General features: G+C 46.3%; 4 protein-coding genes and 1 long non-coding RNA gene across 8 annotated transcripts; 2 read left to right on the top strand and 3 right to left on the bottom strand.

Annotated features, from left to right (window-relative positions):
* Nucleotides 1–83,485: 83,485 nt before the first annotated feature.
* Nucleotides 83,486–87,714, bottom strand: BARX1 (BARX homeobox 1). The gene is made up of 4 exons (XM_054076857.1): nt 87,420–87,714; nt 84,922–85,210; nt 84,714–84,798; nt 83,486–83,756 (listed from the first exon to the last, which is right to left on the bottom strand). The coding sequence occupies exons 1-4, from the start codon at nt 87,622–87,624 to the stop codon at nt 83,595–83,597; spliced, it is 741 nt and encodes a 246-aa protein (XP_053932832.1). The 5' UTR covers nt 87,625–87,714; the 3' UTR covers nt 83,486–83,594.
* Nucleotides 87,715–110,659: 22,945 nt separating this feature from the next.
* On the top strand, nt 110,660–140,798 carry PTPDC1 (protein tyrosine phosphatase domain containing 1). 4 transcript variants are annotated; one of them, XM_054076824.1, is made up of 11 exons: nt 110,660–110,715; nt 112,942–113,041; nt 126,209–126,301; nt 129,714–129,885; nt 130,657–130,737; nt 130,951–131,069; nt 131,822–131,959; nt 133,890–135,085; nt 135,979–136,164; nt 139,137–139,247; nt 140,139–140,789. In XM_054076824.1, exons 3-11 carry the CDS (start codon nt 126,217–126,219, stop codon nt 140,253–140,255), a joined length of 2,205 nt encoding a protein of 734 aa, XP_053932799.1. In that variant the 5' UTR covers nt 110,660–110,715; nt 112,942–113,041; nt 126,209–126,216; the 3' UTR covers nt 140,256–140,789. The 4 variants fall into 4 exon arrangements, with proteins under 4 accessions (XP_053932799.1, XP_053932798.1, XP_053932797.1 ...); XM_054076823.1 differs by lacking the exons at nt 110,660–110,715; nt 112,942–113,041 and adding an exon at nt 117,684–117,822 and having other exon boundaries at nt 140,139–140,793; XM_054076822.1 differs by lacking the exons at nt 110,660–110,715; nt 112,942–113,041 and adding an exon at nt 128,718–129,163 and having other exon boundaries at nt 140,139–140,798.
* Nucleotides 140,799–151,967: 11,169 nt separating this feature from the next.
* Nucleotides 151,968–190,843, bottom strand: LOC128853290 (collagen alpha-1(III) chain-like). Its single transcript, XM_054076877.1, has 5 exons — nt 190,609–190,843; nt 190,067–190,531; nt 189,429–189,608; nt 189,001–189,095; nt 151,968–152,987 (listed from the first exon to the last, which is right to left on the bottom strand). The coding sequence occupies exons 1-5, from the start codon at nt 190,841–190,843 to the stop codon at nt 151,968–151,970; spliced, it is 1,995 nt and encodes a 664-aa protein (XP_053932852.1).
* Nucleotides 190,844–191,429: 586 nt separating this feature from the next.
* Nucleotides 191,430–240,453, top strand: WNT7A (Wnt family member 7A). The gene is made up of 4 exons (XM_009566985.2): nt 191,430–191,558; nt 193,063–193,289; nt 207,294–207,565; nt 235,976–240,453. Exons 1-4 carry the CDS (start codon nt 191,488–191,490, stop codon nt 236,453–236,455), a joined length of 1,050 nt encoding a protein of 349 aa, XP_009565280.1. The 5' UTR covers nt 191,430–191,487; the 3' UTR covers nt 236,456–240,453.
* On the bottom strand, nt 195,432–199,084 carry LOC128853276 (uncharacterized). Its single transcript, XR_008451709.1, has 4 exons — nt 198,835–199,084; nt 197,306–197,551; nt 196,111–196,376; nt 195,432–195,662 (listed from the first exon to the last, which is right to left on the bottom strand). It is a non-coding gene; the product is annotated as an uncharacterized LOC128853276 (long non-coding RNA).
* Nucleotides 240,454–288,358: the final 47,905 nt, after the last annotated feature.

Raw genomic sequence — 288,358 nt, 5'->3', positions numbered from 1 at the left:
CTCATGGCAAGGTAGATGGATTTCCCGGGGCAGAGCCCCACTGCTGTCTCAGGAGATGAGCACAGGTGCACCAGTTCATCCTTGCCTGCCTTATTGTGTATTCCACTGCTCACCACTGAGAACTGTCATAGAATCACAGAACCATTGAGGTTGGAAAAGTCCTCTAAGCTCATCCAGTTGAATCACCAGCCCAACGCCACTGTGCCCACTAAACCATGCCCTGAAATGCGGTGGGCACACACTGTTTGAACCACTCCAGGGATGGAGACTTCACCACTGTGCTGGGCATCCTCTGTCAGGGCTTCACCACTCTGGCAGTAAACAAATGTTTCCTAACATCCAAACTAAATCTCCCCTGGTGCAACCTGAGGCCATTTCCTCTCCTCTCCTCTCATCTCATCTCTTGTTACTTGGGAGAAGAGACCAACACCCAACTCACCACAACCTCCTTTCCAGGAGCTGCAGAGAGCAATGAGATCTCCCCTCAGCCAACTCTTCTTCAGGATAAACAGACCCAGGTTCCTCAGCTGCTCCCACAACCCCTGTCTCCAGACCCTTACTCAGCTCTGTTCCCTTCTTTGGATGTGCTCCAGCCCTTCAGTGTCCTTTTTGGAGTGAGAGGTCCAAAACTGAACCCGGGATTCAAGGTGCAGCCTCACCAGTGCTGAGTCCAGGGTCACAATCCCTTCCCTGCTCCTGCTGACCACCCCATGGCTGATCCAAGCCAGGATGGTGTTGGCCTTCTTGCCCACCTGGGCCACTCGTAGCTCTTGGTTCAGCTCCTGCTGACCAACACCCCCATGTCCTTTTCTGATGCGCAGCTTTCCAGCCACTCTTCACCAAATCTGGAGTTTTGCATGGTGTTCTTGGGACCTAAGTGCAGGACCTAGCACTTGGCCTTGTTGAACTTCATACAATTGGCCTTGGCCATCGATCCACCCTCTCCAAGTCCCTCTGCAGAGGTTTCTTGCCCTCCAGCACATCAACACTGTTGCCCAGTTTGGAGTTGTCTGCAAACTGACTGAGGGAACGCTCAATGCTTTTGACTGGATCATTATGTAGGGTAACCCGGTAACTGCAACAGCGTATTCATTAGAATAGCGTTGAAGAGGATGTAAAGATAAAAAATGGACATAGAACAGCACTGTAAAAATATATTTTCTCCAAATCAATCTCTTTAACATAGAGGCGGTGAGATAACTCGTAGAGTGATCTCTTTAACGTAGAGGCAAACTGTGAGATAAAGTACAATGTTTAAAAAATAAATCTTTCTTTCTGGAGCTCTTTCTAAAGAAGTCACCGTAGAGAGAGAGTCCTTTACGTTTTGTATCTCTGTTAGGCACGTGGTTTACGGTTGTTATTTTTGTTTGTAATTATTTGCTGTTTCATGGAGTGAAATGCTGTTTCATGCAGTAGTAGAAAGCCACACAAAATGAGACTTCAAGACACACGCACAACTACCTAACGATAACATTCTATTAAATAAAAAGCAATAATCTGTCTTAAATTATAGTTTTATACTACCTAACTCTGCTCACTTCCTGAAGAATTTCAATAGGTTTAGGATTACTCTGTGTGCCAGATAACAGGACCCAACAGTCCAAAACTATAAAAAAAGAGGTGGCTTTACTTGTGTTATTTACATTGCGTACTGGCAGAACCTGTAATTACAGCAAAGTTTTCTTTAGCAGAGACCACAGCAAGTGGAAACCACACTGAGTTGTGCCAAGAAAACTGCCGTCTGCTCCACTTAATTGCTAAATGTGTTTCTTCGACAGAATTTTATCTTTAAGACCAATTTTCACATTAGCAACTTTGCCTTTCTCTGACACTTCACCTGCATTTCTGTTCTAACACACGGCCAGAGCTCCCAAGAAACACGGATGTGAGGGAGGGAAGGGAAGGGAAGGGAAGGGAAGGGAAGGGAAGGGAAGGGAAGGGAAGGGAAGGGAAGGGAAGGGAAGGGAAGGGAAGGGAAGGGAAGGGAAGGGAAGGGAAGGGAAGGGAAGGGAAGGGAAGGGAAGGGAAGGGAAGGGAAGGGAAGGGAAGGGAAGGGAAGGGAAGGGAAGGGAAGGGAAGGCAGACCATTTCAGTTTGAAGGGATCTACAATGATCAGCTAATCCAACTGCCCCTCAAACCCTCATTATTTACTCCGTAGGTCCTTCCTCACAAAGCTCTGTAAAGCCAACTGGATATGGTGTCTTGGAGACGGAACATGTTATTTGAGGAATGACTGCAGGTTGGATGTTTGGAGTATGAAACCAGCATTGAGTTAAACACAACTGCCAGAACTCTTTGAGTCTATTTTATATTTTTCCATGAACGCTGAAGGTAACATCCCCAGTTGGTACAAAATGTAGCTTCATACCAATTGTTGACATTGTCTAAATAATTCCAAGCCTGTGGTCTACTTATTGATGTACAATGCATTTTACAGAGTCACAGGTGGCATCTAGTGCACCAACCTGCTCACAAGTTCTACAGCTCAACCTGTAAACTCTTGCAGGCACAAGAACCGGACTTTAAATGCACCTGGCCACTACTATGGAAATATAGGAATAAATAGCAGAAGCAGTGGGAAAACCTGTCCAGATGGAAGAAGAATGTTGCATCCAGAAGGGAATGCAGCTAGCAGATACAATTGCAGTAACTACAAGTGAAATGGTTCTATAAGTAGGTATCGTATGGAAAACAAATTAGCAGAACTTGAAAACATCTGGAATAGATATCAGCGCCAAGCTCAACAATGCATTTGAAAAGCAAACAAGATTCCAGCAGAAATATCATAGAAATAAAAGACTGGAAGCAACGCTTCAGTACTGAATCCTGGAGGCCTCAAGCAGTTAATATAAAGGTTACATTATTTTTACTTCATTGTTATTATCAGTTTGTCATATATATTATGTCTAATAAAGTAGTACATCGAATGAGTTGACACATTGGTACTGAAACGTGAATGACCAAGAAAAAGAAATATCTTGATTAAACAAGTTTGCTTTTACTGTGTTTTTTCAGCATTTTATCTGCTATCTAACTCTATGTGTCTCAATTTAGCACTAGTATAAAGCGGTGGGGGAAAAATCCCCAGAGAACCCCCCTTCCAGAATGAGCTGTTCTTACTGGAAAGATATTCCATTGAAATGTGAAAGACAGTCTACAAATTAAGATACACAAAATGCAGATTAAAGCATTGTTCTACACAAGGTTTTTTAAATATCCAAGAAAATATCCAGTTTAGGGTTAATTTAGGTATCGCTTTACATTGATTCAGATTTTTCGTAATGCAGAATATAGCATGTTTTCTTACTATATACGCATATTGCTGCTGTTGGAACATGAGGAGTTCAGTACCAATTGGATTACAGGGGCACTCTTTTAAATCTATCAATCATTTTGAAAAGCCAGAAACCCCCCTTACATCACTGTGGATGCCCAAACACATTTCTCAGCAACTTCTTTACCTTTTCCTCCCTTGGTTGCCCCAGTTGCTGAAGGGTCTAGTTCCGCACCTCATGGGACAGAGTCTTTCCTCCTGAAAGCCTGAAGGAGGTCCACTGGTACTTCCTCACTCAGGACCCAACCAAGCCTGTCACATGGATGCAGAGAGACCTTATTCCTCATTCCCTTTTGTCTTTGTGAGTCTTTGTTCTGAAAGGAGTACTTATTTCATAGGCGTGTCTAAACCCACAGAGAAGTTGCTTCCTTCTACCTCTATCACTCCGCTACTTGAAATTACACTGGTTTTGTCCTTGATAATTTAAAAGTAACTTTATATAGTCAGAAGGAATACACTTATCTTGAGCAAGTCAGCAACCCCAATGACCTCAAAGAACAAAATTCTGGGCATGAACTGGGAGTTTTGCAGGACTGGGACCTTGTAGTAAGGCCATAAAGATATGGAAACTATGGAAAGAGGACTGCCCACAGCAGCCATGTACTCTTCTCCACATAGATTTTCTACCGGCATGTATCTTCCAGTAATGTTCTCTATTCTGTTATCTCATTGTTCAGAGCTTTACGAGAACTAACCTGAATAAAACAAAGTAGGATATATTTTAGTTATTACAAATAATGATTTTCATTTGGGAAACAGAAAATATGAAGTGCATTTTATCTGGACTAGATGGCCACCTTCTCTTCCTGTCCTAATTTTTATTGTGTATAATGTGCAGCTGAAGACAACCATTTATTCCGTAATCACCTTTTTTTCGGGAGTATCCAAGTTTAAATACTGGGAAAGTATTTTAAGTTCTATACTGGGAAATGTTAATGTAAATGAGGTACCTTATCATAGAATTATAGAATGGTTTGGGTTGAAAGGGACATCACAGCCCATCCATTTCCAACCCTCCTGCCTTAGATAGGGACACCTCCCACTGGTCAGGTTGTTCATAGCCTCATCCAACCCGGTTACATTTGTAACCAAGCACGTAGAATCATAGAATATTTAAGGCTGGAAAAGATCTCTAAGCTTATCCAGTTCAACCGTCAGCCCAACCTCACTGTACCTCCTAAACCATGTCCCCAGGTGCCACAACTACATATTTTTTGAACCCCTCCAGGGACAGACTCCACCCCTGCCCTGGGCAGCCTCTGCCAGGGCTTCACCACTCTGTCAGTAAATAAATATCCAGTTTAAACCTTCCCTGGTGCAACTTGAGGTCATTTCAGCACCTGAGAAGTTACCCATTCTATGAACAAGCTGCTGTGGCAGACAAAGACTTTCAGGTCATAGAGAAATCTAGTCAAGTGGGAAGCAAGGCCATTTGCTCGCTATATTTTCCTAACATGAACTTAACCTCATAAAAACTAAGATTATGGCACCATGGTTAGTAGGAAGAAATTTTTCAGTAGTTCAAAGCTAATGCTTTTTTAACAATTGAGTAACTTTTGGGGAGCACAAAGACACAAAACAGAGGATGTACCAGCAAGGAGCTCATGCCAACAAGAGCTGCCTGTAATCTTTGAGCTCTGCATTCTGAAAAACACTAATCTGTCGAATCTCTGAGCATCATACTCCTAACCAAGAGATATTTGAGCGAGAAGAATTATGGCTGAATTAGGTTCAATAAAAAATTAGTCCACTAATTGCACTTGGCCTCCCTGAGATGTAGGTGCAAGGGAACAGAGTCCAATTTCTCTACAGAAAATCTTTTACTTCTGTTCCTACTTTATTTTGGTTTCGTATGACAGACACTGCTAATTCAGTGAAGGCGTGACCCCCAGACCCTGGTTTTTCTCCCCAGGGGAGCACCAATCAGTCAGATTTTTCTCTGCCTTCCTTGCTACCAGTGTATTTCAACTGGTTTCCCTAATTTTTTTCTGCTAATTCCCATTTCCTTCATAATCACAGGCTTTTATGTGACTTGCTGGCCAAGCAATTTTCAGGGGAACTATAATTGCCACGGGTCTTAAACATTAACCCTGCCAGGTGTCAGTGCCGGGACTGCTTGTGCATTTGATTAATGATACTGCAGTAAAAGAATTGTTTTTTAATTGACTGTCGTGTTTTTCTTCTTGTTCAAGTGCTCCTGAAGCAGTCAGAAGATGTGGAACAACAGTTTCTTGGGAAAAAACACCTGAGATGGCATGCTGAAATACAAGAAATACAAGCTAACTTAATGAAAAGTAGAAGGTCTCAGAAGCCCAAGATGTATTGACTATTTCATATAAGCAGAGATCTCAAGAAGTCTGAAGCGTTTCAAGCTTTGTCTCCTTGGATGGATATTTCACCACTTAGAAGAGAGACACAGTGAATAACTTCAAATAATATCTCTCTCTTCAATATATAAACACACTCAAAAATCAGAGGTAACCTGGACATTACTCATTGACGAGAACAGTGCTTTTCATATCATATCATAGAATCATGGAATGGGTTGGGTTGGAAAAGACCTTAAAGCCCATCCAGTTCCACCCCCTGCCATGGGCAGGGACACCTCCCACTGGATCAGGGGCTCCAAGCCCCATCCAACCTGGCCTGGAACCCCTCCAGGGATGGGGCAGCCACCACTGCTCTGGGCACCCTGGGCCAGGGCCTCTCCACCCTCACAGCAAAATATTTCTGCCTAAGGTCTCATCTCAATCTCCTCTCTTTCAGCTGAAAACTCTTCCCCCTCATCCTATTCCTGCACTCCCTGAGCCAGAGCCCCTTTCCAGCTTTCCTGGAGCCCCTTTCAGTACCGGAAGCTTCTCTAAGGTCTCCAAAAATTCAAAATACCTCTTATCGCACAATCATCCTCCGGGTGACAGAAATCACTCTGGGGGCATGAAAAATAGAAACAAATAAAGAAAATGAAAAAAAAAAAAAAAGGGGGGTGGAATAGTATCTGGAACTTAGTGATAACGAACACTGCAAGTGATGGTTAGAATGTTCATTTGAGATACACTTACTATATGTTGCCTAAATATTTAAATTAGCTAAACCTTTGATCAAGTGAAACCAAATGTTTGCAGTCCAAGAAGCTTCAGCTAAACCGTTAGGGGGAAGGTGAAGTTGGCATTAGCACTGAGGCAGGAACAGAGGTGGTGTGAGGCACAGCAAACCACAGAAAGTGATCTCATGTCTTTAAACTGTCCAAAGAATCATAATAATGAAGTTCTAGATGAGTGTTGAGGGGACACATGCCATTTCAATGAAAAGAAGAATAATTTTAAATGACATTTTGAAACATTCCATGGAAATGTATTTGAAATGTAATATGGGGACTCCAATAAAAAATATGCTTTTAATACATTACAGATTATATGTGATCATCAGTTTAAGACTTCCCCTCAACAAGCAAGATAATTCAAGTCGACATCCAGCCTGTCGATATAGTTTGTATTGCCATCTTTTCAAATGCAAACTCTGATGTTTCTTCATGACTGGAGAAACACAGAGCCGGTATGGTTTCAATTTTTCAAACTCCTTTGCGAATAAGCTTAAACATTTTACAGTTAAAAGGACAGAATTTACATTTGCTGTGTCTGGTCATTTTTTAAATGGTATCTGTTATGAATCATGTTCACTTTTAAAGTTCATTTAACTTGGCTGATGATTTACTTTAAAGAAAATGTTATGCATCATTTGGAGCTGCACTCCTCACCACTATTAGTAATAATAAAGGCGTGCAGGTTCCATCTGATGGTCTTTGTATAAACTTGGATTTCCATAGGAAAAAACAAACAGGGGAGATTGAGATGAGATCTTAGGCAGAAATGCTTTCCTGTGAGGGTGGGGAGGCCCTGGCCCAGGGTGCCCAGAGCAGTGGTGGCTGCCCCATCCCTGGAGGGGTTCCAGGCCAGGTTGGATGGGGCTTGGAGCCCCTGATCCAGTGGGAGGTGTCCCTGCCCATGGCAGGGGTGGGACTGGATGGGCTTTGAGGTCCCTTCCAGCTCAAACCATTCCATGGTTCTATGCTTTTCTGGCCACCCCAAAGGAATGTCTGTGGGGATGATCCTAGGAATGAAAAAAAATCCTATTAACCAGAAATGCAGTGAGATTTTTTGCTTTTAATCCTAATAAGCAAACATGACTTGATGGTGAAATGAATTCACAGAATAACCTTATCGGGACTTAAGGACTCTTGGCACCTTCTGGTACTGCACATTTTTAGGCTATCTCAACGTTTCAGCTCCTGTTCCATTCGCTCAGGTTACAGTCAGGTAAGAGAAGCACATACAGAAAGGGAAGAAATGAAAGATTATAAAATAATTTGCTCTCAGGGTGGATCAGGCTCCTTCAATTAGCAGAGACAGCATCACTTGGTGGTGTCACCACACCACATGCCTTTTTCTTTCTCTGAAGGTTATCCCAAGTTGCAATGTTCCTCATCAGGTTGAATCACCTCTTTATTGTTGCTCCTCAGACTATGCCAATATAGCTTCCCAAAAATATCTTCCCTGCCACTCTTCTTTCTTTAGATAAACCATAACACACAAGTTAGCAGACTTGTTGACTGTGCCAAAGGAGCCAAAGAAACCACAACATCAGCAGCTCCAGTGCTCCAGTAAATGCAAAATGAGCCCCTGACAAAGTCAGATGTAGAAGACAAGGACTACAGGGATCCAGAACCCAGACTGAACACGTAATACACATAATTTCATCTTACAATGCCAATTAATGTCTTTTTTTCCCTCATCATTATGGATTTCAAACGAAAAGTAAAGGAAAAAAAGACATGTTTATTCACAAACTCTTGTAGTGGTGAGCACTTGCCTTCTATTCAGCAATGTTCACTGAATTTTTTAACACAAGAAAAACAGCTGTCTTGTAATTATATCTGTTTCATAAACACTGTAAAATGTCCTTTCAAGGCATCACGTGAAAACCAAACAGGGATGTAATAAATAATAAAATTCACTTTTGAATACTGGAGCCTGTAACCTCAAAAAACGAGCAACACTTTTCCGGTGCTTGCCTGATGCCCAATTTCATATGGTCTGCAGAGCAGTTCTTTCTGGCTACTATTACGTTCTTAGCCTCTCTTCTATCTCCTGTCCATCACTGATGGAGAAGGGACATTTCTCTCACAGTAAAATTTTAGATTAAGATTGCCTTGCACTCCCCAGCCTCTTCATGAGAAGTTTCTCCATTCTTTAGTGCTCTTGACATGCGCATTTACCTATTAGTGAGCAACAGTTTAATCCAGTTAAATAAGTCTGACCTCCAAATCCAGGAGTCCATTAAAAAGTTCAGTTAGGCAAAAAAGCAGATGGCACAAAAGGATCACCTAAAAAATTAATCTTGCTGACACAGTGAGCAGCCATGAAAGCCCTTCGTCTGCTTCCGGAACCAAACGGGCCATGAAATCTCTTAACACATCAGGCTCCTCCAAGTAAATATGACTCAACTTAAAATGATCAACTCGGAGCACAAGGCAAAGACACGACTCTCTGCTCCCATGAAGGACATCAGGACAGTTTAAGAATTACAAAAACGTATCCTAAGGTTTGTGACCTACCTGTTAAGCTTTATAGAGATAAACATCTCCGTGATGTTGAAAAGCCTGACTATCAACCTGCCAGTACCAACCTGGTGAATCTGCTGAGAACTGAGACAGCCCCTTGCTGAGGAGCTGCTCCTTGTGTTTCGGGCTCAGCTGCCTGCACTGGCTTGCTAACGGTGCCATCGGTCTCTCAAAGTGAAAACAGACATAATGAAGCTGCTCCAAGAAAATTCCATCCACAGGTATGGACCTGATTTTATCTTCTCCCTCCTCATTTAGTCACAGTGTCTCGGCTGTGTGGCGAGAGCCAAAACCACTGGATAATTGTACTGAACCATCTAAGACTGAGGTCCAAATCCACCTTCCATAATTCTCCCTCCACAAACCCTAGAAGTCTTCCAGAACGTTTCTACAATGGCTTCTAGAAACTGTGAGGAAAAAGCCCAGGGGACACAGAGCCCAGTTCCGCTGTGGATCCCTTCTGAGACGCTGAGTAGTTGAGACTCACCAGGGCTGTGCGGATGGAGGAGAGCAGGATAAACCCAACCATGCAGATGTACTGATTTCACAAGTTATCACTCAGCAAGCCTGGGCTCTACAGTATAATCAACAAAAGAAATAAAAGAAAACCTCAAGTCCACAGATGGCCGGGGCTAAAGTGTGAAGTATTTCTCTGGTGCCACAATGGTATTTAACAGCAGCACAAATATTTACCTCAATATCGCCTTTAAAACCAAAGGTATTTAAGAAACTCTGGAAAACAAACCAGAGAACAGGCGATGTAATTAACTTCATTTACCAAGTACAGCAAGGAAGCTTGCCAGGCCTGCCTGGGAAATCCAGAGCTTTAATGGGAATGACCAGCAGTCACCTAATAGAAGTAGGTGAGTAATGGATAATGAATAATCTGTTCCACACATTTAGGACTTCTTTCCATTCCAAAACCCTGTATGAACACATTGCATACTGTCAAATAACTTCTCGAGCAGTTTCTGGAAAGCTGTCACAGTAAAATACTTTAGTCGGATGTGCACAATCCTTGGAATTGTATCTCGTACCATACAAAACCAATGAGTTTTCTATTTTGTTGAATGTTCACATCTCATTGGCTGTAAGATTTGCAGAAGGGAAACAGAGTAAGTAGGGGGTTCCCACAAGAAAAATCTGCTAAGTGTGATTTACCCACTGCCCTCTGTCTTTCTGGAGACAGCTCCAGTTCACTGTTTGCCTCATCTAGATATCTACAGATTTATTAACATAGAATCATAGAATGCTTTGGATTGGAAAAGACCTCAAGGCCCATCCAGTTCCACCCCCTGCCACGGGCAGGGACACCTCCCACTGGACCAGGTCGCTCCAAGCCCCGTCCAACCTGGCCTGGAACCCCTCCAGGGATGGGGCAGCCACCACTGCTCTGGGCAACCTGGGCCAGGGCCTCCCCACCCTCACAGCAAAACATTTCTCCCTAAGATCTCACCTCAATCTTTCCTCTTGTAGCTGAAAACCCTTCCCTCTCATCCTGTCCCTGCCCTCCCTGATCCAGAGCCCCTCTCCAGCTTTCCTGGAGCCCCTTTCAGTACTGGAAGCTGCTCTATGGTCTCCCTGGACCCTTTTCTTCTCCAGGCTCTTCTCCAAACCCAAGTCCCTCAGCCTGTGCTCAGATGGAATGTGCTCCACCATGAACACATGCAACTCTGGGCATGTCAGATGCTTCGACCCTCTAAATGCAAAGAAGTTCCACCAGAGCCTCCTTTTGATTAAAGTGCAGATTCGGGTTCCTCGCTCTGAGGCAGCAGGAGAGGTCTTTTAGCCCCACGTGGCCTCAGCCTTCCTCCTTACAGAACGGCGTTGTTGTTTCTGTGTCACTCATGTTTGTTAGAGCCTTCACAACCTGCTGCGATGGGCATTACGGAATGCCTGTAAGAACAAATAGCTGGCGCAGCTGACTGCCCTGCTGCAAACACTGATTACACTTTTAAAGCTGTCTGAGGTGCATTCACCTCACTGAACTGGAATTAGAGTAACTGAAAACTTTCCCATGTCAGTTTAAATTGCATTGTTACCTACGCATCCATTAAATGAAGGTAAATTCCTGACAAGTTGTTACTGGAGCAATCAAGAAACAGTAAGAGCGAGTGGCTGGAGATGAGGATTTTAATCAAATTATACGGATTGATACCATTGAATGAATTCATTTGTAAGGTTCTTATTTTGCTTTAATAAAGAACTCCCATCTACGTTAAACATTTCTAAAGGAAATAAACAGTTGTTTCACAAACACTGGAGGTGACGTCTTCAGACAAACTCTTTCCTGTCTGGGTTCTCTGGTGCCAACCTCACAGTACATTCACGCTACAGCACTTCTTTTAGTTGGGATGCTTAATATTTTTCTAACACTTGTTGAAGGGAAAGGCATATGTGCATATAAAAACTTAAGTGTTGCATCTTGCAAAACCAGGTAAATAGAGCAACGCCCTGCCATGTGTGCTGTGAGGATAACGGCTGCTGCGTGGTACTGTCCAGTGAGAGCTTTTTCACAATGAATTATATCAATAGCAATCCTGAGCAAGATGCTGAGGTTGCATGACCATTAGTCATATTAATTTAATTTTAATTAGTCATATTAATTAATATTAATTTAATATTAAAATATCTCAAATTATAGAATCATTAGGTTGGAAAAGACCTTTGAGATCATCAACTCCAACCGTACCTGTCCACTACTAAATCATATCCCTGAGAACTTAATCTACCCTTCTTTTAAATCCCTCCAGGGATGGGGACTCAACCACCTCCCTGGGCAGTCGTTGCAGTGCCTGAGAACCTTTTATTATTATATTGGTTTAAAAATCACACATTCATAATGCCAAGAGAATGCTTAGTCTACCTACGATCAGTCTTAAGAGTGGGATCAGCTCTCCTGTATCATTCCTAATAGATGCATATTTAGCCTCCCAGAAAATTCCTCTGACAGCAGAGAATCCCAACCCATCCAAACATATTTATCATTTCAACAACCACAATATTTAGGGGAAGTAAACCATTTCTGCAGCAACTTAAGACCACTACAGCACATTACATCTGTTAGAGACACGGAAAAAAATGTTGTTCTCTTCTTCTTTGCAGCAGCTTCCTAGAGTTTTCATGTCACTGTTTTCCCTGAAGTATTTTCTTTAGGCAACCCCTACTCTCTCCTTGAACTTCAGATTTCTAGGCCACCAATCACTTTCACTGATACTCTTTGAACTCAACACTTTTATTGAGGTTTGGTATCCAAAACCGGTAATGATGCTGCAGTAAAGGTCTTTGCCTTTCAGCAGCCAAACAGAGAGGAAAGATAGTATCACGGGTCTCACTGCTTGTAATTCTGCTGATAGATTCAATGGCAATGTTTGTATTTTCACGACAATGAGACATTGCTAACTCACATTCAGTCCCAATTTGTCTTTTGCAGACTATGACTCAGCCCAGAGTTTGCCATGAGGCACTCAACATTTTATTCCCTCTTCAACAGAGACAAAATAAATAACCAAACCATATTTGTCAAGACAATTCCAAATTCTGAGCTTATCTTCCAACTTACAGACCTCCAATATTTTTTTTTTCTAGTCTCTTTTATTTCCAACCAAAATTGCAAATAAACCAACTTCACATGACCCAGTAATTATGCCCTCCCACCCTAATAGGGATTAAAAATAACCACTCTCTGAAACTGCATTTCCAAATTCTGCGTCCTTCCCAAAATATTATCTATATTACGGTCATTTAATAGCTTGTGAAGGTAGCATATGAAATTATCTCAAAAGCCTTACTAAAGTGAAACCAAATGACATCAGCTGTAGGTTCAAAATCATTTAGGTAAAATGTTCTCTGCAATAAAGGTAACAGCTGGGCACAAATTGAAAATTACTAAACAGAGTTGGATCATAGAGTCATAGAACGTGTTGGAGTGGGAGGGACCTCAAAGCCCAACCAGTCCCACCCCCTGCTGTGGGCAGGGACACCTCCCACTGGATCAAGGTGGTCAAAACCCCATCCAACCTGGCCTTGAACCCCTCCAGGGATGGGGCAGCCACCACTGCTCTGGGCAACCTGGGCCAGGGCCTCCCCACCCTCACAGCAAAACATTTCTTCCTAAGATCTCATCTCAATCTCCCCTCTTTCAGCTGAAAACCATTCCCCCTCATCCTGTCCCTGCCCTCCCTGATCAAGAACCCCTCCCCAGCTTTTCTGGAGTCTCTTTCAGTGCTGGAAGCTGCTCTAAGATTTCCATAGAGCCTTCTCTTCTCCAGGCTGAACAACCCCAACTCTCTCCACCTGTTCTCATATGCCAGGTGCTCCCTTGGATCATCTTTGTGGCCCTGGGATCCCACAGTGGAGTATAACAGCATCACAATATTCCAAGCTATTTCAAATCTAACTCGTACTACTAAGATGATGTTCGTGCACTCGGTTTCATTCTCAAGTCCCAAAGACACAGAAAACACTCATACCAATTTCCCCTTTCATGCAAAACATACCTTTTATAGGAAACTCCCATACCTTTACACCTTTCCAAACTCTTTTCTAAACCTACAAATCATCAAACTGTTGCACGAACGATAGACAGAGACTAATTTAGCAGTAGTCTCTGGAACAATTTGGCTGTAGCGCGTATCAGGTAATGTATGTCGGCACTGAAATTTGTCAAGGAAATCAAAGAAGGGAAAGTTGCATTTCTTCAAAAGGAGCAGTAGATGAGCCAAAAAAGTACATTACTAGCAATCAAATAGGAAAGAGAAAAAACACATTTTTCAGGTTTTTCTTCTCATACATTGACAAGAAGCTTTACATTTCATGTTTATTCACATTTCTACTTGACGTGCTAGGAAAGATTGAAGCTGTCTAGTGAAAACCTCCACTAAATGACATAAAATTTTAAATCTGTGGATTAAATCCTATCTTGCAGAAGCTGGCTGGTGAAGATTTCTTGTGTGCACACTTAGGTAAAAAATTAAAATGTTTTCCTTAGAGTTTCCTTTTATTTTAGAACTTCCAGAAATTTAATATATTTTACGGAGAAAATTCCCTCAAAATTTCTACTTTTAGGAGAAATAGAAACATCTTGTTATGGTACAAACAGAACATATTGCTTCCTTATGTATTTGTCGAAATGTATTGCTTTATAGTTCATTAGGATGCTATGTTTTGTGGTTGGCAAACCACATCTTTTGTCATCCAGTTCCTGCAGTCAGCAAGAGTCCTGAAAGAAAAATCATTGGAAGAGACAAAAAAAAGTTGTTGATTCCTCAGATTTCCCAGCAGAATTCACGCATCTTCACTCAGGTGCTTCAAAAAATCTCTGTTCAGAGATCGAGAACCTTGTGGGGTGGCTCCTCATCTGTTACAGGGTAAGCACAGAAACCGGTACACTGTGTTGGAGTGTCAGAAAGATGACAATATCTACACCGTCATGATTTTCTTTATCTCAACCCATGAGTTTTCTCACTTCTGCCCTCCCCATTCTCTCCCCCATCCCACTGCGGAGGAAGCGAGTGAGTGTGCTGAGCTGTCTACTGGGCTTAAACAATGAGTCTATTTGGCATCTAACGTGGGGCTTGAAGGGTTTTACATAATGACAGATTAGATTGGAATGTGCTAGATGGTTGAATTTATTGCTGTTATAGCTTAATTGGCAGACTTTTGTGTTTGCCATTGGGCTTGGAGGGAAGTTCATTTCAATGTTAAACCCCGTGAAATGGCCCAAAGGACCAGAGGTAGAGACTGGACATGGACAATGCTAGAGTTTTGTCTTATTTTTTTAGCTAGGTTACTTTTTCAGTGGGATGCATTCATGTCCTACCTGTGGGATCAAAGATAATATAGAAACTTCCCCCTCAGTATGGGAGGTTTAGATCAGACATTAAAAATAAAATCTTTACTGACAGAGTGGTGAAGCCCTGGCAGAGACAGCCCAGGGCAGCGGTCAAATCTCCATCCCTGGAGGGGTTAAAAAACCGTATGGGCATGGCACTGTGGGATCGGGCTGATGGTTAGTCTGGATGAGTTTAGAGATCTTTTCCAACCTTAAGGACTCTATGATTCGCTGTAAAGTAGAAGGGAACGATGACTAAGCAACAATGATGATCCACAGCTTGTTTCCTCCTCATTTATGGCTCGATTTTTTTTGGTAACTATTTACACTTTGCTTGCAAATGCAATAAGCTCACATGTCCTTAGAAAATATGAGATTCAGAGAGAAGGACTAAAGCTTGTTAACTTAAACTGAGGACTGACTAAAAAAACCCTGTATATATTCCACAAGAAAATTCACTCTGACACATCTGTATATTTAGAAAAGCTCCTGCCATAATCAAGCAATATTTTAAAAATCATATTTTAGTAAACTCAATGTAACTGCCATGTTCTTTTTTTATGAATTTGCTTCCCATCACTACTGATTATACAGATTTCTGTGCTTGAACCAGAGCTTTCTCATCAATCTGCTCTTACCCAACTATTCATATTACTATACATAACAGCAATCCATAGCATCTCCAGCTCTGGGATGATGTCTTACTTCTGTACAATAGGTTTTTTTGTTGAAGTCCATGGAAAACCGAAATACGCTGAACTACATCGACACAGCAGGTTCACTATAAGGTAGAGCCAGCAGACAGAAAAGATTGTATTATATAAACGTGTGGCAGTGATTTGTAGAGACTAAAATCTGTCTTTTTGCATGACGGTAAGGAAGTTCTGCCAAGCTATGATCAAATTGTCTGAGCTAATCCTTGTAAAATTGTTCAATTTTGCATATTACTATTTTTATGTTAGTGCTGAAGAGGCATGGACTTTTTCATATGTGTCTCTGAGATCTAATGGAGTCAAGTTCGATTCCCGAACCTCAATTAAAAGGAATATCATGCTTTAGACAAATTATAAAAATATTTAATCCATAACATTAAAACTTCAAAATATTTAGGTCTTGATGAATTCCCTTTTGATCTATGTATAAAAAGGGCTATGGGGCCATGATGCATCAAGAGTCTGGAGATGATTCCTGATCTTAACACCGCAGCATAGCAACTGTGCTATATTTGAAATCTTGTCCAAGCCCTCTCTTTAGATAACAGGAATCATTGTCACTAATAAAAAGATTCCTTTGAGTTCAGTGGGTGTGAATCAAACTGTCATAGAATCATGGAATGGTTTGAGCTGGAAGGGACCTCAAAGCCCATCCAGTCCCACCCTCCTGCCTTGAGCAGGGATGCCTCCCACTGGATCAGGGGCTCCAAGCCCCATCCAACCTGGCCTGGAACCCCTCCAGGGATGGGGCAGCCACCACTGCTCTGGGCAACCTGGGCCAGGGCCTCACCACCCTCACATTTCTTCCTAAGATCTCAACTCTATGATTTCCCGTACAGTGTAAGAGTCAGGACACAATTATCAGGTCCTAACATGGCTATCTTTTCTTCAACTGTGATGACTCGAAAATAAATGCCAGAACAAAACCAGCCTGCTTTTGTTCAAAGAAGATAGACAGAGAAGACATTCAAGCTCTTAGCTCAGCTGTTGGTTGGCCAACGATGTTAGTAATGCACCAGAGGGACTTGTGATAAAAAATAGAAGGGCAGACAGAAAGTAAGCTCATTGCCAGGTCTGAAATAACAAGTTATTATTATTGTGTCCTCATTTCTTCTCTTCAAAAATCTGAGATATTAATTTTTAAATCAAAATATTAAGAAGTTTAATCAAATGCTATTGGAGCTGCTCAAAAATTACTGAAAACTGCGTACAACGGTACATGTCATGCAGAATCAGTTAAACCAAGATTACATGGAATTGAAATTACTGTAGCCTTCATCCCATGCAGCACTGGATACAGTTTTCATGTATCATCAAGAGTAAAAAAGGAATACAATACAGAGTAATATTGAAGGGTTAAGCAGAACTCATTTTTGCACTAAAAATGTATTAGATTCCCATTTTCTGTCTTCCCTTTAACCTGCAGTGTTTATCTTATTTTAAACACATTGCTCAGTAATCGCATCTTGATGGATGTGACCCATTGTAGTTTTGTTCAAAGCCAAGAGGCTGATTTTTTTGTAAGTCATCAATTCACTCCTGATTTCGGGGAAGACGGGTGAACTTGGCAACACCAGAAAGTGAGGGCTCCTACAGGCACTATGACCTTGAGGTAAGCATACATGAATGCACAGGCTCACACAAACTGTCAAAACAATGGTTACTTAATGACAGGGTCCTAACAAAACATTTAGGCAACTTATTAAGACATCTTAGTTACGAAGGCACCCAGCAGGCAGCAGCCTCCAAGCCGTCTGAAGTTCAACTCAGGCTCCCTTTTTTAACCTGAATTCAGCCCCACTAAATCTGATTGCACTGATAGGTAGAAAAATTTATTTTAATGAGAGGGCTGGAAGGAAGCTGTAATTAAACACAAGCCCTGTGCAAGGGATAAGGTGCTACTGTGAAGACTCTGGAGCAGCCAGAAGGTCAGGGAACTGTTGAACTCCAGAGCTTCTGAAACATGAACACTAGACGTAAATAAGCACAGAAACAGAACAACTCAGGGAATTATAGAATCATAGAACAGAGTTATGGAATCATTAAGGCTGGAAGAGACCTCTAGGATCAAGTCCAGCCGTCAGCCAAATACCACCGTGCCTACTAAGCCATATCCCGAAGCTCCACATCTACGCGTTGTTTGAACCCTTCCAGGGATGGAGACTCCACCCCTGCCCTGGGCAGCCTCTGCCAGGGCTTCACCACTCTTGTCAGTAAGAAAATTATTCCTGATATCCAATCTAAACATCCCCTGGCACAACTTGAGGCCATTTCCTCTCGTCCTATCACTTGTTACTTGGGAGAACTATATATATTATATACCTATAATCTCACAACTGTTAAAAATGATTCCAGATCTCCTTCGTCACTGGGATATGGATCTCTTTGCTTTAAAAACGTTCCTTCCCTGATACCATTTAATTTTTCCCTTAAAAGATACAAACAATACTTCACAATATGCTACTTACCCTCATGTGACAGGAAGAGTCTTAAGACCACAGGACCTATTTCCTCCCTGTCAGGAACTGGTGGGCTCTGCCTATCCTGTTCAATTCTACTGAGCATTACAAAATTCCAAACACTGCTTTTTGGATCACTTAATGGATTAAAATCTGTCAGACTTCAGCAGAGGCAAGGAAAAAAAAAAAAAAAGAGGAAGAAAAGAAAAACAAAAGAAAAGGCAAAAAGTGCCAAGTGACGCATTAGAAGTGCTATATTGTTGCTAAGCACTTACAGCAGGTTCCCCTGACAGTCTGTCACAACATAATGGGATGTTCTGTCACAGATGAATCACCTCGCGCCCTGCTTACAAAGGAAAAGCACTGACTTCGAAGTAACACGACAAGCCATGATTTGCCTCAATCCTCCAAAACATGCCAAGGTGGAATGCAGAAGAGAAAGCCAAGAAGGAAGAGATAAAAGTTTAAGGCAACAATGCGGTGTTTCAAGACAGCACGTGTTTTTCTCTGCTGCGCTTGATGGACGTGGAGTGACTAAATGGCTAAATAGGAGGTTAATTAAAAACAAACAGTTCATTTTTAAAAAGTGTGTTATGGACCAAAAGTGTTATTTTCTCAGGAGCTTCTAACATGAGCATTATTGACTTGATTGAGCATTATTAGCATGCCAATCACTTCCAGGCTATTTTTATAACCTTGTGCGTGTTGTTTTATTGCAACATATACAGATAGAAAAGTCGATAGACACAGTAAAGGGCACTGGAATTCATAATCTCCACCAACAATATCTGTTTTGTAGTGTCTGAGGCCATGAGGAGGCTAGAGGAGAGCCTTTTACAGTGGAGCAAACGTGGGAACTGGATAATCATCTCTTTCAGTGTTGTTGGTTTTCTCCCCTGACCTTCTATAGCCAGGACTGTTCAGTCTCCAAGACCAAAGACGGTCTCTCAAGGCAAGATCATTGCCACTGCTGGATGGCCCAACATTAAATTTAGACAGAGCACGCAAAACAAAGTCGCTGTGTATTATGCAGAAGCACATAGAAGGAGAAAATGGGTTTGCTAAGCCACCTCAATAAGTACACAAGAACTGGTGTATAGGTTCAGCATAGTAGAAATAATTCTGATTAAACATTTATCATTCGATTTAGCTTTGTGAAAAGAGTCAGTGGCAGTCCTGATGCTCAGCCACAGAGCTACAACAAAAATACCAGCAGCTACGAAGCGAGTTTCTTAGAGGAGGTTGTAGCAAGGTGGGTACTGGTCTCTTCTACAAGAGGGAGGTTGAGAGCAAATTTTAAGTTGCACCAGGGGAGGTTTAGATTTGATATTAGGAAAAAATTCGTAAATCAAAGAGTGTAAAGCATCGGACGAGGCTACCCAGGGCAGTGGCAGGGTCACCATCCCTGGAAGAGTTAAAAAAAAACCATGTAGATGTGGAATTTGAGGACATGGTTTAATAGGCATGGTGAGGTTGGGCTGATGGTTGGACTGGAAGATCTTAGAGGTCTTTTCCAACCTTAATGATTCCATGATGCTATAATTTAATTTCCACAGAAGAAGGTCACTGAAGTTTTCCTGCACTCTTTGGCTGTCCTGTTAGAAACCAAGAGATAAAGGGAGCGATTACTGCCAAGAACAAGGCTGAAACAATGTAGTATAAGGAAATCTCATTGGTGACCACAGCAATGGCCATTACCTACTGAGGTCAAGAACAATGAGGGTACAGAGCACAAAATAACTTATTTGTTGTGTTCAATACAAATTAATGCTAGTGATGGCAATGCTGTAGAAAACATATTTTCATTTTCAGAGAGCTGGAGCACCTCCCACTCAAAGACAGACTGAGAGAGTTGGGGTTGTTCAGCCTTGAGAAGAGAAAGTTGCGGGGAGAACTTAGAGCAGCTTCCAGGACTGAAAGGAGCTCCAGGAAAGCTGGGGAGGGGCTCTTGATCAGGGAGGGCAGGAATAAGACAAAGGGGAACATTTTTCAGCTGCAAGAGGGGAGATTGAGATGAACTTTTAGGGAGAAATGTTTTGCTGTGAGGGTGGTGAGGCCCTGGCCCAGGTTGCCCAGAGCAGTGGTGGCTGCCCCATCCCTGGAGGGGTTCAAGGCCAGGTTGGATGGGGCTTGGAGCAACCTGATCCAGTGGGAGGTGTCCCTGCCCATGGCAGGGGGTGGAACTGGATGGACTTCGAAGTCTCTTCTGACCCAAACAATTCCATGATTCTATAAAACAGAAGGATGAAGTTAAGGATTTGCCTCAGGCTTTATTCTCACAGACGTTGCTGGAGAGGCAATGTCAGTGAAGTGTTTCTGGTGCGTTTCAGAGCAACAACTAGAGAGCAAAACAAACCCTACACATCTGTCTTAATTAGTTCCTAATTATCCATTTGTAATATATAGATATTATAAATGAAAATTCTTAAATTAACTAAATCCTATTGCTGGTGTGGAAACACCAGTTTATCTAATTTGGCATGTGGCTTAATTTATGGCCAAGTCTTCCTTCTGTCAGTATAGTTAGACTTTTTTTTTCTCTTTTTTATAACCTGGAAATCCCAATCTCGTCCATAAACCACTGTGGATTTACTCCTATCATGCACTGATGACAGGAAACCATAATATGAAGTTATCCAAGGACCTTTGATATAAGGTATTAAAACCAGTTTGATCTATTTTTTGCTTTTTGGGAAATGTGGAATAATGTTGACAGAGAATATATGTGTCTTAGCTTAAAAAACGTGCCAGTAAGAAAATAGTTCTATAATGCAATCTGATCAGACACCTAACACAAACCGGGAATGTCCATAGAATCACAGAATTATGGAATAGCTTGGTTGGAAGGGACCTCAAAGCTCATGCAGTCCCAACCCCTGCCATGGACAGGGATACCTCCCACTGGATCAGGGGCTCCAAGCCCCATCCAGCCTGGCCTTGAACCACAACTTGAGGCTGTTAAATATACTGTTCATTAGTTCAAGTCTTCTGTCCATCCCTGTAGTAACTGTTGAACTGATAGATGTAGTAACAACTGACTCTCATAGTACAAGAAAACTGGAGAGGGACTTTTACAAGGGCAGGTAGTGGTAGAACTTGAGAAGGTATGGCCTTAAAATTGAAAAGGGGAAGATTTTGTTCAGACATTAGAAAGAAATTCTTCATGATGATGGTGGAGAGGCCCTGGCCCAGGTTGTCCAGGGAGGTGGTGGCTGCCCCATCCCTGGAGGTGTTGAAGGCCAGGTTAGATGGGGCTCGGAGTTCCTGATCCAGTGGGAGGTGTCCCTGCCCATGGCAGGAGGGTTAAACTGGGCAGGCTTTAAAGACTCTTACGACACAAACCATTTAATGATTCTGTGATTCTTAGTATTTTTTCGGGAGCCTCTGATCATTCCACCTTCAGGTTGGTTTTCCAGTACAGATCTAACCTTGTTTGTAGCAAGCTCCAAAAAAAAGTTAGAGGAATATTTCAATTTTGCTCCATGACACCAGTAAATACTGGAGCAGCACAGCACAGTTGCACTTCATTTATGACCAAAAGGAAACGAGAGCCTTGCCACTGTGGTGGTGGCTTGACAGAGTCTCTTGGTTAGACATTTTCATAAAACGAAATAATTAGTCTTATTTCTTTATTTCCTCTCCCATGTGATGCTGAGTTGCAATGAGCTGTCAGTTTGCTGTGGTTTATTCCTTTTCATGACAGACAAAACTAAAAGAAATGTTGAAATTGGAAACAGTCATGTTGCTTGCATCCCCCTTGTTTGGCTGGAGCCGGCGAATGCCCAGTGGACATCATAATGGATGGGTGTCACTTTACTAAATAGTCTTCAGTTGGCTTATGCTTCTAAATGTTTTAGCTTTCCACAGGACTTTTGATTTGACAGTGATTTTCTGACTGCCCCAAGTAAAGAACACAAAATACAATTAATTTCCTTCAGGAAATATGAAATAGAATCCAATTATTTTAGAAAGGATAATCTTCACTGTAGTATAGAACAACACTTGAAACAAACACAAAAATACCTATACTGTGGCAGGGAAAAATGTCTGTTAGAATACTTAAAATCCCTGTACGGTTATGATTCTGACTGCCTTTTCAATTATCAAAAACACACTGGAAACAATTGCTAATTTTGATTTGTGAGAAAGCCCAGTTAACGAATTAGTGTAACCCAAAATTCTGGTGAATGTGATGGAAGGAAACAACACATGGACAACATAAAGCAGCTGACGGTGTGTTCTGGATGCAGAGGAAGCTTGGAACTTCTTACTGTTGAACAAGTAGGAACTTAGACAGCATGGATAAACGAAACCCGATGAGAAAACTTCTACTGAGGGAGATGAAGACTCGCAGCAAAAGGTTACTGCAAGGAATAAAACAGAATAAAATGTAGTAGAAAAATGAGTGACCAAAGAATGACTTAATGAGCGACTTAAGATGTCAAGAAGCAGTCAAGAAGTTAATGAGAACTGCCAAAATGGGAGCAGGAACTTTCAAGTGATTTTAAGATGAAGGACTTCAGTTGTAATTGTAAACGACTATGCTTTGCAAGGTAAAGAAAGTCACTTTGTGATGGACACAGTGCAAGCACGGCAGGCAATCTGGGGAGAACACGGGGAGTTTATCTTTGCTGTCAGTCAGGGTAATGATGCTGAATCTAAGCAGGTTGCTTCATTGGTATAAGGCTATGGAAGAGAGAACTTCATCAAATGGGGGCTAAGCCCCAGAAGCCTGAAAAAATTCAAACTGAGGAGAACCAAACTTCCCAGTCCAGACCAAAGGAACACTGATGTTAGTGGGTTTGTGTTGATTTGGGTTTTTCTTTACATGGAAAATGATACAAGGTATTCAGTGGGTAGCAATGTGCTACTGACTTCAACAGTATTCCCAATTTCAGAACAAGTGATCAAAGTGAATGGGAAAGAGAAGAAAATGCAACACAAACAGAAGTTGGTCACGATAAAGATTTAAGGCAAAATAATATAGCAGATCCCCATGCTTTATAGGTACTGGAAGAACACCACAGGAGACAGTTGGAGGGGGAGAAACTTGGCAAACAGTGACACAGTTTAGCAAAGCACTGTTCCCTCTCTTTCATAATAGGAAAAAATATAGGACATCATACTCAGTTGAGAAGACAGAGGTTAAGAAAACACAGAAGTAAGCAGGTCTTTATGAAATTCATCCTAAGCTGCAGAAGAGCCGACCCTGAGATGCTGAGTGCTTCCCTGGATTCAAATTCTTGGAGTAAGCATTCATCAAGATCTACTATGCAACAAGAAATCACCTCTGACACAGAAAGTCCCTTTACTGGACACTACTGCAGCCTAGGAATGTGATTTCATGCGAGAGAATTTCCTGTGCCTCCCCCGTTGTACCTGCACTCCAGAAGGGCATGGTGCAGCTCCATGAAATGAGGTTGTGGTGAAATGGGTGTTGACTCTTCTCTAAAGTAACAAGCAATAGGAAGAGAAGTTGTGCCAGGGGAGATTTAGATTGGATATTAAGAAAAATTTCTTTACCAAAAGAGTAGTGAAGCCCTGGCAGAGGTAGCGGTGGGGTCACCATCCCTGGAGGGATTCAAACAACGTGTGGCTGTGGCCCTTTGGGACATGGTTTAGTAGACACAGTGGTGTTGGGCTGACAGTTGGACTGGATGATCTTAGAGGTCTTTTCCGACCTTAATATTTCTATGTAGCAGATGGGGATGGGCAGAGTAGAAGGACTTTGGGATTCTTTATCAGTTCCCTTCCCTACCTAAATTATTGGCTTTAATTTGTCCAGTTCCAGAGCAGTTACAGAAAAAAACAAATGCCAAGGAAGCACAAGATATAGTACAGTGATGCAGGATAATGCATGGATAAAAATTATTAAAATACATTCAGCTTGAAATTTATATTTTATTTTTATATATTTTAATTTTATATTTCCAAAACCCTTGACTTGAAGACTGAAATAAGCTTTCAGGAGAAACAGTGGAACAACTATTTTTAACATTGACGTTGATCATAAAGTAGATAATGTGCCATAGTTTCATAAAATCATAGAACCATTAAGGTCAGAAAAGACCTTTAAGTCCATCCAGTTCAACTATCAGCCCAATCCCACTGTGCCTAATAAACCACGTCCTGGAGTACCACATCTATATGTAGTTTGAATCCCTCCAGGGATGGTGACTCCTCCACTGTCCTGGGCAACATCTTGCAATGCTTCAGCAAGCTTGCAGTAAAAAAATGTTTCCCAATACCCGATCTAAACATCCCCTAGCGCAACTTGAGGCTATTTCCTCTCATCCAATCTCTTGGTACTTGGGAGAAGACCCCAGTACCTACCTCACTACAACCTCCTTTCAGGTAGTTGTAGAGAGCAATAAGGTCCCCCTTCAGCCCTCAGACTAAACAATCCAATTTCCCTGAGCCGCTTCTCATAAGACTTGTTCTCCGTCTCCTTCACCAGCCTTGATGCCCTCCTCTGAAATCGCTCCAGGAGCTCAAGATTTTTCTTGTACTGAGTGGTCCTTTCCTAAAAAGAAGTGAATGGGACACAGCAGCATGGTAGAAGATCCCTTCAAGTCCTACACCGTTAATTCTGCTTATTTCTCCAGAGCTAATTTTTCATCTCTTTTGATTTTGAAGGAGCACACATATTACCTTTTGCTCCATGGTGGTGCGTAGAGCAAGGGACCAAGAGAAGTAATTGCTATGGCACAGAAATTAAAGCAGAGACATTGTGGGTTTCAATTTTTTAACATGCTTGTTATTAAATGCTTCAAAAAAGCCCAACCACTACACTCATCTTCTCTACTTTTGTATCCCTCTTGCATTTTAAATGTATGTGCAACTGCACAGGTATGCTTCTAGCTTACAAACAACAAATTGTATAGATCAGGGAATTAACTATAAGTAAGTATGTCTTTCTTTGATATTAAACTCCAAATTCTTTCCAGGGGAAGACTGTAATTAGTATGACATGGGGGCTTTTAGCAGATGTGAAACCGGATAGATTGAGCTCTCACATGAATAGCCTGAAACGAGGTCTGCCTTGCATGGTTTGTAGTAATGGAGAGGAAATTGAGCATTAAATACAAATCAACAATCATTCATTTCACTGCAGCAGTGGAGCAGCTCAGCCAGTGAAGTCACTCTTTTCAGCACCTTGCATCCTGCTGGACTTTATTTACAGCACCGGAGCTCCCATCTTTGGAAAGGGCCACCTACAGGGTAATTCAAACAAAGAATGATTAAGAGAGAAAGCAATTTAAGGTCCGATTTTTATACACAAACATCAGAGAAGTGACATTTTCTTTACTTGCAATTTATGATGGGTCTTCAGATATATTCATTAAACTATCACTCTAACAGCCTGAAGTGAGGTCAAAGCGGCGGCACAGCAATACAAGCCATGATAACAGTCGATATTAGCTGTGTGCTCGTACAATAAATGAAGTCAGAAGATTTATTGGTCTTCTAATCCAAAGACTGACCTGACTCTCCATTTAAAAGTTGAATAGGAAGTTGAAAATCCCTCCTAATGTTTTGGAGAGGCGTGAGGAGATGAGGAAAGCACCTGCAATGCATCACTCTGTTTAGATTTGCAGCATGAAATGCTGGGTTTGTTGGCTGCAGTGCTCTCTCCATAGAGGGAACAGACAACAACAATCAAGGAGTTCACTGCTCATTATGTGTGAGGAGAAAAATGGAATGCTATCCCCCAAAACACCAGAACACTCTTGAGGTCAACAACTCTAAATCTGCCATGAAAAAAAGCTGATTAAAGCTCTGAACAGTTAAAGTTCATGCTAATATTTGGACAAAATTCTTCATACAATTTAAAAAAGAAGTTAAAATTTGACTGTTTAGCTGGCATCTGAGAGGTACAGAAAGCAACTACAGGCACAAGAAAAAAAAAGCAGTGTCTTAGCCACATGCAGTACTCTTAATACTCTTCTCATTGTTTTCTGGAGAGAGGAGAATGCCAAAATAAGGCAAATTTCTTACTAAATTTCATTCCATCTGTCAAAAGTTGCCCGTTACCATCATGACACAGGATCAATATCAGTGCACTGTCAGTTTGACTCATGAGCTGTCACATGAATTCATAATGCCGCCTTCTTCTGTGAAATAACACCACATATTTCAGCTGAAAGAGGAGAGATTGAGATGAGATCTTGGGAAGAAATGTTTTCCTGTGATGGTGGGGAGGCTCTGGCCCAGGTTGCCCAGAGAAGTGGTTGTTGCTGCATCTCTGAAGGTTTTCAGGGCCAGGTTGGATGGAGCTTGGAGCAACTTGATCCAGCGGGAGGTGTCCCTGCTCATGACAGGGTGTTGGAACTGGATGGGCTTTGAGATCCCTTCCAACCTAAACCAGTCTATCACTCTATTATGAGCTCCCAGTACCCAAGCTTTTCTCTACAGAGATACCTTCTCCACTCTAACGCACCAAAGCTTGCCACGTGCAGGTCCTGTCCACCTGTGAAACATCCTGTTGCTGGTACTTCCATAGGCTGTATTATACAAGAAGAAGAGCAGAAGGGATTTTATACAAAACCATAACCTGAAATTATAGAATCATAGAATTATTAAGGTTGGAAAAGACCTTTAACATCATCCAGTTAAATCTCAGCCCAACACCATCTACTAAACCGTGTGCCACATCTACATATTTTCTGAACACCTCCAGAGGTGGAGACTCCACCACTGCCCTGGGCAGCCTCTGCCAGTGCTTCTCCACTTTTTCAGTAACTCCATTTTTCCTAATAGCCAATCTAAACCTCCTCTGGTGCAACTTGAGGCCATTTCCTCTTGTCCTTTCACTTGTTACTTGGGAGAAGAATTCATCCTGGGAAGAGGATGAACCAACTCACCTCCTACGTAGCTAAATAATTTGGGACGGGAAAGAATATCATTGTTTTCCTGACTCAATTATAATCAAGTGCAGAGCTTAAGAATGCTATGAAACATAAAGGTTTCATACAGCCTGAGCCATGCCACCAAATACATCGGTTTATGGGACTGGAGTAGTGAACCTAAAATAAAAACTTCTTTACACATGACTACCTTAGAAAATAGATACTTTGTGAGAGTAGACATAGGTTTTTCTAATGAAAGCAGAAATAAGAATTTGATAACTCTAAATGAGAATATTTAAAACTGAAAAAAATGTGTAAGTGTAAGAAACATTATTAGGAGCAATAATATTTATGATTTTAAATGCTGTCCACATTTATTGTACAACTTGTACATTTAAATCAAAGGACAGGAAATTTAATTAACCTTTTTATACTGTATTTGTAAAATATTTTTTTCAACAAGAACAACACCAACAACGATGACAACAATAATAAAAATAATAATAGTAATAGTAGTAGTAGTAATAGAATCATAGAATCACCAGGTTTGAAGGGACCCACTGGGTCTTTGAGTCCAACCATTCCAAACACTACCTAAACCATGCCCCTCTGCACCTCGTCCACCCATCCCTTAAACACCTTCAGGGAAGGTGACTCCACACCTCCCTGGGCAGCCTCTGCCAGTGCCCAATGACCCTTTCTGTGGAAAATTTTTTCCTGATGTCAAGCCTGAACCTCCCCTGGCAGAGCTTGACGTCATTCCCCCTTGTCCTGTCCCCTGTCACTTGGGAGAAGAGCCCAGCTCCCTCTTCTCCAGGCTAAACAACCCCAGCTCTCTCAGTTGCTCCTCGTAACCCTTGTTCTCCAGCCCCCTCACCAGCTTCGTTGCTCTTCTCTGGACACACTCCAGAGCCTCAACATCCTTCTTGTGGTGAGGAGCCCAGAACTGAACACAGTATTCGAGGTGCGGTCTCACCAGTGCCGAGTACAGAGGGAGAATAACCTCCCTGGACCTGCTGGTGACCCCATTTCTGATACAAGCCAAGATGCCGTTGGCCTTCTTGGCCACCTGGGTACACTGATGGCTCATGTTCAGTCGTTGTCAACCAGCACCCCCAGGTCCTTCTCTTCCGTGCAGCTCTCCAGCCACTCTTCCCCCAGTCTGTAGCGCTGCATAGGGTTGTTGTGCCCCAAGCGCAGGACCCGGCATTTGGCCTTGTTAAACCTCATCCCATTGGTCTCGGCCCAGCAGTCCAGCCTGTTCAGATCCCTCTGCAGAGCCTCCCTACCCTCCAGCAGATCCACACTTCCTCCCAGCTTAGTGTCATCTGCAAACTTGCTTGAGGGTGCACTCAATGCCTTCATCCAGGTCATTGATAAAGACATTGAACAGAGCTGGACCCAGTACTGAGCCCTGAGGAACTCCACTTGTGACTGGCCTCCAGCTGGAGTTAACTCCATTGACCACCACTCTCTGGGCCATCCAACCAGTTTTCAACCCAGGAGAGTGTGCGCCTGTCCAGGCCAGAGGCTGACAGTTTCTGAAGCAGAATGCTGTGAGAAACTGTGTCGAAGGCTTTACTGAAGTCCAAGAAGACTCCATCCACAGCCTTTCCCCCATCCAGTAGTCGAGTGATTTTGTCATAGAAGGTGATCAGGTTAGTTTGGCAAGATCTGCCTTTTGTAAACCCCTGTTGACTGGGCCTGATCACCCGGTTCTCTTGCATATGCTCTGTATTGTCCCCCACAATTAAGAAAGACCCTTCCATACTGTTTTAACACTATGGACACCTGTAACTTAGTCATATATTACATTTTTAAACCACTAAAAGAGTCGTGCTTTACTGGAGGAAGAAACTGAAGAAGTAAATCATCAAGAAATATGATTAATAGGTTTTAACTTCGAAATTCCCTGAGCATTCACAAGTATAGCAAATCTACAAAGCTGTTTCTCACCATCAGACCCAAGAGGAATAATCCTGCCCTGCAAAACATGATTTGGGAGCCAAGAATCACTTGCACTTCTGCATTCTCAGGGCTGCCGAGTTCTGATGACAATTGAATTAATGACAGCTGGGCATTACTACGATCCGCAGGCAGCCTTTGCCATTCACACACATTCCTGCAGCAGGGCCTACAATGTTGACCTGGGGAACAGGACTGGAAGGAGTGGCAGGACAGTTGAGGGTGTGAAGTGTTGTCGGGAGCATACACATCAGATCCATGTCAGCAAAACACAGTACTGCATGGGGGTAAAATCTGAATGCTTCAGCCTGAATGCTGGAGGGGGTTTTGAACAGGGAGAGCAGGAACAGGATGAAACGGAAGGGTTTTCAGCTGCAAGAGGGGAGATTGAGATGGGATTTTAGGAAGAATTTTTTTCTGTGAAGGTGGGGAGGCCCTGGCCCAGGTTGCCCAGAGCAGTGGTGGCTGCCCCATCCCTGGAAGGGTTCAAGGCCAGGTTGGATGGGGCTCTGAGCCCCTGATCCAGTGGGAGGTGTCCCTGCCCATGGCAGGGGGATGGAACTGGATGGGCTTTAAGATCCCTTCTGACCCAAACCATTCTACAATTCTATGATTCTCTGATTGTTAAATTGAAATCAAGACATTGGTTATGTTTATGTAGTCTTTCTGTCCTCTACTGGAGCTCAAACTCACCTATAGTTGTATATTATTAATCTATAACACTTGTGCTTTATGATATCCTTTCTAATTTTCTCTGCTTTCTCCCTCCACAGTAAAATAAATTCATTTTGAGCCTAAATTATTTTTTAAAGTGTCACTTCCATTTTTATTGGGTTTTGCACAAGCTTTGAAAAACATTCACTGAGAAAATGTGTCTTTGCATGTCTCGCACAGGCCCCTCAGACGTATTTATGAGTCCTGTTTCAACAGCAACAGAGAAGGGCGTATGACAGACCAGCTTCAGAATTTCCTTCGTGTTGTTGTGCCCACCGTAGATTACTTTAGCTCACAGTTATGTGAAAACTCATCCAAATTAAATAAATAGGCTCTCAGCGTTTGGAGTATGGTAATGTGCGGTATCCAATTTCATGGTAATTCGAGTGAATTTTTTAAGTGATGTTATTTCCGCCTATTTGGCCAACTTCATTGAGGGCTCCATTGCAAACTGTTTCTGAACCATTCTATGCACCTGTATCAGACACAAGCCCTGAGGTTTCCACTTAATTCTTACTCAGCAAAACTTCCTTCAACTCTGCTCTGATTTGAGGCTCATTAAACCCATGGCAAAGTTCCCATGATTGTTAGGAACTCATGAGTGCTCAGTGCCTATAAACGGGGCAATCTGGATGCTGCGTTGTGCCTCAGATTGATTTACAGATTTATGAACAGCATTTTAAACATAGACTAAAGTCTATCTATTCCGTGTTTTCTTGCTCTCTGAAGATCTTCTCTGATTCAACAGGTTTAAAAAAAATATAGGCAGTAAATCCCTTCAAACTGCTAAGGACATAATTCACGCCTTTTAATGCATGTTTTAAAAATCAGGCCTTTTTCTGGCTCATTACCTAGTCTGTAGACTTGATTTTTTTTTAATTAATGTAGGAATACATTCTTTATGGCATGTCCGTGTTTACCCAAAAGTCACATCATTTTTCAAATTATACAAGGTGTCAGTGCTGAGGGCAATGATCTTTATTGCTCACATTCCAAAATGAGCACTATTTCTTTTTTTCCCCCTAAATCTATTTAGAAAAAGGAAGAATCAGAAACCATTTTCCCTTCACAGCGTTTGTGCACTAGTGGAGCCTAGGCATAAAATATGTACCGAGCAGCCATTAGGGCTGCTTTTATAGGAGTTGCTTGTAATAGTTCAGCCCTATCAAGCAGCAGATGCCCGCATGTTGCCATTGGGAGTCCAACCCCATCCCGAGGTGGTGTGACAGTTATGTTTCTGGCAACAGCTCCTGCTGAGTAAGTGGGATTCATATTCGATCACAGCGCCGCACATATAATGGACTAAAGAGAGTCTAAGCATAGGCAGACATGGTTCCTGTTGGCTTTCATGTGTCTGAAATACGGTTGTTTCCACTACATGTCCTGATTTCCATGTTATAAGGTGAGATCATACCACGGTGAAGTGATGCACAGAACTAGATAAGGGTTCATCTCGTTAATTTCTTCTGACGATTGCAAGAAATTGTGTAGTCTTGATGATCTTATAGAAGTTAGAAAAATTCCATTTTCTTCCCTTTTTTTATTGCTGAAAGTAAGCCTTGAGGGCTGGAGTCATCTTTGAAATAAATGCCGCTAGAAAGAGCTGTATTTCTACAGGTTACTAAACTTCATAGCTCTTCAGCAAGGCTCTAGCGGTACTGGATTATCCAACTGCGTTGTATTTTAGTTTCACTGTGAGCATCTCCATACAGGTACATCTTATTGTGGCAGTAAAGCTTTTTTAAAAATCCATGAACCACTCCACACTGCACGTGGAGGCCGCTTGAAAGTCATTGTCAAAGGAGAAATCCCACTCACGGTTGCCACCATTCCTGTACTAGTTCTTTAAACAGAACCAAGTACACCATTATCTTCACTTACATTTTGTTCACATGCCTCTTTTTCCCTGCTGGATTCACCACCTTACTGATTTTCACACTTCATTTCAACCCCTTCTAAGATGTCTGTTCCCTTCCCCTCCTCTGGGAAACAGCATCCGTGCCTCACGTTATGAGGTTGTTCTCCATGAGCTTCTAATCTAAGACGAATTTCTCCATCAAACTGCAATTCCAGAGACAAATCAACCTAGAAAATGTTAGAATCACATACTCTTTTTTTTTTTTTCGGAAACACTGAGCAGGTTTGTATTTAGCGCTGAGAAGCACAAGCGTATTTATCTATTGCCAAACAGATCCTGTACTCAACTCTGGACCTGGCAGGCAGCCTCTGTAACATCTGCTGGTCTGCAGTTTCGGTGTATGCCAGAAAGAGCCTCCAAATGCCCAAATCTCCAGCCAAACTATGTGTGATAAGCACATACAACAAGCAGCTTCAAAGATATAGATACAATCAAGTAGGAAATGGCTTTACCTGGAGGCCCATAGGTGTAGGTCCTAAGTGACAATGAACTTGGATGGAGAGCATCAACGTGAAAAAACTAAGCCTTAATGCCTTTTCTCCCTCGTGTGCATTGTTTGGGAGGAAACAGTGCTACAGCAGGCACAGCAAAACCAGCAGTGCTCAACACTGCTGTGTGATCAAGCATGGGTTCAGACTGACCTTCATTCAATTGCAATGAACCTCACTGCCCACAGGCTGAAGCAGCCCAGCATCTGCCAAAGTTATCTCAGACAATCATCCTTGTTTAGCATAAATCATAGAACAACAGCATCACAGAATCATGGAATGGGTTGGGTTGGAAGGGATCTCAAAGTCCATCCAGTTCCAACCCCATGCCTTGAGCAGGGACACCTCCCACTGGATGAGGGGCTCCAAGCCCCATCCAACCTGGCCTGGAACCCCTCCAGGGATGGGGCAGCCACCACTGCTCTGGGCACCCTGGGCCAGGGCCTCCCCACCCTCACAGCAAATCATTTCTTCCTAGGATCTCATCTCAATCTCCACTCTTGCAGCTGAAAACCCTTCCCTCTCATCCTGGTTTTAAACGGAAGAAAGGAAACAGATTGTAACAATGCAAGGCCACCATCTTAAAGAAGAGCCAGCTTGCCCCATTCTTTGAGGGAGAGGCTCAGTTAAAACATACGATCTGCAAATTTTCCATTTCATCAAATCCTGCTAATAGAATTCTACAATCTCGTAGTTGAAGCTGTAGAAAAAAGCCAGGGAAACATTTGCTTTGGCACTGGCAGGTTCTCAGATTTTTCCAGTTGGAACAATGATAAATGACTTAACCCTGATCATTTTTCTGAAACCTGATTTTTTTTGTTTGACATTTATTTACAGTTTCTATAAACACTAACACCTATAAAACATGGTTTACTGTTTGATTGCTTGGCGGACAAGCAAGCCTTAAATACATAAATTATGAGCACCTAGTTAATGAGTGACATGACGGACATGAAGTTTTATTTACCATTGGCATGAGCCTTCATATAAAATTAGTGGTATAAGAAAGCCAGGTTTTGTGAATGCACATAGTCATACCTATTCATGGCCTGACTTTTTTTTTTCCTCCCCGCCTTTTTTTTTTTTTAAAGACTTGACATAAGACTGTGGCCTATGTGTAATTTCATTGCCTGGAGCAAGGTTAGGGGAAAGCCGCTCCATCTGGCAATTTCCCTTTGACTGGCACATAGTTAAACAATGATGCAGTTTGACAAATTTCAAACCCTGCTTATGAAAAAATAACATAAACACAATAGTCACTCTGAGTAGATTGTCCACCTGTGCAAGCGGGCATGAAGTGTTAAGTAAAGGCTGCTGGTAATGAATAAAGATGCAGTGCATAACTGGATTAGGTCGTTCCAAATGTAAATCACTGTCAGATAAAGCACTTGTGTTTACATGTAGCATTAATATTTTGATCAGTATGTTTAAGAGAATTAGCTTCTTAATGCAGATGTTCTCATTTGGACCTTCACACCCGGAGCTTCAGCCAACTCCTTTACCATCAGTTATGTCAACATGTCATAAATCTTAGCTGCTTTAGCTCCTAGTTTAAACAAAGCTTTGTTGTAAAATTTGGAGGCGTGTTTCCTTCGAGTTTTATTTTTGGCAAATTTCTTGTTATTTTGTTGAAAATCTGACACATTAATATCCAATTAACCATCTTCGAGTATTTTACTGACAAGGATCCCAGCAGCAATCAAATGACTTTTTCTTGTAAGAACCTCCCTGCCCTCAACTCAACCAGCTGTATCCATTATGGGAACAAGAAGTCTTTATATCTTGACGCACGGACAATAATGGCATTACACTTAGCAGAAACAGGACATATGTCTCAACAGCTACACACTCTTTGCTCTTTTGGGCTACATATCACAAAGGTAAATGTTCACAAAATGGGATACAGTCAAATTACAACGCGAAATTCATGGACAGTTGGTGTTTGGGAGGTTTTGTATTTTTTTTAAACAGGGAAAATCTTTTTACCTTGTGATTTTAACATTGATGTCCCTGTCATGGGGGGTTGCTGGGGGACACAACACTTGAGATAAAAAACAGCCCATACAGGAAACAGTAGAATTTCTCCCTCAGGTCACAATGAAAGTAGTTATGATGTCACTTTGTAAGCTTCAGAAGTTTACCTTTCATGAAGTGAACGTTACTCCTTTTAGTTAGTAATTGTACGTTTTCTCAAATTTCACATTTTTTCCTAAGTGCTTTCAAACAGAGAAGAATAGGCTGAAGGGAGACTACATGGCTCTCTACACCTCCCTGAAAAGAGGTTGTGGTTAGGTGGGTGCCAGGCTCTTCTCTCAAGGAACAAGCGATGGGATGAGAGGAAACCACCTCAAGTTGCACCAGGGGAAGTTTAGATTGGATATTAGGAAAAAGGTCTTTACTGACAGAGTGGTGAAGCCCTGGCAGAGGCTGCCCAAGGCAGTGGGGGAGTCACCATCCCTGGAGGGGTTCAAACAACGTGTGTCAGCGGCACTTGGGGACATGGTTTAAAATACGTGTAGCTACAGCACTTTGTAACATGGCTTAGTAGGCACAGTGGTGTTGGGCTGACAGATGGACTGGATAAGCTTAGAGGTATTTTCCAACCTCAATGATTCTGTGATTCGATGGTTCTGTACACGTTGAGAAAGAAAACAGTTTAGTCTTCAAGTGCTTATTACAATACTAAAAGGAAAATTAATTTGTTTTTGCTGAAAGTTGTGCAGCAAACAAGATACGCCACAAAATAAGTTTTTTTCTAAAATTCTGAATAAAAAACACAATGAAAAAAAATATTTGCATTTTGGAGGTTTTGTGCTTCGTCGAAAAATATTTTGTATACCTCTGATTCAACATGGTGTTGGTAACTTCAGTGAACTGTTACCATTCAATATAGTTTTCTAACTGCAACTTGTAAATGCTTGACAGTCTCCTGTCGGTCTCCCCGTGCATGGCAAACATTGTCAAGAATTAATGCACACTTAGGCATGGGGCTGTCTGGAAAGACCATCGTGCCTTTCCCAAGCTTCTTTGTCATTATGGCAAACAAGGCATTAAATTAAATTTTCAAACATCTTCCTCTTTTTTACTAATCTCTTGTAACGGCTTTGCTGGTTTTCAATGTGATGATAAGTAAAAGATCCAACATTCCTGGGAACAAGATTTGGCAACAGGGATCTTTAGGTCATACATTGGTCGTCGTGACAGTCATCTGGGGGTTCTGGGCCCACTGCAAGGAAACAAATTTGATTTGAAATTCATTTCAATGTTTGGAAAGTCAAAGTTTGTGGACAATGACAGACTTTTGAGAACAAGCAGGGTGAAGAAAATTAAAGTATCATGGTGAAAATACCATAAAGGAAATAGGTAAGAAGGGACAAAAGTGCCTTTTCCTCTCTCTTGTCAAAATGAAAGGAATCAAAGATATAACTGTTCTAATAAGCATTTACGACTGGCAATAAACGTACCTAAAGCAGTGCAAGAACAGCTACCCTGGCTTATTTCCCGGGAAAGGAGGGCTGACACTTTTGATAGACCATTTCTTTTCTGTGTGTCTCATAAAGTGAAAACCCAGAAATAATAAAAAGTGAAAGGCTGAAAGTAATATCATAAGACTGGAGTCAATCATTCCACTTGCAAGCCAGAAAATCATTAGGCCAACACTGAACCAAATTCCTGGGCAATTCCACCTCCACCTCTGCATCAGCATTACTGCAGCTTCCGAGGAGATGGGACTTCAAAGAGATTAAGGAACAGCACCAAGTGTTTGTAGCTTCAATGATTAAAACATACTTTTCCTCACTTATTTATTTCATAGAATCATGAACTACAAGGGACCTCAAAGCCCATCCAGTTCCACCCCCTGCCATGGGCAGGGACACCTCCCACTGGCTCAGGGGCTCCAAGCCCCATCCAACCTGGCCTTGAACCCCTCCAGGGATGGGGCAGCCACCACTGCTCTGGGCAACCTGGGGCAGGGCCTCCCCACCCTCACAGCAAAACATTTATTCCTGATATCTCATCTTGATCTCCTCTCTTTCAGATGAAAACCATTCCCCCTTGTCCCATCCCTGCAATCACTGATCAAGAGCCCCTCCTCAGCTTTCCTGGAGCCCCTTTCAGTGCTGGAAGAAACATATATTTAATATTCAGGCTTTAATTTTCTGACCTTCCAGCTGCTCTGTGATCTTGTTCTCATTTTAGGAATGACACCACCACAAAGCTTTCTAATTTTACCCATCTAATTTCTCAAGTTTTGCTACTCTGAAATCTATTTTGACATCTCAAGTGTATATACAGAAGCAGTGGGGCCAGCAGAGCATGAGAGGGGATTCTGCCTCTCTGCCTCGCTCTTGTGAGACACCATCTGGAGCCCTGCGTCCTGTTCTGGAATTCTCAGCACAGGAAGGACATGGAGCTGTTGGAGTGAGTAGATATGAGGCCACAGAGATGATCCAAGGGCTGGAGAACCTTACATACGAGGAGAGACTGAGAGAGTTGGGGTTGTTCAGCTGGAGAAGAGAAGGCTCTGGGAGACCTTAAAACAGCTTCCAGTGCTGAAAGGGGCTCCAGGAAAGCTGGAGAGGGTCTCTGGATCAGCGAGGGCAGCGACAGGATGACGGGGAATGGTTTTGGGCTGCAAGAGGGGAGATTGAGATAAGATCTTGGGAAGAAATGTTTTGCTGTGAGGGTGGGGAGGCCCTGGCCCAGGTTGCCCGGAGCAGTGGTGGCTGCCCCATCCCTGGAGGGGTTCCAGGCCAGGTTGGACGGAACTTGGAGCCCCTGATCCAGTGGGAGGTGTCCCTGCCTGTAGCAGGGGATGGAACTGGATGGGCTTTGAGGTCCTCTCAAACCCAAACCATTCCATGATTCCAGGATTTTTACTCCTTGCCTGATCTTGATGCTTCCTTCTGGATAACTGCTTGTCTGCCATCTTTGTTCTAATTAAATAAACCAACGAAGCCTGGAAATCCTCTTCTTAAAATACCAGGATATTTTCTTTTATTAACGGCACACAGAAACGTTTTTAAATAAAAATTTTAAATACCTCTATAATTCATACCCCAAAGGGTTTGAAATTAAATATTGAATTGTTATCTACATGACAATTATATCCATAACTAAACAATATGATAAAAACTATATTTGGATGAATTAAATTCATCTGCTCTATAATGCTCCGAATGCCAGTTCCTAAATATTCTTATTGCCTGCAATGAAATCAGGTCATTCAACACTTGTTGGTTACTCTAATACTTTAATATTACTATTTATTCCAACTGAGAAGAATTAGACTAAGCCAGCTGTTCAAAACATCAGCATTTTAATGTTCTCAGCATGGGTGTAATATTTTATCACCTGTTCTTTACGTTCTGTGCCTCAATTCATACGTTAAATTATACATCAGGATTACATATGGGGATAGTGATTGGTTTGTGCTGATTTAAGAGCGCAATAAAAATTGCACAACAGTCTGAAAAGATATAAAACACCAGTGACATAGCTGTGCTCTCTTACACCTTTGCATGGCCCTAAGAAAAGTTGCAGAATCCAATTCTCATATGTTTCAAGGCCCTAATCTGATCTCCAACAGCCTGGAGCCTTGTAGGGGAATTTCTGCTTTAAGCATCACTTGCTCATCTTCAAATGCAAATCTATCTCCTTGTCTTTGCAGGAAACTAATTTTACAGCTAAAATGACGAGTCACTCTTGAGAGAAGGAAAGAGGAGAGCATTTACTGAAAATAAGTAGGATTACTTTAGTGGTATTAACTTATCAGGGGAAAAAAAGAAGAAGAAAAAGATCAAACCTCTTATGACCCTGAGCTTTCAATTTCTAGTTTAATAACATAGTAAAACTACGGTACAGCTGAATTCATTGCTTCTCATGCTCTAGTACCATCTCAAGCCATAAAGGAAAAGTAATGCATGCACACAGGGAATAAAGTGAAAGATATTATCTAGCCCTTGGAAGAAAATGGAGAAACCAACCTTGTAAGGAAATATGTGATCCTGGTTAGGGCTCCTATCCAGCCTGTTTATCATGGAATCCTAAAGTCATGGGATGGTTTAGGAAGGACGGAATCTCAAAGCCCATCCAGTTCCAACCTCTGCCACGGGCAGGGACACCTTCCACTGGATCAGGGGCTCCAAGCCCCATCCATCCTGGCCTTGAACCCCTCCAGGGATGGGGCAGCCACCACTGCTCTGGGCAGCCTGGGCCAGGGCCTCCCCACCCTCACAGCAAAACATTTCTGCCTCAGATCTCAACCCAATCTCCCCTCTTTCAGCTGAAAACCATACTGTTAGACTGCTCTAAGTTCTCCCCAGACCTCCAGTCTTTGGATCATCTTTGTGGCTTTCCCTGGATTCGCTCCAACAGATCCATGTCTTTCCTGTGCTGTGGTATAAAATGGTATAAAAGTATTACTAATAGCAGTAAAGTAGGTTTTTGATCACACTGAATTTTGAGAACTTAGTGGAGCGATGGTTCAAAACTAAGTAGCGTCCTGCCAGAACCTTATTTATCACAGTGCAGCCACAATCTGCCAAAGAAATGCAGAGTCTTAAATTCCTCTCTGATGAAACACTACCTGTTGAAACTGCGTTACTGGAAGAGTGAATACAGCACCCTGCATATACAGATACTCAGGATTAATTTATAGGCGTATAAAGGTGAAAAAAAAAGGAAAAAACCAAGATTCTCATTTAGGTATAAATAGTTAGCTCTTTAAACGTTTAACAGTAAATTGATTGTACATGTAGAATTCAGACTGGCTTTTTGCCAGTTCTACAAAATGCTAATTAGCGGTGTTGAAACTGTGTGTTTGTGTAAGTGATTAGATTGTTACAGTGATCCATACAGAGTTACGAAACAGCACCCATGATTACTGATTATGGAAATGTTTACCGGATCGAAATGAAGTGACCCACAGAGTTCCTTGGTATCCTCTTACCCCTGAGCATTGCAAAACGTCTCCGCACAGCAGCTAATGTCACCCTTCGGATGCCCAAAGTTACTGCTGCTATTTCAGTCTGGTTCCTGAAGAATTGCTAAAGGTTTTTGAGGGTTTGGGGTTTTTTTTAGGATTGACTGTAATATCAGATTTTCTTACAATCCTGACCACTTTTATAAACATGTTTTCCTGTTCTCTGAGCATTTTGCCTTGAATTTAAACTTCAGAGATGAATGCAGCAGAAGGTATGGGAAAACAGCACTGAGAGCTGTAGGTGGGCACAGAAACACAGGGTACTCTCCAGTTCAACCTCTGTCTCTCCTGCTTAAATCCGGACCGGGGCCCTGTCTGATCCATCGCTCTCCTTACCTTTGTGGCTTATCTTGAAGATAACATATAGGACAAGCCTCACTTTTGAGAAGTCTAGATTAAAACTTTGCAGCGTAGGGTCCATTCAAGATCTTGGCAATATGGTTCTTGACATAAACCTGTCCAGCTGCTCAGGGTTCCTTGACAATGAGACTTACACATTGTTTTCTGTTTTAAAGGAAATCTACAATGATATTTGCTACTGGGTTTATGACACTTGTGGCAATTCAAGGAAGAAAAAAACTCAGTAAGCCCCAACCTAGACAGAAAGACCTTGATAAGAGGTCTTGAGTAGCAACTGCCACATAATATATTGATGTGTCAGACTGTAAAAAAACCAGACAGGGGAGGAATTTGGAGTCTGACTCAAAACATCTAAATGTAGCCTCCACTAAAGCTTTGGATCAAGGGGTTTTCAGCTCCTGAGTTCTGGTTTTGGCCCATCTCCAGCAGGACCATAGATCTGGCAAAGAATTAGTGTAGCCAGGAACTCATTAGTCCTTCAAACCATCAGCTGACTCTCATCCCCTTCAAAGAGACAAATAGCATGGAGGGAAATATAATTAAAGCTTTACGTAGTGCATTTCCAAATAAACTGGTCATCTTTAGGAAAGCTGCTGGGCAGAAAAGGACCTGGGGGTTTTGATCAACAGCAGCTGAACATAAGCCAGTAGTGGCCCAGGTGGGCAAGAAGGCAAACAGCATCCTGGCTTGGATCAGCCATGGAGTGGCCACCAGCAGCAGTAGAGCACGGGTTGTCTCTCTGTATTTGGCATTGGTGAGGTCACACCTCGAATCCTGGGTTCAGTTTTGGGCCCCTCACTACAAGAAAGACATTGAGGGGCTGGAGCATGTCCAGAAAAGAGGAATGGAGCTGGGGAAGGGTCTGGAGCCCAGGGGTTCTGGGAGCAACTGAGGGCCCTGGGGCTGTTTAGCCTGGAGAAGAGGGGAGATCTCATTGCTCTCTGAGAGGAGGTCGTGGTGAGGTGGGTGCTGGGCTCTTCTTCCAAGGAACATGCAATAGAATGAGAGGAAATGGCCTCAAGTTGTGCCAGGTGAGGTTTAGAGTGTATACTAGGAAACATTACTGACAAAGTGGTGAAGCACTGGCAGAAGCTGCTCAGGGCAGTGGTGGGGTCTCCACCGCTGAAGGGGTTCAAAACAATGTGTGGATGTGGAACTTTGGGACGTGGTTTAATACCACGATGGTGTTGGGCTGATGGTTGGACTGTACGACCTTAGAGGTTTTTTCTAACCTTAATGATTCCATGATTGTATGAGTATGCTCATGACATCTGCAAAATGCACGTTCCTCAAAATAAAATAATATCACTCAGATCTAAGTATAACTGTAAAAATTTACAGTCCCCCCTTTTTTTCCCCTTTCTGCTTAAAAGGAAAGCATATGTTCTTGGGTACAACTAATTTATTCAAAAACCTAATTAATTAAACAAACATACCTAGTTTTAGCAAGAAAAAGAACTGCAAACTGCTGTGCTACAGTGCTCTGGAACTTAGCCAGAGTCTCACAGCCACAGAAAAGCAGTTGACAACCAGCAAATTCAACTGAACTACCTTCATCGCCTGCTGCCTCATGACAAACTCCCATTGTAAAATCACGTTATTAGAAATTGTCTGGTTTACAGGGTAGCTAAAAAAAAATCGAGAGGACACAAGTACAGTTTTTTAGGGCTCATTTAAGCAGACTCAGAACGGGGAGGGCTTTCCCTCTGCCTCCCTCCAGTAATTGCTATTTAAAGATCATTTGAATGACCTTCTAGTACATCTTAGCCATCTTTTTATTTACTTGTCTGGTAAAACCCAATCCTTCATCAGGCCAAATAGTCAAAGAGATGGAAAATTTAAACCTTTCCAGCTCCTGAAGGAAAGTTTCTCCCAACAGCTGTCTTGCTTTATGAAAGCATGAAGTCAGTACATCCAATCTCATGTTATCAATCACGGCAGCTGACATTTCCTGCAAACTGTGTCCACAAGACAAACGGGGAAAAAGAACCTAAAAGGAACAACAAATTGCCAAAAACCAGATGGAATTATGTGCTCTTGTTTATATTTGGCTTCTCAAATGAGCCTGCTCTAAAGGCCTTCGCCTGCAGAATTATAGCACTAAGCAGTCATTTGCATCACTGCTGAAAACACCTGACACTGGTATTAAGAAATATTGGGTTTAATTGCAGTCCATTAAAATGTGGAAATGTCTTCAACGTAGGATTAATGATTTAAGTGAACTGTCGGCTTTTAGAGTATTTTTAGGCCCTCCTCCTGCAGATGCAAACATCCTCTCGCTCCCCCACCCCCTGAACTCTTGCAAAAAAAGGTCTGCCACATGTTTCTCATCTCCTGGCTTTAGGTATGTAGCATTTAAAATGGCTCTGGACATCAAGCATCTATGATTTGTGACTTTCAGAAGAGTGTTTGTGTACACAAAGGGATGTTAAATTGTTGTTTTGACTTTAAGCTAAATAATTTTCATTTCCTCTTACGGCGAACATTTTCTATGCATACCAAAACAGGATTTTGGTTTTGTCAGTTCTTACATATGCACAAGGACCAAGTTACACACTGGATGGAACGCACTGGCCACTGGTACTCCGTTTATGACTCTCTTTTACACACATAGTTAGCTTTAGCCAGACAAAACTTGCAGTTGGATTTCAGTTACGCTGGCATCAAGTTCTATGCATATGCATGCAGAGCTGACAGGATAAAAGCTGTTGCTGCTGACAGCTGTAGAATCGCAGGAACAAAAAGATTTGGTGTATTGAATACTTAAAATGTAAATATAAATGGTTTAATTATCTGAAAAAAAAAATCTGCTTCTTGAGTGAAATCACTGAGACTTACACTGCTGAGCAGTTCATAGAAATATAGAATCAGAGAATAGTTTGGTTGGAAGGGACCTCAAAGCCCATTCAGTTCCACCCCCTGCCATAGGCAGGGACACCTCCCACTGGATCAGGCTGCTCAAAGCTCCATCCAACCTGGCCTGGAACACCTCCAGGGATTGAGCATTCCTTGATAATCTAAGATATTGGATTCAGGATTGTCAATACTCTGGTGAGGAGTGAATTAAAACTAACAGAATTTTAACTGAAAATCTTGTCTGGCATTTATCCCAGCAAAAATCACCAGCCCGATACTCCTCTGAAGCTGTTAGGTTCTGGTCCAACAGTGACCGCTGAAGTGTATGGATCCTGCTGAATCTAAAGGTCATAGAATAATGCTGGTCCTCTCCTACTCTGCTCCCCCACCCTGGGGATCATCCAGCAAAGATTTGTAAGGTTGCACTAACCAGCTCCTGACTTACAGACCTACTGATGATCTTCCATGAGAAAATGTGGAAGGCGAAGGCAGCCCAACAACCCAAAACCCAATGCTCTCGTCGATGTGCCAGCCAAGGAAACACCACCTTGGTGTAATGTTCAAGCACAGAAACGGATTTCAAAGCCTTTGGTTTCACTTTCAGCAAACTGGTCAGAGTTCTCATGTCGTGTTTATCTCTAAGGGAAATTGCAAGGAAGTGGGATGATGTCTGCAGTGTCAAAGGTCAAAAGGTACAAAACTTGTACATCGAGCTTGGGTTTATGAGGCGATAAAGCTGTGCCCTAAATATGCAGATAGTACCCAGTCAATTCTGCTGTATTTGTCATTTAACTCTTACAGAAATCAGAATTCTTATGTTTTAAAAAACAAGTGTAAAAATATCTTTCGTTATTGTCTCATAGGTATGTCAAAATTTTTTTCAGAAAATGTATTTATGTTCTTTTGCCACACTTCCCACAGAGAGCCATAAGAATTAGCTTAATTCTCAAATAGGTGTTATTTGAAAACGGGCCTGGAGTATTCTCAGTTTGCACTTGTACCCACTATTTTTAACTATTTTTAACTATTTTTAACTTGATCGTTAGCATTCAGTTATTAAAAATGCACTTTGCAGACTAGGAACTACATTCCTAACCCATCTAAGCACTTTACTTTCAACACTGTTATATATACACAAAGCCTAATGTTTAATAGGCTTTACAACATATTTTAAAATACTGTACTTAAAATATTTTTGTTTAAGCTTCCTGGCACGCCTGCACTTGCAAGGAGCTCCTGCGTGCACAAAGGTAAGCTGAAACTAAATTGAAACTTGGTTTAAAGCATGCCCGTTCAACACCTTTTAGCGTCATGAAGCCTTTTCTTTCAAGTAGGTGACAGAATCATAGAATCCTGGAATCAGAGAATGGGTTGGGTTGGAAGGGACCTCAAAGCCCATCCAGTTTCACCTCCCACTGGATCAGGGGCTCCAAGCCCCATCCAACCTGGCCTTGAACTCCTCCAGGGATGGGGCAGCCACCACTGCTCTGGGCAACCTGGGTCACGGCCTCACCACTCTCATAGCAAAATATTTCTTCCCAAGATCTCATCTCAATCTCCCCTCTTGCAACTGAAAACCCTTCCCCCTCGTCCTACCCCTGCATTCCTGACCAAGAGTCCATCCCCAGTTTTTCTGGAGTCCCTTTCAGCACTGGAAGCTGCTCTAAGGTCTCCCTGCAGCTTTCTCTTCTCCAGGCTGAACAATTACAACTCTCTCAGCCTGTCCTTGTATGGGAGGTGCTGCAGCCCTTGGATCATCTTTGTGGCCTCATCTGGTCTCTCTCCAACAGCTCCATGTCCTTCCTGTGCTGAGGACTCCAGAACTGGACGCAGGGCTCTGTGTATCACAATTTACTTCAATACCATTAAAGGAAGCAGAAGAATTTCTGAACACATCTGATCTCATTTCTCTCCCATGCATTGTTTTTCTTGCTGCAAGTACCGTGCTCAATACAGAGTTGTAGAATTGTTAAGGTTGAGAAAGACCTCTAAGCTCATCCAAGTCCAACTGTGAGCCCAACACCAAGGTGCCTACTAAAAGATCAAGAGCATCAGCTTCTCAGCAACTGTTTTAAAGTTATCTAGACATGACTGACACCAATTGCAGGTTCCACACCTGAAGATTGTTTGCACCCTTTGGGCCCCAACAGGATATGACCTGGGCATTGGGTTATTTTCAAGGCCATCTTTTTCACCTGACAGAGGATTATCTCTCATGTCCATCAGTAAGAATGATGTTCCACAAAAGAGCTCTTTTGTGATAAAATGACTAAAGATTAAGCCAACTTCTGCAAAAGATGTATGATTTTCCCAAAGTCAGGTATTTAGAACAGGCAAGATTAAGACAGTAAATGGTAAAATTTTTTCTGTCTTTTCTCTTCCTTTTTTTTTTTTCTTAAACTGTCAGTCTTCCCACATACTGCCTCAACCTCAAAAATCTGAAATAATCAAGAACATTTGAAAAGTATTGGAGACTTACAATGTAGGAGAAGTGGAGTTCAAGCAGTCAGAGAGAAAATATGGACCAGACAACCAGCCAATAAATAGTCATCTACATGGATTATATTACTTTTGCAGCAGGGAAAGAAGTAGAATCACAGAATGGGTTGAGTTGGATGGGACCTTCAAGCCCATCCAGTTCCAACCCTCTCCCATGAGCAGGGACACCTCCCACTGGATCAGTTGCTTCAAGCCTCATCCATCCTGGCCTTGAACACCTCCAGGGTGTTCACATTTCTTCCTAAGATCTAATCTAAGTACTAAGGGCCTTCATGACTCCTATTCCCCAGTTAGCATGGAGAAAACTCCAGATTAACTGGAACTCCACGGACAAAATGAGGGGAGGACCTCTACAAGGCATTAGCAAAGCAAGTGCCCCCATGCTAGCCTTCACCTTTGCCAGACAGTATGGATAAGCTCTCAAGCCCTGCAGACCTACCCCTTGGCAGAGATGTTCTTTAGAGAGCGAGCAGTCCTGCAGGAAGGTACTGTAGCTGCTTGAAGAAAGCTGAAATATCTACATGGTATAAATCAAAGCCAGAAGAAACACATTTCCTATACCATTATTTTTATTTCTTCAAAATCCATGCCATCCCAGGATAATAAAATATATTTTATTATAATTCATTACCAGGGTACCAAAACATTTAGTAGGTCTTGTTAGAGAGCAATGTCCACCTACCTCTTCTTTGCTTCTCTTGCCAAAGTTCTCAGCCAACATTTAGGAGAGGATTAGAAACCTCTAGATGTCCACAGATTTGGAACCAGACCTCCAAGGCAGTGGGACGTAGAAATTTCACTAAAATCCACTGGCATCCAATTATTATGTGTTAACCTGCAAAATCGGGTCTCATGATCTGGGTCTCCATCTGCTGGTGAAGAGAATGACAACCTAAGACCAAGGGCTATTGTACCTTCAAAGTTAATAGGCAAAATGCTTGTGGATGTATCATAGAATCATAGAATCACAGAACCATAGAATCATCAGGTTGGAAAGGATCCACTGGATCATCGAGTCCAACCATTCCTATCAATCCCTAAACCATGCACCTCAGCACCTCGTCCACTCATCCCTTAAACACCTCCAGGGAATGTGACTCCACCCCCTCCCTGGGCAGCCTCTGACAGTGCCCGATGACCCTTTCTGTAAAATTTTTTTCCTGATATCCAACCTGACCCTCCCCTGGCAGAGCTTCAGGCCATTCCCCCTTGTCCTGTCCTCTGTCACTTGGGAGAAGAGCCCAACTCCCTCCTCTCCACAGCCGCCTTTCAGGTAGTTGTAGAGAGCAATAAGGTCTCCCCTCAGCCTCCTCTTCTCCAGGCTAAACACCCCCAGCTCTCTCAGCCGCTCCTTGTAAGACTTGTTCTCCAGCCCCCTCACCAGCTTTGTTGCTCTTCTCTGGACACGCTCCAGAGCCTCAACATCCTTCTTGTGGTGAGGGGCCCACAACTGAACACAGTACTCAAGGTGCGGTCTCACCAGTGCCGAGTACAGAGGGAGAATCACCTCCCTGGACCTGCTGGTGACCCCATTTCTGATACAAGCCAAGATGCCATTGGCCTTCTTGGCCACCTGGGCACACTGCTGGCTCATGTTCAGTCGGCTGTCAACCAGCACCCCCAGGTCCTTCTCTTCCGTGCAGGTCTCCAGCCACTCTTCCCCCAGTCTGTAGCGCTGCATAGGGTTGTTGTGCCCCAAGCGCAGGACCCGGCATTTGGCCTTGTTAAACCTCATGCCATTGGTCTCAGCCCAGCAGTCCAGCCTGTTCAGATCCCTTTGGAGCCTCCCTACCCTCCAGCAGATCAACACTTCCTCCCAGCTTAGTGTCATCTGCAAACTTGCTGAGGGTGCACTCAATGCCTTCATCCAGGTCATTGATAAAGACATTGAACAGAGCTGGACCCAGTACTGAGCCCTGAGGAACCCCACTTGTGACTGGCCTCCAGCTGGAGTTAACTCCATTGACCACCACTCTCTGGGCCATCCAACCAGTTTTCAACCCAGGAGAGTGTGCGCCTGTCCAGGCCAGAGGCTGACAGTTTCTGAAGCAGAATGCTGTGAGAAACTGTATCAAAGGCTTTACTGAAGTCCAAGTACTTACTTACTAAAAACAACAGAGCTCCAACCTCTATCCACAAAAATAGGGTAGAGTGAGATTCCTAACAAACAGGAAGTTACTGTATGATCAAGGACATGCAGCCTGGACAAGGGGTGAAACCTTTCCACCATGAAAACCAACAAAACCAATCCAAGCTGCAGGACATACTGACGTTTTATCACTCAAACAATCCTACTTCTATACTACTAGCTTATACAACAAGGAAATACACTGACAAGATGTTTGATTACTGTGCTGCTCAGCTCTGTTGTAGATGGAAGTGCATGGATTTGTTAGAGTGAGTCCAGAGGAGACCATGAAGATGATCCAAGGGTTGCAGCATCTCCCATAAAAAGGACAAGCAGAGAAAGTTGGAGATGTTCAGCCTGGAGAAAAGAAGGCTCCATGGAGACCTTAGAGCAGTTTCCAGTACCAAAAGGGGCTCAGGAAGCTGGGGAGGGGCTTTGGATCAGGGAGTGCAGGGACAGGATGAGGGGGAATGGTTCTCAGCTGAAAGAGGGGAGATTGAGATGAGATCTTAGGCAGAAATGTTTTGCTGTGAGGGTGGGGAGGCCCTGGCCCAGGTTGCCCAGAGCAGTGGTGGCTGCCCCATCCCTGGAGGGGTTCAAGGCCAGGTTGGATGGGGCTTGGAGACCCTGATCCAGTGGGAGGTGTCCCTGCCCATGGCAGGGGGTGGAACTGGATGGGCTTTGAGGTCCTTTCCAACCTAAACCATCCCATGGTTCTCTCTTGTGACCTGCCATGCCACACATGCACCTTTTTTGGACAAGTCCTGTTCTTGAACAGTATGCAATAGGATGGAAAGGATATAAACTCGGGAAATCAGAGAATTCCATTAACAGACAGCAGACAAACACAACAGGGTGTTTTAGAACTGTTGATTAAATCTCCACTATCCAGCAATGTAGACAACACCCTCAGACACAGGGTCTGAATGTTGGAGTTGTCCTGTGCAGGGACAAGATTCAGACTTGATGATTCTTGTAGGTCTCTTCTGACTCAGGACATTCTATAATATTAACAAAAAAAAAAAGAATGAATTGGAGAAAAGAACTTGTTAGGCACACATGAATAAATTAATTTATGGATCCCAGGACTTACAAGCCGACAGAAAAAAATAACATGTATTTTTTCTCCCTATTTGTTATTGCTTTTTAACGCCTACAAACACTTATACTTAATTGCTCTCTACCAATCTCTTTTACCATACGTGTACCCTCCAAACGTGTATCCTTACCCAAGCAGCTTTTGCTCCTGCAGAAGCAAAGTGGAATCAGAAAACAAAAGAATCTCAGGTGAGAGAGAGACGTGCATGAAAAGAATGATAAGGCGATCCAAATAAAAAAGAACTACATGATATTATGGGAAAGAACACAAGATCGAGGCATAATCAACCTTTAAACAACATTAAAGCAAATGAGGGGAAAAGAAGAAACCATAGAAGTTGTTCAAAACCTGAAGCAGACAACACTGCCACATGAACACCCAGGTACAGTACAGGAAGAATGCAATGAAAAGACAGAACAAGCACCAATGAGTTAAGTTTTTCTGCTAACTACTGGAATAGAGTGTAAGATACTTAGAAAAAGAGTATTTTTGACTGGAATACTGGGGCTAATTAGTGACATAGCGTAATTAAACACCTTTTACAGTCTGTGGGCTTAATTCAGCAAGACTGAGCTTCTCTGACCGAAACTGTGTGTATAAAACTAATTTCAGTTTTGTTGGTCTCTGAAGCCCAAGGCTGCACACAGACTGCACTCAGTGCACATACTAGGGACAAAAAAATCACAAAAAGTAGAAATTTCACGAAGAAATAAGGGAGTGCACAGCTCCTGCAGCAGACTTTTACATATGAATAGGGAAAGTGTGCTCAGTTCAGAAAAGGTAAGCTATTCCTGCTAGAAAAACATAATAAATATTCAGAAATATTTTTCAGAATCAGAGAAACAGAGAATGGTTGGGTTGGAATTGACCTCAAAGCCCACCCAATTCCAACCCCTGCCATGGGCAGGGACACCTCCCACTGGATCAGGGGCTCCAAGCCCCATCCAACCTGGCCTTGAACCCCTCCAGGGATGGGGCAGCCACCACTGCTCTGGGCAACCTGGGCCAGGGCCTCACCACCCTCACAGCGAAGCATTTCTGCCTAAGATCTCGTCTCAATCTCTTTTCTTTCAGCTGAAAACCATTACCCTTCATCCTAGGAGCGCAGTCATATCTGAATAGTCCAAGTTTCAATAACTGTTTTGTTCGTAACTGCTATAAGAACCTACAGACTAAGCTACGGCATGAAGAATGCAAGTCCTTTCTGCAATAAAAGGGAAGAAACATGAAGCATGCAGGCAGTGTTATGTATAAGAAGACATAAGAGAGAGAACAATTCTTAAGAGACAAATCATTTGGCAATTCTATTTTGAAACCTACTAGCCACAGGAATGTATCGTTGTCACTTTGTCCCGACCATTCAACCTAACTTCCACCGCTGCTATGTGTATGGGTGTGCAACAGGCATCTAAAGCTCAATTCTGCAAACCTTCCATCACTTTTTTCCCCCAGAAGTCTTTAAGGAAGAAGTCAAAAAGAGATGCCGATATATCTAGAAAACATACTGCAGCTTATATACGAAGCTCTGCATGTGGCAATGGAACCATCAGCTGCAATGGGGTGGCTGGAACACTGCACACAGTGCTCTGCATGTACGCAATAGGTTCAAAGTATTTAAATGTCCCAGTAGTAGATAGGGGATAGAGATTTTATCCACACAACAAGCTCCTCAAACTTATTCTGCCTTGTGTGCTGTTATAACCACTTTTTGGTTTTTTACTTAAAATCAAAATGAATTATAAATCCATTTTGCCTCACTGATATGTAAACACATTTCATGCTAACCTCACGAGAAATGTTCTCTGGATTACAGCCTTAGTACCTGAGTTACACAACTTTTAGAGCCCCTGTGCTCTTTGCGGATTAACAAACTATCAGAATTATTAGCCAGCATTAAAGGGTAATTTCCTTCATTTTGTACAGTACAATTATTCAAGCAATTATGCGAGCAGAGGAAGCAATTGCTGATAACTTATTTTTTCAGAAATAAGACCCCAGTTTTGCAGAAATAGCCTCCTGTGTAATTGCTGTGAAACCCGAAGAGCAAAAACAGCCACTCTGTAAATACACAGATTTTACAATTTAAATAAATGGTTATTTTTTCCTTATAAAATAAAGCGTTACCCGATGCCTGAAAGTTTCAGATGGCATGAAAATTAGGCTTCAATTGCATGGAGAAAGTAACTACTTTGTACTAGTAATGGCTAAACTCTGTAATGATTTGTAAATTAAACTGTGCTGTAATTGCTGTAGAGCTCTACAGTAAGTGAAAGTGCTGCAATATCAGGCTTATAAAACAGAGTGACACATTTTGCATTGGGCTACTTTAGAAACGGCAGCTGCTATAAAATAAAATGTGCATTAGCAGTGCTAACTGTAACTGCAGTTCTCCACCAGCAGCACACATCTCCAGCGCATTCACCTCTAGGCTGCACCAGCATAGACATTCAGAAACCAAACCCAGGTTTCTGGCAATGAATTTGAGCTCTGTGGTGAGACTCCCAGCGACTCCCCCTTCTCTGTCCTCCTTCCCCATACAAAGGTGAGGTGCATACTCTCTGGGAAGTCCCTCCATTGCCAAGCCTGGAGACTAGCAGGAAAATTCTTGTCATCTCGAACTGCCCAACACAGCCACTGAGCCATTCATGTGTCACATAAACACTAATCTAATGATTTTGTTGTGGATCTATAAACTCTTCATGGAAGAAACCACGTCAACACACAGTGGACACAGTAGAAGTCAGAGCTGACCCAAAGTCATAGATAATAGCAAGAAATGTTTTGCTGTGAGGGTGGGGAGGCCCTGGCCCAGGTTGCCCAGAGCAGTGGTGGCTGCCCCATCCCTGGAGGGGTTCAAGGCCAGGTTGGATGGGGCTTGGAGCCCCTGATCCAGTGGGAGGCGTCCCTGCCCATGGCAGGGGGTGGAACTGGAGGGCTTTGAGGTCCCTTCCAATGATTCTAGAATATGATTCATGCCTTACAAAATCATCCTCAATGTCTGGATCATCTTTACTCCTCTCTTTCCAAAGCCTTTAGTTCTAAAGAAAAACCAAGTACTGATATCATAAACTCAGTAATGGAAACTATATTCATTTCTGTTCTGAGCACACTGAATAATTGGAAGGAAAGACTAAAGAAAAAATGCTAAATATTAAATTACATGAGGAATCAAGTATTTTAAGTAAAAATAGCTAGCTAGAAAATAATTCAGTTGGAGATGGTCTAGAAAATACTGGTAGTATTTTGTGAAATTACTGAGTCAGAAGTTCTAATTTAATTAATGGAATACTTTCATTTAGCCTTACTTTATTATAATAAGATCTTGTGAGTTTGCCTGGTTTTATTCATGAAGCTTTTCCAGCAGAGCTTATGTACTACTTAGATTGTCCGACCTAATCAGCAATAAAGTCTATAATTAAACCAGAATCCTGTCATTCAAACATACTTAATTTGGAATATATTATAGATTTAAAAGCATAAACAATGACAAGGAAATAGCAAGCTTAATACAGCAATTAGAGAAAGGGTTTCATTAAGGGTCACCCCAGCATATGGATTCCATTTCACAGAAAATATCTGCCAAAGCCAGGCAGAAGCCACAAGGGTTATTCTGTTACTACGGAATATGAATGCATCTGATCTTACAGTAATTCAGGAGATGAGCATGTGTAAATACTTGCTTTCTGATGTCAATGGAAGGCTGTCCACTGAAGCCACTGCACACCAGAGTAAGGAAATTTCAAAATGTAAAATTCTTTCAGAAGTGGCAACTGATTCCTCCTGGTTATGGGAAGCAGCATTGTGCATCATCTGCTGCCCGGCTGTAGAGCAGTGGTGCCAGGAACAGGGGTTAAGAGACATTTTGCTTTCACCTACAACACTGAGAAAGAACATAGAATCATGAAATCATGGAATGGGTTGGGCTGGAAGGAACCTCAAAGCCCATCCAGTTCCACCTCCTGCCATGGGCAGGGGCACCACTGGATCGGGTTGCTCAGAGCCCCATCCAACCTGGCCTTGGACATCTCCAGGGATGAGGCAGCCACCACTGCTCTGGGCAACCTGGGCCAAGGCCTCCCCATCCTCAGCATAAAAAATTTCTTCCAGATATCCCGTCTAAACTTCTTCTCTTTTAGTTTAAAACCACCATCCCTTGTCCTATTGTTACAGGCCCCGCTAAAAAGTTTTTCCTCATCTTTCTTATAAGCCTTCTTTAAGTATTGAAAGGCCACAGTAGGGTCTCCTCAGAGTCTTCTCTTCTCCAAGCTGAACAACCCCAACTCTCCCTTCATAGATTTCCCAGCATCCTGCATCTCCGGTACCCACAGCGAATGGGGACTACGCGTCCTGCTCCACTGTGCAGCTTTCCAAATCCTCCCTGCACACATTCCCTTGGGCCTGGAACCCCTCCTTTCCCACACACAAGGAGCCTAACTGCTGAATTCCCTTCGAGCTGGACTAATATTGGTTTGGAAGAGCACTAAAAATGCGATGATACTTATTCATTAGAGTTTGTGTTTCCAGGATGTTTTGGGATTAGCGGTTAAAAAAAAAAGACTCAGAAACAAGCTGGAGCAACTGCTGTGTATTAAAACAGGATGGAAAAAGTTATTCTATTGATGCCAGCTATGTTAGTCCACTAACTAAATGATTAATGTTGATAATTCCTCTCCAGCAGACTCATTAAATCTGAACTTATTTTTCTTACAGGCCTTTGACATTTCCTACTTTCTTAATATCAGAGGTAATGACAGTGGCGTGATTATATACTTATTCCTTTCCACCTTCGAGCAGTTTTCTTTGGCAAGAGTTACTTTTTTAAGCAGAAAACCTGCACACGAGTATTCATTCTTTCCCAAAAAAACTGTTACAGCTCCATTAGCAACACTAAATGGCAGCGCCTTAGAGGAATGCACCACAAACCTTCTGAAAATTAAATAGTCAAGGTATTCACAGCAGCACCATGAGAAAGATATTTTATACAGCACTGTAATTTATAATGATAGGGGGAGTTCTGCTTCCCCCTCCCCCCACATTTCTTTTAGATCCCGTTGTCAAAAAATGTCCAAGTTAAACAAAGAAGAAATTACAGAATGAATCTGGAGCTTAGCCTTGAAGAATTAGGTTTCACTCTAATTGAGATCATACGCTGCATGTGCAGTTTTGGCACATAAGCCATATTAATCAGAAACTCTTTAATCGTGGATAATTTCTCCTGTGTGTGCCAGATTGGGCATTCTGCTGCTGGCCCAGCTTCTAAGTCTGTTTAAGAGTCTACCTTTGACTTCATAAACACCCGCTTACAAAATTGGGGTCAACTTCCTCCTATGAAGGTATGTTACGCTGGGGCTAAAAGAATTCCCTTAATGATTAAATTGCATCTCGTATGGAAATAAAAATGTGTAGATTCCAAAGGAATGACTGTTCTAAGTGATTACAATTTGTGTTGGAAGTAGCCCTCGCTCAAGCCCGTCATCCTATGAAGTACACAACAGATGAAAACCAGGGAAGATGATCCTAATAGCCACAGCATGAAATTTGATGACTGCGCCGAGCATCATTTAATCTACTGTTATTATACTACTGCTGAGATTCAAGTCCAGAAAGGGTAAACAGGACACAAAAATGTTTCTTGCATTCAATTCCAGATTGAGTGGGGAGAGTGAGTAACTAACAATACGCCAGTATTGACTGGAAGGAACTGGAACTGGAGGGAAGCATTACTTAGTGTGCAACAACACTCCCTGCTCAGTTCTTCTGCTCCTAACGAGGTGTGCATTGTGTGGTGGGATGTGGCTTCCTTGAAATTTGGAAAGCAGCTGAGATAATAGAAATCTTCATGTTCAGAGAAATCTTTGTTACCTTAGAATTTAATTTGGTTAATGGGGATGTCAGTGTGTCCCATTCCAGGAAAAGCAGAGTACCGGCAAAACCAGTGTCCCACCCCTAGAAAGACCTGAGGGTGTTGGTCAACAACACCTGAACATGAGCCAGAAGAGTGCGCAGGTAGCCCAGAAATCCAATGGCATCCTGGCTTGGATCAGAAACAATGTGACCTACAGGACTAAGAAAGTCATCCTTCTCCTGTACTCAGCACTGGTGAGGCTGCACCTTCAATCCTGGGTTCAGTTTGGGCCCCTCACTACAAGAAGGACATTGAGGGGCTGGAGCGTGTCCAGAGAAGGGAATGGAGCTGAGGAAGGGGTTGGAGCCCAGGGGTTCTGGGAGCGGCTGAGGGCCCTGGGGCTGTTTAACCTGGAGAAGAGGAGGCTGAGGGGAGACCTCATCACTCTCTGCTGCTCCAGGAATGGAGGTTGTGAGGTGGGTGCTGGGCTCTTCTCTCAAGTAACAAGGGATAGGATGAGAGGAAATGGCCTCAAGTTGTGCCAGGGGAGGTTTAGATTGGATATTAGGAAAAATTTCATCACTGAAAAGGTTCTCGGGCACTGGAAGAGACTGTCCAGGGAGGTGAGTAGACGAGGATATTGGTCAGTAGTGGACAGGTACAGCTGGACTCAATGATCTCAAAGGTCTTTTCCAATCAAATGATTCTATGATTCTATGGATTTTCATCCCTTTGCTGTCGGGTTGAAGATGGAACTGCAGAAGCAGACAGTGAAATGCCCCAGCATACATGGATAAAACCCTGTTCCTGCAAAACTAGACTATGACTTTTGAGCCACTATGATATCAATGGAGTGGGCAACACTATTCCCAAAATTTGACTACATTTGACAGGAGACAAACATTGACTGCACTCTTCCTACTGAAAAATATTGTAGCTCATGCCACTCATGCCTTTTCTTAGATTATTGGTATAATTAGAATTTCACTATACATAGTGCATACATAGATCTGTAAAACCCAGCTCAGATTTGTCATAATACACAAACAGTCTTTTATTATAAATGGATCTTCCTATGAATTTCTGCACCTGGAGGTTCAAAATGAGCCCCAGTGTTCCTCTTGATATTCAAGATATTCAACAATATGACGCCCATGAAAGAGAAAATTGTCACAGCAGAACTACGCTTGTATGAATTTTAAAATAATAAAGCAAAACTGCAGCAGAATATATAAGCCTTTTAAAAAAAGAAAAGAGAAAAATGAAGAAGGAACCTGTCTTTGTTCAAGCGTGCCACTTCCATGCATGTTGCACTCGTGTTCATAATTTATTTTAGCCATGACTACTAGACTTTCCATTAGAACATTTTCAGCTTCAGACACCCCTCCTCTTTTCTACAACTTTATATTAACTACCTCCAGTCTGCCTCGTGCACCTCTACAGCCAAATTTTTCCTCCCCAATGTCTCTCTACAAACTACTATCTGCTTTCCTCGCTGCATTTCCTGTGAGAAGGTTGTTTTAAATATTATATCTTCACTTAAATAACTCAAGTAATTTGTCTCAACTGCCAAAGTTTACACTTTCCTCCTTTGCTCATAGAAATGGTAATTTGCTTTCTTTCCCCCGTTTGTTGCAGCTGGGTTCTGCTTCTGAAGGAAGAGCTGAAGTTCTGCACATTTTCATTGAAAAATGTTAACTTCATGAAGTTCCACAAGTGCAAGGTCCTGCGCCTGGGTTGGGGCAATCCAAACACATTTTTACAGACTGGGTGGAGAATGTATTGAGAGTGACCCTGCAGAGAAGGACTTGGGGTGCTGGTGGCTAAAAAGCTCAACACAGGCTGGTAATGGGCGCTTGCAGCCCAGAAAGCCAAACCATATCCTGGGCTGCATCCAAAGCAGTGGGACCAGTAGGACAAGGGAGCAGATTCTGCCCCTCTGCTCCACTTTGGTGAGACCTCACCTGGAGCCCTGTGTCCAGTTCTGGAGTCCTCAACATGGAAAGGACATGGAGCTGTTGGAGCAATTCTGGAGGAGGCCATGGAGATCATCTGAGGACTACAGAACCTCCCATACTAACACAGGCTGTAAATTGGGGTTGTTCAACCTGCAGAAGAGAAGGCTGCAGAGAGACCTTAGAGCAGCTTCCAGTGTTGAAAGGGGCTCCAGAAAAGCTGGGAAGGGGCTCTGGATCAGGGAGTGCAGGGACAGGATGAGGGGAAAGAGTTTTAAGCTGCAAGAAGGGAGACTGAGATGAGATCTTAGGAAGAAATGTTTTGCTGTGAGGGTGGGGAGGCCCTGGCCCAGGTTGCCCAGAGCAGTGGTGGCTGCCCCATCCCTGGAGGGGTTCCAGGCCAGGTTGGATGGGGCTTGGAGACCCTGATCCAGTGGGAGGTGTCCCTGCCCATGACAAAGGGTTTGGAACAGGATGGGGTTTGAGGTCCCTTCCAACCCAAAGCATTCTGTGATTCTATGAAACTAAGTAATCAAAAAAAAAAAAAAAAAAAGAAAGAAAAATGCAAAGAAACCCCAGAGAATAAAAAAGTTCTTAAACATCTGGATGTACCACCATCTTTCAGTGGAAGACAGGCTGGGAAGCAGCTACCAAAGCCTTTAGTGGTCCCTGCTTGGAATGCAAGAAATTCTGAGGAAAGAGTGTGGCTTTTCATACTCTCCTAATGCTTTTCTTGATGGCAGGAGCCTCCAACTGGAAATAACAAGCAAGTCTGCTGTTCCAGACAGTCGATTCCAATGTTTCCGCAAGGAAATGTGAAAGGAATGAGAATGTTGAAAAGGCCCTTAAAGACAGCAGAGGACACAGCCACAATAGATGCTGCTCACCTAGGCAACTTGGAAGGAGTCCACCAACTGAGGCTCTGTGCCAGCTGCCAACAGCAAAGAGAAGTCCCGTGGGTAACTGCTGCCTGGTAACACCAAGGCATGTAGAGCAGAGGTGAGAGATTAACGTATATATTCACCTACACTCAAGATTGGATGAGGCTTTGAGCAGTGGAAGGTGTCTCTGTCCGTGGCAGGGGGGTGGAACTGGATGGGCTGTGAGGACCCTTCCAACCCAAACCATTCCATGATTCTATGTCTCAGGATCAAAACTAAATTAACTCAGCTTTGGCAAGTTACGGCTTGTCAGCCAAGTCATGGTGTTGGCCTATACATAATCTCTTGGCTTGTGGAAAAGGTGAGTAATACAACAAAATGCAAAATCTGAATTAAGGAGTTCTCTGAACTGCATCATATTTCACTGTGGGCCAAGAATGCTCAGGCTGATGGTTAAGATAACTTAAAAATATTAATAAGAATAAAATAACTGTATTTTACTTCTTTGCTAGAGCCAAGAGAAGAGATCCTCTTCACTTCTGAGAAATGATAGAATTATAGACTGGTTTGAATTGCAAGGCATCTTAAAGATCATCCAGTTGAATGCTGGATTCAATTTTTAAGTCAGGGTATGGGTCCAGTAGGGCTTTAACGAGTACCATTAGTAAAATAGCCTCCAGCCCTCAAAGCTCAGTCCAGCTTGGTGCTTTAAAATTCAGGCTTCATTAAAATCCTTCCAAAGAAGTGAGAGAGATACCTGGTTTTGAATGGACAACTCATAACTGTTTGGAACTGCTTCACAGTACAAACTGACATTATGATTGTTGGCATCTATTTTGTATATTCACAGACAAAGTTACTGTGTTTTTCTTTCACTAATAAGCTTTCTACCTCATTAATTCCACAGAATAGTTTTAACATGACATTGTGTTTTAGTAAAATCTAGTGTAAACATTAGATTTTTCTAAACTTTAAGAGGTTCACTATGTAAACAACAACAAAATTCAATCCATAAACTATTTCTTATCTAGAGAAAAAAAGGGTCTTCTTGCATTGCATCCGCTAATGAAAAAGGGTAAAATAAACTGCTTTTTTCTTTTTGAGCTGGGAGAATGGAAACCACAGAGTAGGAAACGAAGTGCCACAGATTCAGTCCATGGGAAGTCTGCTCTTTTTGTCCTCCTTCCAAACTAGCATTGCTTTTCTTTATCTGTTTCTCTAAGCCTAAGAGGAAAAGCATGTAATGTCACTGATTTATGGCAAAACTGACTGCATGTCAGCACCAGTTATCTCACTATTTCTTTTAGTAACACTTAGCAAAAATGATCATGTAAACCTCCAAAGCAGAACAGCGCACTAACTGTTGGTCAATAACCCTCAGAGTCATGTTTCCATGCTCATAATTCAGATTAAAAGAGAAACTACCTGCAGGCAGTCCTGCTCGTTGGGGGTTTCTCAACATATAGTACACCAGGAAGATAAATGGTGAACTCTTTGAGTCATGGGAGTCAATGGAAGTTTCGCTAAGGTATCACCGGTGAAATTAGAGAAGCCTTTGTCAGTGGATGTAAACTAGTAAAAAGTCTCCTCTGAAAGAATGTTAGTGTCCAAATCAGATAATGTCACCATTCACCAGCAAGAATGACATGTTTAATCTGATGGATTGAGCATCCTTTAATCCTTCCAGCTATCAACTAGACTGTTTATTCTCAATGTAAATTGTTCCAGCCATAAATTCACACCGGCTAAAGTGCCCATCATTCTGGCTTATGCTCAGCCATAACCACAACCACAGGTTTCGTATTTTCTGACACACATTTTCAAAGCTTGTACTGTCTAAAATTAAAATCCAAAAGCAAAACCAAATTAAAGCTGCATTTTCCCATAAGAGTATTCCAACATTTAGGAAATTCAATCGGTGTTTAAAAGGCACCTTTCTTAGATTGCACCCCAAATGCTTGTGTTCTATAGTCTCCAGACTGGAGGAACTTAGCCAAAAGTCTCTTTAGAAAGCTTTTACATCACCACAGGCCCAAACTCACTTTCACTAGAATTAGCATGATCCTTAACCAGATTATCCAAAGAGGATTTACAGTGCAGTCACCTTAGTACTAGGATCCATTATAAGGTGAGACAAAAGGCAAATGTCTTTCCTTAGCAACTACTGGCCAGTTTTCCGAACTCGGAATGGTTTACTTGCCTTCTTCCATCCAGTGTTCCTTAAGCTGCAGTTGATAACAGAATCATGGAATGGTTTGTGCTGGAAGGGACCACAAAGCCCATCCAGTTCCAACCCCCTGCCATGGCCAGGCCATCAGCAGCTCAAAGCCTCATCCAACCTGGCCTTGAGTACCTCCAGTTAACCTTTCTCTTTCCAGTGCACAGGGACGTGGGAAAACTATTCCCTATGTAACAATACCTTTTGTTTAATGGTTGACAAGATACTACAAAGCTTCTGTGTCTCAGTTTATACAAAATTTGCAGTCATTGATCTGTTCTTGATTCAAATCAGGTTCCTAAAGTTAGCTCTCTAACTTTATTAGGGAAACATTTCTCTCTGCTAAGGCACCAAGGTACTGCTTTAGACTTGCGTCGTATTTCATTAGAAATCTGTTTCTTAGCAGGAAAAATAAATAAATGCCAGAGCCAGTGAAAGAGAATTACCACTCATTTTTAGTAAGTGTAATTAAATTAATCTGGATTGATTAAATACAATATGAAAATAAAGCTGGGCTCAGCTACTGCCAATCGGTTCTCATTTGTATAAGAGCCAATAGAGGTGCCAGAGTAAAGGTTTTCCTTGTCCCTCACTGGCTGGACTCTAGCCTCCAAAGTCTAAAGCAATGACTCGGTGCCACATTGTTTTAGAAACAACTAGTGGGCCGGTCTTGACTGTAAGATCTTTAAAGGATACTAATCACACACATGGTAATGAACTTCCTTCTTTAACAATGGCATCGTTTGCTTGGCAGAGAAAGACCTGGGGGTGTTGGTTAATAGCCAACTGAACATGAGCCAGCAGTGGCCCAGGTGGCCAAGAAGGCCAACGGCATCCTGGCTTGGATCAGAAAGAACATGACCAGCAGGACTGGGAAAATTATTCTCCTCCTGTACTCAGGACTGGTGAGGTCACACCTTGAATTCTGGGTTCGGTTTTGGGCCCCTCACTATAAGAAAGACGTTGAGGTCCAGAGAATGGTGACAAAGCTGGTGAAGGGGCTGGAGAACAAGTTTTATGAGTAGCTGAGGGACATGGGGTTGTTTAGTCTGGAGAAGAGGAGGCTGAGTCACCATCCCTGGCGGTATTGAAAAAACGGATAGATGAGATACTTGGAGATATGATTTAGTAGTGGACAGGTACGATGGGAACTGATGATCTCAAAGGTCTTTCCCAACCTAATGATTCTATGATTCGGTGATCATCACATTTCTGCTGAATTTGTTGGGGTACCAGAGATTTCCTCCAACCTCAGTTTTAAGCAAGCCCTGGAAGGGCAGATTATGTGCAATACCACTAAAGCTTAAAGCTCCATGGGCAGATCCTATAACCATGGGATGGTTTGGGTTGGAAAGGACTTTAAAGATCATCCAGTTCCAACCCCCTGCCATGGAATACCTCATCTAATGTAAACACTGTTGGTATGAAATTGTCCCATAAAAGAATTTAAATTAACTTGAATCAAAGAAAGTTTGTGCTGAATTAATGCTTTGTGTCATATGCAAGGAAACAGAAAGCCAGATCTGTTATGAAACTGAACAACAGCTTCAGAGATCTTCCTCTGAAACACACAGATCAGGGGTTTTAATTTTTTTCCCTGTATGTGAAAAACAAAGCCTAAACAAATAGAAGTCTACACAACAAAACCCCATCTCTACTGAAGCTGGGGCATTGGCTGTTCCACTGGATTCAAGATCTCAACTCCTTATTTCCAGATGGTACAAAATAACAATTCTATACCAATTTTCCAAGGCAACGACAGAAAGATGCACCAGGGAAAGAGTTAGATTGGACATTATGAAAAGGTTCTTCCCCCAGAGGGTTCTGGAGCACTGGAACAGCTCCACCAGTCACAGCACCGAGCCTGACAATAGTCCAGAAGTCTTTGGCCAGCACCCTCAGCCTCATGGTCTGAATGTTGGGGTTGTCCTGTGCAGGGACAGGAGTTGGACTCGATGATCCTTGTGGGTCCCTTCCAACTCAGGACATCCTAGGATTCTGTGATCTTCTATCATTCAACATCCTTATCAGGAATTTTGGAGTGCTTGTGTTGCTGCAAACTGGAATGTTAACAGCAAAGTACATCACCCACCTTTCCTCTGAGCTACAAGTAGGCAAATGAACAGCAGAGATAAACATGCTAAATTGACCTCATGTTTTGAGGCAGGTCACTGATACCTCAAGTCCTCTCTCCCAGTCTGCTGAAGGACATAATTTGTCTTCTAAAGTGACAGATCCAAAAGCAGAGCAAGTTTCAGCTGAAACACACAATCTATTTGCTAATGTATTGCAGCTCTTACATGATAACCTGCATGATAATGCTACCACAAACAGTATTAGCCAGCTACCATCACCACCTCAGATACCAAATCCAGCTCAAATACCAGCCAAGGCAAGATTTTTATTGCACGAATCCTGGCTTCAGCTCTTGGCAGCACATAATGACAGAAGTTCCATGCAAGCCCTGGGCAGGAGAAATCTCATGTGTCCTTTGAGCCCCACTCCTTATTTCCTCTTCATAGAATGAGTTGGGTTGGAAGGGACCTCAAAGCCCATCCAGTTCCACCCCCTGCCATGGGCAGGGACACCTCCCACTGGATGAGGGGCTCCAAGCCCCATCCAATCTGGCCTGGAACCCCTCCAGGGATGGGGCAGCCACCACTGCTCTGGGCAACCTGGGCCAGGGCCTCACCACTCTTCAAGCACCAGTATTATAGAGAGGGAAATATAGAATTAGTAAATGGAATACTTCAAAAGAAAGAGACTGAGCAGAGACCTCATGGCTTTCTACAACTACTTGAAAAGAGGTTGTAGTGAGGTGGGTGCTGGTCTCTTCTCCCAGTAACAAGTGATGGGACAAGAGGAAATGGCCTCAAGTTGCACCAGGGAAGGTTTAGACTACATGTCAGGAAAAATTTCTTCACTGACAAGAGTGGTGAAGCCCTGGCAGAGGCTGCCCAGGGCAGTGGTGGAGTCTCCATCCCTGGAGAGGTTCAAACAATGTGTGGCTAAGGCACATTGGGGTGTGGTTTAGCAGGCACAGTGATGTCGAGCTGATGGTTGGACTGGATGAGCTTAGAGGTCTCTTCTTACCTTAATGATTCCTTGATTCTGTGATTCTATGACTCTTTACTGTTTCTACTACTGCGCAGCATAGCGATTCAGTGAAGGCCAATTTATTTTCATGACACACTTCCATTATTTGATAAAGACATAACGTTTTACTAAAAAAAGACTTGATTATTTTCTAGTGGTTTGGGATATGCCTTTTAAAAATACACTGGGACATTATGCAAAGCTTTAAAAAGAAAACATTGCTCACAGACACAATTTTACCGAAGCCTGTAATTTTCTATATCCCTTTTCCACCAAATCTCTTTTAAAAAGGCAGCGAAGATGTTTACATTTAAATCTGGTCTTCCTTTAGGATTTTCCCAACTCCACCTTTATTAACTCCCTTCTAAAACTGGCACATGAATATCTGTAAGATATAAAACAGGCCTTTTTGCAAGAGAACTGCAGAGTTAGGAAAGCACATTTGACCTTAAAGTAGGTATATATGTATGCATCATAGGTTCATGGAATGGTTTTGGTTGGAAGGGACCTCAAAGCCCATCCAGTTCCACCCCCTGCCATGGGCAGGGACACCTCCCACTGGATCAGGGGCTCCAAGCCCCATCCAACCTGGCCTGGAACCCCTCCAGGGATGGGGCAGCCACCACTTCTCCAGGCAATGTGAGCCAGGGCCTCCCCACCCTCATAGCAAAAGGTTTCTTCGAAAGAGCTCATGTCAGTCTCCCCTCTTTTAGCTTAAAATCTGTTTTCAAACAAACACTGGGGGAAACAAAATGTGAAGTGGCACCTGAAAGTTGTAACTGATAGAAAGCATCACATGCTGCTTGAAGTTTGGCTCCTGCAAATGGACATGCGTGTGCTTAACCACACCACCATTGCTGTTTTGAAGAACTACACAACACTCAAACTCCAACTGACTTAAAAAGAGCCCACTCTGAATCACCGTAATGGTCAAAACTGGTGGTAGGAATGGACAATTAGCACTGTCTTATTTCAGTTCATGCGTTTGGAACAACTGACAGCACTACTTCTTGCAGATCAAGGTTCAGAGCATCTCATAGAATCTGATTGCACCCATTAAAACCGCAGTAGAATGAGTTCTTATTTTCAGAAATAATCCCTCACTGTTCTCATTTCCCTTTATATTAAATAACCTCAACCACACTGTATTGAAGCATCTGGAATCCTCAACATAAGAAGAATATGGAGCTGTTGGAATGAGTCCAGAGGAGGCTACAAGGATGATCCACAATATGGAGAACCTCCCATACAAGGACAAGCTGAGAGAGTTGGAGTTGTTCAGCCTGGAGAAGAGAAGGCTCTGAGGAGACCTTGTAGCAACTGTCCAGTTCCTGAAGGGGCTACAAGAAAGCTGGAGAGGGACTTTTTATAAAGGCATGTAGTGATAGGATGAGTGGGAATGGCTTTAAATTGGAGAGGGACCGATTTAGATTAAACATAAGGAGGAATTTCTTCACAATGAGGGTGGTGAGGCACTGGAACAGGTTGTCGAGGGAAGTTGTGGCTGCCCCATCCTGGAGGTATTCAAGGCCTTGAGCATCCTGATCCAGTGGGAGGTGTCCCTGCCCGTGGCAGTGGGAGTGGAATTAGATGATCTTCAAACTCCCTTCCAACTCAAACTATTCTATGATCCTAAAAACTGTAGGCCTTATTTTTTAAGTTCTGTCGTCATCATGGCATTCTGGCAAGTTATCAAGTGCAGCAATATCCGACTAATGAAATGTCTTTGCCTGTAACCATCTGCAGCTTTCACGTCAAAAAAAGGAAAAAGATCCTAAAACACTTGACTTAAATAAATTTGCAAAACCAACAGAAATTATGCATCTTTTCTTAAACACCTCTTTCAAGTGGGAAATGCAGGACAGATTCATTTGGGGAATGAAGGTACGTTTAAAAACACAGTTTTCCGGGTTGCTATCTTCTCACCAGCTAAACAAGAGCTCATCCAGAACACATACAGGCATTTTGACATCCAGCGCTGAGTCTTTAAAACAATCCAAAGAAAAAGAGATATACAGTAAATTATGAAATACCTTTCCCATTCCATTCTTTTCTTCCAGATATTGCTTAGTTTTAATGTCATATATATCAGTTTTCTTTTCTGATACTGACGTGATTGTAGTAAATATCACAATGTATGGTGGAGATTCATACAAATCACAGTGTGTGTGTGTGTATACAGTAAATATATACTATGTATAGTAATTCTATAGTAAAATTACCAATAGACTTCTGTGACAAGGCGTACTTTTTATCTGAAGATCTTTAAAGACACAAATTGGAACAAAGATCAAGCATGAGGATACTTAATGCGTACTTAGCAATAAAAATGAATAGTACTGCTAAAATCCCCAATGAAGGCTACGTGCATATGAAAGCAGGATGCTGGAAGAGAACCATATAACTAGATCTACTTGCTTTCTTATTTATTTATTTTATATAGCTCCTGTTGACTCCATTTCCAGTAGCCCACCCAATGACACCCGTGGAAGCATACAGAAATGTTTCAGAGCGCTTCCCTCAGGTGGCACCCATGGAGTTCTGCCTTTTTCAAAGCTCGGAACAGTGAATTGTAGTCAGACTCCTAATCCTTTCCCAGTTCAGGGACAAAACAGTTGACAAATCGGGGACTGTCAGATCTTTTTCATTCCACAAGGTGAAATCAAAAAGTAAGTAATGTTCTCCTAAACCAGGGCCCAAATAAACAAAAGGTTTGAGTATTTCATAGAATCACAAAGTGGTTTTGGGTAGGAAGGGACTTCAAAGCCCATCCAGTTTTACCCCCCTGCCATGGGCAGGGACACTTGCCACCGGGTCGGGTTGCTCCAAGCCCCATCCAACCTGGCCTTGAACCCCTCCAGGGATGGGGCAGCCACCACATGACTTCTCCAGGCTTTTTGTGCACTTGTTCACTCTCCCCTGTGCACCTTAAAGAAGTCACGCGCCAAGCCATAGTAGAGATGGACCTGAAATAAATCTGCACATTGGAAAATGTTGGAAACAATCACCTCCTGACTGACTGCCAAAGCAGTCAAGAGTTTTGGAAAAGTTATGACCTTTCATAGAAATCATTTTAACACAGTCAGGTTTCTCCGTGTAGCTCACTTCAGCTAAATCCAGAGTTGCACAATTCTGCTGGCACACTGCTTTTCCTGGGATGCGACACATGGACATCCCCATTAACCAAATTAAATTCAAAAGGAACACAGACTCTTTTGAGTAGGAACATTTCTATCATCTCAGCTGCTTTCCAAATTTCAAGAAAGCCATGTCCCACAGCACAATACACACTTCTTCGGGAGCAGGAGAACTGAGTGTGGAGTGTTGTTGCACATTAAGTAATGCTACACGAACAACTCTAACAATATTTCACTTGCCCAGAGCAGTGGTGGCTGCCCCATCCCTGGAGGTGTTCAAGGCCAGGTTGGATGGGGCTTGGAGCAACCTCATCCAGTGGGATGGAACTGGATAGGCTTTGAGGTCCCTTCCAAAACAATTCATTCCATGATTCTATGATATTAACACTAAACATAGAGATATTTTCCACCTCCCCCTTAAAATTTACGTTCTAATTATTGTTATTAATAGGCCACCAGCTCATGTACAAACTCATATAACTTACAAAGGACCAACAGTAAAAAACGACGTTAGATAACATACCCATACCAGGTAGCTGGGAGGCAGCTGCCCAAGCCTCCATGCCAGCCTCCCAGATCCACCTCTCCCATGGGAGGAGATTACAACTCACAGTCACTTGGCTGGAATACAAACAACTGAAGTGAATGAAAGGCTCTGTGTATGTGTGGGGAACATAAATGTGATATTAATTATTAATTTTGACAAGTCGGAATACCTTAATAATGTATTATTTTAAGCTGCAAACCTTTTAAAAAGTCATTGAGGCTAAAATGAGCCGACTTTGCGGCTTGGAGTCTCATTCCTCAGCTTACAGCAAAATGCAGTGTGACAACAAAATGGGCTGTGACAGACTTTGGCGAGTGCGGTCTTGTTTTGTATATTTAATAAAGGCCTGATAAATACAATGTTTAAAGTGTAAAGGTTGGAATATATCAGCCAGCCAACACTACGTGTTAGCCAACCTGTCCAGACGGAAGAGTCGCTTTAAATTAATACTTGCACAAGCTGACCTGTAAGCTGACTCCCTCCTGGTTTAGTAGCATGATACAGGTGCAGTAACAGTATTTCTTTAATAAAAATTGATTATTTGTGAAGTAAAGTGTGCCATGAACTAATCCCACTCTATTCCCCAAACTTACAGAGGTGGAAACAACTTTTGATTTCTACTTTGCTTTAAGGAGTAAATTATAGAATCATAGAATCATGGAATGGCTTGGATTGGAAAGGACCTCACACCCCATCCTGTTCCAACCCCCTGCTGTGGACAGAGACACCTCCCACTGGTTCAGGTTGCTCCAAGCCCCATCCAACCTGGCCTTGAACCCCTCCAGGGATGGGGCAGCCACCACTGCTCTGGGCAACCTGGGCCAGGGCCTCCCCACCCTCACTGCAAAACATTTCTTCCTCAGATCTCATCTCAATCTCCCCTCTTGTGGCTTAAAACCATTCCCCCTCATCCTATCCCTGTACTCCTTGATTAAGAGCTCCTTTTCAGCTTTCCTGGAGACCCCTGGAAGCTGCTCCAAGGTCTCCCCAGAGCCTTCTGTTCTCCAGGCTGAACAATCCCAACTCTCTCAGCGTGTCTTTGTATGGGAGGTGCTCCAGCCCTTGGGTTATCTTCATGGCCTCCTCTGGACTTACTCCAACAGACCCATGTCTGTCCTGTGCTGCCCATATGGCTGTTTTCATTAAGCCTATGACCCAACTGTTCTTTAATAAACAGAAGTAGCTGCACCTCATCCTAAATCTTACAAAGGCAAAAAGATCAATCACCATCTATCAGCCGCTGATGACCTTCAACTCTGTAAAAATGTTCTTAAAAGTTATTCAGTCAAGCCGTTAAGCACAGGCAAACCCCTCCAGCCTCCTGAAGGCCCAGAACTTTAGAACATACTTTTTAAAAGGGATTTTTGCCAAATACTGAGATTTAACAGGAACAAAGCAAGCTAAAATTTAAGCAAATGCCTAAAAATAGCTCTTTCTTCTGCAAGAAACAGTATTGTCGGCTTCTTCCTGTGTGTTCAATTAATCAACAAAATCCTTTAAAGCAAGGATTAAATTCCAGTTACTATCAAGAAACACTGGTAACATATGCTATTTAAATGGATTTTTTTCATTGAATAAACCCTTGCCTCTTTTTTTCTACTCAGTTATGAACACAGGAATGTTTTTCTCAACTACATATGAAAGATGCATTGTAGCTGAAGTAAACCTATGTTCATCTTTCCCTGTATGATTATGTTCTTCTACTGTTTTCAATCATTCTTCAAATGCTGGGGAAAATGGTCATTCCATGAAGTGAGCTGCTAAAAAAAAAAGAAGAAAAGAGAAGTTTCTAAGGTACCACTAAAAAATCATGTAAATCATAGATTCATAGGATGATTTGGGTCAGAAGGGACCTTAAAGCCCATCCAGTTCCACATCCCCTGCAGAGACCTTATTACTCTCTACAACTACCTGAAAGGAGGTTGTGGAGAGGAGGGAGCTGGGCTCTTCTCCCAAGTGACAGGGGACAGGACTAGAGGGAATGGCCTGAAGCTCCGCCGAGGGAGGGTCAGGTTGGATATCAGGAAAAAATTCTTCACAGTAAGAGTCATTGGGCACTGGCAGAGGCTGCCCAGGGAGGTGGTTGAGTCACCTTCCCTGGAGGTGTTTAAGGAACGGGTGGATGAAGTGCTGAGGGACATTGTTTAGGGAGTGTTAGGAATGGTTGGACTCGATGATCCAATGGGTCCTTTCCAACCTTGTGATTCTGTGATTCTGTGACACCTCCCAGTGGATCCTGTTGCTCCAATCCCCATCCAACCTGGCCTCGAACACCTCCAGGGATGGAGGATCCAGGACTTCTCTGAGCAACCTGGGCCAGAGCCTCACCACCCACGTGTTTTCTGTGAGGGTGGGGTGTTATCCTTGGGAATAAGGAAAACAGCAACAGCCCTGGCAAGGAATCATTAATTCTTCAGCTGCTCTTCAGCACGGGCCTCTGCTCTTTTTTTCAGAGCAGAGAGGCACCTTTGTGAAACCACTGTTTAAATGTGTTGTTTGAGTTGAGCAGTCAGAGAAGAGAGGGTGGATAACATGGACATCCGAACGACAAGGTCAGGGGTGAAGCACATTGGCCAGGGCCCACAAGGAAGTTCAAGACACCACCACCTTGATGTTCTTGTTCCGTAGCCAAGTAGACAACTTCTGCCTCTGAGGCTGCAAATCACACATTTTTCATGTGTACTGGATTAAAAAAAATATAAGATTTAACTATTCAAAGACAGGATTCAGTTAAACATTAACTAGTTGCATCACGAGTTCTAAAAGGCTGTGGCTTCCACTGCCAGAACTTCCAAATAAACTAAGCAAACTTGCTTAGAATAGCAGGAAGAAATTGGATCTTTACAAACGCTGAGGCTCAGCCAAATGCATCCCAGCATCCTGTGTTGCCATGAACTGGCCAACCATCACTTGAACTGGGGCTGGAGCTGCTTTCCACATTGCTTTGTTTATATTGACTGCATTTATGATGCCTCAGAAGTTGCCAGTAAAATATTTATTTAGCAGTTAAAACGTTCTGCAAATGATTTTGCTGTCCCAAAAGATAAATATTTCTCAGCATGCTGAAATGATACATTGATGTTTTTGTTAAGGAAATTGCATGTTGATAAAATTTTCTCAGATTACACTCTGTCGTTCCTTTATATTTGAAGTGGCCACATTAATTTTTGGTGATATTTATTGTCATTGTAAATTGCATGGAGATTAGAAACATTAAACTTACCATAAAATGAAACACATTTCAAGTATTTCCGAGTCATCTGTTTAAAGGCTTAAGGACACTTTTGATCTTTCAGGTGGATCAGAGTGCGCTAAGCTTACAGGACAAGGATCCAACACAAACCAGAATCCCACTTCAACCTCTTGGGAAGCCATTTTCTCCTCTTCCCCTTGTATTTTTCCCTCTCCTTCTTTTTTAATACGCTAATACCCAGCACCGCTTTAGGGACTCCTTGCACTGCAGAATTTCAGTCTGAATGTGAGGTTTACAGCAGATTAGAAATTTATACAGACCATTCAGCCCCTGTACTCTGTTCCAGTGAGACCCCACCTGGAACCCTGCGTTCAGAAAGGACATGGAGCTGTTGGAGCGAGTCCAGAGGAGGCCATGGAGATGATCCGAGGGCTGGAGCACCTCCCATATGAGGACAGGCTGAGAGAGTTGGGATTGTTCATCCTGGAGAAAAGAAGACTCTGGGGAGAACTTAGAGCAGCTTCCAGTGCTGAAAGGGGCTCCAGGAAAGCTGGGGAGGGGCTCTTGATCAGGGAGGGCAGAGATTCATTGAGGGAGAATGGGTTTGGGCTGAAAGAGGGGAGATTGAGATGAGATCTTAGGAAGAAACCTTTTGCTGTGAGGGTGGGGAGGCCCTGGCCCAGGCTGCCCAGAGCAGTGGTGGCTGCCCCATCCCTGGAGGGGTTCCAAGCCAGGTTGGATGGGGTTTTGACCACCTTGATCCAGTGGGAGGTGTCCCTGCCCATGGCAGGGGGTTTGAACTGGATGGGCTCTGGGTTCCCTTCCAGGATTATACATTTGTCCCTGCAATCTCCGCGCATGTGATGTCTACTCCAGCCTATGCCGTAAGCTGCTGTGTAGTTCTACTGCACATGGTTAAGCAGTGGCTGTACTTTCACCTAGTGGTGACCCCAGGTTTAAATCTCCAGGTGTAACACTGGGTTTACTATCTTCATTAATGAAGTAAACTTCAATTTTTGGCCGCTCCTGTATTAGGCATTAATAAAATGAGGCACGTGAAGAGCAACAGAACACCAGATGTCTTTCCTCTTTCTAATACGAAGGAGGCTTTGTCCATTTCCAAGTATCTGCTGAGGCAGAGTGGCTTACCAAGGACGGGCGATACACCTGTTTGAACAAGCTCAATGCCTCATCTTCTACAGAAATAATCTCCAAGCATGGGCAGGGACACCTCCCAGTGGGTCAAGTTGCTCCAAGCCAAGTATAAAAAACGTGGAGATGCGCAGATGTAGTTCTGACAGAGTCTCACAACACACACAAACACGATCCTATCATGTACAAATAAATATCCCCAGAAAGCTAAATAAAACATCTTTGGTTTGCCTCTCAGATTGCTGGGGCAACTCCACTTTTTCTACATGGATATAAACTTCTAATACATACTTCTAAAAAGAATTTAGGAATTAAGTTAGCTTTCAGTGTACTCGGTTGTCATTGTTCCGTTACCCCTGCTGCTGTTTTATGTGTGCATGCAATAGAGGATATAGAGGTTGTAGGGAAACTCATAGGAAAAGCACAATATACAAGGAAGGAAAAGTAGAACTGTTCTTATATGTTATTTCTTCCCTTCTTGTTCCAAAGGATTTTGCTTGGCTTCAAATTTTGAAAAGAAACCACCTTTGTTTTAGATAAGGACTAAGGTGTTTGTTTTAAACTCTGTTAGGTAAAATCTTAACCCATCAAATCCCATGACAAAACTGAAATTACCTTTGAGGATGGGGGTACATGTCCTGATAAAAAATTCAGTGTCATAGGACTTCAAGGGTGGTTTGTACTACAGAAAAGCACTTGGACTTCATAAACAGATGTGATACCATTTTGGAAGCTCAAAAGTTTGTTAAGGTTTTGCTACTATTATCTCAGGAAAGGCAATAATCTGTCGTAGTCCAAAAGAGTCCAGAAAGATGACCTGAGGGCTGGAGCACCTCCCGTATGAGGACAGGCTGAGAGAGTTGGGGTTGTTCAGCCTGGAGAAGAGAAGGCTCAGAGGAGACCTTAGAGCACTTTCCAGTACTGAAAGGAGCTCTGGAAAAGCTGGGGAGGGGCTCTGGACCAGGGAGGACAGGGACAGGGTGATGGGGGAAGGCTTTTCAGTTGCAAGAGGGGAGATTGAGGCGAGATCTTAGGAAGAAATGTTTTGCTGTGAGGGTGAGGAGGCCCTGGCCCAGGTTGCCCAGAGCAGTGGTGGCTGCCCCATCCCTGGAGGGGTTCCAGGCCAGGTTGGATGGGGCTTGGAGCCCCTGATCCAGTGGGAGATGTCTCTGCCCAAGGCAAGGGGGTGGAACTGGATGGGCTTTGAGGTCCCTTCCAACCTAAACCATCCTTTGATTCTGTGATTTTGTGTCTTTATTTTCTTTCATGCAGGTGGATTGTTTGTTGTTGTTATTTTCAAACCCTCAGCTGAACTACCTTCAGTTTACCCCTCAAAAGCAAAAAAACACCACGGTTGCCTTCCTTAAACGCTGATCCTCAGTTACACCTTCTGAGAAAAAAGAAATAAAAATTGACTTGAATGTATTACTCAAATTCAGTCAGAACATATTTGCATGGATAATAGGATACTGCCAGATCCCAGAAGTCCATCCACTCAAATTGGTGCCGGACTAAGCAGTCAACATCAAAAATACTCTGCTTTGTTAACATTTCCCATCGTCCTCACCAGTCTTATAATTAATCACTTTGCCTGGGCTTAAAATAAAAATATTTTTCCAGTATTTGGAAGGAGGTTTTTTCATATTTTCCTATGCAAGTGGCTTCTCCCTCCCCCGTTTTTCACACTTTGTTTGATTTTGGTGGGTTTTTTTTGCACCATTTGACTTTAGAGAACATTTCTGAATTCAATGGGAGTCTAGAGGGGCAGGATGGAATATTAGACACACAGGGGAAAGTTCCCATTCTGACTGCTTTCAGCCTAATTTTTTTGACAAGTCAGCACAAACTTTTTAATAACAAACTTTGACATCGATGAATTCCAGCTCTTGAAATGTACATTTAATTAAAAGAACTCAAACCCAGCTTTATAAATGAACAGGGCTGCATCCATAGCCTCTAAGGAGGCTTCCACTTTTTCCTCCATGAAGCACAGACTCATCACCCAGCCAGCACATGAAGAGTCAAAAATTTACGCCTCTTACACAGCAAAAAAAAGTAAAAATTCCCCCGGTCATCAGCAAGCTGAGTGCTCTGAATCCAAGCTAACCATTAGAGGGCAACCTGATTACATGAGCAAGGATTATTCCAGCACTCCAAAACCACGGATACATGGGATTTAAGATACCACGGATAGACACGGATTTACAGCCAGAACTCTCAAAAAGCTCGTAATAAAATATATGGAGGAACACAAGCCAGAATGGTCCATGCTGGCTGTCCTTGCTTTAAGAAGCACTGTAACATGCCTACATAGTGGCTGACACTCCACAGACAGAATCATGGAATCATTAAGGTTGGAAAAGACCTCTAAGTTCATCCAGTTCAAACATCAGCCCAGTCCCACCATGCCTGCTCAACCATTCCTGAAGTGTCACATCTACACACCTTTTGAACCCGTCCAGAGATGGAGATGCCACCACTGCCCTGGGCAGCCTCTGCCAGGGCTTCACCACTCTGTCAGTAAAGAAATGTTTCCTAATATCCAGTTTAAAGTTCTGGTGCAGGTTGGGGCCATTTCCTCTCATCCTATCACTTTGTACTTGAGACAAGAGACCAACACCCATCTTACCTTTCTGGGTGCTGCAGAGGGCAGTGGGGTCTCCCGTCAGCCTCTTCTTCTCCAGGCTAAACAGCCTCAGGTCCCTCAGCTGTTCCTATAACGCCTGGGATCCATACGTTTCCCGAGCTCCATTCCTCTTATTTGGGTGTGCTCCAGCCCAATGTCTTTCTTGGAGTGAGGGGCCCAAAATTGAACCCAGGATTCGAGGTGCAGCCTCACCACCACCAGATCCAGGGAGATGATCCCTGCCCTGCTCCTGCTGGCCACGCCATGGCTGAGCCAAGCCAGGATGCTGTTGGCCACCTCAGTTACTGTTGGCTCATGGTCAGTTAGAAATTAAACCCACCACATCTTAGATCAAAGAGCGTGTTGGACCTCAATACAGGCCGCTGGGTGTGACTGAGGTACAGGGAAGGCAGAAAAAGGCTGAAGAAAAAGGTGGCAGAGCTCCATAGAACAAAGATTTGCATGGGGGAAAACAAAGAGACCTTATCTTTGTGAAAACACACCACCTACGCTTAGCAAATGAAATTATCAGGTGTCAAGTTAAAAAAACAAACAATGGGGAGGCGTTCCTCATGCATTGCACAGGGAAAAGAAGTTGTTGCCTGATAATCTGGCATATACCAACAACAACTTTGCTGAAAATGATGAATAAATGTAAGATATGCCTGCTAGAGGCTGAAGTATGAATCCATTTTCTCCCCTGGAAATCATTGGGCAACAAATGACTGTAAAATGCAACTGCCAGACAGAAGAGCATCACCATTTGCTCATTATTTTTGACACCATTTACTAAGTATTCTGCAGACCACTGTCAAACAGGTGGCATGGCTAAACCTGGACCAGTCCTACAGTCCTACAGTCCTCACAGCTTTGGGGAATTCCTCTTTCTGACTGCTGTCTTTCTCTGTGGGCAAGTCATGAGGGTGGGAACACCAAAACTTGATTGTTTCATTACATCATTACATGTTGTTTCATGACATCATTAAGAACTGAAGTGAAGGAGGGAGAAGGTAACCCAGACTGTAAAGTCCCTGGAGTTATCTTGTTACTCATCCAATCAGTAAAGTGGTTCTTCATCACGTATCAAATCTTGAGGGCTCCTGCGCAACAGAAACTGGAGGAACTTCAATACGACAAATAAGATTGTGCCAAACACAGATCAAGAACAGCATAGGGAAAAATACTTCTGAATAGGAATGAAGGGAATGAAACTTGTATCCGTGCCATTCTAGATCAACTGTTATTTCCAGCCACTTTCCTTCTTTATAAAATCATGTAGGGACATAGAATTAAACCCACAGTTCTTTCCTGGGAAGGGGAGCTGTGTCTCCCAGGTGCAGCAGCTGTATAAAACCTTTGGGCGCTGAAATTATGCTTTCTCTTGAAGCTCTCATCTGCACTGAATGCAACAGCAGAGTGTATATTGGATGGCTTCGTGAACACTCAAGGATGACTTAACACCAATGCACCAATAGAAACATCATCAGGGAAAAAGCACCTGGGAAATGTGAGGTCAAAGGAAAGAATTCTTCCAGAGGACATATATTCAAGCCTAAAATACACGGTGAGGTTTTTCATTTTAATAGGGCAGAAAACATAAATATGTGTGACTGCTTTTGACCAAGTTTTGGGTACCACCACAGTTTTGGGCTGTCTGATTATGAAGGTTGTATTTTCTCATCCAACACAAACATAACTATTCCATATTCACATAGGGATAGCATCTCCTCTGGAGTTTGTCTCATCTAAGACACTGGGAGGGACTGTACAGAATGAAAAATCGCAGTTTCAAAGAAATACCTTTTCTTCCCTGCTTTTTTTTTTCCATTTCCATATCCAACCAACAGATTACATCATAATATGGTTACACAAGTTCTGTCAGGGTGTCAGTTGCTTTTGTAAATCCCTTCATAAAACACAAAAATTGCAACACAAGAAAAGGAAAACAACAGGACAACAATATTCATCTAACATTGCAATACCCAGAAGTGTGGATCATAGAATCATAGAATTATTTGGGTTGGAAGGGGTGTTAAAGATCACCCATGGGCAGCAACACCTCCCACTGGATCAGGGGCTCCAAACCTCATCGGTCTGGCCTTGAACCCCTCCAGGCTTAGGGCAGCCACCACTGCTCTGGGCACCCTGGGCCAGGGCCTCCCCACCCTCACAGCAAAACATTTCTTCCCAAGATCTCACCTCAATCTCCCCTCCTTCAGCTCAAAACCATTTCCCCTCTTCCTGCCCCTGCGTTCCCTGATCCAGAGCCCCTCCTCAGCTTTCCTGGAGCCCCTTTCAGCAGTGGAAGCTGCTCCAAGGTCTCCCCAGAACCTTTTCTTCTCCAGGCTGAACAACCCCAACTCTCTCAGCCTGTCCTCGGATGGGAGGTGTTCCAGCCCTCGGATCATTTCCGTGGCCTCCTCTGGACTCACTCCAACAGCTCCATGTCTTTCCTGTGCTGAGGACTTCAAAGCTGATGCCGGTCTGTGATTTGAACTCCTAAGTATGAAATCCTATAAATATACCCTAGGAATACACTAGGACTGCTTTAGCAGAAGAGTTCAAGACAATACAGAGGCTTTTCCCCCTCACACCATAGCTGTTTCTAAGCAGCATTTCCATGTGCATCCCTGGTAAGCACCATCCAATAGGTTACGTGCAGGCTATAAGAGGCTCACAGAAAAACATGAGGATTTCTTCCTCACCTTTTTGACAATCTCCTTTCCATTCTGGAAAGCATCCCTCTTCTGAATTAAGCATCCTTTCAAAACCTAAAAGCTGTATCACACAACATAGTGAAAAGGGCTTTGCTGGGAAAATAAAGATCGATGGGTAGAAGGAAAGAGCAGTAGTTTCAAAACTAGGTATATATAAAGCTCTGCTCACAGGATTGTGCAAAGCAAGGAAAGAAGCAAATGCCTTTTATGTTTTTAGAGGCTCAGAAAACAGGAAAAAAAATCACCCTTCTTGAGCAGAGGAATTTGTGAGTCTGTGGAGGAGACAGTCGGTATGGCTTTCTGACCGCGCAAATGCCACAAACACACTTGCCAATACTACTGTTGGCAGTGGATTATCACTCTTACACTTCATCTACGGCTCCTTTGGCTCTACAGACAGCATTTCTGGATACCCCAAAGCTCGGTGGAAGCACGAAAACCACTTGTACAGTGCGCACTCAGTGGGTCTGTTACCTCCTGGATCCCCCGAGCTGTGTTTGCACTGCAAACATGGTGAGAGCACAAGGCAATTCTGGAAATCCAGAGCAGGAATTCCAGCAGCAACTCTTCTATTGAATTTTGAAGCGTTAGGAACACAGGCACAAGAACCTAATGGAAACCTATGAAAGTTTTGCCATCTCGGTATTTCCTGTCCCATTAGGAGTAAGATGGCACCAAAACTAACCGGAAACTATCTGCATCGAGGCAGCTGAAAGGTGCCACACATGGTCTGCGTGGCACGTCACCCAACAGCATTTGCCTTACCGAGCTTTCCAATTCTTAACAAACTGCATCTCTTTGAAACCCAACACCCTTTCCTGAGCCCTGCTCACACAGAGCCTGTTTTCACGCTGAAAACACAAACTTCGGCTAAAATCACATTTTGCAAAAAACTGCCACTAATTCCTTACCCTCCACCTAAAGAATGAGTTCTTTGGAACCAGGGGCAGAGATCTTGACTTGCAGAGCTCATCCCCGAGTAACACACTTCCCCGCCGGCTGCTGGGTATTGCTTGTGCTTGCTGGAAATGAAAGAGTTAAACTACACACGATCTACTTTCTACCCACAAGCCAGCGAAGGCTACAGACCACTAATTTCTATGTTTATCTAAAGCTTCTGATGTTCTACGTATTTCTTTTTTTTGGGGGGGAAGGCTTTTGTTTTTGCTTTTTCTCAAGCCAGTCTGTGTTTTTCCCTTTAAACTAAGGATATAAAAGTTAAACCCAGCGGGCTTAGCTGCAATTTACACATTGCTAAGTGTAAAGCACTGGCATTTCCAATCCTTCTGTCCCATCCACGCGTACATTGCAGCTCAGCCAGGAGTCTGCAAATACACGTTAAAATTCAGAAGTAAATTACAGCCGCTTTACATTCGCTTTCTGCAAATATTTGAGCACTTGTACTTTACTAGTGCAAATACTAGTGAATAATGCAGATTAATTTCAAATAACCACTGAGCTCACCATGGTATGTTCGGATATTACAGACACGATCCGTACGCTAACACTTATCCGGTGAGAAACGCCGTCCAACCAGGAAACAAGCAATACCCAGTGACTTCTACAATTCACAGTACAAAATCTGAATATGAAATATTTCCACACTCATTAAGGTGGAAATTTCACAGCACACCACAGAATTAAAATTTAAAAAAAAAAACAAAAAAACAAAGAACCCTTGCAGTGCCCTTTAAATCTTCCTGATGGCAGCAATTGGCCTCAGTCAACAGAACCAAGGAAGCTCTGAATGTCTGCAAGGACTGGCACAAAAATCCAGTATTTCACACCGATGGAACAAGCCCTGTGAGAATTCCTCTTTAAGAAATGGGTGCATTCAACGATCAAACTTTCACTTTTACAGAGCAGAGAAGTTTTTTTCTGAACTATTAAAAGGTATTTTAATTTAGGCAAGATGTTATTCACTTCCATACTTCAGTAAATGATATAAATAAGAGAGAACGAGGTTTAAAATCATTTGGGGTTATGTCATTTATTCTTAAATACTTGTGTTTAATCATTAGTAAATACCTCAGAAAAGTATGCCTCCAGCATTAATCAGGTGGAATCCCTCTAAGACCTTGTAGTCAATCGAGCAGTAGAGAAGGAAAAAGCCTGTTAGCTCAAAGGGAAGAGTCAGCTTCTCCCTCGCAGACGTTATCACGGTGCAAAAATGTTCTATTTTGGGAGCACCCTCCTTGGCAGCCTAAGCCAGACTTGCATTTTACCGACATCTACTGCCGTACGTAGCTTTGCGCCTGGACCACTTCATAGAATCATGGAATGGTTCAGGCTGGAAGGGACCTCAAAGCCCATCCAGTCCCACCCCCTGCCATGGGCAGGGACACCTCCCACTGGATCAGGGGCTCCGAGTCCCATCCAACCTGGCCTGGAACCCCTCCAGGGATGGGGCAGCCCCCACTGCTCTACTGCTTCCCCAATACAATATTTGTACTATGCCAAGCACAGCTTTGGGCGGTGGAGAATTGTTGTGCTGTAACTCATATAAGCTTTCCCAGGGTAGTGTTTGGGGGTTTCTTCTCCTAATTATCTTAGCGTGGGGTCTTCAGAGAGATGCCCAAGTTCCTGGGACGTGCAGTTTTCAGTGTGTGAATAACTACTGCATGTCTGCCTGTTCTCTTCCATGCTGCATTTACTCTTTATTTTCTTTATCCTCGTGGAACGTTGCTGAGCTCTAAGGATCCTGCACAGGTAAGTTTGCAGTTACAAAATATCAGGCTAGAAATGGTCATCATAAATTAACCCTTTTTTTTTTTTTTTTTGCATAGTTTTGGACTGCAAATCATGCCTGAATATCTTCCAAGTGTGAATGAGAAAGGACACTATGCTTTAAGCCTATTTGTGCTCAGACTCAGCAGCAATGTCTTTAACACTAACTCAAGGGTTTCCTCCTTGAATAGCACCTTCCGTTTAAATGCAGTCCTTCAATATCTATTCAAAGATAACATCATATATTATCTAAATAGATATCCTCTAAATAATCTTTCAATATCTGTTCAGGGAGTGAATACACACTGCCTAACACTTTTTAATTTAACTATTGGAGGGGGGGTAATTGTGTTGAAAGAATGAAATCTTCTCATTCCAGCTACTACTGAAACATTAGATACAGATCAATCTTCTTTTATTAATTTACTTTATATGCCATTTCAATTTCAGAATGTTTCCACATTCCCATCCTTTAAAAAAAAAAGAAATGTTTTAGAAATGCTACAAGCTTGTTTTGCGGTTTGTTAATATAGGTGCAGTATAAACAATGGATTTGAGGCTCTCGCAGAGGAAGAACCCATTTTATACATAATGTTTTAATGGACTCTGTTTGTAAACTGGTGAACCCGTACAAGACTGTGACTAGGACTTTTTCCATCAACACAGAGCTGCGTGGATAAGGGGATGCATCATTAAAGTATGCTATGAAAAACCACTGCCGAGGGACGCTATGGTTGTCACCAATTTTATCAAAGGTAACTCCATCCAGATCCTGGTACCTCGATTCTGGCTAATTTCCTGTAGATGGAAAAGTTTATCATCTCGACTTAGTTCGTAACAACAGCCGTGTTAGTGTATCGAACGCAAACTTGCCCCAAAGTTCATTTACATGCTATTTGACCAAATTTAATGGAATAAAGCCCTGAGCATTTAGATTTTGTCTAGCATACGAGTCAGCTGAAACAACCAAATTTGTAACAACCTCAATCGGGCGTTTAGGGTTGAGACGAACATCTGGTAACTGTATTTCATATGCTGGTTAATAGCTTTTAGAGAATTTGACCAAGCTCAACAGGTCACATGGATCCCTTCATTATATTTTTATCCAAAATGGTGATAAAAATTCCCAGATAGGCATTAATGTTTTTCTCCCCAAGTCCAAGAAGGCCTAACCCACCCCAGCTTCAGCTCAGCTCACACGTATGGTGCTAGGCAGTATATTTCATCAGTACATGTGCAGCGCAAGCTACAGCCACCTGCAGCATCACCCTCCATCCCTCCCGCCTCCCTCACAACCCTCTGTGTCCCGCCACAATTCCTCCATTTTCTTCACATCCCATCTGTCATCCCCGCATGCCCACATCCCCTCTCCTGCATCCCTTCATATTCCCCCATCCACTCCACATCCCCCTTGCACACTCCCACATTCCTCTCCATCCTCCTTACATCACCTCAAAACCACTGCTTCTCTCCCAGCCCTCCACATCCCTCAATATTCCCCCCATCCACCCCCTACCCCTCCATATACCCTTGCACCTTCTCACATTCTATTTGCAATCCCCCACAACCACCTGCATCTCCACCCCTCCATCCTCCCCACATCCTCCCAGCGAAACCCTCCGCATCCCTACATACTCCTCCACCCACACCACATCCCCCTCCATCCTCCTCATGTCCCCCTGTGCCCCTTCTCCTCCATCTTCCCCACATGCCTCCATTCCCCCCACATCCTCCCCAGCCCCGGCATCCTCCCTCATGCCCCCTCCATCCTCCCATCACATGCCCCCATGATCCCCCACTCACCCCACGTCCCCCTCCATCCTCCCATCACATCCCCCTCCATCCTCCCATCACATCCCCCTCCATCCTCCCATCACATCCCACTCCACCCTTCCATTGCATCCCTCCACATTCCCCCACCCACCCCACATCTCCCTCCATCCTTTCCAAGTCTGGAGGAGAAAGGGCAGCATGAAGACCATATTTTGGGGTTCTTCATCGGGGAGACCCCATGAGGCATTGCTCTTGGACCAATGCTGCTTTCAGAAGGGTGCTGCGCATCTCCACTTGCCTCGACGCACAGGATCAGGGCAAGGTCGCTCCCCACAGCACCTCCTCACAACACCAGCACAGTCCGCTCCCACCGGAGCAAGCCCTCCTGCACTTTTTCCTTGCTGTAAAACCATACGACATCAATCTTGAAGTCATCTGGCTCCGTGCAGCTATTTTTGAACGACATTGATGAAAAAGCAGAGCCTTTCTCAAGTTTCCCAGAGAAGCTTCATAAAAAGAGAATTTCAGATGTTTGAACTGGAAACAAAAATCCATTTAGGTGAGTTAAGAAAGCCGTTGTAACATTCGCCAATTAACTGTGACTCAATTAGCATTCAAACACGGGAAGAATCTACTTTCGGTGCTGCTTTTCCAGCTTTCAACCTACACCCCTCCACTTTGTTTACAGAGAAAATATGCCGTTTTCCAGTGCTGGTGTAATTAAAATGATAGTGTTGCCCAGCAAGGGTGCATTTCTGCCAGAATAAATGTGTTGTAACCAACGCAGCTTATTTATATACAGAAAACAGAATAAGCATCAGGTACATGAGCTGTATGCATACTTTACAACAAACAAACCCTGGGATGGGGGCAGCCGTTCTGACAGCTGTGCTTTGTGGTGCTATGGAGAGAAATCATTCCTGCAGACAGAACAGGGCTCTGAGGAGAAACTGCAGCGAAGAACAAAGTTGTGCAGTTTTATCCCAGAACAATATCGGACACCTCCAAGTGTCTGTGCTGACACAGCTGAAGTGTTGTGAGCGTGGGTGTCACCCACCGACGCCTAAAGGCACCCACATCTGTTCATGACAGTGGTACATTCAGCTGAGGGGCGGCTCTTGGTCAGGAGTGCAGGGGTAGGACGAGGGGGAAGGGTTTTCAGCTGCAAAAGGGGAGATTGAGATGAGATCTTAGGCAGAAATGTTTTGCTGTGAGGGTGGGGAGGCCCTGGCCCAGGTTGCCCAGAGCAGTGGTGGCTGCCCCATCCCTGGAGGGGTTCCAGGCCAGGTTGGATGGGGCTTGGAGCCCCTGATCCAGTGGGAGGTGTCCCTGCCCATGGCAGGGGTGGAACTGGAAGGGCTTTGAGGTCTCTCCCAACCCAAACCATTCCATGATTCTATGAAAAGTTAATTAGAAGACGGAACAATTACGCTGCTCTGACAGAAATCATCCATCAGCGCCAAACCCATGGGCTGGTGCGGCCTGCTGTAATTCCCTCCTGATCGCTCACCGGCCAGCAAAGGTTGTTGACGCTGGCTGAGGGGAGCCCCAAAGCCCTGTAAACCCACTCGGATATTACCCAGACGTGTTGTCACTAATAGCTGGTGGCACTTTTGCTCTTCAAACAGAAGGACCTCTCTGCTCTGAGCTCAGAGCCACTGTCCCCAAGGCGCAGTGACACACGGGAATCAAAAAACCTATATTTTACATTTTTACACGGCTCCCTCAGACCCTTCCTGCTTCCCTCTTGCCGTCCAGCAAAGAAAAACACAATAAAATAACATTCCTCGTGGACTGTGAAAAGCAATCTCTTACTTCAATGTGAAAAGAAAATCTTCACCTTCTATGGTGACAGCGATAACTGAAGCCGCGCTGTTTCACAGTCTCTGTTGGTGGTGGTAAATGGCGATAATTCCTCCCGAAGTAGTTCGGTAATTCCTCAGACAGTAGTTGGGTCTGACATCTGTTCAGCTCAATGACAGCAGTCGTCCCCCTAGAACAGGCCGGGATATTCCCCTCAACCTCACAGATTCGTATCCGAAATAACCAAACTTATGACCTCTTTTAAAGCTCCTGATTTCTCTCCTGGCAGCAGCCGCGGCACAGGCACAGCAGAGACTCGGAGGCGTTTTGCTGCCGTTTAGAATCCCCGTCCCTCCCGTCCCTGGGCTTAAAAGGGAATGCCCACAGTTACAGCCTCGGTGTACGCTGAGAAATTCCAGCAGAAACGCATCCGAGATGCTCGAAGCTTTTCCGACGGTCGCTAAAGGGTTTGCAAATGAATTCGGTGCGGATTAAACTCTCTCAAAGCAAACACGGAGATTCGCAGCACGGGTTTTCACGGCAGAAAGCGGTGAACTTCAGTATTGAATACTGAGCAAATTAATAAGAAGGGGGGGAAAAAGTACTTTTTACCACCATTCGCTGCGTGCAGAGCTCGCCGTTCTGTGCATTCAGGTTCGTGGACAGAGAATCTACGTTTTAATTCGAATCGGTTGCTGCTCCCAACGCCGTTATCCCGTTATCCCGTTCCCTGCCCCAAACAGCGCCCGGATCTGGAGCCCCCTCCACTGTCTTCCCAGGCTCAATCCTCATCCCCAGGTTAAATAAAACATCTCGAACGAATTTAGTTGTTCAAACCCAGAACTCGTTTTAGCTCAAGAGCAGGAACTCGCCGCCCGTTTGCTCAGCGACGGCCGCATCCTGCGCCCGCAAACGCCCCGGAGAGCATCCCGGGAGAGCCTGGGATGAAGGACACCCCCCGTCCCGGTCCTCCCCGAGCCCGGCTGGGACAGGGGGTCCCCAGCGGCCCCCCATCACCTCGGCGCTTCGCATCCCCACCTCCTGGAACGCGGCGAAACTAGGATAAAGAGGGGAAAAAGCCGAGCTCGGTATGAGCGCAGGTTCACGCGGGGCTCGGGCTGGGAGCGGGGTGGGTGATTAAAGCCTTTAATTGCTGTCCGAGCACACCGGGATGAGCCATCAGCGAGGGATGCAGAGAGGGACACGCACCGGCCTAATTGCAGCCTTTAATTGGGAGGCACTCCTTAATGAGTGCCCCCCAGCAAGGGCTTCCGCGCGGGGCTCCGCTCACTCCCTTCCAGCCGCACAGACAACACTCGCCCGCCTCCCTTTCTCGCTCGCCAGCCTTGTCCGTAGCTCGCCCGCCTCCCCTTCTTGCTCGCCCGCCTCGCCCCCTCTATAGATGCTCGATAATTTTATATCTCGAAGGGGAAAAAAAAAATACAGCAGAGACTCTGGGAAAAGAGTAAAAAAGTAAGGGAAAAAGCAATTAAAAAAGTAAGGATAAAAACAATTTAAAAAATAAGGATAAAAACAATAAAAAAAGTAAGGATAAAAAGCCAAGCTCCGCGATTTGGTGACAGCTCCGGAGCAGCCGCGGGGCCGGACGGAGATGCTGCGGATCGGAACCGAATCGCTCGGGCTGCCGTGTGCACCCAGCGCCTCCTAAAACAGCATCCCTGGGGAGGCGCAGCCAGGAGTTGCGTTGAATTATTTGACGGCAATTAACGTGTGTTTGACAAGCGAAAGCGTCCGAATTTATTAGGAGTACGGATCTTGCCTCTCCCGGGTAGGAAACCTCAAGGAAAGCGATGGGAGGATCGGCGCTTTGCTCGAGCTCCGGAACGCGGGTGGGAATCTCTGCCCTGTCTCCGCGGGACGGGGGGACGGGGGGGAAGTTGGGGGGTGGAAATAAAAGCAATTAATTCAAAAGCATCGCATTTCTCAGAGCAATAGTTCATAAAATATTTTATTGAAATAAAGTAAATATCTTCGCATTAATAAAACTGATCATAAAATGCAGTTTTCGGATAACTAGGGGCACCACAGGGATTTAGACAGCGAGAAGGAGAGGATCCAGCGTCCTCCTGAGAGCGGGGAGCCTCCTCACTCCTCCTGGCTGACCTCGGCCGAGATGAGGCTCTCGGGCGGCTTCTCGGCATCCCGGGCTCGCTCCTGCTCCGAGAGCTGCTCGCTGCTGGGGATGGAGTTCTTCTTGGGGCGCCCCTTCGGCTTGGTGGGGGACTCCAGGCCTCCCCCCTGCAACACCTGCGGGGCGGGGAGGGGGTAAAACCGCGCTGCCTGGGCCGGGAGGAGCCCCCGCTTCCCCGGGAGCCGCCGGGAGGCTCCTCCGCTCCCGCAGCCCCGGCGGGGGGACCGCTGCCTTAGGGGCGTGTGGACACACCGATCCGCATGTGTGTATGTGTATGTATGTACATCCATATGTGTGTGTATAGGTGTATATGTATGCGTACATATGTATATATGCACATACGCGTGTGTGCACATTTATATATGAATATATAATTATATACAAGGGCAAGGCAGAGAAAAAACTTCCCTCGGGATCCCACGGGAAGCGTCCCGGAGGGACGGCACTGCATGGAAGTGCTCCTATTATATTATAATATATAATATGTAATATATAATATATAATATATAATATATAATATATAATATATATAATTATAATATATTCGTATACATATCCCTATACATATGTATATATACACATATATATTAATGATATATATACACACATACATGTGTATATTATAATAGTACATAATAGTATATACATATATGCACAAACATGTACACACACATACATGTATATAATAATATCTATTCTAGATATAATATATAGAATAATATATACATACATGCACACATACACATGTGCACATACCCTTATATTATATATTACGATATTTATATATATTTATACACACACATATGTACCTATTGTCCCTGCCCATGGCAGGGGGGTTGGAACTAGATGATCTTTAAGGTTCCTTCCAACCCTATTCTATGATTCTATGCTATTAGATATAGAATCGTAGAATCACCAGGTTGGAAAGGACCCACTGGACCATTCAATATAATAATATATAGATACACATATTGATACGCATACACACACAGAGGTATATTTTTGCCCGGTGCCGGCGGGCAGCAGGACGAACACGCGGGGCAGGGTTAGAGCACGATTAGGAGGGCACTCACTATTTTCTTCCACTTCATGCGCCTGTTCTGGTACCAGGTTTTCACCTGGAGCTGGCTGAGCCCCAGCGATTCGGCCAGGTCTATTCTGCGGGCGAGAGAGAGAAGCGGTGAGGGACCGGCAGCTTTCCTCTCGCCTGGCAGTTTTACTCCTTCTTTTCGGCAAAACCCTTAGCCCTGGATCCCGTCCCGTCGCTCAGGCATCTCCTACCTGTCGGGCGTGGAGAGGTATTTCTGCTTCTCGAAGCGCTTCTCCAGCCCCATGAGCTGCAGCTCGGTGAAGACGGTGCGGCTGCGGCGCCCCTTCTTGGCTTTGCCCCCCGGCTCCGGCGGCCCCGGCTCCAGCTTCCCGCGGAGGTGCAGCTCCAGCGGCAGATGGGGCGAGGCGGAGCCGCCCTGCAGCCCCGAGCCGGCGGCCAGCAGCGCCGAGCCCAGCCCCGAGCAGCCCAGGGGAGCCAGCGGGAACTTGAACACGGCGGCCGGCTCCGCCTTCAGCACCGCTGCGGGGAGAGAAGGGGCCGTCAGCGCCCCGCCGGGCCCCGGGGACTGCCGGGGGTGCTCGGGGGCTCCGGGAACGGAGGGAGCTCGGTGATCCCGGGGATGCAGGGAGCTCGGTGGAACCGAGGATGCAGGGAGCGCGGTGACGCCCGGGATGCAGGGAGCTCGGTGTCCCCCGGGATGCAGGGAGCTCGATGACCCCCGGGATGCAGGGAGCTCAGTGACCCCCAAGGATGCAGGGAGCTCGGTGTCCCCCGGGATGCAGGGAGCTCAGTGACCCCCAAGGATGCAGGGAGCTCGGTGTCCCCCGGGATGCAGGGAGCTCAGTGACCCCCAAGGATGCAGGGAGCTCGGTGACCCCCGGGATTCAGGGAGCTCAGTGACCCCCGGGATTCAGGACGCTCGGTGTCCCAGGGTCAGACCCTGCAAGGAGCCGTGGGCCCCTCTCCTCGTTCCTCGGCGGGGCCGGCGGGGTGCAGGACCCCCTGACTCGTCCCCAAGGATCAGACCCTGCAAGGAGCCTCAGGTCCTTCTCGCTCTGCCCCGGCGGGGGTCGGGACCGGCCCTACCCGGATCCGCCCGGCGGAACGCGGTCACGATCAGATCCTTCAGCGGCCGTCACTGATTACGGAATGACTGGGGGTTCCAGTGGAAATCGGTTCAGCTCCCCGAAAAGCATTCTTTCCCAGGGTCGCCCGGGCACGGTATTCCCCCCGAGCAGGACATTTCCTACCGGGGGACAATTTACATCCCTCCCCGTGAACCGTAGCCTTACGAGGTTTTTACGAAGACGTGCCCGCGGCCAGGACGGAGAGAGCTTCCAAAGGGAGAGCCCATCCCCGAGGATGCTGCTGAGGGGCCGCTCCCGGGGGGGGGGGGTCGCCCCTTTCCCGGAGGGGTTCTCCCGTTTCCCGGAGGGATGGGGCTGCTCCCAACGGGCTCCTCCGTCTCCCGAAGGGCTCCCCCGTTCCCAGAGTGGTTTCCCCGCTCCCCAGAGGGCCGAGGCTGCTCCTGGAGGGCTCCCCCGTTTCTCGAAGGGCTCCCCCGTTTCTCGAAGGGTTCCCCCGTTTCTCGAAGGGTTTCCCCGTTTCCCGGAGGTCTGGAGCCGCTCCCGGAGGGCTCCCCCGTTCCCGGAGCGCTGGGATGGCTCCCGGAGGGCTCCCCGGTTCCCGGAGGGCCGGGGCCGCTGCCCGTTCCATCCCGTCCCCCTCCTTCCCAGCTCCCCCGCTCCATGCCCGGGCCCAGCCCGGCTCAATTCCAGTCTCCCGGTGTTCTACATCCCCGGAACGAGCCCGGTGGTGTGGAAAGGATTCCAGGGGAGTCTCTCCGGGCTCCCCCTCCTCGGCCTAAGCTGGAACGGCCTCGCTGCCTTACGGAGCCCGATCCCGCTGCGGGCTATAAAGAGCCTTTTGTCTCTTTCCCTGCTTCAAGTGGCTCTGCCCGTCTTGAAAACAATGGTAATTTCCAAATATTTTAATATAAGTTGTTCCCTTGCTATGGATTTCGACGTTTTGCTCTTTCTCTTCTAAATAGAAAGCGAGAAATCGGGGTCCTCCTGCATCGTTCGGATAAAGAGCGGCCTCTCCGCAGACTGAAATCTCTCGGGAAAGCAATGCTTTCTCAACCAGGAACCCTATCCTGGCGTTTCAAATATAGTCGATATCGGAGTTTAAAATATATTAAACACCGGCCTTTGAAACATATTAAATATTGGCTTTGAAAAAGAAACTAAGTCGTTCACCGACTGCTTTTGTCTCGGGTGCTGTCTCAGACTGGAGAGAGCACGATTAAATAAATACATATATAAGTATTATATATGTAAATGTATATATAAATGTTATATATGTGTCTATCTCTATAGGACAGTCCCTCTGTCCCGGGTTCCCAGCGCACCCCCTCTCGCAGAGCCCCTCCGGTCCCAACGCAACGGCCCAAACCGCCGTCTCCGCGATCCCACGGCCCCTCCGAGCCCCTAAAACCGCTTTTATCCCTTTGTAGCCCCAAACCCTTCGCTTCCCGCCGCGGGGGTTGCACACGGGGCGGGGGGGGGGGGGGGGGTTGGTTGAAATTCTCCAGGTTTTCCCCGACGGGACCGGCTCCGGGATGCGCTCGGGCTCCGCGGCGGGCGGTGCCGCTCCCGCAGCGCTCGGCGCGGGAATCCCGTCCCCCCGCTCGGGGATCCCTTCTCCCCCGCCCCGTCCCGGCACGTACCGAGGTGGTTGTGGTAGGGGCGGGCGGCGAGCAGCGCCTGCACCCCGAACTTGAGCAGCTCCCCGGCCGGAGCGGCGCCTTTGGCCTCGGGAGGGTCGGTGAGGATCTCCTCGATCATGAAGCTGCGGTAGCGGTGCGAGCGGTGGTCGGGGAAGGATTCGGCGGGGAAGAAGGGAGCGGCTCCCAGCTCCAGCGGGTGCTGCATGCTGGCGGCCCTAGGGCAGCCCCCCGGCCGCCGGGAGCCGGGCAGCGGGGCGCCCCCCGCGGGCTCTGCCCATCGCCCCCCCGGCACGGGGCAGCGTCTCCCCGCCCCGGCACGGGCGGCCGCTCTATTATAGAGGGGCCCGGCGGGAGGGGCGGCGGCGGAAGGAAGGGGCCGGGGCGGGCGAGTACCTGGAAGCGAGAGGTGACGGCGGAGGGGCCGAGCCCGGACATATAAAGCGAATTGGTTTTTCTGCCGCCGCCGGAGGGGAGTCCCCGAACGAGCGCTGCCCCCTCCGCAGCGCGGAGCCCGCCGGGCTGCGACCCCCACCCCAGCCCGTCCCCATCCTCATGCCCATCCCCATCCTCATGCCCATCCCTATCTCCTCCGTCCCTGGCCCCATCCCTATCCCTATCCCTATCCCTATCCCTATCCCTATCCCTATCCCTATCCCTATCCCTATCCTCATCCCTCTCCCCATCCCCATCCCTGTCTCCTCCATCCCCGGCCCTAATCCCAACTCAGTCCCTATCCCTACCGCTATCCCTACCCTTATCCACATCCCCATGCCTGTTCCCATCCCTGTCTCTGTTCCCATCCTCATGCCCATCCCTCCCTCCTCCATCCCTGTCCCCGTCCCCATCCCCATCTCCGTCCCCGTCCCCATACCCATCCTCATCCCTGTCTCCCTCTCCCTCTCCCCATCCCTCTCCCTATTTCTATCCCCATCGCTGTCTCCTCCATCCCCGGCCCTATCCCCATCCCTATCGCTATCCCCATCCCTGTCCCTCTCCCTATCATTATCCGTCTCCCTGTCTTTATACCCATCCCCATCCGTCTCCTCCATCCTCGGCCCTATCCCTATCGCTATCTGCATCCCTCTCCCTTTCCCCCTTCCGATCTCTGTTCCCATCCCCATCGCCGTCCCCATCCCTGTGCCCATCCCTGTCTCCTCCATTCCCGGCCCCATCCCCGTCCCAGTCCCATCCCTCTCCTTCTTCCCATCCAAATGCCTGTCCCTATCCCTGTCTTCTCCATCCCATCCCACCCCCATGCCGTCCCGGGGCTGGCAGAGGAGCCGGAGGGCACGGAGCGCCCCCGGGACCGTCACCCCCCGAGGAGCCAAAGCGCTGCGAACAGCCGAGAGGAGCCGTTCGGGACCCCAAACAAAGCACAGCGCAGCGGGAACCGTTTCCCTCGACTTTTACAGCCTTTTCACCGACTTTTTGCTCTGTACAACGAGATTCGTTTAATTCCCTTTCAGCCCGTGCCACGCAAGACAGCAGACAATTAATGAGCCATCCTACTAATTACCGGCGTGCTTCGTGCACGAGTTCCGTGCGAGGGTCCCCCTCCTCATCCCTGGCAGGAATGCAGGCACCGAGGGATGAGCGGGGAGGGAATGCCGGGGAAGCCCCGGGAGAGCCCGGCCCAGGCTGCGGGATGGATTTCAGCATCCCAGGGCTTTATCCCACGGCTTTATCCCCGGGCTTTATCCCAGGGCTTTATCCCAGCCGCTGCCCCACGAGGAGGAATGGGCATAGGGTTCAGTCCCGGGGAAGAAAGGCTCAGCCTCTGTCTTTATGGTTTTCCACGGAAAAAAAAAAAAGGGATTTGGGTAGGGATGCGCAGAGCCTCGGCCCCGCAGGGACATGAGCCGTTTTGGCTGCATCTCCCGGGATTCGGACACCCGGGATTTTCCATTAAACCGGGACGGAAAGGATACGTGGCGGCGTTTAAGGAACCATCGCGGACACGAGGCCGAGCTGCTTGTTCTCGTTAGCGTTAATTAATTCCTAATGTCCCGTCGTTCCACTGTGCCGCTTAACCGGTGCATTCGACAGAAAAGAGATGCCCTTTGGATTAATTTATGCGCTGTACTTCCACTGCCTTCCCCATATAACCTGTTCCGTGTGTTTACTGCCACTGGCATGGAGCAATTCCGCATGGATTTGTCCTTTATCCTCCACTTTTCTCCGGTTTAAGCCGATGCCCCTCGTAGTGTGGAACACGGCGGAGCTGAAACCCACCCCGTTGTCTCCCCTGTGTCCTGATTTCTGTCCCAGGGCTCTCATTTATTCAGGAATCCCCTTCCCGGTGGGACCCATGAGGTGGTGAAACAGGGCAAAGCCGTGGATCCCGATCCCTGTGTCCTGCTCAGCGCCACGGGAGCTCCCAAATCCCGAGCAGGATCCCTCTTACCTGTCTCTTTGTGGTCCCCCTTCCCCCCCCGTCTTTTGTCCGTCTGCTCCTTTTAGGCATTTTCACTCCGAGGTGTTGATCTCTAATAGAAAGAGGCCTTTGGAACCATCGTAATAAATAATAAAGAGAATAATTATGAATGAAGAGAGGAGAATTGGGGCCACATTCAAGCGAGCAGACAAATCCACATCGCTATCGTTTCGAGGACTTCTCACCACCACACTCAAAACTCACTGCCCAAAATACATCACCGACCCTCCTCACGCCTCGAGTTCTTATTCTTTATAATAAAACAAAACTCATTGACAATTCCAAGCGTTTGCCCCCCACCTCCCCACCCTGAGCAGCTGAGGATCAGCGCAGCAGGGACTGCGGAGCATTTCCCAGCACGTGGAATTCTCTCTGGGAATTTCAGGGTTTATTTACTAGCGGAACATCAGCCCCGATGCCGCAGATGGGAGCGGACCGAAACCCACCCCGGGAGCAGACCACCAGCCTCCAGATTCATTAGTAAAAAAAAAGAACTTTTATGGAAAACGAGTTTATATTAAGATTTTGATGCCGCCCCGTAAGAAAGGAAGGATCAGTTCCACCACCCGGCTGCAGCCGCAGCCAGAGGTTTAAAATCGTTGTAGAGCAAATCTCGTAGCTAAAAGCACACCGGTTAAATATTCTTTTTAATTATCCCACGCTCCGATAAACCCAATCCGGAGCGATCTCACAACCGCTCCTTCCTAACCAGCATCGCTTCGGAGTGGAAGCGCCTAAATCCTGAGGGTTTAGCAGGAACAAGCTGCGGGCTGGACGTTTTATACATGGTTGGAGTTTTTTTTCCAGCTATTAGAAGGATAATAGAGATATTATTTGCTTTTCTGCTCAAAGCCGCTCCTCATTTAAAATGTGAAGTTGGGCTTTTGGTTTTTTTTTTTGCTTGTAGCAGCGACAGAGTTTATAAACCCGTCAGAAAGCGCCTATTTCTGGAGGTGCCTGTTTTTAAATATAGGTACACTTGTATATATTTTTTACATATTTATGACAAATGTACTTAAATCGTCTCAGAAACCATCGGTGCGTTTATCCAGTTCAGATGCAATTCTAACCGTCGTTTCATATCCAGCGGGACGCATTTTTAAAGGATTCCTCTGCTTACTTTTACCCTTTGGATACCTTGATCGACTTCTCTATTTTTCCTGGAACAGGATGTCAGCTAAACTAGAGAAAACTTTGCTGTGAAGGAGGAAACATCTCCACCCGGCCATGTAAAACTCCGCTGCGGCAGGAACTCCGCCGCTTCCCTCTATCTCCGTTTTGACGGGAATAAGAGTTCTGCTGCATTTCTCGCATCATCGGCCCCTCCATTAAGTTCTCACGGTATTCTCCTAATTCCAACAAGTCTATTGAAGCAAATACAATCAAAATTAAAGCTCCCTGCCTCCTGGATCCCTCAGACTTCCTGACGGGAGATGGTTTCTCCTGGAGCCAGCGGAGCCTCGGCGGGGGCGCGGAGTGGCTGCAGCTCGGAGCGGCCGTGGGGCTCCTTCCAAGAGCCGAGAACCCCGAAAAAGTGCCCAAGGCAAAGCCTGGGTGCCCCGAGAGGGTCCCCGGGACGGTCCCCGGGCTGCCCCGGGATGCGCTGATGGGTGCGTTTGTGTCACCGCTTTGTGTCAGTGCAATTGAAATCCAAATCTGTTTTTCCCGACATCACGTTTTTATGCATCTAACACCCCCCATCACCCCGCGCCTGCTGCCGAGGCAGAGCCAAGGGTGATGCTGTCGGGGAGCCACGTCCCGGAGCCGGGGCGCCCTGGGGTGTGCAGCTCTGCAGTTCCTCGCTCGGGGGTCCCCGGGGCTGCGGAGCTCTGCTCTTCCTTGATTGGGGGTCCTTCAGCTGTGGGGCTCTGCCTTTCCTTGGTTGGGGATTCCTGAGTTGTGGGGCTCTGCCTTTCCTTGGTTCAGGGTTCCTGAGCTGTGGGGCTCTGCCCTTTCTTTGTTGGGGGTTCTTGAGTTGTGGGACTCTGCTCTTCCTTGATTGGAGATCCTTAAGCTGTGGGACTCTGCTATTCTCCGGTTGGGTGTCCCTGAGCTGTGGGGCTCTGCCCTTCCTTGGTTGGAGGTCCTTAACCTGTGGGGCTCTGCCCTTCCTTGGTTGGGGGTCTCTGAGCTGTGGAGCTCTGCCCTTTCTTGGTTGGGGGTCTCTGAGCTGTGGGGCTCTGCCCTTTCTTTATTGGGGGTTCTTGAGTTGTGGGACTCTGCTCTTCCTTGATTGGAGGTCCTTAAGCTGTGGGACTCTGCTATTCTTTGGTTGGGTGTCCCTGAGCTGTGGGGCTCTGCTCTTCCTTGATTGGGGGTCCTCAGGGTAGTGGGGCTCTGCCCTTCCTTGATCGGGGGTCCCCGGGGTTGTGGGGCTCTGCCTGCCCCGTTCCCATGGGCAGGGCAGTGTGTGACCCCCACGCTTCCCACAGGAGCATCCTCTTGCATCCCTTGCCCTTCCCGGGGCTGCAGAGTGTCCAGGAGGGTGTGGATCAGTCCCAGTGGCTCTGACTCGCTCACTTCTCATGGCACTTAATGCTCAGGAAATCCACAAAGTGGTAGGAAGAGAGTGGAAAACGTGACATCACGGGCTAAGGGCGAAGGAGTGCTAGGGCAGCGGGAATAGCTCAGTCCTGAGTAATCCATCATGTTTAGCGGCTGAGTAAAGCTTCATCAGCAGTTAAACACGTACCCCTCCAAAAGCTGTTTTCTGCAAACACCTGGCCTCATCGGACAGTCCGAACGGCATGAGCGTGAGCCAGCGCTGCAGGGTTTCTGTGCTCCAGCCTCCGCATCTCCCTGCCACGCGAGGAACATCACCAGTACTCCTTGCTATGCACACTCCAACAGGTCTGGAAGAATGAAGGGTCCCCCAGTTCCTCCAAAGCTTGACGAGCATAAGGAAATAATCCCTAAAACTGCTGTCGTCTGAATATATTTCAATTTACATCCAACAGAACAGCCAATATGTGCAATCTCCCTCCGGTCACCAGCACTGGGGACAACACCCCCCAAGGTGTTCCCCTCCTCCTCCATCACTGCTGCCTCATACCCATCCATCCGGATGCTTCATCACCTTTTCCCTGGCACGGTTTTATTTCACAGAACACCAAAAAAGCACAATCAGTGACCGAGACGCACACTGTGAAAGACAGCAAACCTCTCTCTCTTTTACATCTAGGATTTTAAATCTTTACATTTTTATTAGTTTTAGTTTTTTCCGTGGTTCCCAGGCAAGAGTTACAACACTTAGAAATACAAACCAGTAACCAGCCACAAAAATTATCATATTTCAGGGTGGAGATTTGTTGTGGCAGCCTCCTCTCTTGAAGTGAATTCTGATTACAAAGAGATCTGTAGGATCTGAGGCTCCTTCACCAGCAGAGGCTGCAGCCCCTACCAGAGCTATCCCAGTTAACAGATGAGCGCAAACATACTTTCTCTTGTTGACAGCACATTGTAAGCATCTTTCTGCTTTCTCCATGCAGAGCTGCTACTAAAGAGCAGTGTGATGGTGTGCACGGGCCTTGGACTCCAGGCTGCGATCGGTGCAAAGCTCCTCCCACCAGGGGTTTGTATTAGAACCGATAGTATTAGAAGTGTATTAGAACTGATTAGAACAGGAAAGCTGGAGAGGGGCTATTAAAAAAGGCTTGTGGGGACGAGGGGGAACGGGTATAAACTGGAGAGGGACAGATTTAGACGGGATGTTAGGAAGGTGTTCAGGTCTAGGTTGCGTGGGCATCCCATTTAGTGGGATGTCCCTGCCCATGGCAGGGGTTGGAACTGGATGATCTTTAAGGTCCCTTCCAACCCAAACTATTCTATGATTCTATGATTCTATGATTCTATGATTCTATGATTCTATGATTCTATGATTCTGTGACCATGACTATAACCAACTTTAGCCGAGCTGTGCATGTGAAACCACTGACAGATAGGAGTTGCACAAAAGGGTGAGGTAAATGTAGGTGGAGTAAATAATGATAATCTGAAAGAGCACCTGTGGCTGCACAGTCCATTTCTAGATTCTACAGGAATTTCATAGAATCATAGAATAGTTTGAGTTGGAAGGACCTTAAAGATCATCCAGTTCCAACCCCCCCTGCCATGGGCAGGGACACTTCCCAATGGATCAAAGCCCCATCCAACCTCGTCTTGAACCCCTCTAGGGATGGGGCAGCCACCACTCTTCTTGGCAACCTGTTCCAGGGCCTCACCAGTCTCATAGTGAAGAAATTCTTCCTTGTATCTAGTCTAAATCTGCCCCTCTCCAGTTTATCACCATTTCAGACAGTAAACGATGCATTGTCACTCTTGCATTAGTTTAAATTCAAGCAACCCCTGCATCTGTTGCAAAATTAAGGATGGCCTTGATGGCATCACATCAGCCCCTGTGCTGTGAACATGTAAATGCGTGCTGAGGTTACCCACTGTGTGCACAGACAGGTGATTGGAATAGGACTGACAATAGTTCATAAAGTTATTGGCTACATCTGTGCAGAGCCGAGGCTTCAGCTTTTAGAAGTGAAAAAACAGAACAAAATCCCTGCATCCTTTGGTTTTACAGCGAGCCTCCAGTCGGTTTTAGTTTCCAGTTCTCCTGTTCTATGTCAGATCTGGATGGTTTGGGTTTATAGATCAGCAGAGGGATGTTTAAGTCATTTAACACAGTAATGGCTAATGGAAACATCTTATTTAAAAAACAACAAGAGGTTTTCTGCATATTAAAATTACATTAAAGCTGACTTCCCAGTCTTTCACAAGCACCACTATAGCTGGTGAAAAAACCCTACATTGTAGAGCCACCTACATAAAATAGCTTTCGTTAAGTGTCAAAAAATACAAACCAGTTACATTTTTAAAGGGTTCCTTTATCTTGTTTCATTTCTTTATGGTTTGTGTGTGTATCTTGTTTTAAAATTTAGGTAAAAAAAACATTAAAGTGTCCATACAGTAGGGATTATGAACAGAATCTCTTCCCTTTTCCTTAGAAATTAATGATGCTGTCACAGGAGAAGGTTCTCCAGCCTGGATTCACCAGAAAGTACATCTCACTGATCCAAAATGCTTAAGAAAAATGTCCTAAATACCGAACAGCCAGGTGTTTGAAATCTCCTAAATGACTCCTATATTTAGAAGTTTTGCTTTGAATGCAAACTGCTGCAGATATTCCGCCTGACAGACTAAGGGATCTGGCACAGCTGAAACCTGCCTGCATGGAAACAACAGCTCCTATGGACTCAGGCAAATCAGGCAAGCGTTACCAGAGGAGGCCATGGAGATGATCCAAAGGCTGTAGCATCTCCCGTCGGAGGACAGGCTGAGTTGGGGTTGTTCAGCCTGGAGAAGAGAAGGCTGTGGGGAGACCTTAGAGCAGCTTCCAGTACTGAAAGGGGCTCCAGGAAAGCTGGGGAGGGGCTCTGGATCAGGGAGTGCACGGATAGGATAAGGGGGAATGGTTTTGAGCTGAAAGAGGGGAGACTGTGATGAGCTCTTAGGCAGAAATGTTTTGCTGTGAGGGTGGGGAGGCCCTGGCCCAGATGTTGCCCAGAGCAGTGGTGGCTGCCCCATCCCTGGAGGGGTTCAAGGCCAGGTTGGATGGGGCTTGGAGCCCCTCATCCAGTGGGAGGTGTTGGAACTGGGTGGACTTTGTCATCTCTTCCAACCCGAACCATTCCAGGATTCTGTGATTCTACCTGCTGCAAGGAGCATTAGTTACAGACGACAATTAAAGATACATCAGTTCCCAGACATGAGACACTCAGAAAGTGAGCGTGAGTTACCGTCCCAGGCTAGAACAATTGTTTTTGGGATAAATTTGTGCTGCACAGATTAGGATTTCTGTATGCTGTTCCTGTTACTCAGGTCTTTTTCTGTTTTAACCTCCATAGCTTGGCTGAGATTCAATGGATCCTTAGTAATGTAACTTTGTGTGGGAATCTTGCTCATACATGAGTATATGAGGTTAAAATATTTCACCCGGGTACCGGTGCCCCTGCAGGGGTTGCCTTTCCTTGCCTTCCTTTGAGTGGGCAGCCCCGGCCCATGGTGCAACTCGGGTGCCTCATGTGGATGTGTCTGATTTAAGCAAACTGAAAACAAGGTTTGGCCCTGAACGTTGCAGTCATAGAATCATGGAACGTTTGGGTTGGAAGGGACCCTAAAGATCATCCAGTTCCACCCTCCTGCCATGGCTTTGGTGGCAGTTGTGTCCACAGTTCAATGGGAGCAGGATCTGGGTTTAAGTGAACCTAGTTTTCATGAGGCATGGCAGGAAGGCAGCAGCACTGAGTTGCAGGTCTATGTACGTGAGCTCACGGAGTGGGTTTTATGCCATTTCCTATGGCACAGAGCTCCCTAACTCTCAGGAGTACAAGTGTCCCGGTCAAAATGCCCTCTGTGGGAACTATGTGCTTGTCCCCAGCTTTGCCCACTCCAGCTCAGTCCTGTGCCCTGCACTGACCCTCCCGGGTCTTTGGACACCAATAAACCCACCACATCATGGTACTTACACCTGTGGGAAATTCATCCCACAGATTCATTTAGGGTGAGATGAAGGAGGGAGAGGGTAAACATTTCTACAGTTGTCAACTTCTTGATCCCATAGCCCATGTCAGTCGGAATAAGCATGTTTTTTTCTCATTGTCATTCATAGAATCATGGAATGGGTTGGGTTGGAAGTGACCTCCAAGCTCATCCAGTCCCACCCCCTGCCATCGGCAGGGACACCTCCCACTGTATCCGGTTGCTCCAAGCCCCATCCAACCTGGCCTTGAACCCCTCCAGGGATGGGGCAGCCACCACTGCTCTGGGCAGCCTGGGCCAGGGCCTCCCCACTCTTCACACATTGGTCTTTCTGAGAATGAAGCGGGGAATTAGGAAGGTCATGTTTTGATGAAATACTTCTAAAGAAACGGTGTTAAATGAGGTCAATCTGTGTACAGAAAAGCTGTGAGATTTTGAGAAATTAATTTCTTTATCATTCATATGAAGGGAATTACCTGCATGAAGGAGCTAATTACTGCCGGGGAATACCCTGGGCTGAAAGTTTTAATGATCCTACCAGACTGCAGGAACAGATTTCCTCTCCTTCATCAGTGATGATTAACGAGAGTTACAGGCCTTTCTAAAATCAGCCCGAAGAAAGATCAGCGTTCTTATAATATTGAAGAAGGTGCAACGGTTTCTGATTGTCAGTTTGACCCTTCAGGCTTTCATCAGGCAAAATCTGGACCGTGCTTTAGGTCTTTTCTTCTCTTTGCAGAAGCAGACTGGGATTCTCCAAAGGACTGATGGCCCTGGATGCTGAAGTGGGTTTCTGAATTTTTCCATTGTGGGAAAACTGTTTTGCACACTGAAGTCACCACAAGCAGAATTGCTCTCTGCTCCAGGCAGAAGAAGAATTGATCTCATAGAACATAGAATGCCCTGAGCTGGAAGGGACCCACCAGGATCATCGAGTCCAACTCCTGTCCCTGCACAGGACAACCCCAATATTCACACCATGGGGTTGAGGTCATTGGTCAAAGGCTTCTGGAATATTGTCATGCTTGGTACCATGACTGCTTCCCTGGGAGCTGTTCCAGTGCTTCACCACCCTCTGGGGGAAGAACCTCTTCCTAATGTCCAACCTAACCCTCCTCCGGCCCATCTTCCTGCCATTCCCTCAGGTCCTGTCATTGGTCACCAGAGAGAAGAGCTCAGCACCGGCTCCTCCTCCTCCCCTTGTGAGGAAGCTGCAGAGCACAATGAGGTCTCCCCTCAGTCTCCTCTTCTCCAGGCTGAACAGACCCAGTGACTTCAGCCTTTCCTCACACGGCTCAACCTGACGCTTCCCACCCCGCTGTCCTTACACCCAGTGTGGTGCTTTTCTACTTCCTATGTCCAGAAATAAATTTCAAACCCATATATGGCCGTGACTGCCGAAGAAGTTTAAACAATCTTGCTTTCCATCTGTGCTTTGGCCGCTTGCAAAGGTTTGGGCTCCACTATGGAGTTCTAAGAACCCCTTGACAGTTATCTGGATGGATTGATCCAGTTCAGCGATGGGATGCATGTGGTGCTCGTGATGCTTGGGATGCTTGGAATGCACACGATACAGTGGGATGCGATGGAATGCTTGGGATGTGTGGGATGTTCGGGCTGCGTGGATGCATAGGATGCTCGGTATGCATGGGATGCGCAGGGTGCGGTGGGATGCATGGTAAGTGTTGGATGTGCCGGATGCTTTAGATGCGAGAGGATGTGTGGGATGTGGTGGTGTGCGTGGGATGCTTGGGCTGCTCAGGATGTGCGGGATGCTTGGGATGCATGGAATGCATGGGATGTGGTGAGATGCAGTGGTATGTGCAGGATGCCGTGGGATGTGAGGGGTGCAGCGGGATGCACAGGATGTGTGGGATACAGAGGGATGCATTGGGATGTAGTGGGATGTGTAGGATGCAGCGGGATATGCAGGATGCACAAGATGCATGGGACATGTGGCATGTGGCGGGATGCACAGGATGCTTGGGATGTGCAGGATGCTCAGGATGCATAGGATGTGACCGAATGTGTGGGGTGCGATGGGATGCTTGGGATGCGTGCGATGCGTGCGATGCAGTGGGATGTGATGGGATACTCGGGCAGCACAGGGTTCTTGGGCTGTGTGGGTGCGCAGGATGCTCGGCATGCACGGGATGCACGAGATGCTTGGGATGCTCAGGATGCATGGGATGCGCAGGATGAGGTGGAATGTGCAAGATGGGATGGGATGCTTGGGCTGCTAGGGCTGCTTGGGATGTGCAGGCTGCTCAAGATGTGCGGGATGTGATGGGATAAGCAGGATGTTTGGACTGTTCAGGCTGCTCAGTGTGCACCGGATGCTAGAGGTGCATAGGGTGCGGTGTGATATGCGGGCTGCTCGGGCTGTGTGGATGCTCGGGATGCTCGGGACGCATGGGATGCTTGAGATGTGCAGGGTGCGTGGGATGCTCGGGATGCTCAGGATGCACTGGATGCCAGGGGTGCGTAGGATGCAGTGGGATGTGTGGGATGCTTGGGGTACGTGGGATGCTCGGGGTGCTCGGGATGTGCGGGCTGCTTTGGGCTGCTCGGGATGCACAGGAAGCTCGGGATGTGCGGGATGCTCGGGTAGCTCGGGATGTGCGGGATGCTCCGAGCCCGGGCCGTGGGTGCCCTCTGCCGGCCCTGCCCGCAGCCTCGGAACACCAAGAGCTCAGGGTCGCCCCTACACCCCCCGCGGATCGGGCAAGACGGGGTGGGGGCACCGGGATGGCGTTTTCATGGGAAATAGAAGGCGAGAACAATTAATCGGTTTGCGATTAAAACGCCCAAAGGAGGAAACTGTAGGAGGAAATATTCCAGAGGGAAAGAGCAAGAGGGAACAGCCCAGCCTTTAACCCTGAATCCCTGCAGTGCTCAGCACCGAAGCAAAGGGGGAAAAGTGCCAACACTTTACATTGAAGGCTGATTCAGCAGGAAAATGCTGCTGCTGCAAACCTTTCTACAGGTTTTAATAAGGCCCGTGGCTTGCTCAGAAAAATCAGCTGCAGATCACACAGATTTTCGGGCTGAGAGAGTTGGGGTTGTTCAGTCTGGAGAAGAGAAGGCTCTGGAAGAACTTAGAGCAGCTTCCAGGGTGGAAAGGGGCTCCAGGAAAGCTGGGAAAGGGCTCTGGATCAGGGGGTGCAGGGACAGGATAAGGGAGAATGGTTTTCATCTGAAAGAGGTTGAGATTGAGATGAGATCGTAGGACAAAATGTTTTGCTGTGAGGGTGGGGAGGCCCTGGCCCAGGTTGCCCAGAGCAGTGGTGGCTGCCCCATCCCTGGAGGGGTTCAAGTCCAGGTTGGATGGAGCTTGGAGCCCCTGATCCAGTGGGAGGTGTCCCTGCCCATGGCAGGGGGTGGGACTGGATGGGCTTTGAGGTCCCTTCCAGCCCAACGCATTCCAAGATTCCATGATGCTCTGCTCATTCCCGTCACGCCCCAGAGTTCTAGCAAAAGGCTTTTTTTTCCTTTTTTTTTTTTCTTTTTTAAGTTATTGACATCACAATGGGAAGTTCTACTTAACAGACTCCAATGAATGGCAATAGGAGCACACAAAACCTGTGACTTTAGCAATGGCAGTAAATAATAAGAAACTTTGTTTCTAGAGAAGTTTTTCTATGTAGCTGGCAATTCCAACAGATCCACACACCCAGAGGTTCTGACACTGGCTCTTCAGATCACTGACAGCCTCTGCCCAACACTGTGTGCACTCCACACCTCCTGCTTGGCTTCACACACCTTGGTGCACGCTGGGCTTGAGTGTTGGTGGTTCAGCTGTGCTGAAAACAGGACACAGAGAAGTACATGGGAGCATCCTCAGAAACCCACTCCAGAAACTGCTTCTATTCCCTCTTTCTGACGTAAAAGACAAGAAAAGCACAAGGGTCTGGAGCCCAGGGGTTTTGGGAGCAGCTGAGGACCCTGGGGCTGTTAAATCTGGAGAAGAGGAGGCTGAGGGGAGACCTCATCGCACTCTGCAGCTCTCAGAAAAGAGGTTGTGGAGAGGTGGGTGCTGGGCTCTTCTCCCAAGTGTGAAGGGATAGGACAAGAGGAAATGGCCTCAAGTTGTGCCAGGGGAGGTTTAGACTGGATATCAGGAAAAATTTCTTCACTGACAAGAGTGGTGAAGCCCTGGCAGAGGCTGCCCAGGGCAGTGGCGGATTCTCCTTCCCTGGAGGGGTTTGAAAAACATGTGGCCATTGCACCTGGGGACATGTTTAGCTGGCACGGTGGTGTTCGCCTTACAGTTGGTCTGGGTGATGTTAGAGACATTTTCCAACCTTAAAGATTCCATAATTCTATGAAAACTGTACTCATTTCATTAGCTCCTCATTGGAGAAGCTTCAGACTGTATTACCACAGAACTCCCTTTCCAGTTCCTCCCCTACATCACCCATCACAACTCATTTTGGTCCTCCCAACTCTTACAAAAATCACCTGGCTTGGAAGGCTCTTTGCAGTCTCTGTACGACAGGCATGGCCAAGGAGATCACATTTTTAGCTGAGATAGCACCTTCCCAAGCCTTTCGCTATTTTGAAGCTCCTACATGAACATTCCTTCTCCCAAACCCATGCCGTACGCTCCAGCTATGCTGGCTGCTGCTGTTCGATTCGATTACAGGGGAGGAGGGTGGTCAGTCACCCTGGGATTGGACCCAATGACTTTGAAAGCTCTCCCATCTCATCCTGTGATTGAGCATTGCCTTCCAGCACGTACCTAGAGCTGCAGAAAAACAGCAGAGGTCTAAGTCAACCCTGTGTCTGTGAATGATTTCTTATTTCCGACCCTTCCAGCCTGAACTATGGGAGAGCAACAGGCAGCTGTGATTGGAAAATTCACTTTTCAACACTTTGCAGCAAGACCATGGCTTGGATGCCTGGTGCACCGTACTTGGAGCTGCTTCATCCTGAGCTTCTGAGCACAAACCAAACACAAGACTCATCAAGAGCTACGTCCTGTGGAACTGAATCATCCTACAGCCCTTTTTCAACCTCTTTTTATGTCCAAATTTCTCTGGTCTTCTGTCAGCGTGCGCGCTGCTAACACACTGCTGAGGGATTGGAGTAGCAACCCACGAGTGGAAACTTAGGATTAGCTTTTCTCTCTGGAGGACTTATTGAATGACTGGCTTGTGAGTCTGAAATGATAGCAAACCTCTAACAAGTTATGGAAGAGCCTTTGAGTTTGACACTTTTATAAACACCGACCTTTTTATCCTCAATGTTTGTTGTTTAAGGAAATCTCTTCTAGTTCTTACGCATGTATAACATCAAACAATTGAATTAATACCATATGAGGGTAGCTGAGGTTTAAGATTGCCTATAGTGACTCTGTATTTTGTTTAGACATCGGTGTTAATACTTGATATGGATTATGTGCAGTACAGATAACAACAATATGTGCTGCACGTTGTATAATTTATGAACTATAAAACTTAATTCTTATGCTTTGGGGTTGTGAGTTGTAACTAAACAGAATTGAAACTACCAGCCAATGAAGATTTTCTTTTCTTCTTTGTTTTTATGGATTAAACTGTTTTGTGAGACGGAGCCCGAGCCAAATACTCGCACACTTGCCCACAGCAAGCAGAGAGATCAAGCTTTATAAATTTAGGTATCTTTTATGTTCTGCATGTGTCTAAGCCTAGTGGAATTCCAAAGACGGAGCATAGGACTGGTTTTGTGCTGTATGGAGAGGAAGACCATGGCAAGTGAGGAAGGCAGTAGGGAAACACTTCAGCTTCCTCTAAACTGCAGGGATGCCAGAAGAAGGGGTAACGGTTGTATGACACTGAGTAATGTCAGTCTACAAAATGCACAGAGTGCAGGTCTGAGTAGTCCTCAGAAGTGGACCTGCAGCTTGATTGGGTTTTAAATAACCCAGCTCAATCAGACACCAATGTAATTGTGACAGTATGGAGCTCAGCTCAGGCCTTGGCCTCATCATAGAATCACAGAATGGTTTGGGTTGTAAGGGACCTGAAAGCCCATCCAGTTCCACCCCTCTGCCATGGGCAAGGACACCTCCCACTGGATTCGGTTGCTCAAAGCCCCATCCAACCTGGTCTTGAACACCTCAAGGGATGGGACAATGTCAGTCTGGTCAATGGAGATTCTCATGTTGTGCAGCCTATAACTCAAATAAGCTGTCCTTCCAGAACTCAAACACTGTCTCTGGTGAATCCTGCGCTCTCTGTCTCCCTTGGTGGTGACAGCCTTTTGTGGTAAGCAGATCCCAGTTGGTTAAGCTATGGTTCAGTTGGGTCTAGAAACAGATTTTTACTCGCAGGCAGTGCTTAGCTGAAGAGCATCATCCACGACGTTAAAAGGCGTTGTGGTTCCGTCATCTCAGTTCTCACACGTAAACACCACCTTGATGCTAGACTGCCTTGGGCAAAGTTTTGCAGGGGTACACCTGCAATTACTTTAGTTCATGGCCAGTATAACAAGAACACTGCTGTCAGTCATCATTTTCCAACTGAAGATGTTCAAACATTATTGTAAAGCTGTGTTGTTTTACTCAGGCTCTCAAGAATGATAGTTCTTACTCCCATGCCTGGAGTTTAAACAGCAGAATTTAAACAAACAGCTTTACAGGGGAGGAAGGAAGAACCCAAAGAGAGTAAACCTGGAAATCACAGTCATAGCATCAGAGAATCATTAAGGCTGGAAAGGACCTCTAAGCTCATCCAGTCCAACTGTCAGCCCAACCCCACCGTGCCGACTAAACCACATCCTGAAGTGCCACGTCTAAACACTTTTTGAACCCCTCCAGGGATGGAGACTCAACCACTGACCTGGGCAACCTCTTCCAATGCTTTATCAAATCCTGAAGAGCCAACAGAAGGTGAGACTTCTGCCTCTGGGGCATGTTGGCAAGAGTGGTGAACGCAGCCCTCCTCTGGCTGTAGGCAGCTGCTGAGGTAGCCAGCCACCACTTTCTCCCTCACTTACAGCTCACTCATCTCTTGTTGGGCTCAGAAAAAAAAGTCTTGGCCAGATGAATCTCTTATTCTTCATGGATACCAAGCATCTGAGGCTCTACCCACCAGCTGAGTCGCCATAAAGACTTCTGCAAATCACACTTTTCAATAAATTCTCTTTTACTTTGACACATTTCAGTGTTTACAAGGTTTACTTGGGAGATGAAACAAAAGCTAATTACATCAACTGATATGTCAAGAAAATGGATTGATTGGATATCCCCTCCAGATGGGCTTCCTTTGCGTGGCAGCATGCACACCACATCTGAAAGAAAGGAGACAGAATATGTTAGGAAGGCACATTTGAGCCATCAGGCTGACACGTCTTTATTGCAGTGTATTTATTTTTTATCATGTGCTTTGACAGAAGTCTCATAAAGTGTTACGCTCCTTCTGTAGGGTCAAAGTCTCGTGACCTTACGTGATTTTAGAGAGCAGGAACATAATTTTAGAGGGCATGTTTATTATTTCTGTAAACAGTCTGTTTTCCATGCCAAGAGAACAGTTTTTCTGTATGTGCTTAGATGACAGCTCAACTTTACTGGCTCACTTTCCTGACTCAGCCTTGCCTGCCAAATGTTTTTGATCATAGTCTGGCAAACAAACCAATATTAATAGTAAAGCTGAGCAAATAACCTCCAGAAAAGTGCTGATTTTTTAAACCTCTTTTTATTGCTTCCATAATATCCCTGAATCAAAGGCAGTTTCCTTGAGTTAAATAACAATTTTAAAGCACCCTATTTTTTATTAAAAACAAAATATCTCTGTTCCGTGGTATCAGAGAAGTGGCTTGATATGCAGTTGTGACAAAGCAGGTCCATCCCATTGTGCTACTTATGTCCCCAAAGAAACAAGTGTCCATGTCATTCCAGCGTGAATGTACATGCTTGGCAATTTTAAATCAGGATGGACAGCTTCCAAATCTGTTTTTACTGGCCCAAATATTCATGGATGGTAGACAAGACCACAGCCAAAAATAAATTTGTTTTAATATCTGAATAGTCCACTTGCAAAAGATACACCAATCTCTGATAACTGCACTGGGTTTCTCTTCAAGCTGTGAACATCACAGACTCATAGAATCATAGAATGGTTTGGGTTGGAAGGGACCTCAAAGCCCATCCAGTCCCACCCCCTGCCATGGGCAGGGACACCTCCCACTGGATCAGGGGCTCCAAGCCCCATCCAACCTGGCCTTGAACCCCTCCAGGGATGGGGCAGCCACCGCTGCTCTGGGCACCCTGGGCCAGGGCCTCCCCACCCTCACAGCAGAACATTTCTCCCTACGATCTCATCTCAATCTCAACCTCTTTCAGATGAAAACCATTCCCCCTAATCCTGTCCCTGCCCTGCCTGATCCAGAGCCCCTCCACAGCTTTCCTGGAGCCCCTTCAGTACTGGAAACTGCTCTAAGGTCTTCCAGAGCCTTCTCTTCTCCAGGTTGAACAACCCCAACGCTCTCAGCCTGTCCTCACATGGGAGGTGCTTCAGCCCTCGGATCATCTCCATGGCCTCCTCTGGACTCGCCCCAACAGCTCCATGTCCTTCCTGTGCTGAGGACTCCAGAACTGGACACAGGGCTCCAGGCGGAGTCTCACCTGAGTGGAGCAGAGGGGCAGAATCCCCTCCCTCACCTGCTGGTCCCACTGCTCTGGATGCAGCCCAGGATATGGTTTGGCTTTCTGGGCTGGGAGCATACAGATACGATTCTGATTTTTCACTGAGGATCACAGGAGATCTGGCATTCATTACCTCTAGGTCAGAAAAACGAATCCAACCTAATGCAAAAGTCACTGAAAATCCCCTTCAATTGAAGACGTACAATGTGAAAAAGAAAAAGCCATACACTGGTAAGCTTTAACCATCAAAATAATACAACTAGAATTACGTCCAGAAAGAATTACATCTCACTTAGGGTATTTCTTACTGACGTTCAAGGTGGAATGGTAAGAGGTAAGAGTGTATGGTTTAAATTAGCTCCTTGCAAACTTACAGCTGCTCTGTTATCCTATTAAAATTTACTTTCCTCCATTGTGGCTTCTATTAATTTGCCGTTCTAGAGCTGCACGTAACCACAACCACTGCGGGCCTTATAAAATGAAAAATACTAAAGCATTCGCTTTAGAAAGTGAAATGGTAATGCGCAGATGAATGATGAAAGCAGATGACTGAAATAAATGCAGCAGATTGCACCGTCACCTGCTACAAAGCTCTTATTTTTTAACATCTTTCTGGATGGAGAACACAAACCGCAAGAGAGGGAAGAAGAGAGTCTCAAAAGTCCCTGTATTCCCTATTCTGATACGGGAAAGCATTCGCTGTAGTTAAAGCTGGCTGCCAAATTTCTTACTCATAATTTAGAAGCGCAGCCCCTCAGAGACCAGGACACTTGGACCTTTCTCCTTGTTACCTGTGCTTTTATAAAATGAGAGGTTATTATTAGCTGAGGTCTAGTTATTATTAAAAATATTCCTCTAATGAAAGGTGTGAGTGAGGTAAATGTTCTGGTTTGAGCTACAGTAGTACCGGTTTCTAACTTCAGCTAAATCTCATCTGAGTAACTTCGTGTTCTGAAAGTTCACTGCCTGGGTTTCGGAATGGGTTTCCCTCCAGCAGTGATTCCACCTGCAGGGAGAAGCAGACAGGAGAAGTGATCCCAACCTGACCAGCAGAGGATTCCATCCTGTGTATGTCACACTGGGGATAAAACAGGGGGATCATGACAGTCAATCTCTCTTCTTCATGGCCAATGTCCAGTGAGGACCTCATCTTTTTCTTTTTTTTTTGCCCTGGATCCATGCATTCCTGAACCCAATACCCTCCTGCTGCTGAGTCCAGCCCAGGACCTTTGCCCCATGCCGGCTCTGCAGCACCCGTAGTGATGGAGTCATCATCAAGGGGACAATTTTGCGTATTTGTATATATTTGATTATTTTCTTATTGATAATATTTTCTTTCTTATTATTATTGTTTCACTAAAACTGTTTTAGTTTCCAAACCACTAGTCTTTTCCTCTAGTGGCACCAGTGAATCTGCACACAAACTTGCTCACACTTGGGTTCCACTCTCAAAACTCACAACAGCATTGGCATGTTCCACTGAGGACTTTTCGAGCCCCAGAGGCTGTCTCCAGCTATCTTCTCTTGCTATTGGCATGGTTTCATTACATCTGGTGATTATCCCTTGTAGTCTTTTGTTCCCTTCCCATCATGCTGGCATTCACTGCAAACAAGACAGATATTGTACAATGTGTGATGTGGATGTGCAAATGAAAGGCTCGTAGTGAAAATGAAAATCATCTTTGTAAAGGCTGTGTTTGCACTGGAAAAGAGCGCTGCTTTCCCCAGTGAGCAAGTGGGACGTCAGGGACCAGTAAGAAGAATAAAGCCCGTAAATCCAGTGCTTGTGCCAGAGAGGCAAGGACCACAAACAATTTGGATGCAGAAATTAAGGTAAAAGGTTAAAGGTAGGTGTTCCATGTTCTTCACAATGCTGTACTTCACAGATTATCCTCAGAGTTATTCCTCAGCTAGCTTGGAGTCGGAAGGCACTCAGAACCCCTTGCTGAAAATCCCACTTTACGTTGGCCTAATATCACGGTGCAAAATGCCAGCACGTTGAAATGGTGGGATTTCCACGCTGTGCAGGAGCTACTGAGATTAAGTGCAGGAACTCTGGAGCTGAAACCCATCTTGTCCCCACAGCAATCCATGACATACAAAAAAAAGGAGAACCTTAATAAATAAAAGAAGTGTTTTACAGAGCTGGAAAAAGCACAGCTGCACGGTGTTAACCTGCCACAAGGTGGCATGTGCTGATCTGAAATAAGTTCCAGGCAGGTAAGACGGAAACAGCAGAACTTGGACCTGGGGCAGACAGGGCCAGTTAAGGCATTTGCTGCAGGTTCCCTACAGCATCAGAGAATCTCATTGTGTTCCTGGGATTATCACTGAGCTTGGATTCACATTTCCTCCTGGAAAAGAAAAAGTTTCCTTTTCCTCTTTCCCTCCCTCATAGTCTATACAATCACCCTAAGCAAAAAGAACCTCCTGGCTGTAGCTGGGAGTCCACACTTCATGCTCACTTGCTGATTTTTCTTCTGGTTTTGGTTCCTTCTCCAAACGAAAAAATGCATCTTTCAAATTATAATATTTCTGAGCATCCCTGCAACATGGATTTCTCTGTGTCTGGAGGGGGAACCTCATGGTTTGACCAGCTGAGAGGCACCGCGACAGAGGCAGATTCGTCACCCTCTGCACCGTTGCACGGCCACAAGTGTTTCTGCAGCTGCACCACAAGCCAGAACAAAGACACAGTGTGGTGCAAACTTAATCTTTTCCCTTATTTAGAATCACAGAATCATAGAATGTGTTGGGTTGGATATTGGTGCTCCAAGCCCCATCCAGCCTGGCCTTGAACCCCTCCAGGGATGGGACAGCCACCACTGCTCTGGGCACCCTGGGCCAGGGCCTCCCCAAAGCCAGCGTGTATTTTCAAGAAGTGCCTCTGTGGTATCTTTACAACAAAACAAAGAAAACTTTATGGCTTCTTCTATGAACTTCATAAATTCCTGCTGAAACACAGAGAAAATTTGTTCATTCATGTAATTACACAATTATAAACACAAGTTTTGGGAACAGATGTGGCGTGGCATGCTCACAGCAGTGCTCAGCAGCCCAGCCCGGAGCAGCTAACCCTAAACACGGGAGAGCTACAATTGAAGGCACAAATCACACCCGGTGGGACCGAACACTAAATACGCATCCTGGTGTTAACTCAAAAATGAAACTTGTCAACTTGTAACAGGTAAACATGGGAAGCGAAACTGCATTTGAGTCCTTTAGAGGGCAACAGAGCTAAGAATCACACAGCCACTATTTTCATAGAATCATAGAATAGTTTGGGTTGGAAGGGACCTTAAAGCCCATCCAGTTCCAACCCTTTTGCCATAGGCAGGGACACCTCCCACTGGATCAGGCTGCCTAAGGCCCATCCAACCTGGCCTTGAACACATCCAGGGATGGGGCAGCCCCACAACTTCTCTGGCCAACCTGGGCCAGGGCCTCACTACTCTCATGGTGAAGAAATTCTTCCTAATGTCCAGTCTAAATCTGCCCCTCTCCAGTTTGTACACGTTCCTGCTCATCCTATCACCACAACCCTTCATGAATAGTCTCTCTCCAGCTTTCCTGCAGCCCCTTCAGGTACTGGAAGGTCACTATAAGATCTACTCGGAGCCTTCTCTTCTCCAGGCTGAACAACTCCAACTCTCTCAGCCTGTCCTCGTATTGGAGGTACTCCAGCCTTCGGATCGCCTTTGTAGACCTCCTCTGGACCCGTTCCAACAACTCTATATCCTTCTTACATTGAGGATTCCAGAACTGGACACAGTACTCCAGATGAGCTCTCATAAGAGAGGAACAGAGGGGCAGAATCCCCTCCGTCCCTGCTGGCCACGCTGCTTTGGATGCGGCCCAGGACACAGTTGGTTTCTGGGCTGTGAGAGTACATTAGTGCCTCATGTCGAGCTTCTCATCCTCCAGCATCCCAAGTCCTTCTCTGCAGGGCTGCTCTCAATCACATCATCCCCCACCATGTACTGAACACGGGGATTGCACCGATCCAAGTGTGGGAACTTACACTTGGCCTTGTTGAACCTCATATGGTTCTCACAGTCTCACTTCTCCAGTCTGTCCAGGTCCCTCTGGATGACATCCCGTCCTTCCGGTGTGGCAATTTTGTGACAATTTTGCTTGTTTAGAAATCAGAGTTACTGTAGGAAACGCAGTGTGGTAATGCTGTAAAATCCTCCCAAGTGTTCAAGACTCTTCAGTACTGACAAGACTGACACGTTTGAAGCAGCAAGCCTTCCACACCGACACCTTTTAGCTTATTAGAAAGAAAAGGAGCAACGGAGATCTCTTCAGCATTTCCACCCAGTTCCCCATGCTCATTTTATCTTTAAAAAAAATATAAGCTAAAAATGCATAAATACTGCTGTTGCTTACGTGATATATACGATGTACCAGATACAACTCCAGGAGTTCACACACTCATCTGGCTAATGAGACAGAAACACAAGTATCTTGCACTGCCCCTCAGGACAAGAAGGACATTGAGGGGCTGGAACATGTCTGGAGAAGGGAATGGAGCTGGGAAAGGTCTGGAGCCCAGAGGTTCTGGGAGCAGCTGAGGGCCCTGCGGCTGTTTAGTCTGGAGAAGAGGAGGCTGAGGGGAGACCTCATCACTGTCTGCAGCTCCTGGAAAGGAGGTTGTGGAGAGTTGGGTGTTGGGCTCTTCTCCAAAGTACAAAGTGATAAGACAAGTGGAAATAGATTCAAGTTGCACCAGGGGAGGTTTAGATTGGAAATGATGAAACATTTCTTTATTGACAGAGTGGTGAAGCCCTGGCAGAGGCTGCTTAGGGCAGTGGTGGAGTCTCCATCCCTGGAGGGGCTCAAACAATGCGTAGATGTGGCACTTGGGACGTGGTTTAGGAGACATGATGGGGCTGGGCTGGTGGCTGGACTGGATGATCTTAAGGGCCTTTTCCAACTTTAATGATTCTGTGATTCTAAATTACTGAACTGGGTTAGCTTTACAGCACCATCATGAGTCACTGTGTTGGTAGAAGCCCATAACATATTTAAATACCTTCAAAATAACTTAGGATTATCAGACAAGCAGGAGGCTTAAACGTGTCCCATTTAATGATTACCTTTTGTAATTGTGGAGGTTGTGGTGAGGCGGGTGTTGGGCTCTTCTTCCAAGGAACAAGTGATGGGATGAGAGGAAACGGCCTCAAGTCACACCAGGTTTAGATTGGATATCAGGAAAAGCTTCTTCATAGAAGGGTTCTCAGGCTCTGGAATGGCTGAAAGGGAGGTGGAGGAGTCCCATCCCTGGAGGGGTTTGAAAGGGGCAGGGCGGGTGTCCAGGGATGGGTCAGTGGATAGGGACGGTTGGACTCAATGATCTCAAAGGTCTTTCCCAACCAAACGATTTCATCATTCTATGAACACTGACGACTGCATTGTTCCCTTCCCGGGATGCACAGCCTCAGGAAGGGGAACCCAAAGGGGACCCATCCCCTGCAGCCTCTCCCCTGCAGCTCCACCCATGCAGCTGCTCCCCTGCAGCTCTACCGACTGCCGCTCCTCCCTTTCCTCCCCTCCCCTGCAGCCGCTCCCCTTCTCCTCCTCCCCCTTGCCCCCCCGCGGCCCCTCCCCCGCCCCTCCCCCGTCCCCTCCTCCCCCGCGCAGCCCCTCCCTGGTCCCTCCCCCCCGCAGCTCCTCCCCGAGCGGCGGCGCCGCCGCGGCGCGCGCAGGTGGGTCCGGTCCCTCCCCCGGTGGCGGCGCTGGGGGGGGTGCTCAGCCGCCTCCTCCGCGCGGGGCGATCGGCGGAGGCAGAGCACGGGCTGGGAACGGGGGAACAACGGCTGCTGCCTGCAGGGACGGGCTGGGAGCTGGGGGGGGGTCAGCCTGGAGAGGGGGAGGCGGCGGCGGGGAGACCTTAGAGCAGCTGCCACGGTGGAAAGGGGCTCCAGGAAGGCTGGGGAGGAGCTCTGGATCAGGGAGGGCAGCGATAGGATGAGGGGAAGCAGTTTTCAGCTGAAAGAGGAGAGGTTGAGATGAGATTTTAGGAAGAAATGCTTTCCTGTGAGGGTGGGGAGGCCCTGGCCCAGGCTGCCCAGAGCAGTGGTGGCTGCCCCATCCCTGGAGGGGTTCCAGGCCGGGTTGGATGGGGCTTGGAGCCCCTGATCCAGTGGGAGGTGTCCCTGCCCATGGCAGGGGTGGAACGGGATGGGCTTTGGGGTCCCTTCCAGCCCAAACCATTCCGTCATTCTCTGCCAGTTCCCCTTTCCCAGCCTCAGTGCTATCCAGGTATAGAATCACAGAACTGTTTGATTGGAAAAGACGTTTGAGATCACTTGAGTCCAACCATCCCTGCCTGCTACCAAACCAGGCCCCCGACCGCCTCCTCTGCCTGTCTTTTAAAACCACTCTCGGGATGGGGACTCCACTGTCTCTCTGGGCAGCTGTTCCAGTGCCTGAGAACCCTTTCAGTGAAGAAACAATTCCTGATGTCTAATCGAAGCTCCCTTGGCACAACTTGAAGCCATTCCCTCTCGTCCTATCGCCTGTTGGGCCCCTCTGTTAAGAAGTGACCCTTCAACCCCCCTCCCTGCCCCACAGCTCTTGGGGTTCAAGCAGCTGGGATCTGCCCTGCTCCCAGAGCAGCAGCCAGAGCTCCCTGAGGCAGAAGAGCGAGGTGATCCAGCCTCTGCTGAAAAACACGGTGGGGTTGAACCTTCACCAGGGTGTGCCTTTGTCAGGGAACAGGGACTGTGTGTGACAGCTGTGGTGCTCACCACTGTGGGTGTTACCAGTGAAGGAAGGACCCTTCCAGCAGCTTCATCCTAGGCTGTAGCCATCAAAACTTGCCTCTCCTTCTCAGCCACCCCGGAAAATGCAGCTCAGTCGGATCCCATTGGAGGTGGTGATGGGACATGGTTTAGTAGGCGCAGTGGTGTTGGGCTGGTAATTGGACTTGGCGATCATAGAATTGTAGAACCATGAAATGGTTTGGGTCGGAAGGGACCTCAAATCCCTTCCAGTTCCACCCCCTGACATAGGCAGGGACACCTCCCACTGGATCAGGGGCTCAAATCCACATCCAACCTGGCCTTGAACACCTCCAGGGATGGGGCAGCCACCACTGCTCTGGACAACCTGGGCCAGGGCCTCCCCACCCTCACAGCAAAACATTTCTCCCTAAGATCTCATCTCAATCTCCCCTCTTTCAGCTGAAAACCATTCCCCCTCATCCTCTTCCTGCACTTCCTGATCCAGAGTCCCTCCCCAGCTTTCCTGAAGCCCCTTTCACTACTAGAAGCTGCTCTAAGGCCTCCCCAGAGCCTTCTCTTCTTCAGGCTGAACAAGCCCATCTTTTCCAACGCTAATGATTCTATGATAAGCCAGGCATGCACGTGGCATTTTCTTCAGTTGAAGAAGCCCAAGATAGTCAGTTTTAGGTGTAGCTATTACTACTTTTTAGTAGATTAACAAAAAGAGAAAAGATTTCCTGATAGATTAATAATCCAGACTTGTGTTTTCCCTTTGCGTAGCTCCCTTGCTTTGCTCTTCTTAGAAAGAGCCATGTTTTGAGCGTTGCACTTCAATTAATAAAGCCGAGCACCACATCTGTGCAGTAATTAATCCCAACAGAATGTATAACAAAATAAATTCAGGCGTTCGCAGTCATTTATTGCTTTAAAGTATTTTTCCATCTCTTGTTTTCATCAGTGGTTTATGTGAAACATCCATGGAACCACACATGTAAGACAAGAAAGGCAAAGTTAGGGAGACGGTGCTGTAAGAATATCACCTCTGAGATATAATTAGCAGTGTAATCCTCTCTCATTATGTAATTGCCTGGGTGGCAGCATAAACTGATCTGCTTAGTGTTTCTTCCATGCGTTACAGTAAATATTTTACTTCATCATAAATACCATGGTACCATAAGGAGTATTTTTTCCTAATCTTTTCCCAAGTCGTGAGGAGAAAGTGTGGAACCTGATGTGGATGAAGCCTGTTGCTGGGAAGCAATGTGCTACAAATACTGGAAAGATGGAATGCAAGTGCACAGATAAGGTATAAGATTGCTTGGCTCCTTTAGTACTAGCTGGAAAATGTAATAAATTCCTAGTTTCTGGCAATACATTCCCACTTTTCTGAATGGAGAATAGAGTTTGCTGGCTTGCTTTACTTTTTTTTCCTATTAGTGTACTGTTTAGAATTACTTTGTGAAACAATGTTCAGTCTCCAGAATTCCTTGAGTAAATATTCAGCAAAAGGCAAATTATTTCTGACCTTGTTTTCTGTGGTTATTTTCAAGATAATGTAGAAATCTGTAAACATTTTTACTGCTGAGGTTGGGTAGGTTGGTGTTGAAAATAAGAAAACCACATAAAAATATACCCTCAGTTTTCCTCTCCACTCTGGAGTAGGGAAGGGATCATCCCCCTGCGCTCGGCATTGGTGAGGCTGCACCTCAAATCCAATGTTCAGTTTGGGTCTTGCGCTACAAGAAAGACATTGAGGAGCTGGAGCGCGTCCAGACGTGGGACCAGAGCTGGGAAAGGGTCTGGAGCCCAGGGGTTCTGGGAGCGGCTGAGGGCCCTGGGGCTGTTTAGCCTGGAGAAGAGGAGGCTGAGGGGAGACCTCATGGCTCTCTGCAGCTCCTGCAAAGGAGGTTGTGGTGAGGTGGGTGCTGGGCTCTTCTCTCAAGTAACAAGTGATGGGTGAAGAGGAAATGACCTCAGGTTGCACCAGGGGAATTTTAGGTTGAATATAAAGAAACATTTCTTTACTGACAGAGTGGTGAAGCCGTGGCAGAGGCTGCCCAGGACAGTGGAGGAGTCTCCATTCATGGAGGGGTTCAAATAACATGACCATGGCACTTGGGAAAACGGTTTAGCAGGCACGGTGGTGTTGGGCTGGCAGTTGGACTGGATGAGCTTAGAGGTATTTTCCAACCTTAATTATTCCATGATTCTATCAGAGGAACATGAAGCAGTTTCTGCTGCCTGCAAGTCTTGATATCTACAATTTCTATTAAATTCCTTTGCCCCGTTGGTTCTTCACTCAAACACTTCTCTGTGTTACAGAGCTTGACCATTATGTTCCCTAGCAGAAAGCACTTGATAAACTGCCTAAAAGGAATTGTAACATTACAGCTACTCAATTTTCTTTTGTTTTTCTTTCCTAGTCTGCTGGTTTTGAAGAGTTAAGTTTTATTGTGTGGACACTCAACAGCTGCTCTGGGTGCCCACTCCAAGCCCAGTGTTTCTTTGCAATCACCTGTATGTTAAGCAGTGCTTGTGCTCGGCAGCTTTAGAACTGTCTTTTGAATTGAAATCATCATCACTATGCTGCCTCTGCCTGACATTTCACTCTGTTTCCATTTTATCCATTACTGGCAATTTTAAGAGGGGAACACAGAGAAAAAGAGGGACTGTTGGAAGTACAGGTGGGGGAAGAGGACAGGCATCACTCCTGGGCTTCTGGTTATCTCATTCTGTATCTTAACATGAGTGTTTATCTCACAACTGTAACACTGCCGGTGTTGTTGAGGTCTGCCCAAGGCAGGCTTTGACCCTGTTTTTGCGATTGATTTGCAGCGGTTCTGCAATATGCAGGGATAGAAATATATAATGAAAATAAAATCTAGTAGCAAAACTTACAAAAAAATCTTTAATACCATTTCATACAGTTTTCAAATTACCTAAAACTAAAGTCCTCCCTGCAGTGTTTCCATACAAGCTGAAAATAAAGCAATGTTAATTGACTTTTATTATCCATGAGAAGAGCAAAAGGTGAAGCTGGAGATGTCCAAAGCCAGCTAGGAATCTAACTACATCATTTGTACTAAATTTAAAATAACCCTACAGTAAATGAAGTTTTAGGAAATGTTAAGTTTTAGGATAATTTGATGTTTTGATTCTGTATACAAATTAGAACAGTGCAGTCCAAGCAATGGCCCAACATTTTAACTGCATCCAGGTCCTTTGGAGACTATTCAGACCGTTTTCTCCCTGCCCAATTCCATAAATTAGCACCTAAAGTCACAGGACGGGTGGATTTGCCAAAGCTGCTGCAAAGCAGTGGCAAGGCAGCCCATGCGGTGTGAGAGAAGCTGCCGGGAGCCTCATGACCCTGCTCCACTTACCTGGGAGGCTTGCTCCTCTCTTTAAATGGCAACCACAGTTCAGTAGAATTTTGCAGAGGATTTGAGGTTTGTCATTTCCTTTAAATAGGAAAATGCCAAGATTATTAGCTTAGTCACTGCCATCCCACCTCCTCCGAGTATTCTTTCCTTGGAAATGGCAGATCATTTCAGCCCAATGGTTAGCTCCCCGCCAAGTCACCCTCATTTCGCACAAAGCCTCGTCTTGACAGAAATACGATGGCGTAGCCTCCTTGAACAAACACGTTTGGCAGCAGTCCCGGGAGCAAGCTAAATCTTGCAGGTCACTGGAAAAAATGAGTTCTTCCGCTGAATAAACTGGCGTTAATGTCGAAGAGTGCAAATGTAGGAACAGGTACGAGGGGCTAGCCAACAAACCTCCAGCACCTACAAGTTATTCATAGAATCATGGAATGGTTTAGGTTGGAAGGGACCTCAAAGCCCATCTAGTTCCCTTCCCTGCCATAGGCAGGGGCACCATCCACTGGATTTGGTTTCTCAAAGCCCCATCCAACCTGGCCTCGAACCCCTCCAGGGATGGGGCAGCCACCACTGCTCTGGGCACTCTGAGCTAGGGCCTCCCCACCCTCATCATTAAGAATTTCTTCCTAGTGTCTAATCTAAATCTTCCCTCTTCCAATTTGAAGACTTTCCCCCTCATCCTGTCCCTACTCTCCCTGATCCAGAGCCCCTCCCCAGCTTTCCTGGAGCCCTTTTCAGCACTGGAAGCTGCTCTAAGGTCTCCCTACAGCCTTCTCTTCTCGAGGCTGAACAACCCGAACTCATGTTGGGGCCTCATGCTTGGGAAGCTTGGCCTCATGTGGGAAGTGCTCCAGCCCTTGAATCATCTTCATGGCCTCCTCTGGACCTGTTCCATCAGTTCCATATCCTTCTTACACTGGGGATTCCTGAACTGGACACAAGATTCCACGTGGGGTCTCATGAGATTGGAGCAGAGGGGCAGAATCCCCTCCCTTGTTCTTCTGGCCACGCTGCTTTTTTTTTCATACAGCTGAACTGTTGTCCTGAGAATCCAAACCACCCAAGAACGAACCCCCCTCAGGAATCACCTAGGTAAATAGTGCTGTTATTTTATCTATATGACAGTAACCATTAACTATGTCAGTGAGAGCTTCTCGAGTATGAGTATGTACAGCTTTCCCCAATGGCTGTGCTTATCTTAATAATTTTATTTAATTGATATTTCCTAATTATAAGAATCTGCTCTTTGTTCTTTATTAATTTAAACCAAATGCTACCTTCCTCCATGTCCTCCTACGAAATGTTTTACCAGCTGCTGCATTTGTTTAACACATTTTGTTAACACATTTGTGTGCTGACACTTGAAAACTGCCTGTGTCCCCTTACTCACGGTTCTGATTTCTAGAACCATTTCTATAATGACTACGAACAAGTGAGCAGCAGAGAGAGAGAGGGGATTCTGCCCCTCTGCTCAGCTCTGGTGAGAACCCACCTGGAGCCCTGTGTCCAGTTCTGGAGTCCTCAGCACCGGAAGGACATGGAGCTGTTGGAGGGAGTCCAGAGGAGGCCATGGAGGTGATCTGAGGGCTGGAGTACCTCCCATGTGAGGACAGGCTGAGAGAGCTGGCATTGTTCAGCCTGGAGAAGAAAAGGCTCCGAGGAGACCTTAGAGCAGCTTCCAGTATTGAAAGGGGCTCCAGGAAAGCTGTGAAGGGGCTCTGGATCAGCCAGTGCAGGAAGAGGATGATAGGGAAGGGTTTGAAGCTGGAAGAGGAGAGATTGAGATGAGATCTTAGGGAGGAATGTTTTCTTGCGAAGGTGGGGAGGCCCTGGCCCAGGTTGCCCAGAGCAGTGGTGGCTGCCCCATCCCTGGAGGTGTTCAAGGCCAGGTTGGATGGGGCTTGGAGCCCCTGATCCAGTGAGAGGTGTTCCTGCCTATGGCAGGGGTTGGAACTGGGTAGGCTTTGAGGTCCCTTCCAACCCAAACCCCTCCATGATTTATAGATTTATTTAACACAGTCTTGGCTTTTTTTTTTTAGCAGATCACATCCTTTACATTCAGATGGACTTTTTTTATGGTTTTGAGATATTACTTTTAATGCAGTTAATTTGCGCTCAGTGTGAATACTTTGATGATTTTCTTTGCTATCGTGGGTGAGAAATGTTTTGCTCAGAGTGCAAGCACAGATAAGAATGGAACATTTCTCTCTGCTTTTCTTCTCATGAAATTTCAAATTCAGCAATCAGTTAACTGCGATTACAATAACCTCAGAAGGTTATCTCCGCAGCTGTAGGCTGCATTGTTTGATGCATGCAGACACACGCATATATATATTTACTTGTCATTGATAATAGGAAAATGAGAGGAACAGGAAAAAAGAGAGGGAAGAGTCAGTTATTAAAACATCAGGTTGGTGTGGCCTGTTTGCCTCAATCCCTTTAAAATCCAAGCAGACACGGAAAGCAGTTTATGGGGTGATGATCTGCACAGCCAGTAAGGCACTCCTCATACAGTCTTAAGTTACAAGATGGTTACTGGCTCCTCCCCGATTACCATCCCAATCCAATTAACTACAGGAAATCCCCTGACAGCATCACCCAGCTCCTCTTTGTAAAAAGAGAATTCACTACCACATAGTTCTGGTGGTTGGTGCTGCGACAATGAAGGGATCAACAATCACCTATTCTTTCTGCAGGGTAACAGGTAAGGGGGTAAATAGAAATAAATGAAGCTCTATTAAAACTCCTGTCAATTTACTATGGGTTTGACTGTATGGGATTTGAAAATAATTCCTCTTAACTTGCAGAGTTTGGTTCTAAACTTTCCCACTCCTGCTGCTGTTCAGCTGCACCCCTGATGTTTCACTCTCCTGTCTGTAGTCAGGCTTATGAGGCTGAGAGTCTCTTAATACACATCACCTTCAAGATCACGATCAAGAGTATCTGAGTCACCAGTTGTGCTTGTAGATGTGTTAATATATTCGTTTTGCAACAGCTCCTTTGCAATTCTCAATAATAATGATTGGCTGCTGGGCTGCTCAAGGTAGTTTAAAATAACTTCTGACAACTATTGCACTAACTCTGCCACAGAAAGCTGACGTGACTTAAACACCATGAATCGAGGCGATCGGCAGACCCATCCTTCAGTTCCGCTTGCGCATGTTTTCTATTTATGTCAAAACCCCTGTGAATAGCAAACACACCTACATGATCTCCTGATGAATTGTACTCTTTTGTCTCTTTTGTGTGTGAAAGCAGTTCTAGTCCTTTGCAAATATCAAACTTAATGATGAAATGGTGTTCACTTTTGACTAAAACAGATGGGGAATATTTTTTCCCAAAAGGGGAAAAACACATACAGAAATAACAAACACGTTCTGGTTGTGGTTCCGGGGAAGTCACTGAAGTTTTACAACAGCTGTGGTGGTGTTCTGCTGTGGGAATCACATAGAACTCAGCTGTAAGAAAATCTAAGTTACTGCTGTATCTTCTCACTGACTGGTATCTCTGTGTTTGTTTTCTTTTCCCTGTTATTTTTTGGTGCGTCTCCCAGGTAGCGAACATTTCATGCGGAGCTCCAGAGGGAGCTGACGAGTGCACCTGCCAAAATAGGTGTCCTCAGTGCTGGAACTGCCTGCAAGCCTTGCGTTAACGGTAGCTTAAATCGTTGTGAAACATCTACTGCTAGCGAGCTCTTTTACTAATCTGTACATTTGAACAGCAACCTTTGCATTTTGTTTCATTATACAGAATAATCCAGTGTCGCAGACCTCAGTTAGCTACAGTTTGAAAAGGACTTTATAAAGAAATGCTTATTATTTGTGGCAGTGTTAAAATTATTGTCATTGAAAACACGATCCCATTTGTCGGTGTGTCCTGCTGAAGGGCCTGACTGCGGCTGAGCAAGTTTAGAAGATTATTCTGTTAAAAACTCATGATCTGCCTATCTTAAAGCATCAGATTTAAATCCTGACTTTAGAGACCAGGTTACAATTGAATAGCTCTTAACCACTTCATTAAATATAAACAGTCTCCCTTATCACATCTTTGTTTGGTCTTAGTTAGCTGTTATCTTTACTTATCTATCTAAACCACCTTAATTAGTGCAGTTTATACAACTTTGGCATTCATTATCAACTTCTGTGGGCCTGCTCACAAAAGCAAAGCTTCTCAGGGAGGTGAGTACCTGCAGAACCAGGTTGTGGAGGGAAGCTCAGTGCTTGGGTACCGAGTGAATGTGGTGCCTGCCTGCGTCTTTAGTCGACCATACCTTTCACACTTTGGCTGCTGGGTAGTTACATACAGGTGCCTGCGATAGTGAGAGAGTGAATTTACTTTAGAAGACAGGAAAATAGTAAAAGTAACCTCAAAATTTTGTGTGAGAGGCATTAGCGCTTGCCTGTATTGTGTTAATATATTTGAAGTTTAAAATAGTTTTCTTTGTACAGTGACATTTTAAAATTGAAAGCTTATAGAATCATAGAATCATGGAATGGTTTGGGTTGGAAGAGATTGTAAAACCCATCCAGATCCAAGCCCCTGCCATAGGCAGAGACACCTCCCACTGGGTCAGGGGGCTGAAAGCCCCGTCCAACCTGGCCTTGAACACCTCCAGGGATGTTATTCAAGATGTTTTTGTGTTAATACTTGAATGTAATACATGGTAATACAGGAACGTAACCTTTTGAACTGTGTGCTCGGCTGTTGTAGTCTCAGTTACCAAATCCACACAGATCTGGAGAGATGAGACCTCACTGTTGGGAGATCTTGCACAGAAATGCAGTGGGGAGCTTTACAATGGGATTCCTGTTCGTGCTGGCAGCTGAGCTGCCCCAATGGGAATCGTTCCAGTCTGGAACACAAGCTCTTCTCACAGTTTTGAAAATGTGTTCTGAAGTAAAAGATAGTAATCGCATCTATTAAATAACTGCTTTAATTGCAGAGGTAGAGTGAGACCAGCATCTTCTTGTCTTATCACTTTTTGGCTGTGAAATTGTTTTCTGGCTGCTAAAACATTGGCCGTTGTTCCTTTCTCTTATTTAATTCTGGAGGAAAAATTCAGCCCAGTGACTGGAAGCCACCGATCCAGATCCTGAAATACTGAAAACTTCCTTGTTTACAAGGCAGAGTGACACCTAAGTCAGTTTTGGCTCACAGTTTCTGCTGTGATCCTTCTTTCCTGCTACCAGCATCTCACCCCAGCCCAGTACTGGTTTACTGATTCCATCCTGCACCCTGCTTGAGTAAAGCAGTAGAGTGTAACGCATTTATGCATTTTCCTTGGGTTGGAACTGGGTAATCTTTAAGGTCCCTTCCAACCCAACCCATTCTATGATGCTTTGTAATTCTACCCACTGGTTAGTTGGAGAACCTGCTTCATTGTGGATCCCTGATCTCCCACTTGTCCTCCTCGCTGTATGAGACTTTACTTCTCTACCTGTAACTTTACAAAGGGAAGTGCTTTTATTCGAGAGGAAATGGATGTAGACGAGATGCAGCTTCACCTCTTAAAACGGAAGTATAAAGTGATGTCACCTCTGACAGCACAGCATGCCTACCCTGTTTCCTCTGCAAGAAAGTCACTTCTCTGCATGTATGAAGCAATGAGTAGGACTTGGCATCTGTCATGGCACCAAATGCCAGAGGCAGATCAATGGTCCAACCAACAGGAAACAAAAGATCATAGAACCATGGAATGTTTTGGGTTGGAAGGGACTTCAAAGCCCATCCAGTTCCACCCCCTGCCATGGGCAGGGACACCTCCCACTGGATCAGGGGCTCCAAGCCCCATCCAACCTGGCCTGGAACCCCTCCAGGGATGGGGCAGCCACCACTGCTCTGGGCAACCTGGGCCAGGGCCTCCCCACCCTCACAGCAAAACATTTCTTCCTAAGATCTCATCTCAATCTCCCCTCTTCCAGCTGAAAACCATTCCCCTCATCCTAACTCTGCATTCCCTGAAGAAAGATGTTGTACCTTTTTTGTTATGAATTGGTCTGCTCAAAAGTGGGGAAAAGAAGTGTAAAAACCCCAACTGGAGGGGACCTACTGAAATATCCCCTTTAGTGCTTGACATCTGACAGTGATTCCTTATTCCAAGAGCCGTGTTTCTTCGTGCGATGCAGTGCTGCTGTTTATGTCAGCCAGCCAACGACACAGTATTTTTGCTCTGTTTTGGGTTCATCAGCTGTGCTGTTTGTGCACGCTTTAATGACTTTGCTTCCTGTGATAAAAGAGACAGAACACCACCTGAGAAACTGTTCCACTTCTTGACTTCGGAAACAGGGATTAGAAGGCGAGCTGCTTTGCTGCCATGGCAATGGAGATGCATGTCATGGCTACCGGAGCAGATCTGATTAAGGTGGTGTCATGATTGACCTCCTTCCCTCTGACCGCTAATGAGGGCCATGACCTGGAATATTGCTCAGCATCCATAGAGCATTCATGTGATGCACAAACTGCTGAAGAGGAGCTTCTGAAAACTTAAGAATACCTGGTACACAGATGTTTTACCACAGAGTAAATGTTTTAACATAGATGTTTTTCCACAGGGTGCCAAGCACAAAGCACCATCAGCATAAAAGCCCAAAATCTCAAATACTTATGTAAAATTATTTTACTTATTACACCAAGAAAGGTGACAAATGATTCGTAGTGATCAACAACAAGTTAACAGTAATAGCTTTTAAAGGCAATGTGTCTGATTATTACTACAAGGGAATGATTAGTAGGAGTTGTAGGAGGGCTACAAAGGTGATCTGAGGGCTGGAGCATCTCCCATATTGAGGACAGGCTGAGAGGGCAGGGGTTGTTCAGCCTGGAGAGAGGCTCTGAGGAGACCTTGTAGTAACCTTCCAGTACTTGAAGGGGCTACAAGAAAGCTTGAGAGGGGCTTTTTACAAAGGCTTGTGGTGATAGGAGGAGGGACAATAGGTATAAACTGGAGAGGGGATGATTTAGACTAGACAATAAGGAGGAATTTCTTCCCTATGAGAGTGGTGAGGCCCTGGAACAGGTTGCCCAGGGAAGTGGTGGCTGCTCCATCCCTGGAGGTGTTCAAGGCCAGGTTGGATGGGCCTTGGGCTGCCTGATCCAGTGGGAGGTGTCCCTGTCCATGGCAGGGAGTGGAACTGGACAGGCTTTAAGGTCCCTTCCAACCCAAAGTATTCTATGATTCTGTGATTCTAAGTATAGTGATTAAGAAAGATACATCACCTCATCATCATCATCCAGAGCTGTAGTCGCTGGGGAAGCCCTTTTCTTACAGTAAGGATTTGGAGAGCCAATCCCAACAATTAGGGTTCCCATGCAGTGCATCTACTCATCGGTAGGATCTCCCAGAAATTGCTGCGAGGGGAATAGCTTTTGTACCATTGAAAAAACAACTTGCATCACCCCAAAAAGCAGAGTCTGGCACCAGCCGCTTACCGCCTCCCCCTTCTCCCGGAACGTGGCCATGATCCCAGGAAAGGAGAGGAGGAAGCAGGTGGATATCTCTTATCTTTAAGCTAAGGGGCCGTAGAGATGCAACATTCCTGCACAGCTCCTCTCTTTTCACACAGCACCCATGCTCTTGCTGACTTGTGAACCAGGGTGTCGATAGTTTTCTTTTCTCTGTACTTGAGAAACTACATTTAAGGTGGCACAGCCCAATTCTACTGATAATGAAACACTTTCTCCCACTTTCTGCATCAGGAATAGCACAGCACAATTCTGATCATAGCGATGGGAGAAGTTACAGATTGAACAGCACACGCAGGAATGCAATACGAATCATCCATGGGTCACCTGTATCGTTTTAGGCCTGTCAATCAGGCCCTGTCACTTCAAAAGAGGAATGAGGAGTTTTTCCTTTACCCAAGCACTGCTTTCCCTTGTAACACTTTTTATCCTCCTTTCCAGTAACACCAACACCAAAACTGCTTCCTGTCCCGAATCAAGGCTCTTTGCATCTTTCCCAAGGAGTGCAGTATAACTCCGTAAGATGTTTTGTCACAACCGTACTTAACCTTTTCCAAAGTAAATCGAAGGGAATTGCTCCCACTGACCACGCTGTGTGGTTTAACAGCCCTGGTGGGAACGAAATCCAGCAAACCAAACGGCTCACAGATGGAATACTTAAGTCAGTTGGAGCTGCCTTGTTATCCAGAATGGGAAATACAGATTTGGCTTCTTCTGAAATAGAATTGAGGGAGGTCTTGTTTCCTGCATGACAAAGAAAGACATTATTTCTTTGTGCCACCGAGGATAATCCTGCTAGCAATTACTGATGCTGTAGGTACATTCTCTTCTGCATTAATCTCTGTCTCTTCCCCTTTTACCTGAGTCCTTGTCAGCCTGACTTCTGATTTAAATAGTTTGAGGTGATACTAATATCTCTGATATTTCATCTCATTTTTTCTAATCCTTGACTGCAAGGAAATAGGAGAAGTAAATAGTGATGCTGGCAGTGGTTCTGCTGCCCGTACGGTGGGACAGGTCTCGTTTCAGTGCATGTGTGGTGTCTGGACAGGCGAGTGAGATTTTGTAAGAGAACTTCTTGAGCAATAGAAACCAACAATTTTTTGTTGATTCATGTTAACTCTAAGAAGAATTTCTGGGGATAAAATAAAGTTTTTTCTTTAGCTAGAGAGTTTCCTCCTATCATGAAAGCCATCTCTTACTGGTTTCAAAGTCACCTGGAAATAAAGAGAGGTTTTGGAGTGCCTACAAAGGGAATGCAGTTATGTGCAAGTATTATTATGTGCAAGTATTCCTGTCTGTTTATTATGGGACTGATGTTTAGAAGTGCCAAGTCAGCTGGCCAAGTAGATGAGTAGAAAATGCTCCAGATACTCTTTAATCTCTATTAACATTCATCCTCATTCACATTAATATATTTACCTAATAAATGCATTTCTGAGTATCACTGAAGTTTCAAAAGCCCTTTGGGCTTTCACAAACAAATCATAGAATCACAGAATGGGTTGGGTTGGAAGGGACTTCAAAGCCCGTCCAGTTCCAACTCCCTGCCTTGGGCAGGGACACCTCCCACCGGATCAGGGGCTCCAAACCCCATCCAACCTGGCCTTGAACCCCTCCAGGGATGGGGCAGCTACCACTGCTCTGGGCAACCTGGGCCAGGGCCTCCCCACCTTTGTTGTGAAGAATTTCTTCCTAATGTCTAATATAAGTCTTCCCCCTTCCAATTTAAAGCCATTCCTCCTCATCTCTTCTAAAACACTTTGTTATGCTGCTGAATCCTAACATTGGTTTTGTAGAAGTTGGGACCTAAGGTTTGTCTGTTTAGAAATATGTCAGTAGTTCACATGCAACAGGGACACACTTAGTCTGGTATAAAACCTGCTTTTTTGTTATACTTGGTGATTATTTTCCTATGGAGATAAGAGAAACAGAATGGTAATCTTGTCCTGGGTTAGAGTTTCCACTCAAGATCTGTGTCAGTGGTTTATTTAAGCATCACAGTGACTGGTCAATATGTTTGCATTTACAACTTTCTTTCAGCTTTGTGTTTGCCAGGATTTCAGACCAAAACTTACCTTGGATTAGCAAAGATGTTAAAGTATGAGAACCCATTTCTGCTCAGACTTTGTCTTGTGTTCAGCTTTCTTGTTAGAGGAGAATATTCATCTATATGAACTCAAACTTGCCTGCAGACAGAAGGCAAGGAGAGGAGGGAAGAGGGCAGAGAAGGCCTGTAACTTGTGGGCAGTCGGTTTGGCAAGTATCGACTACAATTCTAAGTGGTGTTGTCTAGAAATTGTGCTGCTATGGCCACATAGAATCATAGAATCACTAGGTTGGAAAAGACCTAGAGGATCATTAAGTCCAACCATTCCTATCAACCACTAAACCATGTCCCTGAGCACCTCATCTACCCATCTTTTAAATCCCTCCAGGGATGGTGACTCCCCCCCACCCCATGCAGCCTCTGACAGGGCCCGATGACTCTTTCCATGAAAAATTTTTTCCTGATGTCCAGCCTGACCCTCCCCTGACGGAGCTTGAGGCCATTCCCCCTGGTCCTGTCCCCTGTCACTTGGGAGAAGAGCCCAGCTCCCTCCTCTCCACAGCCTCCTTTCAGGTAGTTGTAGAGAACAATAAGGTCTCCTCTCATCCTCCTCTTCTCCAGGCTAAACAACCCCAGCTCTCTCAGCCGCTCCTTGTAACCCTTGTTCTCCAGCCCCCTCACCAGCTTCTTTGCTCTTCTCTGGACACACTCCAGACCCTCAACATCCTTCTTGTGGTGAGGGGCCCAGAACTGAACACAGGATTCGAGGTGCAGTCTCACCAGTGCCGAGTCCAGGGGAAGAATAACCTCCCTGGACCTGCTGGTCACACCGTTTCTGATCCAAGTCAAGATGCCATTGGCCTTCTTGGCCACCTGGGCACACTGCTGGCTCATGTTCAGTCGCTGTCAACCATTACCCCCAGGTCCTTCTCCTCCAGGCAGCTTTCTAGCCAGTCTTCCCTTGGTCTGTAGCTGCACAGGGTTGTTGTGCCCCAAGTGCAGGACCCGGCATTTGGCCTTGTTAAACCTCATGCCATTGGCTTCAGCCCAGTGGTCCAGCCTGTTCAGATCCCTATGGACCCACCCTACCCTCCAGCAGATCGACACTTCCACCCAGCTTAGTGTCATCCGCAAACTTACTTAGGATGCATTCGATCTCCGCATCCAGGTCATTGATAAAGACATTGAACATTGTTCACTTTACTGGAGCTGCCCCTTGTGAGACGTCAGTTCATGATCTCTGGTCATGTGTTTGCTTCTAAGAATCTGAGAGAATCCAGATGGCCTTATGTTGAATGCTTTCGGTTGAGCGGTTCCTGTCCCTGTGAAGCACACAGTCCTGAAGGACATCATCAAGCCAAGCCCTAGAGCTAGAGACACACCACGGACAACACTTTGAATTGCTACAGACAGTGAAGCTGTTGAATTTTAAGATGACTGCACACAAAAAAAGAAAGTACAGTCCATGTCCGACTGCCCACATCTTAATCCCCTATAGCCCAGTGCCAGGTACTTGCTTTTATTGTGCATTTTTGAGCTGCTGTTGTAGATCTTCAATGAATGTCTTCTGTTTCAACAGGTACTGCAATGGCTGCAGGAGTTCTGCTGCAGAATGAACTACCGTATTCTTCCTTGCTAGAGAGCAGTTTGTATCTTGCAAATATGAGCTCAGGTAATGATTTTCTCTGATTCATAAAAAGTGCTTAGAGAAATTCTACAAAAATATATATTTCTATAGAAAATTTTAAGAAAGATCTATTATCCCCAAATTCTAAATACAAAATGTCTATAACAAAACCAAACAGCATTACTTTATCGTCACCGTGATGTGTTAATATGTGGAGCTTTTCTGCTCCTTCCACATTATCCAAGGCTTAACTGAAGAAACTGTGATTTTTGAGTTCAGTAGCTGCCTACATCTCTGAAAGCACAAACACACCTTCATCAAAAAAACTCTAATACAACATTTAATCTCTTCTGGGATGTAATACTTACTCTTTTGGGTGGGTACTTGTAAATCCTGCTCAATTTAGTTGGAAAGTAATGATGTGTGGCATTTCATCTCGCTTGTTTCTGGCTCTGTCACTTGATATTTATTGAAGAAAAGTTTCAGGAAAGAGAAAGAGATGAAGAATTAAGTATAAGAAAGCAATATAATTAATTAGAAGAAAATTTTCATGTTTCCTGGATAGAGGTAGCAGATAGAAATCCTGGTAAAGGATAGAAATTGCTTTTTTCATCTCCTTTCTCTTCTGACCTGTGCAAAACTGTAACTTGCCAGGACTGTAGGTTTGGATACCAAGGGATTAAGGCACAAATGAGGCCAGGTATTCATAGAATCATAGAATTGTTTGGGTTGGAAGGGACCTTAAAGATCATGTAGTTCCAACCGCTCCGTGATGGACAGGAACACCTCCCACTAGAGTATTGGTTATTGGTTATTGCCAAAAGCCACTTAACTGTTCATTACAAGAGAAAGAGAAAAGGGGAAAAGAGAGAAGAAGAACGGTGAGAGAGTGCACAAGAGAATAAGAGTCACCGCCTGGGTTCTGCGATCTCCTGGGTCCATCTCGTAGGAGCTGGGGCTGGTCGGCTCCTGAAGAAGGGCAGTAGCCCCTGCAGGGTCAGCGTCCTTTTACAGCATCCCTGCTGTGGGTGCCATCCAACCTGTTGTTGAGCTGGACGGTTTGATCTGGGGCCATCCTATCCACTCCCAGGTCAGGTTTAGAAGGTCCAGTGAGGTGACAGCACGTGGCTATCACGTGCAGGCCATGAGCTCACAGTCCACACACCCCTCACTGCCCAGTCTGTGAGTCAGAGCTTGTCCATCCGCCGTTTTGTGCCCCAAGCAAAGCAGCTGCAGATACACAGATTTTATTACCTAGCTGTCTTCTTTGTGCCACTGTTATAGCATTTTAGAATCTTATTTTCTCTTTGAGCACCACCAAACGCGAAGTTTGAGCCAAATGTAAGATCCCACGGTCATACACCCAACCCCCAAAATAAAAGCACATTTTGGTATTTCCTCACCTCTTGATATCAGCTTTATTCTTGCATTAGAATAGGAGTTTGGAGCCATCAGCTAGCAGAGTCAGCTTGAACATTTTCCTTTTCCATACAACATCCCTGCTGATGTTTCAGGCCTGGTTTTGCAGCAAACCTCACCATTTCACTCTAAGAGTATTTGAAATTCCATCACTCAATTTCTGGTCATCACCTAGAAGAAACAGTGGATTTTTGCCTGATTAATTATCAGAAGAGCACTTTCTCTTGACTCAGTTCCTCCGTCACTGTCATTGTTTTTAAGAAGCAGCACAGGCTGAAGGTAGTGTATCTTCACAAAGATGCAATAGGATACATTTGCTTGTTGAACAAATTATGGTGGATTATCGTGGTTTTGCAATCTAATGCACTGACAATGGGATGACAAAGGTTTTGAGCATTGCTGCAGTCTGTTCTCCATGCAGTAACATCAGAATTTTGTGCTTTTGAGAGTGTTGCAGTCTTCCTGGCCAGCTCATTCTCCTTCTTAGCACACTGGAAGCCACGTAGGAGGCAATTTGCCACCTAATACCTACCTTTGAAAGCTTAAAGCACTCAACTGATACATCTCCCCACAGCCTGCTTTGTCTCAGCCTGTGGGGTTAACAGCTTTGCTTAATAAAAAAAGCTGTGTCCTGAAAAAAAAAAAAGCCTTTTGTTTTAAATAACAAACTGTGTTTTGTTAGAAGATATGAATGGTCCAGAGCAAACAGTCTACAATTCATCACGTACCGAACCGTTCCAGCAGGAACACACTAATCCCAATCATTACAGAGCTAATGATGCATTTTGGAGCGACTACGTGGAGGAGGAGAGGTGGTTGTGGAATGTTAAACCAAGAGGTGGGGGAGTATAATGTACTGACAGATTTCTCAGGAAGCAGAACCTCCAGCTACATTTTGATTGTTCTTTTGAATTCAGGATTTTGTGTCTGAACGCCTGGTATTTGCGGCAAACTAAATACTCTTATTGTTTATGGAAATTGTTTTGGTTGTTCCCCATCCCTTTTTCAAATTATCTCTTTGAAATGCAACTATTTTCATCAGGCGGCGGAACAATTTGTCCCAAACAGACTCAGTTCCTATAGAACGGAGCAGCCCCGGGGATCGCTGGCAGCAGCGCCTTCATTGTTAGTTACTATGGAGACAGCGCAGCCCATGCTGACTGGAGCGTACAGAAGGATGCCCAGTTCTCCGTAACTTCAGCGCTGAGCAGCGTGGATTTCCTCCCAGTGCCTCCCCAGCAGCGTTCCTCCACGGGAGCTCAGGCTGCTCGGCCATGCAGGGCTCACCCCGCAGGCGTTCGGCAGTGAGTTTGTTTAGCAACTTTTTCCAGGGTCGGAGGCATTCTTCCTCCGATCCCCTTCTTCGTGTAATCCAAAGGCGCCGGAGCTCAGCTGTAGAGGTGCTCTCATCATCGACTCACCGGGTTATGGTGGCGGTTTCGTCTCTGAGCCCTGAGGAGCTGGATGCGACTTTTCCTGAAAAAAAAAGTAACGTACTTTTCATTAAGGCTGCTGGCAGTTCTGGGGATTCTCTTGGTACTCAGTTTGTACCCTTTTCTTCCATTAACTGTATTTTATATGTGCATAAATAGTGGGGGTTACATTTTCTTCCTTGTATTTCGTTCGTTGGTTCCTTATCCAAGGCTTAATAAATGCTTTTCACTCGTAACTGTGCAGTTACAGAGGAGATAAGACAGAAGCACGCGTTCACACATGCCCTGAGTCCGTGGCTAAGTGCTTTCGGTTTCAGGTGGAAGAGGATCATGCCATTTTTTTTTCTAGTGCACAGGACATCACAAGCCTCTACCTTCATCAGAAAAAACAAAGTTACTGTGACAAAAACCAACTTCTGCAGGATCCGAAGCGATTTTTCCCCCTCAGAACCTTTACTTTAAATCGATGCTGAAAAATGAATATTAAATCTGTACTCTGTGTATTTGTGCTGCCGTCACTTCATCAGTTGTGGTTGAACTGATACTTTTTAAGGTGGAGATGAAGTTCTAAGTGTCCTCACTAACCGAGTTTGCCTGTGTTCTAGGAAGTTCGAGGCGTCCGACAGCTAAATACACAAAAGTAGGAGAGCGCCTCCGGCATGTCATCCCCGGCCCCATGCAGTGCTCTATGGCATGTGGTGGGCGCGCCTGCAAGTACGAGAACCCAGCGCGGTGGAGTGACCAGGAACAAGCCATCAAAGGGCTCTATTCCTCTTGGTAATAAGCACCACTTACTCTCACTAAATGGAACTGCATCGATTGTAGTTATTTGAAGAGACAAGTCAAAGGAAATTAATGATTTTAAATCAGCTAAGTTAAGTGTAAAACATAACGAGGGCTTGCGGCAGAATTGCAGCTGAACAGTGGACCATAATGGCCATTGTGTGTAGTCCAGCGAAGATGGTGAAAGGCTTCTGTTTGCTTACAGCAAGTGGCAACTATAATCGAGAGTGAGTAACACATTATCCAGATCGTGTCTGTGTAGGGTGAGATGGAGCTTTATGTTCTGATGTTTGCAGTAAAGAAAGGACAACAAGTTTAACTTGGATCCAAAAGAATAAATTCCCATCTCTCACAAGTTACAAAACTATTCTGGGTTATCGACATTTTTTGACGAGGTTAAAATGGATCAGAATGAAAATGTGTTCATAATAGAATTCAAAGTAAAACCATTTACTGAAGATGAAATCATATAAGGTCTGTGTTCAGAAGCATTTTCACACGCAGAAGTACCCACATGAAATGTAACTTTACATCCTTACTGCTTTTTTTGCTGTTCGGAGCACACTAACCCGATAGGGCCAAGCAGAGATTGCAGTCCAGATTTCTACTCAAAAGGATATTTTAATACATTTGGCATTTAAACAGTCGGTCTTTTGATATCTCATATCGGTATCAGCTGAACAGGATTTATCACAGACACTACATGATAGCAGCATTGCTTGAAAGAATAACGCCTGGTTTATTATCTCATTTTCTCTTTCTCAGGATAACAGACAACATCCTGGCTATGGCTCGACCCTCAACAGAATTAATAGAAAAATACCACATTATTGAGCAGTTTGAAAGGTAACCCATCGAGGCAGTGTTTGTTGTAGCTGCTACTAGTGTAATTCCTGATCCAGTTTCTCTTTCAACATATATTTGATATTGATAAAGGTCCTTTCATTTGAACAATATCCAGGTAATTCTCCTCTAAGAATAAATGTGTGTTTCAGAAAATAGGGGATAATGAGATTCTGGCTGATTGTAATGCTTTGACTCATCTATTCCTTCCTTAAGATGTGGCATAAAAACTGTAATTAACCTTCAGCGTCCTGGGGAGCATGCGAGCTGTGGGAATCCGCTGGAACAAGAAAGTGGCTTCACCTACCTTCCTGAAGCTTTTATGGAGGCTGGAAGTAAGTTCTCTCCTGCTGCTGTTCCTCAGTAATTATTGATTTTGGCACTTAACGAGATTTTTACTTGAATTCTCATGTATTAAAAACAGTTATAGAAAACTGTTGAACTAAGTGGGATGTAAACATGAAACTTGGCAACTACAATCAAGACTGAGTAACACATTATCCGAGATCATGTCTGTGTAGGGTGAAACAGAGCTTTATGTTCTGATGCTTGCAGTAAAGAAAGGACAACAGCTAGCTGAATTTTAATTTTTCTTCTGCATTCTAAAAATATATAAAACATTTACAGTGTTTTAAATTCCTGCTTTCCCATCTAGCCTACGAAAAGTTATTTCTTTTGAGGCCATTTTTATGATAGTATTTCTGTGTTTCTATATGAGGAAAAGAGCCTCTCTGTAAGAAACGGCTTCTGACGGAAGAAATGCTTTTATTTCTAAAAAGAAGAAATTACTGTCTCTACATAGCTCGGTAATTTCTGTATGAATCACCCTGCTTTGTTACGCCGCTTGCATTCTGGCTGCACTTCAGCTTGACAAATCTTTGCTGGCTTCACGTATTCATCATATTTCAGTAGCGAGCATATTTTGAAATGGGAAAACAGTCTCTTGCAAACAGAACGTAGCCAGAGTCTAAATCCACTCTGCAATTTTAGTGCTATAATTTATTATTAGTTATTTCTCCTCTACGTACAGCACTGAAACGTTCACGTTCAGTCCAACAGGAGATAACTCTCTCCCTTTGTGTTTTAGTTTATTTTTATAACTTTGGATGGAAGGATTATGGAGTGGCTTCCCTGACAACCATACTGGATATGGTCAAAGTTGTGGCGTTCGCGCTGCAGGAAGGGAGGGTGGCGGTACACTGCCATGCTGGGCTTGGTCGGACAGGTAAGCGCGCTGCTGCAAGATCAGCAGCATTGATTGTCTAAAAATGGAAACCAGTCTCTTGTTAGAAATCATGAATATTTGTTTTGATTCTATATTATTGTGAGATGTTCATCAGGAGGCCACAAAGATGATCCAAGGGCTGGAGCACCTCCCACGCGAGGACAGGCTGAGAGAGCTGGGATTGCTCAGTCTGTTCAGAGGAGGCTGTTCAGCTGCAGGGAGACCTTAGAGCAGCCTCCAGTACTGAAAGGGGCTCCAGGAATGCTGAGGAGGGACTCCTGGGTGGGGAGTGCAGGGACAGGATGAGGGGGAATGGTTTTGAGCAGAAAGAGGGGAGATTGAGATGAGATCTTAGGAAGAAATGTTTTGCTGTGAGGGTGGGGAGGCCCTGGCCCAGGTTGCCCAGAGCAGTGGTGGCTGCCCCATCCCTGGAGGTGTTGAGGGCCAGGTTGGATGGGGCTTGGAGCCCCTGATCTAGCCAGGGATGTCTCTGCCCATGGCAGCGGATTGGAGTGGATGGGCTCTGAGGTCTCTTCCAACCCAAACCATTCTGTCATTCTATGATTCTATGATCTATAAAATGGGTAAAAATGATACATTTGTGAAAATGATTTGAATAGCAGGAGGCAAGCAGTGTTAGTATATTAAAGTATTGACCTGGAAGGTTAGAAAATGTCTGAATCCGCAGAATAATTCTCTGTTGTGTTCAAACAGGACAGCATCATCTTGATGGGAAAAGTTCCCCTCATGCACTTTAAATTTCCTGTATTTATTACGTGTTGACAAACCTACCACTCGTTGTTAGATCAGGCAGATTTGTGGAGCAGCTGAAATTTCATTTGCTTCTGTCTCTTTCAAGACCTTTTTCACCTATGTCCTTCCTGTGGAAGCCACTATAGCTTCCGAGTGTAGAACTTACAGAAGTCCTCAAGATGCTGTGGTGAGAAATTAGCTCTCACTGAAAGCTTAGTGACAATGGGTTTGCTATCTTGTGGTTCAGCAAACACAACTGTACTTGAATCACAGAAGCACTGTACATGCCTACATAGTGGCTGACACTCCACAGATAGAATCATGGAATCATTAAGGTAGGAAAAGACCTCTAAGCTCATCCAGTCCAACCCCACCGTGCCCACTAAACCATGTCCCCAAGTGCTATGGACACACGTTTTTGTGAGCTATGACATCTCCCCTCAGCCTTCCTCTTCTCCAGATTCCTCAGCCACTCCCACAACCCCTGGGCTCCAGACCCTTCCCCAGCTCTGTTCCCTTCTCCGGATGTGCTCCAGCCCCTCAATGTCCTTCTTCTGTACTGAGGGGCCCAAAGCTGAACCCAGCATTTGAGGTGTGGCCTCTCCAGCATGGAGTCCAGGGGTTGATCCCTTCCCTGCTCCTGCTGGCCACACCATGGCTGATCCAAGCCAGGATGCTCTTGGCCTTCTTGGCCACCTGGGCCACTGGGCTCATGTTCAGCCACTCTCAACCAGCTCCTCCAGGTCCTTTTCTGCCAGGCAGCTTTCCAGCCATTCTTCACCAAGCCTGGAGTGTTGTATTGGGTTCTTGTGATAGGATGAGGGGCCATCAGTATAAACTGGAGAGGGGCAGATTTAGACTAGACATAAGGACTAGACATTCTTCACTATGAGGGTGGAGAGGCCCTGGCCCAGGTTGCCCAGGGAAGCTGTGGCTGCCCCATCCCTGGAGGTGTTCAAGGCCAGGTTCGATGGGCCTTGGGCAGCCTGAGCCAGTGGGAGGTGTCCCTGCCCATGGCAGGGGGGTTGGAACTGGATGATCTTTAAGGTTCCTTCCAACCCAAACTATATTCTATGATTCTATGATCTTTACCTATATTAATTTTCATCCCATAGTGCCACTGAGTACTTGTTTTAGTCTGACAGTTCCTTACCTAATGCTCTCTTTGTATTTTCAGGCGTTCTCATAGCTTGCTACTTAGTTTTCGCAACACGAATGAGTGCTGATCAAGCGATTCTTTTTGTCAGAGCAAAAAGGCCCAATTCCATCCAGACCAGAGGGCAGCTGTTATGCATCAGAGAATTCACACAGTTCTTGGTTCCTTTGAGAAACGTGTTCGCCTGCTGTGAGCCCAAGGCCCACACGGTGACGCTGTCCCAGTACCTGACCCGTCAGAGGCACCTGCTCCACGGTTACGAGAGCCGACATCTCAAACACGTGCCAAAACTTATTCATCTGGTTTGCAAACTGTTGCTGGACTTGGCTGAGAACAGGCAAGTGATAGAAGCGGAATTGTTGGATATACCGGATCTCTCGGCGGAAATCGAAAAGACCGTTTCGCAGTTCATGTCCACGCAGCGGGATGGAGGACTGGCGCGGCAGGACAGCAACACCTCGGAGTCCTCTCACAGCCACTCCACTTCCGAGGCCCAGGATTCTCTTGTCTCCTTAGGACATGAATGTGATCCGCTTTGGAAAAGAAGGAACGTTGAATGCCTTCAGCCTCTCACTCATCTAAAAAGGCGGCTGAGCTATAGTGACTCAGATTTAAGGAGAACTGAGTTTCTCTTAGAACAGGGAGAAACCGTGTGGACGGTACCTGCACAGATACTGCAGTGCAACAAACCTCAGCAGGACAGCAGTGAGGAAGGTTCTGCCACAGGTGAGCAAAAGCCACAATTGGACTTAAACAAAGAAGCATTAGTGCATAATACATGCATGTTCTGGAGTCAAGGGAAATTTAATTTGGATGAACGGAAAGATGGATCCTCCCTTTATCACAGAAGGAACTCTACCAAAGAAGTACAGCGCAGCAGGACCTACTCTTCAGGGCTAGCGTCTCTCCACAATGCCAGGGAGCCGGAAACGCCAAGACAGGAATTTACCAATGAGATTGGTCATAGGAATGACCGTAAGACTTATACATATAGCAGAAGAGCCTATGTCTCCGAGGACTCCGACTCTTCTTCTTCTTCTAAAGTGAACTTTTCCATTGGATATGAAAGCAAAGATGTGTCAGAGACAATTCCACACATTGTTCTGCAGTCAGAATTAAGTTTGGAAGCCCGAAGGGTATTGGCAGCAAAAGCACTTGCAGATATAAATGAATTTCTGGGAGAGGACGAAGTGAAGCAGAAGGTAGAGATGTGGCAGGTAATTTTCAACTCCATTCAGTGTTATGAGATGTGCATATTTCATCGAGTTTAATGCCTAGAAGGGTACAGATGCCACCATGTGCTTTAAAATGGTGCATAGGAACATGGGCTTGTGCTGTGCTTTGGTACCTCATAGAATCATGGAATGTCCTGAGTTGGTGGGGACCCACAAGGATCTTAGAGTCCAGCTCCTGTCCCTGCAGAGGACAACCCCAACATTCACACCGTGGGGTTGAGGGTGTTGGCCAAAGGCTTCTGGAATATTGTCAGGCTTTGGGCTGTAACTGCTTCCCTGGGAGCCGTTCCAGTGCTCCACCACCCTCTGGGGGAAGAACCTTTTCCTCTTGTCCAACCTAACCCTCTCCTGGCGCAGCTTCCTGCCATTCCCTCAGGTCCTGTCACTGGTGGCCAGAAAGAATAGCTCAGCGCCTGCTCCTCCTCCCCTTACAAGGAAGCTTTGTGGGCCAGTTCTTTCAAAAGCAAGCAAAACGCATCTACACATTTTGGTCTCCAGCAAGGCTGGAATGTTCCAGGAGGCTGGAACGTTGTTCATTTAACTACTGAGAACCGATGCAGTTATCTGTGCTTGTAACTTGGCTGCTGGTAGCACAAAAGCCCTGCAGCTTTCCAGGCAGAGCTGCATTAGTTCTAATCTGTGCTTTCTCAGAACTGATCAGAGGATTCTGTGTGTACAAGTAGAAGAATTTAGTAGGAACTTCGCTGCTTATCCTCAAAACCAAATCCTCTGAACACCGTATGCTCTGGAGTTGGAACCCAGAGCTAGTTGATGTATTCTTATACTGCTGCGATCAAAGAGCTTGTTGGCAAAATGAACAGCTGATGCATATGCGTTTCAGTTTTCTTTTGTTTCATTTTTTTTTTTTTTTTAAGAAAGAACTGAATTCTCGAGACGGAGCTTGGGATAAAGTCTGTACCGAGAGAGATCCTTTTATCCTCTGTAGCTTGATGTGGTCCTGGATAGAGCAGCTGAAGGAACCTATTATATCCAAAGATGATATTGACCTCCTAGCCAAAAACTGTACAGAATCACAGGATGCACTTTACTTACTGAGAAAGGTAGGTATCCTCGTGCTGGTTCCTTTTTTAACTGCCACTTGTTTTGTTAGTGTGTGTTAAACCACTCAGTTATGGCCTTTAGGCAAGGGAATTGCAGTTTAAAAAGGCAACTTCAGTCTCTTTAGAAATGAAAATGTTCATTGTTTTGGTATTGAACAGCATGAGATGTAATCAGTGCTGCAATGAGGAGTAGGAGAAGAAAACACCAGATCCTTTCTTTGCCACCATTCAGTAGGAGCTCAACTTTAGCGCATTTCCCTCCAAATCCTGCAATTTGGGATCAAGAGGCAAAGATGAGCAACTTTTTCTCTGAGACTCAATGTGTGGCTTTTGTTAACATCACATCTGGCAGCTGTGCTGAACGGTTGTCATATTTGCTGTGCAAACATCTTCATCCAAGAGGAGCTGGGGCAGGGAATAGGAAGGATTTGCCAGTTCAGGTAATCAGAAAACAGGCCAAATCCCTCTACAGAGTCCAAACTGTGGCTATCCATACTATGAGGAGGAGGTACTTCTAATCCAAACAGTTTAGAATCATGTAATTGTTTGATTGGAAAAGACCTTTGAGATCGTCTACTCCAACCATAGATCATTGAGTCCAAACTGATTGTGTTTTCCCCAAGGGGCTACATGTGCATTAAACAAAACATTAAGGAAATGTCTCTATTCTTGTCTCTTAACTACACAAATTCATCTCATAATTCTTTAGGAATTCTTTTGAAGTATTTATGAAGAAAATGTGATCCCTTTTAACAGCCTCCAGATATCCAGGAACAGAGCTTCTAATCACCGGGTGGCCAGAACTTCATGTGCCATCACCACCTGCGTGCTGTGACATTCAGAATTCCTGAGTTCAGCTCAAAATGTCGTGTTTTGGCCTGAAGCATTCCTTGACTTTGCAGGGACCTCTGGATATCTTCTAGTCCAACTGCCCTGATCAAAACAGGGTCAACTGCAGCAGGTCGCTTGTATGGGTGATGCTCCAGTCTCTTAATTGTCTTTGTGGCCTCTCAATGGACTTGTTCCAGTATGTCTATGCCCTCCTGGTACCAGGGAGCCCTGAACTGGATCCAACACTCCTGCTGCGTCACCTCCATTGACCTGCAGGCAACTCTCTGCTGAATATACAGGCTGGGGGATGATGCGATTGAGAGCATCCCTGCTGAGAAGAACTTTGGGGTGCTGATAGATGAAATGCTGGACATGCACCAGCAATGGGCACTTACAGCCCAAAACCAACCTTATCCTGGGCTACATCCAAAGCAGCAAAGCCACCAGGTCAAGGGAGGAGATTCTGCCCCTTGGCTCTGCTCTGTGAGGTCCCACCTGTAGCCCTGCATCCAGTTCTGGAGTCCTCAGCCCAGGAAGGACACGAATCTGTTGGAGAGCATCCAGAGGAGGCCACGAAGATGTTTTGAGACTGGAGCACCTCCCACTCAAGGACAGGCTGAGAGAGTTTGGGTTGTTCAGCCTGGAGAAGAGAAGGCTGTCAGAGACCTTGGAGCAGCTTCCAGTACTGAAAGGGGCTCCAGGAAAGCTGGGGAGGGGCTTCTGATCAGGGAGTGCAGGGACAGGATGAGATGGAAAGATTTTAAGCTGAAAGAGGGGAGATTGAGATGAGATCTTGGGAAGAAATGTTTTGCTGTGAGGGTGGGAAGGCCCTGGCCCAGGTTGCCCAGAGAAGTTGTAACTGCCCCATCTCTGGAGGTATTCAAGGCCAGGTTAGATGTGGCTTGGAGCCCCTGATCCAGTGGGAGGTGTCCCTGCCTATGGCAGGGGGGTGGAACTGGAAGTGCTTTCCGATCCCTTCTAACTCAAACAGTTGTGTAAGTCTGTGAATGCAGCCCAGGATGCTCTGGGCTGCTGTACTGGAAGGGCCCGTTGCCAGCTCATGTTTAACTTAGCATGCGCTGCGACACCCAGGTTCTTTCCTGCTAATCCCTTTCCAGCCAGGCAGCCCCCTGTGTGTGATGTTTAGCTTCTGTTCTCATAAATCCCTCAAGTTTTTAATACATTTTCACTGTTGGGTGTCCTGCCAGTGTGGAGGTGTCTCTGCCTTGGAAAAGGGATGTGAACCAGCAGCCAGGAAGATGCTGTTCCTCCCTTTATGTGTCCTTGCTGGCACTTCCCAGGTGTCTTTCTGCAAACGTCCTTTAATGGTGAAGTGGAGTTGGTAGGACAGAGAGAGCTGCAGATCGTCCTCTATTAGCTGGGGAAAGACCCCTAAACATGCAGAGAGTTTTGGGCTGAAAACATTAAATCTCACTTTTTCTGTGCCAATTCACAAGAACTATGGTTCACATGTGGAAAAATAGATCTCCAGATGCTTGCCTGACCTCCTAGAAATTTCCAGGGCTGTTTGTGGTACACCACAAGAGAAGAGTTGCATAGAATCATGGAATCATTGAGGTTGGAAAAGACTTCCAAGCTCATCCAGTCCAAACATCAGCCCAACCCCACCGTGTCTGCTGAACCATGTCTGCAAGTGCCATCTCTACATGCATTTTTCATAAAAAATGTTTCCTAATATCCAATCTAAACCTCCGCTGGCACAGCCTGAGGCTGTTTCTTCTTGTCCATCACTGGTTACTTGGGAGAAGAGCCCAACACCCACCTCACCACCACCTCCTTTCAGGAGCTGCAGAGAGCCATGAAGTCCCCCCTCAGCCTCCTCCTCTGCAGGTTAAACAGCTCCAGTTCCCTCAGCAGCTCCTTGTAAGACTTGTGCTCCAGCGCCTTCCCCAGCCTTGTTGCCCTCCTCTGGATCCGCTCCAGCAGCTCAAGTTTTTCCCATCATGATCAAAATCATTATGGAGAGTCTCTTTAGGCTTGTGAGAATTCCCATCCCGGCTCCTACACCTGAAGTGTTCAGTACAGGAAGGCACACTGATATTTAACCAGCAGTTCACAAAACCTGAAAATTCCACGTTTTCCATGACAATCTCTCTTCTAACGAGCTGCTCTTCCGCCAGGAGCAGTGCCAGACCATCCTCTGTATTTTACACTGCGTGGTGAATTTGCAGACGCTCCCAGCTGATGTGGAGGAGGCCTTACTCGCTCGTGCTATTAAAGCTTTCACCAAGGCAAGTAACCATTACTCCATGAAGTCCTATTTATTTAAGTCATGAAGGCTGCGTCAACAGAGTGGGCCCCGTGGGCAAAGGGGCTGCAGCTCCTTCGTGCTGCGGGTACTTGCGTGTACCTGTTTCAGAATGCATGGTGTTTAATCATTAGCCTCCGTGAAGGGTAGGAAATATTCACACATGAATTCTGTCCCTACAGCCTTCATCCTTTAGTTTCATTCTTCTTCTTCTGGATTATGGCCAATTCATGGCCTTCTTCAAATTAGGGAAAAGATAAGGGGAAGTGGTGAGAATAATTAGTGGCCAGGAGGAGTTTAGCAAAGGCTTTGGAAGATTATGTCCTGATTGGAGACTTTTCATCAGATTCAATCATAGAATCATAAAATCATTTAGTTGGAAAAGACACTTGAGATCATTGATTCCAACCATACCTGTCCACTACTGAACCAGATCCCTGAGCGGATCATTTCCTGACATTACACTGCAATTCAGTTGTGTTTTGGGCCCTTAAGGTATGTGGATAAATACCCACTGCTTTTGGAATCGTTTAACACCAGCAAGTGGTTAAGCTCGCTCATGCTCTGCGCAGAGCTGCTTTCTTTTCCAGTTCAGCAGGTGAAATGGTGTGAACAGAACGTTCCTCATGCTGCTTCCTAATCTCTTGTCACCCACTACAACAATCAGGACGTTTCCCCTCCCCTGGTTTGTTTTACTGTCTGGTCAGCTCTATGTTGCAGACACTTTGCATTCAAGTTCCCCATGATGAAACGTGCTTTATGTGATACGTCCTAAACTTGACCTTGTTAAAGGTGCCGATCATCTCCTTTACATTTGCCTTTTGCTGTGTGGCATCCGTTCAGCAGCTGAACTTGCATTTCTCCCTTTTCTTAGACAAACTTCGACTCTGAGAATGGACCCTATGTTTACAATACCTTGAAAAAAGTGTTTCAACAAACCCTGGAAGAGAAGAGAAAAAAGCTCAAGGAGGGAGCAGAGAGTCCCTCGTGACATTCGCGCGGCCACGCCAAAGATGAGACGGGCTACCAAACACGCTGGGTCGTGCTGAGCTCTGTGTCCCACGCTGTCCGACGTGATTTGCCCACCTGTAGGTAACAGTAGTGATTAACAAAGCGGTTTTTTTTTTTGTAGAGGGAGCTTTAGTGACAGTTGTTCTCTCCCCAGTTCTAAAGAGCAGCTCCTTTGTGACCGCACCGTTGCGTTTGGTTTCAGGTTCTCTGTGTTTATATTGTGACTGTTCTCTTGTTTTCAGATGTATTTATTGATTTAGAAAACTCTGTCACTGGCGAGCGAGGTTATTTCCAAGTGACATGATTGCCATAAGCTCGGTGCCATGGTACACAAAGGTACAACGGATTGAGTTAATATCTGTGTCCTATGGATGTTTACATTAATGGGATTGGATTTTACTTTGCAGAAAATAAATATTGACTGAACTTTAATGAAAGTCCTTTTCTTTTTAGAAACTTTAAAGTAAGACCAAGAGTGACAACAAGCAGATTTCAAGGTCGATTACTAACAGCAGAGATTGTTTTCTTTAGATCTCTCAAATAATTGTCACCAAGGCATTTCTGAAAGATGCTGCAGTAGAGAAGTAGAGTAAAAGTGTGGAGTATTTTGTTCTCAAAGCCTCAGTTTACACTTTGTTTGGCTAAGAAAGCTTTGAAGTATTTTTAACAGAGAATCACTTGTGGCATTTTTAAGTGCTTTGAATAAGGGTGAAATTTTTATTGATTAGCTGAACTTTTCTAGATCTTATTTTAAGTGAGAAAACACTGAATTATCAAACTTTAATAAGGATATAATCCTGTCCATACTTATAGAATCATAGAATGGTTGGAAGGGATCTCAAAGCCTATCCAGTTCCAACCCCTGCCATGGGCAGGGACACCTCCCACTGGATCAGGGGCTCCAAGCCCCATCCAACCTGGCCTTGAACACTTCCAGGGATGGGGCAGCCACCACTGCTCTGGGCAACCTGGGCCAGGGCCTCCCCACCCTCACAGCAAAACATTTCTTCCCAAAATCTCATCTCAGTCTCCTCTCTTTCAGCTGAAAACCATTCTCCTCATCCTCTCCCTGCCCTCCCTGATCCAGAGCCCCTCCCCAGCTTTCCTGGAGTCCTTTTCAGTACTGGAAGCTGCTCTAAGGTCTCCCCACAGCCTTCTCTTCTCCAGGCTGAACAACCCCAATTCTCTCAGCCTGTCCTTGAGCAGGAGGTGCTCCAGCCCTCGGATCATCTCCGTGGCCTCCTCTGGATTTTCTCCAACAGCTCCATGTCCTTCCTGTGCTGAGGACTCCAGAACTGAACGCAGGGCTCCAGATGGGGTCTCACCAGAGCAGAGGGGCAGAATCCCCTTCCTCACCTGCTGGTCTCACTGCTTTGGATGCAGCCCAGGATACAGCTGGATACAGCCAGCGCCGATTGCTGGCTCATGTTGTGCATCTCATACACTAGCAGCCCAAATCCTTCACTGCAAGGCAGCTCTCAATCTCTTCATTCCCCCAGCTTGTATCAATACTGAGAATTGTCCCAACTCAGGTGCAGGACCTTGCCCTTGACCTTGTTGAACCTCATGAGGTTCTCACAGCCCCACTTCTCCAGCATGTCCAGGTCCCTCTGGATGACATCCTGTCCCTCAGGGGTGTCAACTTCACCACTCAGCTTGGTGTCATCCAGAAACTTGCTGAGGGTGCCCTCGATCTTATCGTTTCTGTGACTGATCAAGGTATTAAACAACATCGGTCCCAAAGCAGACCCTGAGGGACCATGCTTGTCACTGATCTCCACCTGGGCTTGGAGCCATTGACCTCTGCACTCTGGGTGCAACCACCCAACCAATTCCTTATCAAAAATTCCAAAATATCGAAATTTCTTATGTTCAGCAAAAGCTTGTGTAAATAAATGTATCATAATAATATGAAAAAATAATCAATGCAGATCTCTGCCCTACGCTTTGCAGAGGTCTTTTTATGTTTTAAGACAGAAACAACTGGGATATCAGCAACAATGCAAGGTTTGATTGCAGCCTTAGGATTCAGAATGGAATGTCAGTTTGCAGGATTAACGGTTTATCCAGTTTGATAGAGTCAAGTAAACAAGAATCTGTCCTTTTCCAAAGTTTTTATTTGGTACTGGAAATGATTAATATTTAGAGTTAAAAATAGACCAGTTTAACATACATAGAAATCCTGCATGCTTCAACTGTTCGATCTTACAGATCAAATCCAGACCCAAACATAGAATCATAGAAACATAGACTCGTTAAGGTTGGAAAAGACCTGTAGGATCATCCAGTCCAACCATCAGCCCAACACCTCCATGTCTACTAAACCATGTCCCCAAATGCCACATCTACACGTTTTTTGAACCCCTCCAGAGATGGAGACTCCACCACTGCCCTGGGCAGCCTCTGCCAGGGCTTTACCACTCTGTCAGTAAAGAAGTGTTTCCTAATATCCAATCTAAACCTCCCCTGGTGCAACTTGAGTCCATTTCCTCTTGTCCCATTGCTTGTTACTTGGGAGAAGAGCGCAGCACCCACCTCACCACCACCTCCTTTCCAGGAACTACAGAGATCAATGTAGTCTTCCCTCAGCCTCCTTTTCTCCAGACTGAACATCCCAAGGTCTCTCAGCTGTTCCTCATAAGATTTGTGCTCCAAGTCTTGACTTTGTTCTTTGAGGACCCTGACAGGCAGTTTTCCCTTGAATTTCACATGAAGAAGAACTGTAGGAGTAAAGGGTTCATGTTTCTTTTCAGGCTGGGCCTGCTGGACTGCTCTGGTCCCACAGCCACAGGGCAGGGCTGGAGGGGGCGGTTTCTGGGTGGGCTCCTGAAGCTGCAGACTGGGGCCTGTGGAGAGAGGAGGCCACCGAGGCCTCAGCTGCAGAGGGGACACAGGGACTCTTCTCCACAGCACGGCCTGGAGCTGGGACGGCTCCCCACCCCGGACTAGGAGCTGCCAGCACAGCTTGGCCAAGGTGGACACAGGTGCCTGATGGCACCACCGAGCAGGGAGATTCCTCTGGGCAGCTGGGCAGGAGCAGGCACTGGTACGTACCTCTCTTTTGCAGACAATCTCCATCTCTGCTCTGTTTCATCCTGACCTTGCTTTGCCTATGCCTGTCACTCCTGGGGGCTGCTCCTGTCCAGTGGGAGGAAGAAGTGTCTCCCTCTTAATCTTCCACTGGAAGAAGTGTCTCCCTCTGAATCTTCTTTCCGTGTGCCATGCAAGTTGCTCCTTCCATGGCCGATGCGCAGGTGTGGAGAAGAGCAGAGAGAGAATGGGTCAGGCTCTGATTTGCCCTGGGGTGCTTTGCCTTGCAAAGGTGTCTTTGCTGGCCCCTCGGAGCCTGAGCTGCCAAGCCTGTGCTCTGCTTGGGCTTCAGTTTTGAGCTGGTGTGAGCGCCAGGGAGTCCCTTCTGCCAGGAGCTCCACACGTGGGTCATTTTGGCCCAACATGGTGCCACTGCAGGCACATGGGAACTCTGCTTCTGGGTGGAAGGGAGCCCAGAAGCCCAGACCTGGTTACTAAGCATTATCAGTGTCCTTGAGAAGGATCACTTCCTGAAAGTGCCATCTCCCTTACAGGGAGCAGTTCCATGGGATCCAACTGGCCTGCTCTCTTGCTCAAGAGATGGACGTAGAAGCTAGGCAGAAGGAGACACTTTCGAAAGGAAGCAGTAGCTCACTACCTGCACGAGTGCTGTGGAGGAATCCCATCTTGGAATTTTACTCACTGCTGCTCTGATCTGAAGAAGTCCCTTGAACTGTGTCACAGGAGCTGTTTTGTCCTGTGCTTCTTCGCAGCTGTGCCTGTAGGTGATGGAGATCTGGCCTCCCTGATGGGTTCCAGGGCTGAGCCTTCAGGAGATCGTGTGGGCACATCCTGGCTTTGTCCTTTGAGAGCTGCCAGCCTGTCAGCCAGCTGGGCACCTCTGCCTGTGTGTCCTCTCCTTGCATGATCCCTTTGCTGCTTCTGTGATTCAGCTCTGCCCGTGTGGAACACTAGAGATGATGGAAGCTTCTCTGTGTGTTTTAAGTTACAGATGTGCCCGTAGGGAAGACTTTTGCAGTTCCTCAGCTGGATGCAGTGCTACAGCCCTGCTGACACAGTGAGGGTGAGCAGGCTGCCTCTGCTGACCTCACAGGCTGAGCACTGGTTTTCTGTAACTTGTTCATGAGGAATTAAACCAAGTCCTGTCTGGTAAGGTCCTCCAAGAGCAAAGCAGCAAACTGAAGGAGGTAAAAAGCCGTAGAGGCATCTGAAGTCCCACAAATGCTGGAGGAAGCAGAGAAAGGACACGGTGGGTACACTTCACTCTGCCTTAGTCAGGAGACTCGGCATCCAGAGGCTTTAGCTGCACATCTGGACGTGCTGTAGCCTGCCCAGCAGGAAGGGCTCAGTCAGAGCTGCTGGGTCTCGCATCTTGCAGGTGCTGGCGAGCTTCAGCGATGGTGCAGAGTCTTTGCTTCCAGTTGTAGTTCCAGCCGAGTGCCAGGGGCAGCTGCTGCCCCAGAGTTCCCAGTACACCTCAGAGCTGGTTTGTGCTGGCGTTGGTGTGCAGATTTGAGGGCCTGACATGTGCTGAGCTTGTGTTTGGCTCACACACAGCACTGCTCGCTCTCTGGGCCCGTTCCAGGCAGGAGCGAGGTTCCAGGCAATGCTGGTTGCCCTTTGCCAATGCTGGACATTGGAGGGAGATGCCAACTCGGTGGCTTTTTGGTTGTACTCCATTTCCCATCTGCAGACCCACAGCTGGGATAGGGCAGATGTGACCGGTGTGGCTGCTTCCAGAGAAGGGCCTGAGGGCTTTGCGGAGGAGCCGTCTCCCCAGGGCTGTTTCCCGCTGGCCTGGCTACAGCTGCTTCCGTTCCCTGTTGAAGGAAGGGCTGTGGCATCACCATGCAGTCACCACAAACCCATGATGTGCAGTGCAGGCCAGCAGATCGCCTGCCACCGCCTGGTCTCCCAGCAGCTCAGCCATCACTGCTGCATGGAGCAGGGATGAGGTGCAGCCCCAAAAGCCCAGCCCTGGTTTCTAGACCTTATTTATCAGTGTCCTTGGGAAGGATCGCTTCCTGAAGGTGCCAGCTCCCTGATGGGGAACAGTTCCATCGGATCCAACTGATCTGCTCTCTTTCTCAAGGGATGGACACAGAGCCTGTGCAGAAGGAGGTGTTTTTGGAAGGAAACAGTAGCTCACTGCCAATCCCCACCAAAGGAGCAGAGACAATGCCAGCAACAGGCACGCTAGGGAATTGCTGTCCTGTGGTCAGCTGGTGTCACCCATCAGGGGGGTGGGGGCTGCTCTGCGAGGAGGGAGAGTTGGAGTTGCCCTCCCTGCTGCAGGGATGGAGTTTGTTCCTGTCCCTCAAAGAAGTGACTGGTCCAGCAGCCGCACTTCCCATGTACTCTCCTTCTGGCCTTCTGAGTTTTGTTCGGTGGGACAACCTGTCCCAAAGGCTGGGAGCGAGCCTCCAGGCACCAGTGCTGGAGGGTAACAACATCTTGGCCAGACCAAACGTGCTGCAAGCTTTCCAGTGGTGCACAGGACAGACTGACATTCCAAACTGCTCCTCCAGCAGTTCCAGAGCACCACAAGCCCTGTGATGTGCAGATGTGTAGATGGTAAGCACAGCCACAGCTGTGGATTTCCTGCCTCTTGGGTACTGTTGTGCTGCGTTGGGATTCAGTAGTGAAGAAAGAGAGAAAAGAGAATTGTTGATTTTGCCCCCCTCCCTTGCTTTCTTGGATGGCTGCTTGTAGCCAGGAAGCATCACTAGCCAGGCTGCTGTAGAGTGGCAAGTTAAGGGTTGGCCAAAACGCAGATCTGTGGAGAACATGGAGAAAACATGAATTTGGTATGAATTTTTATCCATCCCTTTTCATTTTAGTAACTTGCACACTTTCTATCCTGTAAGGCCTAAAGTCCTTCCTAAGTCCAAGCTGTATTTATTGCCCATCCTGGTGGATGATCAATACTTCACTAAGTCCTTCCATGTAGTACACTTGTTCCTATAATAACAAATTACATCACAGTTAAGGTATAAGCACTTGTTCCAAAATTATAACAAAAATGAGATAATACTGAATATCGATGAGGATTTCTTACCCAGAATCGTGTCATCCATCCCACTGATATGGGATGTCTCCAGCTACATGCCAGCAGCTTCATCACCTTCAAAATAATGGTCACCTTTTTCAAAGTCAAGATCAGTATTTTCAACTGAGTAACGGCAGAACTAGAGCTTTTGTTGCTGATTTGACCCAGTGGCAAAAAGTCAGTATCTTCTTTGCCTTTGGTAAGCACTGTGCTAAAATGACTAAAAAGGACCAGAGTTTCCTTCGTTTATTCAGACTGAACGCTCCTTTTTCCAATAATCCCCCAATGAAGGTCACTGCAAAAGCCCCACATGTTGGCAGGAGTAGTTGGCACATGAGTAGTGCAACTGAAATTAATCTTCTCAGAGGTCCAAGCTGTTGTTCCTCAAGGAGTTCAATCATTCTCCTGCCATTCCTACACCAGCACTTACAAGAGAAAGTGACACCATAAATAATCATAAAGAGCTGAGACACAAACCAACCTTCATTGATTGGGTGGGAAGAACCAGTGCCAGAGGATGGTGATCAGTCGTCAGTCTTTAGAATCATAGAATCACAGAATCATCAAAGTTGGAAAAGACCTGTAGGCTCATCCAGACCACCCACCAGCCCAATTCTACCATGTCTACTAAGTCATGTCCCCAAGTGCCACATCCACACATCGTTTGAACCCCTCCAGGGATGGCGATTCCACCACTGCCCCGGGCAGCCTCTGCCAGGGATTCACCACTCTGTGAGCAAACAAATGTTTGCTAATATCCAACCTGGTGCAACCTGAGACCATTTCCTCCTGTCCCATTGCTTGTTACTAGGGAGAAGAGCACCCACCCACCTCACTACAACCTTTTCTGGGAGCTGCAGAAGGTGATGAGGTCTCTCCTCAGCCTCCTCTTCTTTAGACTAAACAGCTCCAGGGCCCTCAGCCACTCCCAGAATCCCTGAGATCCAGACCCTTCCCCAGCTCTGTTCCCCTTCTCCAGACACGCTCTAGACCATCAATGTCCTTCTTGTATTGAGGAGCCCAAAACTGAACCCAGGATTTGAGGTGCAGCCTCACCAGTGCAAGAGTACAGGGGAAGGACAACTTTCCTGCTCCTGCTTGCCACGCCATTTTTTTATTTAGATGCATTGTGAATGCATACATTGTGAATTTTAGACACTATGGATGCATGTTGTTCATCTGTCTCTGAAAACTGCATCTCCTCTTTGACTTCTCCCCCTGGCTCCCCATGTCACTGCCCCTCTCTCCAGCCCCTTGTCCACACACTCTGGATATTTTACGAAACTACATCTGCTTTCTGGCCTGCTCCTCAGTCCGACACCTCCATTTCAGTACCTCCTCCTGTGCCACCATTGCTCTTTGCATCCCACACAGCTCAGTGCCTTCATCATTCAGGGACAAAAAGTACTCACTCAAGTTAGCCATCAGTCAAGGTTCTCTCCCTCCTTCAAAACATCTTGGTTTGTGTGTGCTAGTGTACGCGAGTCGAACTGCACGAACACGGAAACAAGGTTAGCAACTTACTTAGGTGAATTACAAAATAATTTGATGTATTTTCAAATTATAAGTGCTAGGTTACAATGCTTTATACATCTGGCAAACTGTCTGACAATTCTTCTCGAACAGTCAATAACAGATTCATTTGAGTGCACCTTTGAAATTCCTCTAAAAGTCAGAGCTCACCAACCACTTCTTTCCTTACATCATTTCTCTGTGGTCTTTTGCTAATGAACAAAAAAGCATTTCTGCTTTCGGGGCAATGTCTGCTCAATCTTTGCACATTTTAACTCTGGGAAACTTAAAAAGTTATCTGCTTGGTTTTCTTCTGGCTCTTCCGGCAGTCTCAGAACTACTATTTTGGAAATCTAACAAATGCAGGACATGTTGAGGCGTACTCTCGGTTCTGTGGAGAGGGGATCCATGGGATTCTGGGGGATTATTATGTTCCACAGATAAAAGGGCTTTCCTGCTAAAATAAAGTGATAAAATAATTCACTTTAAAGAGAAAAAAAAAAGTCACCTTAACAACTCTCCGGTGCCTGACTGGACATATGTGGGACTGTTCCCGTCTCTAGGTCAAAGCCAATGCCACTACCCATCACAGGTACAACGAGCAACAGCCTCTGATGAACCAGGTGCACCTGGCAAAGTGCAGGCACAGAAGAACACCAGCACTCAATAAGCATTTCCTGCTCTGGAAACAAATGTATCATATATAGAATACTTCCTTTCTGAAAAATGCTTATTTCTGTCCCTCATTTACCTGGCAGCTGGAACAGACCTCCTTACTCCAGCACTCTGCTCCTCCAGCAAACCCAGACCTCTCCAACAATCCTATTACAGGCAGCACAACCTGCACATCACTAAAAACAGGCACTGAAATGACATGAAGTGCTTACAGCCTCTCTGGATACAACTTTCTTCACAATGAGGGTGGGGAGACCTTGGGAAGCTGTGGATGTCCCCTCCTTGGGGGTGTTCAAGGTCAGGTTGGATGGGGCTTTGAGCAGCCCAGGTGTCCCTGCCCATGACAGAGGGGCTGGAAGTGGATGGACTTCAAGGTCCCTTCCAACCCAAACCATTCTGTGATTCTATGAACTCCTGCAAAATCACATAGAATCATATGAGAGAGACCTCATCTGGAATACTGTGTCCAGTTCTGGAATCCTCAACATAAGAAGGATATGGAGCTGTTGGAACGGGTCCAGAGGAGGGTACAAAGATGATCAGAGGGCTGGAGCACCTTCCCTACAAGGATAGGCTGAGAGAGTTGGGCTTTTTCAGCCTGGACAAGAGAAGGCTCAGAGATCTTATAGTGACCTTCCAGTACCTGAAGGGGGCTACAGGAAAGCTGGAGAGGGGCTATTTGTAAAGGCTTGTGGTGATAGGACGAGGGGGAACGTATACAAACTGGAGGGGGCAGATTTAGTCTAGACATTAGGAAGAATTCTATCGAATCATGGAATGAGTTGGGCTGGAAGGGACCTCAAAGCCCATCCAGTGCCACCCCCTGCCATGGGCAGGGACACCTCCCACTGGATCAGGGGCTCCAAGCCCCATCCATCCTGGCCTGGAACACCTCCAGGAATGGGGCAGCAACAATAACTACAAGTTCTAGCAAACTCTGCCTGGGTGCTGGCGAGAATTATCTCAGTGCTGAAGCAAAACGCAATGGCAGGACAGTATTTCAGTGCCGAATACTACTCGGGCAGCCTCTGCCTGGGTGTCCGCACCCCATCTTGTGACCCACGCTGGAAGTGCAAGAGTGTCGAGAACGGAGGTACCTGGAGACACCTGACAAAAGCCTCTCGTTGGGGCTGCAGCTTCTAAATCCATCAGGAAACGTGCCGACTTCCATCTGAAACAAAAAAAAAAGGCCAAAGAGTCACTTGGCAGCTGCCAGAAGTTACATGACACAGTTTTATCTCCCCGAGGATGAAAACTGCATCTGGGTTGAGCTGGTAGCTCTTGAGGGCTCACAATTCCATTTGTTCAAAAATGCCTCACCCAGATAAGTGTTGGGTTGGTCTGTTTGATCTGTGTGTTGCTCTCATCACTCAAAATAAGGCTCTGTCTTCTAATTCATGAATTTAAGACAAGACACCACACACGCACGAACTTCATCATTCAAACTCTGAACTTTACAGCCTTGTTATGAACTGACAAGTGTCTCATTATTACTAAAATTTCTCAAAAGGAAATGGAGAAGCTTGTTTACGCAGACTGACAGAACTCCTCTGTGCACGCACACACTCTGAATGTATCTCTACTCCAACAATATTGGAAAAACTGAGGCACAAAGAAAAGAGATATATGGCTGAGATCTGTTTTTAAACAGAGCATTTCATAGAATGATAGAATTGTTTGAATGGAAAATACCTTTTAGAGCATTGATTCCAACTATACCTGTCCACTGCTAAACCGTATCCCTGAGCTGGTCATCTACATATCTTTTAAATCCCTCCAGGAATGGGGACTCCACCACTTCTCTTGGCAGCCGTCCCAGTGCCTGATAAACCATTTCAGTGAAGAACTTTTTCCTAATATCCACTCTAAACCTCCCCTGGAACAACTTAAGGCCATCTCCTCTTGTCCTAACACTTTTTACTTGGGAGAAGAGATCATCGCCCACCTCACCACAATCTCCTTTCCAGGAGGTGCAGAGACCCATGAGGTCTCCCTCAGCCTTTTCTTCTTCAGACTAACAGCCCCAGTTCCCTCAGCTGCTCCCACAACCCCTGGGCTCCACACCCTTCCTCAGCTCAGTTCCCTTCTCTGGACACGCTCCAACCCCTCAATGTCTTTCTTGTAGCGAGGGGCAGAAAACCGAACCCAGGATTGAAGGTGCAGCCTCACCAGTGCTGAGTGCAGGGGAAGGATCGCTTCCCTCCTCCTGCTGGTGAACACTGATGCACTAGCACTCGCCTCGCACCTTCACCGCTGCATTTTTGACCGATTTCCAGCCTCACCACCTTATGAGAAACAACAAGGAATTGTCTGGAAATGCTGTCTCAAGTATAGACCCATTGCCAATGTCTACATTTTCCCAGAAAAGCCATGCATATTCATAACTAGTCACACTATCTTAACCTTTTACTGCACATACACCCCAAAATCCTTTCTATATTATTCTACAATCTTTACACAACCTCTAGCGACTGTTCCACAGCCCTTCACTGATGAACTTCTGCTGCTTTCTTGCTGGTATTAAAGTTATATAATTAGTCCTTGCATTTCTGTTATCACATCCTTGTTTGGCGCACCCTGCTACTATTTTTGATCTTAAATTTGCCCCACAGCACCCATTCGAGGTGAGGAAAGCACCTCCTTTTCCCATAACAGCTTGGGGAAAGTGTTTCTTTTCACAACAAGTTGGGAAGTGGGGAAGTGTCTCCTTTTTTCATTACAAACTGGGGAAAGCACCTCCTTTTTTTCATACAAATTGGGTAAGAGTTTCCTTTTTTGCTAAGAAAATAGAAAGTGCCTCCTTTTTCCCTTACAAATTGGGGAAAGCGTCTCCTTTTTTGCTAAAAAATTTGGGAAGTGCCACCTTTTTTTTTCTCCTACAAATCAAGGTAAGAATTTCCTTTTTTGCTAAAAAACTGAGGAAAGTCTCCTTTTTTTACTAAAAACTCAGGAAGTGCCTCCTTTTTATCTCCTACAAACTGGGGTAAGAATCTCCTTTTTTTTTTTTTTTTGCTAAAAAACTGAGGAAAGTGCCCCCTTTTTTCCTAAAAAATTGGGAAGTGCCTCCTTTTCTTATCCTACAAATTGGGGTTAGAATTTCTTTTTGCTGAAAAAATGGGGAAAGGCTCCCCTTTTTTGCTAAAAAATTGGGAATTGTCTCCTTTTTTCCCCTACAAATTGGAGTAAGAATCTCCCTTTTTTGCTAAAAAATGGGGAAAGTCTCCTCTTTTTGCAAAAAAATTGGGAAGCCCCTCCTTTTTTCTTACAAATTGGGGCAATAATCTTTTTTTGCTAAAAAAACTCTCATTTCTTGCTAAAAATTTCGGAAGTGCCTCCTTTTTTTCTACAAATTGGGATAAGAATATCCTTTTTTGTAGAAAAACTGGGGAAAGTCTCCTTTTTTTCCTAAAAAATCGGGAAGTGCCTCCTTTTTATCTTAACAAATTGGGGAAAGCTCTTCCCGTAGCTTCGCGACACCACACCTCTCCGTGCTCTCGCGGTACCCACAAGAGGGGTTGGAGAGGCCTCGCGGGTTGGAGAGGCCTCGCGGGTAGGAAAGGCCCCGCCCCGCGCCGCCGCGGAGGGCGCCATTTCGGGACGGCCCCCGCGGCGGCCCGACATAAATGGCGGAGTGGGCGGGGCTTGTGGATCGCCGGCCAATGGGAGGCGAGATCCACACGCGGGGGCGCGGCCGGGAGGCGCCGCAGCCAATGGGCGCCCGACGCAGTCGCTGACGGACTGGAGGTTGGGGGATGGGCGGGGCTTGTGGCGCGCCGGCCAATGAGAGCCGAGCTCCGGGTCCGGGGGAGGAGCCTGACCGCGCAGCAGCCAATGGGCGGGGGAGGCGGGCGGGACCAGACGGGAGGGGCCGGGCGCTCGCCGGCCAATGAGGGCGCCCCGCGCCGTCCCGTGGTGCCGCGCGCCCGGCGGCGCCCGGAGCGGCCGCGACTCCATCCGGGTCCCGGCGCGGCGGCGGGCGCCCCGCGGCAGGTAACGGGGGTGCCGCCGCCCCGGCGCCATGAGGGCTCGGCCGGGCGGCGGCCGGCGGGGCGTGGGCGGTGCTGGGCGCCTCCCCGCCTTGGGTGTGGGGTGTGGGGCGCTCCTCCCGGCCTCTCCACCCGGCACCGCCGCCCCGCGGGGAGGGCTCCGCTCCCGGGATTTCCGCGCCGCCGCCTCGTCGCTTCTCGCCGTTCTCACCCTCGGCGGGGCCTTCCCCCCACCTCCCCCGGCCTCGCCGCAGGGGCCGGAAGTCCCGTCCCCGAGCGGCCGCGGTTGGCGGCGCCGCGGCGGCGCGCGCCCCGCATTGGCCGCGGGGGCCGTCAGGGCGCGTGACGTCACTTCCGATAGCGGCGTGTGGGCGCAGAGACCTTGGCGGGGGGGGGTGGGAGGCCGCGGTCCCCGGGCGGGAACAGCCCCGGCACGGCCCTAGGGGAGCGGCCCGGCCCCGCGGCCCCCGAACGGGCAGCCTTAACGGCAGTGCACGCGAACAGCGGGGCGTGAAGGTCCTTCCCAACCAAACCCTTCTGTGACTCTCCTTAAGCCGTGTTTAAGCCTTGCCCTGGTTCCTCAAGCGGATGAGCATCCCCAGAGGCTGCCCCCGAAACAGTTATTTACTGGGGTCCCTCTTCTAAGCCTTCCCAGGCCTGGAAAATTCCCGCTTGTCTTAAAAACACGCATGGCAGCTCTGCGGAACAATGCTCAGTCCTAAGAGTGGGTCAGATTTCATCTGTGATGGAGGTTTTGAGGGAATGAATCTTTCTCTTCAACAGCACTAACCCTTCCTTAACGTAATTAGTGTTCGTTAACGTTAGTGGACAGGTATGGTTGGACTTGATCTCAAAGGTCTTTTCTAACCAAGCCATTCTGTGATTCTAATTAAGCAATATTTAAGCAGCAGGCCTAAATAAATGACTACCTCATCTTGGTTCCTCAAGCAGCTGAGCATCCCCAGAGACTTCCCCAAAACACTTACTGGTGTTGCTCCTGTGAGCCTTCCCAGGCCTGGAAGAATCCTGCTTCCCATAAAAACACATATGGAAACCCTGTGGAATGATGCTTAGTCCTAATAATGAGTTGGTTTTCATCTGTGATAGAGGTTTTGAGGGAATGAATTTTTCAACAGCAGTAACTCTTCTTTAACATAATTATTGTTCATTAAAATTAGTGGACGGGTACAGTTGGACTCGATGATCTCAAAGTTGTCTTTTCCAACCAAACCATTCTGCAATTCTAATTATGCAATATTTAAGCAGCAGGGCATCCTCATCCTGATTCTTCAAGTGGATGAGCATCCCCAGCTTTTGGCTTCCCAATAACAGATTTTTACTGGTGCAGCTCCTGCTCTTCAGTTTATGTTCAGTTCACAGCGTCACTTGGGTGTCATGTAGCGCAAACTTCCCCACCAAGTTCGTTATGGTCCCTGTAAAAACTTGCCACAGTCTTGTCAGTGTAGCCAACATGTGACAATAGTTTGCATAGTGGTTTTCTTGCCCTGCGGGAGCTGCCTGAAGAAAAGGGACTTGCTGAGTGGCTGCATGGTTATATTTTAATATATAATATTACAATTAATTATAATATAATATAAAATTGTCTATGGTAATATTTTTCCCTCAGCTTTTCACCAGGTTGTGCTCTCTGTACCTTAAATGCAACCTCAATTCACACAGGTCATGCCAGAAGGCTATTTTGTGACCGGAGACTTGGCAAAAGGAAGCTTAGTGACAACATCGAATCATAGAATGGTTTGGGTTGGAAGGGACCATGCAGCTAATGCAGTCCAAGCACCTGCAATGAGCAGGGACCTCTTCAACCAGATCAGGTTGCTCAGAGCCCCATCCAACCTGGCCTTGAACCCCTCCAGGGATGGGGCAGCCACCACTGCTCTGGGCAACCTGGGCCAGGGCCTCCCCATCCTCACAGGAAAACATTTCTTCCTATGATCTAGTTGAAACCTCGTCCCTTTTGGTTTAAAACCATCCTGTTGCTACAGGCTCTGGTGAACATTTGTCCCCATCTTTCTTATCAGCCCCCTTTAAGTACTGAAAGGCTGCAATTGAGGTCTCCTTGGCATATTCTCCAGGGCGAACAATGCCAAATTGCTCAGCTTCTCTTTGCAGGGAGCTTTTTCAGGCCTTTGATGGAAATGTTCCCTCTGAGCTTTTCACCAGGTTCTACTCTGTGTGCCTTTAAAGCAACCTCGATTCATACAGCTCATGCCAGGAAGTTACTTTGCGCAAGGCGACTGGAGTCTGGGCAGAAGGAAGCTTAGTGAAAGCATCAGATCGCTTGCTTTGTTTTTGTCCTAATGAGCCGTATCCTTATTTCACTTTCCTTTTGATAAATGCCTTTGGTATTTTCCTCTGTTGTTAGGAGCGGAAAACGCCAGTTCATTTGCCGAATATTAAAAAGCTTCCAGGACTTATAAAGGGCAGTGGATGTTTCCTTGTGTTGCCAGCCAATGACGTAACTCTGCGTTCTCGTAAACTAATGGCATTTTTTGCTGAATTTGTGTGATTATGTTAACGTGCAAGCTTTATGCAGAAGGCGTTAGCCTGCATGCTGATATCGTATCCTAGGAGCCACCAACCTACCAAATAAATGTACTTTCATATATTTATAAGTAAACAGTCCTGTTTGAAGCAGAAACAAAGAACCAAGCAGATGGTTTCCTCGGAGGAGCACGCTGGGGTCTGGGGACTGTTGGAAGCCATAGCTGACTGAAGGGTGCTCATACCGATATTTCTTACAGGCACGGATTCAAAAGGCATTTGGGAAGATCTGCTAACGTTTTAGTGCAGTCATTGTCCTAACTACACCGTGTTCTCTCATTTCCAGTGCTGTAACACACCCGCTCACAGGCAAGGAGTTTAATGTAAAATCACATGTGTATGGGAAGATGCTAGGAGTTTTATTACTTTGGTTCTTTGTTCATATCAGAAATTATTAATTATGATCGCATGCTTTACTTTTCCACGGTAGCTGTGCTTTGCTCGTGGAACGGGTGGGCAGTGGTGACTCCTGACTTCTTTCAAGCTGTAGTTTCTGGATATTTATATTTCATCTGTAACTACATGGTTAGAAAAATAAGTCAAAATCTAATTGAAAATGTGGCATACCGGCACTATTTCATGTTAAAATTACTTAAAATCAGAATGCTTTGTGTTAAAGCAGTTCAATGTAAGTGGGATCTAGAGTTTGTAAAATGACTTTGGCATTTCTGATAGAGGTGTGGGATAAACATGTTACTGGTGACTTTCAGTGCTATTGATCTTACACTGTTGTGTGAAAACCTGTCCTTTTAAGCTGAAAGAGGGGAGATTGAGATGAGATGTTTACCAGAGCCTGTAGCAACAGGATGGTTTGAAACCGAAAGGGACGAGGTTTCAACTAGATCATAGGAAGAAATGTTTTGCTGTGAGGGTGGGGAGGCCCTGTCCCAGGTTGCCCAGAGCAGTAGTGGCTGCCCCATCCCTGGAGGGGTTCAAGGCCAGGTTGGATGAGGCTTTGAACAACCTGATCACATGGCAGGGGGTTGAAATGGAATGGGCTTTGAGGTTCCTTCCAACCCAAACCATTCCATGATTCTAAAAATTCCAAGAAATGGTGTAGTGGACCTGCATCCCAGGCTGGATGCCTGAGCGGCGGTGCTGCTTGAGGGAAAGCACAGCTATAAATATGTAGTGTTGTGCACTGAAACTGCTTGTGCTCCTTTTCTCCTCTTTGTAGAATTTGCCAGCTCAAACGAGCGCTTGGGTGGGATTTGCCCTTCCTGCAGTGCCTTGCTGTGAAGCGGGCTGGCATCCCCCACAGAGAGGGGTTCCATTTTAAGTCTTTGGGCATAAGAAGGGATTTCTTAAAAAGGTGCCTAGGCTGCAGCTGGCAGGCATTAATTCAGTCTTAACTCTGCACACAGGTTTTTGACTTACAGCTTTGACCTTTCTGTTATGCTTATTTTTATCCACTGCATTTCTGAAGCTGAATTTAAGTGCTGGAGTACAGCAGTCTATTTGGATAACAAGCTTTAGGAATTTACTGGTCCAAATGCTCTTTTCACAGAAGGATGCCCTGCAGCATTGTATACCTGAAGTTAATCTATTTACCTCCACACTGTGTATAGCAAGTGTCTGTAAAGCATGGTTTGTAGGAGCTATAGCTTCTACAAACTTGCCTTCAGCTTTAGTTTGTTTCTTCTGTGCTGCAAACCCAGCAAAATAACTTGGGGGGATAAAGCATCAGGATCGCACTGAAAGCACAGGACCGTGCTGAAATGACACGCGACTTACGTTACTGCGACAAACACTCATTTTTTTCCTTCAGCAGAAGAATGAATAGAAATCCTAGCTATCATTTGGGCTATTTTTTCTCTTTCACAGGTTGGAGTATAGCTTAGGAGTACTTCGCTGTGCTATGTGCTGCGAAACAAGGACGTGGTGGTTGCTGAGTTCTTTTCCTGTGCAGTTTAGGATCATTTCAGAGGTGTGAAACTTGCAGATAGCTCAAGAACACTCAAGCATGCTGGAGCCCACTTCCAGTCACCTGCTGTCGCTTCTCTTGGACACCAGTTAGGAGTGAGACTATCTAGCAGGAAAAGCCCTTTGTTAATACAAGGCAACGCGTGATCCAAAGCTGTGAATGCAGGAGAGGGAAAGGCTTTAATTTGTGCTAAATAACTGAATTTGCATTAATCACGCTGCCACATTCTTCTTCTCTCCAGCCCCCACCAGTGGAATGAAAAACTTCCTGTAACAAACAAACCTGAGTTTGTAAATCTGTGTGGAGTTGTTCGGGATGCTTGACCTGCAGGAATTCACTCACTGAAAGAGCCTGTGGGGGTCGGGAAGTGCGGCTCCAATGCAGGGGGTGCTGCTGCTGACATCATGGGATGAGGAATCTGTGTTTGTGCTGGTATTTTAAACCCTGCAGCTCCATCGCGTGGTGAAAGCTGTGTGCAGGCTGAGCCGCGGCTGCGGCAGGCGGCAGCGGTGAAGTCATGTTTGCAGCGAAGGCCTTCGTCTGCCAGTGCTGTGCGGAAGGTGAACAGTTGCAGTGCCCTTTTCTTTGCTTCCATTGCTTTGGGAATTCTGAAATGCAGACACTTGGTGACTGGGAAAAGCAGCAAGGAATGCAAAAATAAACAGGTATTTCTGAACAGCTTAAAGTGTCATAGCCCAAGTGTTTATTGCTGCAGGTGACATTGCCTGTGCTGTACTAAAGCACGATGTCATTGGCACGGTAACATCAGGAGCAGTGATGTATGCGATAGCAGATTCCTTTGAAGAATCAAACATACCAAATTGGTACAAGCTGTGCCAGTTCATGAAGCGTGCTGTACATCGAGCTTCTCTGCTTCTATATGTGCCAGGAAACCTTACTGTGTGATACCAGAGAGACAGCATGCAGCGGGCCCCCAAGGAGACCTGGTAGATCTCGTTCTGTACAAGGACACTGCACCGTAGGTGATGGAGTTCCTAACAGCCATTGGAAATAAACCATAGGTTAGAAACTCCCAAGGCAGCTGGAGTAACATGAAGCAAAGGGTTAAATTGCCAGGCTTTGTGTGAATGCGCAGTAGAGCAAGACTAACAAAAGGTGATCTGCAGTTGTTCCAAAAGGAGATTGTGACTTGAGCTTTGATTCTTCCTATTCTCTACCCTTCTAGTGTTAAACTGAATGAAAAATGATGCCCGAGTTATGCAGCATCAATAAATCGCTTTTCTGCAAGTCTTAGAGGCTGGGATAACTGATGATTTTTCATAAGGTCTATTTGTTACAGAGTGGGGTCTTCCTAACGTCCTCTGGGCACCCAAGCCAGACTGGTGTGCTACACAGGAGAAAGCTGGAAGTCATTAATAAGAGTTTTTCAAGGACTTTGTTTTAACCTTAATTAACAGCCCATCCAGATCTGTATTAGGTGAAGGGCTCTTGTTTCAGGAAGCTGAAAGGAGACGGATTCTCCAGGATTGAGGAGCTGCAAGTACTTAACAGGAAAAGCTGGTGACGGCGGCAGATGATTTAGAATATCCAGTAACAGAACTTGACTGGGAGGTCCTGCTGTCAATGGAAGTGAAATAATAGCTGCTTGGAATGTCTTCTGTGGTTGGTTAGGTTTATAACTAACTTCTGCCCAAAGGTGGTGAAACATAACAGAGGGGTTTCTAGGTTTGTTCCAGTCCTTGTGTCCTTCAGGCTTTGGTTTAAAAGAAGACTCAGAAGTTTGTATTTTATACATTCAACAGAAGCTTTTTGTGTGGTAACACCTATCCAGTTCTTCAGAGCTTAAAATGTTCTCAGTACATCGGGATCATCAGCTTCATCTTCAAATCCCTTCTGGAACTGAAGACATCTGGGACTTTGTTGCTTCATGGAATCACATGAGTGATGCAGTGAACATACCGAGCTGGCTCTCGCTGCGGCTGAACTCATGGGTCAGGCCTCAGCATTGAAAAGTGCAGCCTTTCCCTGAATTCTGTTCCACTGCTGAAGGTTTGGATGCAGAGGCAGGGAACTGAAGCCCTGTCAGCTTCCCTCCTGACTATGTGCTTAGCAGCAGGACCTCCGCCTGCGCTGATTCAGAAGGATGTGATGTGTGCCAGTACCTTGTAACGGTTTGACTTTGTCCCAGTGCTCCTGTTCTAATTTATTTCTGGTTTGGGCATGAGGACCAACTGCCTGTGTCCATCTGTGCATGCTGAAGTACGCGGTCTGGTAGGCAAGTGAGGTAGCAAAAGCAAATCAGGGCATTTACACCAATTACAAGCAATTATAATTTTGAGTGGTTCACCAAAACCTGTCCTCAGCATTTGTACAGAGGATTCTGGACTGAAGCGCTGAGGGGATTGGAAAGTACTTTTATATTTTTGCTCTGTTCAAGGAATAACGTCATCCTTTTGTGTATGAACACACTGGATCACGCGTTGTGTTTTTTAGCAAGGACGTTCTCATGAATTAGGGCGCTCCTGTTCTATCAAGGCTTTGTTTGAAGAGTGGTCTGAAGCCCTCCAGTTACATCTGGGCTGAAGTACTAGTAAAACATGTAGTGAATGTTTAAAAAACTGCATTTCTGTAAACATTTTCAACTGTTGTACATGACATTGACAAAACGGTTTTCCTCTCCAGCTCTGTGCTCACAAGATGGCTTTGCTATGAAGGGGATTGTAAGTCACACATCTGGCTGGCAAGTATTGTAATTTCAATACTCTTTAAGATTTTAACTTCAGGGTCTTGTTAGGCTTTGTTGATGTAGCAGTTGGCTCTAAGATTGTAACAGGAGCAGTTAGAGAAACCCATTCATTTTTGATCTGATGCGTATTTTAAGTGGCCTTTTCGTAAGGCAGTCTAACAATTAAAAGTCAGGGTAGAGGCCATAATCTTAATGAGTTTTTTAATATTGAAAGAGTGTCTCACAGGGGATTTTATGTAATTTAGGACTGACAGTAGCACGAAATACTCCTTTTGACAGTACATGATTTTCTTTGCTCTGTTTTTAAGATAGGTGAAAAAAAGTTACTATATGTAATATTAATAATATGTATTTAATCAGAGCTATGAATGTTGGGGGCTTATTCTTATCCATGTAAATCGGCTACAGAGCTATGTTTTTTTTTTAAGTTCTGAAGAATAAGAAGTTTAGGTCTGTATACGATGTTTCTGATAGACTTTTCTTCTAATTTCAGATGCGAGGTCACATCCGTGGAACAGAAGCGGCACTTTAACAGAGAGATTAATGACTAGTTGCTGTGACTGCTGCAACTTGCTGACTCTCTGCAAATGAAATGCATTGAGACCCAAATGATTGGTAAAACCTTGAAATTAAGGAATCTTATATTTAACATAACTCTTGCATGACTGGGGGAGTAAGGGGAAGGATTTTTGTGGGCTCGGTGTTTTATACTGTCAGTGCTGTCCGCCGCTCGCCTAACGTGTCTTTAGTCAAGCGACGCTTGCTCTCCATCGGCTCTGAAGATGCCTGCACTGTGGGATGAGGTAGTAGGTTGTATAGTTTTAGGGTCATACCCACAACTGGGAGATAACTATACAATCTACTGTCTTTCCTAAAGCAGCAGAAAAGCAACAACGGAAACTTTTCCAATTTAAACACAATGTCAGATTCTGGCGAGTTTCTATACTTGTAACACTTACTATAGGAGAAAATGTTTCTGTAACACCTATGAGTAATTGTGGTTAGATTTTTCTAATTATAGGTTATGAGTCTACATAATTTTTTCTCCTCTAATGAGTCAAAATTAAGAATAGACTGATTCTTGTGTGTATATGGTGGGGTAATCAAACCCAAATTACCGATCCAGTTGTAGGGTTTCACATTGCTAACTGAAGTAGCAAACATCAAACATCCTTTAGAATTAAACATATGGGTGGCTGCTTTTACTCTTTGCTGAAGTGTCTGCTTCTCTGTCAGAGTGAGGTAGTAGATTGTATAGTTGTAGGGTAGTTATTTTACCCTGTTCGGGAGATAACTATACAATCTATTGCCTTCCCTGCGGAGTAAAACAAACTGCGGTCCTTTGCAGTCATTTCTGACCACGTTGAGTGAAAATAGATCTGTCTTATAAATTTAGGGTAGTAACATATCGAATTAGCTACAGAGTTTGCAGGATTGACAGTCGGTGTGAATGGTGCAACCCCCAAATTATATATTTGACTAATATGACTTTTCTTTCAAGGTAAGTGGCACTGTGCTGGCTGGATATCACAGATGCGTTACTAGATCCAGCGGAGATCTGCCTCACAGGGCAAAAGTTTCTCTATACCAATAATTCAGGTTTAAATGCAAAAATACTGGTAGCTCAAACTTGTACATTGTGACCTAAACTGGTTTGAGACCTGAATTTCTACAATGCATTAAAATTCCATGACTCCAGCTACTTAGTAAAAGTTGGAGGAAAAACATAAACATATACTTTACTAATAAATCTGTTTCTTTTTCTCCCAAGTCACTAGAAAATGGATTTTAAGCGATCTAATACCGAATCCAAGTGTTGAATGGGCAGAGCTGACCCCTCACCTTTTTGGGGGGTGTAAAGCTATGAGGTTTGAGCATCCAAGCTCCAGAACTGTAATTTCTTTCTGAGGTGGTTACGGTTTTTATAACAAAGAAATTTTAAGCTTATTGTGTTCTTTTTCCTCCTGATGTCCTAGGTGTACCCGGTGTAACTGCTTCCACACTGGCCTAACCAGCCAGCATCTTGCTGTAGTCAGAAAGAAAAGCATGAACATGCTTTTTTGGGGCTGAAAGTTTAGCATAGCATGTTGGAGTGAAAATGGAGCCATTTGTGAGTATTTAAGCCTTGAGCGCTAGAGTTGGATACCCACTAACCCAGCAGTGAGAACAGTGTTCACTTGCAGCGCGTGTCCAGGCCTAAAAGGCAGAAGACCAGAAGCTGCTCGTTTGCTAAATGGCCTGCACAGAGCAGCTGCTAAGTGAGAAGAACTGCGAAAGGAAGCATTGGGCTCCTAGGAAGAGGTAGTAGGTTGCATAGTTTTAGGGCAGGGATTTTGCTCACAAGGAGGTAACTATACAACCTGCTGCCTTTCTTAGGGCTTTACTGTTGCACCAGGACCGTTTGGGCTCCATCCTAACCTCTGCAGCTTTGGTCCATGAAGAGAAATGACAAGCTGTTTCTAACTCTTGATACAACCGCTGTATCAGCAGACTTGGTTCCAAACTCGAGTGTAGTGACGATCGCTGCGTTGAGGGTACATGTGCCATTTGAGTGAGAGTGGGGTGACAGCCTGCAGGTAAGGGGCTCTGTCTGGAAGGCAACCACTTCAAAAGTAAGATGGAGTTTCCTGCGCTTAGGATGGAGCTGGTATGCACTTTCTTAACTATCCTCCTCCGTACTTCAACGGGGAACTGTAATACCTCTTTGTTTGGCTTTGTGCATTGCAAGTAAAATAGCTATGGTTTTCCTTCCCCAGAAGTATTGGGTTGCAGCTCACCTGAGAGCTGCTGATTTCTCCATAGGTTTAGATGCTTCTAATAAAAGAGGCTTTTAATCATGGATTATTTGCAGTCTGGCAGGAAGGAACTTTTCAGTCAGTTAAAAGGAATGATTGCGAGGTTTGTCTGTCGTGATATGGTATGTCAAAACCTAACTTTTTATGTAATTACAGTGCATTACAGCAGTAGTTCTGGTAGGGCTCTAGCTGGACACACGTGCTATGGGATACAGAGGCTTTATTTGAGCTGCTGAGCATCCTGCAACATTAGCCTGTTGCATTATAGCCTGTACCAGCCATTATTTAAACTTCTGACAATAAGACAGAATTGTAGCTATTGTAAACACATTAAAAATGCTTATATTGAACACCCTGTATCAATTTAATTGTACATGTTTGCTTTAGTTAATAAAAAATAACATTTGGTGTGACTTTAAAGGTGAATGAACTTTGCTTTCTCCAAAATAAGGCAGTGAATTTTGCAGGAAACCAGTGCCCACATTATTGAAATGAAGTCAAGACCACATTGCAAAAATAATAGCGTTAACTACAATTAGTGTTAATGAGTAATTCTGATGTTAACTAAAAATTATTCTAGCTTTAACTATGACTTTTGTTAAAGAACTTGGGTACAAGACTTCACTGGAGGGGGTCAAATCCTTATTTACATCATTGCTTATATACATCTCTGCTTACTCCAGAGCTGGTTTCTGAGCATCACTTCAAATTGCTGCACATAAGTCTGGACTGTAAGAGGCTGAGCTTTGCTGGTCTTCACTGTGCATTGGGTTTTGCATAAACAGAGCTGGTGAGGTATCCTAGAACCACAGAATGCTTTGTGTTGGAAGGGACCCTAAAGCCCATCCAGTTCCACCCGCTGCCATGGGCAGGAACACCTCCCATGGGATCAGGGGCTCCAAGCCCCATCCAGCCTGGCCTTCAACACCTCCAGGGATGGGGCAGCCACCACTGCTCTGGGAAGCCTGGGCCAGGGCCTCCCAACCCTCAGTGTGAAGGATTTCTTCCTAGTGTCTAATGTAAACCTTCCCCCCCTTGCAATTTAAAGCCATTCCCCTTTGTCCAATCATTCCGTGCTCTTATAAAAAAGTCCCTCTCCAGCTTTCCTGGAGCCCCTTTCAGTACTGGAAGCTGCTCTAAGATAACAATCCTGACTCTCTGAGCCTGTCCTAATAGCAGAGGTGCTCCTGCATCAGGAGATGAGATTCAGGCAGAGAAATATTTGATCTCAGCAGTATAAAAAGCCTTAAAAGCTTTAATATGGTTCTCATTTTATAAGCAAGTATAGAGAATACTTAGAAAAGCCAGATCATCTGAGCTAGCCACTCCTGCTGCAACATTCCTGTTGCACCTGCCATGTTTGTAAAGCCTCTTTTCTGAGAGAGACACATAGAACGTGGGTTCTAGATGAGAAATGAGTAGCTGCTTTATGTTAAGGTAGGAGTAATATCCAAGTTTGGGTCTTGGTGTGCCTGTTTCTATCCTGTTCCTCCAAACGTGTGATATTGGCTCTCAGTGCTGCTGGGTTTAGTAGTAGACATCAGAAAACAAAAGCAGAGGACGGTTTTTATTCCTTCGTCTCTGGCTGAAATTGTTTATTATTATCAGAACCAAGAGGGCTTTTTTAAGTGTTAAGACCAGGAGCCCTCTTCACAGCAACTGAAGTGTTTCTTAGGCATAAGCACCTGAATTTGGGGATTCACGTCTCCCTGTTTTCAGTGTATTGAGGAGCAGATACTTCAGAGCTACTGCAGTACCAGTTCTGCCACACCAAATCTAGCCTCCTTCGTGCATTACTGAAAGCAGCCTTCATTATAGAACCAAAGAATGCTTTGCGTTGGAAGGGACCTTTATAGGGCAACCTGTCCAACCACTCTGCAGGAGCAGGGACATCTCGCTTGGTCAGGTTGCTCAGAGCCCCATCCAATCATGGGGGGGTGATGGGATTTAGAGCAGCCCTGTGGAGAAGGACTTGGGGGTGCAGATTAATGAGAAGCTCATCATGAGCCAGTGACATCCGCTTATAGCTCAGAAGGCCAACCTGTCCTGCATCAAAAGCAGTGTGGCCAGCAGGGTGAGGGAGGGGATTCTCCCTCTTTACTGCACTTGTGAGACCCCACCTGGAGTCCTGTGTCCAGTTCTGGAATCTCAACATCAGAAGGATATGGAACTGTTGGAGCAAGTCCAGAGGAGGCTACGAAGGTGATGTGAGGGCTGGAGAACCTCTGCTATGAGGACGGGCTGAGAGAGCTTGGGTTGTTCAGCCGGGAGAAGAGAGGGTTCCGAAGAGATCTTAGAGTGGCCTTGTAGTACCTGAACGGGGCTTCATGGAAAGCTGGAGAGGGACTTTTTAGGAGAGCATAGAGTGATAGGTTAAGGGGAATAGCTTTAAACTGGAGGGGGAAGATTTATATTAGACAATAGGAAGAAATTCTTCACAATGAGGGTGGGGAGGCTCTGGCCCAGGTTGCCCAGAGAAGCGGTGGCTGCCCCATTCCTGGAGGTGTTCGAGGCCAGGTTGCATAGGATCCAGTGGGAGATGTCCCTGCCCATGGCAGGGGGTGGGACTGGATGGGCTTCCATCCAATCCAACCATTCCATGATTACAGCAAAGGGGGGATCAACATTTCTAACGTGGGAAGGTCCTGTCCTGTGAACGTGGTGCAAGTGCCCGGAGTCCCCTTTGGAAGCAGAAGACTGTGTATTAGCAGTGTTTTGTCTTGCAGAAAGAGCTCAACAGGTCTCAGGTTTCAGACGACTAGGAAGATTTCTGAGCGCACCTTCCTGAGTGGAAGGGCACAGAAACAGAAACAATTCTCCTGGGACATGGATCTGCACTGAGGCTCTATTCTATTTTTGGCGCTCTACTGGAATATTTCCAAGACCACCATGGCACAATTACTTCAGTCTGGGTGGTAAACGTGTCTCTACTGTTACTGCAAACTCTTCTGCACTGTTAGCTGTGCATTCTTCAACCACTGCTGCTTTATTGGAAGGATTCTTGCTGTGTTGTCACCTCATCCTTGGACCCCTCTCTGAATATACACATGGAAAAATGTAAACATACCCTACGCTTTGCTGGACAGATATCATTTACAGGTGGAGCCCACAGGTAAATCAAAGTATGAAATTATCTGATGAGACGAGACTGCTAAACCACAGCGTAATTCCCTTTTAGGTTGAGCCTTATTGTCTAATCAGGCTGCTTACAATTACAAGCAAATAAATGCCTGTACCTGTTATAGGTAAGACAGAATCAATCAGTAGAGCGATGGGGGTCAGGCATTAGCATCCTTACATATAAAGAACTAATTCACCATGTAAAAAAATTGAGTAGTGCTGCCTTCTTTCATGAATACATTGAATCACGGAATGGAAGTGACCTCAAAAAACATCTTTTCCCTTCCAACTTAAAGCCATTCCCTGATGTCCTGTCACTCCCTGCCCTTGTAAAAAGTCCCTCCCCAGCTTTCCTGGAGCCTCTTTCAGTGCTGGAAGCTGTTCTGAGGTCTTGCCTCAGCCTTCTCTTTTCCAGGCTGACCAACCTCAGTTCTCCCAGTTTGTCATCATGGCAGAGGTGCTCCAGCCCTGCCTTGTGTTGAGAGAATTGTGGCAGACAAGAGCTGCTTCTGTTTTTAGGGTTTGTTCTATGCAGAGGATTTGCATCCTTAACCATGAGTTTTTCTTTGTGCTTCTGTATCCAACTTCCTCCTAAGCCGTGAAAACAAAAGTACTGCAATTAACCTTCATCCATCAAATTAACATAGAGAGATGTTAGAAACACACACCTAGAATTTTCATGCTTGTTAGATTTAGATAGTTTTTGTTTTCCTGTGAGGGTGATGAAGCTCTGGCCCAGGTTGCCCAGAGCAGTGGTGGTTGCCGCATCCCTGGAGGGGTTCAAGGCCAGGTTGGATGGGGCTCAGAGCACCCGTATCCAGTGGGATCCATGGCAGGGAGGTGAAATGGGATGGGCTTTAAGGTCTCTTCCAACTCAAACTATTCTGTGGTTCTATGATTCCTTGATTGCCAGAAAAGAAAAAGAGAGGAAGGAAAGTCTCAGATGCAGTGGTTGAAACAGCTAAGTTGAGCTGAGTGTTAGTGGTTTCAGCTGAGACTCACAAAAGACAATTGAAGTCCCTCAGTTCTAGAGGCACCAGTGTATGGTGTGGCCGTCAGATCACTCTTCAGCTTTTAGGAGTCCAGCAGATGAGGTAGAGTTGAATTTAGTCAAGAAAGTGGATTTCATACAACCAGCTAAGTTGTATATTTTGTGCCATGGTTCTGTAAAGATGAGTCAGGAGCTCCTGGAAGCATCAGATGTCAGTGTATGGTTTGTTGAAACACAAGAAATCAGATTTGTTCTTGCTGCGTATATGGTCTTTCTGGGAGTGTGAGGTGGGTTTTATGCGAGGTGGTTTCAGAAACCTAAACCCAGTCAGTGAGGAGAGCTTATATGTGTCGGGAAATAGGACACTGTTCTATTTCAGCCTGTGGTATTAAAGCAATCTTCAAAATCAAGCTATTACCAGTCACCTGATGCTGCTAAGGACTGTATTTTTGGTGCCTGAAAAGGTCTTTTCTGAACTAGGAAAATATTACTGGAAAAAGTACTTCCTTTGCCGTTAAAGCTGCCCCATATCAATGACGTTGAGCTGATTAGTTAAGCCCAGCACAGCCAAAGAAATGCAGCGAGGAGGATCAAATCATGCAATGCCCAGTCCTGGTCCTGCGGGGATTCGGTGCTACCTTTAGCCATTACCTGATCGGTCCCACACGCCTTTGGAGACACCTGTGGTCTGTACTCCTAACAACTACTCATAAAGTGCTACATGAGAGGAGCACTAAATCCATTCCAGTACCCCCAAATGCTGTCACACGTGAAACCTGATTCACATATGGATCCGTAGTGTGTAAGTGGCTTGTCCTTCAGTAGCTCCTTAAAGTGAGGAGGGATAAAGGAAGAACAAGAGAGGTGTAGTTTGAACTTCTCAGCTCCTCCAAAGTGAGATTTGTACAATGTCAAGAGCTAATATTGGTGAATTGCAGTGCATCTTGTGCCAAAAAGAGCAGAGTCAAAGACTTTCCTCAATACTTAACTTCACGAAGACTGAAGCTGTTTTTAGAGTCTGATGTAATAGTCCTGATCACTTCTTCATCAGGTGGCATATTAGGTTGGATTAGATTGGATATTAGGAGAAATGTCTTGACTGACGAGAGTGGTGAAGCCACCCCCCTGGAGGGGTTCAAAAAGCTTGTGGCCATGGCACTTCAGGACATGGTTTAACAGGAATGGTAATATTGGGCTGACAGTTGGACTGGGTGAGCTTAGAGGCATTTTCAAACCTTAATGATTTTGTGATTCTGTGTCCCTAGAGGGGCTTTACTCCAGGCTTTGATGTCCTCCAAAGCACCTAAAGTAAAATTGAGTGAAGTTGGGTTTTTTAGTAGCTTGCCATCAAGCTGCCATGAGGTTCTGCCATCTTATCTAGAAATACCACTGCATAAAATTGCCTACTAATATGCATTTCCAATCCTACCTGGAAATTATGGACCTTAAGCTATTTTACCAATCTCCCAAGCAGGGTGCTATACCTCTAAGAGGCACTTCAGAGTGATCTCACAGCCAGCAGTATTGTGGGGGGAAGGCAGCAAAGCCGGGGACACCTCAAGCTCGGTCCCACACCAGAGTGTCATAGAATCACGGATGATAGAATGGTTTGGGTTGGAAGGGACCGTGAAGGACATGTAGTTCAACAACCCTACAGTGAGCAGAGACATCTTCAACCAGATCAGGTTGCACAGAGCACAGTTCCACTCCCCTGCCATGGGCAGGGAAACCTCCCACTGGATGATGTCACTCATAGCGTCATGTCATGGTGCTTCCTAGCTCAGCAGCAGGGGCAAGCACTGGCCCTGCATGGTGGAACTGTCTAGTAGAGATTTTGCTTGCTCCCTTTGACAGTGGTGTCCTCCTTCTGCTGCAGCACGCCATCACAAAGGGTTACCGAGCGAGCTGAGGAGCTGTAAGTCCATGCTCCAGGTCAGATGGCATGGTTAAGGGCAGGTGGGGGGAACCGAGCTTCTGACCTGCCTTTGGATGGCGTCACTGGGTTTCATCCAGCTTCTGTATGCTGAGAAGAAACCTGAGATGAGACAACCACAAGTGTTGGGTAACATCTGCCTGCAACAAAATGCGGCGGTTTGCACCCAAGCTGGGGAAAACAGGATGTACGAAGAGAGCCTGCCAAGCAGGTTGGCAGGGAAAGCAGAGCCCAGGTCTTCTGAGTAATCCTGCCTGTTGGGCATTCCCTTCCCCGTAGCCTCTGGGCTACGCAGAACTCATGTTAGAGCCTGCACAGGTTCTGTTTTTCCTGTTGAGTAAAATTTGACTCAATTTGTGCCAAAACCTTTCAGGATCCTCCCTCCCCTGTCCCCCGTGAGTTATGTTTCCTTGAAAAACCCCAACCCTCTTTAAGTACCTTAGAAATGCACCATAAGCATTAAATCCAGTGCTAAACAATAATAAATGAGGCAAAAATTACACACCAGGATGTGCTGGTGATAATGTTTTCCACCAAAGAGAGGAGCAGTGAAATTTTCCAGCATAACAAGAGAGGCAGTGTTCCCCCACCCCGAGTGCAATGTGAGTGAACTCCACCTCCCCACCCAGCTCCTATGCAGCCCTGCAAACCTTCACCTGGAGTCACAGAATAGTTTAGGTTCTTCTAAAAGAACTTTTAGATCATCAAGTCCAACCATAAACCTCACGTCAACAACTCCACCGCTAAACCATGTCCTTAAGTACTACATCTCATAGAATCATAGAATGGTCTGGGTTGGAAGGGACCGTGAAGGACATGTAGTTCAACCACCCTACAGTGAGCAGGGACATCTTCAACCAGATCAGGTTGTGCAGAGCACAGTCCAACCTGACCTTGAGCGTTTCCAGGGATGGGGCATCTACCATCTCTCTGGGCAACCTGGCCCAGGGTTTCACCACCCTTAGCTTAAAAATTTCCACATCTTTATACTCCTTCCAGGGATGGAGACTCCACTACTGCCCTGGGCAGCCTCTGCTAGTTCTTGACAACCCTTTCAGTGATGAAGTTTTTCCTAATATCCAATCTAAACTCCCCCGGCACATCTTGAAGCCATTTCCTCTCATTCTATCACTTGCTGCTTGGGAGAAGACCCCAGCACCCACCTCACCATGACCTTTCCGGGAGCTGCAGAGGGTGATGAGGTCTCCCTCAGCCTCTTCTTCTCCAGGCTAAACAGCCCCAGGACCCTCAGCCGCTTCCAGAACCCCTGGGCTCCAGACCCTTGATGTTTTTCTTGTATTGAGGTGCCCAAAACTGAACCCAGGATTCGAGGTGCAGCCTCACCCGTGCTGAGTCCAGGGGGACCATCCCATCCCTGCTCCTGCAGGCAATGAGATAATGAGATGTACTAGTGACCTAATGACATACGCTAATGAGATAAGGTTTTGTATCACCATCTTTTATGTAAATTCTTTTTTTAGTATTGGTAATGGAGCGTTAGCCTGGAGGAGGGGAGGCTGAAGGGAGACCTCATCGCTCTCTGCAGCTCCCGGAAAGGAGGTTGTGGTGAGGTGGGTGCTGGGCTATTCTCCCAAGTAACAAGGGGTGGGATGAGCGGGAATGGCCTCAAGTTGCACCAGGAGAGGTTTAAATTGGATATTAGGAAACATTTCCTTACTGACAGAGTGGTGAAGCCCTGGCAGAGGCTGCCCAGGGCAGTGGCGGAGTCTCCATCCCTGGAGGTGTTTAAAAAGATGGGGAGATGAGGTTCTTGGGGATATGATTTAGCAGTGGACAGTTACAGTCGGACTCAATGATCTCAAAGGTCTTTTACAACCAAGCGATTCTATGAGTCTATGAAGCCGTCTGTGTAGCACGCCGAGATTGGCGGCTCAGTGGTGGCTGACCTTTAAATCCATCTTCTCTTGTCTGCGTGCCCGAGAGGAAATCACATGTGTGGCACGAGCCTGACCCAGAAATATTGCCGGGAGCAGGATATTTTGTGCGAATAAGGAAGGGCAGGGTCTGAAAGATGAATCACTGCAACAATAATTATCCTGAGGAAGAACCTTGGAGGGTGGATTAACCATGATAACTGCCCTTTTCAAGGTAACAACAATGCGAGCCGTCAGCTCTTCTCGACTGCGAGGAGCAGAAAATGCTTTACCACAAAACAAAAATTAAAAATGATGGGAGTTCATAAGAAGAGATTGGGCGAGGAGGCATCCTTCACTTCCCAACCTCTTCGACTGCAGCCTGCAATTGTTCTACAATCTGCCACGAGAAGTACTCCCAAAATTATTTTTAGCACCCCAGTCGCTTTTGGTGAAAATAAATAAAGGGACAGACAGTTGCTATAAAAGCAGGAAATAAACTTTAGAAACTCTTTAGCTTTTGGCTAAGCGGAGCAGCTGGATTACACAGTTCCTGACTGTGCATGATAAGCTCAGATAAGACAATTTCCAAATCATTGAATCCTAGAATGGTTTGGGTTGGAATGGACCTCAAAGCCCATCCAGTCGCCCCCCCCTGCCATGAGCAGGGACATCTCCCACTGGATCCAGTTGCTCAAGGTCCCATCCAACCTGGCCTTGAACCCCTCCAGGGATGGGGCAGCCACCACTGCTCTGGGCAACCTGGGCCAGGGCCTCCCCACCCTCTTTGTGAAGAATTTCTTCCTAAAGTTTAACTTAAATCTTTCCCCTTCCAATTTAAAGGCATTCCCCTTCATCCTGTCACTACAAACCCTTGTAAAAAGTCCCTCCACAGCTTTCCTGTCAGCCTTTTTTCCCTCTGACTGTTTATAATGTCCAGGGCTTTGTGATGGCTCCACACCTGGAGTGAACCCCAGAGCCATGAATCGCAAGATGCTCAAGTGTTTTGGTTTGAGCTACGGTAGAACCAGTTTCTGACTTCAGCTCAGTCTTATCTGAATAACTTCATTTTCTCAAAGTTCACTGCATGTGTTTCAGACTGAGTTTCCCTCCAGCAGTGATCCCACGGGGCGCTGGGATGCAGAAAGGCCAGGGCTTATGCTTATTCCTATGGAAACCAAGGCCATCCTGGAGCTGGTGGAGCCATAGGGGAAAGGGGAGGGAAAAGGAATGACGGACAGGAGAGGTGATCCCACCTGAGCAGCAGAGGATTCCATCCTGTTTATGTCACACTTGGGATAAAACTGGGGGATCATGAAGGCCAAGCCCTCTTCCTAGATGGCTGACGTCCAGTGAGGACCTCATCTGCCTGTTTGCCCCTGATCCAGGATCTGTGCATTCCTGAATCCAGTTCCTCAGCCCAGCTCCCTCCTGGCCATAGACCATTCCCTTCTGTCTGTTCTGCAGCATTTGTGGTGACGGAGTCATCGGGGGGTGGGAAAATAATTTCATATATTTTCATGTATGTTATTATTTTCTTATTGGTAGTATTTTCTCCTTTATTATTATTATTTTCATTAAACTGCTCAGTTTTACTTTCCAGCCCGCAAGCCTTTTTCCTCTCATTTCTCCTTCCCCTTTCCCTGTGGGTGAGGGGAAGGGAATTGGGAGCCCAACTGCTTGGTTTTAGCTGCTGAAATTGCCCGGGCTTGGGCTAAGCCATGATGTGCAGCCTCTGCCTTCTTCTGATAAGCGCTGCCCATGGCTGTATCAAATATGAGTGTGATGTGCAGACACAGGGTTCACAGCCAGCAACAACCAGGACCAGGAGCTGCAGCACTAATCCTGTCCCTGTCCCTGTAGGCAGCCTCTCCTGGCCACAGTGCGTCCTCAGAGCAGTGTCTCCCTCCTTCCCCGGCCCCAGCCCTGGCGCATTAGTGCCTCTCCTCGCAGTTGGGATAGATCTGCTGGCGTGGCACTTAAACTGCTCAGAGAGGCTCCAAGCATTCCAAAGACAGGCAGGGTCATAGTGGCTGGACACATCCTCCCATCAGAGGTGGGAAGAGATGACAGCACCTCCACCCTCCAGAGCCACAGCGTGGGGAGCAGGGACAGCAGATCATAGAATCATGGAAGGTTGGAAAAGACCTCTAAGATCATCCAGTCCAACCATCAGCCCAACGCCACTATGTCTGCTAAACCATGTCCTGGTTTATTCCCACATCTACAAGCTTTTTGAGCACCTCCAGGGATGAAGACTCCCCCACTGCCCTGGGCAGCCTCTGCCAGGGATTCACCACTCTGTCAGTAAAGAAACGTTTCCTACTATCCAATCTAAACTTCCCCTGGTGCAACTTCAGGACATTTCCTCTAATCTCATCACTTGTCACTTGGGAGCAGAGCCCAGCACCCACCTCACCACAACTTCCTTCCCAGGAGCTGCAGAGAACGATGAGGTCTCCCCTCAGCCTCCTCTTCTCCAGACTGAACAACCCCAGGGTCCTCAGCCACTCCTCATAATCCTCGTGCTCCAGATCCTCATTGCCCTCCAGTTTGTCCAGGCAAACCATTAGGAATAATGAACCGCTGCTAATGAAACGTTCACTGCACTGAAGGAGGGAAAAGCAGAGGCCCAATTCTGTCTCCCAACTGAAACAATATTCAGGTTTTTGCTGCTGGGCCGACCTTGTGTTCAGCCTAGCTAAATGCTCCTGGCCACCACAGCAGCCGAGTTGGTCACTGAGAGCAGCCAGTATTTTGCTGCCTTTCAGTTTGTCAACCAGTTGTCCACCTCAGGTCTGCTTGAGATATCCACGCTGCCACAGCCTTGTGGCTTCACTCCCGTTTGCCTCTGGAGCTGCTGGAAGTGGTGGCTTTGCCTCTGTAAAGTGACAGGTGCTTCTTGGGGTGAGAGCTGGAGCAAAAAACCCATCTGGCATCACTCAAGCTGTGCATGAACAGCAAAGCTTGCTGCAGTGTCACCGTTTGGGGCAAATAAAACAGGATTTGAAAGGCAATCCTTTGTTGGCTTCAGAGGAGAAGGTCGCTGCATCCAGAGCGTGAGGTCTCATCTGCCTGTGCACGTTCCTCACCAGGCACCAGAGAGCACAAAACCTGTGCTTCCAAGGAATGTGCTGTCAGGCTTGCACCGGCATATGTGGAGGAATGACTCTTCCTGCCCTTCTCCAAGCCCAGCTGAATGGCTGCTCAATGCCGAGACAGCCACGGAAAGTGAAACCACACTGCTGAGGGGGAGAGAAACCCGGGAGAAGGTGCTTTTGCTCAGGTGTCGAGGACTGGAGCTGCCAGCCAGCACAGAGTTCTTGTGTCCTTTGCAATTGGTGGAAAAACTGTTAACAGTTTGATGTCCTCGTGCCACAGCTTCCTTCTGAACCAGGCAGCATCCTCTCACTTGTCCTGCAAAGCCCTCCCTGAACGTCTCAGATGTTGGCTGTTTGGAGATGGGTCCATCGGCACTTGAAGAATTTTCTGGGGGTAAAGTGAGGTCAAATTACTTAAATGTCCCACAGTTTTATTTGCTTGTTTAGCTGTACGTGGAGTTGCCTCCTGACCACAGTGACAGCCCTCCCCTCTGTTTTTAATTTATGGCTTAACACAACGATTTTCATCTTTTTATGTCCCCAAAATGTGAAAAAACCACCTTCAGCTTGGACTCAGTCAGCGACAGAACAAGAGTAAAACACATTATCAATTCCAGCAGATTGGTTTCCTTTATGGTGGAGTTGTTTTCAGCGCACTGTGATGTCTATAACAAAAGCCAAAAGACATAAATGATCAACTGGAAGCTTGAATTAATTTTTCCCCATGTCTAAATTAGGAGAGTGAGTAACTGCTGCGGTAATCGCAAGCAGAGCCTGTTTATCAATGCCAGTGAATAATTGGCTATTAAACAATAGTGCACTTTGCCTTTGAAACTTCCCAACACTCTCACAGGAAGCACGCTGCCAGTTTTATATGAGCTGGGTGATTGATGAGAGGAGTGGCAGCGTTACAAACACCGTTTGGGGAAGAGCTTTCTGACACGTGTCCCCCCAAAACCATCCCTGCGCCTAAAGAGTTATCCTCACTGCAAGGATAAGCACACAGTGGGCTTCGACTACAGCATCTGAAGTCACACGACCAAAATAGCACCAGTCTAATTCCCTAATCAATCACTTTTGATTGCAGGCAGGCAAACACCATCCCTAGAAACCACAGGGAGGAGCTGCCTCTTGTTTTCTGTTTTTGTACATGTGTCCGTCTGCCACCCAGGCGTTGCACTGACCTCACCCTTTGTTCACAGCAGCATCTGGCCCTGTTATCTTCCTTATGCCCACCCATTTTCCATGCCAAGCCTATCCTCTTCCCACCATGCTTCTCATCCCTTCCTTTGACAACTCTGGATCAAGTCCCTGTCCTCCTGGGATACCACCCTCTCCACCCAGCTACACTAGCCCCTCATCCCCATCTGCCCTTCCGTGCTTTTCTTTCCCCTCCCAGCTGTTTCTGAGCTCTGCACAGTCTTCCCGGGCACCCACAGCTCCTCCAGCTCTGAGGACCTCACCTGTGCTCTCTTCCTCCTCCAGGCATCTTCCTTTCTCTGAGCTTCTGGATCAGAAGCAGACATGGTGCATATGGTTGGGGGTCCCTCCTGTTCCCGTTGCTTCCAAGCCATTCCTTTTGCCCAGCTTCTCCCCATCTTCCTCCTCTATGCTTGATCCAAAGCCCTTTCTCCTCCTCCCAGATTCCCACATCCATTCTTGGTGGTGTCAGGTTATGATGCGACAACGGAACCAGTTTCTTACTTTGGCATCACCATATCCTCATGGCTGCAACTGATCCGAAACTCGTTTGACTCTCTCGGTCTCCCTGAAGTAGTTGCTCTGGTATGTTTTTCACCTATCATTGCTCTTCCTCATCTCCCCATGGCGCAAATCCCCACTCTGCTCACTGCTCATCCTTATAATGCAATAAGGTTTTCTTTCCTCCCCTGTTTGAAGACCTCTCCTTCCTCTCCTTTTCTCAATTTGAAAATTGCTCATTTGCTTTCAAGCTTCATCCCAGCCCAGTCTGGACTGCCCTCCCCGAGGCTGCCCTACTGAATTAATTTCATTTTTTTTTTGTCTGGATTTTTGGCTATTAATGCAGCAGCAAATTCATTTTCTCTACCTCTCCATAATGTCACCTTCCCAACTACGCAGCTGTAGGATTCAGCTGAATCTGAAGAAGTACATCTGCAACTCCGGCTGATGCAACTTCTGGCAGGAAGATGGGCCACAGGAGGGTTATGCTGGGCATTAGGAAAAGGTTCTTCTCCCAGAGGGTGGTGGAGCACTGGAACAGCTCCCAGGCAAGCAGTCACGGCATCAAGCATGACAATATTCCAGAAGCCTTTGGCCAACACCCTCAGCCCCACAGTGTGAATGTTGGGGTTGTCCTGGGCAGGGGAAGGGGTTGGACTCGATGATCCTTGGGGGTCCCTTCCAACTCAAGACGTTCTATGATTCTGTGATTCTCTCTCCTCAGTCACCTTTTTCTCCTGGCTCCTTTGTTCTCCCAAGAAATATGAGCTGGCTGATTTTCCTCATCTCTGTGGCAGGGCACCGGTCTGTTCTTCCTTCCAACAGCCTCTCCACACTATCTCAGTCTCCTTCATCCCTTTTAATTCTAATCAGTGATAGCCCTTCTAGTTTAACCTTGAACTCTTCAATTTCCCCTTCATTTACATCACTTAGCATCTCCTTTCTTTCAAAGGTACCAAAAAATCCTTGATTCCCCTCTTCATAGAATTATGGAATGGTTGAGTTGGAAGAGATATTAAAGCCCATCCAGTTCCACCCTCCTGCCATGGGCAGGGTCACCTCTCACTGGCTCAGGCTGCTCAAGGCCCATCCAACCTGGCCTTGAACACCTCCAGGGATGAGGCAGCCACAGCTTCCCTGGGCAACCTGGGCCAGGGCCTCCTCACCCTCATCATGAAGAATTTCCTCCTTATGTCTAGTCTGAATCTTCCCCTCTCCGATTTCTAGCCATTGTCCCTCGTCCTATCACTCCCTGCCTTTGTGAACAGCCCCTCTCCATCTTTCTTGTAGCCCTTCAGGTACTGGAATGTCACTATAAGGTCTCCTTGAAGCCTTCTCTTCTCAGGCTCAACAAGCCCAACTCTCTCAGCCTGTCCTCAGTTGAGAGGTGCTGCATCCCTCAGATCATCTTTGTAGCCTCCTCTGGACCCGTTCCAATACTTCCATATCCCTTTATATGTTGAGGATTCCAGAACTGGGCACCAGGACAACAGGTGGGGTCTCACAAGAGCAGAACAGAGGGGCAGGATCACCTCCCTCGACCTGCTGACCTCAACCTCTTGTCCTTCAATATATCACCCCATTCCACAGCTCATTGCTGTTTATAGCATTCTGGTGTTACTCCATGAGTTTCTGCCCCTCACATCTTACTGAAATTTCTCTGGTCAAGATCTCTCATATCTTCTTACTACGATTTCAGTCAGACACTCTTGCCTGTGTCTTTCTTCATTCACTTTTAGCATGTTGACACATCCTTCTTGAGATCCTGTTCTCTGGATTCTGCACCCCTCATCCTCTGCTTCCTATCACTCATTCAGCATTTGCTAAGGAGTCTTCATCACTAGCTTTGAATAGGTCTTGGTTTCTTTTCCCCTACCATCTACCCTACCAAAGAGAACAAAAACACCAAACTCATCTCCATGCACAAACTCAATGACCGTCTCTGCAGAAACATCTCCTCTTTCGCTGCTCAACTCCAGACTTGTCCCTTCCATGCAAATAAAAAGTATTGGTTCTGTAAGGTCTGTTCTTATTTAGATCTACTTTGAACTCCGGCTCTTCCAGGCTAAAGCAAAGCTCCTGCCGATGCCTCCATACAACCCCACTTCCCTGCGTGTGTCAGTCACACCACAACCCATCATGGCTTTACAACCTCTTTTAATGCCCAGCTTATGAATCCTTTCCTTTCAGATTAGGTTTAATTGTCTTGAAGTTTGTCTGCACGGTGTCCTAAGAACCGATGGCTTTTTCCAATGGTATCCCCCTCAAACTCTCACCATCTGACATCTTGATCGGACAGCTACTTTCACTCTGGCTTTACTCATGGCATTCCACTGCTCTGCCACAGAGTCAGTCAGCAGCATTTGGACATAGGTTACTCCTTTTGCATCCTTCTTCTGACACCTCCTCTTTAACGTCAAGCATAAATCACTTGACTTTGGTGTTAAGGTCCTTCAAGACACACTATCATTCATGAATAAGAAGGTGCTCGGTGGCTTGCCCACTACAATGGTCTTTATCCCTCAATATCTTATTTCCAAGGAAGCATCTTTCTTCTTTCTGGAGGCTGAATTTGCACTTAGAGCTCCCAATGAATACTTGCGAAAGCCCTTCACGCTCCTCCTACAGCCACCATACTGATGAGCAGGGTTTTCTTTTTACTTGTGTCTTCTACCCTCATCTTCTACTTACATAACAAGGTTTTTTGGGGTGCGATCCTTTTTCTCGAGCATTTGCAGATGATACAGCGGAAAGGCAACATGTAGGTAGGTCTTATGCCACGTGTCAAGAAGTCCTGGCTTGCAAAGCACAGCGATCTGTGGCAGATTGAAGTATCAGAGTCTTTTCCTACCACATTTAAGCTGAAAGAGGGGAGATTTAGATTAGATATTGGGAAGGAATTTGTCACTGTGAGGGTGGGGAGGCCCTGGCCCAGGTTGCCCAGAGCAGTGGTGGCTGCCCCATCCCTGGAGGGGTTCAAGGTCAGATTGGGTGGGGCTTGGAGCACAGCGATTCACTGGGAGGTGTCCCTGCCCATGGCAGGGTGATGGAACAGCATGGATTTAAGGTCCCTTCCAACCCAAAGCACTCTATTTTTCTATGATATCGTTTATCAAACGCATAAATCCACCCAAGAATCCTTTCATTCTGTACTTTCTGCTCAGTTCAAGCACAACGCTGACACCTTTCAAGTGGTCCTTGCTCTGTGCTCCACAAGAAAATAATTTCACAGGAGCAGAGACTTCCAAGTTGTCCAGAGGGTTTGTGTGTGCACTTACACGCTTCCCAGCCATGGCTGCCAAATGCTTCCAGGAAAGGCAGAATTTCTTGATGTCTTTTCAGGCTTTTCCTTCTGATGAGCAGCAAAGCAAACACGCTTACCGACAGAGCACTCATTCCAACCAAACCAGTGAGAATATGGATGGAAAGCCATTCAACCTGAAGCACGAGTTAAAGATTACACCTGAACCAGCAGTTCTGGCAGACACTAAAATAGAATCCTAGAATGTCCTGAGTTCAAAGGGACCCACAAGGATCATTGAGTACAACTCCTGTCCCCGAACGGGACAACCCCAACATTCACACCATGGGGCTGAGGGCATTGGTCAAAGGCTTCTGCAATATTGTCAGGCTCAGTGCCGTGACTGCTTCCCTGGGAGCTGTTCCAGGGCTCCACCACCCTCTGGGGGAAGAACCTTTTCCTGATGTCCATCTCAACCCTCCCCAGCACATCTTTCTGCCATTCCCTTGGGTCCTGTCATTGGTCACCAGAGAGAAGAGCTCAGCACCTGCTCCTCTTCCTCCTCCCCTTGTGAGGAAGCTGCAATGAGTTCTCCCCTCAGGCAATAATTAAGCTGCTGGGTGTTCTGGCCATCAGAGAGAGGATCCCACCTCTAGCTCTGGCCTCAGTGGCTTCCGAGTGGCCACAGAGGAGGTGCAGCAGAGGGCAGGGCAGCATTGCTAGTGCAGCATAAAGAAACTTGAGTTTTCTGATACTAACTCGGTTCATCTGCCTTAAGCCAGCAAGCTCTGCTGGTCAGTGATGCCAGAACAACCCACCACCATAAAAACGCTGGCCCAGGCCCTCAGACAACCTACGGTCCTTGTGACCTGGTACTCATTTGCTGCCATGTTACATCTTCTCATGTACATGCTAGGAAGCAATCCCGCTGTCTTCTAGATCCTTAGACTTTCAACTGCTTACAATGTTTACTGTTTGGAAAGGGGGGCATGTTGGTATTGTGTCGATGGTCACACTGGATAATTATAGTGGTCTTTTCCAACCTTAATGATTACATGAATCTATGAAATCATAGAGCGGTTTGGGTTGGAAGGGACTGTGAAGGTCATCCAGTCCAACCCCTCTGCAGTGAGCACGGACATCTTCAACCAGATCAGGTTGCTCAGAGCCCCATCCAACCTGACCTTGAACGTTTCCAAGGATGGGGCATCTACCACCTCTTCGTATATGTGTAACTGGAGGGCTGTGTGGCTCATGCTGAAGACATCCCCAGGCCCACGGTGAACCAATGTGCTTTAAGTGTCTGCACAAGCAACCTTTCCACAACCATGGATTGGCTTAGTTAAGCATTTTCCATGAACGCAGTTTTGACAGCCCGGTTAATACTGTTTACATAATTTTAAACCAAATATTGAATGCAGACGCCTTCCATCTTGACCTAAAATATATCTCTGAGTAGGTAGATAGGGAAAAGTTCTTGGCTTTGCAAGGTGATAAGGAATTATTGATAAGATCCCTGTATCTGCTACATTCCACCACCCCCTTTCTGGGGTCAGAATTCCCCCAAAGCTCTCCTGTTAGCAAAGGCCATTTGAACAAACTTGGCTAGAAACCAAAATCTGGCTCAGTTCTTCTCCTGTTTGTACCTGCAGAGTTATTTTAAGACCAGTTTTATGGTGACAGGTTAGGTAGTGGCAAAAATGGAAAGGAAACAAAAATACACCATTTCATGCAGTTGATGTGCTGTGCTCATAACTCTCTCTCACCCCATGATATCACCGTGGCCTCGTGCACTCATATCAGCCTTGCGAAGGCGCATCTCAAAGCTGTGATTAGAGGGGAAAGAACAAAGGGAAGCTTCATTTTGGAGGAAAAAAGCAATTTTGAGCTCAATTGTTTTAATTATAGCTATAAATATAGTGATATCAACCTCAACTAGTCTCCAAACACCTTCTGCTGATTGCCAGCTTCGCAAATATGTGTTAGTGCAGGGTCAGCCTTCGTCAGAACACAGAGTAGACGTGGGTCTATCTGTGCCTTCCTCCCCATCATTCCACCTTCTCCACCCTTTCTCTCCTTCCTGCCATGAACTGGAATTTGCTTCCCCTGATCACCACATGACTTCCTTGTGCTATTTGTTACCCCTTCCCAAACACGGTTTTGTGGCTCCGCCCTGCACACATTCAGGGAATGGACAACACCCTTGTTGTCCACGCTGCTGTCCTCCGCCCAGCCACACACGCTATCTGCTCGGCATATCATCCTGATCACAGTAACTTTGTCCAACAAAGACCTCACGGAACTTTTGGAGCAACTGGTGTGAAGCACAGAGTGGCCTCCTCCTCCTCCCCACTAACTGCCCTGGTGCTGTGAGTTCAGCACGTCCTGTGACAAACCACTGGGACCCAGCAGGTTTTGTGACCAGAAGAGACACCAGCAGGAGTTTATCATCAACACCAGCAAGCCACGGCTAACAAAGATGAAGGTTTGACATTCGATTTCTCAACCCAGCCCTCTTCCCTCCATGCTGCTACTGCTACTCCATCTCTCTGAAGACTTAATCATGGAATGGTCTGGGTTGGAAGTGACCTCAAAGCCCATCCAGTTCCAACCCTCTGCCATGGGCAGGGACACCTCCCACTGGATCAGGTTCCTCAAAGCCCCAACCAACCTGGCCTTGAACCCCTCCAGGGATGGGGCAGCCACCACTGCTCTGGGCAACCTGGGCCAGGGCCTTCCCACCCTCACAGCAAAAAGTTTCTTCCTAAGATCTCATCTCAATCTCCCCTCTTGCAGCTGAAAAATGTTCCCCTTGTCCTATCTCTGCCCTCCCTGATCGAGAGCCTCTCCCCAGCTTTCCTGGAGCCCCTTTCCATACTGGAAGCTGCTCTAAGGTCTCTCCGGAGCCTCTTATTCTCCAGGCTGGACAACCCCAACTCTCTCAGCCTGTCCTCATACGGGAGGTGCTCCAGCCCTCAGATCATCTCTGCAGCCTCCTCTGGACTCGCTCCAACAGCCCCATGTCCTTCCTGTGCTGAGGGCTCCAGATGAGGTCTCACCAGAGTAGAGTGGAGTGGAGTGGAGTGGAGTGGAGTAGAGTAGAGTAGAGTAGAGGGCCAGAATCCACCCCCCCCCCTTGACATGGTGGCCCCACTGCTTTGGATGCAACCCAGGATATGTTTGGTTTTCTGGGCTGTGAGCACACATTGACAGCTCATGTACAGCTTTTCATCCACCAGTACCCTGAAGTCCTTCTCCTCAGAGCTGCTCTCAATCACATCATCCCTATCCTGTATTGAAACTGTGGATTGCCCCAACCCAGGTGCAGGACCTTGCACTTGGTCTTGTTGAATCTCATGAGGTTCATACAGGCCCACCTCTCCAGCTTGTCCAGGTCACTTTGGATGACATCCTGTCCTTAAAGAGTGTCAATCGCACCACTCAGCTTGGTGTCATCTGCAAACTTGCTGAGGGCACCCTCAATGCCACTGTCTATGCCATTGATGAAGATATTAAACAGCACTGAGCCCCGTATGGACCCCTGAGTGACACCACTCATCACTGATCTCCATTTGTACACTGAGACCTTGACAGCTACCAGGATTCATGCACTTGGCTCAAAATAACTGACAAAAAGAGATCTGTTTCTCCAATTCTGCTATTGATTACTCTTTGAGAGAAGAATTTCCATCGTGTATACTACTCATTAGTGCCTTGTCTGGCCTGTGCAGCAGCTGCTGGGTCCAAACTGCAAGCAGTAGAGATGGTACCCAGTGGGGCACCAGGTGTAGGCAGAGTTAAGCCCTGTCACATTTTGGGGTGCAGCCGCAACACCAGGCCTGGCATGTGCCTACAGGAGCACGGGGAACCACCCCGAGAGCAGCAGCGGCGAGTGACCTGGTCCTTGAGACAGCACAAACAAAGCAAGGCATTTTCAAACCAGCCCATGAACAACCTCCAGGTTCTCCCGCTTGTGTTTTTTTAACACTCAATAGAATTGATGATCATGTCTTCCCATGCCGGGCATGTTCCTCAGAAACAGGGTGACTCAGACTCTCCCAGCTGTCCCAGACTCTCTCGTGCAGAGGCAGACAAAGGCGTTTCGCACAGACCTGCTGCTTCCTGATGATGAAGGCTACCGTGCAAAAGCTGCCTTGTAAGATCCTGCAAAGTTCCTCAATTCTGAGACCCGAACCCTACAGTTTTGCCCCAGAAACAGAGCTGGGTGGAATTCCGCGGCTTAGTCTTAGGGCAGCTTCAGCAACCCATTACTACAGCTTTAACATAAACTATTCCTTCAATTTGTACTTAAGAGTTAAAATTCCAAGCAAACCCAAACCCAGGGAAACAATGGCCTCACATACCTTGGTTTCTGGAGCTCCCAGGCTGCATCCAGCTCTAAAAGCCAGAGGACACATCAGAAGCTACAGCAGCAGAACACCTGCCTGGGTACACACGCACAGACACAGCGCTGCACGAGAGTGGCATAAAATAGCTGCATCTTCTACAGCACTGAACATAACTGGACTCCTGAATTGTTCTTTTGAGCAAGGCCTGTTGTGACAGGGCAAGGAGGAGTGGTTTTAAACTAAGGGAGGGTAGCTTTAGACAGGATAGAAAGAAGACGTTTCTTATTGTGAAGGTGGTGAAACACTGGCCCAAGTTGTCCCGGGATGTAGTGAAGGCCCCATTGCTGTAAACATTCAAGTCCAGGTTGGATGAGGCTCTGAGAAACCTGATCGAGTTAAAGATGTACCTGCCCACGGCACGGGGTGGAACTGGAGTGCCTGTAAACGTCCCTTCCAACCCAAACCATTCTATGATCCTATTCAAACAGAGCAACTCTTTCCTTATGCCAAACCCTCTACTGGCTTCTGGTCATTCATCTCTCCCCTCAACTAGTTCCTATAACATTCTGAGCCCATCGGTTATGATCTTGATGAAGCTGGATGTAATTAGCATCCAGGTGCATGTGCTTGCCTAAATGTCTTTTGTCAGCTGGCTTGCATTAACTGCTGAGGTCACCATCTGCCTGGCTTGGATGGGCCCCACCTGGAGCACACCTCAGAGGGACCTGGGCACCTCAACTGCCCTCTCAAAGGGTGAAAACCTGCTCTAGGTTTCTCAACCCCCTGTCCAGAGCTTATAGAATACTAGAATGTCCTGAGTTGGAAGGGACCCACAAGAATCATCGAGTCCAACTCCTGTCCCTGCACAGGACAACCCCAACATTCACACCATGGGGATGAGGGCATTGGCCAAAGGCTTCTGGAATGTTGTCAGGCTTGGTGCCGTGACTGCTCCCTGGGAGCTGTTCCAGTGCTCCACCACCCTCTGGGGGAAGAACCTTGTCCTGATGCCCAACCTAAGCCTCCTCTGGCACATCTTTCTGCCATTCCCTTGGGTCCTGTCATTGGTCACCAGAGAGAAGAGCTCAGCACCTGCTCCTCTTCCTCCTCCCTTTGTGAGGAAGCTGTAGAGCACGATGAGATCTCACCTCCATCTCCTCTTCTCCAGGCTGAACAGACCCAGTGACTTCAGCCGCTCCTCACACTCTTCCCCTCTAAACCCTTCACCAACTCCATGCCCTCCTCTGGATGTTCTCCAGTAGCTTCAGATCCTTTTTATCCTGTGGTGCCCAAACTGCATCCAATGCTTGAGGTGGGGCTGGATCAGTGTGGAGCAGAGCAGGACAATCCCCTCCCTCACCCGGCTGGATGCATCCAAGGACACGGTTGCCCTCTTGGCTGTCAGGGCACTGCTGGCTCATGTTCAACTTGCCCTCAACCAGAACCCCCAGACCCTTTTCCAGGGCAGCTCTCCAGCCTCTCTCTCCCCACTCTCATGGACAGTCAGGGCTGCCGTGTCCCAGGGGCAGAATCTGGCACTTGCCCTTGTGAAATTTCATGGAGTTGGTAAACCATCTAGATCTTCTCTAGCCTGGTGGAGAGGAGGTTGAGGGGAGACTGTATCACTGTCTACAACTGCCTGAAAGGGGGTTGTAGCGAGGTGGGGGCTGAGTTCTCGCCCAAGCGATAGGACGAGAGGGAATGGTCTCAAGATGCAGCAGGGGAGGTTCAGATTGGACATTAGGAAAAAACATCTCCACTGAAATGTTTCTTAGGTACTGGAACAGCTGTCCAAGGACGTGGTTGAGTCCTCATCCTTGAAGGCATTTAAAAGATTAAGTGCTTAGGGACATGGTTTAGTAGTGGACAGGTACGGTTGGACTCGATGATCTCAAAGGTCTTTTCCAACCTAGTGATTCTATGATTCTGTCTACTGAGTGCCTGTTTAAGTCACCAAGCTGACCGATCACAAGGCACGTCTCACCATTTTATTGCCACAAACCTTCTAAACCAGAGAAGACTTACTCTGGAAGCCCACCCAGGTCCAGTGGCGCGGTCAGCCCTGCCAGGCAGGGAAGGTGGCTCTTGCCCTTCCTGCCCTCTGTCCTGCCCCAGCTCCTTATGTCATTTACTCCTTGCAGAGAGAAACTCAGCAGGAGGCTATTTATTTCTCATTTTGCAGCCCCACAAATACCTCTGTAAACTGAGAAGTCACTGCGGTTGCTGATGATAGGATGGGACTGGGCCAAGAGGAGCCCAGGAAATGAACTGGCTTGACGAATGTTGTTTATTTATTTATTGTATTTTTTTAATCACCCTTTTAGGAGGAGTTTAGGAGTGGTGGGATATTAACCTCACATTTTTGCTCCTGAAAGATCTCTCTGGTCTGGCAGAAGATGTTTTGACAACAAAGCAGTGCGGCTCTGATCAGTCCGATAAAAGGGAACCGGAGTTGGAGTATTGATGGTGAGTGCATCTCAGATCCAGTTACAAAAATGGCCTTTTAACCACATTCTCCCTTGTGAATTCATGTTATCAGAGGCCATCTGAAAAAGGAAAAAAGAAAAGACAGACAACCTTTCTTTTTCATTTTATGTGTGTACGTTTCTTGTATTTCTTTATGTTTATGAAAAATGAGAGATTAATAACCTCGACCAGAGCCACACACTGAGCAGACAGGCATTGTGCACACTTCCTTACTCAGTGTCCCCAACCCATGACAGCGCAAAGACCAGGAGCAGCCCTGAATCTCAGACTAGAGGGAACTACAGGACCCAATTGTGGGTTTGTGACGTCCAAAAGGATTGTGTCGACACCAACACACTTTCTAGCTTCTTTTATTTTGATCTAATTTATGTTGAGAACACATTTTCAGAGCTATTTAGCTGCGTACTAAATCATTGAGTGCCTAACCTCAAAAAGCAACCCCGGCAAACAATTAACAATAGAAACACCATTGTGGCAACAAGTGATGGATGGCTCAAGGGTGTAGCTTGGGCTTAGTCTTTGTTCAGAAGAAGCTGCTCCTGCTAAATAAAGAAATGGGTAGGAAAAGATGAGAGTGAACAGATCATATCTGGAATAAAGCCTGGAGAAGAGAAGGCTCTGAGGAGACCTTATAGCAACCTTTCAGTACCTGAAGGGGCTACGAGAAAGCTGGGGAGGGTCTGTTCACAAAGGCTCATGGTGATAGGACGAGGGGCAATGGGTATAAACTGGAGAGGGGCAGATTTAGACTGGACATAAGGAGGAATTTCTTCACCACGAGATTGGTGAGGCACTGGCCCAGGTTGCCCAGGGAAGTTGTGGCTGCCCCTTTCCTGGAGGTGTTCAAGGCCAGGTTGGATGGGCCTTGGGCAGCCTGAGCCAGTGGGAGGTGTCCCTGCCCATGGCAGGGGGTGGAACTGGATGGGCTTTAAGGTCCCTTCCGACCCAAACTATTCTATGAAAGCTACTAGGTCTGCATGAAAGTGTGATTCCTCATAGCTGCGAGCATCTCAGGAGAACCCCCCTTGCTCAAATCACGAATCAGAAACTGCCACTCACCCGCTCCCCTCCTGACAGCTTGGGATCAATCAGTTTCTCAAGGTTTCTCCTCTTCCATTGTGGACAAAATACAGCGCCTGCTTGCTCTCAGGCTGGGTGGGGAGGTGGGGTGGTTGTTCTCTCCCAAGATACATATGCAAAATGTGTGAATCCAGAGAGCTGGATTCCTACCTGCAGACATCTTATAGAATCATAGACTCTGAATGGTTTGGCTTGGAATGGACCTTAAAGATCATCCAGTTCCAACCACTGTGAGCCAGGAGCTTCTCGAAACCTCCTAAGAAGGCAATTTCAAGTTCATTCCTATTGCCACAGGTGATTTCCTGGCTCTGATGTTTCTGATATTGATTTCTAATTGATTTTCCAAGTTTTGTGTTAATTTACCAGTTTGCCTGTAACTTATCGCTGTACTTTGTTAAGAGAAATAGAATAATTTTTCATGCCTCGTATTACTTTTGTTATGCAGAGATTAGAAAGTAATAAATAGAAAGACATAGTGTGAAAAAAAGGAAGCTGGAGATATCTATATGCACTGTAAAACAAGTGGTAGGTAAAGCTGAGTTACTATAGACCACTAGAAAGACCACATATGGCTGAAGGAGCATTTAAGGTCTACAGGATTTGAAATGGTGTTTTAAATAGTTGAGAAATTTGCTGAACAATACAAACTACCCTCCTGTAATCTGCACAGGAATGGTGGGTGTTTTCTGTGTGCTTCCCATGCTCACGTATATCCAGGTCACAATTTCTTTAGAAGCAAACAGAGGAAGAGAAAGGCATTGATTAGTCCAGTAAATTATTTATCTTCATTTTCTAAGGAGGCTTTGCCATTTTCTGCACTTACTGGACCCTAAGAAAACAATTTGCTCAGACTTGACCTATCCCAAACCCCTGGTGCTGTGCCAACTCGCTGAGGCTGAACTGGATGGAACATCACTGGCTTCAGTATAGGAAATAAATTAAAAAAGCAGAATTTGAGGCTCTTGATCAGGGAGTGCAGGGACAGGATGAGGGGAACAGTTTTCAGCTGCAAGAAGGGAGATTGAGATGAGATATCGGGAAGAAATGTTTTGCTGTGAGGGAGGGGAGGCCCTGGCCCAGGTTGCCCAGAGCAGTGGTGGCTGCCCCATCCCTGGAGGGGTTCCAGGCCAGGTTGGATGGGGCTTGGAGGAACCTGATCCACTGGGAGGTGTCCCTGCCCATGGCAGGGGGTTGGACTGGGTGGGCTTCGAGGTCTTTTCCAACTCAAGCCATTCCATGATTCTATGCAGGACCATCCCACCCTGCCTAACCTTCCGTCTCTGTACCTCACGAGACCCTGGTGACTATCTCTGTCTGCGTTTGCTGTAGGAGTGTGTGTTGTGTGCAGGGTACCCCAGTTCTCCAAAATCCTCTGGTTATTCCACAGCAGTTCCCATCTCCCAGTGCACGGAATGCCTGTCCCAGCACCATGTCTGGGACTGCACTCACCGTTAACATCAACACAATATGTTCCTCGCTGATCTATGGACGCAGCCAAACGCAGATCGGAGCGATGCCTTTCTGCCTCTCTCTGCACAGCACTTTCCTTTTCTGTGGGGTTTCCTTCCTCCTCAAACAAGATTGAATTTACTTCTAATTCAAGACCCTAAGCCTTGAATTTACTTCTCATGACTCTACGCTGCCCTGGATTCCCCTGCACCAGCTGTGTGCTCTGCCCACTGGTTGTGCCTGGCACGCTCCAGGGCCGGGCACCTGCTTTATTACAATTGAGGCTGCAGAAGAGCCGGGGCAGCGACTCCCACCGCCCCCAATCCGCTGCAGGTGCCCAGAGCTGCTGGCTCTGCTCCCTCAGCCCCCTCTGCCCCGCTCTGTCCGCCTCTGTTTGTTCTGTCCCACTCTGTCCCCCTCCTCTGCCTGTTCTGTCCTGCTCTCCCTCTTTATCTCGCTCTCCCTGCTCTGTCCCGCTCTCTCTCTTCTCTCCACACTCTGTACCTCCCTCCCCGACTCTCCCCACTCTGTCCCACTCTCCACTCTGTCCCTCTGTCCCACTATCTCTCCTCTCCCTTCCCCGCTCTCTCTGTTCCACGTTCCATCTTTCTCTCCCCACTCAGTCCCTCTCTCCTCTTTCTCCCCCCTTTCCCCTTTCTCTCCTCTCTCCTCTTTCTCTCCCTGCTGGCCCCCCTCTCCCCTCTCTCCTCTCCACTCTCTCCTCTCCCCTCTTTCTCCTTTCTCCCCCTCTCCCCTCTCTCCCTACTCTGCTTTATCCCCTCTCTCCCCACTCTGTCCCCTCTCTTCTCTCTCCTTTCCCCTCTTTCTATCCTCCCTCTTTCTCCTCTCTCCCCTTTCTGTCCCCTCTCTTTCCTCTCTCCCCCCTTTCCCCTTTCTCTCCCTCTCTCCTCTTTCTCTCCCTGCTCGGTCCCCCTCTCCTCTCTCTCATCTCCCCTCTATCTCCCCTCCTTCCCCTTTCTCCCCCTCTCCCCTCTCTGCTCTTTCCCCTCTCCGCTTTCCCTCCTCTCCCTCCCCACTCTGTCTCCTCTCTTCTCTCTCCTTTCTCCCCTCCCCTCTCTGCCCTCTACTCGCTTCCCGCGCTGCCTCCCCCGCCGGCCCCGCCAGGTGGCGCGCGTACAAAGCCTTTCCCAGCGGGGCCGCGCTCGAGGCCGATCGCGCCTCTAAAAACGCCGGTTCGATCCCCGCCCCGGGCAAAGGCGGCCCGCGGTGGGGCTACGGGCAGAGAGGGGCTGGGAAAGCACCGGGGAACGGGGGAATCGCTGAGGGAAAAGAGAGGGAAGGGGGGAGACCTGTGCAGCCCGAGTCGCAGCATCTCCCTTATGTCCCCGCACCTCCCCACATTTTCCTGCATCCCCCCTTATCTTCCCGAATCCCCCCTTATTTCCGCTGCCCCTCGAGACACGCTTTGGTCCCTCGGATCCTGCCATGGGTTTTCGTGTTTTCAGACCAACACTATCAGCAGAACAATTCCCGCACCGCACCCCCGTCATCATTTCGGTAACCTCCCTGTTTGAAATATTTCAAGTGAGTAATAAAATAAGTCACCGTATCCGTGTGAATTCCTGCGGTCAGGAGCCAGGACGCTCCTCGGGACAGCCCCGCTGCGCGACCGAGCGCCGCTGCCGGGATACCCGGGGTGCTGCGGGCTACCCGGGATGCTGCGGGCTACTTGGGATGCTGTGGGTTGCCAGGGCTGCTGCAGGCTGTTGAGGATGTTGCGGGATGCTGCGGGCAGTTGGGGATGCTGCGAAGTGCCCGGGATGCTATGGCTGCCCGGGATACTATGGGATGCCCAAGATGCTGTGGGATACCCAGAGATGCTACGGGATACTCGGGATGCTGCGGGCAGTTGGGAATGCTGTGGGATACCGAGGGATGCTAAGGGATGCCCGGGATGCTATGGGATACCCAGGGATGCTATGGGCTGCCCGGGACGCTATGGGATACTCAGGGCTGCTACGGGCTGCCCGGGATGCTATGGGATACCCAGGGACGCTATGGGATACTCAGGGCTGCTACGGGCTGCCCGGGATGCTATGGGATACCCAGGGATGCTATGGGATACTCAGGGATGCTATGGGATGCCCAGGGATGCTACGGGCTGCACGGGATGCTATGGGATACCTAGGGACGCTATGGGATACCCAGGGATGCTACGGGGCGCCCGGGATGCTATGGGATACCCAGGGATGCTATGGGATACCCAGGGATGCTACGGGGCGCCCGGGATGCTGCGGGACCCGCCGCGCCGGTGTTGCGGGTCCGGGCTCCCGGGAGGGCTCGGAGCCGCCGTTTCCCCGCGGGGAGGCAGAGCGAGGGGAGGAGCGTCGGAGCCGGGGCATAAAGGCGGGCGGCGGGGCCGGGCGGCCCGAGGCCGGGCGGGGCGGCGGAGCGCAGGTTCGGGCCGCGCTGGCGGCGCCGGACGGGGCGGGAGCGGCGGGGCCCGATGCCCGATGCCGCCCGGGGGTCCGGGGCCAGCGCCGGGGGCTGCCCCCGGTGAGACCCCCCCGAGCTGCTGCCGGGCCCGCGGGAGGGCGATCGCTGCGAGCCCCCGGGCGGGCAGGTGATCCGCCCGCCGCTCCCACCTCCCCCGCCCCGCTCCCCCCCCGACTGGACAACTCCCTCCTCTGGAGAACACGCCCAAGGAGCTGGAGAAGAGGGAGGAAAGGAGGAAAAAAAAAAGGGGGGGGAAGAGAGGAGGAGAGGGAGACAGTGAGCATCGAACCCGGCGGCACCCGCCGGCAGCCCGCAGCCCGCTCGCCGCCGGGAATAACGCGCTCCGTGTGCGGGAACCCGGGCCATGGGGAGCGCAGACCCGGCTGCGGGGCGCGGGGCGCGGCGGGGGCTGCTCCGCTCAGCTGAGCCAAACTGACCCGCACCGACCCGCACCGAGCCACACAGTCCGGTCCTGACCCGCACCGACCCGCACGGACCCGGTCCTGATCCGCACCGACCCGCATCGAGACGCACAGCCCGGTCCTGACCCTGTCCTGATCCGCACAGACCCGGCCCTGACCCGCACCGACCCGCACGGACCCGGTCCTGACCCGCATCGAGCGGCACAGCCCGGTCCCGATCCGCGTCGAGTCGCACAGAGCCGGCACCGACCCACACGGAGCCGCACAGACCCAGTCCCGACCCGCACCGACCCGTTCGCACAGCCCGGACCCGCCCGGTCCCGACCAGCACCGATCGGACCCGCACAGCACCGTAGAGCCCAGAGCCGCCCGGACACGACCCGCACAGACCCGCCCGGCTCAGATCCGCACCTGCCGGCCCCGCACAGCCCTGAGCGGCACAGCCCGGACCCGCCCCGCACCGCTTCGATCCACACAGCCCTGACTCGCACCGCCTGGACCCGTGCGGGGCCGCATTGTCCCAACTCACACGGCCCCGCACAGCCCGGACCGTTCAGCCCCGCACAGCCCGGACCCTCCCGGACCCGCTCAGTCCCTCTCAGCCCGGCTCATCCCCGCTCATCCCGACTCTCTCATACCCGCACAGCCCCGCACAGCCCGGCTCAGCCCTTCTTAGCCCGGCCCCGAGGGCAGCGCTGCGGGGCACCGTTTCGCATGTTGGGCTGAGACACCGGCAAGCAAGGAATATGAACAGGAAAACAAGGCGCTGGATCTTCCACATCTTCCTGAGCCTGGGCATCGTCTACATCAAAATCGGGTAAGGAACCCTTTTTTCCCCTCTCCCTTTCTCCCTTTCCTTTCCGCCAGCCGCGCTCCCCGCAGAACCTGCCCAGACCTGTCACCGCGCAGCTCGGAACTCGCCGAAAAGCAGCGGTGACGGTGGGGATCACGGGTGTTTCTCAACAGCCCCGCAGAGCCCCCGCACCTCCGGACGCCCCTGGGATGCGGAGCGGCGGGGAGGGGGAGGCGGGCACCCCCAGGGCTGCCGGTTCCTCTCTGTCCCGCATCGAACCCCCTGTGCGGCTGCAGTCCAGCACCGGCAGGGGAGAAGAGAGGGAGCGGCTCCCCGATCCCACAGTATCCCCTATCCCACAGCATCCCCCGTCCCGCAGCATCCCTGATCCCACAGCATCCTGCAGCATCACCCAGTCCTGCAGCATCCCCGGTCCCGCATCCTCCCCATTTCTGCAGCATCCCCTGTCTCTCAGCATCCCGTGTCCTGCAGCATCCCAGGTCCCGCAGCATCTCCAGTCCCACAGCATCCCGATCCCACATCCTCCCCTGTCCCGCAGCATCCCTAATCCCTCAGCATCCCCGATCCCACAGCACCTGCAGCATCACCCAGTCCCGCATCCTCCCTGGTCCCGCATCCTCCCTGGTCCCGCATCCTCCCCGGTCCCGCATCCTCCCCAGTCCCGCATCCTCCCCGGTCCCGCATCCTCCCCAGTCCCGCATCCTCCCCATCCCCGGTGCCACTGCACACCCAGGTGCAGCTCCAGGGCTGGGAGCATGGGTTCCCCCATTCCCTCCCTCCCTCCTGTCCAACATCAGAGGGAAAACCCTCCCAGCCGCCGCCTGCGCGTGGCCCGGGCTACGCTGCTGCCTGCGCTTTCTTGTCCCAACGAGGAAGTTGGGTCCCGTTTTTGGCAGGAGCCCACACACTCCTGAGCTCTGTTTTGGCTGTAGAGACAGGGAGAGGGAAGAGAGGGGGAAGGCGTGTGCTTTCCCGGGGCACCTGCCACGGCTGCGTCCTGTGTCGTGGGAAGGCAGTGGGATTGCTGCGTCCACCTGCGGGATGAGAAGGGCAACGAGGCTGGGGAAGGGACTGGAGCACAAGGGTTGTGAGAGGCAGCAGAGGGCCCTGGGGCTGTTCAGCCTGGAAAAGAGGAGGCTGAGGGGAGACCTCATCACCCTCTGCAGCTCCTGGAAAGGAGGTTGTGGGTGCTGGGCTCTTCTTTCAAGTAACAAGTGATGGGATGAGGGGGAATGGCCTCAAGTTGTGCCAGGGGAGGTTTAGGTTGGATCTCAGGAAACATTGCTTTACTGACAGAGTGGTGAAGCCCTGGCAGAGGCTGCTCAGGGCAGTGGGGGAGTCTTCACACCTGGAGGGGTCAAAAAATGTGTAGATGTGACACTTCAGGACGTGGTTTAGTAGGCATGGTGGGGTGGGACTGGATGATCTTAGAGGTCTTTTCCAGCCTTAACGACTCTATGATTCTACGAGCTGCCCCTCAGCCACGGCCGCTGTTTTGTCGTTGCAGGGGTTTTTCCTCTGTGGTAGCCCTGGGAGCCAGCATCATCTGTAACAAGATCCCGGGGCTTGCTCCCCGGCAGCGAGCCATCTGTCAGAGCAGGCCCGACGCTATTATCGTCATTGGCGAAGGGTCCCAGATGGGCATCAACGAGTGCCAGTTCCAGTTTCGAAACGGGCGCTGGAACTGCTCTGCCCTAGGAGAGAGGACCGTCTTCGGGAAGGAGCTCAAAGTAGGTACGTTGCCTCTCTGCTCACCACCGACCGGCTCCCACCCACGCCACACCAAAGGAGGGCACGTGGGGATTGCCACGGGGGGCGGCTGTTGGCGTTGGGGAAGACCAGCTCGCATGGCACGTGCCAGCCAGCCAGGACCATCACCTGGATGCTGTGGCTGTTTTACAGACGGGTTCGGATGTTGGTGCTTTCTCCTAGCCAGGTACCTGCTCTGGTACCTTGCTGTGGTTTAGGAAAGCACTTCCACAGCCCTTAGCTTCCACCATATTTCACTTCCCTGCTCCCCCAAATTTCCGTTTGTGTGCATGGGACAGCAGCCTCATTCCTGTACTTATGGATGTGAAAAAGCTGTATGGTTCTGGTTAAAGGCAGTGGTCAGAGAGGAGATAGAAATGCATTTCTGGGGTGCAGATGCCTCCACAGTGATACTGGCCTGGTGTTTCTCTCTGTTGTGTCTCATTACAAAAGATTTCCCTCATGTGAAATAGTTATTTCATAGCAACTCTAATGCCCTCCCTCCCAGCCAGAAAGAAGGGGTGTGATCTGCTTTGAGACATCAGGACATTTCTAAATGAACTGTCCTGGTCAACAGGCAGAAGATCCCATTTCCAGTTTCCATTTCTTTCAGTTATTGCAACAGTACAAAAGAAATCAAAATTCTTGACTAAAACAAGCATTAATAATGACGGACAAAAATAGCTCAGGAAACAGAGCCGAGATTAAATCTCTTATACCCCTGGACTGCACAACACAGCCTAATAGTGGAGCTCACTCTGTTTGTTGATTCCACACCGCCCAAAACACAAAGAGCAAGAAGTCTTTTGCTAATACAGGTATAGCCATTTTTAGAGGCATTGTTGGAAACTAATTACTTACAGTAAAGCATTCTGCATCCAGACGCTGAAGTTGGGATGTGCGGTTTCCAGCCTTGAGCTCTTTCTGCCTCCTCACCATCTAAAATCTAGATGCAAAAAAGCAGAAAATCAGTCAAACGGTGATAGAAACCATGGATGTTTCATGAGAATGAGGGCAGAAGCTGGAAGAGCCCCAAGCAGTAGTTCAGCAGCTGTGCCTGGCTTCTGGCTGGTTGGGAAGCCCTCTGGACTGCGCTGGCTCCAGGCACCGTTCCATTATACGTGGAACAATGGCAGGACCAGCCCTAGTGCCTCATTCCTTGCATTCCCATGCGATGCAGAGCTGCAGCACTGCCACCGCTCTGCATGTCCCAAAGAAGTTAATTGCAAGTGTATTTTATCACTCGTTTGCACGCTGAAATGGATATTCTCCAAAACTTAGAGATATTTAAGGAAAGAACATCAAGAGAACAAGATGACTCCATTTGAAAGCCCCGTGTGAGTTACTGGTCTTTCAACACCTTTGATAAATCAAACAGAGTGAGTCAAGTAGGGACTGCAAATCCCACCCTGCACAACACTGTGAAGTGTCTGAAAAAGGACTGTTTCTTCAGATTAGCTCATTGTTTCTATTCCTTGAGCTGAGCTGTTCCTGTCAGTGATCCATGCAAGCGTTTGCTACTTAGGTCAGTGAAGAGGCCATTTGGATCGCTGACAGCTTTGGGCTCATTTACATTAAGAGTAACATTTCCTCAAACAGAAAATGTGAGAAGGATTTCTTCTTCACCAACAACTCATGAAACTGCAGAGTTGTTGTGGTCTGTTGGATAAACATGCGCTCAGTTCCTCCCCTCCTCCCAAAATTGAATTATTTAGCTAGCGGGATATATTTAGGTCCTTTTAAAGAAAGTCAATATTAAAGGAAGTAGACTTTGATCTGTCTTTGAGGTGACAACTCTTAATACGTTCTATCTATCCATTACGGGGCTAAGATGGATAGGGCAAATTCATCGCTGGTTTCAGAGCGCAGTCAAGAGTTGAATGGTATCCAAATGATAGAACTCGTTAAAAGAATAACCAAAACCTTCAATTTTAAACAGGTTATACATTTTCATGTAAAATCTATATGCCATAAAGCCATCAGTCAAATCTGGTGCCCTCAAACAGGAGGAGATCAGGACCGTGTGCCTTCCTCTAAGCAGGAAAGAGCGAGATCAAAAAGAAAGATCTGACATCAAAAAGAAAGATGTTGTGTGTGTGACCAGTGGGTGAGGGAGGGGATTCTGCCCATCAGATCCAATCTGGTGAGACCCTACCTGGAGCCCTGCGTTCAGTTCTGGTGTCCTCAGCACAGGAAGGCCATGGAGCTGTTGGAGTGAGGCCAGAGGGGGCCACAGAGATGAACTGAAGGCTGGAGCACCTCCCATGTGAGGACAGGCTGAGAGAGTTGGGGTTGTTCAGCCTGGAGAAGAGAAGGCTCTGGGGAGACCTCCGAGCAGCTTCCAGGGCTGAAATGGCTCTATGGTGCAAGAGGGGAGATTGAGATAGGATCGTAGGAAGAAATGTTTTGCTGTGAGGGTGGGGAGGCCCTGGCCAAGGCTGTCCAGAGCAGTGGTGGCTGCTCCATCCCTGGAGGTGTTCCAGGCCAGGTTGGATGAGGCTTTGAGCAACCTGATCCCGTGGGAGGTGTCCCTGCCCATGGCAGAGGGATGGAACTGGATGGGCTTTGAGGTCCCTTCCAACCCAAATCATTCTGTAATTCCATGAGTCTATGACATAAAGGATGATGTAACAAATAGGATATATTTTAAGGTTTCTGTGCACAAGAACAATCCAGTTTAACATTAGGGCAAAGACATTGTACCCTTGTAGCTTTTTTAATTGGCACCATCATCTCTGGAATCTCAGTCCTTTGACCCGGTCTGTATTACAAGACACAACTCAAAAAGCCACTAATGCATTCGTACCTTTTATAGCATTCACTGGGTGATTACATTTCTCTGCTGATTGCATCCTTGAAGTCATTACCTCGGCAGGACGCAGCGCACCTTTGTCTTGCCCCTGGCACTAAAGTCAGCGGGCCGCTCATGACCTCATTCTGTGTTCTCTGCGAGAGGGCTTCGCGCTGGAGTGGTGCTGATGTACTTGCTCTATGATTAGGCTATGACTTCAGAATGACGGTAATGAGGTTCCCCTTGCCACCACACTGCTGAACGTGCGCGACGAGCAAAGCCTAAGATCAATTTGGGAGGATGGGCTTAAGTAACTCTCATGCTAATAGGATTCTTGTGTGTGAGTCCATACAAATACGTTCCCTTGGATACCACACATTCTTGTGAACTATTTCCCAACCCACGGTTTTGTCAGCACACCAAGCTAATCTCTTCAAAACAGGGTTTCATCGCTTTCACCTTTACTGGGTAATGTCTTTTATGAAAGTTATGCAATTGTACCCAAATTAAATTCTCTTGTTGCCACTGCAGGGTGATTCAGCAGGCAAACCCTCTCCTCATGGCTCTGCTGTTGTGCGGTGGAGGGACCAGTGAGCTAAAAAAGGAGAGATTGAGATGAGATTTTAGGAAGAAATGTTTTGCTGTGAGGGTGGGGAGGCCCTGGCCCAGGTTGCCCAGAGCAGTGGTGGCTGCCCCATCCCTGGAGGGGTTCAAGGCCAGGTTGGATGGGGCTCTGAGGAACCTAATTCAGTGGGAGGTGTCCCTGCCCATGGCAGTGGTTGGAACTGGATGGGCTTTGAGGTCCCTTCCAACCCAAACCATTCCATGATTCTATGACAGTTTTCTCCTCTGTGCTTCTCTTTCCTATTTTTAAAATGGCAACAGGTGGTGACACACTTCGAAGCCTGTAGAAGAAAAACACCAAACATAATGTTCCTATTCTAATCTGTAGCATGCGTGTCTCTATTTTAACAAATTCATGTATAATCAGTCTTCCAGTGCTAATTTAGTTGTAGGACTATAGTTAGCAACCATTGACATTCAACCATGCTTCATATGGTGTTATTGTGATCACAGGCTTGAGTTTCCAGCTCATTCTAGCATACTTCCAGCCAGCGCCCAGCATATGCTCTCTGTTTCTTGTGTCATTTTATCTAGTTTGTCCTTCAAAAGAGAGATTCATCCCTACTGACATACTATGGTATCTTACCATGACAGCTGGTGATGATAGTGCCAATGTGCCAGGGGAGAGCTAGGTTGGAAGTTAGTCTTTCCGCAGAGGGTGATGGAGCACTGGAACAGCTCCCAGGGAGCAGTCACGGCACAAAGCCTGACAATATTCCAGAAGCCTTTGGCCAACACCCTCAGCCCCACGGTGTGAATGTTGGGGTTGTGCTGTGCAGGGACAGGAGTTGGACTCGATGGTCCTTGTGGGTCCCTTCCAACTCAGGTAATTCTGTGATATTATGAAGAGAAATAACAGAGTAAAAGTGACATCAGTTTGACAGGAAATACAAAAGTTGCAATCAAGATCAACGCAAGGACTTCTTTTTCTAGACGATTTTGTGGACACCTTATTAATAATGTAAAGTCACAAAGAGAATTTTAAAATACCCATGGAGATGACGCAACACTGCAATTATGGACACTTCTAAAACCAAACGTATTTGTTACAGTGGCCAGCAGTTCTGTGCCTGAAGATGGCCACAATCAAACCCAAGGTTTTAAAGCAGGATAGGCCAAAAAAACCCCTGCACACGTGTCTTCAAGTGAAATGTGGTTCCAGCCTGAACAACTGAGCAACGAAGGCTGTCTTTGATAGAATCTGAAAAACAGATTTGAGCTCTGTTGGATGACAGAAAGAGTAGTGCCAAAGGCTTTTCATCAGACATCTGAGTGGTCCGTTTTGCAGTGTACAGCTTTGTGAACAGGTAGTCAACAGTAAGTTTGCTCTTTGTGATGATCACAAGCCAATGAGTAACTACACTATTGATTGTTCCTCTTTACAGAATCATAGAATCACAGAATGGTTTGGGTCAGAAGGGACCTCAAAGCCCATCCAATTCCAACCTCCCATTGGATCAGGTTGCTCAAAGCCCCATCCAGCCTGACCTTGCATATCACCAGGGAGGGCCTCAAGTTGTGCCAGGGGAGGTTTAGATCAGATATAAGGAAAAATTTCTTCATCGAAAGGATTCTCAGGCACTGGAACTGCTGCCCAGGGCAGTGGTGGACCCCATCCCTGAGGGGTCTAAAAGATGGGAAGATGAGGTTCTTGGAGGTGTGGTTTAGCAGTGAACAGGTACAGCTGGGTTCAATAATCTCAAAGGTCTCTTCCAACCAAACAATTCTATGATTCTGTTCCATGTGGCCAATATTTTGATTGTTAAATACTCTGTTTTCCGAACCAGTGGTGTTATGAAGCCCCTGAGATATACAGAAAGGAAATATTGTTCTAATTAACAGGAGCCTTGCTATCTACTCAGGCAGGGTTAGGATTTGCATTTCTATGTTAAGTTTCTAGCCGTTACAACCAGTTCTTAATATCAGCGTCTTGCACGAGAACAGTTATTTGTAAGCAAAACAGAAATCAGGCCTGAAATATGGCCTGAACATCCCAAACCCAGCCTGCTGCTCCATGCCAAAAAGTCAATCTTCCTCAGCAGGGACTGTCACAGTAAGATAAAACATTGCCCCAAGGTCAGTGCAGTTGGAATTCCCACTAGAAGGTTTTCATACCTGCCTTTGGATGTGTCTTGTGAGTACATGTTTCAGAGCAACCGAAAGATTACATTTCATTAGGAAGGTAGAAGAACTCTCTCTTCTCGCAAGGTCAGCATGTGGGGGTTTCTGAAGTCAGGCAGTGGTGTGGAGGGATCAGAGCTGCTGGAAAAGGGGGAACTCTTTGAACTGCAAAACATTGGCTTTGATTTCCATGATGCACATACCTTAAGCTGTGGTTTTATAACCTTAAAGATGGTATTTTCAAAAATAGTCACTATACCTGCAGTGTTTCCAAGAATTTAGTGTGTTGATGAAACAGATCTTAGCTTGTGAAAGCGGACAGTGACTAAACCCGCCCAAAGCCTCAAATGCCTCTTACAGCAACTCTACTTATTTTATTTATTGTCAGTAATCTTTGCAACGACCACTCTGCCTGGTTATTTATTTTCATTGCAAGTCCATACAATATTTTAAGGCTCCAAACCCCTCAACACTTGAATCATTACAGTCCAGCTGGACTGGATGACCTTAGAGGTCTTTTCCAACCTTAATGATTCTGATTCTATAGGAAAAAACAATTATTTTCTTAAGCTGTGGTCATGCCTGTTAGGTTAAAGAAAGATAGAAATGAAGAACCTGCAAGCCATACATCGCCTACCAAGGAAGGAGAAGGCGCACACCAAAGCAGAGAGTTCTGTTCTGCTCTGTTCTGTTCTGTCCCTCCCCACGGCAGGGGGGTTGGAACTAGATGATCCTTAAGGTCTCTTCCAACCTAAACTATTCTATGATTCTATGATACGATTCTATGATTCTGTTCTTCATTGCTCCTAGCTGTGAGTTACGACCTCTGTAGGGAGATGTGAGGCAGCATTAGCTATGGCACATAATTGGTGAGCTATGTTGTGTTTTCCATCTTTATACTTCCACAGTCATAGTTCAGCTCATGGCACTGCTGATAAATCCCTCTCTGACCCTTTGGCTTTAAATAACAGAAAATACAATCCACGTTTTCCAGTGAGATAGACAGAAACTGTCTTTTATTTCCCAGTTTAGTCATTTTATGAGGGTGACCGATGGGGCGGGCCAAGCTATTTAAAAACATGCTTAGTGGTACCAAACTGCTGAGCACCTACTGCCTTCTCGCAAGGGAATCCACTTTGTCTTGCAGGCTTAGGTCCTGTTTCCTACGCACCATCAAGGTCTTGTGCTTTTTTTTTTCAAACTAAGTTCTCATTTCTAACCGCTGTGAATGAAGCTCTTCACAAATTGTTCAGATTTAGAAGTAAAAAATGAAGTTAGCCAAATTAAAATCAGAATGCAGAGCACTCTCTGCAGCTGGTACACAGCTCACGAAGCCCAGTCTCACAAACATTTATATATGAGAGCAAAGATACGCGTGGGAGTGTTTGCAGGATCATTGCCCCAAGGTATGCAGGTGTTGAAGAGAATTCCCCATCCCTGGAAGTGCTCAGGGCCAGGTTGGATGGGGCTTTGAGCAACCTGGTCCAGTAGGAGGTGTCCCTGCCCACGACAAGGGGATGGAACTGCATGGGCTTTGAGGTCCCTTACAAACTCAACCATTCTGCGATCCTCTGAATTATGCTCAGTGGTAGGAGAGGCACCTGTGCTGGTAATACTGATGTTTGCCCTTACTCGTGATCATCTTAGTGCTTCCCCTTGTGACATCTGACACTGTGGTATGGTTGATGGTGCAGAGCTCAGAGACGAAGTTAGAGCCAGCTTGGGATTCTCACATGCCGATCACTGAAGTGTCTGAAGACATCTCCCAAGTGACAGGGGACAGGACAAGGGGGAATGGCCTCAAGCTCTGCCAGAGGAGGGTCAGGCTGGACATCAGGAAAAAATTTTTCACGGAAAGAGTCATTGGGCACTGGCAGAGGCTGCCCAGGGAGGGGGTGGAGTCACCTTCCCTGGAGGGGTTTAAGGGATGGGTGGATGAGGTGCTGAGGGGCATGGTTTAGGGAGTGTTGGGAAGGTTGGACTCTGACCCAGTGGGTCCCTTCCAACCTGGTGATTCTATGATTCTATGATGGGACTCCAATGCCTGAGAGGATGGTTTGCATCAATAGAACGGACCTGCAGAAATCTTGGGAGCCACAGATGCCAAAGTATCTGCCATTCAAGCAAATGGAGCTGCAGCGCACTGCGTACCTTGTTGAAGTCCAGAAAGAAAGAGCAGGGAAATATTTATGTCTGATACATGAAGAAAAGCCTATGTGTTCACATGTCACTGAAGCACTTGTTTGGGCTGAGGGCAGCCCCAGGTTTGGATGGGGGTGGCAGAGCCACGCAGAGGTCAGTGCCCACACTGGTGGTGGAGCTGGTGGGTCAGGAGAGGGGCTGGCTCCTTCTCCTCCCTGGGCTTGACCATCGCTAGTGGCAATGCGGTGGTTCTACCTGGAAATGCTGCCATGGTTAGAAATGCCTTGTAAATGACCAGAGCAACCTCCGAAAGGCTGTCAGCTCCTTTTCTGAAACCTTTAGTGCTTGGCTTTCAGCTGTGGTGTGTGCGTTTAACCTTCGCTTATTTGACACAATGAGAAGAAGGTGTCATTTGGGAGCTGAAAGGACAGCTTACAGTTGTTGTACACGTCGCTCCACAACTCCTGGAGGTCTCAGGCAGCTGGGGTTTTTAATTTCACCAGTTTACTCATCACAAGTATTTTTACTTGCACCCTTGCATGCCACTGGCTGGAAAAACCTCCCCAAACCCTCTGAAGTTGATCCAGCATCTAGATTTACCAGTTGTCCACAAAAATCAATGGATCTGTTCATTATAGGCATTTTTAAATTAATTTTTTACTTTTTTTCCCCAAATATTTTTATAACAGTATCAATTTTATTCCAATTGCACTGTAAGGATTGATTCAGTGGGAACTGACTGCAAGGAGAGGGGTCTTCACCCAGTGCTTCTAGCAGAAGATTGTTCAGGAGAGAGGTAGAGAAGCTCATGCTGATCTGTGCATTTCATTTAAACCTTCTTTGAAAGAGCCCTTTGATCTCACTGCTTAAAGCATCCCAGTTCACTCTTGCAGCCACTGTCTGATTTTTCAAGCCATCTAGAGAAGGTGAAGACTGTGGATTAGGTGTCTCCACGTGCTTTCAGTTATCTACAAGCAGCAGAAACCCTCATGTTCTTGCGTGATCCCATCGGTTACAACCCCCCATTACGCTGCTTTGGTATCTAAAGCACCGTTACAGGAGAGACTCAAACCGACCTAAGCCTACCCTTACCCTGCATGTTGACATTTCTGTGAGCCAGACAAGGGCAGTGAAGCTTAAAAAGGTGAATCATTGATGGAAAAAAGGGTTAGTTTGATGCAGACATGACAAGCCCGTGCACTTCATCAATACTGCGCAAGTGCCAAGGGACTTCCTACCTGGATCAATTCCTCCAGACACTTGCCTTGTTTACTTTGTGATCTCCTAACTCTGAGTATTCAAAAGCTGCTAAACTTTCCCCCACTGAAAAGACAAACGTATAAAATAACTTAATGTGTATAATATATTTTACGATTAAGCTTGGCTTTGGATTCTGGTTCTGGTGGTGCTGGTTTTATATTCTCCACATTGCATTTTTCTCCCCTCTAAGAAGCAAGCGAGCTGCTTAGTCTTTACAACGTTGAGTTCATCAGGCTAAAACCATCTCCCAGTGGTTTTTTATTTTAGATCTTGAAAAAAACTTGTTAGATCAGAGATGATACAACCAAAGGAGAACCAGACCCAGATGCAAATTTCAATTCAAAATTGTTTTTTGATGCTGTCCCATTTGCTGCTTCACGAAACAGAAATCTAGCGTAAAGCACTGCTCCCCTCAGAGTGGAGAGACTGGGACTTCTTTTTCTACCTTCCTCTGTTGATCAGTGTGTTTCTCAGTGTGTTGAACTTAAAGTAGTGAGGATATTGTTGAGCATTGTCATCCTTCCCCTGTAGTCAGCATTGATGAGGCCGCACCTTGAATCCTGCGTTCAGTTTTGGGCCCCTTTCTACAAGAAAGACCTTGAGGGGCTGGAGCATCTCCAGAGAAGGTAACGGAGCTGGAGAAGGGTCTGAAGCCCAGGGGTCCTGGGAGTGGCTGAGGGCCCTGGAGCTGTTTAGTCTGGAGAAGAGGAGGCTGAGGGGAGACCTCATCACCCTCTACAGCTCCCAGAAAAGAGGTTGTGGTGAGGTGGGTGCTGGGCTCTTCTCCCAAGTGAGAAGTGATAAGATGAGAGGAAACATCCCCAAGCTGCACTGGGAGAGCTTTAGGTTGGATTATAGGAAAAATATCTTCACTGAAATGGTTCTCAGGCACTGGAACGGCTGCCCAGGGAGGTGGTGGAGTCCCCAATCCTTGAGAGATTTCAAAGACAGGCAAACGAGGTTCTTGGGGATCTTGATTAGTAATGGACAGGTACGGTTGCACTCAGTGAGCTCAAAGGTCTTGTCCAACTAAATGAGTCTATGATTATATGAGAATAAACTGGTGGATGAATTAGAAATTTGCCATTACCTTGGCTGATCCTGGTGGATTCACTCTGGAGTGGGACCCTACTTCAACCTACCTCCTCTGGTCTCATCACAGAGCTTCACAGAGCCACTGAGAGCGCAACTCCAAAGATGCATAAAGCTTGGGATGTCTAGCCTACATTCAAGTCTTCACAAAAAGCTTTGTGTTCCAGAAAGCCCATGGCAAGGGGGTTGGAACTTGGTGACCTTTAAGGGCCCTTCCAACCCAACCCATGCTGTGATTCTATGATTCTGTCCACAAAGTCCGTAGTCATAAAAATTTAACATTTTATGACTTTCCCTTTTTTAAATAAGGGGAAACAAGAAATCCCTTGAGGAAGTCAGATACTTCCTTAATAAACAGAGTGCACTGCAGTGTCCATGGGAATATTGCCTGTGCTAATAAAAGGGAATGAATTTGCCTATGAACAGATTTTGACTCTGGCATCTCGTTTTCCATTTTACTTGACTGCCATAAGGAAGTGAATGGGGAAAAAGCTGGGGAGGGGCTCTTGATCAGGGATAGGATGAGGGGGGATAACTTTTAAGCTGAAAGAAGGGAGATTGAGATGAGATCTGAAGAAGAAATGTTTTGCTCTGAGGGTGGTGAGGCCCTGGCCCAGGTTGCCCAGAGCAGTGGTGGCTGCCCCACTCCTGGAGGTGTCCAAGGCCAGGTTGGATGGGGCTCGGAGCACCTGATCCAGTGGGAGGTGTCTCTGACCATGGAAGGGGGGTGGAACTGGATGGGCTTTGAGGGCCCTTCCAACCCAAACCATTCCATGATTCTATGAATATTTTTCATTAAAAGAACCATTTAGTGACAAGTGCAGAAATCTTGATCAAATTTGTGAAAGGGATGTAGCCGAGAATGAAATACTGGTGAGATTTCTTTCTCAAGTGATTATGCTTTTGTCAAATCCAATGAAGAGCAGCAATGTGCTTCTTTCATGTATAATTAACTATTGCCAGCAGTTAAGGCTTGCCAGAACTTAACTGGCGAGCGTCTGGAGAAATGAAACTGGTCTTCCCATCTGTCCTTTCCAAATTAGCAGTCTGTTCCTGATCCTATCGATGCAAAGGTACGTCTTGCCATCAGAGAAACAAGAGTAGGGGCAGGTTCTCAGTCTGGGAGATCCAGGGATTTGTAAAGGCCTGTTCGATATAGAATCATGGAGAGGTTCTTTCTCAGCAGAACTGGTTCTGATTTGGGAAGTCCACACACTGGAATGCAAGAAAGTTTCAGAGATAAATTAAATCCTGGATTTAAAGTGAGAATCACCCCCTAACAAACAGTAGCCTGGCATTATAGCCATATTGCACAAAATATGATGATCTGAGGGCTGGAGCACCTCCCATACAAGGACAGGCTGAGAGAGCTGGGGTTGTTCAGCCTGGAGAAGAGAAGGCTGCGAGGAGGTCTCTTCCAACCCAAACCATTCCATGGTTCTATGATTCTACGAAAATATTCTCAACTTAGCCACTTCCTCACAAGTTTGTTTGCTTTTGTTGTGGCACCTGCAACTGGCCAGGAGTTTTTTCCATCCTGGAAATTTTGAAATTAAACCCCAAATTTATTTCATTGAGTTTGCACGAATGTCTGTGTTGAACGCTGTGACACCAACAATGTGAATAAATGTTCCTGTTCAGGTAGAATATTTTCAGAACAGGATTTGTAACAAGAGAGTAAAAATACCTTTTAGAGTAGAATTGTCAAATCCCATTTCTAAGCTGAATTTTTTAAAAATAGATTATGGATATTTTAGCAATTTCACCCCCAATTCCACCTATTTCTTTTTTTCTTTTTTTTTTTTTTTTTCTTTCTTTTTGACCCAAAGCATTTGCCAACCTACTCTTTGGCTGTAAAAATTTTAGGTTTCCTGCTTCTTGTACCATCTGGAAATAGGAAGTTACCTCAATGATACTTCGTCTCCTACTCCCTTACGGAGAGCTATCATTTAGAGAGTGAACATTCACAAAAATCAATACTTAGAAGAGCAGAGATCTGCTTATGACTGCAGATTTACAGCACTTCTAATAATAGCCGCCTGATGAAGGAAGACCACAGAAACTTTTTCTAGCTAATGTCCCCAGGTTTCAAGGCCAGGTTGGAGGAGGCTGTGGATGTAGTGGATTTGGACTTTAGTAAAGCCTTTGACACAGTTTCTCATAGTGTTCTGCTTGGGAAACTGTCTACCACTGGCCTGGGCAGATGACCCTCTGCTGGATAAAAAAAATGGTTGGATGGCCAGGCCCAAAGAACGGTGGTAAATGGAGTTAATTCCAGATGGAGCCATGGGTACAAGTGGTGTCCCCACGGCTCAGTGCTGGGTCCAGTTCTGTTCAATATCTTTATTAACTACTTGGATGAAAGGATCGAATGCACTCTCAGTCAGTTTTTGGGTGACATGAAACTGGGAGGAAGTGTTAATCTGCTGGAGGTTAGAGAGGTTCTGCAGAGGTGGATCGATGGCTGAGGCCCATTGTGTGAGCTTCAACCAGGCCAAGCACTGGGTCCTGCACTTGGGTCACAACAACCCCATGCAACGCTCCAGGCTTGGGGAGGAGTGGCTGGAAAGCTGCCTGGCAGAGAAGGATCTGGGAGTGCTGGTCAGCAGCAGCTGAACATGAGCCAGCAGTGGCCCAGGTGGGCGAGAGGCCCAGTGGCATCCTGGCTTGGATCAGCCATGGTGTGGCCAGCAGGAGCAGGGAAGGGATCCTCCCTTGTACTCAGTGTTGATGAGGCCACACCTTGAATCTTGGGTTCACTTTTGGGACCCTCACTCCAAGAAGGATATTGAGGTCCTGGAGCAGGAGGTCAGGGAGATTATTCTCCCTCTGTACTCGGCACGGGTGAGACTGCACCTTGAGCACTGTGTTCAGTTCTGGGGCCCTCACCACAAGAAGGATGTTGAGGCTCTGGAGCGTGTCCAGAGAAGAGCAACGGAGCTGGTGAGGGGCTGGAGAACAAGGGTTACGAGGAGCGGCTGAGAGAGCTGGGGTTGTTTAGCCTGGAGAAGAGGAGGCTGAGGGGAGACCTCATTGCTCTCTACAACTACCTGAAAGGAGGTTGTGGAGAGGAGGGAGCTGGGCTCTTCTCCCAAGTGACAGGGGACAGGACAAGGGGGAATGGCCTGAAGCTCCACCAGGGGAGGTTCAGGCTGGACATCAGAAAAAAATTCTTCACAGAAAGAGTCATTGGGCACTGGCAGAGGCTGCCCAGGGAGGTGGTCGAGTCGCCTTCCCTGGAGGTGTTTCAGGAACGGGTGGATGAAGTGCTGAGGGACATGGTTTAGGGAGTGTTAGGAATGGTTGGACTCGATGATCCAGTGGGTCCTTTCCGACCTAGTGATTCTATGATTCTATGAATGAATGAGCATATCTGGAGAAGGGGAATTGAGCTGGGGAATGTTCTGGAGAGCAACGGTTATAAGAGGTGGCTGAAAGAACTGAGGGTGTTTAGCCTGGAGAAAAGGAGGCTGAGGGGAGACCTCATCACTGTCTACAACTCCCTGAAAGGAGGTTGTAGCACGGTGGGTTTTGGGCCTTTCTCTCAAGTGACAGGGGATAGGATGAGAGGCAATGGCTGCAAGGTGCGATGGGGAGGTTCAGATTAGACATCACGAAAAATTTTTTCACTGAAAGGGTTCTCAGGCACTGGAACAGCTGCCCAGGGAGGTGATTGAATCTCCATCCCTGGAGGGATTTAAAGACAGGTAGATGAGGCGCTCAGGAATCTGTTTCAGTACTGGACAGGGATGGTTGGACTTGATCTCAAAGGTCTCTTCAAACCAAATGGTTCTATGATTCTGTGATTCTATCAGGCTTTGAGCACTCTGAGCCAGATGGAGATGTCTCTGCCCATGACAGGGGGGTTGGAACCGGGTGGGCTTTGAGGTCCCTTCCAACCCAAAGCATTCTATGATTCTATGTTGTATCATGTACTTACAGCAGTGTTTTAATTTCAGGTAGCCGAGAAGCAGCATTCACGTACGCCATCATTGCTGCTGGAGTAGCACATGCAATCACCGCTGCCTGTACACAGGGTAACCTGAGTGACTGTGGTTGTGATAAAGAAAAACAAGGACAGTACCATAAAGAGGAAGGCTGGAAATGGGGAGGCTGCTCTGCTGACATCAGATATGGAATAGGATTTGCCAAAGTCTTTGTGGATGCCCGGGAGATTAAGCAAAACGCAAGAACACTCATGAACCTGCACAACAACGAGGCTGGGCGGAAGGTAAGACCCTCTAGATGTGTCCATCTCCTCCGTGGGCCTGGCGACGGGATTAGATTGTGTGCAGAGCAGAACCACAGCATGCTTTAGTGCTCTTTACAGTTGTATAAAGAAAAAAAGCAAACAAATATTTTATATGGAAAGTCAAATGGTGCTTCCGATAAAAAACTTGCCAGCTACTGGGAGTCTCATCAGGTTCAGACATGAACTTCTCACTCATTTGAAAATGGATCATTTTCACCCAACTGTTTAACTTTGCTCTTTGTAGGAGGACTACTCCTATGAGGGGAAAAACACGTTAGCAAAGAGACCGCAGGCTGCCTCATTGTTGAACTGTTGAGTGCACTGGGTTTATCATTTTGCACAGCAAGATTCCTGCTCCCTCTCCATTCTGTAGGACCAGGCAGCTGAAAGCAGCTCCTGCAGAACCAGTGCACAGGAAGACGGGAATTCAGCAGCTTTTCTGGGGCCCGGGGCACTAACCACCCAAGGGCTGCTGCCTTCACCATCTCATAGAATGGTTTGGGTTGGAAGGGACCTCAAAGCTCATCCGGTTCCACCCCCTATCCATGGGCAGAGACACCTCCCACTGCATCAGATTGCTCAAAGCCCCATCCAACCTGGCCTTGAACACCTCCAGGGATGGGGCAGCCAAGGCTTTCCTGGGCAACCTGGGCCAGGGCCTCACCACTCTCATAGTGAAGAATTTCCTCCTAATGTCTAATCTAAATCTTCCTCCTTCCAATTTAAAGTCATTTCCCCTCATCCTATCACTCAATGCCCTTCTAAAAAGCCCTTCCCCAGCTTTTCTCGACCCCCCTTTCAGTACTGCTCTAAATTCTCCCCACAGCCTACTCTTCTCCGGGCTGAACAACCCCAAGTCTCTCAGCCTGTCCTTATAGCAGATCCTCCAGCCCTCAGATCATCTCCATGGCCTTCTCTGGACCCGTTCCAACAGTTCCATAACTTTCTTATGTTGGGGATTCCAGAACTGGACTCCAGGTGAGGTCTCATGAGAGCAGAGAGGTAGAATCCCCTCCCTTGACCTGCTGGCCATTTGCTGCACTCTGCCAGTTTTCTGATTGTCCATGGCAGCCGTTGCAGATGGAAGACCCAGCCTGATCTCTGCTTTTCAGATTCTTGCAGCTCAGGCATTCCCAAGCGTATCTCAGCACAGGCTTAGTTGTGGAGGGGCTCTGATTGCAACCAGCTAGGAATAACCAGGGACGTCTGCGTGCTTCCCACACAGCTGTGTGCAGGCACAGTCCAGCACTGCTTTCACAGAAGCCGGAATGGTGGCATTTGGCAGGACCCTCTGGAGCTCATCTCATCCAATCACCTGCTAAAGCAATGTCACCTCCAGCAGTTGCACAGAAAAGTGTCCAGGTGTGTTTGGATCTCTCTGGAGAAGGAGACTCCACACCTCCCTGGGCAGCCTGATCCAGGGTTTCCAGGGCTCCATCACCGTCACAGGAAAGATGTTTTTCTTATGTTCAGGTGGAACTTCCTGTACTCCAGTTTGTGCCCATTGCCCCTTGTCCTGTTGCTATGCACAACTGAACAGAGTCGGGCCCCGTCCTCCTGACCTTCACCCTTTAGATACTGATCAGAATTGATAGGATCCCCTCTCAGACTTCCCTTCTTGAGGCTGAACAGAGGACTGCTGGGCCGAGACCAATGGGATGAGGTTTAACAAGACCAAATGCCGGGTCCTGCACTTGGGGCACAACAACCCTATGCAGCGCTACAGACTGGGGGAAGAATGGCTGGAGAGCTGCACAGAAGAGAAGGACCTGGGGGTGCTGGTTGACAGCCGACTGAACATGAGCCAGCAGTGTGCCCAGGTGGCCAAGAAGGCCAATGGCATCTTGGCTTGGATCAGAAATGGGGTCACCAGCAGGTCCAGGGAGGTTATTCTCCCTCTGTACTCGGCACTGGTGAGACCGCACCTCGAATACTGTGTTCAGTTCTGGGCCCCTCACCACAAGAAGGATGTTGAGGCTCTGGAGCGTGTCCAGAGAAGAGCAACAAAGCTGGTGAGGGGGCTGGAGAACAAGTCTTATGAGGAGCGGCTGAGAGAGCTGGGGTTGTTTAGCCTTGAGAAGAGGAGGCTGAGGGGAGACCTTATTACTCTCTACAACTACCTGAAAGGAGGTTGTGGAGAGGAGGGAGCTGGCCTCTTCTCCCAAGTGACAGGGGACAGGACAAGAGGGAATGGCCTGAAGCTCCGTCAGGGGAGGTTCAGGTTGGATATCAGAAAAAAATTCTTCACAGTAAGAGTCATTGGGTACTGGAACAGGCTGCCCAGGGAGGTGGTCGAGTCGCCTTCCCTGGAGGTGTTTAAGGAACGGGTGGATGAAGTACTTAGGGACATGGTTTAGGGAGTGTTAGGAACGGTTGGACTCGATGATCCAATGGGTCCTTTCCAACCTTGTGTGATTCTGTGATTCTGTGATTCTGTGCTCCAGTACCTTCATCATCTCCCTGACCTCCACTGGACTCTCTCCAGTGGCTCCTCATCTTTCCGGAGCTGCGGAGCCCAGAACTGGACACGGGACTCCAGATGCAACTTCCTTAGGGCAGAGCAGAGGGGGAGGACAATCTCCCTTGTCCTGCTGGCCACACTCTTCTCTATGCACTCAAAGATACCCTTGGCCTTCTTGGCCACGAGGGCATAGTCCGCTAGCTCTCTCAGCACTAGCGGGTTCATCCCATCAGGGTCCATGGATTTGTGGGTGCCCAGTTTCATAGAATCTATAGGTTGGAAAAGATCACCAACTCAAATTGTACCTGTCCACTATTAAATCATGTCCTCAAGCACCTCATCTACCTGCCTTTTAAACACCTCCAGGGATGGTGAATCAGCTACCTCTCTGGGCAGCTGTTCCAGTGATCGACAACCCTTTCTGTGAAGAACTGTTTCCTAATGTCCAAGCTGAACGTGCCCTGATGCAGCTTAAAGCCATTCCCTCTTGTCCTATCACCTGTCACCCGGGAGAAGAGACAAACACCCACCTCTCTACAACCTCCTTTCAGGCAGTTTTAGACAGTGATAAGGTCTCCTCTCAGCCTCCTTTCTCCAGGCTAAACAACCCCAGTTCCCTCAGCTGCTCCTCATAACCCTTGTTCTCCAGCCCCTTCCCCAGCTCCGTTCCCCTTTGCTGGATGTGCTCCAGGACCTCAATGTTTTTCTTGCAGTGAGGGGCCAAAAACTGAACCCAAGATTTAAGGTGCAGCCTCACCAGTGCTGAGAACAAAGGCAGAATCCTGCTTCTCAGCTCTTTCTTTTCTCTTCTCCGCTGCTGGCACTCATGTGGGTTCGTGCAGATTGTAGCGTTACCATCATGTGACTTCGAAGCAAATGGGAGAAGGAAGTTGGGAACAGCAGCTCATTTGTGGGTACTATTTTTGTCATTGTAATTACCTGTAGGCTCTGAGACGTCGCCACTTATTCTGGAGCCAAGGAGATGGCAATGAAGAAAACCCATTTCCATCCCAAATAAAATCCTAGCTTTTATTTAATGCTACCATAGTATTTTATAGGTTAGATTATGGTTTTTACTCTGCCTCGTCCCCCAAACACCTGTGTCTGGCTCTGTGCAAACACAGTGCTTCAGAACACTACCAACATTAACACTGAATATTGAGGATAGCTCAAGGACTCACCATCAATATTTGCTAATCAAATGCTCAGAAGTTCAGTACCTTTAGTACTTGGCTTCTGGTATAGTGAAGACACATATGAAAAGCCAGGTACAGGGTCAAATCCACAGAAATAGAAGATAGCAGAGGAGTTTCGAATCTGTGGGAAAATTAATTCACTGAAAGATCTGCTTTTATTTGATAGGGCACTAAGGAGTCCCAAGAAATGACCCACGAGCCCAGAGAGGACTGCAACCATAGACAGAACTGGCTGCTGTCTTAGAAAATTGCTTGAAATACAAAGCTCAAAGGTATAGGGAAAAAGAATTTGCATTTCATAGAATCATGGAAAGGGTAGGATTGCCAGGGACCTCAAAGCTCATCCAGTTCCAGTCTTTGCCATGGGTTGGTTCAGGTTGCTCCAAGCCCCATCCAACCTGGCCTTGAAGAACTCCAGGGATGGGGCAGCCACCACTGCTCTGGGCAACCTGGGCCAGGGCCTCACCACCCTCACTGCAGAACATTTCTTCCCAAGATCTCATCTCAATCTCCCCTCTTGCAGCTTAAAACCATTTCCCCTCTTGCACTCCCTCATCCAGAGCCCCTCCCCACCTTTCCTGGAGCCCCTTTCCATTCTGGAAGCTGCCCTAAGGTCTCCCTGGAGCCTTCTCTTCTCCAGCACAACCCCAACTCTCTCAGCCTGTCCTCACATGGAGGTGCTCCAGCCCTCAGATCATCTCCGTGGCCTCCTCGTTCCCACAGCTCCATGTATTTTCTGAGCTGAGGACTCCAGAACTTAACACAAGGCTCCAGGTGGGGTGTCACCAGTGCAGAGGAGAGGCACAGAATCCCCTCCCTTGGCCTGCTGGTTTCACTTCTCATGCAGCCCAGGTTACAGTTGGCTTTCTGCGCTGTGATTGCACATTGCCAGCTCATGTCGTGCTTCCTGGATCTGCTGTCACCCAGGTATGGGCTTAGGGTAGAGGAGGTGGGATAGCAGTCCTGGAGCTGGCCTGTGCGAAGATAAAGCATTGAGCACCCTCCCCTTGAGGACATGAGCTCCTGTGTTTCTCATGTATATGTGCATAATTTACTGTCCTAAAAGATGATGCCTGGAATATTCAGCTCTACTCATTGTTATCGAGGAGCACGGTGGTGTGTCCTATCTCTGGCGATCTGCCATTTCTCCAGCAGGCTCAGGAACTGTTCTGATCTACAGATATTCCTGCACTTCTTCCTGCATCTCTTACAGAGCAAAATTACTGATCTTTGTTCGAACAAATCTCTGTTTGAAATCTTCGGGGGAAAGAACGAGTAACACCGCTGAGATGAGGCATGTTGTTCCACCGTCCTGCAGAGAAGGAGCGAACAATGTTTTTGCTGGAGAGATGCATTTCAGGCTTTGCTCTCATGTGAAAGATCACGGTAATTAAAGAAAATTGGCAGAGAGAGGCCACTATGGGTATTTGGCAAACTAGGTCTCTCACCACGTAGCCCTTTCTCCCTGCTTTCTTGTTTTATGGTGGTACCCTCCTTTCTGGAGCAGTATGGATCTTATCAACCTCCACACAAGCAATTCTAGGCAGCTTTCCTCTGGGCTAAAAATTCCTGTCTATTTTTACTTGTCCATGGCTAGGTTTTTGACGGTATTTATGCATCTAGGAGATAAGACTGGCACCTACTGAGCTTCTAAAAAGATCTTAGCTGTTCAATTCTTATTGATTTGTTATCTTCACCTGTAGGCACTGCCACGCTGTACAAAAGTTAGTCCTCTCTACTTCTCTGGTCTTGTGTGGAATTGCACCGTGTGCTGTGCTCACTGCCTTGGGTGCACATAAATGACCTGTGAAAAGGTCCTTCTTCAGGATGACACCAGCTGCACGTGATTCCAGAGGCAGTCTAGTAAATCATACTTATTATCTAGTTTTGTTCTCAAGAATCACTAGGAGGTATTCAAGACTGGATTGAATGAGGCTTTGAGCAACCTGATCCAATGGAAGGTGTCCCTACCCATGACAGGTGGTTGGAACTGGATGGTCTTTAAAGTCCCTTCCAACCCAAACTGTTCTATTCTTCTGTTTAACCTGTTCTATCCCAGAGACCAACAGCTGACAGATCTTCCACCCCGCCAGGCTTACCAGGGAAACTGAGCATCGGTAGGTCTGCATGGTGTAAACCAACAGAGGACCACCAGTTCTAATTCAGACTTTCTGGAGATCTCTTTTCAAGACTTTCTACCTTCTCATAGTCTTGTTTCTCCTCGTCTCTCTGCTGCCTGCAGGGCCGCCGAGAGCCTCTCTAAACCTACTGAATTCAGAGTACTGAATACTGACTGCCAGAGCAATAGCACGGGCACCTGCCAGCTCGTTCTAAAAGCAAACGAAAAATGATTGTGTCAGATGTGGAGGATTTTAGAGGTCATAGGTGGAGAACATCCATGCTGCTATTCCCTTTGCTGAATAGTCTGGCTTGAAAAATGTTCTTGTGCACACCCAGGATGCAGCAAAAAGCACTCCCACATGAGAGTGTGATCACAGTGTGTGTGAAAAGTCGTCTTTTCCAGCCACTCCCACACTGCCAGCGATGCCGATGGTTCCTGGAGAATGAGCACCAGTGATGCCTCCACTGCTGGGGTGAAGCAAGTCATGGCTTTCCTTACAGTTAAAGGACAGGGCCCTAACTCTTTGTTTCTCTCTCTGCCTTGGGACAAACCACCAAGACCCAGTTCTGTAGCACAGAGGCACAAATTCCCAGGCTACTTGGAGGCCAAGGGGCAGAGTTCAAAGCAGGAGATGCACACGCCCTACCAAACTGGCCCCAAGCAGCCCAAGAAGCCTCGCATCATTTGTCAACCCTGTTGGAGAACAGCTATTTCTGACCTCCAGAAACAGTTTAGGGTGTCTTTCTCCTTTGAATTAGTGTTTCCTGAAGTGCTGATTCACGGCAGGAAGAAGCAAGCAGTACAGGGAGAACAGAAGGAGAATTCATAACATCTGGGTCAGGAGGGAGAGATAAAACCTGCATTAATTTAAAGGCATAATCTTGATTTGCCCTGCAAACTTCCATGTGAAGGGTTATAATTGCAAGACTGAATTGTCTGTTAGCAAATTTGTCTTTTCAAGTACAAAGTTAATTAAATTACTGTAAGTAACACAATAACCTATGCCTGAGAGCTATTTATGCTCTGGGAAATAAAAATGTTATTCTCCAAGTTATCCTGCTAAAACCCAGCAAAGTAGGTACTGAAAGGTTCTGTGTGTTTTGGCTGTAAACATCTCCTTTTGACAGCACGGCAAGGTCCATGACCAGATTGCTCTCTCCTCTCTTTTTTTCCTCTGTGACATTGAAATTCCATGAATGGCATCTTGCATCAGCATTACATCATATTAAGCATAATGCAATATTATGAGTCATTGTTATAAATCACGGGCACAGGCTGCATTAGAAGGCTTTTGCAATTCAAGAGCACATCAAGGTGGATTTTTATTCAAGCGCTTCTCTTTGGGGGCACACCTAGGTGCACTAACTTTGCAACGTAGCTTCGTCCTTTGAATCAGTAGCAATTCGGTTTTCCCTTTCAGCGCTGAGGCTCATAGGCCAAGTGTGGCACGTGCCTAAGAAAATTGCTGCAAATATCTAGCCAAGCTAGGAGAAACCAGAAGGTGTTTGCTGAAGTGGATCACACAGTTTTGTGGGCAGTTTTGGGTGCTGTAGTATAAAAAGGATCTGAAGCTACTGGAGAGTGTCCAGGGGAGGGCATGGAGTTGGTGAAGGGTTTAGAAGGGAAGAGTGTGAGGAGCGGCTAAAGTTACTTGATCTGTTAAGCCTAGAGAACAGGAGACTGAGGGGAGACCATGTCATGGTCTCCTCCTCCTCTCCTTGTGAAGGGGGGAGACCATGTCCTCCCTTCACAAGGAGAGGAGGAGGAGCAGGTGCTGAGCTCTTCTCTCTGGCCATCAATGATAGGACCTGAGGGAATGGCAAGAAGGTGTGCCAGGGGACAGTTAGATTGGACATTAGGAAAAGGTTCTTCCCCCAGAGGGTGGTGGAGCACTGGAATAGCTCCCAGGGAAGCAGTCACAGCACCGAGCCTGACAATATTCCAGAAGCCTTTGGCCAACGCCCTCAGCCCCATGGTGTGAATGTTGGGGTTGTGCTGTGCAGGGACAGGAGTTGAACTCAATGATCCTTGTGGGTCCCTTCCAACTCAGGACATTCTATGATTCTACGAGATCACGATGGACTGAAGTGTTTAGTATTTTATCCTTTGGCGAAAACTGTAATAACGTTGACGCATTTGGAAAGCAAGGAGTTGAGGAGTTCTCCCAAGCTCTTCTGTAAAGCCTAGACTTATGACACTCACCCTTTTTACCTACTAGCATCTTTGTCCTCACAAGGAGATTGCTGCAATACAACTTTTCTGAACTCCTTCCATTTCCCGCACAGTGTGCAGTCACCAGACCACTGTCCTCTAGAGGAGACAGCTCTTTCTACTTCACCCAGAGTACCTCTCCCTTTAACTAGCCCTTAGCTGGACTACAAGCCCTTGCAGGTGAATCACTTCAAGGCTGTAAGCATCTAGTGTGTTGTTAGAAAAGAGACAAGCCTAGAAAAAGAGACAGCCAAACAATTTCACATTTGTAATTTTTCTGAATATAGGTGTGAAATTCTGGAGATTTAACATCTGTCTGAGCTGAGTCTCAAAGCATGTGAAAACAAGGCACTGTTCCTGCTTGCACCCACAGCTCAGTTCAGCTGCCTGCACAGCTTGAGGGCTCGCTGCTGCAGCCTGAGGAAGATCACAACCTTCCAGGGGGCCTCCAGCTGTCCAGAAGCTCCCGGTAGGAGCTCTGTTTCCAGAAGATGAGCAGGGGTGAGGTCTTGATGGTTGGACTGGATGATCTTAGAGGTCTTCTCCAACTTTAATGACTCTATGACTCTGCATCCTGCCTGGAAAGCTCAGTGATAGCAGTACACCCTTGGTGTGCCAGGAGGACACAGGACCCATGGTGGGCAAAAAGTGTCCCTCCCACATGTATGTAGCAGCTTTAATCTGGCCCTAAGCGATCTCTGCATGCGACACAACTGGTTAATGGTAACCAAAAGCATGTAACTCTGTATTCAGTTGTCTCTCAGCTCCATCAGGTTGCACAGGCACTGTGTAAATCCTGCCTGTGTCTGGAGATGCTGAAAATTACCCTAGACTCCAGAGGGTCTAGGAGACCCATGTCGAGTAGGACAGAACTGGGTGAGGCTGCCCTGATCCTCCTGGCACCGGCAATCAAGTTATGTTATAGTATCAGCCGCACAGCTGCATGTTTTTTGGAGTTCAGAACTCAACAGTGCCCTTGCAATTGCACTTCATGTTTTCCAATGGTTTTCCAATTTTTTTTTTCTTTTCTTGGCTGGAAAGCATTTTTCAGGAGTAGCTTTCCCCTCCTAGTTACAAATTCCTGTGAGGGATCCTGAAGGGAGAAGCAGACCCAGTTGTGATGCCTGCTTGCTCAAAACCTCGTTCATTTACATCCAGCTCCCCTTATTGCTCCCTTGCTTGGACGTCTGTTGCCAACAGATGTGTTGAGCACTAAAGAGCAGCAAGCGCAACACTTGGCCCAGTGCTGTGTCTGCAACACACAACTTACTGAGCCCTTCCCACGATTTCTTGTCTGGATGATAAGAGCCCAGGAAAGGTCTCCTATGTGTCCAATTCCATAGGAAGATGTGGAGCTCAGTCTGTTGGCAGGTAGGCGCCCCTTGCTGATTCTGACCGATAAGGTTGCGAGGCCTGTCAACATGGAGCAGAGCAGCGGCATCACTGAATAAAGAGGACAGTGATGGAGGTAACCATGCTAAAAATATCACAAGAATCCCAGAATCATAGAATCAGTTGGGTTGGAAGGGACCTCAAAGCCCATCCAGTTCCATCCCCTGCCATGGGCAGGGACATCTCCCACTGGATCAGGGGCTCCAAGCCCCATCCAACCTGGCCTTGAAGACCTCCAGGGATGGGGCAGCCACCACTGCTCTGGGCAACCTGGGCCAGGGCCTCCCCACCCTCACAGCGAAACATTTCTCCCTAAGATCTCATCTCAATCTCCCCTCTTTCAGCTCAAAACTGTTCTCTCTCATCCTCTCCCTGCCCTCCCTGATCAAGAGCCCCTCCCCAGCTTTCCTGGAGCCCCTTTCAGCACTGGAAGCTGCTCTAAGGTCTCCCAGCAGCCTTCTCTTCTCCAGGCTGAACAACCTCAACTCTCTCAGCCTGTCCTTATATAGGAGGTGCTCCAGCCCTCGGACCATCTCTGTGGCCTCCTCTGGACTCGCTCCAACAGATTCATGTCCCTCCTGCGCTGAGAACTCCAGAACCAAATGCAGGGCTCCAGCTGGGATCTCACCAAAGCAGCCAAAGCAACACATGACACTTCTACTCAAAAAACAATGATAGTCTTAAATCAAACATGCGTCTCCATTGCTAAAACGTCACATAACATCCAGGAAATCTGGTGTCACGTGCACCAAATACGCCTCTGTGAATGCCCTGGTAGCCAGCTCGCTTAATTAAACTGTCTAATGTTTTGCCTAGATTCAACTGGGCAGATGGAGAGGGTTTAGGAGAAAGTCTATAAATGTGGCTCGTACCTTACTGTGACCAGATCAAATAAGTAAAAGGTGTTTCTGATACACCTCAGACAGACATGGCTGTCCAGGTAAAGAAAGAGAGTGTACACTTACAGACCCGGGTCCAGTTATGGCATGTTATAGAAGATAAACCCAGTCTTCTCCCACCCTGCGTTTCCCAGCCCTCTTTCTCAAAGTACCTTCTCTTCTCTTCTCTCCAAGCTCTCCAGCCTCAGGGCCTGGCACCACAGCTGGAGTTAAATGCAATTAGGAAAGGAGCCTTAAAGGCAACAAAGTCTTTCCTGGCAACTTCATCACCACAAGTTTTCTCAGGGGCAACAGGATTTCCAGAAAGGCCAAGCACTGAATATGGATGAAGTCCAACTCACTGAATGGGAAAACTCCCATTGAGGTTGGTGGGAGCACAGGACATAGCTGAGTGCTTCCAAAAATCCCCTGAGTGTTTGCAGTGCCCAACAAGAATCTGCTGGCCAAATATTCTGGCTTGGATCAGCCATGGCGTGGCCAGCAGGAACAGGGAAAGGATTGTCCCCCTGGACTCAGCATTGATGAGGCCACACCTCGAATCCTGAGTTCACTACAGGAAAGATCTTGAGGGGCTGGAGTGTGTCCAGAGAAGGGGAAGGGAGCTGGGGAAGGGGCTGGAGCCCAGGGGTTCTGGGAGCAGCTGACAGCCTTGGGGCTGTTTAGCCTGGAGAAGAGGAGGCCAAAGGGAGACGTCATGGTTCTCTGCAGCTCCTGAAGGGAGGTTGTGGTGAGGTGGGTGCTGGGCTTTTCTCCCAAATGAAAATTGATAGGATGAGAGGAAATGGCCTCAAGTTGCACCAGGGGAGGTTTAGATTGGATATTAGGGAAAATTTCTTTATTGACAAGAGTGGTGAAGCCCTCACAGAGGCTACCCAGGGCAGGGGTGGAGTCTCCAGCCCTGGAGGTGTTCAAACAATCTGTGGATATGATGCTTCAGGACATAGTTTAGTGGGCACGTTGATATTGTGTTGATGATCAGACTGGATGATCTTAGAGGTCTTTTTCAACCTTAATGATTCTATAATTTTCCAGGTGTGAATAAATCCATACATCCTCTGCACTCGTACAGCATTTTGTTTGCATTTGAAAGGATCAAAGGCTTATTTTATGGCTTTTCTGCTTTTTTTAGATAATAGTCTTAAAACAAGTCCAAACTTGACAGACCAGCTCTGCATCTTCTCAATAGCCCAGAGGAAAGATAAAGCAAACATTAATGTTAGTCTAAATTATGAGGGGGAATTGGACTGCACAAGAACTGTAATCCGCAAGAATGAATTTTCATTCCGCTTGTCCTCCAGTTTCACCTAATCAGAAATTGTGATGCATGGTCCTACTCGTATTTTGGCTTTCAACTCCCTCCTATATCTTATGTGGTTGAAAACTGAATTCCTGATTTACACGGAAGATTAGGGAATGATAAATGCTATCGTTTACCTGCAGCCGCACATTTAGAGGATTCTGGCATTATGAGAAAAACATGCATTTCATGTATGTGATCACTGGAGCTGCCAATCCGTCACGCTGCTGACAACAGGAGCTGGGACTGAGGGCCAGGCTCTGTTCATAAATAAGACAGATCTCAAATTCCAAATTTAATATCATGCACTTTTTATAACTGAAGTAATCACTCCAACAATTAATTAGCTCAGCGAAGCCATGGGTCACACATTTTTTGACATTTTATAGAATCATGGAACTGTTTGGGTTGGAACAAACTGCAAAGCCCATCCAGTCCCACCCCCTGCCATGGGCAGGGACACCTCCCACTGGATCCGGTTGCTCCAAGCCCCATCCAACTTGGACTTGGACGCCTCCAGGGATGGGGCAGCCACCACTGCTCTGGGCAACCTGGGCCAGGGCCTCACCACCCTCACAGCAAAACATTTCTTCCTCAGATCTCACCTCAGTCTCCCCTCTTGCAGCTGAAAATTGTTGCCCCTCATCTTGTCGCTGCCTTTCCCGATCCAGAGCTCCTCCCCAGCTTTCCTGGAGCCCCTTTTAGTACTAGAAGCTGCTCTAAGGTCTCACTGGAGCCTTCTCTTTTCCATGTTGATCAGCCCCAGCCCTTGTGGCCTCCTCTGGCCTTGCTCTGATGGATCCATGTCTTTCCTGTGCTGTGAATTATAGTTTAATTTGGTCTTTTTCTCTGGATGGTCAGAAACTTTTTCCACAAGGCATATACTTGTCACTTGGTGCTCTACATGGAATGTCATCTAGACAAAAATTGTTGCATTTCAGTTCTCCCACTGTTTTCACCACCTTTGAATGGGGTGCTTGGTAGAGTCTCCAGTGTCTCTCTCATGTTGAAGAACAACAGCCCTAATTCCTAGTGATCCACTGGGAGGTGTCGCTGCCCATGGCAAGGGGGTTGGAACTGGATGATCTTTATCTACCAACCCAAACCATGATTCTGTGATTCTATGATCTCTGCTCCCACGCTCTGTCAAAGGGAACAGAAATGGGAATCTTCTGCAGTTACAGCCTAAACCTGCAGGGTCTGAGCTGAAAGCATCTCCAGCTGCATTTCCCAGAGCCTTTCAGTGATGAGTCAGTAACAAACTCAATTTCTTGGGCTAAGAAGAGACTAGAGATGTTTTGGTAAAGATGAAATAGTTTGGTAAAGATGGTTTGGTTCCAACATTTTATTAGATACTTGGTGGCAGAAAACTCTGAAGTCACGAAGCCCTGACCACTCACGAAAGGCAATAATTGCTGGCATTTGCTGTATGGCTGGAACAGACCCTAGCTTTAATGGAAAGAATTTCCACGTATTTTGAAGTAAACAATTAAAGAAATCGATTAAATGAAGAAGAACCTTTTAGTCCAAGGACACAAACAGGGCCTGTTTTGGTACTGGAAGAACATAGAACAGATCTATTGAAGGATAAGGGTTTCAGGTAATTGCAGAGAGGATGCTTGGCTCTGTGTGCCCAATTAGTGCCAAAAGGCACAAGTATTAGTTTGTGTTAGAACGGATTATTGAAATGATTCTGAGCCTTAAAAGTGAGCTGTACCTACATTTGGTCTCCTGGGACCAACAGAATAGAAGTGTCAGTACTCACAGACTCTAAATCATATCTAAGCCAACATCTCTCGCTTGTACTCCTGATAGCATCAGCCGGTGGCCTGCGCTAAGGAAAACTTGCCTTGCCTTAAGCACACCAGATCTTACATGAAATGGTAGACCACACACAATGAAGAGTACAACCATGTATTCTCTTCCAGGGTTATTCCCGCATGAGATTTTCATTGAGTCATAGCACATGCTGTTATCTTTGGCTACAGAAACCCTGCAGTCATGAAACCATTAACTATTGAGATGGCACAAGAGTTAACGTGTAAATAGTTTCAATAAGGAGTAAAGAATTTTTGTCCAAAAGGCTTGTTAAAAAAGAAAAGCTCCAGGAAATGTAAACAGTGGAGATGTTCTCCTGCAGAAGCATGCCTTACAGGAGATGGCTAACTTTTTGTTTGTGAATTGAACCAGCAGTGGCCCAGGTGGCCAAGAAGGCCAACAGCATCCAGGCCTGTATCAGCAATGGTGTGGCCAGCAGGAGCAGTGAAGGGGTCATCCCTCTACATTCTGTTCTGGTGAGGCTGCACCTTGAATCTTGTGTTCAGTTTTGGACTGCTCAGTACAAGAAAGACATTGAGCTGCTGCAGCATGTCCGGAAGGAGGGCGATGGAGCTGGGGAAGAGGCCGGGGAATAAATTTTCCAGCAGTTTGCCCAGGTGGCCAAGAAGGCTGATAGCATCTTGGCTTGTATCAGAAACAGCATGGCCAGCAGGTCGAGGGAGGTTATTCTGTCCCTGGACTCGGCACGGGTGAGACTGCACCTTGAGCACTGTGTTCAGTTCTGGGGCCCTCACCACAAGAAGGATGTTGAGGCTCTGGAGCGTGTCCAGAGAAGAGCAACGAAGCTGGTGAGGGGCTGGAGAACAAGGGTTACGAGGAGCGGCTGAGAGAGCTGGGGTTGTTTAGCCTGGAGAAGAGGAGGCTGAGGGGAAACCTCATTGCTCTCTACAACTACCTGAAAGGAGGCTGTGGAGAGGAGGGAGCTGGGCTCTTCTCCCAAGTGACAGGACAAGGGGGAATGGCCTCAAACTGCGCTAGGGGAGGGTCAGGCTGGATATCAGAAAAAAAATTTTCACAGAAAGGGTCATCGAGCCCTGTCAGAGGCTGCCAAGGGAGGGGGTGGAGTCACCATCCCTGGAGGTATTTAAAAGATGGGTAGACGAGGTGCTCAGGGACATGGTTTAGTGGTTGATAGGAATGTTGGACTTGATGATCCAAGAGGTCCTTTCCAACCTGTGATACCGTGATTCTGTGAGGATCAGCTCTAGGCCTAGCTGGAGGGGGCGTTGAGCAACCTGGATCCAGCGGGAGGTGTCCCTGCCCATGGCAGGGAGTGGAACTGGATGGGTTTTAAGGTCCCTTCTGACCCAAACCATTCTATGATTCCATAAAGAGGAACCATCAGTGGTATTGTTTGATGTTGCTGCTTCACTCATCTTTAAGTAGTAAACAGGCTGATGCATTAATAAAAAGCAGCAGCTGTGCCTGCTCTGGAAGGTGAGCCGACCGAGGCGAATCATGTGCATCAATATGATGATCAATATTACAGGACCTGGAGGGTGGATTTCTGTCAGTATGGGATTGCTCACCCATAAGACAAAAAAAATACGTGTTAGAATGAAACAGAGAAAGGCAGGTAAGAAAGACAGCGAGGCAGAGGGGTTTGCTTAGCCTGCACTGGCATTATAAATTAGGAAATTCCACTTTCTCTTGTACGGGAGGAAATTTTCATTGACAAGAGGCCAGGAGATCCTTGTTAAAATTCTTGGCCTGGATACGGGCGTGCTGATCTTGGCAGCTGCTTGGCTGCAGAGATGGGCTCTGCTGGTAGGATCACGTCCTGATAAGGGGAAGCTATTGGAAAACATGGATCTATTGTCTCAACTGCAACCAGAGGAAGAAAAAGCTAATGCAAAAGCCTTAATTCGAAAGTCACCTTTGTGGGATAATTATTCTTATGTGAATATTATAATTAACACTATAATTGTGACTTTCTGATAATGTGAATGTTTTCAGTGTAAACACAAAGCGTGTGGAAATACGGTCACAAAACGTATATTGTGATCAAGTTTTTGCCTTATGAGAACTGAAATAATTGCATGCTGATTAGCACGAGGAGTTATGGGAATTTCTCTTAATGACAAGAAAAGCTATCACTTGCCTGAGCAGCTGCCACTGGATGTGCCAGCGTGGTGACATCTCACCCAGGGGACAACCCTCTCTGGCAATGGGCTTGGTGCCTCTGCTCCAGTCTAGGTTGTGTTATCTCCACAAAATAGCAGGGCTGAAGGGAATGAAGTGAGTTTGAGGTGGCTCAGGTGCTCTTTGCTGCATAATGAATGGTAGGTAGGCAGAGGACATCAGGACATCTCCAGCATCATCTACCGAGCTGTGAAAAGTATGTTAGGTATTAGGATTCAAGCTTAAAGAAGTTGCTCTGTGAATTAAACATGAAGATACCTGGTGCTCTTTCTAGACGAAAGGGGTTAAAGAAGAAGTTAAGCTGCCAAATACTGTGCTTTTATAAAGGCAGTACAGAAGAACTAATGTAGAAGTGCTTTGAGATCATCTGAAAAGCTTGATAGAAACGGAAAAAAATCCCTTGTTTCCTAAAAATGCTCTCTTGGAGAACTGAAATTGTTATAAATTTAGTATGAGAAATGTTCAGTACAAGAAATATGCCTTGCATGGAATTATTTGCTGAGTACCTAAGGGTTAACTCCCATAGCTGGGTGTGCAACTAAACGAACCTATAATTAACTGTGTGTGGCTATTGGCTAAACATGTTTGGAAGCAATATGAAGTGATATTATTTTGCAACTAGTACTCCTGCCAGTACCTGGCTTTATTAGTTTAGCTCAAGAGGTGTTTTTTGATGAATTGTCTGGAATAAGTAAGACCATTCCAATGGTTTCTATCACTCTCTGGAAATTTCTCTCTTGACAGCTTAAGCATTTGTCAAAACGCTCTACCTGGTTGCTCCCAGTTCTCTCCTATTCGATGCCAGCACCACTTCATTCGAGTGCTTCCTTACCAGTGAGGAGAGTTACACGGAAAATGAAGTTTAGTGGGAATGAGTCAGCCCTGTACCATTCCTCTCTCTGTGTACATTAGCTGTGACAAGGGTGAATTCCCGTTGTGTCATTTCCTGCTTTCCCCATTTTTTTAATGTGAAGAATGAGTCAGGCTCTGTGACACAGCCCACGGTGATCGGCAGTGGTGACATCCCTGCCTGGATCATAGAACCATGGAATGTTTTGGGTTGGAAGGGACCTCAAAGCCCATCCAGTCCCACCCCCTGCCATGGGCAGGGACACCTCCCACTGGATCAGGGGCTCCAAGCCCCATCCAACCTGGCCTTGAACATCTCCAAGGACCAACCCCCAAGACTTTAGCTTATCATGCTGCTAAACTCAGGAGCACCAATAAGTTTTAGCACATCTTGCCTGGGAGTACTTCCAACTTCTTCAGAAACAGCACACTAAAATATAACCTGTAAGCACCACCCCCTGCTTCATCCTACATTTTACCTTGAGGCATTGACATTTAGAATGCAACAGCATGGATGAAGATCACTGTCCCAAGATCAACACACTAGACAAGGATGCTAGGAGAATTCTATTGACTTTGAAGACACTCAGGTCAGCAGACATCACTTAGTTAAGATTTCGTTGATGTCATTAATCTGATCCATATATTGACTGCTGGATGGAGCTCCTTGATTGAAGTAGGGATTAAGGAAAATTACATTCTTAACAATGGTGTTCATCATGGCAAAACAGCAACTGGTTCAAGACCAGGGTGGATGGGGCTTGGAGCAACTTGATCCAGTGGGAGACGTCCCTGCCCATGGCAGGGGGTTGGAGCTGGATGGGCTTTAACGTCCCTTCCAACCCAAACCATTCCATGATGATTCTATGGAAATACCACAGAGGTCACTGTGGTTTAGTGAGAGCTGGTTTAGAAGTATCAGTATTTTAGAGCAACTTTTAACTTGTGACCAGGATGTATGGAGGGTAGATATGATCTAAGAAGGATTGTTATGTTGGTAACAAGTCCAAATCCCGAAAACCTGCCATCTCATTTTCTTTATAACTTAGTGTCAGGGAACACCATGCTGTTTCTTTGTTTCCCAACTCCTTGACCATGCTCTTTTATTCACTTCTGGCATGAACGTGCCATCCAGTATCTTTTTGGAGAGGAAGACACATACTGTAGAAAACTTATGTCATGATAGGAAGGCAAACTAGATAATATAACCAACAACTCTGTCTGCAATTCTGTAACACCATCCCCCTTTCCAGTCTATTTTAGCTTCATTTTACAAAGTGCCCAGGTAGGCGAGACAACAAGTCTATTCAGTGTTTCACAAGCTAAAATCCATCATAGCCGCAGTGTCAGTTCTGCTTGGACAGCAGCAAATAATGATCCTAGACAAATTTTCCCTTAATCTCACAATCCCAGTTCAGTAGGGGTTAGGAAATCACAGTTCTGCTCAAAAAAATACAGAATACAAAATAATATGGTAAATGTCTTTGAGGCAATTCAGCTATATGCCAACAAGAGAAACCAGAGTTTATTTCAGAACTATTTTTTCCAAGTTCCTTTTCATGACTGATCTTTAAACTTCCTACATGATGACACTTACTTGGCTCCGCGCTGATCCAGTCTAATCTAGGTGATAATGGGTGTCCCGGGAGTTATTTTTTAAAAACAAGTAGTTTATCAAACACGTTGACAGTTAAGTTTTCGAATTATTTCCATTTCTGCTGTTAAAATATTTGCCTTGCTTTTAAATAGAAAAATCCACAAAACCGAAGCGCAAGTCAGACCAGTCTTGCAGGCAGATGTACCGAGAACCCATCACAACAGTAACTCCTCAACAAGCTGTCAAGTGCTGGGCTTTTGTCATTTGCAACCTGGAAAACAGACAGTCCCACAGCAAGAACCCTTCAACTCCAAATCTATTTGCCAATAGTACAGTAGGAACACACTATCACAGAATCATAGAATGTCCTGAGTTGGAAGGGACTCACAAGGATCATCCAACTCCTGTCTCTGCACAGGAAAACCCCGACATTCACACCATGGGGATCAGACTGTTGGCCAAAGGCTTCAGGACTATTGTCACACTCAGTGCCGTGACTGCTTCCCTGGGAGCTGTTCCAGTGCTCCATCACCCTCTGGGGGAAGAACCTTGTCCTAATGTCCAACCTAACCCTCCTCTGGCACATCTTCCTGCCATTCCCTTGGGTCCTATCTCTGATGGCCAGAGAGAAGAGCTCAGCGCCTGCTCCTCCTCCTCCCTGTGTAAGGAAATTGCTGAGCGCAATGCGGTCTCCCCTCAGTCTCCTCTTCTCCAGGCTGAACAGACCCAGTGACTTCAACTACTCCTCACACAGCTTCCCTTCTAAACCCTTCACCAACTCCGTGCCCTCCTCTGGACACTCTCCAGTAGCCTCAGATCCTTTTCATCCTGTGGCACCCAGAGCTGCCCCCAGTGCTTGAGGCAGAGCCACACCAGTGTGGAGCAGAGCGGGACAATCTGCTCCCTCGCCCAGCCGGCGAAGCCGTGCTGGATGCACCCCAGGACACGGTTGCCCTTTTGGCTGTCAGGGCACTGCTGCCTCATGGTCAACTCCCCCTCGGCCAGAACCCCCAGGCCCTTTCCACAGGGCTGCTCTCCGGCCTTGTGTTGCCCCCAGTGCATGGACAGCCGGCACTGCCATCTGTCACTGTCTCCTGATAGAAAACTTCCCTAAGCATTAGTTTGGTAATTCGTAATTGAGAAAAACTTTTAGACAGGACTTCCTGCTGACAGGAGAAAGGGTGGGTAAGAAGGTTTTGTGTTTGGTATTACACAGAAAACTTTGTCACCAACCACATCCCTAAAGAGTATGCGAAACTCAACCTGAACCTCGCGGTTCCAGCTCATGAATGAATGGTTTCGATTTACATGTTGGTAAAGAGAGAGGTGAGGGTGCAAGTACTTTCTCTCTGGGGAAAACTGGAATGTGTTCATGAGAGACGTAAAAAGGCAAGGAATCCCACAGACTGGCTTGCTGTTATCAGATATGATGGAAAAGGGAGGGGGAGCGAGAAGAGAATACCTGGCATGAGACCGGCTCTGAGGAGGCACTGTCTGACGTGGCAGTGTGGATTTTTGCCTGGATCGTTCCTCTCAAGTCTGTATCAGATTTTGCTGAGCTATTAACATCAGGCATTGCCACATCATGTTGGGGTTGTTCAACCTGGAGAAGAGAAGGCTCCAGGAAGACCTTAGAGCAGCTTCCAGGACTGAAAGGGGCTCCAGGGGCTCCAGGAAAGCTGGGGAGGAGCTCTGGATCGGGAAAGGCAGCGACAAGATGAGGGGCAACAATTTTCAGCTGCAAGAGGGGAGGCTGAGGTGAGATCTGAGGAAGAAATGTTTTGCTGTGAGGGTGGGGAGGCCCTGGCCCAGGTTGCCCAGAGCAGTGGTGGCTGCCCCATCCCTGGAGGGGTTCAGGCTGGATTTGAGCATCCTGACCCTGTGAGAGGTCCCTGCCCATGGCAAGAGGTGAAACTGGATGGGCTTTGAGGTCCCTTCTAACTCAAACCATTCCATGATTTTGTGATCATATCTTCTTTGAACTTTCAGTGGCCGTGATGAGATTTGAGGTGCTGTCTGAGAAAAATACCAAGGAAGGAGACCACTGTTACAGATACAGGCTCTGAGCCATATACAGAGAATCTGCTTCCATAGCTACTTCTGCAAAAGTGAGAGGGGTTTGGCAGAAGTTTCTCTAAGGAGCATCTACAGTGGGGTATGAGGTGTTCTTCTAGATGGACCCCTCAGTGACAGAAAGCTGAAGTGTAATGACACCTAGTTTTATCTCACATAGCAGCATCTGCAGTTTGGAAATAGGCAAAGCCTTAGGATTTAATTTGAGAAGAGCATTATTAGGCTGTGTAGGAATCTGTCTAATTAAATCTCTCTTTCTTTTTTTTTCTGAAGACAGTAATGTCCTTTTTATCTTATGCACAACTCTTCTTCAAAAATAACAACTATGAAAGCATCCCGTGACATTTATTTTCTACTGCGCTTTTTTTTTTTTTTTTTTCGTTTCCCAGAAATGGTGATAAATTGATTTAGTACACAGCGAGTCAGGAAGGTTATCAGAAGTGTAAGAAAAATATGTAGGAGAAAATATTTTATGCTGCATTCCTCTCAGCTTTTGCTGGCCTTGCTTTCAGACTTCTGCGTTCATTTGCTACTTTGCATGGTGCTAAGCAGTGAATGAAGGGCACAAGGTCTTGCATCCTCTTATTTTGACAATACAACTTGCCCAGAGAAAGAGAATCAGAGAATCGTTAGGGTTGGAAAAGACTTCTAAGATCATCAGGTCAAATTGTCAACACCAATATGCCTCCTAAACCATGTCCTGAAGCACTACACGTGCCCATTGTTTGAACCCCTCTAGGGGTGGAGACTCCCCCACTGCCCTGGGCAGCCTCTGCCAGGGCTTCACCACTCCGTCAGTAATGAAGTTTTTCCTAATATCGAATCCAAACCTCCCTTGGTGCAAGTTGAGGCCATTGCCTCTCATCCTATCCCTTGTTCCTTGGGGAAAGAACAACTCATTCTGTTTGTGTGGGCTGACAACAGTGCATGAGTACTATGACTGTAACAAAAGACCACACCGTATTCTTTTCTGTACTCTTTTGATATATTGTGGAAATAGAAGCTGTTGAAGACCAGGTTGGATGGGGCTTTGAGCAACCTGATCCAGTGGGAGGTGTCCCTGCCCATGGCAGGGCAGTGGAACTGGATGGGCTGAGATCCCTTCTAACCCAAACCATTCCGTGATCTGCCACAAGCTGAAAGAGGCAGTTTTCCATCTGTCCATTGGCTTCTCCAGCACACAGACATGTGACCAGTCTCCAAGCCCTCCTCGATTCTTCTCTGGAATGAAAAAAAATCACTTTCATTTTGCCAATAGTTGTGTTTTCTTTCACCTATAATACAGGTATGTGTGTAAGTACTCATAGGAGAAAGGTATTTCCTGACCCAGATGATCTGATGTCAGACAAAATTAGGAAAGATTATGGCCTCTGTTGTCTCACTAATTACCTCTGCTCCATGTGCAGGCTGCAGGCCGAGTTTTTTCTCATGGTGCAGTGAAAAGTCCCTGGCCTCAGGCTCTCTGATACGGGCAGTGGATTGACTGCGAGGCAGGATTAAGTTTTTATGGAAAATCCTGTTGGTGCAGGAGAACACACTGGAGGTGTGATGGTCACTGAATTTCATAGAATCACTAGGTTTAAAAAGATCTTAGAGATCATCAACTCCAACCATTCCTAATACTAAATCAAGTCCCCTAGCACCTCATCTACCTGATTTTAAACACCTCCAGGGATGGGGACTCAATCACCTCCCTGGACTGCTGTTCCAGTGCTTGGTAACCCTTTCTGCGTCCAACCTAAACTTCCCCTGACAGAGCATGACACCTTTCGCTCTTGTTCTATCACCTATCACTTGGGAGAAGAGACCAACACCCACCTCTCTGCATCCTCAGTTTCGGTTGCTGTAGGGAGCAATAAGGTCTCCCTTCAGCCTCCTTTTTTTCCAGGCTAAACAACCCCAGTTCCTTCAGCTGCTCCTCTTAAGACTTGTTCTCCAGCCCCTTCACCAGCTTCGCTGCTCTTCTCTGGACACACTCAAGGACCTCAGTGTCTCTCTTATAGTGAGAGGCCCCAAACTGAACACAAGACTTGAGGTGCAGCCTCACCAGTGCTGAGTACAGGAAGAGAATCACTTCCCCAGTCCTGCTGGCCACGCCGTTTCTGATACAAGACAAGGTGCTATTGGCCTTCTTGGCCACCTGAGCACACGCTGGCTCATGACTTTGCGCTGGAAGTCCTTCAGGACAGGTTTGGCGTCCAATTTAAGGCCAGGTTGGATGGGCCCTGGGCAGCCTGATCTAGTGAGATGTCTCTGTCCACGGCAGGGGGCTGGTACTGGATGATCTTTAAGGTCCCTTCCAACCCAAACTATTCTATGATTCTATGATTCTATGAATGATTTAGTGTTCTGGTGCCGAGACCCAGGCTGTGCAGTCCCTGACCCCACGCAGGAGGGCACGTGGGGTCCCAGGCTGCCCTGGCAGATGTGTTTGCGATGTCAGCTGCCGGCAGATGCTGGAAACTTGCAGAGGTGCAGACCACAGACTCACCTGGGTAACAGAGACACTGAGCTGAGAAAATCCAGTGTCCAAGGGTGACGAGTGTTTCTGAGCACGTGAGTCACACAGCAACCTCTCTGTTTGCCCGGACCGAGCAGCCGCAGCACCCACCCCACCAGATGAGCCGCACGCCTCCCATGCAGCCGCAGGGCAGCAGCGCCAGCACTCACAAGTAAATGCCACTGCAGGGCTTTCTCCTGGTTCCATAGAATCATAGAACGGTTTGAGTTGGAAGGGATCTTAAAAGTTCCAACCTCTGCCATGGGCAGGGACACCTCCCACTGGATCAAGCTGTGCTAGGCTCCATCCAACCTGGCCTTCTCCCCAGCAAGCAGCCCCCTTGGCTCAGTCAGCCCCCAGCCAGGGTACTGCTAGCAGGCACCCCGCAGGACCGCAGCGCTGACACCAACCCAGGCAGCTCCTGCGCTGCAGGGTTCTCCAGAGCTCCAGCTTCCCATGTGAAGTTCCTCACGGCAGTGCCCACAGGTGCTATGTCTGAAGGTAACATCGAGATAAAGCAAGTTCTCTTCACACAAACTATCTCCCAGAGGCTAAGGGGGAGAGACAGAAAAACCAAGTACTGGCAGTTTGCTGTAGGAGCTAAAAGAGAAAGTGGACAAAGCCTAAGAACTCCAGCTTTTTGTTCACATCTAATCCAGTCCAGAGCATTCACTGGAGCATGCAGGTTTACTCGCCTTGGCTGGCAGAGTTGGATGTAATCAGCTGGTAAGAAACAGCATCTAGGGTTTAAATTCTGTGCCTTCAAGGGTTTTATGTTTTAGGAGAAGTCAGTCTAGAACATAAAGATTTAATGCAAAAAGTGGGAGATGCTGTCTAATGCCTTCAAAGACACAAAACCTGATCTTAAATGTGAAGAACACATTCTGTTTTTAACCCAGACCAAGTTGTTAAGGGACAAAGCACTTCTTTTGGCTCATGGAAACCAAGGGAAAGACTAAGGACTCCTGTCCCTACTCAATGAATCTCCTATTTTATTTTCTTCCTTCTGTTTTTAACTCTTGTCTTGAATTTATAAAGGCACTGATTTATCAGAGGCTACTGGAATAATGTAACAGGGTTAAAATACCACCGCCCACATATTTAATGCAAAACAAACAGTGCAAGCACCTGATATCACAGCACAATAAAACTATCAAATCACCATTGCAGGCCTTGGCTTTTGCTGAGGACAGACAATTCAGGTTACACGTAGCCTATTTTCCAAGGCTATAGAGGCAGTTCATTGCTGGCTGAACTTGCCAAATACCACGTTAAAAGACAGCACCAGGGAGGAGCGTTTCTGTGCAAGAACAGACTGAGAGAGTTGGTCTTGTTCAGCCTGGAGAAGAGAAGGCTCTGAGGAGACCTTATAGTGACCTTCCAGTACCTGAAGTGGCTACAAGAAAGCTGGGGAAGGACTTTTTACACAGACTTGTAGTGATAGGATGAGGGGCAATGGCTATAGACTGGAGAGGGACAAATTCAGACAAGACATAAGGAGGAATTCTTTCACGATGAGAGTGGAACAGGTTTACCAGGGAAGTTCTGGCTGCCCCATCCCTGGAGGCGTTCAAGGCCAGGTTGGATGAGGCCACGGGCAGCCTGATCCAGTGGGAGGTGTCCTTTTGCATGGCAGGGAGGTCTTTAAGGTCCCTTCCAACCCAAACTATTCTATGATTCTACGATTCTAAGAACAGAGCCAACAAAAGGGTCTGTAGGTGAAGAGTAGAAAGTCTGGGTTAGAAAAGGCAGAACTGGATGGTGAATCATAGAACAGGATCATGGTTTGGTTGCAAAAGACCCTTGAGATTGTCGGGTCCAACCATACCTGTCCATTTCTGAACCATATGAAGCTTGGGTGTAGAGTACAGTGGGCCCAGATGAGGCAGATGTGTTGGAGCACTTTTAGCACAGTATATTGGAAATGCACACCAAATGCAATGAGAATATGGGGGGGTTCGCCAATCAATCCGTCTACCAAAAAAATGAGAACAATTAATGCGGCACAGCATTAGAAGACAAAACTCCTTCTTATCCCTCAACCTCCTCCTGTTCCCCTCCAAGTATTTTTGGTTGCCTATGAAGGATGCCTAGTACTTGGGCTCAACAAGTACTGCTCAAACCTCTCACATTCAGATGCAACCAGACCTTTTTATCCCAACCGCTTGCACCCAGCCTTAGCTGAGACCAGAAAACGAGAAGCTTGTTCTGGCTGGCATTGTGTCACATGGAGATGGAGACCAACACGTGACACAAGGCCACACAATTCTGCTCCAGCCACTTGCTCTGCTCTTTCCGGTGGAACCTCTCATTCCCTCCAAGACCTCTAGCTGTAAATGGGATATTAATGAGATAAACCAAAAGGCAATTTAGGCTATTTAACTCCAATCTGGGAGAAAAAAGCCCTACCTGGATAAATGGCACTAAGTCGTGATGTACTTTGTATAAATGTTTCAAGTCAATTTGGTGGATCCTGATGGAAGGAGAGTTAGGAATATTTTGTTGCAAGTTTGAACATTGTACCAGAAGACAAGACTTGACCAAGTGCAGTGATTGAACTACGGCTGAGAAAGGTATCCCTGGCTAGTGTCAAATGGAAAAAAGAGAGTTTTTAAAAGGTACAAATGAGGCTAAAAGAATTTATGTTATTTTTCCGGTTTCTGTGCTCTAACTCCTTTTCCCTCTCCTCATCTATCTTCTGAGTGTTCTACCTTATGAATGAGTGAGCAATGAAAGAAGTATGCAGTGGCTGAGAAACTCAAGATAACAAGATAATGCAAAACGTAAGCCAAAGCTTGAGCAGAACTGTAAGTTAAGTTGTAGACCTGACTATCAGACTGACTATAGGGCAGTTGTTACGTAGGTTGCACGAAAATCTGGTTTAAAAACAGGAGCACAGAAAGTGAGCCAATATATGCTAAATTCACATCTGCCAAAATCTTGGACCTGTACTTCCTCGGGGGTTTCACCCTGTGGTCAGACCACGCGCGCTGACCCTTCAGTCACAGGCTAAAATGGAAAAGGAGCTATTTAAATACCTTTGCAAGCCCTGTCTTCGATGAAAAGGGGCAGAGGAAGAATGACGAGTAAAGAAGCAGCCACAAACTCCCCTAAGGTTAGGCAACCACAATTCCTGTGCTTGGTTAACACAGGAACCACCTCAAGACCCAAAGAGATGAGGATATGAAGCGACTACAGGCAGTGTTTAAATGACCTTCAAGGCTGCCAAGGACAGGATGGAGCTACACTCACCAGTCCTACTTCACTGCTTATCATCTGCAGGCTGCACAACCGAAGGTGTGCTCTTTGTCCTTGCCATCCTCAGTTCACGCTGAGATTTTAGGCTTGAAGACCCAACACACACGTCCAGCCTTCCCCTTGGGCTTGGCTCCGTCAGGGCAAGCTGCCACGCACAGCAGCTCCTGGTGATGGTGCCTGCACGGTATGTTTTGCAAACATCCAGAACTGGTGGGGGGAAGCTATAGCAAAGGGTTAATTCAAATTTCCATATCACTGACCCCCCTCCAGCCTTCTAGGTGCCCAGGTTTGGAGCTGCACGCATCAGCTGGGGTTTCACAGGGGAGAAATTATGTGACCACTCCCCTGGACCCAGATAATCCCTCTGGCTGGGCTTCCCAGTGCTGGTATCTGCCAGGCTAGGCAGAGTTTAATCATCAGAATTATCCTGTTCTCTTTCAAGCAAGGACCAGGAGGAAATTAATTGCTGGAATTAGGTATGTGTTCTAGCATTAACCCAATGTAGCTGCTCATTGAGGGCATTTACAGAGCTCAGGACTTTAGGGACTCAGCTGGTCTCCAGTTTTGTTTGGCAAAGAGTGGGTTGGTAAAGAAACAGCAGGGGGAAGAAGACACAGGGATGAAGTTTCAAGGGATGGGAAGGCTGAGGGGAACATGAAGCTTGTTTTCCTCAAAAGAAAAGTGATGACAATTCAGGGATAAGTATGAGTGACCCCTACATAAAAGGGAACTTGAAACAAGGTGGAACAAGTCATGCCGTTGAGGTGTTGGAGATGCTTTTTCAGTATGAAGGAAGGAAGGAAAAATTATTCATCAGGAATTGATGACAAAACATCTTTACTCTTACTCTTTATGGTCTAAGGCAGACTTAGTTTTCTAGCAAAGTAGCTGGGGCATTTTGTGTGCTCCATTATCCACGTGACAGAAGGTAAAACACCTCAAATGCTCCAGAAAGTGTGAAGAACTTAAGACTATGGTATATCAAAATCATACTTAGATTTCCAAATTGAAGCACTAATTTGCACCATTTAGAATGGATGATGCTTGTATGAATAAATGATCGCCCGCTCTGGACTGTTGATCAACATGAAACCAACCGGAAGACAAGCATTGGTAGAGTTCATCTGCTTGTTCACATCTTAAAGGAGGCCTAGGAAAGCTGGGAAGGGGCTCTTGATCAGGAAGTGCACAGGTAGGACAAAGGGGAATGGTTTTGAGCTGAAAGAGGGGAGACTGAGATGAGATCTTAGGGAGAAATGTTTTGCTGTGAGGGTGGAGAGGCCCTGGCCCAGGTTGCCCAGAGCAGTAGTGGCTGCCCCATCCCTGGAGGGGTTCAAGGCCAGGTTGGATGGGGTTTTCAAGCCCCTGATCCAGTGGGAGGTGTCCCTGCTCATGGCAGGGGGCATGCAACTGGAGGGGCTTTGAGATCCGTTCTAACCCAAACCATTCCATGATTCTGTGATTCTGTGATTCTATGATTTTATCTTGCACCGGCTTATGTTGTTTTCAGGTGCAAGAATCGAAACACAGTTTGTTTTTAAATTTCTCTTTACAAAAATCATGTTCTAGTCTGAATTGTTCAACTTTCAAAGCATTCTGCTTGCTGCATCTCATGGAAAGCTGTGATTTTCTGCCAGTTCCTAATTTCACTGCCACATGCCAAGAAATTGAAACAAGGGGCACATCTGAAGCACTGTACGGTCATGTTGCAAATAAAAGCGAAGAGAAGCTGTGGTTAAGGACGGTCTCATTTTACTTTTGGTCCATGGGCTGTGAAATTAGGCAAAGTTACCTTCCCTGCTTAACTCTAGAAGCAAATGAGGCATCAGCTCTGCAGGTGGAACTCAGATGACATTGGTGAGCCTTTGCTACCAGGAACAAGAGCATCCAGAGAAGGGCAATGGAGCCTGGCAAGGGACAAGTCTTATGAAGAGCAGCTGAGGGACCTGGGGCTGTTTAGCCAGGAGAAGAGGAGGCTGAGGAGTGGCCTCATCCCTCTCTGTAGCTCCCTGAAAGGAGGTTGTGGTGAGGTGGGTTCTGGGTTCTTCTCCCAAGGACAAGTGATGGGGCAAGAGGAAATGGCCTCGAGTTGTGCCAGGGGAGGTTTAGGTTGGATATTAGGAAAAATTTCTTTACTGACAGAGTGGTGAAGCCCTGGCAGGGGCTGCCCAGGGCAGTGGTGGAGTCTTCATCCCTGGAGGGGTTAAAAAATTGTGTACCTGTGGCGCTTTGGGACATGGTTTAGTAGGCACAGCGGTGGTGTGTTGGTGATTGGACTGAATGATCTTCGAGGTGTTTTCCAACCTTAACCATTCTATGATTCTATGAATGATCTTATAGAGCAGCAGCTCTGGCCAGGGCAGTGGTAGAGTCACCATCCCTGGAAGGGTTCAAAAATCATGTAGATGTTGCACTTCAAGACATGGTTTTGTGGGTACAGTGGTGCTGGGCTGATGGTTGGACTGGATGATCTTAAAATTTCTCTTCCAACCTCAATGATTCTTTGACTCTATGATTGCATTAATGCATCATTCTCTGTTCTTCCAAATACAGATTCTAGAAGAAAACATGAAGTTAGAGTGCAAGTGCCATGGGGTCTCGGGATCCTGTACCACTAAAACATGTTGGACAACCCTGCCTAAATTCCGGGAGCTGGGCTACATCCTTAAGGACAAATACAATGAAGCTGTTCAAGTTGAACCAGTGAGAGCGAGTCGTAACAAGCGTCCCACCTTCCTCAAAATAAAGAAACCCCTTTCCTATCGCAAACCCATGGACACAGACTTAGTGTACATAGAAAAATCTCCCAATTATTGTGAAGAAGACCCTGTCACTGGCAGCGTGGGGACACAGGGGAGGATGTGCAACAAGACAGCCCAGCAGTCCAATGGCTGCGATCTGATGTGCTGCGGTCGTGGTTACAACACGCATCAGTACTCAAGAGTGTGGCAGTGCAACTGCAAGTTTCATTGGTGTTGCTATGTTAAATGCAACACGTGCAGTGAGAGAACAGAAGTTTATACCTGTAAATGAGCACGGGGCTGGGCAGGCCACCATCGCCCTGGCCAGGCATACGTTTGCACATGCACTCTACACACCTACACCAGGCTGTAGGAAAGACCTGCTCTCCCCAGAAGAAACGGTGATGAATGGAGCCCTCTCTTTTCTTCTCGTGTTTCATTGCTTACGTGGATACACATTTCAAACTCTTATGAAAGTCAGCCGAGAAAGAAAAATAAACCAACCCCGCCCTGAGCCACGTGACACACAAAACAGAGAGAAAAGGGTTGTTTCGGCTAATCTGTGCCTCTAAAGCAAGAAGCGTTGACTGCCTTCGGAAGAGACACCAGTTACAGTTAAGTGTCTGAATGTGACGACTCTTAGGTTCAATAAACAATGGTCAAAAACTTCAGTGTACACAGAGCAGGGAGGGGTAGGGGAGAAATCCTCAAGAAAGGGCTTTGCACAAGATGGACAGTGACCCATCGTGGATTGCCCATGGGAGTGTGTGGATGATATAAACTTAGGCTTCTACACTTGCGAAAAGCTTCTGCTGGTCTTGCTCACCTTTCCACTTCTATGGCGAGTAGAACTGTTGGTGTTTTCTGTAGACACTGCTTTATCTGCCTGTTGTGTGTGTGTGTGTGCTGCAGATTTCGGCACACGGATTTGGGACACTTGGGCATAATAATAGCAATATTTAACAATTTATTCAGATAAAACTAATATTAATTTATTTAATTAAAAAGAACTCTACCAACATTTTTGGAACTATTCTGCAATCCAAGTAGATAGCTGGCTTTCGTTGTGGAATAATTTTGTAGGAACAGCAAGGACAAACTGGAGCTGTGTATATTATTCTTACCTAGGATGTTTCTATTAGTTGGACTCGCAGGATCTGTTCTACAGTACTGGATGGTAAAGACAAAAGTTAGCATCTTTATATATATGTACATACACAAACACACACTGCTGGGTTTGGTTTTGGTGTTTTGTTTGTTTGTTTTTCTCCTGTTTGCTGCTAGTTGTCTGGAACAAAAGTCAAGCGGTAGGGGTTACAAATCTTTACCAGTTTTGTTGTTGTTCTTCAATTAAAGAAAGAAACATTAATAAAATTCTGTTTGGAATATGCCTAAAAATAAGAAAATCCAGACAAACTTCCATCTTTTGGAAAAAATCAACCATAGGATAAGAGAGTATATTTTGTAAGAGACTATTTTTATATAAATATTTTATTTATACTACGTCTGCTTGTTCAACCTGTCCTTTTTCGCAAAATAGGCATACAATTTGTAATTCTTGGGCTATTTAACAGAGAAAGGGTAATTAGTTTGTGGACACAACAACAGCGAGCTGGGTACCTTCAGCTGCAGTCGGTGGCTGGGTCAGAAAGGAGGATGAGCTTTCTCTCCGGATGTGTGTGCAAACCACGACTCAATCTGCAGAACACGCAAAACAAGAACAGGGGATGTAGCATCAGGTTTTGTCACATGGCTTGAATTCATGATTGGTGTTAACTGGACGTTCATTTATCCCATTCAGAGACAAAAAAAATCCAAATTAGCTTCCCACATGCGTCAGTCATTAAACTGTGCTGTTATGACTAGCAAATGTGCTGTGTGTGCTGGTGGTTAAACCCTTCTATTGTGGTACTGTCAAATTGGATTTTAATCAGTGGAAGACTGTAGACTATGGCTGTAAAAACTGGCGTGACACACATCATCTGATTCTCAGAGTGAGGATACAAAGCTTACTTTTTTGTCCAGCTCTTTTGGGCACTTACATTCTTCTTTCCCCCTCAAAAAGCCAGAGAACTCAAAAATCCAGAAAAACCTCCAGGCAAATTTAACGACTGCTCACTTGCTCTTCAGAGCTCACCTAAAATGTTTCACTTTCCCTTTATGGGATTTCCTTTTTAGCAGCACTAATTCCTTCAGGTAATTGAGTGGTAAATAGTTCTCTGGATTTAGAAACATTCTGTTCCTCCTGCTTGACTCATTTGTGACCGATAGAAAAAAAAATATCTAATTTTTATGTGATTTTTAATTGGGTAAGAAGCATGATCCAGCACTATTGATGATACCGAGTGTTCTGGGATAGACCAGGTTCTTCCTTACTTGCAGGCTACAGGATCTGATGCCTTTAATAAGGCCAAGAGAGGCAGCAGTGAAGGAACCAAACCACCATTGCACCGAGTCCTGAGGATAACAGCGCGTTACAAGGAGTAGAGGGTACAGATCTATCTCATGGCCATTGATCTAAGGCAAAGCTCCCACCTAAGATGGCAAAACCAGAAAGAGTAAACAAATATCACCAAAGACACTGCCAAGTCTCACTGTGACAACCTTTTAGAGCTTGTCAGAATGTACAGCATGGTGGTTTCTTACCCCACTTCTTGTCTATACGGTATCTATGTAAGAACACAAGCCCGTGCAGTGCCTGATCCTAGCAATGTGGAATTATAGGATCATAGAATCATTCAGGTTGAAAAAGACCTCTAAGCTCATCCAGTCCAACCATCAACACAACACCACCATGCCCACCAAACCATGTCCCGAAGCACCACATCCGTGTGGTTTTTTAAGCCCTCCAGGGATGGTTAAATATATAACTTCTTTATAGCCCTGCCACTTAACCCAAAAGAGAACTTTGATGCAACTCAGACACCAGCACGGGATATCAAAAAGAAGCGATTGACGTAATTTACTTTTCAAATGTATGACTTGTCAATATAAAATGATATAGAAGTAGTTTGGGGGGATAATTGAGTCACTCCTTTTATTTCTAAATTCCACACATCAAGGGTTGATAGGACATAAAATGCAAGTACACACAGTCTGGATGTTAATTCCAACACTGCATCATGGTTAAATAATTCAAATGTAACATTTCATCTTAGAATCTCTCTCTCCTCCTCCCAGTTTGTATTGGTTTTTTACTTAGCGGATACCACACCATAGTCAATGGATACTGTATTCTAGTCAAAAGTGTGTTTTCATCAGTGATTAGAGTTATTTTACAAATTATTACTTTTGCAGCATGATTTTACCATAGAAAAGTAATCTGTAAACCTCCTGCTTCCTGTGTATTTCAATATGCAGCGGTGTGCAATGTACAGCCAGCACACTCGTTACTGAAGGACAAGTGTCTTTTAACAGTTTTACTCACAGTAATAAAGAACTGGATGCACAATGAGATGAATTTGGTACACATTTTCCCTACATTGTACAAGATTGCTGATGATGGGTGTGTTATGTAAAGCAAATGTCAATTCAATAACCGGAATAACAGTTTAGGAATTATGAACTAAAGAGCAAGGAAACGCAAATGTTGCATTCAACTAGAAAGTAGTTGGAAAGTTGGCCGTGTCATCTTAGACAGGAGAACTCTGGCCCTTCAGGATCTGCCATGAGTCTGCAGTGATTTGGTCACTCATAAATGGGCTTGAACGGTCCAAAGAATATACAGGAGAAGGAAAAGATTTATGAGATTGTAGATATTCCTCCCCCCCGACAACAGTTTGTTCTTTGTCCTCGGGGAGAGAAGAGCTCTGTTTTGACTTAATGAAGAACCACACAATGGGAGGGAAAAGCACACAGCAGCAGAACAGAACAGCTCTCAAAGGAAAATACACCTTCTCGTCTCTCCTAACCCAGAGAAGCACTGGATTGCTGTCCACATTAATGACCAAGCTGAGGCTTTCAAAGGAAACACGCTGAAGAAGCAGGAAGAGTACAATGAGAAGGAAGAGTAAGAGAAGTTGGGAAGCTCACCTCCTCCTCATTTCATAGTAGAAACCTGATTCCTAGAAATGTAGCATTTCTGCCTTAGGATTTCTAAGCAGGTTTTCAGGATTTTACCTCCCGGCCTTCGAAAAGGACAACTAATCTGAATACAATTAGCTTGAATACTCCAACTTCCTACACAAAATGTGAATCAGTCAATTAATAGGTTTTCTTTGCCATGTATGCACAAACCTAACTGAGATATGTCTTTCAACAGTGATAATTAAACTGAAAACATCCTTAAAATGTGCTCTTAAGAGGCTCATTTGGTGAAGTTATTGTAGGGGTACATAGCTACTTCAAAAAGGAAAACAATGGACATGTACTATATCAGAATCATAAAATCACAGAATGGTTTGGGTTGGAAGGGACGTCAAAGCCCATCCAGTTCCAACCCCCTGCCATGGGCAGGGACACCTCCTACTGGATCAGGTCACTCCAAGCCCTATCCAACCTGGCCTTGAACACCTACAGGGGCAGCCACTGCTCTGGGCAACCTGGGCCAGGGCCTCCCCACCCTCACAGCAAAACATTTCTTCCTAAGATCTCATCACAGTCTCCCCTCTTGCAGCTCAAAACCATTCCCCCTTGTCCTATCCATGCACTTCCTGATCCAGAGCCCCTCCCCAGCTTTTCTGGAGCCCCTTTTAGTCCTGGAAGCTGCTCTAAGGTCTTCCTGGAGCCTTCTCTTCTCCAGGCAGGACAACCTCAACTCTCTCAGCCTGGCCTCGGATGGGAGGTGCTTCAGCTCATGGGTAACCTCCATGCCCTCCTCTGGCCTCACTCCAACAGGTCCACGTCCTTCCTCTGCTGAGGACTCCAGAACAGAACACAGGACTCCAGGCTCTTCCACAAGGCTCTTAATGAACTGACTTGTGGATTACAAAACTGTTTTTCAATGACTATACTTAAAAATCAATTTGTTGAACACAGCAAGATCGCAGACTGCAGTCAGGGTGCGCATATTCAAACCATCATTCTACAGTATAAGTATTTCTGATCACATTTTTACACTTATCATTACAACAGATATCAGGAAATACGCACTGTGAATTTCCAAAATGAGTGTATTAACTAATCCTGACCCCAATTTGTAACCCAAGGATTCGAATGAACAAGAAGCTCTCCAACTGTGTTAGTAAAGGGCCTAAACTGGAGACTCAATGACTGACATGCTTAGACAGGGCTGGCCAGCAGCCTCCGATACCATTGCTGTCAACCAACATTTGTACAGTCTGAGTCAGGTTTGAATAGTCCAAAACTGACCAAAATTGGAAAAAGTATAGGAATTTTATCACACAGCAGAACTTTAGATGATGAAGCTCATCTAGATCCCAAAGCATTCTCCCTTAATTCGTAGTTATCTTGGATAGTTGTCACCATGGCAAGTGACCTCATTTTCTAACTCAATTTATGCTCTTCTGGTCAAAATTACACTAATCATACCTCAAAGGAAGGCATTTTAGTCTTGAACAAAAATTAAGGGAATCCTTCCTCTGGAAACAAAAAATAAATACCATAGGATTAAGTCAAAATGATGAAGATATGTACTTGGAACTAAAGGACTGCAGGTGTTTGAAGGATACCAGAACTTTGTGATTCTTGTGTCCAGAGGTGATACTGTAAAACCCCGAAAGCCTCTTTCGATGCTTTGAAGCTTTAGGAAATTACTGTTTTTTCCATTTTATTGTTATTAGATAGTCATAGAATCATAGAATGGTTTGGGTTGGAAAGGACCTCAAAGCCCATCCAATCCAACCCCCTGCCATAGGCAGGGACACCTCCCACTGGATCAGGGGCTCCAAGCCCCATCCAACCCGGCCTTGAACACTCACAGGAGAATAATTCTTCCTAATATCACTTTTTTTTTCACATATTTAATAAAAAAAAATGAGGATAATTCTTTTTGGCCATCTTTAATGCTGGAGTGTCTAGTTGTACCAATGTCCTGTGCCGAGCCTGGCCTCGGGCAGCCACTATTATCCCCATAAAGAGACGGGAAATCAGGAGACAGAGCACAAGAGAGCTGCCCAGTGGGCACAAAGGAAGCCTGTGAAAGAGGTAGGGCTACTGCCCAGATTTCTCAGCTTTTCCCATCCTGTTTTAAGGAACTTGAGCAATGACTGATTTGCCTCCATTTATAAAATATATATCCAAATTTTAGGGGTTTGGAAATGCATCCAGTGCCTGTTGCAGGTTGCTTATAGCTGAAGTGAGGAGACTCCTTCTTCTCAGCCTCATTAAATGCTGAGCACACAGCGGGTAACACAGCCTCCACGTTAAGTATGAGTCACGCACCAGGGAAATGGTGGAAACTTGGGCTCATGTTTTGTCTTCTAAGTCAAATAATTAACAAAGATGTGAGGCAAAGGTGGTACCAAAGAGTAGACTTTCCAAGTCAGAAGATGTGGAAAGCCGTTCAGCGGGGGACAAGTCGAAACTCGGTGCAAGGGCTGAGGGTCTCCACAAAGCAGGGGCAAGCTGCTGCGATGCTTCATCACTGCAAACGTATTAACCAGTTAACAGATATTCTAACGGGAAGCATTTCATAGGACAGTACTAAACCTGTGGCTGTGTTTTCTGCCACCAAAAGAGGGGGGTGCAAGGTGACTCCCTTGGGTCAAGGAGTTGTAACAACTAAGTACAAATTGTGAGAGTTAGAATAGAAGCTGGGAGAAAGAAAAGGATTAAAGCCTTTCTGAGAAGTTAGAAAGGCAATTTATCTGCTTCTGCCTCCCCTTTTGTATTCAGCTTGGGTACTGGTCAGAATATTTTGACGCTTGCCCATCTTTAGTTGAGAGCCGCATGAGCTGAATTCAGTCAAACAATAAAGAAACAAACTCTTCCCAGCACATATATTGTGTTTATTTAGGCCACAGCAGCTTGGCCGAAAGTGCAAAATCAATCAAAACCTAAAAGGAAGCTGGCAAACTGTCAGTGCCTCAGCACATCCTCGCTGTGCTTCCTCCATGAGAAAGGCCGCGGTGAGGGGCTGACAAATTCTTAGCATTCATAACGTAACGTGGGTTTTGTAACAGCGAGATGAGATAAGGTGATGAACAGGCCTTAATTAATGACTACGCACCAAAGTTGTCATTTTGATGACTTGTTTGGGCAGGAGTGGCAGTGGCCGGGTGATAGATTATTCTCCCTTTATCCCACCACAATGACATCTGCTTTATTCACAGATCAGCCACCAGTTGCTACAACAACGCCAGTGTGCTTTAGAAAATGTTGTTGAGCTGCTGAGAGAATCTTGGCTACCCATTAGCAAAATGTTAACTATGCAAAACCAAAGAGCGTTGGGTTTTGTTGGAGGAAAGAAGTCAATGCTCCGCGATAAGTAAGAATGTCAAAAAGAATTTACATTCAAAAAGTAGAGAAGGGGTTTAACCCATGATATCACCATGATTCAAAAATCTCCCTGGAATTCATTAGTGAGACATTAGGTCTGAAGAATAGAGAAAATAAATAACGGGCTTTAAGAAGAACGAACAAATACACTTTCCTCTGTGCAGCATTTTAACATGTCCGTTACCCTTTCACTTTTCCTGTTCATTGTCTTAGATTTTTACAAAGTAATCCTTCCTAATAGGGTTTTATTTATTTTTATTTGTTTCTTTCCTCCCCACTTGGCACTTTGAGGAGATACTTGGTGCTGTTAAACCATGCTAGGAAACTCATTTGGCTGCCAGTAAAGTCCCTTGCTCCCACTTCAGTAGGTGAGAGAACCTCACCTTCCAACATATTCCTTAGAAAGCCAATTACAGGAAAATGTTTGCATTTTGGGGAGCAATAGCTTTGTCCTCCAGCCAAAGAACACAGCATTGCATTTGAGAGCCAAACAGGGCACGGCACGGCTGAGGAAACAGGAGCAACGCTGGGAGCAGGTGAATGCCCCCCTGATAAGTTAGCTGTGGATGGCATGGTGAGCAGCCCTGTGGAAGGGGATCTGGGGTTCTGGTCGATGGCAAGCCAAGAGGGCAACCGTGTCCTGTGGTGCATCCAGCATGGCATCGCCGGCTGGGCGAGGGAGGGGATTGTCCTGCTCTACTCCACACTGGGGCGGCCGCACCATGAGCACTGGGGGCAGCTCTGGGCACCACAGGATAAAAAGGATCTGAAGCTATTGGAGAGTGTCCAGAGGAGGGCATGGAGTTAGTGAAGGGTTTAGAGGGGAAGCCATGCAAGAAGTGGCTGAAGTCACTGGGTCTGTTCAGCCTGGAGAAGAGGAGACTGAGGGGAGACCTCATTGTGCTCTGTCGCTTCCTCACAAAGGAAGGAGGAAGAGTAGGCGCTGAGCTCTGACGACCACTGAGAAGACCCAAGGGAACAGCAGGAAGATGCATCAACAGAGGGTTAGGCTGGACATTAGGAGAGGTTTCTTCTCCCAAAAGATGGTGAAGCCCTGGACCAGCTCCCAGGGAAGCAGTCATGGCACCAAGCCTGACAAAATTCCAGAAGCCTTTGGCCAACGCCCTCATCCCCATGGTGTGAATGTTGGTGTTGTCCTGTACAGGGACAGGAGTTGGACTTGATGATCCTTGTGGGTCCTTGCCAACTCAGCCCATTCTAAGTAGTGAAGACCTGGTCAGAAGCACTGAAAACTCTATCTGCTATAGTAGCTGCATTGTGGAAGATGCATTTGAGCTGCAATGTTTAGAGTGAAACTCCTCCAATTTCTAGGAAAGCGCTGCTTGTCATCTCCCCAGTGATTGATGGGAGGCTGTCTGCCACTGACGGTGGTGTTAATATTTGTTGGATGGCATCTAACACAGAGCGACAGTTCCCCTGTTCCCAATTCATGCTTTCCTGTGAAATAGAATGGGTCTATCTGTCTTGATCACCATTTTTTCTTCCAACTCAAAGTTAAGTGAACATAATTTTTAATTTGTTTTCCAACTGACTCAAACAATTCTCTTCCCTTTGTTTCCCCAGCAAGATCAGATCGATTTTACAATGTGTTGTACTTCAAATTTAACTTCATTAAATGTTTATAACATTAAGAGACTAATGACATAAGCCCTGTCTGTGGTGTTTATAGGCTTTATGAAGAGACTGAAGGCCTGCAAGGACTCAAGTTCTGTTTAATTCCTTGAGAATTAATTTTAACACCTATTCTTACCTGTAAAACACAAAATACCGTGGCAGGGGGAGTTGGAACTAGATGATCTTTAAGGTCCCTTCTGACCAAAACCACTCTGTGATTTCAGGGCTATCATGTTAATTTAACCGCAACTTTATCAACCACATCTACGATTGGAGCTAGAAATCTAAAACCCAAGATAGATCATGGGAGTATTGTTTTTCTGTCACAGTAATAGGTCCCAAACGTTAATCTAATCATCTAGGTACAAATCAAGCTCAAGAAATTTTAAGCTACGCATTACTGGAAGAATATATGTGGAAAATCACCAGTAGCCAGTTTTGCTGTGTTCTAAACCTCCCCAAAGTGGCTTACCAGGTCATATGTTACCCAAGTTGATTATCAAAGAACCATAAAATGCTTTGGGTCATAACAGACCTTTATAGGTCATCCAGTCCAAGCCCCTGCAGGAGGCGATATTATTTTTAACAGGTATTTTCATGTTAAGGCTACAAAACAGCATTTTTAAATGAAGAATGCACCTATGCTGCTCACCACCCTCCTGTCTAACTACCACACGGCTGTTTTTCCTCCTCAGTTCTGAGCTTTCTGCTTCTTCCAGAGATTCCTTCTAGAGCTGCTGATCTTCAGTCTGTGGGAATGAAAGGGAGATGATGAATACTAGCACTAATGCTGAATCAGAGCTAGCTGAATTATATTCCAATGTAATGTTAATTTGCAAGGGAGTACAGCTGGGAAGTGGCTTGGGGTTTATTTAGGTTAGCTTTTGGGGGGCATTTTTGGGGTTTTTTCTGTTTTAGTTTGTTGCCCAGAGAAGCTGTGGCTGCCTGTCCTATTGCCCAGGGAAGGCACTTGTGAAGCATGAGAAGAGATGTCCCCCTAGCACTGTGAAACTAAGCACTGAAGAGAGTAAGTATACAACAGGGAACGAGGTGTGTAGTGGGTGACTAACAGGTTACTTGAAGCTTTTTAACATGTTGCATCATCCCTTCCTAATTGTACCCAGGAACACCAGCGGACGTTGTAGTATAACTGTGTAGTGGATTAAATTCAGACCTTGGTTGGTCTACTGTACATTGGGAACAAGCACATGGGATTCGGAGCTGTTCTTGTAGGCTTAATGCAGTTCAAGACTAAGTTCAGCAGCTCAGCACACCAACCCAACACACCAGTGATTCGCTCGGGGTTTCATCTTTGCAGAAGCTGAAGTTTACTTTCAACTTGACTGAAAGAGCGAAGCACAGAAGATAATTTTTGAAAGGACTCTGTGTATCACAGGCCTGACTAGCAAAAAAAGTCATCATGTTGTCATGAGTACAAATTGAAATCTGTTTTCCACACATACCATATGTAATCTGGGAAAAGTCCAATGAGCATCCTTAAAAAGCCACCAACATCAGCTTGCAGTCTAAAGCCTGGAAGGAGAAACAGAGGTGACCACACTGGCTCAGCCCTGGAGGTGATCTGCTCAGCAAAGCAGCACCGTTGGGTTCTCAGGCACCAGCAGAGGCTGCCCAGGGAGGTGGATGAGTCCCCATCCTTGCAGGGATTTAAAAGACAGGTAGACAAGGTACTCATGGATCTGGTTTAGGAGTGGACGTGTATGGTTGGACTTGATGATCTCAAAGGTCTTTCCCAACCAAGCGATTCTATGACACTTGGCCACCACCAGCCCACACCACCAGCCATTCTTTGCCCCACCTTTATGTGCAGTATGGACATAGGGGGCAGCTTCTTTCCGAGCTCTCCAAGTTAAAACCAGCACATCTCCCACTGCCCTACGGACAGCCCTTTCCAGGTAATTATATATTAGGAACTTTATTTCCTGAAAACGTATATTGCCTTACCAAGAGGTATGGATAACATCTTCATCTGCCAGAAACAGGATTAGTTTTGACAGAGTTATGTTTACAAACATAAAATTTATCACTTTTTTTCTTCTTTTAATAGCACCTGTGTACACCTGGAACAAGACAGTAGCTAATGATTTATGTCGGACAGGAACAACGGCTGCTTTTGCTGGAACGATGCCATAACTTAGTGTCTGCTGCTCTGCCCTCTTGGGTCAAGATAACACATCAGTCAAGTAAATCACTTAAGTAAATTATTGAGAACTTAAATTGACTTTTTCTACATAATATGTAATTACTTCCTTGAACCAACATTCCCTTACATCACCGATCTAAAAAGCTTTCTATTTATTTTTTAACCGAATATTGATTGAATTTAAATTACAGCCAGCCTGTACTATTTGTCTGAAGTTCATATTCTAGGGAACAAACTTTGCAACTATTTTGTCAGCCTTTGCTTGCAGTTCCTTGACACTCAAATACAAACATCACTCAGCATGGCAAATCTCAAAGCTGCAGATTCGCCCATCATAGTCACAGCTCAAAACCGAGCCTGATGCATCTGCTGAGACCCACAGTGCCAAGACAATTAAAATGAAATTACTGGGAGGCCTGGGGATGCTGAAGGTAGTGAAGCAGTACAGGGAGAGACGAAAGACAACATCAAGTACTCACCAAGCTGTTGTGAAGCAATGACGATTGTTGCTGTAGCCAGCACGACAATTAAACCCCAGAACTGAGAATTACAAGTGTAAAATTTCCATGGGGACAACAGAGAACTAGAGTCCCCCTTGGCTGTATCTGCTACTGACTGAACTTCTACTCTTACCACAAGCCTAGAATAAAACCCAGATGCAGAGATTTTGAGTGCTTGCAGCCCAGAAAGCCAACTTTATCCACCAAAAGCAGTGTGGCCAGCAGGTTGAGGGATGGGATTCTGCTCCTCTACTCCTCTCCTGTGAGACCTCATCTGGAGGATTGTGTCCCGTCCTGGAATCCTCAATGTAAGAAGGACATAGAGCTGTTGGAATGGGTCCAGAGGAGGCTACAAAGATGATCCAAGGTCTGGAGCACCTTCCATACAAGGACAGGCTGACAGAGTTGGGGTTGTTCAGCCTGGAGAAGAGAATGATCAGAGGAGATCTTAGAGCGACCTTCCAGTACCTGAAGGGGATACAAAAAAGCTGGAGAGGGACTGTTCACAAAGGCTTGTGGTGATCGGACGAGGGGCAATGGGTATAAACAGGAGAGGGGCAGATTTAGACTGGACATAAGGAGGAATTTCTTCACTGTGAGGGTGGTGAGGCACTGGCCCAGGTTGCCCAGGGAAGCTGTGGCTGCCCCATCTCTGGAGGTGTTCAAGGCCAGGTTGGATGGGGCTTGGGCAGCCTGATCCAGTGGGAGATCACAATGGCAGGGGATTGGAACTGGATGGGCTTTAAGGTCCCTTCCAACTCAAAATATTCCATGATTCTATGATTTCTCACGTCATTACAGTAAGAGAAATTTTGGCAGATGAAGTTCTGCTCCTGAGCTCTCGCCCGTATTTCAAGTACAAAGTGCACATACATGGCATAGCAATAGAGTCATTAAGGATGTAAAACACCTCTGAGATCATCCAGTCCAACATTTAGCCCAACTCAACTGAGCCTACTAACCTGTGACCAACAGCGTCAGAGCTCAGCAGCTCTGAGTCAGAGAAACCTGGCCAGGTCAGATGCTCAGTGCAGATTTTTGATCCATGATCTACAGCATGACGACAATTCAGCTAACAGGATGTGAGCCTGTATCACTGGAATCATCTTAGATCATAAAATCATAGAATCATAGAATGATTTATGTTGGAAGGGACCTTAAAGCCCATCCAGTTCCAACCCCCTGCCATGGGCAGGGACACCTCCCACTGGATCAGGCTGCCCAAGGCCCATCCAACCTGGCCTTGAACCCCTCCAGGGATGGGGCAGCCACCACTGCTCTGGGCAACCTGGGCCAGGGCCTCCCCACCCTCACAGGAGAACATTTCTTCCCAAGATCTCATCTTAATCCCTCCTCAAACACTTTGAACACATATATCCTTCCTGTCAGACCGTTGGTGTGTCCCATCCTCAATCTTCCTCCCCAAAATACCCTTTAAAAACCTACAAAAAGATAATCACTCTGTATTTTTCCTGTTTTAGGACATGATCAAGTGGAAAAAAGTATCAATCATTTTCAAAACTGCCTGCATGCAAGTTTGGTGGAAGGGAGGAGAGGCAGGAAAGAGACTCTGGACTTGAAGAACGCAGTTTTCAAGTTGGAGGAATCTCACAATAAAACCTATCCCATAGACAGAGATCACGGACCCAGTGCTGCTTCGGGCATAAGTGAGAAGTTAACGATTGAACCTGTGGTGAGACAACCCTGGGCTGCAAAGTATGTCTGGCTTTAAGCAAAAACTGAGGAGGTGGCTGCTGGTCCTAGCACGGCCTAGAAAGATCAAACTTGTCAACGTACAACCTTTAATACTCCTTACTCAGAATCATTTCTGGTTAAAATTGGCTGAAGTGGTGAATATAATTCTCTAAGTATTTTATTAGTGAGATGAGAAGTTAATGGGAAAGGGCAGCTACGAGTACTTCTGCTAAGGCTAGAAAATACATTAAAGTCAGCGTTGTCGTGGATTACACCCAAGGTCACAGGATTCAGTCACAGGAATTGATTGGTGATATTTACAACTCAACAAATTGCTTGAAGCAAGTGTGACATCATGCCGCGCACTATTTACCAGAGGAAGTACATAGAGGCAGGCTATAAAACAGCTCAGCTGTCCATGTGTTAATGTAGTTGGTGTGATCTTCAGTGAGATGAAGGATAATTCTGCTCTCCCAATTTAATCATAGAATCATGGAATGGTTTGGGTTGGAAGGACTTCAAAGCCTATCCAGTTCCACCCCCTGTCATGGGCAGGGACACCTCCCACTGGATCAGGGGCTCCAAGCCCCATCCAACCTGGCCTTGAACCCCTCCAGGGATGGGGCAGCCACCACTGCTCTGGGCAGCCTGGGCCAGGGGCCTCCAATGCTCACAGCAAAACATTTCTTCCTAAGATCTCATCTCAATCTCCCCTGTTCCAGATGAAAACCCTTCCCTCTCATCCTATCCCTGCCCTCCCTGATCCAGAGACCCTCCCCAGCTTTCCTGGAGCCCCTTTCAGTACTGGAAGCTCTAAGGTCTCCCTGAACAACCTCCAGGCTGAACAACCCCAACTCCCTCAGCCTGGCCTCTTACGGGAGGTGCTCCAGCCCTCGGGTCATCTCCATGGCCTCCTCTGGCGTCGTTTCAACAGCTCCATGTCCCTCCTGTGCTGAGGACTCCAGAACTGAGTTCTGAAGAACTTTGTGTTCTGTATGAAGCTGCAACTGTGTGAACCCAGGAAAGCAAGAAGGGGGTCGTTAGCCAACTTTACACATTCCTCAACACTCTGCTGACTATTATTTGTAGCAATCCCTTTTATTGAAATGTGAGATTAGAGAAAACATCTATGTAATGCATTTAATTGCATTTTAATTAAGAATAATTTTAAAAAGCAAGGTCCTACTTGCATCTGTTGCAACAGCATAAGGTGAACCCTCTCAGTACATCAAGCAGACAAAATAGCATGCAGTGTCCAAGTCAGCTCATGCCCATGTCCTGAGAACTTCTCATTAGCAGACAGTTTTGAAACCCTTGGACTGAATCTTGGTTTCTCTCTTTACCACATATCTTCCTTCAAGTTTTACAATACAAAAGGTTGGTTTTATTCTGGCATGTTTTACATAAGTTCAACGTGTCAGTGTGCAGACATCAGGGAATTCTAAAACAGGAGCCATTTCAGAGGTAGCCTAAGGTGTGCAAAGACAAGAAATTGGAGGACAACATTCCCCACCTGCCCAGATGGAGGTGTGCAATGGCACGCGTCTTCCACACATGCCCCAGGAGAAACCTGGACCACCTCAATATGGGAAAGACATTGAGCTGCTGGAGTGTGTCCAGAGGGGGGCAATGAGGCTGGGGAAGCATCTGGAGAGCAAGGTTTATGGTGAGTGGCTCAGGGATCTGGGGCTGTTTAGCCTGGAGAAGAGAAGGCTGAGGGGAGACCTCACTGTTCTCTGCAGCTCCTGAAAGGAAGTTGTAGTGAGGTGGGTGCTGGTCTCTTCAACCAAGTAACAAGTGAGAGGATGAGCGAAAATGGCCTCAAGTTGTGCCAGGTGAAGTTCTGGTTGGGTGTTAGTAAGCATTTCTTTACTGCCAGAGTGATGAAGCCCTGGCAGAGGCTGCCCAGGGCAGTGGTGGAGTCTCCATCTCTGGAGGGGTTCAAACAATGTGTAGACATGGCACTTCAGGACACGGTTTAGCAGGCACGGTGAGGTTTGGCTGACGGTTGGACTTGATGATCTTAGAGGTGTTTTCCAACCTTAGTGATTCTATGATTCAAGGACAAAATTCCCCACCTGCCCTGACGGGGGTATGCAATGGCCCACTTCCTCCACACATGATCCAGAAGAAGTCTGGAGACAGGAAAACTCTCAAAACCTGCAGATAACACGGAGCTGGAGCTGGCTGTGGCTCAGAGCATCAGCCTGGTGCAGTGGCCAAGGGAACGACTTCATGGTGATGTGTGCTCCACCTCACCCTTTGCATCCTGCCCTGGTGCAGTTCCTCAAGCACCCACTGAGCTGCCTACGGGAGAAGTGTCGTCTCATCCCTTCCCTTCAGCAGTGCAGTTTTTCACCATGAAGAGGGCAGTTTTCTCAAGCGCCAAAGGAGTCGAATCCCCTTTCATGTCATTGCATGTGCTTCAAGGTGCTCGTGGATTTGGACCAACTGGTTTGTACAATCAGACTTTTCTCCTCCCTACTGGAATCTGTGTTTTTCTAATGCATTACGTTACACAGTAAATTGAATGTGGGTTTGGTTGTTGGTTATTTTTTTCTCCCTAACCTTTATGAATCCTCTTGAGTGATCTGTGGATGGGATCAGCAAACAAATTTTGTTCTAGCTCTCCAAATCCTGACACATGAATTGATTTCAGCAGGACACATTAAGTGAATGATGGATCTCTGCCAAAAGGGCATGTAGGATTTTGAGAGGGGGAGGGAAAGAAGAAGGAGACTTTGCTTTCTCCCTTTTTTTCTCCTTCTTAGCCAGTCTTGTTAGGAAAGGGCAAAAGCACTTAAATTCATTGCTCTCAAAGTAAATTGGTTTTCTTTTCTACCCTCTCAGAAGTCCTTTTTCTTCCGGGCTTACCCCATTGTCTCCTTTTTCATCCTTAAAGCAGAGAGAGGCAAGATGTCTGTTTGCCCCCAGACCCACGGCCGCCCCGCAAGCGACCGTAGTGCTCCTCCACTGAGACGCACGCCTCATGTGGGTTCCGTTTCCCACTGGCTTCCTTGGCATCGCCATCCCCGCCGTTTGCTTTCTAAGGTTCAACCGGCAGTTTCTCAAGCCCATTAAGGCTGGCAACAAGAGCGGGGCTGTTGTAATAAATGACAGGAAGATCACAAGCTTGAGGGAGCTTGTTCCTCTCTGTTTGCAGCTCTCTTGAGAAGTTTTCAGAGGCTGCAGTTATCGCCCTGTTCTGTATGCCGAGCCAGAGCTTTTGATGCTAATTTGTTGGCACTACAGACTCCCACTGTGAGCGATAGATCCTATGACCTTCTTCAGTTACAGATAACACAAACTACAGTTATATTTAAGTGGCGTATTGGTTAACCCCAGTGGCTTGCAATGCTTTCCTTTGACTCAATTTCTCTCCTTAATAAAGGGTTATGTTACAAAGGCACCTTGGAGCTTCTCTCGGGGAAATCTAGCCAACAAGCTGTTTCTTGTGAGCAATTTTCTGCACCGAGCTCCTGTTTTAGCCAGGCCATGCATTACAAATGCTCTGAAACACCAGCAGCGACGGAGACATTAACACCACATTAGGAAAGGGAGTCTGGCAAAATGCTTTCAAAACTGGACACATTCTGTAGTCACTGTTATTGCTGCTATCACGTTCAAAAGCTCGGAAAGGATTTGTGGACAGAATCGCCACATAAAATCCCCACATCCAGAGGAACCATGGGGTAAATAAAGGCCACTAACGAGAGAATGGCAACAAGGGCATGGTTTTTGTCTTCGAGAACACAACTACCACACTAAGAAAATCCAAGAAACCCAGCTCCTCTTGTATTTTGTGGGAGCTGGGTAATATTGCATCCAGTTTTCTTGTACACCTATGCATGCATTTCAACATCCAGTGCCCAACACCAAGAGATCTTTGCCACAACCTTTGAAAACGCATTAGCTATGACACACTAGCTGCTCCTGTCTGCGTCAAGGGAATATGCCATCATATCCTTGGGAACCAACATCACGGAGCAGTAACCAGCAACCAGGTGTCGGAAAGCGCATTATATGAGCATTATTTCTGTGCTCATTCGAGGGAAGAATGAATGCCTAGTGGTGACAAAGCCTCCCTGAGATCCACTGAAAGGCAGCAACAGTCAGCATCTCAGATCCTGGAGAAAGCTATGGACTAAAGACTCATAGAATCATTTGGTTGGAAAAGGTCTTTGAGATCATCCAGTACAATCATACCTGTCCACTACTAAACCAGGTCCCTGAGCACCTCGTCTACCCATCTTTTAAATCCCTCCAGGAATGGAGACTCAGCTACCGCCCTGAGCAGCCATTCCAGTGCCTGAGAACCCTTTCAGTGAAGAAATTTTTCGTGGTGTCTAATCTGAACCTGCCCTGGCACAACTTGAAGCCATTTCCTCTCATCCTATTGTTTGTGATGTGGAAGAAGAGACCAACACCCACCTCGCTACAACCTCCTTTCAGGCAGTTGTAGACAGTGATAAGGTCTTCCCTCAAACACCTCTTCTCTGGGCTAATCAACCCCAGTTCCCTCAGCCACCTTTTATAAGACTTGTGCTCCAGACCCTTCACCAGCCTTGTTGTCCTTCTCTGGACATTATCTACCTACCTACCTACCTACCTACCCACCCACCCGCCTGCTTGTCTGTCTGTCTGTCTATCTATCTATCTATCTATCTATCTATCTATCTATCTATCTCATATATGATTCAATTATCTGGCAAAATTGTCTTATATCTTCCAAAAGCAGATGTAGTTAAATAAACAAAAAGTCATTATTGAGTTGGCTACAGATCTGCTCATTCATCTCATTCTTGAAAATATTCTTTTCATGAATGTAGCCTATTAGAAGCTGGTCATTAACCCACTTGCTTTTGTCACCAAGATCTGTCTTTGGTTTCCCAGGGACAACACCGCTGAATGTCTGTCTTGCATCTTGTTGAAGATTATGAACTGGATTCAAAAAGTATGAAATGAGGAATGGGAGTTGAGTAATTTCATATATTAGAATGTTATACTTGCTTAAATGAGGCAACTAATTAGGATAATTTCTACATGTGTAATTGTATAAAGTCTACATCCCAAGCAAAGAAATACTGAACTTCACTGTGTCATAGTAAGTCTGAGCACCCAAATATCTTTTAATGCTTTCAATTAGATTTATGATCATGCAAAGGATGCATCATCTTATTGCTAAAAGAAGGCACTGGCATAAGAAGGAGATGCCAACACCTGACATATTTAGAACGATATTTAAACCCACACAGCAATGCACCTACACGGCAGCACGTGCGCTTTTAAACAAGTGATACTACTGGGAAACATTTTTCTCCTTTTTATGCTTCCCGGCAATATTTATCATCAACTCAATATAGGTAAGGGAAGCATTTGGATTTTAAACGGACTGGGTCAGATTATGCTGCCAGTAAAGAGGTTACTCAGGTGCAGTAAAACTCAGAAGAGGTGAAGGCTATCCTGGGTCCTATTGATGGGCCTCTGAGCAACCTGATCTAGTTGAAGATCTCCCTGCTCCTGCAAGGGGATTTGGACTTGATGACATGTAAAGGTACCTTCTAACTCAAACCATTCCACAGTTGTCTGCTACAGTACATGGGAAGTACACGTCTGTGGCAGTTTACAAATGCAAGAACCATCCACTGGGGTTGAGTTTTCCAATTCATTTTCCCTTTTCTTCCAGTCGCTAAAGGCGATGACTACCATACGGCAACGAGTAAGACAGACAGGTCTTAAAAATTAACAATCAATAGACAATCAGAGGATCTTCCTAAATGTTCAGTGCCAAGTATCACTCCATTTCTAGACCACAGCAAAGAGGAAGAGAGAGTCCTTCCTTCCATATAAGGACTGCCCCATCCCTGGAGGGGTTCCAGGCCAGGTTGGATGGGGCTTGGAGCCCCTGATCTGGTGGGAGGTGTCCCTGACCAACGGGGCAGCCACCACTGCTCTGGGAAACCTGGGACAGGGTCTCCCTACCCTCACAGCAAAACATTTCTTCCTACGACCTCATCTCAATGCCCCCTCTTTCAGCTGAAAGCCATTCCCTTTCATCCTATCCCTGCCTTCCTGGATCAAGAGCCCCTCCCCAGCTCTCCTGGAGCCCCTTTCAGTACTGGATCCCTTAACTGTGGTATGTCCTGTCATAAAGATGTACCATAGCCTCACTTTCTAATTAATAAACAGGGATCTCTACTGTGCTCTTGGGTGATGCAGACCCATGCATTTGATGTAGTCTCACAATGAAGCCTAAAAAACTTTCCTTTCACTCTCCTTCTGTGCTTGTGATGTTGAGTGTGGCAGCCAAAATATTTAAATTGGATAAGAAGCTCTTCCACTTTTCCATCCCAACTTTTTGCAGACTTAACTGGCACAGACAGTCATGTCACCGTTGTTATCTGCCCTGAGACTGAGCTTTCCGAGCTATTTCAGCACAAATTTTCAGCTGCCCTTTGAAACCCGGACAAAATCGGTGACCAATGCTGTTGTGAACCAAATTCAGACTCTGTCAGGGTGTTTTAGAATGCAGGATTTGGCTCAGAACAGATTATCTCCCAACATTTAAACATCTCAGTATTTTCTTGGATTCCATTATCTTTCATTTGTTGTGATTTAATCCAGGAACAGGGAATGACTGGGTCTATTCGAATTGCCCCTTCCGAAGGCTTCTTTGCCACAGGACTCCCTATTCACTCTGTCACTTGTGAAACCATTAAAAACGCCTTTTGATCTCACTGGCCACATGCATTTCAATACCAGAGACCTCCTTCTCCTTGTTCCCCATATTGCATCTTCCACCAGGACTTAAGCTGGTTTGCAGTTCAGAAGATTCTCAGAGACAGGACGAAGGGGTACTTCTTTGACTTCACAGATCATACTGACAACTTTGAGTCCCAGCAGAGTCAAAAAGACATCACAGTCTACGACAAAAGAGAGTAGCCCTGAATTCCATGGGCTCTATGAGTTGCTACCCCTCTTTCAAATCCCTTAAATAGCTTCAGATTCTCCCCACAGCACATCCTTACTGGTCTCACTGAAGTCTTTAACCAGTAATCTGTAACTTCATCAAATCATAATCGCATCTAAGAGATATCCGGGTCTCCGTGGAATTACCCATGTGGTTTGTCACTCCTGACTTGTCACTACTTAAGACCACATTAATGCGTGAAGACTAAATGGGGTCGGATACTAAAACACACTAATCATAAACGTATGCAATTCTATGAATTATACCATTTCGCTGTCTTGGTGGAGAGACAATGTAGTCCACGAAGACAGTCTGACAGGTCAGTGTAGGGGAACCAGCAGTGCTGGTGCAAGGTTGTGGGTTACCTCGTGTTCTCTTGGTGCTGGAGTAGTGTAGTGATAGGGCAATGTGTAATGGTTTTAAGCTGAAAAGGGGGAGATTGAGATGAAATCTTAGGAGGAAATGCTTTGCTGTGAGGGTGGGGAGGCTCTGGCCCAGGTTACCCAGAGCAGTGGTGGCTGCCCCATCCCTGGAGGTGTTCCAGGCCAGGTTGGATGGGGCTTGGAGCCCCTGATCCAGTGGGAGGTGTCCCTGCCCATGGCAGGGTTTGGGTCTGGATGGGCTTTGTGGTCCCTTCCAACCCAAACCATTCCATGATTCTATGGATGTTTTAATGGAAGTATAGAATTTATGCCCAACTCCACTGGGTCAGGTTGCTCAAAGGCCCATCCAACCTGGTCTTGAACACCTCCAGGGATGGGGCAATCAAGAGTTCTCTGGGCAACCTGGGCCAGGGCCTCCCTCCCCTCATTTTGAAGCATTTCTTCCTAATGTCTAATTTAAATCTTCCCCCTTCCAATTTAAAGCCATTCCCCCTTATCCTGTCTCTGCCCTCCCTGATCAAGAGTGCACCCCAGCTTTCCTGGAGACCCTTTCAGCACTGGAAACTGCTCTAAGGTCTCCCTGCAGCCGTTTCTTCTCCAGGCTGAACAACCCCAACCTTCTAAGAGGGATACATATATATATATGAAATACATATATAGAAAAATCTCCTCTAAAATGTGCTATGTGTGAAGCCTGAGATTTAACTTTTATGTTTCATAAATCTCTCAGTAACATGATTTTGATGCTCAAAGCCTGAATGCTGATTACTAGAAGAGAAGTGCTCGCAGCAGGCAAAGCAAGGAAGTCCCACAGAATCATAGAATGTCCTGAGCTGGAAGGGAACCACAAGGATCATCGAGTCCATCTCCTGTCCCTGCACAGGACAACCCCAACATTCACACTGTGGGGCTGAGGGCATTGGCCAAAGGCTTCTGGAATACTGTAAGGCTTGGTGACGTGACTGCTTCCCTGGGAGCTGTTCCAGGGCTCCACCACCCTCTGGGGAAGAACCTTTTCCTAATGTCCAGCACTCCCCTGGCACATCTTCCCACCATTCATTCTGTCTGCAGAGTTCTAGGTGTTGAAATTCCAGTGAAGTGAATAGCAAGTTATAACCGGGGTCAAAATGAATCTGTTGAACTACTTTTCATGTGTATTTGCCATCTGCGCAGTAGGGATATCAAACTGTACAGAGCTCTTCATGTGAGCAGTTGTTAACTCACTTGGGTTTGTAAACACTTTAAAAAATTCTTGCAACTTAAGGAAATCTTATTATGATGGGGAAAATGCCTATCCTTTCTCCTCATAGAAGGCAGCCAGAAAACTAGGATGCTTTAAATTCCTCGAATTTAAAGGAGTTTGAGATGTACTTTGAAATGAGAAATGCATTTCCTCTTCCTGTCTCAATCTCCATTTACTCTGAATGGCTGACGTTACTCTCAAAAAGTTTTATGTTTAACAGAAAATTTAACAGCAGGTAGAACAGACACAGAGAATTGCAAAATTCAGAGCCTGCTTTTCTCTTCCATTCCCAGCTGCTTTTACGCCAATGAAAAGAAAGGAAGTGGGGACATCATGTTAAGAAGAAAGTCCAAACCACACCAATCCTGCAGGTGGAAAGAAGGAAAGATGGTTGTCATTCCTTCTTGGCATAAGCCCAAGAATTTTTGCCTTCCTACATATGACAGCACAGAGCTTTGGTGCACACAGTGACTCTCAAGAAACTGAGGCACCCATCTTCATGAGCCTGTGTGCTGGACTTGGAGAACAAAGCCATGAGCCTGGTCCTTCCACAGACCCACCTTCTGTCCCAAATGGTTATTCAGATTTGAACAGACCAGAAAAATCATATAATGTTTTGGGTTGGAACGGACCCCCAAGTCTACCCAGTTCCACCCACTGCCATGGGCAGGGACACCTCCCACTGGATCAGGGGCTCCAAGCCAACATGGCCTTGAACCTCCAGGGATGGGGCAGCCACCACCACTCTGGGCAACCTGGGCCAGGGCCTCCCCACCCTCACAGCAAAACATTTCTTCCCCAGATCTCATTTAAATCTCCCCTCTTTCAGCTGAAACCCGTTCCCCTCGTCCTCTCCCTGCCCTCCTGATCAAGAGCCCCTCCCCAGTTTTCCTGGAGCCTTTTTCATCATTGGAATCTGCTCTAGGGTCTCCCTGGAGCCTTCTCTTCTCCAGGCTGAGCAACTCCAACTCTCTCAGACTGTCCTCATCTTTCAGCACTTTGGTTTAAATTCACCCATCCTCATGAAAAGTGTTCCCTAATCCTTTACAATGAAGTGAAATTCAGTGGCGGTTCCTCCGAGATACCTATGGCATCTGGAGAGCCTGGCTGCCCGGCACAGCCGAACTCGCCCTGGGGAAGCGGTGCTGGAGCACAGCGTGCTCTGCCCCCAGCGCGGTCGTGCCCTCAGTCCCGCAGTCGAGCTGTTTGCTGAGGCCAAGATTGCAATCCCCAGAGGAGTTCTCATTCCTGGCATTTTTAAGGGAAGAAATTCTGACACTTAACAGAAGCAGAACCAACAGTTGGTTGTTTCTCCTCCTCTCCTCGACCAACAGGTGAATTTGAGCTGGATTAAAATGGGACTTGGAATGAAAAATAGCCACTTTTGCTCTGCGCTCTGTAATTACTCAAAGCCATTAAGAAGCTCTTGTAGAAAGGAAAAGCTGCCGTGTTATTTTCAGTTCTTTCCCCTTGTTGGTAACCTCTGCAGCACCTGAAGCACTGTGCACACTGAGCTGGATCCTTAAAACAAAGTCTGTACCACATGCCCCATCTGAGGGAGCTGTTTGAGGCTGAACAGCCCCCTGACAGCCTCTGAGATTTTTCTCTCCCCTTATTTCTTCTCTATTTTAATTCCATCTTAGCGCTCACTTGCACTCTGGTAAATGCAAGGTGCTTCCTCTTCAGAAGCTGATTGTGGCAAAGACTTAGATTGCCACCCCTTTCGAAGAAAAACGCCTCTTGACAGCTCTTTGGAATGAAAGGGGAGTTACGCGCGGGGGTGACACTGGCAGAAAGAGTTGGCTCTCACCGTTTCTTGAAACTGCATAATGAATGAAATGTTTAACAGAAGAGAGGATGTAGGGCTGGCAACACGTATTAGTTGAAGGGCTTTTTGAAGCCATCTGTCCACCAGCTTTAGCCACTACTGAATGAAAATTCGTTTTGAAAGCAAAAGGGACAGACACTCTAATTTTCCCGCTCTTCATCCTTCGCTGCAAACCAGCCAAAGGCGCTCACAGCGCTCACGGAAGGAATGCGTTCCTGCGCTAAGGGAGAACAGCTTTGTGATCACTGAAAATTGTGATGCTGACAATCCCAACACCAGTTAGCAGCATTTAGAAATGTAAAGCAATGCTACGGACTGAACTAATAAAAGTCAGCAACCCTTTCTGTGTACTTCAGAGAGCAAATTAACAGAGTTTAAGGAGAGTTTCAGTCTCTTTTCTAAAGCTAAATCTGTAGTTCAGGGTATCAGTCCTGACTTTCAGCCCCTTTCTTTAATCACTGCTCCCAACCCTCCGTGCTGATGTTGGGTTTGGAGGTACCATCCTGTACGATTGGTGCTCACCTCTATCAGACAGAAGGACAGAACAGTTCATGTGTTGTGGGCCGAATTTGCGATATTTACTCTTCACAAGCCATGGACCAAATAAAAAGCTTTGTAGTTGGTCAATGCAAAACAGATATTTAGGTGCAAACATTGTATTTAACAGTCTGTGAAACTACCAAACCAGAGTGCAAATTGCAAGCTTGTGAGCTCTCCACCATCACAGCTGTGAGCAGACAGTAAGAGACAGATGGTTTCACTGAATCATAGAATTGTTTGGTGGGATAAGAACTTTAAGATCATCGAGTCCAACCATTCCTGTCCATTGCTAAACCACACCCCTGCCCATCTTTTAAATCCCTCCAGGGATGGGGGCACCACCACTGGCCTGGGAAGTCATTCCAGTGCCTGAGAACCCTTCCAGTGAAGAAATTCTCCTGATATCCAATCTAAACCTCCCCTGGCACAGCTTGAGGCCATTTCCTCTCATCCTTCAGACACAAAAGAAGACGAAAACGCAGTTACATTCTGCTGAAACTCCTCATACTTGAGACCCACTTGCCACCCAACAGTCTTGATTCAACACAAGTGCAGGAGAGAATGAAACCATGTTTAACCACCAACCAACCCCCTGTTACCAAATGTGGGAAAATGACGTGTTAATTTATGCAACAGGATCTGAAAGGCAATGTAAAAAGAAAGAAAACCACCCAGGCAAATGTCTTGGGTGCACCCTCGCCTACTGGATCCGTGCACCTGGCAAATCAGCAAACTAAAGCAAACAACTGGGGGAAGTCAGTTCATGTTTCTGAAGAAAAGAAAATAAGACAATTTCCCTCACCCCCATTCGAAGTTTGCATTATTGCACTTTCCCAGGGCTATTCCATGCTAGATGTTACCATCGTTCCCAGACGTTGTTTGGACAGCTTGAGCAGTGGCAACATAAGCGAAGCAGCTATTTATGCAGTTCAAACTGTAGCGTACAAATGCATCTTTGGTCCTAATTTCAGCAGGAAGAGATTATACAGAGAGAGTTAAAACGGATACAATGCTGAGGGAAAAATTAGCCCTTGAAAGCTTTGTCCCCAAATGCTAAAAGTAGCATTTGAACAGTGTTATTCTCTTAGTGAAACCTCACTGTTTAGGTTGCATGGTTTCCATCTGGAGCCCAAAGAGCCCGCACAAAATTCCAGCCTGGAGCAAAGGTTGGGGAGTTTCAAACAAAGCAGTTTCGTAGAATCATAGAATGGTCTGGGTTAGAAGGGACGTCAAAGCCCATCCAGTTCCACCCCCTGCCATGGGCAGGGACACCTCCCATTGGATCAGGGGCTCCAAGCCCCATCCAACCTGGCCTTGAACACCTCCAGGGATGGGACAACCACTTCTTCTCTGGGTAACCTGGGCCAGGACCTCCCCACCCTCACAGCAAAACATTTCTTCTCAAGATCTCATCTCAATCTCTCCTCTTTCAGATAAAACCCATTCCCCCTCATCCTGTCCCTGCACTCCCTGATCAAGAGCCCCTCCCCAGCTTTCCTGGAGCCCCTTTCCATACTGGAGGCTGCTCTAAGGTTTCCCTGGAGCCTTCTCTTCTCCAGGCTGAACAACTTCAACTCTCTCAGCCTGTCCTCGGACGGGAGGTGCTCCAGCCCTTGGGTCATCTCTGTGGCCTCCTCAGGACTCGCTCCAACAGCTCCATGTCCTTCCTGTGTTCAGGACTCCAGAAGTGGACACAGGGTTCCAGGCAGGGTCTCACCAGAGCAGAGCAGAGGGCCAGAATCCCCTCTCTCACCTGCTGGTCCCACTGCTCTGGATGCAGCCCAGGACATGGTTGGTTTCTGGGCTGGAAGTGCCCACTGCTGGCTCATGTTGAGCTTCTTATCCACCAGCACCCCAAGTCCTTCTCTTCAGGGCTGCTCTTGATCTATTCTCTCTCCCAACCAGTTTGCTATTCCCTTTGCTGCATTAGTTACCATTGATATTTATGCACAAAGAACAAATTTATCGAAGAGCTTAGTCCTTTGCGTACTCAGAGTACCCAATAATTGCCAGCCTTTCCAAAACAGTATATTGCAGAAAAATAAAGGAAAAAAGCTAAAGGTAGAAGGTACCACCTACTAACTCCATCAGCGACAAATTCATCCAAGGAGGGGTATGTGTGGTAGACTGGGGAAAAGAGGTCACTCTGGTTTGTGCACTACCTTGTCCTCTGCGTTTTTTCTGATTTAAGCGAAGCTGGACAAAACATATAGAAACAACATAATGAAAGAGAGAGAACGTGCTCCACCCAAATGGAAAGGGTGTTTGAATGAATAGTTGTAGAAAACAGAACGTGTATTCTCGTTTACGTGGAGCAAGTATCTATAGACTAAAACGTCTGAAAAGATCTATTTAAAACTGGAAAGGGAGAGGCAATTTGAAAAATAACTATTTTATCTGCTAGCGAGCTGATAAGGGAAGTGATGTGACTGAATGCCACTTTTGTTTCAAAGCAACTGGACAGATAAGAACTAGAATCCTTGCAGAGATGCGTGGTCAGGCTCTGTTACTAGCTGGACACAACTTGAAAACGCCAACCCCTAACTTAAATGGCAAAGAGAGAAACACAGCCCCAGCTCGCGCCAGCTCCCGGCCCCAGCTCCACCGAGTCACCTGAACAAAGGCCTTTCAGAAGCAGTGTAATTTAGGCTCCCTATGTTAGTCAGGATGCTCAGGTGTATACAGGGGCCTCACGGAGCGCCAGACAGAGACAAATTCACATGGAGTAAGCGAAGCACTTTGCTGGCATGTGGACGCGGGTTCCGGGGGCTGTTCCCAACACAGAAGACAATCACTGGCAGGTAATAAAGGAGGCATTTATGCGATATGTCAGCGGTTAGTGCAAAGCTTAAAAGAAATGAGATCATGTGGCAAGATAGCATTCGCTGCCTTTCCCGCGGGGGCGGGAGCGGGACTGTTATTACTGTGAGCCATTGTTACCGCTACTTCTTTGAAATAAAATGTGACACAGTATTGTCAGCTGATACTTGTGCGATTGCAGCTATCATAAATTGTGCGTTCCAGAATATTCATCTCCGGTTACACCAAGCAACTGCCACACAAGCGTGCAGCACAGAGACAGACTGGTCCCTAGGAGAAAAGCCCTCCAACAATGCTCAGCGAAGACCACCTCCCACCAGACACTGCCCTACGCTCAGCTTTTCAAAGTTAAAACCACACTGCCCTACGCTCAACTTTTCAAAGTTAAAACCAAAAAGAACAAACCGAAGTAAGAACAGGTTAATCCAATGGGGTTCACTTCCCTCACTGTGTAGCTGTAGCAGCAATTCAGCCCAAGAAGGTCAAAAGACAAGAGCTTACCCAGTTCTTCACACCCTATTTGCTGGGGTTTATCAGGCTGTTTTTCCGTTTTCTCTATTTCATGCAGAAAAAAAAATCTAAAATAATATTTCACTTGAAATCCAAATCTAATCACTCGTTGTAACAGACAATATCTTATAGAATCATAGAATAGTTTGGTTGGAAGGGACCTTAAGGATCATCCAGTTCCAGACCTCCTGCCTGGCCTTGATAGGGATGGGGCCACCACTTCCCTGGGCAACCTGGGCCAGTCCCTCACCACTCCCATCATGAAGAAATTATTCCTTTTGTCTAGACTAAATCTGCCCCTCTCCAGTTTATTCCCATTGCCCCTCATCCTAACCCCACAAGCCTTTATAAAAAGCCCCTCCCCAGCTTTTTTGGAGCCCCTTCAAGTACTCGAAGGCTGCTATAAGATCTTCGCAGAGCCTTCTCTTCTCCAGGCTGAACAAGTCCTACTCTCTCAGCTTGTCCTCACAGGAAAGGTGCTCCAGCCCTCCAATCATCTTTGTAGCCTCTCCTGGACCTGTTATAACAGCTCCATATTCTTCCTATGTTCAAGGCCAGGTTGGATGGAGCTTGGAGAAGCCTGTTCCAGTGGGAGATGTCCCTACCCATGGCAGGGGGGTTGGAACTGGATGATCTTTAAGGTCCCTTCTAGGCCAAACTAAGTCTATGATTCTATGACATATTTGTGCCACACTCATGATTAACAGTGTAGATGTTCTTAGTCACCATCCTGCCTAACTATCTTCAAATTGAGATTTTATTAGAGATCTCTATAGAACAGGGTGGAATGAAGCTTCTAGAAACAGACAAGCTGATGAGCTTTGTTGATTGCTTCAGTTGTTACACTTGTAACTTGAAACTGAATCAAAGGAGAAAACTCTGGAAGGAAGCATTTCAAATCATATTAGATGTTAGAAAAAAATTCTCTACTGCCAGAGTGGTGAATCCCTGGCAGAAGCTGCTCAGGGAGGTGGTGGAGCCTCCATCCCTGGAGGGAGTAAAAAAATGTGTAGCCATGGTACCCGGGGACATGGTTTAGCAGGCACGGTGGGGTTGGGCTGGATCAGCTGAATGGTCTTCTTCAACCTTAATGATTCCATGATTCTCTGATAGGCAGTCAGAGGTGGGCTGGTTTACAATGACACAGAAAAGTATATAGTCCTGCCATGAAGAAGATATGGAGCAGGGGAAATCTAAAATAGGAAGTGTAAAAGTGGGCAGGGAGAGCCAGGATCAGCTGATACTTTCGGAGATACCATGGAATAGAGAATACTAAGTAGATAAGGAAGTTCAGATGGTAAAAAGTGAGGGCTTAACAGATAAGACCGCAAAGCAAGCTTTTAAATGTTGGACCCTGGTGGGGGAAAATTAACAAAAGCCATCATGCAGGTTGTGAGGGAGGGACATGATCTGGCTGACTGGGGGTGGGACTGAGAAGACGACTGGGAAAGTTTAAGGAGGAAGATAACCCACCTAACTTGGACAGAGGAAAGGACACAATCAGCAAAGGGAATTTGCTCACTCTTTCTGGTAGTAGAGCAGAGAAAGAAGGAGGTGCTGAAGGTAAAGCAGATTAGTGAGATCGGCCACAAGAGATGAGAAGATAATTGCATAAAACTCCAAGTAGATAATTCCGTAACAGTAACGGAAGAGTAACCACGAGCCAAGAGATAGCTTACGGTCTTCATCTGCTGAGAAGAAGGGATAAAGTAATGGAAAATGAAGTAAAAGGTACAGTAGTGAGCTCTGCAATCCAAGCTAAACTCTTTCTTTCCCTTTTTACCCGTCCTAATTTCTGTTATATTCCTTAGCTCATTGCATTATATTCAGGCTGCTTCATTTGTTCATAACTACCTATTAATTTGGGGCTTCTACCACTATCCACGTGTGCTTCACCTCCACTCTGGTCTGCAAAGGAGTTTCCACTCTGAACTGCAAAAGCTTAATGTGTCCCGTCCCTGTCCAACCCCCTTCCCCTCCCGATATGCAGACAGAATGATTCTATATATTAACATTTATTTGGAAAAGGAATACATTCCAGTGCAGAGAAAACTCACACCTCAACTGACTGAAAAACACCGTTCTTCCCTCCAGGCAGCTCACAAAATTAAGCGAGCAAGTGGGATTTTATTTCCAGTTTGTATACTCAGCCACCAAATTGCTACGCAAGATTGAAGAGGAGATCCAAGTTTTGCCCCCATTTATACTTGCACAAAGGCACCAGGTGGAAAGAGGATCTGCTACCAAGGCAGCAGACAAGGAAAAACAGCTGATAGCTTCTCCTGGTAAGCAGTGCCAACACAGTGTGGAGTTACTGACTTTGGGCAACAAGGCTGAGGAAGGGTCTGGAGAACAAGTCTTAGGAGGAGCAGCTGAGAGAACTGGGATTGCCTAGTCTGGAGAAGAGGAGGCTGAGGGGGGACCTCATCGCTCTCTACAACTACCTGAAAGGAGGTTGTGGTGAGGCGGGTGCTGGGCTCTTCTTGTAAGATACAAGGGATAGGACAAGACAGAATGGCCTCAAGTTGTGCCAGGGGAAGTTTAGAATGGCTATTAGGAAAAATTTCTTTACTGACAGAGTGGTGAAGCCCTGGCAGAGGATGCCCAGGGCAGTGGTGGAGTCTTCATCCCTGGAGGGGTTAAAAAAATGTGTACCTGTGGTGCCTTGGGACATGGTTTAGTAGGCACAGCGGTGGTGTGTTGATGATTGGACTGGATGATCTTCGAGGTGTTTTCCAACCTTAACCATTCTATGATTCTATGAATGATCTTATAGAACAGCAGCTCTGGCTTTGCCCAAAGACCCTTCAAAGCTGATTCCCATACACTGTGAGCTTCGCCAGAAATCCCCTCTGCAGCCCTAGAATCCCAGGAAGTCTCTATTACTGAAATACTGGTAAAAAATGAATCAGAAGAATTTCCTCCTCTCCTTTCCTGCAGTCCAGCTCCAACGGGCTCTAAAAGATTTTTTAAAAATAATGAATTAAAAATTAGCATGAAAACCACTCATTACTTCATATTAACAGATTAAAACCTTTCTATTTACAGATGTAATTCTACTAAATATTAAAACGTACAGTCTTGGCAAGAGTGGGAAGTTGAGCACAGACTCCTCTGCAGAAGACTCCTCCTCATCTCCTACAGAAGGGTAACTGACCTTGATTTTCATTATGTTTTCAGCCTGGGACATATAACTCACTTTGTGGTTAATTATCTTGCGCTGGAGTCCATGCCAGTGGTTTGAGTGTAGAGCTGTTGTGGGCATAACCAGATCCATTAGAGCCTCATTGAGTGCAGGAGCAGACTGAAGCTGAAGAATTTACCAACTCAGTGTAATGACCGTCAGCGTGAGGCATGCAGGTATGAAGGGAGGAAAAGAAGGATCATGTCTTTTTCCTTCCATGGAAAGTGCCTGACTGTAAGAGGATAGAATTGCTAAGGTGAGAACAACCAGACATTCCTGTATTAGGAGATAGGGTTTTGTAGGTTCCCAGTCTTCAATTCCTCTCTTGTGTTTGCCACTTAGTAAATAACTGAGCTAACTGAGCAATTAATGGGCAGATTAAGACATGATTTTATGGGAGAGATGAAAAGTGTGCTGTTTCAGAAAGGTGGTGAGCAAATGAGCCAGCAGTGCCCTGACAGCCAAGAGGGCAACCGTGTCCTGGGGTGCATCCAGCACAGCATCGCTGGACGGGCAAGGGAGGGGATTGTCCTGCTCTGCTCCACACTGGTGTGGCTCCACCTCCAGCACTGGGGGCAGCTCTGGGCACCACAGGATAAAAAGAGTCTGAAGCTACTGGAGAGCATCCAGAGGAGGGCACAGAGGTGGGGAAGGGTTTAGAGGGGAAGCCATAGGAGAAGCAGCTGAAGTCACTTGATCTGTTCAGCCTGGAGAAGAGGAGACTTGAGGGGAGACCTCATTGTGCTCTGCATCTTCCTCACAAGGGGAGAAGGAGGAGAAGATGCTGAGCTCTTCTCTCTGATGACCAAGGACAGGACCTGAGGAAATAGCAGGAAGCTGTGGCAGGGGACAGTTAGGTTGGACTTTAGGAAAAGGTTCTTCCCCCAGAGGAAGAACACTGGAACAGCTCCCACAGAAGCAGTCATGGCACGGACCCTGGCAATATTCCAGAAGCCTTTGGCCAATGTCCTCAGCCTCACGGTGTGAATGCTGGGGTTGTCCTGTGCAGGGGCAGGAGTTGGACTCTATGATCCTTGTGGATCCCTTCCAATTCAGAACATTCCATGATTCTATGAAATATTAGAGAGTGTGGTAAGAAGATGCAAAGGGTACAATGGAAATAATGGAAGAGCATTCATGAAGTATCAATTGCTACATTGCAGAAAAGTCTTGGCATAGGGGTCATAACAATTAGAGATAATTCTAACTGCATTTCAAAGAGATTGAAAAGAGCCTTGCAGTTTAACATACACATTAGGAAAGGCTGAAGAGCATGCATTTCCCTGAAGCAAAGATGCAGCCCCTGCAGGACGGCATGTTCCTTTGTCAAGTGCGCTCAGCTATCACCAGGGCAAAATTCAAAGGACCCAGGCAGAAATAGCCCATTTCTCATACAAAGATGTGTTGCAATGCTGCTGCTTTATGAAACTAATTAGATATGTTCCAGTCAGGGTGCCTGAGGGTGGCAGCTTAGAGACATGACCCCCCCCACCTCCCCAGGCCCCACTTGCTGTAGGAGACGTTGTCTTTCTGCAGGCAGGAGTTACGGCTGAGGTCACAAATCCTGCTGCTGGCGCTGGCAGCCGGTGAGGACCTGTCCACAGCCAGGCTGGGAGCACTGGGCCAGGCTGGGAGCACTGGGCTGGGCTGGGAGCATTGGGCCAGGCTGCCCGTGCGCCTCAACCTGCTGGACAAGGTGATGGACTGAGCTCCTCTCTCCAGCAACACCGCATTGTTTCCTCAGGCCCACATGAGAAACCCCACAGGTTTCTGTCAAAACAGAACATGCTGGGCTTCACTGCGTAGTTCCCAATGGGAACAGGAACTCTCAGTCCTCCAAGATCTTCAGTACCAGCTCAGTCTGTTGTGCATCCCACAAATCACAGGATCATAGAATGGTTTGGGTTGGAAGGGACCTCAAAGCCCATCCAGTCACACCTCCTGCCATGGGCAGGGACACCTCCCACTGGATCAGGGACTCCAAGCCCCATCCAAGCTGGCCTTGAACCCCTCCAGGGATGGAGCAGCCACCACTGCTCTGGGCACCCTGGGCCAGGGCCTCCCTACTTCTCATCATGAAAAATTTCTTCCTAATGTCTCACCTAAATCTTCCCCCCTTCCAGTTTAAAGCCATTCCCCTGCATCCTATCCATGCCTTTGTAAAAAGCCCTTCCACAGCTTTCCTGGTGACCTTCTCAGTACTGGAAGCTGCTCTAAGGTCTCCCTGGAGTACTCTCTTCTCCAAGCTGGACAACACCAACTCTCTCAGCCTAACCTCATAGCAGAGTTGCTGCAGCCCTTGGATCATCTCTGTGGCCTCTTCTGGACCCGTTTCAGCAGTTCCATATCCTTCTTACGCTGGGAATTCCGGAACTGGGTACAAGACTCCAGGTGGGGTGTCACAAGAGCAGAACAGAGGGGGAGAGCCCCCTCCCTCGCCCTGCTGGCCATGCTGGCCACAAAGTACATGGCTTCTGAAAACAACCAGGCACATCATGGTGCTGCAAGGTGCTGCTGTTTATTAAAAAGGCTATCAAAGTTCAAAATACGTACTGCCCTAACACAAAAAAATCGTCCCATCACACTGAAATATTTCTCAGCCACCGCATAACCTGTAGACCCTCTTTGAAGAAAAGCAATGGGATCTGATAGCCACAGCTTTTCAGGCAGATGTGGTCACCAAAACCACCTTGGGCAGGTGCCGCTCTTTCTGTTTGACAGTGGAACTGCCCAGATTACATTTGTTTTTTGTCATTGTTGCTGTTCACCATGATTTGCAACCTTAGAAACCAAGGGTGAGAGGGAGAAGAGAAAAGACTGTGCAAATCTTATCTTTCAGTGTTTTTTTTTCACAGCAAATGCTGAGCTGTCATGTGCACAGTGGACTTTCTGGTTCTTGATCTCCTGTCTACTGTATGTGCTTCATTAAGAGGGAGATGCATCTCAACTATATCTATTGGTTTGCACTGTTATAAAGCCTCCCCAGTATGATTCCATCTGTGAGAATTCAGTAGGAGGTAAACATATTGCTAATCTTTCTGCCAAAGATATTTTAATATCCGTATAAAGTGTTCCGCATCATTAGCTGAAGATGTGCAGCTCCTGAGCAAATTTCACTATTCTCAGCAGCACAGGCAGGTGTGTGAGCTCCTGGAAAGGCACTTTTTCTGCCGCAAGAGGCTCCTCACACTGTGCACCGCTCGGCCAGTTCAGCTCACAGCTCTGGGATAGCAGAGTCAGCCAGCCAAGCAGCTCCAAGCTTCCCCGATCCTACTGAGCTCCAGTTCGCTGTCTCCTAGGAGACAGAATCCCTTATTTCCCAGTACCTACATTTTACTCTGTAGCCTCAAGAAGGATTCATTCTACGCTGTTCCAAAAATACTTTGAATATTCAGTTTGGAACAGCTTTATCGAAGTGTGTGATAAAGTTTTCAGTATTTAAGCACTTGTATAGTTTCACTTGGAATTTACTTCAAGTACAAAAAAAAATTAGTACAAACACGACTTGTGCTTATATAAATATTTGCCCACATTCGGTAAATGTTTAAAAGGAGAATTTCTAAAAAGAATATCGGCAATTCTAACTCTTTAGGAAAAAAAAATTCTCCCTACTTTATTCATGCTGTTATAGGAAATTAATGGTTAAATGAACTTTCTTCAAAAGGCTTAAAAAAGCATGTTCGGCAAATTCACTTCGTTTTGAACGATCTTGACAAATTTTGAAAGCAAACATCATTGGAGTTTGACCAATTTTGGTCAAAAGCCTTCTTTGCTATTTGAATTTTAAAGATTGGCCAAAGTCTTCTGTCAGCTGCCTCGTTCTGTCTTTGAAACCTCTTAGGAAAGTCAGCGATACCCACAAACAATAGAATTAAAATCTGTCTTTAGGACCGGCAAACCATTCAGAGCTCTGTCTAGCTGCTTAGCATAGGCTGTGCTCAGTCCCGGGAGGAGAATAGGCTCCTAAAGAAGCAATAATTTTCAGATCATTGTGCGCGGTGATAAAGCTCCCTGTCACATTTTTCTTCCCAGTTACTGAAGTCCCCATTCAGATGAATTGTCACAGCTTCTTCAATCCAAACAAGCACCCTTCCGGCCTTGTTTGCATTAAAATGTGATAAAACTAAAGGTGACTTTAGGACAGCTGTGCAGAAAAGTGGATTAGGTCAAAGTGACAGCGTTTGTTAGACCCTGCCACAAAGGTAGCGCAAGATTTGTCCTGAGCACTAATGTGGGAGAAGCAGGAGTTTCTTAAACCCAGACATTTGTAATAAGGCTACAAACAAAAAATAGTATTGCTTTCATCCAGACGGAGTTTCCCCGTGGCAGTAGGCCAGCCCGTTGAGCTGTTGTCACAGAAAAATTTGCAATGGCACCATAAAACAAAGTGCCTTGTATTTTCCGTCCCTCTCGCCAGCCATCAAGTGGGGCTGTCAATACCCAGAGCATCGGCTGCGGCTCACAGACTCCTCACGGACAGACAGACGGATGCTGCCTCCATCGCTCTGCGATGAGATCCCCAAAAGTAAAAATGTTCTGTAACGCTGTTTTGGAGGGAGCAGGAAGGCAGACTAGCCTGTTGTCCTTATTAGCAGTAGAGCAGTAATGGTCAGGACATTTCTTCCTTCCCCATCTTTTATTTTAACATAAGGGTCAAACCCCACCAAAGCAACCCACCATGGCAACGGCACCCTTTGCATGCCACCTGCTGGCAATTCTCTGCATCTGGCTAAGATAGGGGAACAGCACAATTTTCTCTATCAGAAGAAACCCTTATTACGTCAAAAGTTGGCAGAATAATCAGTGACCGTCCCACGTACGAGCACACTGGGCTATCTGAGTAGAACCAGGCCATCAAACCCCACGTTCTCTCCACAGCTTTGCTATTTATTTCTTCAGCTCATTTATGGTTCCTGGTCCCCACACAAGACAGAAACAGAAAGAAGATACCATTGATCTTCCCAGCACACAAATAAAAACTCTGAAGAAATACATGAGACGCTATCCTGTAGCAACGGGAGTTACACCTAAAGCTCAACCTGATGCACTTTCACTAGTTAAAGGTAATAGAAAACTTCCCTATTTACAGGGTTTCTTTTCAACCTCAATTTGACAGACAGCTGTCATTATTCCCATGCCCTGCACTACTGTCACTTCCAGGAAATGTGACCCCTTCAGCAAGGGTTGTCTGTGCCACAGGATGCTGCTACATTACATGGGACCAAGAACAACTCCTGGGTGAGGGAGCTCCCTGTGATGTTAAACTGAAGGAAAAATAATAGGGAGCACTATAAAGACTCTTGAATAAGTAAGAAATGTCTGAAAGAGAAAGCCCTGCATGAGGTCAGTCTTGCTAGCAGAAGAAAACACTCCTGTGTTGTGCTCCAACACTATAAGCTAACTTGGATGTAGGTCACTCAGAATCATAGCCTCGTTTGGTTGGAAGAGACTGTTGAGATTATTGAGTCCAACTGTACCTGTCCACTACTAAACCATATCCCTGAGCACCTTGTCTCCCCATCTTTTAAATCCTTCCAGGGATGGGGACTCCACCACTTCCCTGGGCAGTGCTGCAGTCCCAGTGGTTGCAAAGCAGAAGTGTATTTTTATTTTCACATGTCTAACCAAAGTTAATTCTTCACAGTTCTCTCGATGCTTTCCTTCAGCTGATGGAGCTAAACATACCCTACTGAAACAAACACCACTCTTCAAAGCAGAGAACAGACAGAGGACCCCTGGTAAGTGAGCTGCAGCACCAGATAATCATTGGCAGAAAGGGTACCAAATTTGGTGAGGTACACTGGTTGATTGGAAGTGGTTGCCTGGAGTGAAGATGTTCGGCATCTTTCAAAGAGAGCTATTCAGTATAAACTTACACAATCATAGAACAGCTTGGGTTGGACGGGACCTCAAAGCCCTTCCAGTTCCACCCCCCTGCCATGGGCAGGGACACCTCCCACTGGATCAGGGGCTCTGAGCCCCATCCAACTTGGCCTTGAACCCCTCCAGGGATGGGGCAGCCACCACTGCTCTGGGCAACCTGGGCCAGGGCCTCCCCACCCTCACAGCAAAACATTTCTTCCTAAGATGTCACCTCAGTCTTCCCTCTTGCAGCTGAATACCATTCCCCCTTGTCCTGTCCTTGCACTCCCTGATCAAGAGTCCCTCTACAGCTCTCCTGGAGCCCCTTTCAGCACTGGAAGCTGCTCTAAGGTCTCCCTGCAGCTTTATTTCTCCAGGCTGAACAATTCCAAATCTTTCAGCCTGTCCTCCGCAAAAAATAACTGTTTTGTATCTGCAGGAGGCAATACCTGCAGTGACAGCAAAACTGACTCCGTTGGTAAGGAATTCCAGTCAACCACTGTCTTGTGGAGATGACTCTCGTAAGCGTAGTCTCATAGCAAAACACAGAGGAAACAAAATGCACTCCTCATTTACAACAGGGCTTCACCAACCCTCATGGAGAAATAGGCCTAAAAGATAGGTTTGTCTGGCATGGGGTTGAAATTTTTCGAAAGGGTTCAGGAATTCCAAAGGAGAGAACCTCAAAAGAGAGAGCAAAAATCTGACATTAGAAATGAATATACCCTGCAAGTGTGTCTGAAGCGTAGCCAGATGAGAAGCTAGCTGACATTTGCGCAGCTCTGTAGCTTGGCAGATGCTCTCACAGCTCACTACATACACAGCACGGATCCGAAGATGTAAAACCCAACAACTTCTGGTGTAGCACATGGGTAGGAGAACAGAGCTCACCACATGGACATGCTGGGGCCAACTGCGTAACAAGAAAAAGACAGATGAGACAGATTCTAATGACAAAATTGGCCACAGTAAAATATAAAACGTATTTTCCATGGAAATGAACCCCCAGACTATGAGTTACTGGAGACTGCATGGCTGAAGAGTGAGCATTATGTGCAGCAGGGAAGGCATTTCTTCCACAGAGAATTTTTAAGCTCTCAGACTTCAGTATTCTCCTCCTTTGGTGATATTTCTCCCCACCGAAGATTCAAGACTTATTCCTTTCCATCACTTCAAATGTATTGCTAGGCTTGAGTCTGAGCTCATGCTAAATTACGACTAATTAACTTCAGCTCGCTTATGCCTTTGTAAGCACTAGCTAGGCAACCCATGAGGGGGAATGTGCAAGGATTACCCTAGCTTTAATCCAGATGAAACATCTGTAGAGCACCTAATTGGTATTTATTTTTCCCCATTTCCCTGCCAAGCAGAGCTTGGCAAAGTCTCCTAAGACCCCCATGGCCATAGGCTGACATAGCAAAGCAAAGCTTAGTCTGCATTTGGCAACGGAGCTTATGACCCTTTAGGTGACTTCTCTATGAGACATCTTTGCACCTTATCAGCCCAGACCTTCTGGAGGAGCCTCATAAAAAATGAGCAGACAGACTGCTAACTAACCTAACTCCAGTGACATCAACAGGGTAATGCATTCTTTCCACGTTGATCCTCCAGGATAAAGCATGGTGAAACCTTTTCCTGCGGCTCATTTAGCTCTCAATAGTGAATTATACAAAGATATTTTCAAGGGAAACAGGCAATAGTGCAGTAAAGAGGGCTTCAAGCCTCAAAACTTCATTTGGTTTTGAAATTTTAAGTCTGGATTAGAAAGGCTCAGCATTATTGTTCTCATCTGTTGCATCTTGTGAAGTTTTCTGCTGCATCATCGTTCCACTATTCAGGCTGCCTCTGTTACACAGTTTCACTGTCAGTTTTCCACACACAAAGAACAAATGGTAGAAGTATTTATTTTACAATAAAAAGCATTGGACTCTCATCTTTACTGGCTTTGCACAAATGTACTCAAAGGCTGGGCTATTCCCATTTGCTGAAAGGCAGGGATGTGAACCATTGCGTTGGTATTTAAAAAGAGAAATGATCCCCATTATTCTTCTGGTAGAAAGACCAGTTCCTGAGATTTTAAATAGTAGATTGAGTGATGTGTTTTCTTAATTGTAAAGATGTTGATAAGACATCCTTAAATTGTGTTTAAGGAAGTACAAGAAGTTATAAACTCTATATTCTCAATCATAGAGGCAGCTAAAATGAAAAATCCAACTCCTAATAAGTGAGAGGAAGCACACGCACGTTGAGGATATTACACAGATCTGCTAGAGTGTTTATAGATGGAATCATCTATAAATACAGTCATTCCTTAGTTCCAAAGACAAGAATTGCGTTCTTCCTGAATAGCACTTCTCAATCCCAAAATATGGGGTAGAAATGTCAGGTATCACAGCTTAAAGAGTTCGTGTCACATCATATCAGGTTGCCCAGAGCAGTGGTGGCTGCCCCATCCCTAGAGGTGTTCAAGGCCAGATTGGATGAGGCTTGGAGCAACCTGATCCAACAAGAGGTGTCTCTGCCCATGGCAGGAGGTGGAACTGGATGAGTTTTAGCGTCCTTTCCAACCCAAACCATTCCATGATTCTAAGTCCTTGAAAGAGCCTAAAGAGATTAAACACTCTTTGGCTTGGGTCAAGTCTTGTGGTTCCTGGTTAGAAGAAGTTTTGCAGGAGACAGGCTGAGAAACCTGGAGCTCCCTTCAAGTATGTGCTGGGTGAGAATGCTGCCAAGAGAGGCAGCCTGAGGCCTTGCAGACGTGATGTCTGTTAGTTGCCAAGATCATGAAAGCAGAAACAGCCTGTTTTGCAAAGAGAGGAGGTCCCGCTGAACCTGCTGACACCTCCCCTTGCCCTGGTGCCAGCCTCGGAGGCAACACAACTCTGCTGTGAATTAGGCAAGCTCTGCAATGGCTTTTGAGCAGGTGTCCAGGGTCTGCAGGTGCCTCTACTCCACCAGAGAGTCAGTCCCTTTGCTCCACTCCTCCCAACCTTCAAAGCTTCCTGGCTACTTCTGTGCCAGGGGCACCTTTAGAAACTTCTCTTGGGAAGAAAGAAAAGTGCATTTCACTACAGCATTCATGATAGACATTTACACACATCCTATGCATGCAAAACAGAAATACATCATACACCTACAGAAACAAGATACAGGAAAATCAGTGAGTTTACACAGGCAGTGCAGTATTTCTGTGGGATCTCACTAGTCTGTGTAGCTGGTTCAGTAAATATTTGAAGGTCGTGGAGTTACCTTCACCCTACCAACAGGAGAAAGATGCATTCTCATTCACCTCCAGCTTGTTAGAAACAACTAGGAAGGAAAGAAAGCGGAAGGAACGGAGTCACAGAATGGTCCGAGTAGGGAGGGACCTCAAAGCCCATCCAGTTCCACCCCCTGCCATGGGCAGGGACACCTCCCACTGGATCAGGGGCTCCAAGCCCCATCCAACCTGTCCTGGAACACCTCCAGGGATGGGACAGCCACCACTGCTCTGGGCAACCTGGGCCAGGGCCTCCCCACCCTCACAGCAAAACATTTCTTCCTAAGATCTCATCTCGATCTCCCCTCTTGCAACTGAAAACCATTCCCTGTCGTCCTATCCGCACCCTCCCTGATCAAGAGCCCCTCCTCAGCTTTCCTGGAGCCCCCTTTAAGAGAACATGAGCTCTACATTGATATGTTGTCAGTGTGATAATGGAATCAGGCGTAGAAATCACTAGAACGATTCAGTTCTACTGTGGAAATAGCACAGTGTTATTCCTTTGCTAATTAGCCTGGCAGGTAGAGGGCCAAGGTGTTACCACTACACAACCAGAGGGCAAAAACTTGATCCCTTCTTGAAAAGGTAATAAATCTGAATGGACAGGCTCTAATAATTGGCACAAAGATATAGATTCTGGAGTTTAAAAGCCTGATTCTTTAGATTTTTATTGGTTAATGGAAATGCAGATGCTGCAAGCCTATAAGCACGGTATAATTTCCTTAAACTGAGTCTCACTCCTAAGACTGACCTTTAATTTTTTGTTGATTATTAATAATTTTTCCTTATGTCATCACACTCCTCCTTACTATGAATACTGTAAGTACCGCCATGACACTCCCAAATATTTTTATCCCCTGATTTCTTAATAATTACGACCTTTATTACTCTTATTGGAGGGATTTTCACTTTGTTATAGCAGCATTCTCCAAAGTAAGGGAATGAATTTATTGTCTCTGCCGACTCTTGCCTGTTGATGCATGCCCCCAGGTCAGTAGTACATACGAGTTCTAATCATGTCGAGATGACGTTAGTTTAAGTTTTTCCCAACCCGAAGGCAAATGCCTTCTTCATCACCAAAGTGTACTTTCATTTCAAGGCATCCAAAGTTAAACCTCCAGGCTTTGGATTCAAAGTAAACGCATTAAGCTCAGAAGAAATAATTTGGTGCAACAGTTTGAGGATACACGCTATTTAACCTGCAATCAAAGCTTTTCCTTCTGTTTTCTCCTAGGAAAAGAGAAAGAAAGAAAGAAAGAAATGTGATACGCTTTCACAGATACGATAAACGAAACCAGTTCAGCTTAGCTTTCTGTTTCAAGCAGTGCATTTTTACAGTCAAGTGAGGCAACACTTCACTCTAAAATAAACACTGAGATGTTTTACATGCAGTTTACTTAAACCTTTCCTTAAGGTGGAAGCTAACACTTTAAAAAAGTCTTCAGTGTCAATGGTTTGAGAACCTAATGTGTCCTACCCACTATGTGTAACTTTCTGCGGTTCTCTTAATGTCCCCACTTGCCTCAAACAGAACACAGGTAGAGAGTTCAGCCTGGAGAAGGCTCTGAGGAGATCTTATAGCAACCTTCCAGTACCTGAAGGGGCTACAGGAAAGCTGGGGAGGAGCTGTTTACAAAGGCTTGAATTGATAGGATGAAGAGCAATGGCTATGAACTGGAGAGGGGCAGATTTAGACTGGACATAAGGAGGAATTTCTTCACCAAGAGGGTGGTGAGGCCCTGGCCCAGGTTGCCCAGGGAAGCTGTGGTTGCCCCATCCCTGGAGGTGTTCCAGGCCAGGTTGGATGGGGCTTGGAGCCCCTGATCCAGTGGGAGGTGTCCCTGCCCATGGCAGGGGGTTGGGTCTGGATGGGCTTTGAGGTCCCTTCCAACTGGAACTATTCTATGATTTTGATTCATATCACAACCTAAACTCCAGACAGTGATGCTTTATAGCTATTTTTCTGGCCTGTGTGTATGCTGATAGAACACCCTGGAGGTGTTTGTGACCAGGTTGGAATGGAGCTTTGAGCGCCGTGATCCACTGGGAGGTGTCCCTGCCCATGGCAGGGTGTGGAACTGAGTGGGCTTTGAGGTCCCTTCCAACCCAAACCATTCCATGAATCTATGAAAACTTTGCTTCAATACCAAATATCACAGGGAGAGGATCATTATTAATTTTAAAGCTTTCACTTCACGCAGTAAATGTTTCACATGATCTTTTTTCCTTCCCCCTTCTACCTCCCCACCAAAAACCTTAGGCTAGAGGACCTGAGCTGAGCTGGCAATAAACACTGTCCTATCATAAAGCAGGGGAGAATTTGCACAGTGGTCTCAGGGGGCAGAGTACCATCCACAATATAAGTCCCTCCTATCTGGTGGGCCCCCACTAGGTTTTCTAGGAAGTCTGAAAAAACAATTCTGTGTGAAGTTCATGGTGAACTGTGAAGTAAGGTCATGCCACCTCCTCTCTGTACCACAGTTTAGGTCTCTGTAGAGCTCTTCACTGCCGTGCTGCTGCCTCACATACTTGCTAAATCAGTATAAACATACTCCAGGGCTGCCTAAGTGCATCACTTTGCAGGGCTGGTATTTCAAGAGGAACTTTGCTGCCTTTCGTCCCGTTGCAGAAAACAGAGGAAGAACAAACCACTGCATTTCATAAAGCTAGGAGCTTGAACCACAAACAGCTGGCTGGAAACAAGTACGTCACGTGAGCACACACCTAAAGGCAGACACAGGGAGTTCTGCCTTTGACTGCGGAGGTGACTTCGTTTCCGTAGTATTCTTTCTGTTCAGCAAGAGTAACTCACAAGAATGATAGGAAGGGATATCCCTATGCCCTCATTTCCATCTATAAAGTAAGAATAATTTGTATATTAAAGTAAATGACATCTAAACAAGCACTGAGAAGCCTTCCCCAGCTGTGAATATTTGTGGCAGAGGCGTTACTGCAATTATAAGCACACTGAAATACTCAAGTCTTAAATAACAGCTTCTTAACCAGCAGCCCCAGATTCTCTCTCTATCTGCCCATTTCAACAAAAGATAGAGTAGATCACCAGCTACAGGAATATCATCTTTATGAAAAGCTTTAAAGTGACATCTTACCATTTCCAACAAGCCTCAAGGCATCGGAAGCTTCATAGAGTACTTTAAGAAGTCACCCCCACTCCTGACCTCCCGCTCTGATCCAAACACTCTTAAACTGATGACAGAGGGTAACGGGTGCTGAAACCTTGCAAGCTTAACAAGCTGAAGCCTTTCTGCCTTGTTTCATAACATTACTGCAGAACAAGTGCGTGTGCTGTTTAATTGGAAGAAATAATTAAGCAATAAAACAGGCACGTACTGGCCCAAAACAGAGAAAATTACTTATTTGTCTGGAGTCCTGGCAACTAACTTAGACGTTATTTGACTAAAACTTCTTTCAAGAGCCACATTAAAGCAGAAACAAGATAGTCAAAATTTCACCTGATAATTCTGCGTAATTTACTATGTTTTAGTAACAGACCAAAACCAAATCCTGACCTAATAAAACACCCCAAACCCCTCATGCCATGGCTGCCTAGGAGACTACGTGATCACCTATAGAGTCATAGAATCTTTTGGTTGGAAAACACCTTTGAGATTATCTAGTCCAACCACACCTGTCCACTACTAAACCATCCCTGAGCACCTCATCCATCCATCATTTAAATAACTCCAGGGATGGGGACACAATCACTTCCCTGGGCAGCCCCTTCCAGTGCTTGAGAACCCCCCGTGATGATTTTTTTTTTTCCTAATATCCAATCTAAAACTCCCTTGGTGCAACCTGAGGCCATTTCGTCTCCTATCCCCTTTTACTTTGGAGAAGAGACAAACACTTCATGAATGAGTTATGTATTCTGACCACAGAAGAGGCTTTCAATTGTAAAATTTCACTTTGTTATAAATAAGGTTTGCTTTTCTATTCTAAGTTTTGTCTCCTGTCTCCCTTAAGATTTCTTTCCAGGGGGTGGAGCTTCTGTGGTTCCAGCCACAGTCGCCACGAAGAGTGTGAACCTTGAGACTCGAAGTGAGACTCCAGTTCCACATATATGAGCTCAAGAGAAGCCCTCAGCTCTTTGTTGCTGCCCGTTCCATCAAAATCTCTTGCTGTGCTGTGATTAAGAGAACACGTCCTATGGTTTCTGAAGTTCCAGTTTCACCTGGCGTTTTATAATCAAGTCTACTTCATCATCCATTCATTTCAAATCACTGGACTGTGAACTGAAGTGGTGGAGGAGCCCCTCCCGGACAGGGCAAGGGTAGAGCTGGGGTTGGCATTGCCTTATACCACAAGGCAAGACTTGCCATAACCCCTCTGCCAGAGCCCTGCGTTGTGTACCTAAACCAAAGTCATGCAAACACTTGGAGAAAATGTACAGTGAAAGTGACTGCCCTGAGAAAGTGGCAAATGAGAGGAATTCAGGGAATTTCAGTTCTATTCTTAACTCCCTGTGCTGCCTCCCTCAAGTACTGTTCAAACAAAGATGTTTCAAAGGTCAGTCAGACATCCTTCAAATCTAAACCACATTTTCTTCCCATACTGCAACATCTCTTAATTTTAGTGAAAGTGTAAATGATGGTGTGGAAACCAAGTCTTGGAAATCATAGAATCATAGAATCACCAGGTTGGAAAGGACCCACTGGATCATCGAGTCCAACCATTCCTAACACTCCCTTAAACCACATCCCTAAGCACTTCATCCACCCATTCCTTAAACACCTCCAGGGAATGCGACTCGACCCCCTTCCTGGGCAGCTGTTCCAGTACCCGATGACTCTTTCTGTGAAGAATTTTTTTCTGATATCCAATCTGAACCTCCCCTGACAGAGCTTCAGGCCATTCCCTCTTGTCCTGTCCCCTGTCACTTGGGAGAAGAGCCCAGCTCCCTCCTCTCCACAACCTCCTTCCAGGTAGTTGTAGAGAGTAATAAGGTCTCCCCTCAGCCTCCTCTTCTCCAGGCTAAACAACCCCAGCTCTCTCAGCCGCTCCTCGTAACCCTTGTTCTCCAGCCCCTCACCAGCTTTGTTGCTCTTCTCTGGACACGCTCCAGAGCCCCAACATCCTTCTTGTCACAAGGGGCCAGAACTGAACACAGTATTCAAGGTGCGGTCTCACCAGTGCTGAGTACAGAGGGAGAATAACCTCCCTGGACCTGTTGGTGACCCCATTTCTGATACAAGCCAAGATGCCGTTGGCCTTCTTGGCCACCTGGGCACACTGCTGGCTCATGAAACTCAGGCTAGAGGTCCCACACAGGCATTTTTCATAGAGTCACAAAATGGCTTGGGTTGGAAGGGACCGCAAAGCCCATCCAGTCCCACCCCCTGCCATGGGCAGGGACACCTCCCACTGGATCAGGTTGCTCCAAGCCCCATTCAACCCAGCCTTGAACCCCTCCAGGGATGGGGCAGCCACCACTGCTCTGGGCAACCTGGGCCAGGGCCTCCCCACTGTCATTGTGAAGAATTTCTTCCTAATGTCTCATCTAAATATTCTCCCCTCCAATTTAAAGCTCTTCCCCCCCTACAGGCCCGTATAAAAAGTTCCTCTCCCAGCTTTCCTGGAGCCCTCTTCAGCACTGCTTAAAAGTCTCCCCGGAGCCTTCTCTTCTCCAGGCTGAACAACCCCAACTCTCTCTGTCTGTCCTCAGAGCAGAGGTGTTCTAGTTTTGTAGCAAACTAAGAAATGGTGAAAATCCTACTGGGCTACAGAGAAGTTTAAAGCAACCTCATAACTCGGGCACTAATGCTATGAAGAAATCCCATGGGTATAGAGCATCTTTCTCTGCCGCAGTATCTTCAGTTGAATCTCCATTTAAAATAAAAAAACAGATCTTACTTGGCACTGAGTGAGGTTTAATGTTTCCATCACTGGTCATGGATTTGCATAAGCTATGTTTATCGTAGTTAGGTTGATGCTATACTCTTAATTTTAAAATAAAATTGAGCAGAGACTATCACTGTTACGAGCTAGATTAATGCGTTCTCTGCTCTTTTACATTGACTTTTACTGCCACGTACATTATATTTTATAGTGAATGCAGAGTGTGAAAGTAAACTAGGGGCATTTTGAGTTTTCATAGAATCAGATAACCATTAGGGTTGGAAAAGACCTTTAAGATCTCCTAGTCCAACTGTCAGCCCAACCCCACCGTGTCGCTAAACCATGTCTCAAAGCACTACGTCTACACACTTTTTGAACCCCTCCAGGGATGGAGACTCCCCCACTGTCCTTGGCAGCCTCTGCCAGGGCTTCACCACTCTGTCAGTCAAGAAATTGTTCCTACTATCCAATCTAACTGCCCCAACATAACTTGAGGTCATTTCCTCTCTTCACCTCCAGAAACATCGTTTTATTCAAAGACCTCATAGTATTTCTTACACAATTCCTTTAACTCCACCATTCCATGAATTAAAAATCAGTAAACATGTCAGTAATTTTTTTTTCCTCTTCTTCTAAAGCGGCAACTCTCCCCACAGCTCTGTTTTCACCTCCTGTTGGCAAATGGAAGGAGAGTCGGCCCGTTCCCTCTGCACAGCCTGCTCCCACACCCTTCTGCACCGAGGGGAAAACCTTGCTACAAAAAGCAGGTACAGAAAGCTCAAGGGAATTTATACAAATCTAAAAGCCAGATGGTGCTTTCTACAAGCACACAGGAAAATACATTGGGACAGAGCGTGGCTTGCTATTGATTTAGTGGCACTTCCTGCGCGACGCCTTTTGTAGCTCTTTTGACCTAATATAAAGTGGCATCTACTTTGTTGCATTTACAGTTTGCTCTCTTATCAGAAATGCGACGATTAAACACTTGGAGATTTTACTACAAAGTGCTTATTCAGGGTAGAAAATAAAGTTGTTTGCAATCAGGTGTCAAGAATCAACTTTCAAAACACCTCTGAAACAAAGCCCGTCAAACACTGAAGTATAAATACACTGAAATGAAATAATTTATTTCTATCTTATACGGCTCTGCAAATACAGCCCATCATTATATCCTTCCAAAACCGGGGTTAGGCTTTCAAAGGACGATGTAGGGGATTTAGCCGCAACATTTCCATTAACATCAATGACTCACTCAGCACCACTTTGAAAGGTTACCCGGGGCGGTTATCCTGCTCTTATTGCACAGGGTTTTTATACCTCCAGCTCCTCTTAATGTGAGGAAGAATTAAGTTTGTCTCTTTTCTGTTCCCTGATCACAGAATCCTTTTTTTTGTAACTTCTGACTGATCATTTTCTAAGTCCCAAATTTAAATGGCTGTTTTGCTTTAGGGAAAGGAGGATCAACAGGCTCAAGGTTTTCCACCCTTAACATCTCTTTTCTTATTGCTAAAGAGTGCAGAACATACATTTTCAATATCACCGTTCCTAAAAGTTTCACTTAATTACCTCTATGCACACACACACACACACACAAATAGATCCTGTTTGACAATCCTTAGCCAAAGCTGCACGTCAATCTGGAAATGAAATAATGGAAAACAGACATTTCACTTAGTTTATATAACCTGACAGTGCTCCTACCCTTCCTCTGTTTCACCTAGTGTCATCTTTCAGTGCTCCTCTCTAATTTTATTTGGAACAAAATAAAAAGATGAAGATAAAATAATTCCCAAAAGATAATTGCAAAATGATTTATGTGCAGGTGTTAAATTATTTCTGGCATTGATGTTCCAGAGAATGCAACATTACAACACTACGGCATTCAACGCACCATCTACATTTGATAATACCGCAAGTCATCAAAAGGCACTGGAGCTGAGTCCTGAAGGCAATGCTCCATTTTGATTAAATTTTATCATCAGCGATCCTGTTTGTGGTTCACTAAGGTATGAATTTCGTCCACATTCCACTGGGTTTACAGCTCATTGTGTTTGACTTGGAACACTGTCAGTTTAAGTTTTCTATAAGCCACCAGTTTTTCTGCTACTGCTTTTGCACACTTCAGCTACACCGAGCAATCCTGAACAGAAACAATTCAACAGTTTGTCAGTGTCTCCTCTTGGTGGGCTCCATCGGCCTGAAGATTAAGAAGCCCAGTCGAAAATGAGATGCCACCACTCCGTGGGACCTCTGGGCCACACAAAGTTCATTCTCACCTGGCTCTTTAAGAGACAGCACAGTCAGGAAAACGCATTTCTAAAATTGTGTTACCAAATGGTAGAACAACTTGTCGAGCAGCCTGCTGGCGTATATCAGCATTGTGTACGTTGCTGCAAGTAGTGTAGTAATGCTTGAGAGAGCTTGTTGTAATTAAACTCTACTCCTTTGGAATCTTAATCCTGAGGCTGATTTGTAATTCCACCTTCATGGCTGCACAACCAATTTTCTACTCACCAGCCGCTGCAATACTGCCCTGGGCTGCAGGATCTTTCCATATCAGCCACGTAGCGAGTGGGGGACACGCAAGAGAAACTTCGTGTTAAAACCATGCGACTGGCTGGAGGAGCCGTTGCTACTGAAAAGCAGCTCGGTGCCTGTGCTTCACATGTATTTAAAATCAAATCTTTTCATTTTCATAAGGTTTTAAGGTTTTTTTTCCTCGGTCCTCCTCTCTCATGCTGCACTTAGCTTGGTATTATACTGCCTCTTACCATGGATGCTACTTGCATCCACCCTCTACACCGACCGAGCTGAGAATGTACTTGGCAAATATATATATATATAAAGTACAATCAAATGGGCCACGAACATGATACTAAGGCCTGGAGCAGCTCCTGTATGAGGACAGTCTGAGAGAGCTGTTCAGCCTGGAGAAGAAAAGGCTCTGGGGAGACCTTAGAGCAGCTTCCAGTACTGAAAGGGGCTCCAGGAAAGCTGGAGATGGGCTCTTGATCAGGGAAGGCAGGCATAGGATGAGGGGAATGGTTTTCATCTGAAAGAGGGGAGATTGAGATGAGATGTCAGGAAGAAATGTTTTGCTGTGAGGGTGGGGAGGCCCTGGCCCAGGCTGCCCAGAGCAGTGGTGGCTGCTCCATCCCTGGAGGTGCTCAAGGCCAGGTTGGATGGGGCTTGGAGCCCCTGATCCAGAGGGAGGTGTCCCTGCCCATGGCAGTGGTTGCGACTGGATAGGTTTTGAGGTCCCTTCCAACCCAAACCATTCTGCAACTCTATGAAATGCTTTGAAACTGCTGCTGCTGGTGGAATTCCTTCTACTGAGGGGTAGGAAAAGTATTTTCCCTGGTGAGACATTGAAGTCCTGTTCTGCTCTAGGCCAATATAAATAACCTCTGCTGAAGCTGGTGGGTCTTGCTGGAGTTCTGCTGCCATCACTAAGTCAAGGTACTGGGGGAAGGCTGGGGCAGGACCCAAGGACACAACCTTGCCGTTTTCCATCCTACTGCTGAAACAGCCACCTCTTGCCTTGGTGTAGTCACCATCAAATGACTACAGATCACTTCTCCAGTTGACTAAGAGAGAATTTGGGAGATTAAAGGAAAGAAAGTGTTCTCTTGGTGAGCTGGGATGGACACCCAGACTCGTACACGCATTTGGAGAATACAGTCCAGATTAACAATTAACCACTTAGAGCAGCAATTTTTGTAAGCAGAACCACATGAAAAAAGAAAAAACCCAGCCCCCTCCTTGCCCTGGAGGGACTCTCCCATTATTTGTGCTAATAATAACAGCACCACAAGGAACCTCCAGGCTTCTGCGTTCACTGCTGACTGCGGATACCAAACTGCCCTCATGGGACTTAGTCTGAAGCTGCATCATTGTCCCATCACACCCCTGCTTTGGGTACCGTAACTGTATAGACACCCCTCTGTCTGCACTCCCCCATGGCGAGGAATAAGAAGGGGCTTTGGTAGTTCAGACCTTGGCATAGGAGCTTATTTTTGACGTATCCTGAGGCACAATAAACCCTGTGCCTGGAGGAAGGTGAGGGGAAGATGTGAAGATGGTTGGTTCTTTGTGCTCTTAAGTTCACGCATTTTTCACACTTCGAGGAATAATTTTGGATTGCTTCTTGATACAGGAGCACTTTTGGTATCAAACAAATAAAGAATAAAAAGAGAGGAAAATGCTTAGAGAACAAAGAAAAATGCCTCTAGTGCTACAGGCTAAAAAAAAATGAATATATGACTATGAACGGTAACTTTATTTTCAACATTCCTCACATTTTTTTAGGTGATAAATGGCTTCACATGTAGTTGCCTCCAGGGTTATATCCACAGCATTGTTTCACGTTATTCTAAATAAAATTTAAGGTGGACAGTATAACAGACTTTGCTAAAATATAACGCTGTGACTGGTACACGCATGAAAGAAGACAACAAACAGAATGCAAAGCAATCCATGAAACACTTCTGCTGCAAACAAACCTGGTATTTTCATAGAATTACAGAATCACAGAATAATTTGGGTTGGAAAGGACCTCAAAGACCATCCAGTTCCTTGGGCAGAGACATCTCCCACTGGATCAGGGTACTCCAAGTCCCATCCAACCTGGCCTTGAACATCTCCACGGATGGGGCAGCCACCACTTCTCTGGGCAACCTGGGCCAGGGCCTTCCCAACGTTGCAGGAAAATATTCCTTCCTAAGAACCTGCCTCAATCTCCCCTCTTTCAGATGAAAACCTTTCCCCCTCATTCCATCTCTCCATGCCCTGGTAAAGAGCCCCTCCCCAGCTTTCCTGGACCCCCTTTCAGTACTGGAAGTTGTTCTAAGGTCTCCTTGGAGCCTTCTCTTCTCCAGGCTGAACGACTCCAACTCTCTCAGCCTGTCCTCATGGGGGAGGTTCTCCAGCCCTCGGATCATCTCCATGGCCTCCTCTGGACTCGTTCCAACAGCTCCACATCCTTCTTATGTTGGGCACTCCAGAACTGGACACAGTATTCCAGATCAGGTCTCACAAGAGAGGAACAGTGGGGCAGAATCCCCTCCCTCCCTGCTGGCCACGCTGCTTTGGATGCAGCCCAGGACATAGTTGACCTTCTGGGCTGTGAGCACACATTGCCAGCTCATGTCAAGCTTCCATCAATCAGCACCCCAAGTCCTTCTCTGCAGGGCTGGTCTCAATAAATTTTCCTCTTGACCACAAGTGCATTATTACACCATGAAGCCTTCCCGTATGGTTGAGACAAACTTCAGAAATGCCTACTGAAGGGATTAAGGTATTATAGGAGGACCCAAGTTTGTGAAGTAGCCTGCACACAAATAAATAATGCCTGGGTAGCTTTAGTTACAAGGCAGAACAGGACAGAAGGAATGGTAAGAGACTCATATTTCATCGCAGCTAATGAAAAATACCAACTTAACGCCTGTAACATTCTACGAGTCAATCAATGGGGGCACCCAGCCAAGCGGTGTGGGGGACATGTCATTCGTCTTTGTTTTATGAACTTGTTCAGCTCCATTTAATTGTTTCAGAGGTTCAGTTTAAAATTCACACAAATATTTCTTTATTTATTTTCTTTTTGTGTGTAAACAAAGAGTTTGGCTTTGACAAAACTTCATAGCTGGGACCTGACAACCTGTAGCGCACCAGCAGCTAATTATTTAATGAGGAAGTATTTTGTTTACAGTCATGTATGGGCAGTGGGAGAGGACTTAAAATTATGTTCATGTTGCAGTCAGTGCTCTCACCTTTAAGAACAGCTGGGGCAGCAAGGGCAATAGCAGTTACCTTATTTTCTCCCCTCTGAGGGAGCACTGATGATTTCCATGCTTGAAAGCAGCCTTAACTCACCCCAACTACTATCTTCTAACTGCAATGAGAAAGTTTGTTCCTACCAAATGTTTGGGTTTTTATTCCTGACGCTGCTCTGGATTACAAACAGTAAATGCCCACTGCACAATAAAGCTGTGACCTACAAACTTCAGTGCCCTGGAGTACCCTGTAGACAGTGGTCTTTATTGTTCCTTCCTCACAGACCAGCAGACCAGAGGCCAGTACTTCTCACAAAGGTCTTGTGATAGCTTTAGCCCCATGAAGTCACCCTGATGCTGCCTGCAGACTGGATTTGCAAGCTGGAGTGAAGTGGTGCTCTGAACCCAGGCCAGGTAACCCACTTTGGCAGGTGGTGCTGGTTAAAACTCATGCTCTATCCTGACAGAGGACCCTGATACTTACTGCTGATAATTCCAGTCCTGCTGAACAGCTCTAGCCTTCTGCACTGGGATGTGACCCTTCCCACTCAACTAGGCGTGGCTGTGACATGAATCA

This window comes from Cuculus canorus, chromosome 11 (assembly GCF_017976375.1).
Source record: "Cuculus canorus isolate bCucCan1 chromosome 11, bCucCan1.pri, whole genome shotgun sequence".
NCBI classification, from domain to species: domain Eukaryota; kingdom Metazoa; phylum Chordata; class Aves; order Cuculiformes; family Cuculidae; genus Cuculus; species Cuculus canorus.
Note: the sequence above shows the minus strand (reverse complement) of the source record. Positions and strands in the feature narration are given on the sequence as shown.

Coding starts and splice junctions, on each gene's coding strand:
- WNT7A (XM_009566985.2), top strand. CDS start 191,488: ATGAACAGGAAAACAAGGCGCTGGATCTTCCACATCTTCCTGAGCCTG. Junction 191,559..193,062: donor ATCGTCTACATCAAAATCGG/GTAAGGAACCCT, acceptor TTGTCGTTGCAG/GGGTTTTTCCTCTGTGGTAG. Junction 207,566..235,975: donor ACAACGAGGCTGGGCGGAAG/GTAAGACCCTCT, acceptor TTCCAAATACAG/ATTCTAGAAGAAAACATGAA.
- PTPDC1 (XM_054076822.1), top strand. CDS start 128,950: ATGCAGGGCTCACCCCGCAGGCGTTCGGCAGTGAGTTTGTTTAGCAAC. Junction 129,886..130,656: donor AAAGGGCTCTATTCCTCTTG/GTAATAAGCACC, acceptor TCTCTTTCTCAG/GATAACAGACAACATCCTGG. Junction 131,960..133,889: donor TGCTGGGCTTGGTCGGACAG/GTAAGCGCGCTG, acceptor TTGTATTTTCAG/GCGTTCTCATAGCTTGCTAC.
- LOC128853290 (XM_054076877.1), bottom strand. CDS start 190,843: ATGCGGGTCGGTGCGGATCAGGACCGGGTCCGTGCGGGTCGGTGCGGG. Junction 190,532..190,608: donor CTGCCGGCGGGTGCCGCCGG/GTTCGATGCTCA, acceptor CCTCTTCTCCAG/CTCCTTGGGCGTGTTCTCCA. Junction 189,096..189,428: donor CAGGAATTCACACGGATACG/GTGACTTATTTT, acceptor CTCTGCCCGTAG/CCCCACCGCGGGCCGCCTTT.
- BARX1 (XM_054076857.1), bottom strand. CDS start 87,624: ATGCAGCACCCGCTGGAGCTGGGAGCCGCTCCCTTCTTCCCCGCCGAA. Junction 84,799..84,921: donor TACCTCTCCACGCCCGACAG/GTAGGAGATGCC, acceptor TCTCGCCCGCAG/AATAGACCTGGCCGAATCGC. Junction 83,757..84,713: donor GCATGAAGTGGAAGAAAATA/GTGAGTGCCCTC, acceptor CCCGCCCCGCAG/GTGTTGCAGGGGGGAGGCCT.